General features: G+C 46.2%; 1 protein-coding gene across 8 annotated transcripts; it reads left to right on the plus strand.

Moving 5' to 3' along the window:
* Window positions 1-25,417: 25,417 nt before the first annotated feature.
* On the plus strand, window positions 25,418-229,971 carry rbbp8 (retinoblastoma binding protein 8). Of its 8 annotated transcripts, none has more exons than XM_038809731.1 (20): window positions 25,418-25,556; window positions 117,806-117,994; window positions 136,365-136,407; window positions 149,286-149,381; window positions 155,592-155,704; window positions 155,811-155,886; window positions 155,973-156,145; window positions 156,570-156,677; window positions 167,422-167,522; window positions 176,759-176,883; window positions 193,837-193,939; window positions 194,061-194,645; window positions 200,784-200,916; window positions 207,448-207,533; window positions 208,159-208,267; window positions 212,517-212,630; window positions 214,068-214,137; window positions 215,690-215,786; window positions 219,668-219,809; window positions 229,516-229,971. In XM_038809731.1, exons 2-20 carry the CDS (start codon window positions 117,874-117,876, stop codon window positions 229,626-229,628), a joined length of 2,508 nt encoding a protein of 835 aa, XP_038665659.1. In that variant the 5' UTR covers window positions 25,418-25,556; window positions 117,806-117,873; the 3' UTR covers window positions 229,629-229,971. The 8 variants fall into 8 exon arrangements, with proteins under 8 accessions (XP_038665659.1, XP_038665666.1, XP_038665661.1 ...); XM_038809733.1 differs by lacking the exon at window positions 25,418-25,556 and adding an exon at window positions 53,051-53,067; XM_038809732.1 differs by lacking the exon at window positions 25,418-25,556 and adding an exon at window positions 105,610-106,465.
* The last annotated feature ends 58,387 nt before the right edge of the window (window positions 229,972-288,358 follow it).

The raw sequence follows: 288,358 nt of genomic DNA on the forward strand, positions 1-288,358 counted from the left end.
TGTACAAGAGGAACTTTCGCTTAAAGATCTTCCAATTGGCGCCGAGGTTGCCGGAGATGTGGAGCTGCGGGGGAGGCTGGATGTTGTCCATGTCACCGGATGGCTGCTTGCTGGTCAGTGCTGATTCACTCGAGGTAGGTCCATCAAGATCAGTAACACTCTGGTACCATGATATGTTAGGCAGGTTGATTCGATGTGGACTGTACTTGAAGCAGTGAAGCTAGAAACAGATCTCTAACACTGGACAAGATCCAACACGGTTTTATTCAATGATAGAACTATTATACATATTCAACTGTGGGTCGATACTATACTGAACTGACTGGAGACCTTGTACTAGCCTGACCAGACTTACTAGCTACCGCATGGTGTTTGCACTGGCTAGCTCACGAACTCTGACTGTCTCAGTGGCTGGGTCTAGAGAGAGCGGGAAACCTAGTGCCCTCTGGCTTTATAGTGGTAGTGTCCTGTCTGGTGATTGGCTGCACTGTGCTGTGTGCTTACTGGTCATCCTGTGTGTCATTCACTGCCTGTCTGCACTTCATTATGTACATGAGTGGATATTATGACAGGTAGGATGGTAGCACAGTGGGTAGCACTGTTAATTCATAGTGCCAGGGTCCCAGGTTTGATTCCCGGCTTGGGTCACTGTCTGTGTGAAGTCTGCACATTTTCTCCCTGTCTGTGTGGATTTCCTCCAGGTGCTCCGGTTTCCTCCCACAGTCCCGAAAGACATGCTGTTAGGTAATTTGGACAATCTGAATTCTCCCCCAGTGTACCCGATCAGGCACCGGAATGTGGCGACTAGGGGCTTTTCACAGTAACTTCATTGCAGTGTTAATGTAAGCTTACCTGTGACAATAAAGATTATACTATATATTATCATCAACCTGAACCTGAACTGGACTAACCATATCAATACCGCAGCTGCAAGAACAGGTCAGAGACTGAGAATTCTGCGGCGAGTAATTCACCTCCTGACTCCCCAAAGCCTGTCCACCATCAACAAGGCACAAGTCAGGAGTGTGATGGAATACTTTCCACTTGCCTGGTTGAATATAGCTCCAACAATACTCAATAAACTCGACACCATCCAGGACAAAGCATCCATTTTATTGGCACCCCAACCACCACTTTCAACATGCATCCCCTCCACCCCTGTTGCACAATGGAAGCAGTGTGTACTATCTACAAGATGCACTGCAGCTACTCCCAAAGGATCCTTCGGCAGCACTTCTAAACCCACGACCTCTACCACCCAAATGGCAAGGGTAGAATATACATGGGAACACCTTCAAATTCCCCTCCAAGCCACACAGCATCCTGAAATGCAACTATATCACTGTTCCTTCACTATAGCTGGAGCAAACTCCTTGCACTCCCTTCCTAATAGCACTATGGGTGTGCCTACAACACATAGATTGCAGTGGTTCAAGACGGTGTCGCACTACCATCCTCTCAAGATCAATGAGGGATAGACAATAAATGGTGGTCCAGCCAGTGATGCCTGTAGCCCATGAACAAATAACTTTTAAAAAGATGCTTTTCTGAATGAAAGAGCCGGTGGTCACTGAGGTTATTGAAGGTGATGGAATGTTTATGCCTTTTGGCCCCCTTCTGCACCGTAGGATTTCTATGGTTCTCTTCTATGGTTCTTGTACCCCTTCTCAGCCCCCACCTCATCCTCGTCCTTTTAAATGGAATGAAGTACATGCTGCAGGTAGTGTTACCATAGATCCTTGCTTTACAAGGCTCATTTCCCACACCTACCTTCGCTAAGGACTGTCATCTGTCCAGCCTTTATACACCCAGGAGGAAGAGAGAGAGCAGCAGCACATCACTGAGCAAGAAGTCCCATCTCTTGATCTGACACTCACAGCAAACAGCTTAATTCTTGGAAATGCATGTACCTTTGGGACCTGAAGATGTTCAGATACCAAGCATGAACAGAGAAAGGATAGTTCATGTGCCAGCTTACGAGAGGAAGGGCTTGCATAAGAGCAACGCCACTGGTGACTCAGATGAGAACTTTGGTGGGGAAGCCTACTGTAAAATACTTCATAGTGCGTATGATGCTGCGTGTATTGGCTGACCTGCCAAACAGCCTCCTGCCACTGTCGATGAGCATGGAGGAGTCCACCTCCAACATGGCAGAGATTTCACTGTTCTCCATTTTCCTGTTGAGGTGCAGACCCAGAGGCGCTGCAACTGCACTACTCACCCCTTTTGTGTAGACAGGTCAGCAAATCGTCTGCCACCCTTGTGAAAATGCAATAACACTCCGAGACAAATCCAGGAAGTCACCACATCTCCAAAAGCTCTCCTCAGAATTCCCAGAGACTTTGCAATCACAGTATTTATTCTAATTTATCTTACCTGTAAGTCGGGTGCTTGGCTTTTCAAATAAGGTTGACATTGGGCCTCTCTTTCAGCTGAATGCATGTTCTTCAGGGATGCTGAAAGAATCTGAATGTTCCCAGTTTCTATATGCAGCATGAAATCAGCTAATGTAGCCGTTCGATGTCAGGAAACGGCAAGTTGGGAGGCATTCAGTGCATGCAGGGGACAACCACACGAGTGCCCTTCCCCACATGGCGTGCTGAGCAGACCATGCTGAAAGCCGATGAAGGTCTCAGAGGGTGTCTAGCTTCTGTAGCATCACCTTTAGCAGCATTTAAGAATGAAAGAAATAGGAGCAAGAGTAAACCATACAGCCCCTCAAGCCAGCTCTGTTATTCAATATGATCATGGTTGATGTTCCGGTGGCACTGAAATTAGACAGTCTTTCTCTCTCACCCATTCCCCACATCCCGTAATTGTCGAAGTGACCAAAAATCTAACTCAGTTTTGAAAATACTCAATGATTGAGCATCCATAACCCTCTGGGCTTGAGAATCCCAAAGATTCACAACCAATTACTGTTCATCTCAGTACCAAGTGATTGGCCCCTGGAGTCATCTGGGATGGCCACTTACAACTAGGTACAGAGAAACTCGCAAAGCCTAGTGGGTAAAATGGACAAGGCAAGACTCAGGCAGGCTCAGAGCCTGAAATGTATATTTGCAAGCAAGGAGTTCAGACGGTATCGAAACTCCGTCCAATTAGCATTTTAATGGGGCCAATTAGCATTTGATGGCCCATCTTCACCAAAACAAAGGACTGATATCGAGCAACCGGTAGAGTCCCAGACATTTCGGCGCCACTCCCTGTTCAAGGGAAGAGTAAACAACGGGGTCAGCGACCGCTTGGGACACGTCCAGCCATCCAGATCCCTGCCCACTTATTGGTTAGGAATTGAACAGAGTGATCAGGGATCACCCAATTAGTGGGGTCCAAACTGAAAGACTGCCCAAAACAGCACAAAAACCCCCAAGTATAAGAAGAAGAGCATGCCATATGTTTGTCCTCTCTTGGACCTGGCACCCCAGCAATGACCATTTCCAAGTGCAGCAACACCAGAAGCAAGTCCAAGTTCAACGCTCGCCACCAGACGGATGAGCCTAGCTGAGCAGCAGTTATTTCTCCAGACTCGATAGTTCCAGAATCGGACAGCGGCCACTGTTCCCCTGACCTAAGCCGGGTGCCTGAAGTTAAGTACAGGTTGTTTTAGTCGATAGGTATAGTTAACTAGTAGTGTTTATGTTGCATGACTAATTGTGTGTAAATAAAGTAACCTTGACCTTGAACTAACTAACTGGTGTTTGGTTCTTAGATCGATAGCCGGTTGAACCTTGTGGTGTTATCATTTGATACCTGGCGACTCTGAACAGTAGAACATAGATACCAAAAGAAAAGAGGGCAAACTCCCTGATTGCCATAGTTAGAACAGAGCCATAGAAAAGACAGAGGAAAAGAAAGCACAACAGTTATTGGCGACTCTGGTGGGACTCGACCCAGAAGTGACCGTGTCACTCCGAGAGAACCCACAAAAGTGTTTGAATTAGAATCCAAACTGGCAAAGTAAAAGAAACCACAAGCGAAGCCAATATTGATCAAACCTCCAGAATTCGGAAGTGTGTAATTTGCATGCGTACTAACAAAGGGATATAAGGGGCTGGTTTAGCTCTCACGGCTAAATCGCTGGCTTTTAAAGCAGACCAAGTAGGCCAGCAGCACGGTTCGATTCCCGTATCAGCCTCTCCGGACAGGCGCCGGAATGTGGCGACTAGGGGCTTTTCACAGTAACTTCATTGAAGCCTACTCGTGACAATAAGCGATTTTCATTTCATTTTCATTTTCGGCAAACTCGAGAGATTTTGTTGCATGAAACTTTCGGGAGTTGCGTAAACCGGAAAATAGCTTTAGCCATACCCGTGTTTGCATCACTGCTTTATTCCCCCTTGTTCCAAATTTCCAGTAAAGAGAGAAGTAATTGTAGGGATGACCATGAAGGCAATGGAACGCCTTATGCATCCACAAGAGTCCGAGGTTGCAGCGACCAATAGATCAAAACAGTGTCCCGTATGGGAAGAAGAGCTTAGGAGATACCTAAAGGGGAAAGGATGGCCCCTATGGTTGGAATTTTGCGCAAATGAGGAAACAGGTCCTGGCAGCATAGGACAGACTTGGTGGGACAGTCTGACCGAGATTCACAAGAAACGTTTAAGTAAGGTTCATAAGCCGATGGCAATCGTGTCCTGTCTGGCACAGTTGCGAGGCACAGAGGATGTCGTGAGGATGCTCTGCCAGCAGCTTGAGGAGAAGGAGAGAAGTAGAGAGGGAGATATTAGTGAAAGCGAGAGATTAAATGTGCAGCTCCAGGAGCAGTTAGTGACGAAGGACAAGGAGGTGGATGATGTCAAGAGGGCACACCAATCTTGTCTCGCCCACCTTGGTAGCTTCCAAATTCAGTATGATAAGGCCTACCAGGACAAGCAACGTGTTGTCATGGTAAGGGAAGAGACAGAGAACCAGGTAGAACAATTGAGGAAACAGTGCGATGATTTGAAGGCAGCCCTCCGAGCACTCCACAGTTCCACCACGGAACAGAGGCACAGTTCGTTGGATCATGTCAAGTGCAGGCAGCAAATTGCAAAATTGCAATCCCTGCTATCTGTTAGAAATGGGTTTAGAGACACCTTTGGCCCACAGTTAGATCAGGAAGACGGCCCTGATTGGCAGGAACTCAGTGAAACGGCCCAACGGTACGTAAGTGAGACCAAAACTCAAAATAGAGCCCCCCAGGCCCTGAAAAGAAAAGCACCCGTACCACCGACTGCACAGGCAGCACCCAACCCAATGAACCCCATTACCACGCAGCTCAGGGTCACCACGGAAGGCCAACCCGATTTTGTGTATACAACCCTATTAACCATCACCCAGTTAAGGCAGTTAAGATAGAGACTTTCCACCCCACATCAGACCCACACCAGTTTTTTGAGCTAGTAAAGCAATAGACCCTCATATACGGTTTAAGAGGTAAAGCTCATAGTTATGAGCCTTGACCTGTCAGTTAGTTCAGCCCTTCCTGACCCACAAAATGTAGGAGGTGGTAGCCTCCAAGAGATGAAAACAGCCATTTTAGACGCCATTGGCTATAATAGAGGAGATCCGGTAGAAGGACTCAACCGGTGCAGACAGAAAAAGGGAGAGCATCCAACAGCGTTTGCTGGATGCCTTTGGATCCACTTTACTACTGTATTTGGTGAGTTAGCCCGTGCCTGTTTATCAGCAGACGATACGGCCAAATGGACCTGTACCCTAGTATCCCATGCCACAGAGGCAGGACAGAAGGCATGTGCCAGTTACGTCCCCTCAGACCCAGCACACAATGAAGTGTGGGTTCTAAAATGCTTATCGAGAGCTTGGGAACAATCTGTACAAAGAAAGAGCAGGAAAGAGTAGGCGCCACAATGAATCCAGTAAGACCAAGACCCTGAATGGGTAAGTGAAGGCAGAGATACAGCGCAGCACCCCAAAGCGCAGGAATGTTATAATTGTGGACAGAAAGAATGTTATGCCCCCCCGAAGCAGCAAAGGAATCAGCACACAAATGCCCCCCTAGAAACAATGTCAGACCCATCCACAGTGTTAGCGCCCAACCAGATAATTCAGCCATGAATGGCACCGATTGACGGTATTCGGGCTCTCCAACTTGGGTCTGCAATACCCTTTGGGATAAGTCCGGAAGACCAGTAGTTGCACGTACAGTCCGGGGACACCCAGTAGAGTTCCTTTGGGACACAGGAGGGTCCCGAACCACGTTAAACTCCTCCACCATGTACCAGAGAGAGATATTGCCCACTACGGACACCATCACCCTTCGTGGCTTTACAGGTCAACTCCAGCAGGGACACATCACAGCCCCTGTGGACGTACAGATAGGCAATATTCAAACAAAAAACTCGGTCATTTTAGTAGATTTACCCCAGCCAGCAGAACACATCCTAGGCATAGATTTCATTAGCTTTTGTTCGACCCAGTTAATAAATGTATATGGAAAATGGCTGGAACAGCACGAGCCCCCGCCACGCTCACAGTGGGAGACTATGCACAGGGAATCAGCTCAGTAGGAGAGTACTGGTTTGATCCACAAACTATTACCACATACAAAGCGGTTAGAGAGGTCTTGAAGAGACATAAAGCTACATTTGCCCAGCACAAGCACGAGTGCGGCAAAATCCCAGAGTGGTTAAGATTACAGGTCCCGATCCTAAACCCCAGGAACAGTACGACTTCCGAGGGAGTACACATGCCGAGGGTGGGATAGCCAAGGTAGTCCAAAGTTTATTAAACCAACGAGTGATTCGACCAGTAGCATCGATGAACAATGCCCCGATTTGGCCATTAAGGAAACCAGATGGTTCATGGCAACTGACCATCGACTACAGGGAATTGAACAAAGTGACTCCCTTAGCAGCCTCCACCATTGCCATGAGTCCCGAGACTATGTTGAAACAGGGACTCCAGTCGAAATCTTTCACGGTACTGGACATCAGCAATGGCTTTTGGTCCATACCACTGGACAAATCATGCCAGTATAAATTTGCGTTCACTTTCCAGGGACAGCAGTACACATGGACGTGCCTTCCACAAGGCTTCCACAACTCCCCCTCCATCTTTCACGGACAATTGGCAAACGGCTTATCTAAATTTTCCCAACCTGAATGCCTTGTTCAGTATGTGGACGACTTGCTCCTACAGACTGACACCAAGGAAGAGCACATTTCACTTCTTTCGGAATTATTAGGACTACTCACAACAATCGGATGCAAAATTAACCCCAAGAAAGCCCAAATCCTCCAGGAAAAAGCCACATATTTAGGTACGGTCATCACGCATGGGAAGCGTGAGATAGAACACAAATGCATAGATTCCATTGTAAAATTGCCTTTGCCCCAGAACGTTACAGCACTCCGGTCATTTTTAGGACTGGTTGGATATTGTAGAAACCACAGACGGATTCGCCACAAAAGCAGCCCCACTTTCCGAGCTCCATGGAAATGGCTTCCACAGCACACGGATACCGTAGATACATTGAAATGAGCCCTGAGCATAGCCCCCGCTTTGCAAGCCTCAGATCCACACTCCCCATATGCGATAGAGGTAGCGACCACCGACCGAACCCTTTCAGCCGTACTCCTGCAGGAAAGGCACGATCGTTTAGGACCCGTAGCCTATGCCTCATGAGTTTTAGATCCAGTATAGCAGGGATTTTCAGCCTGTGAAAGGCACCTGCTCGCAGTTTTCTGGGTGGTACAGTACTTCTCGTACATAACCGGACTCAACCCAGTAACCATTTTGACCGAGCACACCCCGACCCAGCTTTTATTGGATGGCAGACTAAAAGACGGCACAGTGAGGCAAATCCGAGCAGCGCAATGGACCCCAGTACACGCAGTTCAGGTCTCACAGACCAACATCCAAGACTTAGCCCAGGCACAGAAGGAATACGAGGCATTAGAGGAAATTTTAAAAGGAAACTTCCCAGCTCCCTATTGATGTGTTGGGCAGTCTGGGTCGATGTGGACTGCACTTGTTGCAGTGTAGCGAGAGACAGACTTCCAACACTTGATAGATGAAACATGATTTTATTTAACATCTAAACTATTATATATGTTCAACTGTGGGTTGACACTATGCTGACTTGAATGGAGACCTGATGCTGGCCTGACCAGACTTACTAGCTACATGGTGTTTGCATTGTCTAGCTCACAAGCTCTGGCTGTCTCAGAGGCTGGGTTTTGAGAGAGTGGGAAAACTGGTGCCCTCTGGCTTTATAGTGGTAGTGTCCTGTCTGGTGATTGGCTGCTCTGTTCTGTGTGTTTACTGGTCATCCCGTGTGTCAATCACTGCCTCTCTGCACTCCATTATATATGTAGATGAATATTATGACCCCTATGAAAATTTTAGGAATTCATCAACGATCCATGAGGGAATCATTTTAAAAGATGGCATTTATGTCGTCCCAGCCCAGGACAGGAATGAAATCATTTGTAAATTCCATGACGGGCATGGACACCAAGTGATTGAATCCACCTTTGCCCACCTCAGACCCCTCTGCTGGTGGCCTGATTTAAAAACTGACGTATCCCATTACGTTGAAAATTGCTTGATTTGTGCACAGAACAACCCAGCTAAATATGCGAAGAAAGCCTAACTACGACATACCCGCCCTGTAAATGGCCCGTGGACAAACCTTAAGTTAGATTATATTGGTCCCCTCCCCCCCCTGCAAAAATGGATACAAATATGAGTTGGTGGTAATCGACACATTTGCAGAATGGGTCGAAGCTTTCCCCTTGAGAACAAACACAGCCAAGGCCACAGCAAAGATCTTAACCGAGCAAATTTTTACTAGATGGGGACTCCCCCGTAGTATTGAGTCATACCAAGGTTCGCACTTTACAGGCAGGGTTATGAAAAATGTCATGACAATTTTTGGTATTAAGCAAAAGTTCCACATTGCCTATCACCCGCAGTCCAGCAGCATTGTGGAACGCATGAATCGGACACTGAAGGCCACACTTAGAAAAATGGTGCAGCAGCACAGCACGATAGTGCACCCATTCACACTGATGTTTATTAGGAACACAGTGTCAAGTTCAACAGAATATACCCCCCATACCCTTATGACCGGACGACCCACGAAGGGTACCAAGTATTTATTTGGACTTGATTTGGCCAGCCCCGCAATCGCCGCCCTGACCCATGAGAAAGCAGTCCAGCACATGGTAGAAAATATTAAAGCAGCACAGCCCGCTGCAGCTGTTCACCGAGGCGCTAAATGAAAGCAGAGTAAGGCCTGCTTTGATAAGACAGTACACTCGACAGAGTATACAGTCGGACCGCAAGCGATGATCACCTTATACAACCCTAGGTCATTCCTCTTCCCTAAATTTGCAGGACCCTATTCAATCTCGGACAAAGTAAGCCCCTCAGTTTATAAAATCATGTATCTGAACGGAAAATCGGTATGGTTCCATGTAAATCAGCTTAAGGTTTATGGAACGCAGTGCAGCCACTCGCACCATCTCTCATTGGCGATGGCAGACAAAAGGACCCACCCACTGACAACCCGATCGCCCCCTCCCCCAGCAGTAGCAGCACGTCCACAGACATGACCTTGACCTTGCCCCCAGAATCAAATTTCACCCTGACGCTTGATTTGGCTGCTAGCGACAGCGACAGCATAACTAAAACCCCTGAGAAAACCGAACAAGGGACACACAGACCAGGCCACAGTCACTACAGCCCCAGAGACACCGACCAGGATATGTTCAGCCCCATTGAGACGATTTGTTTGCCCACCCCTGAACCTGACCCACCACCCGACGATAGCGACAACCCCCTTGCCTCGACTGCCCTATGGAACATGAAACACTGGCACCGTGATAATTCCTGTCGTCTGACATGGAATGACTAAATGGACCCCACATCGGCACATGCCTCATTAGCATGCAAACTTCACATGCGAGTTTGGCACCCGGGAGATGGTGATGACTCCAAGTCTGACTACCACCATGGTATCCCCTTTGAAACCCTTTTTGGAATGGAACCTTGAGGTGTCCAGATGATGAGAGTGAGGAACTGATTGAGATTTATGCTATCCTATACTCTGATGGAACCTGTCTGCTTTTCTTGTTTAGATTGTTTTTTAAATATTGTACGTTCTCTCTTGTACGATTCTGTGTGTCAGCCTCACAGACACTTTCTTGAGACAGTCATAACTACTCTTCTGACGCCACATGGCAATTAAAGAAACAAGTTTGTTGGAGCCCATATGCCCTCAAATTCTTACTGCTCTTGGAAGGTCACTCAGGCAGTGGAGTAACGGCCCTTATCCCCGCACTGCCTGAGGACCCCCAAGCTATTTGGTCAGCCAAGCTCGGGTAGTGGAGCAACTGCACTGATCACCGCCCTTCCCGGGGATTCCACCCATTCTTGCCCTGCCGCGGATCATACGCACCCCATTCGGAGAATTGTTTTCGAAACTCTTTTGCTGCTCTTTTTATTTCCTGTGGTTTAAAGATGCATTTTGCCAAAACTTTTGCCCTTTCCGGCGACCCTTCGGTTACTATCCCCCCCCCACCTACTATTTACATGTCAGAATCACTTGGTTGGAAAGACAAGTTTGCAGAGGATGGAGAAATTGTCCGCCCACTCAGCCCATCAAACACAGACTGCTAGAGTGCTCACACAGTGACAGAATTTTTATTTTGGATGTCTTGTCTCCCAAATGATTGTTTTTTTAAAAAAATGAGGGAGTCACACACGGTGATGATTCTAAATGGGAAATTGATGATACGCAGAAACAGACAGACAAAGGAGATGTTAAGCAACAAGATAATAGCAGATATTATGCTTGTTCCCCTGAGAAGATACGAAGATACCGACAGATGGTGGAAAGCCCGAACAGAATGAAGATGAACCTGATGATCGGCATCATGATCATCGCTGGAACAGTACAGTTGCACACGTTACCTACCTCTACCTCCCTCACCACACAGGCCCCGAACACGACGACCCAACACAACACCCCCAGCCCGGAGACTACACCACAAATAGACCCAGCCACCGATAACCCCACATGGTGTGAGAATCTCATTAACTTGTACTCCCTGTCATACACGGCAGAAGCCTTACTAGTATTAGCCATATTGTGCAGTGTGATCCAGACAATCAGATTGCGGAAATGGAGAAGGAGCCTCCCGCCCTCCAGTATATACCTATAGAGCCCTTTTCCTCAGACTCCAGCAAACCCCACACTCTTTCTGAACCTTTCCCTTTAATAAATTCCGTGGTTGTTGTTTTTGTTAATAAAGTTATTTTTCTGTATGTGAGTGTTAGCGATAAGTGAAAATGTGATGCTGCTATCGGATTTTTGTATTCCAAGATAAGTTCTTTGATTGTTAAATAGCAGCATGAGAGTGTAGTCTAGTTAGAGACAGTTAGAGGTACTCTTTTTATTTATAAGGAGACTGGAATATAGGATTGAATGTTAAATGGTCCCTGAGGAATTTTTAGATATGTGTTGTATTAGGGAAATTTAGGTAAATGTTTTTGGCCCAGAGGACAGAGTAGAGTCGAACCTGTCCTTGATTGAGGGCACCCGGCATTTCAGAGATCAGGAGAAGACCCAGTAATGGGATCCTTCATGCTTCGTGTTGAGGATCAAGAGGACGGAGTGCAGCCATCTGGGATGGCCACTTACAACTAGGTATAGAGAAACTCGCAAAGCCTAGCAGGTAAAATGGACGAGGCAACACTCAGGCAGGCTCAGAGCCTGAAATGTATATTTGCAAGCAAGAAGTCCAGACGGTATCGAAACTCTGACCAATTAGCATTTTGATGGGGCCAATTAGCATTTGACGGCCCATCTTCACCAAAACAAAGGACTGGTACTCAAGCGACCGGGACAGTCCCAGACATTTCGGCGCCACTCCCTGTTCAAGGGAAACGTTAACAATGGGGTCAGCGACTGCTTGGGACACGTCCAGCCATCCACATCCCCGCCCACTTATTGGTTAGGAATCGAACAGAGTGATCAGGGATCACCCAATTAGGAAGGCCCAAATCGAAGGACTGCCCAAAAGAGCGTGAAAACCCCCAAGTATAAGAAGAAGAGCTCGCCATATGTGCGTCCTCTCTTGGACCTGGCGCCCCAGCCATGACCATTTCCAAGTGCAGCAACACCAGAAGCAAGTCCAAGTTCAACGCTCGCCACCAGACGGATGAGCCTAGCTGAGCAGCAGTTACTTCTCCAGACTCGATAGTTCCAGAATTGGACAGCGGCCACTGTTCCCCTGACCTAAGCCGGGTGCCTGAAGTTAAGTACAGGTTGTTTTAGTCAATAGGTATAGTTAACTAGTAGCGTTTATGTTGCATGACTAATTGTGTGTAAATAAAGTACCCTTAACCTTGAACTAACTAACTGGTATTTGGCTCTATGATCAATAACCGGTTGAACCTTGTGGTGGTATCTTTTGATACCTGCCGACTCTGTGCATTAGAACGTAGATACCAAAAGAATGGAGGGCAACTCACTGATTTCCATAATTGGAACAAAAAAGACAGACGAAAAGAAAGCACAACACCCCTTATTGTGAAACACTGCCCTGCTGCCACATGTCCTAGATTCTCACGCTAAGGAAACAACCCCTCAGTGGCTCTCCTGTAGACCCCTTCAGGGTCTCGATGTTTGAATGAGGTCACTGCTAATTCTTCTAAACTTCAATGGGTATTGGTCGAATTTATTCAGTTGCTCATCACAGGACAACACTCTCATTCCAATAATCAATCTAGTGAACTGGCACTACACCATCTCCAAAGCAAGTATACCCTTCCTTGGACATGGAGACCTCTGCACAGAACCCTCCAATTCTAGCCCACCAAACCCTACACAATTGCTTGACCTTGTACTCCAGGTCCCTGAAAATAAAGGTCAAAACTCCATTTGCCTTTCTAATTGCTTGACAAACTCAGAACAAAAAGCTTTTGTGATGGGGCAAGGATGAGTCAGGTTTTATGTGATTTGGCATCTCGATAGGATTTCATTTATTCAGCACATTTAATTCATGTTGGCACACCTAAACTGGACTTGGTGTTCAGAATTCACCAGATTATGGGAAATTAGTTGTTCCATGCATTGTAGAAGCTATGAACATCCAAAGCATGTTTCAGCTTTCCCAATAGATATTTGGATCAAAAAGAGTGGCTTTCAAAACCCAATGATTTGAAGAATAAATGCAGAGATACAAATTGAAATATGTGGGCGGCAATATTTCTGTTTATTGGTTACCAGGTTAAAGCGCTGTATTAAAGGTATCAAAGGTGATCCATTTGTTGCTACAGAGCACCCTCACCAACAGACAGGGCAATGTGCCTAGTAGGCGGTAACAGATCAGTTATATGCCCCTTACCCACAAGACCAGCTGACACATGTAGAAGGAAGCTACCAAGGTAGCCCTACTCAATAGTTCCATAGATACTGAAACATTTGTTGCTGAACCATCACACTGAAGCTCTCTGACTGTTGAGCATGTATTCTCACAAGGCACAGATTATAGTAACAATTTATAGCAAGTTATGGAACACTCATCATCAGACGTTTGTATTATAATCTAGCTGAATGATTGATGGTAATAAAATTATACCCAACTTTGGTCTATCTCTGTCATTGTGCATATACTCCTTCACCTTAAACCAGCTGCAAATCCCCCCTAAAATTGGATCAATGTTTGGATTGTTAGATACCCTTAAAGTTTGGCTGGGTAGGCTTATCAAGACTACAACAAGGCTGAACTTGCATGCTACAACCTCTGCTCACTTGTACCTGAATTTCCCACTGGTATCTGACAACGTTCGTTAGCAATCTGTGTCTGCAAGGAACTTCATGCCTGCTTTATCAAAACCTGTTTTAAAATGGGGCCAAATGAAGCTTGGAAACATGAGGATTTTACACTTTAACCAATAATAATTCTGAACTAGACCCACCATAAGGTTTAACAGTTCATACATTTATGGAATTTCTCTGATTCATCTAATTTTAGTCTGAATGAGCAACCACATCCTGCTAGACAGGCTCAGCTGTTAAACAATCAACCAGTCGGCAGTCTGGCAAATTAGCAAACAGGAAGCAACACTGTTGCTACCACAATCTCAAACTTTCAGCATGCTGCTGATGTCTGAGATACAAAACAAGCCAGTTTCCTGGAGCGTAGACTCCACTTGATTTTTGAAAAAGCCCCTGTTTGCGTGTGAGAAAGAATAAGAGAGGGTAAGAGAGTGAATGATAGCATAAACAACGAGGCATGAGAGAGAGGGAACAGGAATGTGAGAAACAGGAATGAGTGGGAAGAAGAGAACTGAGACAAGAATGTGAGAGGAGAATGAGTAATCAATCCATTTGAAGCTAATAAGCAGAAAATAAACATTGCAATATGGCTACACTGATTAGGTAAGCTTCAAAATCCCTAGAATGAATACTTACAATTACAGCAAAAGTATCTGTGATCATTATAGTGTACTATACCCTGTCAGGAACTCACCAGATTGGCCGTGTGAAGCATTGGCATCCTATTTGACCCACAGTTTAATTTCTAGTTCTCTATCCAATCCACCACTTCTACCTCTGCCATATTCACACATTCCTCAAACCTCGCGTGAGTCAACATCTAGCATCATTTACTCCCCGTAAGGTATTAATGCCATTCCCCTTCACTTGCAGGGCAATCGATCTCTCTCTCTTGCATACACACATGCTCACCTCTCTCTCTCTCACACACACACACTCACTTTTCTCTCTCTTCTCACATATTCACCTCTCTCGCTCTTTCAAACACATATTATAGAATAGAACAGTACAGCACAGAACAGGCCCTTCGGCCCTCAATGTTGTGCCGAGCCATGATCACCCTACTCAAACCCACGTATCCACACTATACCCGTAACCCAACAACCCCCCCTTAACCTTACTTTTATTAGGACACTACGGGCAATTTAGCATGGCCAATCCACCTAACCCGCACATCTTTGGACTGTGGGAGAAAACCGGAGCACCCGGAGGAAACCCACGCACACAGGGGGAGGACGTGCAGACTCCACACAGACAGTGACCCAGCCGGGAATCGAACCTGGGACCCTGGAGCTGTGAAGCATTTATGCTAACCACCATGCTACCCTGTTGCCCCTCTTACTTATTCTTACTTCTGTTTCACAGACTCAGCTCTCTCTCATACACACACACACTCACCGCTCTCTTTCTCACACATATTCACCTCTCTCTCACACATGCACACTCAGTTCTCTTTCTCTCATACACACATACCTCTCCCACACACACACCTCTCTTTCCCACACACTGACCTCTCTCATGCACACACACACTGATCTCTCCCCCTCACACACATGCTCACCTCTGTCTTTCCCACATATGCTCCTCTCACTCACATTCGCTCACTTCTCCCTCTCTGATACACACAGACGTTCCTCACACACACACCCTCAACTCTGTATCACACAATTACACTCACCTCTCTCACTCGCACGGAATGCGTTCCCCAATGGGACGGAGAATCGGGCCTCGGGAAAAAATCGCCAGGCGCTGACCCGAGCGCGATCCCTGACCCCGCTGCTGGCGGCATGAACAGGTTCCACGCCATGAGAGCATGTAAGGTAAATGCAAATTAGTCATTATGATCCATTTGCATATATTTAGTGGGCCCGGCGGCCTATGCTCCGCCTTCCTGTGATTCCCCAGTCCCTGCAGCCGAGAATAACATGAGCGTGGTTCACTTGTGTTTCTGCCATCATGGCCCTGGCAAGGTGAATATCACGGTGGTCTAAGGGGGCAATCGTTGCCCCCTTGGACAACTGTAAGGTCCACCACATCTGGGCCATGATGATAGAGACCATCCGAACCCATCACAAGGACCAATCCCCCCCACCCCCCACAGCGCACATTGACTCTGAGCCCCCACTCCACCAGCATAGCAGCTCCAAACCCCCGGATTCCCTGGGTAAGTACAGGGGTGATCTGACCCCCCCCCCCCCCCCCCCCCCCCAGGTCCCCAGTATCAGACAAACCCCCTACGGACCCATGTGATTGGGAAATCCCCCACAGGGACCCCAGTATAGGGAGACACCTCACAAGGACCCCTGTATAGGGAGACCCGCCCATGGACTCCTGTAATAGGAGGACCCCCCCCCCCCATGGACTCCTGCAATAGGGAGAAACCCCACAGGGACCTCTGTAATAGGGGGATGCCTACAAGTACTCCTGTGATAGGTTAGTCCCACAGGGGCCCCTATAAAATGGGGACCCCCAGGGACCTCTGTAATAGGGGACCCCCCAAAAGCCCTGCCGAAAGAAATATCCTCCACATTCTCTCCTCCAACACTCAGATTACCCCCTCCACAGACCCCCCCCCCCCACTCCCCCTCCCCCTCCCCCAGAAAAGGGACCCATGTCTGGAAGCTACAGAGAGCAGTCCAGACAAGGGCAGTGAGAAGCATTAAAATTTTACAGCTCTACCTTTCCATTCCTCGAAGGAGAGCAGCAGTGCCTGTGTCTGGTTCCCACAGATCTACTGTCAATCGGCGATTCATAGCTTTCAAGTAGTGGTCTGTGATTGACAGCTTGTAAAAACCATCTGCAGGTTTGATCCATTCATATAACTTCACGTTTCAGTGGCCTAAGTGGTGAAACCCCAATGTTTGGAAGCATTGACCACATCAAAGAGATGTAAGTGCACTGAGTACTTTCCAATCATTCAAGCGTCGTCATTTCACAGCACTTACCTATCTTTGATGTGGTCACTGGGGAGGGGGTCTGTGTGTTTGGGGGACCTGTGGAAGGGATTCCTTTAGGAAGGGGGTCCCTTTGGGGGTGGGCCCCCTGTTACAGGAGTCCCTGGGGAGGTTCCCCTATTACAGGGGTCCCCCTATTACAGCACCCCTAGGGGAACCCTTATTACAGGAGTCCCTAGAAGGGGTCCCCCGTTTGAGGGGTCCCTTGGGGGATCCCCTTATTACAGCTGTCCCTGTGAGAGGCCCCTATTACAGGGGTCCCTGGGAGGGTGGCCGGGTTGGGTCATCCCCGTACTTGGGGGTAGTGGGATCACCCAAGCAATCCAGGGGTGAGGGGTTGCTGTGCAGTCGGGTGGGTGGGTCAGGGCTGATTTGCGGTGCGGACAGGGGTGCCGGCTGTGGGGACATCATTTCCCGGCAGGAGAACTCTATCAAGCGGAGAATCCACCCCTCTTTGTGTGAGTGTGTGGGTGAGTGGGTGAGAGAGGTGCGAGAGTGAGTGTATCTTTGTGTGATATGAGAACCTAGCTCTCCAGCAGCATTTCTAATATTGAATGAATTTGTGAGCAAAAGAAGCACCATCACTGCTGTCATTAAAAATTACAAAAATAAGGTAGAATCATAGAGTTACAGAGATCTACAGCACAGAAATGGATTGCATCTGCTCCAGTCAAAATCAACCACCTCAGTATTCTAATCCCATTTTCCAGCACTTAGCCCAAGAGACGTAAGCACTTAGTTGTATAGGAAAACATTTTAACTATAATAAATGTATACATAAAGGAAATAGAAAATTTGTCCATCAATTTGTTTTTGTATGTTTGTGCCTATTGCACAACAATGATCAGTTTTTTGTGGTTTAACTTTCCAACATAATAAGAAATAGGGATTGCGTCGCTACTTATGGGAGGTCAAAAGGGTCTGTGGCCAGAAACCCTGTTATAGAGGATTATTAATGAGCTGTCATTCCTGTAGCTATATTCTAATTCAAAAGAAAGAAAATCCATTTGATGATACAAGAGGCAGTGGGTGGGGCTTTGAACGTTTTCATCAAGAGGTGGCGCTAATTGTACTTTGTTGATAAAGAACTTCCAGTTTCTCTAAAACAAAGAGGGGTTAACATTAATAGCGAAAGATGTTTCCATCTTCAGTACAAATAAATCATTGAATATGGCTAAAATAATGTAGGGATAGATTTTCTTTGTAAAGTGAAGGTATATCCTACACTGCATTAGCTGGTATTATGCTATTTAATTTATGCGGGGAGATTTATGCAATATGATTTATGCTATTACAAGATCAATAACATTGCTTATGTGACATCATGATGCAGCACTAAATCTGCCTTTGACTAGTTTTAACAGCTATTTGACTGTGTTTGACAATGTGGTGTTGGAAAACGGATTGAGGGATTGTCATCAAGATAAAGGAACCTGTCAACAAATTCTGATATTGAAACATTAAACTAGATGCCAAGCTTGGTCAGCGAAATGTGGTTATTCTATTTACAATTGCAGCAACAATTCATGGAAATTGGTCACTACACTAATTCAGTTTATTGGACACAATAGACATTAACAAAACCTCTGGGATTTTTTAATAACGACTTACATTAAACAGCATTTTTAATTTGGAAATCATTGCAAAACACTTTAAAATCAAAAAGAAAATGGATATTAAGCAAAAGGCATTCGACAGAATCCCACACAAAATGTAAATGAGCAAAATAAGGGCTCATAGAGTTGGAACATGGATAGAGTTTGGTTAATGGATAGAAAGCAGTGGGTAGACATAAATGGAGCTTTTTCAAATTGGCAGACCATGAACACTGGAGTCTGACAAATGTTACGAGAGGAAGGTATAAGAAAATCGGGTACAGAAATGGGATCAAAGATGGAGTAGATAATTTAAGGGTTAAACAGACTGAGGAAAGTAAATCTGCTAGCACAGAGTCACAGGGATACGGCCACACCTGGCCTGAGTTGCATTATCCCATTTTAACTTGTTAATGGGAATACACAGGATGCTCCTGTTCAGCCAGGATGATCCACTCAAGATCCATTGTCTTTTGGGGCATTGGGACATGGGGAGAATGTACACCCAAGGCCAAAATTGAATCTGGGACCTTGGTGTTGTGCAGCAGCAGTGCTAGCCACTGTGCCACCATGAATGCTGCCAATGAATGTCACTGATTGGGTGAAGCATAGAGTTGGGAAAGAGGCAATCAACAGAGGAATAGGGAGTTTTTCAGGACTGTAGAGCTCACTGAAATTAAAGATAGGAAGGAATTCAAACACAAGTATGATGATTTTAAATTATGCTGTTAGGAGACCACGAGCTAATACAGATTACCACGGTGATAAAGGGTGAGCGCACGTCACTGGGATACTGGCAGTAGGGTTTTCAATGATTTGAAGTAGTAAAGGCATGGATGAATGTTTCAGCAGCAAGTGAACAAAGGTAGGATACAGAATTGCAGAATTGTTACAATGTGGAAGGAAGCCATTTGACCATCATGACTGCACAGGCTCTTCAAATGAGCATTATGTATTAATGCCATTCTCCTGCTTTTTCCCATTTCCCTGCACATTGTTTCTACTCAAATAATCACCTGATCCCCTTTTGAATGCCTCAATAGAACCTGTCTGCAGCACACTTCCAGGCTGGGCATTCCAGTTCCGAATGTGGTAATGTTATGGAGTGGAGGTAGCTATCTTTGTGTCAGAAAGGTTATGCATTCAGAAGATTGGGTCAGATTCAAGTCAAATGTTGAGGTTGCAAACAATGTGGTCCAGCCTGAGACAATGGCTAGGGAGGGGCTGAAATCGGTGGTGAGAGTACTGGGGTGAAAACTATCGATTTTGACTTCCTGATCTTTAACTGAAGTAAATTGTGGATTATCTACGAATGGACAGCACTGATTGGTCAAGCGGTAAAGGTTTAGTTACGAGAGTATCTGGCATATCAAGGGTTAATGTTGGACTCTGAAACAGTATCACCCACAGTGTGATGTAAAGAGACACATGACCGGAGACTAGGATCAGTTGTGGACTGAACAGAGATCTGTGTAGAGCTCACTATACTCTCTGTATGTGTGCATAGTTATGTGTTATCAATGAACACTTAATGTTCAAGCATACGGGTCAGCACAGTAGCATGGTGGTTAGCACAATTGCTTCACAGCTCCAGGGTCCCAGTTTCGATTCTGGCTTGGTTCACTGTCTGTGTGGAGTCTGCACGTTCTCCCCGTGTGTGCGTGGGTTTCCTCCGGGTACTCCGGTTTCCTCCGACAGTCCAAAGATGTGCAGGTTCAGTGGATTGGCCATGCTAAATTGCCCTTGGTGTTTAGGGTTGCCCTTAGTGTTGGGTGGGGTTGCTGGGTTGTGGGGATGGGGTGGAGGTGTGGGCTTGGGTAGGGTGCTCTTTCAAAACGAGCCGGTGCAGACTCGATGGGCCGAATGGCCTCCTTCTGCACTGTAAATTCTATGATTCTATACAAGTAGCAGAACCTTTTGATGAGACCTACTGAAAATACAACATGGCAGCAGCTAATGGGAAAATGCAGAACTTCAGAGAAGCTAGAGCAGAAATTCAAAGCTGGAAAATTAAAGGAGCAGTATTCTGACCAGACTGAAAGCACCATACGTGAAGACACAGTGGAACACCTAGAAAGAAGCTCCATTGCAGAATTGGAAGCAGAAAGACAGAAGAAAAATTCCACTCTGCAGCTAAGGACTCCACAAGATCATGTATGTGGTGGTTCATTATGAATGCCCACAGAGTGTAGAGTCAACGGACCTAGTAGGGGTGAGCAAAAAAATCAGTTCTAAACTAGGACTAGTTAAAAAGCTTCAGCGCTCAAAGGAAAGTCAGAGTAGCCTGTTTGCAAATTCTCTGTGACCAGCCAAGTTCAGATTCGGCACCACACCATGTGATGGCTAAACCCGTCATAAGAAAAAAAGGTGGAATGTTTAAACACCTTAGCCAAAACTGGGAATCGATTGCAAAATGCTCAAAAATCGCAGGGAAAGCCCATGGTGGTTGATTGAGTAAATCATTGCACAAAACTTCTGACAAAGACCTCCATCACCATGGGAGCTTGCTATAATCAACCAAGCAAAGGAAAGCTCTTTGAAAAAGGCAGTTACTGCAGCACAGCATTTAAAGCTGTCCGTGTTTCCCGGGTGAGGTCAGGGATCCTGGATTCCCTTTTTGCAGACATCTCAGTAAACGGTCACATTACCAACTTCAAATAGGACAGTATTATGGTCCTCTTAGATAAGGAACCGTGGCTGAGAGACGTTTGGCTACAGATAACAGATACACCATTCTATGGCCCTGGCATGATCCTAGGTGATAAACAGATATTCAAAATTATGTATGTCATCCCAAACCAATCTTTTTTCTTCCTGAACATAGATGCATAAATTGTCTTTAACTTGCTCCTTAACTTGTCGTGTCCTGCTCCTGCTCCGCCATTTGGTTCACCGATCTATCCCCCTCCTGGTTCACCTGGGTCTCTGCCTCGCCTCGTGGGGCCGCCTGACCATTTGCCCGCTGTTCCTGCCTCTTTCCTTCGCTGCTACTTCTGATTTCTCGCCGTCCCCTTGGCCTACTGCTGGCAGGCATCTTCTTCTCCTGTGTCCTTTGTATTCGGGTGGGTTTTGGTAGGCTTTTTAGGCCGAAAACTCCGGTAAATTAACTATGTTGGGTCCGATTGGGAGGCGAGCCACCTGATGTGCGTCCGCTCAGCACATCGCTGCCACCGGAAGTCCCCCTCTTCCGAACATGACCAGAATAAGATCTGGGAACATGGCCAAGCTTCCAGACTGTCTGAATTCATAAAGTCAGTGATTTAGGGGGAGTGGCAGGCTGGAGAAGGGGTGGCATGATTAGAATGTCAATGTGTTAGACTTGGGGGAGTTGTAGTATAAATGTATCTGGCGTAGTAAGGTCTCATGTGGGGCTTTGAAAAAGTACTGCATGCAGTGTGATGTAAAGAGACATATCATCTGACTAGATCAGTTGTGGACTGGACATATACCTCTGTAGAAGCAAGCATCAAGTTAGCTCATAGCTTGGGATCTACCCTGCATATGTGCATATAGTTATGTGTTATCAATGGACACTTAATGTTCAAGCATGCAAGATTCAGAACCTCTTTGTGACACTGACTGAATATACAACATGCATCATTTCAGAGCTGAAACATAGAAAGCATACTTCCACCATATCAATTAGGAACATTTAAACATCGGAATTAGGAGCAGGAGTATCCCTTCAATTCAGCCCTTCGAGCCTGCTCCGCCATTCAATCAGATCATGGCTGATCTCTTCCTCGTCTCTAATTCACCTCCCCATCTGTTCCCGCATCCCTTTAACCTGATTTTTAAAATCAGAAATATATCCATTTCCTTCTTGAAATCACTTAATGATTCAAATTCCACCGCACTATGCGGCAGTGAGTTCCACAAGTTATCGCCCTCTGAGGGAAGTAGTTCCTCCTCATCTCAGTTCTAAATCTGCCGCCTTTCAACCTATATCTGTGCCTTGTCTTCTGACTTCCAACAAAAGACCATTGTGGAGTTCTTATAGTCTGAAGAGTCCGATATATATGTAAGTTTCTTCTAAGTGTCTGAAGAATAATGGTCTTTTCCACATCTGTTTTATTACAATGCATATAATATGTGGAGTGCCTATTGCACATATTGTATGAGCATCTTTGCTTTAATTTCCGGTCACCATTTAACAGCAACTTGATTCTGTAGCTGCGTAGATTGTGGGCATTGCCACACTGTGCTCCTGGTCTTATCTCCTTATGCTGTAGTCGTGGAATAGAATGGGACCACAAGCATACTAACTTTGCTTCCTAAACATCTGTGAACAAATGCACACAAGTTCAGCTAGCATATTTGAAGCAATTAGGAGGAAACATTCACTTTTGTGTCATTTCATATTAACTATACATCTCGATGTGAACCAGGATTTTGATGTTCAGACCTTTCACAACCATTGCATCTCATACTGCTGATCGGCAATGAGGGAAAACATTTTTTGTGTGTGTTAGTACGGCAAAACTGTGAAATTATTAACAAAGAATGATTTTTCTATGCCCAGTGCAAACAAGAAATCTCCCTATAAAGAAACTGCATTTATGTAATTTAATACAATTCTGCCTGGTAGCCAAAGTGGGCCTGAGGCAAAGTTCCTGACGAGGACCAGGTCATTCAATTGAAATAGCCTGTCTCCTTTGTATGGAAAGTGCTGTTTTCTCCGGTAGCATTGTGGATAGCATAATTGCTTCACAGCTCCAGGGTCCTAGGTTTGATTCCGGCTTGGGTCACGGTCTGTGTGGAGTCTGCACGTCCTCCCCATGTGTGCGTGGGTTTCCTCTGGGTGCTCCGGTTTCCTCCCACAGTCCAAAGATGTGCAGGTTAGGTGGATTGGCCATGATAAATTGTCATTAGTGTCCAAAATTGCCCTTAGTGTTGGGTAGGGTTACTGGGTTATGGGGATAGGGTGGAGGTGTTGACCTTGGCAGGGTGCTCTTTCCAAGAGCCGGTGCAGACTCAATGGGCTGAATGGCCTCCTTCTGCACTGTAAATTATATGATATGATAAAATCTGCTGTGCCTCCACCCGCCCGCTCAAATTCTGGAGAACTAAGTCCAATCGGGTCCGTAGGCAACAGCCTAAGAGTAATTTCATCGGTTTGATATCCATGGTGGCATGGGGGGAGGGGGGGCATAGGAGGCATAGTGGTCTGCTGGACTGTTTCTACATGGCTGTTTTGATTGTCTGCACAGATCTCTCCACCAACTCGTTTTAGGACATTATGATAGGGGTCTGTTCTAGTATGGTGAATGCCATTTGTTCAGACAAAGCGCTCAAACTCTTCTCCAATTAATGCAGTGCCGTTCTCAGGCACTATTACTTCGGGCAGGCCATGGGCAGCAAAGGTCTGCTGCAAGGCCTCTATTGTGGTCGTTGAGATTGTCGTCTCCATCTCTTGGACATCCAATCACTTTGAGTGGGCATCAACCAACACGAGGAACATTCTGCCCAAGGGCCTGCAATGTCCACATGTACCCTCGTCCATGGACGACAAGGCCATTTCTATGGGTGGAGATTGGCTGTGTGTGGCAACATCTGCTATTATTTCATTTGTTGTAAAGAAGTAGCAGAGCAGTCCAATATACTGGCTCCAGTCTTTGGCCCCCCAGTCAAATGGGTCAAGCTTCCAAATCATGAGTATTTTCACCCACTGTTTTATGATGCCATCGGTACTTTTCAATTTCTCTGCTTCTTTTTTCGAGGCTTCTCCCTTCCCCCTCGACTTCTGATCTGTGGGCTTGCAATCGATCCGGTTTACTCCTCACCAATGTGGTGGCTCGAGGCAATACTAGGGAGACTTCCAGTATATCTGAACAAGGGTTTATTGGTAACAAGTAAAGGTAACATGTACACAGACAGAGAGTCACTGAACAGGTCTTCATTCGCTGGCTCCAGGGTCCACTCCACCTGAGAACTCGCTCCCAGGGCCCCGTGCATTTTCCCCATTGGTTGGGTTTGCACGTGATAGGCCACGAGCGGTCACGTGGACTGCGAAGGCTTGCTCCTTAAAGGTACCGCGCTACCACATTTAAGCCTATTCCAGGCTATGCAGCCAACAAGGATGGGTACAGTTTTGGAAATTATAGTCATGTATTATAATTTGTTGGAGACTTGGAGCTCTTTAAAAGTAAGCAATCCAAATTGAGGAAAGTCGGTTTCAGCTCGAAACCTAAACCCCCTTCATGAATCCAAGGCCAGTCAACAGGGCGGAGACTACAGTGCTTGGCTGATATAGAAATAAATATTATTTAATATGATGCGTTTCCTTCAGCGTTTGTTGCTTGTGACTTTTGAAAAAGGGTCCATTTGTTGAATTCATTTTATTTCGGGGGTGGGTGAGGGCATTCAGTGTCATCCAAAATGTGCCACTCAGAGGAGTACAACGCCGCACGGTAGCACAGTGGTTAGCACTGTTGCGTCACAGCCCCAGGGTCCCAGGTTCAATTCCCGGCTTGGGTCACTATCTGTGCGGAGTCTACACGTTCTTCCCGTGTCTGCGTGGGTTTCCTCCGGGTGCTCTGGTTTCCTCCCACAAGTCACGAAAGACGTGCTTGTTAGGTGATTTGGACATTCTGAATTCTCCCTTTATGTACCCGAACAGGCGCCGGAAATGTGGCGACACGGGGCTTTTCACAGTGGCATCATTGCAGTGTTAATGTCAGCCTACTTGTGACACTAAGAAAAATTAGTATTGTAAAAGGGAAAAGGAGGGATGCAGTGAAAGAGGGCGGAACCAGGAGAGGCGCGGGGCTAGTAGAGGGGGTGTGGTTGTGCTCAGCTGCAGAGTCGGAAAGGGGCGGGGTGAGACCCAGAGAGGGGGCGGGACTGTGCTGGGTTGCAGAGTCGGAAAGGGGCGGGGCCCGGCGAGGACAGGGATCGGGGAGGGGGCGGGGCAGGGGGAGGGGGCGGGGCAGGGGGAGGGGGCGGGGCAGGGAGCAAGGGCGGAGCCAATAAGTGGCGGGGTGAACTCCTTTTCCTTCCTATTGGCTGAGATTCCTGTCAATCACCAGGCCGCGCCTCTTCTCGCGCCGGGGCTTCCCGTTTAGTTTCTTCCCGCCTCATTTCGAACTTTCTCCTGGCCGTGTCCACACTGGACAGGTTAGAACCCACCGGAACGGAGCGGATTGGACGACCGATCGGGGTTGTGGCGGGCCGGCCGACCGACCGGCCCCTCGGAGGGGGGGAATGGCTGAGGTGAGAGTTAAAAGGGACAAATCGGAAATTGTGATCCAAAAGATAAGGAGTTGGAGAGATAGGAAAAGTGAGAAAAGCAGGAAAAGGGGAAGAGAAAACAGAACAAATGAAGCAGAAGCGATAATGGTTGAATCAAAGGAGAGTCAGTAAAAGACTCAGAGTGAGGAGTGGGAAGTGGCTGGAGGAGGAAAGAACGACACTTGCAGGGGACCATGAGAGAACTTTCCAGATGTGTGTGTGAGTGGCTGCGGGATGTATTTACCATGACGGTGTCTGTGTAACCTGTACAGTTCAGATCGATTATAGTTTTACTGTAAATGCTGACCAGTTCAGTGAGACTTTGGATCCAGATTAGGCCTTCAAGCCGGATTTCTAGATCTACTTTCAATGTTGCCGCAAACCGATTGTTACACTTAGCATCACCAGTGCTCCCAAGTGTGAAATGTTAGAGGAATACTGAAGGCTGAGAGTATTTTTCGCGATGGAGCCAATTTGCCAGCCCTGTGTGAACGACTGAATTGAAGTCTCTTTCTGTGGCCCAGGATTAAATATAAACCAAGATGTTTATATATATGGGGGCAGCACGGTAGCATGGTGGTTAGCATAAATGCTTCACAGCTCCAGGGTCCCAGGTTCGGTTCCCGGCTGGGTCACTGTCTGTGCGGAGTCTGCACGTCCTCCCCGTGTGTGCGTGGGTTTCCTCCGGGTGCTCCGGTTTCCTCCCACAGTCCAAAGATGTGTGGGTTAGGTGGATTGGCCATGCTAAATTGCCCGTAGTGTCCTAAAAAGTAAGATTTGGGGGGGGGGGGGGGGTTGTTGGGTTACGCGTATAGGGTGGATACGTGGGTTTGAGTAGGGTGATCATTGCTCGGCACAACATCGAGGGCCGAAGGGCCTGTTCTGTGCTGTAATGTGGGCTTAAAAGATCATTTTGCCATAGGATCTTGTTCCATCAAAATGAGTACCGCAGGGTAGAGATGTTCAGTCTGCTGCCCTACAACTGAGAATGCTGCTTGTCTTCTAATGTTAGGCTGAATTAACACACTTTTTAGTGTAATTCATTCTACTTTAAATATATACCTATATAGAAGTTACAATATTGAAAGTAGGCCATTTGATCCAGTGAGCTGGTGCTCGTTTTTAGTTATGAGCAAATAGTCCTACTCATCTCTAATAGAAAGAACTAGCTGTTTACACCAGCTGTTTTTCTCCATTCATTGATGCTGTGCTGCTATATTTCCTTCTATGTGAGACAGCAAAGCTTTTTTTACTAAGTTATTTGTAAGGCACCTTCTCAAATGCTTCTTAAAACTCTATGCATGGCTGCTACCTATTCTGGTAATCAATCTATTTGCTACTCTGAAACTCAGTTTTATTTATCCAAACAGAAAGACTTTCATTTATGGATGTACTTTTCTCAATCACTAAAGTGTCACTTTTGCAAGGTACGAAATGCCACAGCCAAGTTGCACATGACAAACGCTCATAAAGGTGTGATGTGATATTGACCACCTAATCTTTTCTTAAATTTTGATTGAGAGATAAATATTGGATAGGGCAAAGGAGATCATTTTTTTAAAAATAGTGCCATGCGATCTTTTACCCAAGCACCAAATGGGACCTCAATTTAACATCTTATCCAAAAGACAGTACCTGTGACAGAGCAGTACAGCCTTGGTACAGCACTGGCGCATCAGCCTTCATTTTTGTGCTGGAGGGGAAACCTGCAATCATGTGATTCAAAGATAAGAGTGCTACCCACTGATCCACAGCTGACAATCACAAATCTATGCTGGTTGTTCTTCACGAACCCCTACAATTGTAGATGCTTACCAATTTATATTTTCATTAAATGTGCTCTAAGAATTTGTGCACAATTATGTTTGCTAACTTTGCTAAAGCTGGCTGCCAGTAAACAACGGTGCAGGGCATGGGGTTGGTTTTCCAAGTGTCTGGGATTTAGTGAGATTAGGTTTACATCACACGTTCTTTGGCCGCCAAAACTCTGCTGCAGGAGATAACTGCGCAAACACTCCACTGACATTACTTTTGAAAGGACTGTACAAGATGTTGTGTACTTTGCCTGGTCTTTGAGTGGCCCAGCAGAGCTGCTTTCTTAAATCTTGCACTCTTGCCACTGGACTTCTTTCTGAATTGGCAGTGAAGTCGGTGCATTCCATGTTTTGGCCTTGCTCAGTAGAACACTATTAGAGACCTAGGACTTCAGCCTGTTCTTGCAATTAACAAAGCCAATGCAATTTTCATTAACATGAGCAAAAAGAGAATACAAATCAAAAGAAACATAGTGACTTTGAAAGAACTGGGCTACTTATAGGTTCACAAATCTATAACTCATTTCCTACTTGCTGCAGTTTTTGGGTAAGTTTACACCACTCTGTTCTCTTCACTCATTGCTCTCCTGCTGTGCTTTGTCTTACTGACTGATTGCAACCTTATCGTTTGCTTATAGATCATTGCCAAAACTTCCAAGGAACTTCTCATTATGATATAGCACACTGCTCCACCCTCCTCTCCCTTTGAGGACTTATTACCTCCTCTGAACTTCAGCGTTGCCTCTTTCTCAAGGCCTTCACTACCTTCTCTGAGGTCGACCGTTGCTTGTGGACCCCCTTTTTAAAGTTACCCACTATCTGGGGTTTTCTGACTTTTATATCCCTTGTTCCTTCCAGTGGTTGTTGCATTAATGCTGTACAATTTTAAATGCATTACCACTTTAACACTGTCAAAACCTTTTTTTGCTCACAGCTGCTGTTCCTTTCTTTCTTTCACTTTCTCTCTCCCTCTCTCAGTCTGTACTTTCCTGTGCTTCTGTCTGTGCTTTCCCATGCTTCTGGTGCTTTAGCGGGAACTTGCAGCCCTACTCATGAAAACCCTTAGAAATTTTTACTGTTTTATTTATGTGGAAAACTTTCTCAATGTTTTCCATAGCTCACTTCTAAGCCTTTCAGTAATCTAAAATAAAAGTAAACTTTTCTCCCGATGTGCCTTTTTTTTTTGTCAGTTTCACCAGTTTCAGTGCTCAAATAACACATGGCTGTATTTAAAACTTTTTGTTCCCTGAACAGATGGAAGTCTTCACTGACATAAAGACGTAGACCCTCACTGCCAGCAGTCCACCAGTGCAGGGATCACTTCCTGGACCCTCTGCAGCTGCACTCAGATTGGGAGCCTAGAGCCTCAGCCTCTTGGGGCATTTAAAAAAATATATACTTTTTTTATTGACACAAGTAGGCTCGCAGTAACCCTGCAATGGAGTTACTGTGTAAATTCCCTAGTCGCCACATTCCAGCGTCTGATCAGGTACACAGAGGGAGAATTCAGAATGTCCAAATTACCTAACAGCACGTCTTTCGGGACTTGTGGGAGGAAACCGGAGCACCCGGAGGAAACCCACGCACACACGGGGAGAACGTGCAGACTCCGCACAGTGACCCAAGCCGGGAATTGAACCTGGGACCCTGGTGCTATGAAGCAATAGTGCTAACCACTATGCTACCATGCTTTTCTGTAGTTTCTTAGGACATTTTTCCATTTTACTGTTGACACTGCTTCCTGTGCTCTCCTTTTTTTAAACTTCATTTCCCTTTTTCTTAACTCAGGATCACAGCTCTTGCTTCTGAGGATTGTTTATTACATTTTCCTAAACCTGACTGTACTAGTTAAGTTTGCTCTGATGCCAATCTGGGGGAATCATGGAGTGAGCTGGGTGCATGATTGTTTCATTGGATCATTTCAGATTTATGAAGTGGTGACAAATTGACACATTTCTGCTTCATGTTATAAAATAACCATCAGCTATGTATCTCTTTTTATAAATTTCAGCTAGGTTAGAGCATGGAAGGAAATGTTAAAATTGTAGCCATTTCCTTTGCCCTTTCGGTATTGTGAGGATGTAGATATTGTCGTTTTCATTGGCCATCTCTCAGCTGATGTAAACTATATTTGTTTACTTGGCTGCTGAGAGGATTTTAAAGGCTTGCCTCTGTTTTTATGTGATGTAAGGAGCTGCTTGGACCAAGTAAATATGCTGGAATAATTTTGACTTGTATTTAGTTAACTGCTTTCAATTGTGAATCTGTTGCCAATTGCCACCAGAGTCACCAATAATGTTGCCAATTAATAATAATGCTCTTTAGAGTCGCATACCATCACAAGGCTTTACGCACGGATATAGATCAAAGGACCACACAACCAATCAGTCAGTTCAAGTTCAAAGATGGTTTATTTGCACACAAGGATTACTTCGACATGCAACACAAAACACTACAAGTTAAGCTACACCTAACAACTACAATAACCTATAGTTAACTTCAGAGCAACCGGCTCTATGCAGATGGACAAGTCCTTTGTCTGGATCTTGCGTGACTGGGTGGAAGAAGTGGCTTTGTTTCTGCTGGGCTCATCCATCTGGTAGCGATCGTTGGTCTTGAACTTGTCTGTCTGGTCGTTATGCTGCACTTGGGTTGGCATAGGCCGGATCCAAGAGAGACTGAGCACATGGCTGTGTCTCTTCTTATCCCTCTGGGATTTCACGCTCTTTGGGGCTGTCCTTAACTTGGACCCAATAATTCTACAGGCTTCGATCACTGCCTTCGATTTTGGCCAATAAAGGGACGGATGCCTTGATGGCTGGGCATGTCCTTAGCGGTCATTGACCGTGGCTGTTTGGGCTCCCTGAGTAAAGGGAGTGGCGCCGATTAGTCTGTGCCTGTATCTGTATCGGTTACCTGAGTACAGTTTTTTTTGTTCTGGGGAAATGGGCCATTAGAATGCAAACGAGCGGGGGTTTCGATCGTGTCTAGCTATCTGGGTTGCAAATACACACACAAGCTCTGAGTCTGTCTGAATCCTGGGTTGGCCATAATTCCCATGGTCCTTTGCAGGTTCCAATCTGAGATGGCTACAAATCTATATCACTGCAGTTTGTGAAGGACCAGGTCACTAATAAAGACACTCTGTGTTGGCACTCTCTATTCAAAAGGTTAGCCCTCTATCGCTGTTCTTTGAAATTTGTAGTTGTCAGTGTGCTGTTTATCAGAGGCCAGTCATGCAGGTGGGGTTCTTACACTTCCTGGAGTGCACTCTAATGTTTGAAGGTAGACTTGTACCTCCGTGGCATGTCATTCAAGTCACGTCATCAGGTTACTTTTTGAAATATGGGCCTGTTTTCGCCAACCTGCCATTCATGCTGAATTTGAATAAAGTGCAGGAAGAAATGCTTTATTGTGGAGTAGGTGGATCAGAATAAATGATATTGTCAAGTATTTTTATTCAGATTTTTAGCATTTTAACATTTTACAAAACAAGACAAAAACGGGTTTGATCCTGGCTCCAGGCCACTGTCCGTGTGGAGTTTGCACATTTTCCCCGTGTCTGTGTGGGTCTCACCCCCCAAAAAATGTGCAGGCTAGGTGAATTGGTCATGCTAAAATTGACCCTTAATTGGAAAAATAAGAATTGAATCGTGTTTGGATGTGTTGTCATATAAAATTTGATTCTGTTATTTGTGGTCTGGAGGAAATTGATCTAAGCCTGAAAGTTGCAAAGGATTTTCAAAAACATTGAGTTTCAAAACAGCTAAGATTTTGCTGGAAGTTAATTTGGAAATTTTGTTTTAAAACTTCATACTTTTGCTGACCAATCGAGGGTGCTCTGCAGCCAGTTATAGAGTCGGGTTAATGCAGTTGTTCTCAACCCGGTGTACTGCGAGAGCTTACAAGTGTGCTGTGCCCCGGCTGAGGAAATTCAACTGTAGCAATGCCTCAGTGCATTACGTCCAAGTTTCCTCGGGAGGCATGGGGAATTTAAAAAAAAATTAAACAAAGGATCGGTTGAAATTTAAACTGTGGACAACTCCATGCCTTAGATTCAATAAGGAGTATTGTTCTCCTGAAAACCAGCGGGTGCTCTGGTTTCCTCCCACAGTCCAAAGATGTGACAGTTAGGTGGGGTTACAGGGGCAGGGTAGGGAAGTGGGCCTAGGTAGGGGGCTGTTTTGGAGGGTCGGTGCAGATTCGATGGGCTGAATGGCTTGCTTCTGCACTGAATGGATTCAATGGATAACGACCAAAGACAGCAATGTGGTAAATTTTCAGTAATAAGAAGCTCCCATCCTTGGCGGCCGAAATTGTTCCCGGGGGATGGGCGAAGTGCTGCGTCGGAAATTGATCTTTCCATCCGAGGGAATCTGTTAAAGAAACTTGCAGTTTCCTGGAGTAGATCCAACAAATTGAATTAGTTGGCTCAGACCAACACGTCATGGTTCACCAGCAGTGTTTCTCCAAAAAGTCCCACTTGGATCACATGCCGGTCCACCCATATATTTACATATTTACATATATTTACCCATATGATTACCCGGGGGCCTCTCATCACCACGGTGACCCCTCCGAAGTACCGTTCTGTCTGGTCCCCGTTTGTGGGGACGAGTGATGAACAGCGCCCAGCTGGAGTCTCTGTGGCGAGGCTGGAAGATACCGCATGGCCGTTCAATCTGGCGTCAGCACAGCTCAGTGGGTTTCTAAACTCACTTAGCCGTGCAAGACTGGATCCTGCCATTGTAGGCAGGACCCAGATCGCAACGTCTCGTGAGATCTGGTTAGATCTTGCAAGGTATAATGTCCATCGGGTCTCCTGGGATCAACTGGCTGCGTCCAATTCCAGCAGGACATGGCTGGTAGATCGCGCCCTCCATCTTTGTCCATTCTATCAAAACCTTTGCTAATTTAATGATCTCTATTAGTTCACACTTTATTATTAATCATTTTTTTTTTTCAAGGGAAAGGAGACCCAGCCTGTTAATCCTTTCCTGGTATGTATATCCATACATTTCTGGCATCATTCTTGGAAATCTTCTCTATGCCCTCTCCAGTGCCCCTAAATTCTTTTCATAGTATGGAGTGTGGTGCAACAAGCTTCGATACATGTTGAGCATAACTTTCCTAATTTCAGTTCTATGCTCATGAAATAAAACCCGGTGTTTGATTTGCTTATCTTTTGACCTTGTTCATCAGTGACATAACTTTTAGTGATTGATGTATTTGTACCCCGAGATTCATGTGTTCCTCTGTACCTGCCAACACATGCAGCTTTCAAGTAAAAATGACCTCCCTCTTGTTATTACCAAATGTAATATCTCACATTTCCTGTGCTGAACTTCATTTGCCAATTAATTGCCCATTTGCAGCAATGAGCTTTCAAATTTTGAATTTGTTTGAGTTATTTTTAATGGTTAACAGCTTGTATCCAATGCTTTATTTAAGTGTTCATGTTGGGATTGTTAATTGGAGTGAGAAATTATTTCTAGTTAGAATTAGAATATTTTAGGAGTTTTAGGCAGTGCAATTTAAATTACATTGTATATCTTGTGTTGCCCTATTATGTATTTTCTTGAATTTTGTTTAATTCCCTTTTCTTCCCATGTACTGAATGATCTGTTGAGCTGCTTGTAGAAAAATACTTTTCACTGTACCTCGGTACACGTGACAATAAACAAATCCAATCCAAATATGATCCCAGACCAGACCCCAACAGTTGCTAGGATACTGAACAGAAACTCCAATATTTTAAATTTTGCACTACTGTGATGAAAGGATACCGCTCTCCAGGACTGAGTTCACACAAAATATCGCCATGGTAATATTAAAACAAACTTTATTACTAACACAGTATTAAAATATCTTTAACATCATACAAGAAATTAGCTTACTATCTATCACCCATTAAACAATGCTAACCAAAACAGTGACACAATAACCCTTAACTGCTATCTTTACTTCTACTCAACAAAACTATCTCGGATCCCAATCCACACAGTTAGCACTCGGGAATACTTGCTGTATAGAGATGATAAAGCTTTGATAAAGTGGATACTCCACTTTGAGAAAGAGAGAGATCTTTTGAGGCTGGTTGAAAGAAAGAGAGCTGACACCCTGTCAGAATAATGCAGAACCACTGGCTGTATTTCTTCAGAAACATTCTCTGCTCACCTACCAGCCAAAAACTAACCCTGAAAACCTCAACAGCTGACTGCTTCAACCCCTGGCTCCTCCCACTAACTCTAGCATCTCACTATGCTGAACACAATGGACTGGATTCTCCACCCCGCCACATTTCTGTTTCACCCCGCCGGCGGGATGCTCCGTGACACCGTCTGGGCAATAGATTCCCATTGTGGGGCAGCTCCATGCTGTCGGGAACCCCCCCCCCCCCCCCCCGGCTGCCGGCAAAATGGAACAACCCGTCGGCAGAGAATCCAGGCCAATATCTCTCGTTATCTACTCTGCAGGAAACACTCTTAATATTAATAAAAGTCCATTAGTCCAAACTTTTACGATACTTCAATTGCACCTCTGGCCCTGATAAGCCTAGCTGTCTTGCACACCAGGATTGTTAAGAACGGTACTGCAGCAGTCATACTAGCGCTGCACCAATTCCTATCATACAATATAGCTGAAATTCCTACATTCATCACAATATTAAGGTAAAGAAATTATTGAATTGAGTATCTTTTTGTTGATTTGCAGGCATGAAGGTGGATGATTCTCATAAATAGGATCATATTTAATTTAATAGCCGCTTAAAATAATCTTTCATTAGTGTCACAAGTAGGTTTACATCAGCACGGCAATGAAGTAATTGTGAAAATCCCCTAGTCGCCACACTACGACGCCTGATTGGGTACACAGAGGGAGAATTTGGAATGTTTTAATTTACCTGACAACGTCTTTCAGGATGTGGGAGGAAACCGGAGCGTCCAGAAGAAATCCACGCAGACACAGGGAGAGTGTGCAGACTCGTCCCAGACAGTGACCCAAGCTGGGAATGGAACCTGGGACCCTACCTCTTTGAAACAACAATGCTAACCACTGTGTTATCTTGCCACCCACAAGTAATACTGTTTACTGAGTTACAAAATATAAAGGGCTGGATTCTCCATTGGCTGACAGTGAAATCATGAAATGCAAATTGGGCAGAGAATAGGTTCCGACGCCAAAATCGCAGCGGGTGCCGATTTGACGCCAAATTGCAATTCTCTGTCACCTCAACAGCGGGGCCAATGCAGTCCGGAGCGCATATACAGCAGACACCTTTTGCATGTCATTAACTGGCCCAATCCGGTATTCTCTGGGGCCTCCGCGACCCTGTGCCTCTGATGGACCAATGGCGTGATTCATTTGTGCTTTTAAAAGTCATGAAATTGGCGTTGTGGCTGCTGAGGAAGAGAGAGGGGGTACGTGAAATGTCCAACATTGCCATAGGTTGCTGACAGTTGTGTCGCTAGCTGGAGGGTTTCTGCCAGGGCCGGGGGAGTAGTGAGGGGTGGCCAGGAAGTGAGCAGTGGGGTCGGGGTGTGTGGGCATAGATCACCATTGTCGCAACTGGCACGGCAGCCATGCAGCTGCGCATGCTACTGACTGCCCACTTTGAACTTAGGACTGCAGGTCGTACAGGTGTCCCTGCAGGGCACCCCCTCCCTCCCCTGGGTGCCCCTTGACCCAGCTGACCCATCAGCGGGATGGGTGTGCTCCAGCGCAACCAGGGCCATCTTGTTAGTGGGATAGTGTGTTTGGGGATTGTAACACGTATCTGCGGCTACTGCTTGTCGGCCTCCTGAGTGTCAATCACGGACCTGGTGAATCCCGCACCATTTTTCATTGGAATTGATTGTGTTCCACGTGGCCCCGGTGCTAGCCCCTCCACAGTTGCATCGATCCAGGTTCGGCTCCAGTTTTGCTGTCGTGATAGTCCACGAATTCTTCCCCGGAGTAGTCTCAGAAACAGAAAATCTCACCCAAGGAGTTTTGTTTTTCACTTAACACCAGTAATAGTTAAACATTGGAATAGCATAAATGATTAAAATAAGCTTGAATAATAGAGACGTAAACAGAACCAATCTTGGTGGGGTTATAACCCAATGTTTCTGTAAATATTTGCATCTAATATTTAGCATTTTTTTTGTCCAACATAAATCTTTTGCCACCTTACTCCACCTAAGCTTATCAGTGTATCCTGTGTATCCTTCTGTTCCCCCTCATAGGAAACCCTTTATACCTCTGTTTTGAAAATAAAAATGCTATTTTTAAAACAAATCAGTTGGATTACTGATTTGGAAATATCAGGATCATGAATGCCCTAAGTTGTGATACTCTAAGTCTGTCATGGGTGTTTTATTATTGCATCTTGACCATGGGAGTGTAGCAGGGGTATCAGGAGATAAGTGCTTTCTGGTGTAAGATATCTTTTTATCAAATGCTGAACATTGTCCATTGTAAGGTGAATCAGTTTTATTGTGTTAATGTTGTTGAACATTCAGGACCATGTATTCACCTCCGACGCAGATTATTATCGGTGGTAGAGTTGGTGGACTGGGAGTTGAGGATGGGAAAGCCATGATTTTACGTACTACTCCCACCCCCTCGACTATGCATGGACGCACCCCTTATTACCAATAGTGCTTCTTACAAGCAGTGTGCAACATGGAGGAGTACCACCTCATCAGCTGATGGGCGGCAGTAGGTAGTAATCAGTAGGAGGCTTCCTTGCCCATGTTTCACCTGATGACATAAAATTTTATGGGGTGGGGGGGTCTGGGGTTAATGTTGAGGACACCCCAAGGTAACTCTCTTCCGACTGTATACAACTGTGCGACCACTTCTGGTGGTTCTATACTCTGAGTGGGACTGGTGGTACCCAGCAATGGTGATGTACAGGACATTGGCTATAAGATATGATTCTGTAAATATGACTGATACGACTACAGCAGATAATAAATGGAATGGAATGTTGGCATTTATAGCTAAAGGAATAGAGTATAAAGGTAAGGAAGGCATTAGTGCAGGGGTGGGCAAACTTTTCCGTGCAAGGGCCACATTCAGAAATTCACAATTCACAAAGGGCCGCATAGTATATTAAGTAAAATAATTACTTCACCCGGTTATGATTCTGGGCGCCTCATATAGAACATAGAACAGTACAGCACAGAACAGGCCCTTCGGCCCTCGATGTTGTGCCGAGCAATGATCACCCTACTCAAGTCAACGTATCCACCCTATACCAGTAAGTAACCCAACAGCCCCCCCCCCCCATTAACCTTAAAAAAAAAATTTTTTTTTTTTTTTTTTAATGACTTGGTGGGCCGCAGAAATACCTTTGGCGGGCCGTAGTTTGCCCATCCCTGCATTAGTGAGACCACACCTGGAGTATTGTGCCCAGTTTTGATCCCCTTATTTGAGGGAAGATGTAGTGACATTGGAGGCAGTTCAGAGGAGGTTCACTAGGTTGATTTCAGAGATGAGAGGTTTATTGTATGAAGAGACATTGAACAGTTTAGACTGCAAAAAACTTCAGAAAGTCGTGAACACAGCCCAGTCCGTCATACAAACCTGTCTCCCATCCATTGACTCTATCTACACCTCCCGCTGCCTTGGGAAAGCGGGCAGCATAATCAAAGACCCCTCCCACCCGGCTTACTCACTCTTCCAACTTCTTCCATCAGGCAGGAGGTATAAAAGTATGAGAACACTCACCAACAGATTCAAAAACAGCTTCTTCCCGGCTGTTACCTGACTCCTAAACGACCCTCTTGTGGACTGACCTAATTAACACTACACCCCTGTATGCTTCATCCGATGCCGGTGTCTATGTATTTACATTGTGTACCTTTCTTTTCATGTACTTAATGATCTGTTTGAGCTGCTCGCAGCAAAATATTTTTCACTTTACCTCGGTACACGTGACAATAAACAAATCCAATATACTCTCTCGAGCTTAGAAGAATGAGGGGTGATAAAATTCAGTATACAAGATGATAAAAGGTATGAATAAAGTAGATGTGGAGTGGATGCTTCCTCTTGTGGGGCATTCTAGTATAACGAGAGGTCATAATCTTAGAATAAGAGATAGCAAATTGAATACAGAGTTGAGGAGAAACTGCTTCGCCCAAAGGGTTGTGATTCTGTGGAATTCGCTACCTGCAGTGGATGCTAGGACAGTGAGTAAATTTAAGAAGGAGTTAGACAGATTTTTAATTGGTAATTGATTGAAGGATTATAGAGAGTAGGCAGGATGGTAGAGTTAAGGCCAGGTGGAGATTAGCCATGATGGAATGGAGGAGCAGACCTGATGGGTCAAATGGCCTAAATCTGTTTCTACATCTTATGAACTTATGAACTATGTCAGGCTTGAGAGTCTGTTGGACAACTCTCCCAATTTTGGCACAAGCCCCCAGATGTCCGTAAGGAGGGTTTTGCAGTGTTGGGTGTGCCCTTGTTGCTTCCAGTGCTAAGTTGATGTCAGTTAATCCAGTTAGTTTTGTTCATTTTTTTACTTTTTCTGTAGTGGTTTGATATAACTGAGTGGCTTAATGGGCTATTTCAGAGGCCGATAAGAGTCAGTAACACTGCTATGGCTCTGGAATCATTTGTAGGCTATGGGCGCAATCTTCTGGCCATGCTGCGCTGGAAAAGCATCTCGCTGCGGCGCAATGTGGCTGGTGAAAGCCGGGTGACCCTACTCCCAGGATCCACCTGGCTCGCATCTTGCGAGACGTTGCAAGGAGAATCCTGCCCACAATGGGCGGGATCGCTTTTTGGCAAATCAGCATATTAGAATGAGGCAGTAAGCCTTACTGTATTGAGCAGATCCCCGAGGTACCTGAGGCTTTGGGATTCAATCCCTTCGCCCCTGAGACCTTGGGTGAACACTCGTCCCCATAAACGGGGACCAGACGGAAAGCCACCTGTGGGGGTCTCCAAGGGAATCGGAGGCCTCCAGCTGCATGCCTTTGGGCATGGCGGTGCCTTGGCACTGCACGTAGGTTGGCACTGCCAGCTGGTGGGGCACTGCCTTGATGCCAGGTTGGCCCTCCCATTTTGCGTTTGGGCTGGGGGGGGGGGGGGGGGAGGTCGGGTTTTTTTTTAATGTGGGCATTGGAGATCTCGCTACAACGGGCAGTTCTGGCGAGCAGAGTTTCCCATTGTAAAAAACGGGTCTATGTGCGGCCTCGGCCGCGGGTTTCCTGTTTAGGCTCCTTATTCAACACTCGTAGCGTTGAATAGCCACGTGTTTCTCAGCATTACGAGTGCCGGGAAACACGTGGGTAAATGCGCTCGCTCAGGAACATTGCTCTCTTTTGGGAAGATCACACCTTATGTGTTTATATTTCTTGCTGTTCACATCTTTTGAGCCAAAATGCTAAATTAGAAACCAAACCCACTGGTACCCATACCTTGATGTATACAAATTAATAGGAACTCTGCTAAGAGTGAAAACATTTAAATATAATATATTGTTATAAGTATCCAGTTTGTAAGATTGTGGGCTGGAGTCTTCCGCCCTGCAAGATCGCCATGGGTCGGATGCGGACCATTGATTTCTGTCGCTGGGCAGGCATGGCCGGAGAATCCTGCTGTGTTTTGAGGTTGTTTCTTTAATCTAGGGTAAAATGGAGGAATTAAGGTGATCATGTAACTTGTTCTGAATTCTGCCCACCAACAACCTTGGGTAGATTGGTGTTAAAGGGGATCCAGGTTGTTCTACTGGGAAGAAGGTGCTGTAAACAATAGCAAGAGCATTTGTGCTGATTCTGGTTAGTCTCCAGGGGCTGAATGATATGTTCCCCTGCCGGGTGTGTTTTTGATGAGGGTAAAATATGTTGGGTGGCTAGCCCAGAACCTTTCCACCCATCTCCGACCAGCTCCCCATAATATGGGGGATGGGTATGGTTCATCCTTCGGCCTATTGAAACACTCAGTTGGCTGATTATTGCCCACTTAAGGCCCTTAATCTGCCTTTTTTTCAACCAATGGATGAAAAATTGGGAAGAAAGGGGTTACATTCTTTTAGGGTTGTCCTGTGCACATCTGGTTACATTCTCTAAGATAGATTGTACCCCACTGTGTCTCTCTGCCTGGCCTGGTTCTACGGTCACTGGACCTTGAGGTTAAAAGGGGGCTGCTGATAGCCCTGCTCCCAGAGGCCTAAACCCAATTTGGACTTCCACCATATCCGGGAACTCGAGCCAGCCTGAAACTTGAGGCTGGGCAGAAAATGGCCCTTAATAGTCAATCATTGGCCACTTATGGGCCTCATTCAGGGCAGGGGTGCACGGGACGGCCACCACCCCAGTGTAAAATTGCAGAGATATTGGGTTGGCGAGAATCTAGTGTGAAGTCCATTGAGGAATTTTACGCTTGTCCCACACCTACAAGCCTGCTGGTGGGGAATGTACAATTCTGCCCCACATGTTATCCTCTTTAGTCAATAACTGAGAAAAAAGCATTTGTCGTAAGTTAGAAATTGCATCAATGTGGAAAAAATATTTTAGAATGAGGGTTCTTTTAATTGACAGCACAATTTGAAACTTTCTTTATGTCTGCATTGCCTTAATTTTAGGTGTGTTATAATCAAATACATTTCGTCTTTTGTCCGATTTTTAAATTTAATGATTACTTCAGGTTAGGCTTAAACTTGCAACGCATGAGGACAGCACTGGCTTTTTTCCCCTCCAAAATTCTCATTTTTATTTTTAAAGCCTTTCCTTTTGCAGAACACAATTATTTAGCCTTACAAAAAGCTTGCCCAAATATCTCAACACCAGGAACATTGGTATCCCTATAAAAGTGCAGCAAGGATTATTTACAGTCCTGCTATCTTGCTCCAATGGGGATACAGCCCAATTTTCTGCAGACGAGGGGGGGTTTTCAAACAAAATTGAAAGCTGCTCAATTTGGTCACGTTTTGCATGGACATTTTATATAGAAGGAAATTTTATAGCTGAATACAAAGTGGTTTTAACCCCTGACCCATCTGTTTTCAATTGCTTTATTTGGAATTTTCTGTGTTTGGGAATGGAAAATGATAAGGAAAATGATAATATATGATTTTGTTCTAAATTACGGATATTCTGCAAACATGTAGCACAGCAAAATTCATAAATCAACTAGCAGGATGTCAACATTGTGAGTCCCTTCCTCTTCTGATCTTTGTGTCTCCCTCAGTCTGTTCTGCCCCTTTTTTTAATGGTGTGTCTTTCCTCTGTGATTTCACCCAAATCTGCTGCATTTATACTGGAAGTAGACACGCTGATGGTGGGCTGCAGTCCTGTATCGCATTTTCAGAGTTTTTTAAATTTAAAAACCCTGGACACATTTCTCGCCACTGTAGGCGATTAAAACTGTTCCCTAAACCACCACTCCATGGTTTCTGATAAACTTTCAGGCATTTGGCACATTAGACATTTGCAGTAAACGTTAGGAAGCAAACATTTCATTTAAATCCTATTTAATATTTCTGTCCAGTATTCCTTGTGTGTCTCTTACAACATTCGAGCTTTCATTCAGCTAAATATTAGAATTCAAAGGCCAGCGACAACTACTTTCACTTGACCAGTATTATTACTCCGTTGCAATGCTGGAATTTCCAAATCTGATCTTCTGTTTTAGACACGAACGATTCATTTTTAATTTTTGTTTTTGACTTTTTAAACAGAATTTCATTTCATTGAACATTTATTGAAATAACACACCTATGGTTGTAATGGTCAAACCTTTTGTATAATTAGCATATACATAATGCATATATGAATTAGCGTTTAGAATTTATAATAATCTTTATTGTCACAAGTAGGCTTACATTTACACTGCAATGAAGCTACTGTGAAAAGCCCCGAGTCACCACATTCCGGCACCTGTTCGGGTACATGGGGTGAATTCAGAATGTCCAAATTACCTAATAGCACGTTTCACGACTTGTGGGAGGACACCGGAGCACCCAGAGGAATCATAGAATCATAGGATTTACAGTGCAGAAGGAGGCCATGCAGCCCATCGAGTCTGCACCGGCCCTTGGAAAGAGCACCCTACCTAAGGCCACACCTCTACCGTATCCCCGTAACCCCACCCAATGTTTTTGGACACAAAGGGTAATTTAGCATGGCCAATCCACCTAACCTGCACATCTTTGGATTGTGGGAGGAAACCGGAGCCCCCGGAGGAAACCCACGCAGACACGGGGAGACGTGTAGACTCCGCATAGACAGTGCCCCAAGCCGGGAATCGAACCTGGGACCCTAGCGCTGTGAAGCATCAGTGCTATCCACTGTGCTACGGTGCTGCCCTACAGGTTTGTTTTCAATTAAAATTAGTGTTTCAAGGAAGCTAATGCAAAATTACTGGTCTGCAATAGAGGTTGGGAGAGCAAATACATGGGCGATCTTTAAGGATGATGGATAAAATGCATCAAGTATATGAATGTGCAGAATGTGGTAAATAAGGTTCGTAGTGAGCTGCATGTGCAGATAGCCACTTGCAAATATAATTTTGTGACAATGATGGAGACTCGACTCAAGAAAGCACAGAACTGAGTACAAAATATTCTTGGATACAAGGTATTGAGGAAAGATAGAGAAGGAAAGAAAGAAGAAGGTGGAGAAGTATTGCTGAAGGAGAAATTACAGTGCTAGAGAGAGGATGTCTTGGAGAGATGAAGGGCAGAATCGATTTGGTTAAAGCTAAGAAACAATAAAGATTGCTGGGTTAATTCAATAGGCCACCAAGTAGTGGGAAAGATATAGAGGAGCAAATTTATATAAGGAAATTATTGAGGTGCAAGAACTGCACTCTAGATTTAATAGGGCACTTCAGCCTTTGGACCTCGGACCTGATGAAGGTTCGGTCCTGGGCACTGTATCGTCTGCTCCTAGTGGCGACGGGTTTGCAATCCGGGGTGAGGTTCGCAAACAAGGAAGGGGGGTCAACCTTGAGGGGCGCGAGGCTGCAGACAGTAAGGGGGGGGGGGAATAGGGCCGCCGAATTTGAAGGTTAAGCTCTGCAGGTTGCACTGGAAGTCCAGTCCTAAAAGTGCATTGTAAACGATAAAAGTGAGCGTTAAGGAGTATTTTCTACATAAGTGTATTTTTCAATCTAATGATGAAGCGGGCATTTCTGAATCTCATTATGTGGAAAGCGATGGGTGATGCGTATAAAATGTTAGTCGGGCAATATTAGCTATGGAAAAGGCCAAGGTGCAACCTGGAGAAAAAATTATTAATTGGGGGAGGGCCAAATAAAACGGTGAGGACAGATCTGGTCAGGTTAAATTTCAATCAAAGATTGGCAAGCAAAACTGTAAATGAACAATGGGCTGCCTTTAGCAAAGGGGATAATTTGGGTACATGCGTGTGTTGCTCTTGCAGAGGGTCAACACTGACACTATGGGCCGAATAGCCTCCTAGGCTGTAGCCATTCTATGTTTTGGAGTCCATAAATATTATACGCATTGTATTACTTGCATAGTTTCATTAAAATATTCAGGTTTTCCAATATTTTTGTAGCTATGTAATCAGTTTTGATATTTTTGTCCACTTTTGAAGAAAATTCTAGATGGTGATGGAGTTAGTCACAATGTTATTTATTACACTTTCCAGTTATGGTTAGCTCTCATTCTTGATTGTTTATTTGCTATGTGAATATCAACTGTAATATCCATAGAATACTGGTGCACTCTGGGATTTAGATGTGTAATAAATTACCCATTGAGCTATCATATTTATGTAAACTTTGTTATTGAAATCTTTCATGTGGTATGCTTTGTAAATACCCACTGACTTTGGGACTTGTTGGTATACAACTGTAGTTGGTATACTATTCTAGTATGCCTAATTCTGATTCTTTTTGTTCTTCACATTGTAAATAATTACTCTCTCTACCATACTTTACAAACGCCCAGATCCACATTTCAGGTTGCCTGGCTGGTTTAGCACAGTGGGCTAAACAGCTGGCTTGTAATGCAGAACAAGGCCAGCAGTGCAGGTTCAATTCCCATACCGGCCTCCCCGAACAGGCACAGGAATGTGGCGACTAGGGGCTTTTCACAATAACTTCATTGAAGCCTACTTGTGACAATAGCTTTAGGGCAGCACGGTAGCATTGTGAATAGCACAATCGCTTCACAGCTCCAGGGTCCCAGGTTCGATTCCGGCTTGGGTCACTTTCTGTGCGGAGTCTGCACATCCTCCCCGTGTGTGCGTGGGTTTCCTCCGGGTACTCCGGTTTCCTCCCACAGTCCAAAGATGTGCAGGTTAGGTGGATTGGCCATGCTAGAAATTGCCCTTAGTGTCCAAAATTGCCTTTAGTGTTGGGTGGGGTTATTGGGTTGTGGGGATAGGGTGGAGGTGTTGACCTTGGGTGGGATGCTCTTTCCAGGGGCCGGTGCAGACTCGATGGGCTGAATGGCCTCCTTCTGCACTGTAAATTCTATGTAAAAAATAAGTGATTATTATTATTATTTGATTGAATTCCTGGAAATTCAGTTGAAGCGAAGGAAACAGTACATGTGCCACTGAACCTTGATGATAGATTGAACCTTGTGAATCGCGCAGGGCCTGCCGATTCTCCGACCTGGCCCCGGGGTCAGAGAATCCCACCTCTAGTTTCTGGATTGTTTCGGTATGGTTTGTTTAACAATTGGAAGCAATATTTTCAAAAGAGATACTTAAATGATGCGATTTAGAAACATTAAACAATTTATTTTTGCTTACCATTTCACAGTTCCCTCCTATTTTCAGCATTGCTGTTTTTAAAGTGTAGGCTGATTCTGCTCAATTTAGGAACAGGAGAAGGCCTTTCAGCCACTAGAGGGAGCACACCATTTAATGAGATCATGGCTGATCTGTGGCCTAATTCCATATACCTGCCTTTGGCCTATATCCTTTCATATCTTTGCTTAACAAAAATCTATCTATCTCAGATTTAAAATTAACAACTGTTCTAGCTTCAACTACTGGTTGTGGGAGAGAGTTCCAAACCTCTACCACCCTTTGTGATGAAGGTGTGCTTCCTCACATCTCTCCTAATTTTTCACTTAGTTTTAGAATCTCCAGCTAGTGGAAATAATTTGTCTTTATCTACCCTGTCTTTTCCTGTTAATAGGGGCTGGTTTAGCTCACTCGGCTAAATCGCTGGCTTTTAAAGCAGACCAAGCAGGCCAGCAGCACGGTTCGATTCCCGTACCAGCCTCCCTGGATAGACGCTGGAATGTGATGACTAGGGGCTTTTCACAGTAACTTCATTGAAGCCTACTCGTGACAATAAATGATTCTCATTCTCATTCTCTCAATATCTTGAAGACTTTGATCAGATTACCCCTTAACCTCTTAAATTCTCGTGAAAACAGGCCTAATTTGTGTAATCTCTCCTCGTAATTATCTCTTGTAGTCCAAGTATCATTTTTGTAAACCTACATTGCACTCCCTCCAAGGCTAATATATCCTTCCTCGGGTGTGGTGCCCAGAACTGTTCATCCAAGTGGGGCCTAACTTGCATTTTGTGCAGCTGCAGCACAACTTCTGTGTCTTTATTCTTCAGTCCTCCAGATATAAATGCTAACATTCTATTAGCCTTTTTGATTTTTTTCTGCACTTGTTCATGGCATTTTAAGGATCTATGCACCTGAACCCGAAGTCTCTTTGGACATCCACTGTACTTGATGTCTTCCCATTTAGAAAGTACCCTGCTCTATCCTTTTTTGGTCTAAAATAGATAACCTCACACTTATTTACATTGAATTCCATCTGCCACAATTTTGCCCATTCACCTCGAATGTCAATATCTCCGTGCAATTTTATACTATCATATAGACTGCCTACAATGCCACCTAACTTTGTATCATCGGCAAAATTGGACATGCCATCATCCAAAATGTTAATGAATAACTAAGGTCCCAACAGCACGGTAGCATAGTGGTTAGCATCAATGCTTCACAGCTCCAGGGTCCCAGGTTCGGTTCCCGGCTGGGTCACTGTCTGTGCGGAGTCTGCACGTCCTCCCCGTGTGTGCGTGGGTTTCCTCCGGGTGCTCCGGTTTCCTCCCACAGTCCAAAGATGTGCGGGTTAGGTGGATTGGCCATGCTGAATTGCCCGTAGTGTCCTAAAAAGTAAGGTTGAGGGGGAGTTGTTGGGTTGCGGGTATAGGGTGGATATGTGAGTTTGAGTGGGGTGATCATTGCTCGGCACAACATCGAGGGCCGAAGGGCCTGTTCTGTGCTGTACTGTTCTAAAACACAGATCCCTGTGGTACACCACTAGTCACATCCTGCCAATTAGAGTACTGACCCATTATCTCCACTTTCTGTCGCAGTCAGCAATTGGCTGATAGTGGTTCCTAGATTTGATATTATTAAATGCAAAGGGTCCTTCCTTGTGATCAGGGCACGTTTATCTGCTGCACAGCATGTTTCACAAGTGTGTATCTGTGCAACTTAGACCGGAGGTTTGGGAAAGTGGCTCACTCACCAACAAAAACACCGCATATGTAAATAATGCATTTAACTTCGTGAACCATCCAAAGGCATTATCGAACAAATTTGACAGTGAGTCAAATCAGGAGATAAGCATGGTTGGTCAAAAAAGTAGAACACAGAACATTACAGCACAGTACAGGCCGTTCGACCCTCAATGTTGCGCCGACCTGTGAAACCCCTCTAAAGCCCATCTACACTATTCCCTTATCGTTCATATGCCTATCCAATGATCATTTGAATGCGTTTAGTGTTGGCGAGTCCACTACTGTTGCAGGCAGGGCATTCCACGCCCTTACTACTCTGAGTAAAGAACCTACCTCTGACATCTGTCCTGTATCTATCCCCCTCAATTTAAAGCTATGTCCCCTCGTGCTGGACATCACCATCCGAGGAAAAAGGCTCTCGATGTCCACCTTCTCTAATCCTCTGATCATCTTGTATGCCTCAATTAAATCACCTATTAACCACCTTCTCTCTAACGAAAAGAGCCTCAAGTCCCTCAGCCTTTCCTCGTAAGATCTTCCCTCCATACCAGGCAACATCCTTGTAAATGATTTTAAGGAATCCTTAAAGGAGGACCGAGAAAAAGAGAGGAAGTTGAAACCATGCCTGCCAGTGGTGGGGCGATTTTAAAATGGAAATTGAAGGAGTGTAGCTATCTCGGGTTGTAGGGCTGGTAAAGATTAGAGGTGAGGAAAGGTGAGGCCCTGGAAGGATTTGAAAACCAGGATGGGAATTTTACAATGGAGGTGTTGCTTGACTGTGGTGATAGGGGAATGGGATTTAGTGTGAGTTAGGACATGGGCAGCAGAGTTTTGGATTATTGTCAAGGTTACAAAAGATGGGATGCAACAGGTCAGCTAGAAGTCCGGGGAGGAGTAATTTCCCATGTTGATTATGCCTCTTGCCCTGCTGTAAGAGACTTAATTGATTTTATGCTATAATTTGTGCTATTCAACAATATTCATCAGGAGAAGTTACTGCAGTTTCAGCCATAAATTTCAGTCATAAATTGCTGCAGTTGTGGGAAGTGCATTTTAAATAGAGTCTGTAAGCAGACTTTGCTTTGCTGTTTGCTGTAAAGTGCACTGTTTTCTGTGGGTTCTGCTATTATTCCTGCCGTGCTTCTGTTTCATTAGCTGACACAGTTGTGTCACTTGTTAGACTGCAAATGGTCCATCTTGTACAAACAGCTGGAAACCAAATGTAAAAATGTAAGGTTCATTAAGTCTAACTGCTGAGAAAACATTTTAAGCAGCTCTCCTGGTCGTGGCAAGAGTCCTGATTGTGTTCCATTTGGCCGACAGCTATCTGGCCAACCTATGATTTAGGAAGGCAGCAACAGGAGCAAAAAAAAAGACAGTTTAAATCAGTGATACTTCAGTAAATGGTGAACCCGTACCAGCCTCCCTGGAGAGGCGCCGGAATGTGGCGACTAGGGGCTTTTCACAGTAACTTCATTGAAGCCTACTCGTGACAATAAGCAATTTTCATTTTCATTTCATTTTTCAACAAGCAATAGTTTTGAGCTGAAAGTTTCAGCAGAAAGCTACTCTTAAAACCAGCTGTCTTCTAGTCTTTATTAATGATGGTGGCAAGGTTAGTGCAGTGGTAATGTTACTGGACTAATAATTCAGAGGATTGCACGAACACTGCAGGAACGTACCTTTAACTTCCAATCTGGTAGCTTGTGAAATTAAAATTCAATCAATAAATCTTAACAAAAGAATTTATCCTCAGTAATGGTGACCATGAAACTACTGGACCATCCTAAATCCCATCTGGCTCACTGATCTCTTGTTTGGAAGGAATTCTGCTGTTCCTACCCAGACTGGCCGACAGGTGGCTCCAGACTCACAGCAGTACGGTTTCACTCTGAAATGGTCTGGCAAACCACTCAGTTGGATCAAACTGCTACAGAAAAGTTAGAGTTGAACATTATATGGAAGAAAACATTTGAGGGTAGGAACGGCACTGAATGTACTTTAGATGAGGGAGTTCAAAGTTCCTTTGAAGTGTGGTTTGATAGCACCATTACTGACTGATTTGGCTGAGTCCTGAAGGACATATCTGCCAGACTTGGCCTGCAGAAGGTGGTGAGAAAACCACCAGTAAGAAACAGGAGGAAAAGAGCTACTGTATCTCACCTCCAGAAAAAGTCTTATATTCACTGAGGAAACCCACCGCCGTGCTAAATGGGATAGATTCGGAACAGATCTAGCAACTCAAACTGGGCACTTGTATAGAATTGTGGATCATTGGGAGAGACAGAATTGTATGAAACACGAAACTAATCTCATAGCCTGGCACATTTTTCATTCTACTAAAGCCTTTCAGTGAATGGATCGTTTTTTTTCAATGAGGAGTGCAGGACAGAATTCCAGGAGCAACACTAGGCATATCTAAAACTGAAATGTCAACCTGGTGATGACTTTACTTAAATGCGCAACATCTGGATCAGCATGCGAAAGACAAAGAACAAAGAAAAGTACAGCACAGGAACAGGCCCTTCGGCCCTCCAAGCCTGCGCCAACCATGCTGCCCGTCTAAACTAAAATCTTCTGCACTTCCGGGGTCCTCTATTCCCATCCTATTCATGTATTTGTCAAGATGCCCCTTAAACATTACTTTCGTCCCTGCTTCCACCACCTCCTCCGACAGCGAGTTCCAGGCACCCACTACCCTCTTGTGTTAAAAAAACTTGCCTCGTACATCGACTCTAAACCTTGCACCTCACATCTTAAACCTATGGCCCCTAGTAATTGACCCCTCTACCCTGGGGAAAAGCCTCTGACGATCCACTCTGTCTATGCCCCTCATAATTTTGTAGACCTCTCTCAGGTCGCCCCTCAACCTCCGTCGTTCCAGTGAGAACAAACTGAGTGTATTCAACCGCTCCTCATAGCTAATGCCCTCCATACCAGGCAACATCCTGGTAAATCTCTTCTGCACCCTCTCTAAAGCCCCCATATCCTTCTGGAAGTGTGGCGACCAGAATTGAACAGTATACTGCATGTGTGGCCTAACTAAGGTTCTATACAGCTGCAACATGACTTGCCAATTTTTATATTCAATGCCCCAGCCAATGAAGTCAAGCATGCCATCTGCCTTCTTGACTACCTTCTCCACCTGTGTTGCCCCTTTCAATGACCCGTGGACCTGTACACCTAGATCTCTCTGACTGTCAATACTCTTGAGGATTCTACCATTCACTGTATATTTCCTATCTCTATTAGACCCTCCAAAATGCATTACCTTACATTTGTCCGGATTACACTCCATCTGCCATCTCACCACCCAAATCTCTAAACGATTAAATCCTGCTGTATCCTCTGACAGTCCTCATCGCTATCCGCAATTCCACTAACCCTTGTGTCGTCCGCAAACTTACTAATCACACCAGTTACATTTTCCCCCAAATCGTATATATATACTACGAACAGCAAGACAGAAAAGTGATCCTGCAACCAATGAATTAGATTAAAGTTATGAAGCCTTACAGCATCCAGTCATGAATGTTGGTGAAAATTAAATAAATAACTGGGGGAGAAAGCTCCACAAACATCCCCATCCTCAATGATTGGGGAGGCACAGCATTTCAGTGCAAAGGAAAAGACCACCTGCCAACTGTTAAAAGCAGACACATCATGTGACCCCCTTAATGGGCTAAATTGCTTGTTTGGTTGTTAATGGGGCACATTTGCGACACTCGCGTGTCCGATACTGAAATATTAAGTGAGTGCATAAATGATCTTGGGACATACGTCTGGCATCTTTCACATGATTTCACGTGTCTCCAGGATAGAGGAGCAGCCTAAATTTCTGGCCCAAATGTGGTCTCTCCCAAAGTTCATTGTAGAGAGACTTATTTTATTCTTGTACTTGAACCTCCCTTGCAATAAAGACCAACATGCCATTTGCTTTCCTGATTGTTTGCTGTACCTGCTCGCGAACTGTTATCCTGGCTAGAGGACACTCAACTCTCTTTGAGCAATATAATTTCCAAGTTTCCTGCCTTTTAGAAAAAAAATATGTTTTACTATTACTGACGAAGTGAGTTAGCTCAAAATTCCCCACAATCCACTCTTTCCTATCCTGTCTTTATTTCTTCTGTACTTAATTCATCCAATTTCCTTCCATCCATTGATGACAAAAAGTCATACAGACTTAAAACGTTAGCTCCCCGCTCTCTCCACAGATGTTGTCAGAGCTGCTGAGCTTGTCCAGTATTTTTGATGTTTATTTCCGATTCCAGCATCCGCAGTGATTTGTTTTTATACTGATCCTTATGGATCCCTGCTAGTTACAGCCTGCCAACCTAAAAATGGCCTGTTTATTCCTTCTGTTTTAGATCTGTTAAGCCAATTCTCAATCCGTGCTAATATACCACCTCCATCCTATGAACCCTAATTTTGTGCAATAACCTCTTTTGCGTGGCCCCTCTTCCAATGTTTTTTCTCCACTACAACAATGGCTAAACTACTTAAAAACTACTTAAGTGACTGTAGAGCACTTTGTGAAGTTTGGTGGTTGTGAGAAGTGCTGTATAAATGCAAGTCTTTTGTTTTGAAAGTCCAAATACACTCCATCCACTGGTCCCTCCTTTTCCACCCTGATGGTTACAATTTGACTGGTCAAACAATATTTCCTCTTCATAAATCCATGTTGCTTCTGTCTGATCCAATTCGAATTTTCTAGACGGTCTCATTATTTCTAATAAGGTTCTCCCATTTTTCCTGCTATGGATGTCAGGCTTATTGGCCTATAGTTCCTTGTGTTATAGAACATAGAACAGTACAGCACAGAACAGGCCCTTCGGCCCTCGATGTTGTGCCGAGCTTTGTCCGAAACCAAGATCAAGCTATCCCACTCCTTGTCATTCTGGTTTGCTCCATGTGCCTATCCAATAACCGCTTGAAAGTTCCTGAAGTGTTCGACTCCACTATCACAGCAGGCAGTCCATTCCACACCCTAACCACACTCTGAGTAAAGAACCTACCTTGGATATCCCTCCTATATGTTCCACCTCGAACCTTCTAGTTATGCCCCCTTGTAACAGCTACATCCACCCGAGGAAATAGTCTCTGAACGTCCACTCTATCTATCCCCCTCATTATCTTATAAACCTCTATTAAGTTGTCTCTCATCCTCCTCCGCTCCAAAGAGAAATGCCCTAGCTCCCTCAACTTTCCTCCTAAGACCTACCCTCCAAACCAGGCAGCATCCTGGTAAATCTCCTTTGCACCGTTTCCAATGCTTCCACATCCCTCCAAAAGTAAGGTGACCAGAACTGCACACAATACTCCAAATGTGGTCTCAAAAGGGTCCTGTCCAGTTGCAGCATAACCCCATGGCTCTTAAACTCAAGCCCCCTGTTAATAAACGCTAACACACTACAGGCCTTCTTCATGGTTCTCTCCACTTGAGTGGCAACCTTCAGAGATTTGTGGACATGAACCCCAAGATCTTTATGTTCCTCTACATTCCTCAGAACCCTGCCATTGACCCTATAATCCACATTCAAAATTGTCCCACCAAAATGAATCACCTCGCACTTATCAGGGTTAAACTCCATCTGCCATTTTTCGGTCCAGCTCTGCATCCTATCAATGTCTCTTTGCAGCCTACAACAGCCCTCCACCTCATCCACTACTCCATCAATCTTGGTGTCATCAGCAAATTTACTGACCCACCCTTCAGCCCCCTCCTCCAAGTCATTGATAAAAATCACAAATAGCAGAGTACCCAGCACTGATCCCTGCGGTACACTGCTGGTAACTGGTCTCCAGTCTGAAAATTTTCCATCTCCCTCTTTTCTTGAATAGCAGATACACCGTTCCTTTCCTCCAATCCAGGGGGAGCTTTTTACAATCTAGAGAATTCTGCAAGATGAAAACTAATGCACCAATGATCTCAATAACAATTTCCTTTTAAACCCAAATGTTCTCACAAGTCTCTTGAGTCCCCACTATTTCTGGATGATTTTGTGCCTTCTCCCAGATATTTTCCCAGATATTTATTTGCTGTCTCTACTACTTCCTTATTTCCTTTTATAATTTTTCCTTGCTCCAATCTGAAGGGACCCACATTTACTTTCACTAACCTGTACCCTTTTACACGTCAATCGGAGCTTTTACAATCCTTTTGAAGAGTTATAATCACTTGTGACACTGAAGGAGGTGATTTGGTGCAACAAGTCCATGCTGGCTCGCTCTAGAGTAAATCAGCCAATCGCATTCCCCTGCTTTATCCCCAAGCCCTGCAAGTCTATTCCTTTCAAGTACTTTTGCTGGTTTACTTGCATTCCATTTTATCATTGGGATTTTAAAAATGTGCCTATTGTTATTTTGAAAAGAACTAGTTGAATTTTTAGAGCCCTCTAGAAGGCCAGCAAATCAGCACTTAGCAGAAGCTCTCGGGGATGTTAATTTATACTGGCATTGTAATCATTTTTGCAGACATGACTCAGTCCTAGTTAAATTAAAATTAAAAGATGAGCACAAAAGATCTCAATCTCTTTTGCACAGAACGTAATTAATGCTTAAAATTACATAATTCTTCTGTAGATAATGCTGATTCCGGGTGAAGTGCACCAAAGAGGAGCACAGTTGAGTAGAAACTACCCCAACCTATTCGGTTCTTGTGTGGAACACCAGGAAGGTGAATGTTTTGTCCCCTGACCTCCCCTTCCAGAGAGTAGTTAACAATGATTTCACTGTTTTCATTCTTTCCTCTTTACCACTATTGCTCTCCTGGTGAGCTGGTTGGACCTGGAGGTTATATGGGTAACTCTTGGTATTAACCTTTACTCCTTCCATTCTCACAAGCGTGCCTGTATTTTGTCTTGAAATATATTTTTAAGATTTCTTGGACGATTAAAATGAAACATTTTTTTAGAATTTTGTTAACAGCATTGCATTTATAGTTCTGAAGTTTTGCTTTAGCAGCTGACTTTGTTTTGTGTGTTGAAATATGTACAGTGCTGGCCTGGACATGTTGGTGATGTGGTTAATGTGCTGTAGTACTTGTACAAGCTGTTTCAGCTGTTATCATTAACCTTGTGGCATTTTTTTACTTTAACTGTTAGGAATGAGACTTGTGATTGGAAAAAATAGGAACGGTTTTTGCTAAGTAATTGTGACACTGAGGGGCTTGTGCACTTTATTATCTTGCTAAATTGTAAGATTACAAGGTAAGCATTTGAATTGCATCATTGGCATACTTGGTATGTCTTTAACTTGGGAGTCGAGGCTTGCGGAATGAATGCTACTGAAGTAATAGACCATTTGAAAATTCTTGCAGTACTGTATATTGTATTTTGTGTGAACTCTGAACTGCAAAGAAGGATGACCATGTTAGGGAATGGAATGTTCCAACTGAGTGCAATGTTCTTGCTAAGTTTATTTGTTAATGGGATGTGCGCTCCACTGGCAAGGTCCATCCATAACTGGTGAGCCGTTTTCTTGAACTGCTGCATTCTTTGGTATAGCTACATCCACAATGTTATTAGGGATGGAGTTCCAGAATTTGTCCAGCGACAGTCAAAGAATCATAGAATCCCTACAGTGCAGAAGGAGGCCATTCGGCCCAATGTGTCTGCAGCAGCCCTTGGAAAGAGCACTCTACTTAAGCCCATGCCTCCACCCTATCCCTGTCACCCAGTAACCCTACCTAACGTTTTGGACACTAATGGGCAATTTAGCGTGGTCAATCCACCTAGCCGACACATCTTTGGACTGTGGGAGGAAACCGGAGCACCCGGAGGAAACCCACGCAGACACTGGGAGAAAATGTAAACTCAACACAGACAGCCACCCAAGGCTGGAATTGAACCTGGATCCCTGGAGCTGTGAGGCAGCAGTGCTAACCGCTGTGCCACCGTGACGCCTAAGATTTAGGGTGCTGAGAAAGACACTACTATTAAATGGCACTTTATCATTTTTTTGGCCTCATAAAATCATAGAATTTACAGTACAGTTGGAGGCCATTCAGCCCATTGAGTCTGCACTGGCTCTTGGAAAGAGCACCCTACTTAAACCCACGCCTCCACCCTATTCCTGCGAATTGGGAGTACTCGCCAATCACGTTCAGGAAGTACGTGTTGCGGTCGGTGGAGGGGAGGGGACCTTTGAAGTCCATGCTGAGGTGTTCAAAGGGACGGGAAGCCTTTATCAGGTGCGCGTTCTCTGGCCGATAGAAGTGCGGCTTGCACTCCACGCAGATTTGGCAATTCCTGGTGGCTGTCCTGACCTTGATGGAGTAGGGCAGGTTGCGGATCTTGACAAAATGGAAGAAGCGAGTGACCCCCGTGTGGCAGAGGTCCTCGTGGAGGGCTCGGAGGCGGTCCACTTGTGCGTTGGCACATGTGCCGTGGGACAGGGCATCAGGAGGCTCGTTTAGCTTCCCAGGACGATACAAGATCTTGTAGTTATAGGTGGAGAGTTCGATCCTCCACCGCAAGATCTTATTGTTTTTTATCTTGCCCCGCTGTGCATTATCGAACGCGAAGGCGACCGACTGTTGGTCAGTGAGGAGAGTGAATCTCTTGCCGGCCAGGTAATGCCTCCAATGTCACACAGCTTCTACTATGGCCTGGGCCTCCTTTTCGACTGAGGAGTGGTGGATTTCGGAAGCATGGAGGGTATGTGAGAAGAAGGCCACGGGTCTGCCCACTTGGTTGAGGGTGGCCGCCAGAGCTACGTCAGACACGTTGCTCTCGACCTGGAAGGGGAAGGACTCGTTGATGGCGCGCATCGTGGCCTTTGCAATGTCTGCTTTGATGCGGCTGAAGGCCTGGCGGGCCTCTAACGACAGGGGAAAAGCTGTGGATTGGATCAGAGGACGGGCCTTGTCTGCATAGTTGGGGACCTACTGGGTGTAGTAAGAAAAAAACCTAGGCAGCGCTTCAGGGCCTTGGGGCAGTGAGGGAGGGGTACTCCATAAGGGGGCGCATGCGTTCAGGGTCGGGGCCTATAACTCCATTTCGCACTACGTAGCCGAGGATGGCTAGGCGGTCGGTGCTAAACACGCATTTATCCTTATTGTACGTAAGGTTAAGGATTTTTGCGGTCTGGAGGAATTTTCGTAGGTTGGTGTCATGGTCCTGCTGGTCATGGCCGCAGATGGTGACATTATCGAGATATGGGAATGTTGCCCGTAAACCGTGTCGGTCAACCATTCGGTCCATCTATCGTTGGAAGACCGAGATTCCGTTAGTGACACCGGAGGGATCCCTTAAAATGTGGTAGAGCCGCCTATCTGCCTCGAAGGCAGTGTACTTGCGGTCACTCGTGCGGATCTGGAGCTGGTGATAGGCGGACTTAAGGTCCACCGTGAAGAAGACCTTGTATTGCGCGATCCTGTTTACCAGGTTGGATATGCGGGGAAGAGGGTACGCGTCCAGCTGCGTAAACCTGTTGATGGTCTGACTGCAGTCAATGACCATCCTATGCTTCTCCCCGGTCTTTACCACCACTACTTGAGCTCTCCACGGACTGTTGCTAGCTTCAATGACTCCTTCCCTCAGTAGCCGTTGGACCTCTGACCTGACCTAATAAAGATCCGGTCCTGGACACTGTACCGTCTGCTCCTGGTGGCGACGGGTTTGCAATCCGGGGTGAGGTTCGCAAACAGGGAAGGTGGATCGACCTTGAGGGTCGCGAGGCTGCAGACAGTGAGAGGGGGTATAGGGCCGCCGAATTTGAAAGTTAGACTTTGGAGCTTGCACTGGAAGTCTAACCCTAGAAGTGTGGCCGCGCAGAGGTGGGGAAGGATGTAGAGCCGGTAATTTTTGAACGCCCTTCCCTGGACTGTGAGGTTTGCTACACAGAACCCCTCTATCTCTACTGAGTGGGAACCGGAGGCCAGGGAGATTTTTTGATTAACAGGATGGACGGGGAGAGAACAGCGCCTTACCATATTATGGTGTGTGGTGTATAAAGCTCTCCATGCTCCCAGAGTCGATTAAGCAGGACACCTCTTGTCCGTTGATTAGCACCGTTGTTGCAGCAGTTGAGCATGTTCGAGGCCGAGATTGGTCCAGGGTCACCGAGGCTAATCGTGGCAGCAGCTGGGTGTTCTCGTCAGGCGGTGTGTGGTCATCTGCACTGAGGTCCTGGGAGTCCATCCAAGATGGCGGCACCCACTGGTCCCACATGGCTGTGGGTGCATAAAATGGCGGCACCCATCCATCACACGCGGTGTCAGCCGGACAAGAAAGCGGCGCCCGGAGGCCACACGTGGCCCTGGAGGAGGAAGATGGTGGCGCTCGCTGGCCGCACGGGGCCCGTGGAGAGGGTTGTAGTGGCGGTCCGCATTCACTTCCGGCGACTGCCCGGGCCTGGCATACCGCCACAAAGTGGCCCTTTTTGCCGCACCCTTTACATGTGGACGAACTGGCTGGGCAGTGCCGTTGGGGGTGTTTGGCTTGCCCGCAAAAATAGCAGTGGGGCCCCCCCGAGGTTGCCGGGCCATCTTGCAGCGCAAGCATGTGGGGGGATGTGGAATGCCTTTGAGTCGGCTGCAGAGGGATTCCACGCTGCCCAGGGGGCTGCCGCACGGTCGCGGGTGTAGGCACGGGCGTTTTGGGAGGCCACATCCAGGGAGCCGGCAAGGGCCCGTGCCTCCTTGAGGCCTAGAGTTTCTTTCTCCAGCAAACGCTGGCGGATTTGAGAGGACAGCATACCCGCAACAAAAGCGTCCGAATCAACAGTGCACTGTGGTCTTTTGCTGAAACTTGCGAGCAGCTGCAGTTTCTCCCCAACTCTAGGAGCACACTGTAGAATTCTTCCAGTGACTCACCAGGAATTTGTCGCCTCGTCGCTAGTAGATGCCAGGCGTAGACCTGATTTACAGGGCGAATGTAATGTCCTTTCAGCAACTCCATCGCGGTATGGAAGTCGTCCGCGTCCTCGGTGAGGGTGTAGACTTCTGGGTTCACCCTTGAGTGCAGGATCTGCAGTTTCTGTTCTCTTGTGGGTGTATTTTCTGCTGTTCCGAGGTAGCCATTGAAATATGCCAGCCCGTGCAAGAATGTCGCCGCCGAGTTTACTGTGTGGGGGCTGAGTTGCAGACACTCGGGCTTGATTCGGAGCTCCATTCTTTAAATCTAGCTTATTAAATTGATGCACGATCAATGACCACTAAAGCGAGGTTGTAGTCCAACTGAAGGCTTTAATAAGCTAGATGTTTCCCTCCCCCAGCAGCTCAGGTACAGAGAGAAAGCTGCTGGGGCAGCACGGGCTCTTATACCCTGCCTTGCAGGGTGGAGCTACCACACAGTCTGGACCAAAGGAAAGCATACATTATCTACAATGGTGTTCCAGCATTACAAGGTACCGTAATACCTCTACACAGACTACCACAAGGGGCAATTTGGCATGGCCAATCCACCTAACCTGCACATATTTGGACTATGGGTGGAAACCGGAGAACCCAGAGGAAACCCACGTAGACACAGGGAGAAAGTTGTACTGAACACTAAATGCCAGAGACCATCTGCACTTCTGACCTTTTTATAAAAGAAGGATGGTCATTGATGAAACAGCTGATTGGCCACGCTAAATTACCCTTCGTGTCCAAAAAGGTTAGGTAGGGTTACTGGGTTATGGGGATAGGGTAGAGGTGTGGTCTCAAATAGGGTGCTCTTTTGAAGGGGAAGGGCCGGTGCAGACCTGATGGGCTGAATTACCTCCTCCTGCACTGTTAATTCTATGACACTACCCTGAGGAACCCTGCAAAGATGTTCTGCGGTTGAGATGATTGACGTCCAACGACCTCAATCATCTTTCTTGTGCTAGGGAAGACTCCAACCAATGGAGAGTTTTCTTTGACTTGAAGTTTGCCTGCTTCTTGATGCCACACTCTTATCAAATGCTGCCTTGTGTCAAGGGCAGTCACTCGTCTCTGAAATTCCGTTCTTCTCTCCATGTTTGCACCCAGGCTGTAAATGGGTCTGGGGCCGAGTGGCTTAGGTGGATGAGCAGGTTATTGTTGTGTAAATGCTGCTTGATATCACCTGTGGGCGACACTTTCCATCACTTTGAAATATTTTGGGGTCAATCAACTTAATATACTAACAGAAATGAACTCGGGGAGCCATCACTTTGATCATTGAGAGATGCCGGATGGAGTGATAATTGCATAGATTGGATTTGTCCTGCTTTTTGTGGACCGGGTACACCTGGGTAACTTTCTGCATTGTCAGATAGAGGCCAGTTTTGTAACTCTACTGAAATAGCTTGGCTAGCTTTGGAGCATAAATCTTTGGTACTAGGGCTGTGATGATGTCAGGGCCCATGGTCTTTGGTAATTTATCAACAGTGGACTGGGAAAATAGGTTAATAAGCTAAAAGATAAGATGGCACAGAAGTAGTAGCAGTCATTTAAGGAGATATCTCATAACTGTGAACAAAATCAAATTGCGTCGCGAAGGAAAGACTGAGAAGAATGCACCATTCATGGCTAAGAAAGTTTAAGGATGGCATCAAATTGAAAGAAAAGAGACAATGCTGCAAAGATTAGAAGTAGCCAGAAGATGGGGAAAATTTTAGAAACCAGTGAAGGAAGACTAAAATGGAATGGAGGGAGAAATAAGAATATGAGTGTTATAAGCTGCCCGGTTCCTATTGGTTAGGAACAATTGGTTAATCCCTGTTTTATTTTGGGGTCCAATCAGCTAAATAGAATAACAAATTAACTGATAAAAGGGGACACTCCTGGTAGGGGCACTGCCCAAAAATAACGAAGAGCAATGTGAAAAGAGGGGTCAATAAGGTTATCCCATGCTTGGGGATTATGAGCTCCCCCAATGAGGAGAGTGGGGCAATCACTAGTAGTTGCAGCTGTATAAATAGAGCTGGCCAGTGTGGTGACCGGCTAGAGAGGGAACCAGTAGTGAACTGTTGTTACTGAGCACATATTGTTGTAAATAAAGTTACTTTCTGTTTAACTTTGCAAACTCGTGCCGGATTCTTCGGGACCCTCACAAAAAATGAGCAGACAGCAAGAACTTCTGCCAATATATGAAAAGGAAGGGAGTATCTTAAGGTGAGCATATATCCTTTTAAGAGGATGAGACGGGGGAATTAATAGGAAATAAGGATATGATAGAGACTTTGAACAAGTACTTGTGACAATAAAAGATTATTTATTTATTATTTATTTTGAATCTGCCTTCACGGTAAAAGACACAAAAATGCATCCTAATAATAATAGTAGAAAATCACAGAATTGTTACGATGCAGTAGGAGCTGTTTAACCCACCGTGACTCCACTGCCTTGCACATTCTTTCTTTTCAAATAACAGTCTAATTTCCTTTTGAATGCCTTAATTGAACCTGCCTCCATTACACACTCGGACAGTGCATTCCAGACCCTAGCCACTCAATGCGTGGAGGTTTTTCCTCTTAACACCATTGCCTCTTCTGCTAATTACTTTAAATCTGTGTCTTATTGTCGATCCTTTCATGAGTGGGCACGGTTTCTCCCTACCTACTCTGTCCAGACCACTCATGATTTTGAATACCTCTCAAACATCCTCTCTTCTTTTCTTGAAGGAAAACAGTCCTCACCTCCAATCTATCTTCATAGCTGAAGTTCCTCATCTCGGGTGTCATTCTTATTAATCTTTTCTGCACTCTCTCACATACCTTCATATCCTTGCTATAGTGTAGTACCCAGAACCATACCCAATTCTCCAACTGAGATCGAACAGTGACTTAATGGAGAGCAAAAGAGATGCAGGAACTTAAAGCAATTACTGTCACTCGTGAAAAGTGCTATCAAAGCTAATTGGACTAAATGCTGACAAGTTCTCTGATGGCCTACATCCTAGGATGTGAAGAGATACGACTGAAGAGATCGTAGTGCATTAGTTGTAATTCTCCAAAATTCTGAAAAGGTCCCAACAAATTGGAAAACCACATATAGTCAAGAAAGGAGGGAGATAGAAAGCAGGAAATTATGGGTTCCAAAAGGGAACAAAGTCCTCCAGTGAGCACGTTTAGCTGCGTGTTTCCCGGCACTCGCAGAACCGAGAAACGTATGACTATTCAACGCAACTCGCTTTGAATAAGGGGCCTAACGAGGCACGTGCGACCAAGGCCGCACATAGCCCCGTTTTTTATAATCAGGAGCTCCGCTCGCTGGAACACCCTGTTGTAGCGAGAGATGATGTCCCGATCTCTGAAAAGAATTCCTGGCCCTTACTGACTCGCTCTAATATGCAGATTTTCTAAAAGGTGTACTGTCCCTGTGGGTGGGTTTCCCCTAGCAACGATTCATGAGATTCACGATTCACGAACCGGGTAGATCCTGAGAGTTGGGTCTCTCGGCTTTCACTGGCCACGCTGCGCCAGAGTGAGGTGCTTTTCCGGCGCATCGTGGCCAGAGGATCGCGCCCTATAAGTTAATTAACTTAACGTCTGCCATTGGAAAAGTGCTGGAATCTATTATAAGGGATTATAATAATAGATTATAATCTATTATTAGGTGGCAGCGCACCTAAAAAAACATAATACAATCAAGCCCTGTCAACATTGCTTTCTGGAACAGAAATTGTGTTTAACAAATAAGATTCCTTTGAGGATGTAATAAGCAGGTGGATAAAGGGGAACCAGTAGATGTGCTGTATTTAGATTTTCAAAAGGCATTTAATAAAGTTTCACAAAAGATTAGCTGATTGACAGGAAACAGAAAATGTATAAGTAGGTAATTTTTCTCTTTGGCAAATTGTAACTTGTGTGGTACCACAAGGATCTTGGGCCTCAACTATTCGTAATCTATATTAATGATAGAGACTTAGTGTATTGGAGCCAAATTTATTAACGATACAAAGATAGGTAGGAAAGCAAGTAAAAAGGAGTACAACGGACTCTGCAAAGGGTTAAAAAAATGTCAGATGGAGTATAATGTGGAAAAATGTGAACTTTTCCACTTTGGCAGAAAAATTGAAAATCACTTATTTAAATAGAGAGACACAACGGGATCTGGGTGTTCTTGTATATAGAATCATAGAATTTGCAACGCCGAAGGAGACCATTCGGCCTATCCAGCCTGCAGTGGCCCTTGGAAAGAGCACCCTACTTAAGCCCATGCCTCCACCGTATCCCAGTAACCCTACCTAACCTTTTGGACACTAAGGGGCAAATTGGCATGGTCAATCCACCTAACCTGCACATCTTCGGACTGTGGGAGGAAACAGGAGCACCTGGAGAAAACCCATGCAGACATGGGGAGAAAGTGCAAAGTCCACACAGACAGTCACCCAAGGCCGGAGCTGAGTCCGGATTCCTGGTGATGTGACGCAGCAGAGCTAACCACTGTGCCACCGTAGATTCACTTGGTTACTTACTAGGAAGAAGGCAAGTGAGGAAAGGTTGAGCAGATTGAGGCTGTACTCATTGAAGTTTAGAAGAACGAGACATGATCTTTTTGAGCATACAAGTTTCTGAAGGGATTTGAAAGGGTAGATGCTGAGAGAATGTTTGCTGAGAGAATGTTTTCCCGCATGGGTCTGGAGTTAATGCTCCCATAGTGCATTGGGTTGGGGGTCAGGGGTTGCTTTGGGAGCCTTGGAGATCGGGATGCCATGTAAAAATGGTATCTCGCTACACTCTGATGTTCTGGCGAGTGGATCTCCTCCGTGTATTGAGGCCCCTTATCAAATGCGGCTCATGTTTTATAGCCTTGCGTTTCTCGGCGCTGCGAGTGCTGGGCAACACGTGGCTAAACGGGCTCACCATGGGACTTTGTTCCCATTTAGTAAAATCGTGCCCGTTGTCTTAACCTTAACACAATGACTTTTCTTGGGCTAATTCAAGATGACATGTAGGGTGCGATCTACCGGATGCATTGCACTCTCGTTCCAGTGCAATATGGCCTGTAGTTCCCGGATGAGGCCTCCCGCGGGTTGCCCGGCAACCTACATGTTTCGTGGGATCTACCCAAGTCACGCGATTAGTTGGAATTCGGGACAGTGCCGGGTGGTTCCCTGGCCATCCCTCAGGATTGTGGGCACCTTGGCACCACGCTGGCAACTTGGTACTGCCTAGGTGTCCGGATAGCACTGCCAAGCTGACAGGAGCACTTCCAGGGTGTCAGTGCAAGGGTGCCAGGATGGCACTGGCAAAGGTCAGGGTCTTTGGGGGAGTGGGGGGAGGCATGCTTGTCCATGAAAGGAAGGTGCGGGGGGGGGGGGGGGGTTTGAAGGGTAGGGGGGTTGCAGGGCAGGTAAGTAAGGGCCAAAGGGGGTGCAGTGGTAGCACTGCAGTATCGGATCTACCAGCCTCTCCTGTGAGGCTGCAACTGCGCGCTGTTCAGAACTGTTTCTCACAAACCTGGATCAGGCGCAACAGCACTCCTGGAACATGGGCACCTTGGCACTGCCCAGCTAGTATCTTGATGCTGGCTGGAGCACTGCCAGGATGGCCATATAACGGTGCTCGGGTGCCAGGGTAGCACTGCCAAGAGTCAGGGCCCAAGGGGAGCTACGCCCATGAAAGGAAAGTGGGAGGGGGGTGGAGGGGTGCAAGACAGGTAAGCCTCTGGGCGTTTGGGAGGGACTGGGGGTGGGTGCTGAAAGGGGGTATGGAGGGCCCTGAAGATGTGGGCCTCCAGGGAACCAATAATAATAATAACCTTTTATTGTCACAAGTATGAAGTTACTGTGAAAAGCCCCACTTTCCGGCGCCTGTTCGGGTAAGCTGGTATGGGAATTCATCCCGCGCTGCTGGCCTTGTTCTGCATCACAAACCAGCTGTTTAGCCCATAAGCTAAACCAATTGTGACCTCACTTGAGGGGGTGTGCATAGTGCTCATGTTTGTGGGGGTGGCATTGCCCATGGGTGGGTGTTGTGGGGGACCCACAAGCTCACTTAGAGATTGGGCCACCCTTTCAAAATAGCGGCCCGATCACTGAGTTCAGCTCCCCAGGGTTGAAAAAATTCAATGTTTGGGCTGAACCTGTGAGCAACTCCCCAGGACACAAAAAAGTGACTTAAGTGTAATGTGGTAGCAGTGGGGAACTCGCCTGCAAAGCCAGCAGGAAACTTCCTGCAAAACCCGCCACAAATGAACTGTTGCTGTATTTATTTATCTCTGTGAAACACAAGCCTTTCCCTTATATCGATCAAATGACCACACAACCAGTTAGTTAGTTCAAAAGATGGTTTATTTACATACACAAGAGTTATCTCAACATGCAAACACAATACTACGAGTTAAACTACACCTATCAGCTACAATAACCTATACTTAACTTCAGGGCGACTGGTACTATGCAAATGGATAAAGGCCTTTATCTGGATTTCACTTGGCTGGTTCGAAGAAAGTGGCTCTGTCTCTGCTGGGCTCATCCGTCAGGTAGCGATCGTTGGTCTTGAACTTGACTGGCTGTTCCTGCTGCAATTGGGTTGGCACAGGCCGGATCCAAGAGGAACCGAACACATGGCTGTGCCCTCTTTTATCCCTCTGGGATTTCACGCTCTTTGGGGTGGTCCTTAACCATGGACCCAATAGTTCGACAGGGCTCTGATCACTCTCTTCGATTTCAGCCAATAAAGGGGTGGGTCCCTTCGTAGCTGGGCGGGTCCTTAGAGGTCATTGACCTTGGCAGTTGCGCTTTCTGAGCAAGGGGAGTGGCGCCGATCAGTCTGTGGCTGTACCGGTTGCTTGATTGGAGTTCTATTGTCCTGGGAAAATGGGCCATTGAAATGTAAATGAGCGGGGGTTTCGGTCAAGCCTTGTTACCTGTGTTTTAGATACACATAGGCTGTGTATCTGTCTGAGTCCTGCGTTGGCCATAATTCCCATGGGTCCTTTGCAGGTGGCCATCTTAGATGGCTAAAGAACTTAGAAATTTTTCTATTAAATTTCATCCATAGTTTGCATATCAAACATGTTTTACATTGGATCGCATAACTGTATGACAATTGTAATTGTGATATCTTGAATAAAGGCCTATTTATTTCTTCAGTCAAGGGTGTCAAAAGGTCTAACAATTCATGTTATTTTTCTAGTGTGTCTGGGAAGGCAGCATTTTACAGTTCTCATGACTTAAAATCAAGTTGAGTGTTTATAATTATAAAAGTTCTAAACTTTTTTGTGTTGAAGGCTATATTACCAGCCTCAATTTTTCACGAAGGAACCTTCTCAAGTAGGGAAATGATTGCTTAACTAATGTAAATAAGGTTCAACTCGTGGATGATATTTGTGATTGTGTACTAAATGCTATTGGCTGGCTCTTGGGACAGCATTACAAAAAGCGCTTATTCCCTCAAATTTATTTCTAAATTGTTCTGTCAGCCTCCATTAACGGATAGCAATGGGGAAGCAGATGCTGACCATGAGGTGTGCTTACATGGACTTTACGATGCCAGTACAGAGATGCTCAACTATGGGAACATCACAACATAACCTACGGATGTTGAAAATCTGAAAGAAAAACAAAATGCAAGAAATACAGAGCAGGTTTTGCAACACCTATTTCAGGTCATTGCTCTTTGTGTCAGCTGTGGCTCAGTTCATTGTCCTCCTGTTTCTGGGTCGGAAGGTTTTCGGTTCAAGTCGCACCCCAGAGACTCCAAACTCATTTAGTGATACTGTAGTGCTGCATTGAAGGAGTGCTACACGGTTGGAGGTGCAGTCGTTTGGATGGGATATTAAACCAAGGCCCAGTCTGCTTTCTCAAGCTGGCAGTGACAGATCCCTTGGCATTATTGTGAAGAAGATCAAGGGTGTTATCCTTGGTGCCCTGCCCATTATTCGTCTCTCATGCACCACCGCAAGTATTTCCTCTTTGAAAAAATTATGGGCATGATTCTCCGTCCCGTCGACAGCGAGATTCTCCGCCCCGCCAGCCGGCCAGTGGGGTTTGCCATTGTGGGCAGCCCCAGGGAAATCCCTGGGCGTGGGTGCGCTGCTGGCGTAACTGAGAATCCCAACTGCGGAGAATCCAGCCCATGCCATATCTGGGATTCCTCACTGATCATGTTTCTGAGGGAGAAGTTCAGAGCAGAGACCAGGGGCAGGATTCTCCGGGAATTGGCAGGGCGGGCAGAAACTGTGCAGTGGAGTGGCGGGAACCACTCCGGCGTCGGGCCATCCCAAATGTGCGGAATCCTCCGCACCTTCAGGGGCTAGGACGACGCCGGAGTGGTTTGCGCCCCGACGGCTGGCGTGGAAGGCCTTTGGCGCCGCACCAGCTGGGGCTGAATGGACTCCGGCAGCCGGCGCTGGTCCGCGCATGCGTGGGAGCGTCAGCGTTTGCTGACTTCATCCCCGTGCATGTGCAGGGGGGGTTTACCTTTGCGCCGGCCATTGCAGTGGCTTACATGGCCGGCACGTAGGAATAGAGTGCCCCCACGGCACAGCCCCGCCCGTGGATCGGTGGGCCCCGACCGCGGGGGCACCCTCCGGGGCCAGATCGCCTCTTCCCCCCCCCCCCCCCCCCCCCCCGCCTCCCCGAGGAGCCCGCCCGCACCGCCATGTCCCGCCGGTCAGGGACCAACTCCAATTTACGCCGGCAGGACCGGCATAGAACGGGCGGGACTTCGGCCCATTGCGGGCCCAGGGGAGCCTGCCAATTGGCGTGGCGTGATTCCCACTCACGCCAAATCTCCGGCGCTGGAGAATTCGGCAGCCGTCCCCGCCGATTCTCCAACCTGGCAGGGATCGGAGAATCCTGCCCCAGGTGTTTCCAAAGAATTTTAAGATTCCCCAGGCTATTCTCAAACATTTCTAAGGAGCTGGTAACAAAGCACTGTTGGCAATACCCTTGGGTAATTTGCCTGTAACTTGACCAATCAGCATGTAATACAAGGCAGAGTGGCCCATGACTGGATGGGAGAATAGTTCAGAAAAAAAAGGCCCAGATGTTTTGCTTGGAATCTGCAGTCGTCATCAGGTACTTCAGTTCCAATCAGAAACTGATGTATTAAGATTTCAGTGTCCATTGTCTGTTATTATTTAAAAGCTGCTCTCTTAGGAGCATGCTCTTAAAAGCATTAGGAGCTTTTATGAATTAAACAGGAGTTAGAATTTGTATGATTTCCAATTACCTACAAAACAGATTTCTTAGACTGATGTATGTAGATCTAGACAGTTTTGATATCACAGACAAAAATATAGTTCAGTATTTCCATGAGAGCAAGTGTCGATATTTTACTCCTTTCGTTTTTCATTTCTTAAGCCTGCATTTGCTTTTTTCAAGATGTTTTTAAGAAGGGTTTTTCAATGTTATACAGCAGTGTTCTTCAAACTTTTTTCCCGGGGATCCAGTTTTACCAACCGGCCAACCTTCGCGACCTACGCCGGCCGACCTTTGCGACCCACGCCGGCTGACCTGCGCGACCCACCATTTTCTCTTACTTGTTTGCTGCTGACAAAATGGAAAATGATTTTGGGTCCCTTTGGCCCTCATACACGATCCTCCAATGGAATCTGTTGGATGAAGGTGAAGCCTTCCGGTGTCGGAAAGTATGGAGTCTCTATCTGTCCAAAGTTCTGAATTTGTTTTCCTGTAAAACTTTATCAAATAACCTCCACCCCCCAAACTTGTAAAAAAAAATGTGTAAAATAAATGAAAAAAATGAATAAAGCCCCCCCGAACTTGTAAAAAAAAGAATAAAACCCCCTCCCCGAACTTGTAAAAAAAATAAAATCAATAAAATAAATGAAAAAAATAAACATTAAATGAATAAAATGAATGAATAAAAACTACTACAGAACTTGTAAAACAAAAAGCTGCAACCGTTTAAAAAAAATAGCGGCCGCACTGTGCATGCGTGCCCGATTATCGGCAGGCATGCGAAATGTGGCCGAAATTTTTTTTAATGTTCGCGGAATGCGCATGCGCGGCAATCATCGCATGCGCAATGCGGCGTAAGTTTTTTTTTATTAACATGTTCGCGGCCACTTGCAGCCGGCGTTATGAAAAGCCGGCTGCTGCGCGGGGATTTGCGCGATCGGGTGCGCCGTGGACAACAGCTCCGCCACCCACCCACGGGTCGCGCCCCCGACTTTGAACAACACTGTTATACAGAGCGTAGCCGAGGAAGTATATCAAAACCAAAAATATATATACGGTTGCCTTTTGTTATTTGCATCGGTTTTTCTTATTTACAATGGCCGCAGCTTCTTGTTTTGCATTCTCCGCTAGGCGCTTACTTCTAGCTGGGTCCCCAACTTTTCTTTTCTTCCTGACCCCCCCCACTCCCCTTCTAGCCGCAGCCTGCGTCTGCAAGATAAACAATTCGCAAACAAGATTTGTTAGAGGAAAACTATTGTGGTACCTATACTTTTTTTGCATGAAGAATTTGGAAGTGCAGTGTAATATTTTCTGCACTTGTCCCAAATTGTTTCAGATTTGTGGCTGACATGGAATTTGGTTGCTTTACTGTTCAAATTGGGTTAGGGTTAGGCATTTGACAATTGAAATTCAAAGAGTCCAGTGTTTTTTCCCCTTTGTAAATTTGGGGGAAAAACTCCATTGATTTTGAATCAGGTTCACAGTCAGGAAGGAATACCAAATTTCTGAAAATCTGGGAAAATAAGATATCAATTACTTTACAAAGCTTCTACTGCTGATGGCTTGATGTTAGCTGTAACATGCTGAAAGGTGATTACAGACCATTGACTGAGATCAATACCAGCACCTGGCTGAGATCAGTAAACCACACGCAGGTGGAGGATTAAACTTGATCTCTGGTCAGGTATTGATTGCTAGACCAAGCTTTTATATCCTCATCCTTTTATGGAAACTGTTATTGCTGTGTAATTGCTGTGTATCAGTCCTGTAATGTAAATAGATTGATTTTGCAGCATTAGGAGTTGAAGTTGGAATGGACAACAATGTTTACCTCCAGTTTAAAGCAATGATTCCAAAGAAAATAGATCACTTCATCTATCTTGAAGTATGATAATATAACAAACTCAACGGAGAATACTTAGAACATAGAACATAGAACAGTACAGCACAGAACAGGCCCATCGGCCCTCAATGTTGTGCCGAGCCATGATCACCCTACTCAAACCCACGTATCCACCCTATACCCGTAACCCAACAACCCGCCCCTTAACCTTACTTCTATTAGGACACTACGGGCAATTTAGCATGGCCAATCCACCTAACCCGCACATCTTTGGACTGTGGGAGGAAACCGGAGCACCCGGAGGAAACCCACGCACACAGGGGGAGGACGTGCAGACTCCACACAGACAGTGACCCAGCCGGGAATCGAACCTAGGACCCTGGAGCTGCGAAGCATTTATGCTAACCACCATGCTACCCTGCTGCTTGAAGAATTTGGAAGTGCAGTGTAATATTTTCTGCACTTGTCCCAAATTGTTTCAGATTTGTGGCTGACATGGCTTGTCAGCTGAGTCGGGAGAACTTACTATTTTTAACAGACTGGCGAACATCTAGGGAAACATTAAGCTATATAAGATCAGACTTCACACAGCAGCACCCCATCACATAATACTGAAACTCTATAAAAGCCAATTACTGCTGATGCTGGGAATCTGAAAGCCCTTTGGCATTTCTACCATGAAACCTTTTGTATTGAATCTGTCAATCTAAAACCTATCACCAATCTTCCCTTTTGTTCTTCTTCCCCATGTTTTTACTTGCTCAAAACCTAATGCTCTGTAACTTAGTTCTGATGAAAGGTCACAGATCTGAAACATTGGGCAGGATTTTTCGTCCATTCCCACTGGCGGGATCTTCCAGTCCTGCTGACAAAGACCCCCCCCCCCAACGTGTTCCCTGGCGCAGAGGGTGCAAACAACGGGAAACCCCATCGACAGTGGTAGGACCAGAAGATCTGGCCACTTGTTGATGGCGGCCCGCCTGTACCACTGCAAAACGTGCAACTGGAGGAATGGAAAATCCCACCCATTACCTCTGTTTTACTCTGCACAGTTGCTGCTTGATCTGCTGAATTTCCAACATTATTTGTGTTTTTAAAGTAATAAAACTCAAGGCAGTTGCAAAGACGACAGAAGTTTTATCAGGATCTGAATAGCTCCCAAAACAGACCAGGGTATCTCAGTGGATGAGTGAGCCATGCCCATTCAATGCACTGCAGGCACCATGCCAACCTTTTTCTGTCTATTCATTTGAATGGTTGCTGTGTGCAGCCAGTGCTCATGGCACTGTTCATTGCAGTATTAATGTAAGCCTACTTGAGACATTATAAAAGATTATATTATTATTATTATTGGCTGTACACATCAGCAAGGGATCCAGAATCATAATTTGCTGGCCAGCTAGTTGGGAATACTGTGTAAAATTAGCCTGCATCTTTTTTCGAGGTGGTGCATTTTTGCTGGAGCATATGGTGTCAGTTGTACAGAAGTGTATCTGATCTGGGAAACATTGAATAATGGCACAATACAGGAAGGCATCCTGCCAAATGCACCATTAGCCATTCACATTGCTCAAGACACGACACCCCCATCCCTCACCTCGCAATGAATGATGTTTATCAATCAGGAACCATACCTCCTATTCATGAGTTTCACCTCGCCCTTAACTTAGCACAGCTGCAAGATTTACACCCACATCTTACACTGCTAGCTATTCATCTGTAACAGCAGGGGGAGATGACAAACAACCAACAGCAGAAAATAACTGGAGGAGGCCAAGCATACCTCCATATCCAAATTGCCAGGAAGGAGAGGGTGTCCATTTATTCAAATGTCGTTGCTAAAGCCAAGGCCAGTGGAGCTGAATCTATCAGAGATAGTATCCTCATACCTAAAATAAAGGGAAAATGCTGTAAATACTAGCATATCTGACAGCATCTGTCTGGAGAGAAGCTGGGTTCTTGCAGTTGTGGCTGAAGCAGGTGACAGATTTTAATGAGGATATCTTTACTAAAGTAAAGTAATCTTCCACATTGTTCCTCACTATGGTTCAGTATGAGGATTGTTCCCTGAATATCCAGGGCAGATCTACCTTTCTGCCTCATTCTCCTGCCTCTCTCCTTTCAGTAGCTTGTCCTAAACTGAGTGGCCACTGTTCATTCTTTAAGTCATCCTGTGTTCCTTAACGACTAGCTTACCCATGTGTAGAAGCAGCTGGTTTGTACAGAAGCCTTGAAGTCAACAAAAAAGTCTTTCAACACTTGTCATACCTTTCCCTGTAGACCGTTGCAACTTGAAAGAACTATAGAAAGCACCATTGGTGGGATTCTGTGATCCTGAGGCCAAGTGTTGACGCCGTCGGAAACGCCATCGCGTTTCTCGACGGCGTCAACATGGCCTCAGGATCAGCAATTCTGGCCTCTACAGGGGGCCAGCACGGCACTGGAGCAGTTCACGCTGCTCCAGCTGCTGATCCCGATGTCAAATGGGCGCTGCAGGATCCGCGCATGCGCGGTGGCACCAGGACCAATGCGTACATGTGCAGTGGCTTTCTTCAATGCGCCGCTCCTGACGCAACATGGCGCAGGACTACAGTGGCCACGCGGAAGAAACGAGATCCCCAGCCAGAGAGGCCGGCCCGCTGATCGGTGGGCCCCGATCGCGGGCCAGGCCACATCGGAGGCCCCTCCCCCCCCCAAAGGCCACCCCCAGACCCTTCAACGCCGAGGTCCCGCCGGTTGAGAGCAGTTGTGGATGGCGCCGGCAGGACTCGGCGTTTTTACAACGCCCGTTTGTCCCACCCCGGGCTGAGAATCGGCAGGCCCCCAACCGGCGCCGCGCCAACCACGCTGGCGCCAATGGTGGCGATTCTCTTCTCTGCTCTGCGGAGAATCTCGGGGTGGTGTGGCGCGATTCGCGTTGGTTGCGGGGATTATCCGGCCCGGCCTCGAGCCAAGAGAATCCCGCCCCATATACTTGCAGGATTGTAGGAAAAGCTAGAAGAAATCAATCAGCCACCAGCTGATTATAAGATGATCCCCTTAAATTGTGCTGGTGGGGAATCCTTCCTGCAAGGTTAAGAGAGGGTGCTAGCTGGAGCACTTGTGCTCCAATATGGCAGTGTTGTGTTTGAATCTGCTTTGCATACTGACTGACTGCCTGCTCTGGATATCCCTGCTTGACGTTCACTATATATGCTAATACCCTCACCGGCATAATGTGTAACTTTTATTCTCGTATATGGGGTATTTTCTTTAAGTGTTCAGCTCCTATAAATGTTTTGCATAACTGTGGTCATTTAGAGGGGCCGACTTGTACATGGCCTACGTTGAGGCTTTGCTTTGCTACCTGTCACTGCAGCTCGGAGGGGCATTTACCCTCATCAAATAAGGGGCTGGATTCCCCACCGGCGGGATTCTTCATTTTGCTGGTGCCAAGGGGTTTCCCGACGGCATGGGGCAGTCCCACAATGGAAAACCCCATTGACCGGCCAGCCTAACGGAGAATCCCGCCAGTGGTTGAGGCAGAAATGTGGCGCGGAGAATCCAGCCCATGATGTATGATGTTATTAGCCTCAAGCCTGAGTGTATACCAAGGATGCCGTTTTGGGAAATTCTAAAGGCACTTGTACTAAAGGCAATAGGTACTAATGGGGGCCCCATTTTCTGTCCCAGCTATTTTAAAGATGCTTTCCTCAAAGTGCATCAATTCACTGCTGCTGAATGTCAGACTCTATCTACTATGCTGCTTACGCAGCACCTAAGAATAACCATTCTAGAAAACCTAAAGCTGACACAGCAACTTGCCAACATTAGGGTGGAGCGAAAAGGCTGATACTAGTTTTGAGTGCTTAATATCCGACACAACCCACAGCAGTTAATGCTGTTCAACCACTGCAAGACTAACTGAAGACCCTAGGCAAAATTCTGAAATTTGTGATTGCATTGATAAGATTTCTCTTTGAAGTGAGCTCCAAAGCATAAAGTGAGCTGTAACAAAAGGAACCGTGAACTTTGTTTAATGTTTTTAAATGGATCTTTTCTATATCCCAGGGCTATATTTGAACAATGGGAACAAATCAATTAGATGTTTGTACTGCCGAGTCATGCAATCAGTAATCAAAGAAGCATTCAGGTCTCTCTTAACCTTTTGAGGACACGAAGCAAACAACTACCTATATCGCCATGACTTTAAAAGCAACGTCTTTTCGTGAACAAAATAAAATACATGATCAAAGCTTTCTTTCTTTTTGCATTGGTGTATAACGTTTCATTTTTTAACGCTTCTCAGATGAGATTTGAATATATCTTCACTCATTTCCATCAGCAAATATCTGCACCATATTGTGGACAGTTCAATCTGGAATCATTTTAAGGAATATATATTTGAGTCATAAACTGATCTATGTGAGCATTATGAATCCATACAGTATATAGCTGCTTGGTAGTTCAGCACTTGAATATTGCTGAAAAAGAAACATGCTGCCAAAGCTTTCACCGTGCACTCATCAGGACAAAAGCAAGAATGCCAATTTTCAAACTCGCAACAGTTTATCTTACAAGAGAAAAGGGTGCTGATCGGTTGGCAAGTCCAACACTGGTCGAGGCGTTGCCATGGAGAAAGCAATGGGAAACTAAGCTCCCAGGTAATTTAAAAAGATGCAAGGCTTGAACATATTCCTTTCTGTTCACACAGAATGGGTCCCTGCGTATAAACGTTTGATGCTTCTAGCATCTGTAAATGAACCACATGTTCATGGAATTATGTCTAACAGTAGACATTTTGGCCTGAATTTTTGTTCCCTGGTAGGGAGCACAGAGTTAGGACAATTCCCAGCTCCACAAACCTGATTAGGAGAATGTGCCTCGGATGTTCGCATTTCCATTCTTGGGTGGGGTGGTGGGGAACAAAGGAACTCATGGTCACCACCACACACACCCAGAAAGAGTTCAGAGGTGGGCGAATGGCTGGCATCTGTGCACTGGCAATTTGACAATTTGAAGCTATGTAAAAAAGGAAATAAACAAAAAAAAAACAGCCCTCCCTCTTCACACCCATTCCTCATGGCTCATCATACCCTCTATGCCAATTTACTGCTGAGCCATGACCCCACCCACTATCCTTTGCGTTTACAAGCTCCATGCCTCCCACTCAACCCCGTAGACCCTATAGCCCCATGCCAACTCACCCTGTATCTTCCATGGGCTGACCTCAGCGCCTAAACTGAAATTAAATACATTTCTTTGGTGTCCTATTGATGAATTCACGATTTCAGAAAGCACTCATTGATTTAAAGAAAATGTTCACTACATTTAGCTTCCTTTAATCCCCCATAAAAACAAGCAGTTGTACTCATACTACCACTGCAAAGACTTTATAAGCAATTTGAGCTGTCAATCAAACTGAACTAAAAGGCACTCCACTGTGATAATAGGTTGTGAAATCAGCCATACAGCACTAATTTTATAATGGCAGCTCTCCTGCTTCTGTCAGCAGATGGAGTGAAGTGACAAACACTGATTATATTTTTAGCACTGCAGACAGTTTTAATCTCAAATATTTAAAGGGCAGAATATTTAAGTTCCCTTGACAGCTCTCCTGACAGTTCTAATGAGATTTTGCACTTAAAAATGGAGAATGGGCATTAAATTATCTCAATTTTCACCTTGCCTCTTCCAAAGGTGCCTTAGGACCATAGCTAAAAGCGTACCCTACCTTGCAAAACAGCTCTGGGTCTACATTTAGGCCTTCTATTAGGGCCAACGTGCGCAAGTCATGTTTTGAACATCCCACTGGTGAAAATCCGGTTTGACTGAGGCAAGTGCACTTTAACATGTGCAGTGTGATATTTCTCCTCCTCTGAAAATAGTTTTGATGTGGAGATGCTGGCGTTGGACTAGGGTGAGCACAGTAAGAAGTCTTACAACACCAGGTTAAAGTCCAACAGGTTTGTTTCAAATCACTAGCTTTCGGAGCACTGCTCCTTCCTCGCTGCTCCTTCACCTGCCGAAGGAGCAGTGCTCCGAAAGATAGTGATTTGAAACAAACATGTTGGACTTCAACCTAGTGTTGTAAGATTTCTTACTGAAAATAGCTTGGTTTGGGAGCGGGACTTGTGGCTTTGTGCCTCCACAGTCATTTTCACTAAGATGGAGAGCCTCATTGTCTGCTTGAAAGTATAGGCTTTTATTTTGGATTTTGCAAATAAGGACTGGTTGAGTACAGTTTGTATTCTACCTATTACGAGCAACTAAAGGAACATGTTGTTCTGTTCAATCAACTAATCAATGGGATACACAGCCTACATACCTGACATTACACTGCACTAGCAGTGACGTTCATACACATTTTCCACTAACAGGATGCTTCCATCAGTCCAAGCAGGCATACTTCTTCCCATGCAATTCAACAACGTTGCATATGAACAATGTGTCACTCTCTTTTCAGCAATATTCATACCAGTTAAACATATTGCACAAACTAATACCTTAACATGAGGCATATTCTAACAAATCCTTCCGAAGGTGACCATTTACAAGACTGCTCCAAGAAGTAAAACCCTGAAGTAGAAATTTTCTTCATTTTTCTGAATTGTCCCGTGGCATTACTCTGGTCAAACCTTTGTTCAGAGGCACAATGTTCTGAAAATGAATTTTTCTGTGAACAATGTCAGTTAACTTAGTATAGTTGGTGATATCTGAAGTTATGAGAGATTTTGGTCTCCTTTGTGAAACCTCATATCTGGAGTCTAGGTTTATGATTCTTTTACTTGAGCTTCATGAGAAATTAGACAAATTTCATCCCTAAGTTTTTAATGCATCTTCAAGAATTCCAACCACCACGGTCATGCAATTTAAAATTAGTTACATAAACATTACAATGCGTGTAGTGGACCAGTAATGCTACAAGAGATAATCATATGTACAACTCTCAGTGGGTCATCAGACTTTGTTGATTGCAGGCCTTTGTGGGCAAGACAACTGGCCAAGTCACTTCTGTCTCACTAGCAGAGCATGTTTTATTTTTGCATCTTCCTTTATACCTTTTTCAGGAATCATCCTAAGTGCTTTTGTCCTGTAAGAGTTCCTTTGTAATCTGAAATATCCAATGGTGTGTTGAGCATTTTTGTTTAAACCATAGATTGAAAGCATGACCATGTGCTATCCAGCATGCTCAGGACTGCACAATCGCTTCACAGCTCCAGGGTCCCAGGTTCGATTCTGGCTTGGGTCACTGTCTGTGTGGAGTCTGCACATCCTCCCCGTGTGTGCGTGGGTTTCCTCCGGGTGCTCCGGTTTCCTCCCACAGTCCAAAGATGTGCAGGTTAGGTGGATTGGCCATGATAAATTTCCCTTAGTGTCCAAAATTGCCCTTAGTGTTGGGTGGGGTTATGGGGATAGGGTGGAGTTGTTGACTTTGGGTAGGGTGCTCTTTCCAAGAGCCGGTGCAGACTCGATGGGCTGAATGGCCTCCTGCACTGTAAATTCTATGATTCTATGACTGGATTCCTTATCTCTGTTTCCCATGACCAATTCTTCGGCACCCAAACTTGTTTTCAAAAGTGTCATGGTTCACATCTGCCTGTATCAGGTGTTTATGCTATCCAGTCAGATTATTAAAAAAACAATAGGTCTGCACACCTAAAAATAGGCAGAGACTTTTCTTTCTTTTGCTGGCCTCTCTCAAGTGTGAAAGATAGCTTGCAGCATTTGGCACAGTCTACCTTTTTGCCTTGTGAAGAATGCTGGTAAAACTTTCATAAAACTTGGTCAAGTCTATCTGATGTGTATTCTTACACCGTGCAGATGAGGTGGTGGGGGTGGGACAAAGGAATGAGAGTGACCCTATGGACTGAGAGAATTAGAGAAGAAACTTCAACTCTGGTTTCTGGCATGGATGAGCCTTAAAGTATGCCAGAACAGTGGGAGACTTCAAATTCTGATAGCGCTGTACTGGGGGAAAACATCAGTGTCTGGACACAGTATGGATATCTCTGGACTTGCGAATGTTAGTGAATGGGTTTGGTAGTGAATTAGCTTTGAATATAGCAGACTTGGGACCATGGCTGGGAGTTGTTATTATAGGGTCACTGCTGGTGCTGGAATAGAGGATTAGCACAACTGGGAGGAAGTTCTCATCATCTGGAAGCACTTAAGGAAGTTGTGGGTTTTGGTGCAGTGCTGTGGGTTATTTTTGGATCTAGGAGCACTTTGATGGGTCCCAGAGTATGAAAGCCTTGGAGTTGAGGTCTGGATATGAGGCTACTGACTGTTTCTGTGTCTGGGTGAGGCGTTTTGGGAACCATCCAAAGGGGATAATGGGATTTAAGAACTTTGATGGGTGGGATTAGTGGAAAAGAGGAATCCCAGGATCTGGGAGTAGGAAAGGCTTTGGGCAATGGAAGTGTATGATGGATGAGCTCTGGCATAGGAGCAATGGTGGGGGTGGAAGCATAGGTGAGGATTAGCTTTGGATTGTGAACAATCAAGAGGTTTCTGGGATCTTGAAGACATCCCGATATCTGGGAATAATTGTTGTGGAGGGCTTGCTGCACTAGACAAGTAATCCTGGAGCTCTTTAGGTTGGGTTCTTGGTCTATGTAAATAAGAGGTAAAGGGTCACAGACATGGGTGTACTGTAAGGATGTCATTGTCCGTACATGGGAAATGTCGTCTTGATGTCTGGAGGAGAATAATGGGTTTTGGGAGCAGTGCTGAAGTCTGGAAACATTGTAGATGGGGTTTGGGACTGGGAAAGAGGAACATTGGATCAAGAAGCAGCAGGTGTTCTCAGGGTCCCGCGGTGTCGATGGTCTGCAGTGAGGTGGGGTTTGGGTGCTTGAATTTGGGAGCAAATAGTGTTCAGGAGCAGAATGCCCGTTTGTTTTTGGCAGCTCTGGCAGACTTTCTGAAACAGTGAGGGAGGTATGCCAGTTTGAGTAAGTGGACAATAGCTAGAAAATAGGGGTAATGTGATCACAAGGGTTAGGGTATTCATGCCTTGGAGCATGGGGGAGTGGATGGTAGGTTTGGGAAGGGGTTCTGTGGTCTCTGAACATTGAAAAGAGGATTGTTGGATTACGGGAAGGAGATGAAACATGTATCGGGGGTTAATGGGAGTATTGGGTGGGACAGCATTGAGCACGTGTGATGATTGACATAGAACTGGGCCGCAGTTGTTTGAAGTGCTCAGTGTATTTGTATTTTCCCAAGAAACTGAAAATAGGAGAGTGTAGAACAAGACCATTGAAGCTAGTCAGAGAGGGAATGCCAGGATTATCCTTGACTTGCAATAAGTGGCCAGGCTCACCGATGAAACACATGATGCAAGGCATGGGCTGATAGCTGCTGTTGCAGGATAGATAGGAGCACGTGGGCTAGAGCTGTAATTCCAACATGAGCAGAATGAACAGGTGCCGTACTGATGCAGTCGATCGGCACGTATGATGATTGACATAGAACTGGGCCTTAGTTGATTTTGATTAAGAAAGGAGAAACTAAAAAACGAATAAGGGGGAAGAATGAAGCAAGGCTCCCATTGCTGATCGCTATTCACTGAGCACAGTCGAAGCATGAAGTTGAGGGTAGCTTTTCTAATTGTCTTTGTGCTCTAGAGCAACAGCTTCTGTTTGTCACGATCGACTGCATTTAGCTTAGAAAAATAACTCCGATATATTCATTGATTGACCAAGAGGGGTGAATTATACAATCAGTGTTTCAAAAAGAATGCACTTTCATTTAATATATACATCTACAGACTGATGTGGTAACTAAAAGCTCTTTTTCCATAATGATCACTGGTGTCACGCACATTACATAAAAGACTTGGGATCACACGAGGTGTGCAATTCTGTTGATTGCATTTCCTCTGCTCTCCTTATGCAAACAGCTGCAATAGGTTGAATCGTGTGGAGTAGCATCAATCCTACCATTTACTGATTCGCGACAACTTCAATAACTTGGCAAGCTAGGCGTTATCATGCAAGACAATGATAGAATCTGTCATGTTCTAGCAAATTATCCAGAAATATATTTCTTCCAAGGGATTCATTTTGAACTAAACTGCTAGTTAGAAATAATCTGTAATGTACCTTTGTCTCCTTACCTGTACCTTCAAACAAGTAATGTTACATTCATTGCTTTCTAATTGGTGGAATAATTAGCTCCTGTTCGTTTTTGGACTAATGGTAGTAGTTTAGAAATTCTCAGACAATACTGCCCTTTTGCAGTTGCTGTGCTTATTGTGAAAGCCTTAATGTAATTACCATATGTTGATTAGCTCTAATGATCATTTGATAAAACAAAGATGCTATGTTTCTGCGATAACTGTTGAACATTCAGGGAGATTGTCATTGTACATTAGTTATTGGATTGTCATTATCAATGATGCCCCCATTATACTTGTCAATAAAAGCACCTGATTGGTTCAATGTTTAAATCCTTTCATCAAAATAGAACGCAAAATACCTATGCAAAACATGGTAATCAATTAATCTTTAGTGTCGAATCACATTGCCAAAACATGTTAAATCTCTGTTTTGGCATCTTTTCTTCATCCTGGTAAATGCATACTCACTCAGGAAAAAAAACACAGAAGAATCATCTTGTACCAACTTACCCCCCATTCGCTTCAATCTTTTTTGTTCATTCCATTAGATGTGATGAACAATTCCCATCCTGATTCTCCGCTGGTTAAGTATCCAGGTCTTGGGAATTGTGTGAAATCGTCAGAAGTCTGTGCATAATGCCAATTTCACGCACTCCATTTAGAGCGTATATGCCTAATTATTTCAAGAAATTGCTTAACGATAGTGAGTGAATTTTGATGATCAATGTTTCCTGCTCTGCTGATGTGCAGAACTTGCCTGGAGCTTATTTTTCATCCAAAACACTGCAGATACATGGGCTTCTGAAGAGTTCTGCCTCTCTAGACGCAACAGTCTGCAGGCACCATTCTTTCATTTTGGAGCCCCTCCACCCCACCCTGCAACCTCCACCCTCCCCATACGCCCCAAATCTGTCCCTTGCATGTACAAAAGGAAATGGATACTCAGAAAATAGTGGTGTGTTTTCACTTTCCAACTTTTATCATTTTGCCTTTTTATGTCAAATCAGAACTTTTCACCCAGAGATTGTGGAGGCATTGTTGGCGATTTTTCAGGAATCACTGGAGGCAGGGAGAATCCCAGGGGATTAGAAAATGAACAATGTAACACTCCTATTTAAGAAGGGAGGCCAGTTAGCCTGACTTGGTTGTCGGTAAAATTTTAGAGTCCATTATTAAGGATGAGATTGCGGAGTACTTAGAAGTGCATGGTCAAATAGGACTGAGTCTGTTGCTCGTTCTGGGTGAGTGTGCTTTACACTCAATTTGGCTCTGTTTCGTTACTTAGCTCTGGAGTCGCCAGGTATCGTTAGGATACCGCCACAAGTTTCAAGTTCAAGTTCAGACCAATAACTCCATACACCAGTTAGTAAGTTCAAACAAGACACGTTTATTATAATACAGTTATCTACTAATTATGCTATAACACTACAAGACTAGGCTAATCCTACCACTAACAGGCCAATACTTATCTGGAATAACGGAACTGCCAGATCAGGGAACAACGGCCTCTAGCTTTGTCCTGGATCCGCAGGTTTCCAGTCGGTGTGGACTAAAGGGGTCAGGAGTGTCTACTCTCGTAGCGTGCATTGTATGACACTTAGTTGATGGCGGCTGCTGGCCAGGCTCTCCTCTCCATGGTCAAGTTCAAAAGCTGCTACAAAGGTGTTCTTGTTGGGAGGGCTGGCAGAGAGAGAGCTGGGGTCGGGGTCTCTGTTTTATACCTCTCCCAGGGTCTCGTGCCCACCTGCGCGGACCCTCTATACACTCGCAATCGATTGGGTCTCTTCTCAATCGATTGATTTGAATTTCCCCAATAACGGGGCAGTCCCTCGATCACTGGGCGGTTCTTGGGGCTTATTGTTTTGGATTTCTCTTGGCGCCGAGAAGTCTGGTCTTCTATTCACTGTAGCGATTTGAGTTAACTTGTTTCCATTGTACCTGGGAATCACCGGGTATCGCCTCATTAGCATGCTAACTTGTTTTCTTTCACAGTGCTGTCTGGTTTCTGCAGCAGTCAGAATACACAAGTGCTTTTGCAAGCTGGTTGCTTTTGCAACATGTCCATTTTCCCTGCATTCTTTGTAACCTCCCATTTTGTGTGGGGCATTGGCACCCCAGGTGGCTACACTCCCTCCTTGTGATCCTCATGAGAAATCATGAAGGATCACCCAAGTTCGGTCATTTTGTGTTCCCTGACCTCAGCGAGTCCCATGGCCTCTACACTTTCCTCAATTATGGCACAAAATTTTTATCTAACAGTCTCTGGTTGGCGCTATGTCAAAGGGGACATGCATTACTAGGGAACCTCTAACTATCCTTTGTAAACTACACTCCTTTACACATTTAAACATTCTAACTTCCTATCCTTAAAACACTATAATCATTACATTCCATTTCTGGCTCGGCAGTCGAGGTCAGAACATCACAATACGTCAGAAAAGGTCTTTATTTATAACAGCAACTCAAAAATTAAATCATTCATTACACATCAAGAGGTTGGGGGGACTGGTGGAAGCAGAAAATAGGGGATTGTACTCTGTATATGGTCGAGGCGCGAGAGTGGGAGGCTCTCCTTCACCATTTCCTTAACCTAAGTGTCTGTACTACGATGCAGAGAACTGCTATCGCCAAAAATGATTCTACAACATATGATAGGGAGTACCAATTCATAAATTTTGTGCACCAGGTCGGGTCATCGCTGTTCGTTACTGGGCTTTGAGTAGTTGGTGTCTGGGAAACATTAAAGGCCGGGGTGGGGGTAAAGGGATTTCCGGTCGCGCGCAAATGTACAAAAGCGAGGAAGAAAAATACAATGACTGTCATCTTTCTTCTCTCTTCTCTTCCTTCTGTTTTCTTTCTCCTTCTGTTTTCTTTCTTGTTGATCTTGCTCTGATCCTGCTTTGGTCCCTCCTTCGAAAGTCCGAACGCTAGGGGATCAAGCATAGTATCTGTCAATGATCCATTTAATACCTTTAATGCTAGTGTATCTGTCGTCTTATTCCAATTGTCCCTTAAATGAATGGCCAAGTCACTCCCTGTGACTCCCCTCATTTTTTTTTCAAAAGCGAATTTAGGACCAGACATACACTTAACAACTGTGCTACTGCGAGCCGTCTCGCAGGTTTTGCGATTTACCATCCCAATGTTCCTGGATGTAAATAGCATAAGGAGTGGCAACCGAAGGGCTGCCTCAAACAAAACAAATGAAACCAAACCTTAGAAATAAGATATCCGAATGAGTTGCGTATGGGCCGTGACGGGTAAGATTTGGATGGAATCCCCGGATAGGGCATGCTCTGCTGTACCCGAGCTTAGCTGACCAGAGGGAGGGTCCTCAGACAGGGCGGGTCCTCAATGCTGTTTCTCCACTGCCTGAGCGACCTGTAATGAATGGGCATGAATGTGGTCATCGTGGATTTGCAGCCTCTATTCCCAGAACAGAGGGGCACCTATAAAAGGGGGAGCCAAGATGCTCCTAGTGGTGTGAAGGGTGAAGCCTTAAGCTGGGCTCCAGACATTGCAGCTGAGTCATGTTCTCCGAGATATCGACGGACAAACTAACGTGCATGTGAGGTTGTCACAAGCTTTTCAGCTGAAAAGTCGTGTGGCCAATCTCCAAAAACAAACATTAACAAACAAACAAACATCACCAAACATTCTTGCAGGTTCCATCAGAAAGGACACCATTTATCTCAAGCGGTTCCTCTTTTTACATCATCTGGACACCTCAATTCTCTTCATTTTCTGCGAACAGGGTCGCAAAGGGGTTGCCATGTCGGGAGTCAGACTCCGAGTCATCCTCTTCTCCCGGATCCCATACCCTTGTATGGATCAGGCATGCAATCATAGCGTTATGTGACCGGGGGTCACTCTCGTCATTTCGGACAAGTCTACAAGAATTGTCCCTGTGCCAAAGCGTGGGGTCTAAATTTGTATGAACGTTGTCGGGGTCGTCATAGTTGGGCGGTGGGGCTGGGTGTGGGTCTGGAGTTTTAATGTAAGTGATCTCCAAATCGCTGTAGTCGGGGTCGTAATTGGTGTGTGTGGGGTCTGTTGTATCAGGGCAGTAGAGAGGCGTGCTGTGGCTGTCGTCAAAGTCACAGTCGCTGTCTCTGCTGTGGCAGCTTGTGGGCGTTTCGGGGCGTGGTCTGAAGTCAAGGGGCGGAGTTGAGGTCGAGTCCGATGAGGAACTGGTCTGTGAGGGGGAGGGTGGAAATGTGTCTCTTGTGGGCGGGGCGTGGTGTTCTGCTGCGTCTAGCAGGACATGGTGTGCGTGGTTGGACTGTGTTCCATATGCCTTTAACTGGTTGATATGGAACCAGGCAGTCTTCCCGTTGGGGTACTTTATCTTATAAACGGAAGGGCTGATTTTGTCCGCAATTGAGTATGGGCCGGAAAGTTTTGGGGCCAAAAACGTGCTGGGGTTATAAACAGATAACATTACCTGTTGTCCAACCTGAAATTCTGTGGAATGTACTTTCCTGTCGAAACAAGCCTTGCTCTGTTTCCTTTTCTTTCCCAATTTAACTGCGGCTGCTAACTGAGCCGACCTTACAGTTTCAACTAATTGCTTTACTGCTGTCACGTGTGTGAGGACTTCTGGGCTGGTCAATACTTCTGGGGAGTCCCCATCTAGTATCTTATATACTGAAGGGCTGATTTTGTCCGAAATTGAGTACGGGCCTGAAAATTTTGGGGCCAAAAACGTGCTGGGATTATCAACAGACAACATTACCTGTTGTCCAACCTGAAATTCTGTGGAATGGACAGTCCTGTCGAAACAAGCCTTGCTCTGTTTCTTTCTCTTTCCCAATTTAACTGCGGCTGCTAACTGAGCCGACCTTACAGTTTCCACTAATTGCTGTACTGCTGTCTCGTGTGTGAGGGCCGTCACTTCTGGGCTGGTCATGTCGAGTCCTAAAAGGAATTCAGAATGTTTCATGGGGCGTCCGGTCATGAGTGTGTGGGGTGAAACCTGTTGATGCTGAAACAGTATTTCTTTAAAAACATAAGTGCGAATGGGAGCACTGAATCCCAAGTGGTATTGTTTTCCTGGACCATCTTTTTAAGGGTCGATTTCCGGAGTCCGATTCATAGAATTTCATAGAATTTACAGTGCAGAAGGAGGCCATTCAGCCCATCGAGTCTGCACCGGCTCTTGGAAAGAGCACCCTACCCAAGCCCATACCCCCACCCTATCCCTATAACCCAGTAACCCCACCTAACACTAAGGGCAATTTGGACCCTGAGGGCAATTTAGCCTGGCCAATTAACTTAACCTGCACATCTTCATGCGTTCCACTATTCCGCTGGAGTGGGGGTGGTACGCAATGTGGAAATTTTGTTTAATTCCGAATATGGTCAGGACGTTCTTCATGACCCGTCCTGTAAAATGAGATCCCTGGTCCGACTCAATACTTCTGGGGAGTCCCCATCTAGTAAAGATGTGGTGGGTCAGGATCTTTGCGGTAATTTTTGCTGTGTTTGTTCGAGATGGGAATGCCTCTACCCATTTCGTGAACGTATCAATGACCACCAGTACGTATTGATAGCCATTCCTGCAAGGGGGCAATGGACCTATAAAATCGATCTGGAGGTTTGTCCAGGGGCCATTAACGGGGCGAGTGTGACTGAGCTGTGCCTTCTTTGAATACCTCTCCGGGTTATTCTGAGCACAAATCAAACAATTTTCGATGTAGTGCATTACATCCTCTCTCAAATTTGGCCACCAACAGAGCTGTCTCCGGTGGGCTGTGGTGGGGTCTATCCCTTGATGTCCATGACTGTCATGGAATAAGGCAATAATTTGATTCCTGTCTTTCTCAGGAACCACATACAATTTATCTTTGGTAACCACACCCTCGTGTGTGGTCAGAGCGTGTTTAAACTTGTCGTATGGGGGCAAAAACTTTCCTCTACTAATCTCCCTGATTGCTGTCCTGTTTTTGTGCCTGTACTAGGTCCTCAATGTCTGTCTGTGAGACCTGAACTGAACTCACAGGAGCGCTAGCTGGTGCGCTAGCTGGGGGTGTCCAAAAATGTCCGTGCCTGGAACTGCTTTTGCCAGTGCGTCGGCTTTCACATTTCCACGGGGGGAATGACCGATGGTGACTTCTAACTTTAATGATGCCATAAGCCCTATCCTTTGCCTGTTCTAGGATATGGCGGAGCAATGGGGCTGATGGAAGGGGCTTTCCGTCCGCGGAGACAAAACCTCTTGTCTTCCACAGGTGTAGAAAATCTGTTAGGCTGTTACAGACATATAAACTATCCGAATAAATATCTGCTGGGCTGGGGAACGAATCTGGTTGGTCCACTATGTATGCTATGGCCGCAATCTCTGCTGCCTGCGCGCCTAAGTGACCGGGTAACTTTAATGCTATCTCCTCTAGTGCGCGTCCCTGCGCATCTTCTACATAGATGCCGCATCCTGTAATGCGCTCACCATTTAAAACAGTGGATGAACCATCCACATAAATCTTCAAGGGGACACACGTGTCTGTGTGCTGGGGGCTTTGAGTTGAACTTCCTATCTTCCTAGGGGGCGTCTTAGCAATGAAGGGTCCTGTGTTGTGGAGGGGGGCTACTATCTCGCAATCATGGGGTTGTCCTGGGTATTGGAGGTTGTCTGATAAAAAGGTGTGTGTTCTGGTCCGTTTAACTGTTATGTCGTCCCTGTAACAGAAGTGTCCACCTAGCTGCTCTTATCTGGCTCACTGAACCGTCCTTCAGTCGTCCGTCTAAAAGTAACTGTGTGGGGGTGTGTTCGGTCAGAATGGTGATGGGGTTGAGTCCGGTAATGTAAGAAAAGTATTGTACTGCCCAGAATACAGCGAGTAGGTGCCTTTCGCAGGCTGAAAATCCTTGCTCTACTGGGTCTAGCAGTCTGGAGGCATAAGCCACTGGTCGTAGCTGCTCGTGCCGTTCCTGAAGGAGCACGGCCGAGAGGGTCAGATCTGTGCTTGCTACCTCAATTGCATAGGGGGAGAGCAGGTCTGGAACTTGTAGTGCAGGTGCTGCGCTAAGGGCTTTCTTTAAATCATCCACAGCCTCTGTATGCTGCGGAAGCCATTCCCAAGGGGCTCCTTTCTTAAGGAGGTCTGAAAGTGGGGCTGCCTTGGTCGCAAACCCATCGCTATGGTTCCGACAATACCCAACCGGAGGGCTGAAACATTTTGGGGCAGGGGCAACTTGACGATCGAGTCAATTCTTTTGAACTCGATCTCGCGTTTGCCGTGCGTGATGATTGTACCCAAATACATCACTTTATTCTCCAATAGTTGGGGTTTACTTTACATCCGATTGACTGTTAGAGCTGTAGGAGTTCAGACAGAAGCGTGATGTGCTCTGCCTTGGTGTGTGTCTGCAGTAATAGGTCATCCACATACTGTACCAGACATTCAGGTTGGGAAAATTTTGCTAGTCCATTTGCCAGCTGCCGGTGGAAAATGGAGGGGGAATTGTGGAATCCTTGTGGGAGGCATGTCCACATGTACTGCTGACCTTTAAAAGTGAACAAATTTGTACTGGCACGCCTTTGCCAATGGGATTGACCAAAAGCCGTTGCTAATGTCCAATACCGTGAAATACTTGGAGTTGAGTCCCTGCTTGAGCATGGTCTCGGGACTTGTTGCTATCGTGGGGGCTACTGCCGGGGTAACTTTGTTGAGTTCTCGATAATCAATGGTCAGACGCCATGATCCGTCGGGTTTCCTCACTGGCCAAATAGAGGCATTATTAGTCGAGGCTACTGTCCGTAGTACGCCCTGCTCTAATAAGCTCTCTATAACCTTTCCAATTTCTCCCTCCGCTTCTAGGGGAAATCTATACTGTCTTTGTGGTCTCAGGTCAGGTCCTGTAATCTGAACTTGTCCAGTCATTCTGCCACAGTCGTGCCGGTGACTGGCAAATGCTGTCCTGTGCCTGTTCAAAACTGCCCTAACCTGTTTGGCCGTGCTAAGCGTGGTCGGGTCAAAACAATAGTCTCCTACTGCGCTAATCCTATGTTCGTACTCACCTACTGTGAGCGTTGCGGGTGCTCTGTCTGATTTTGCATTCGCCAGATACACTGATTGACTGGGTCGAACGACAGGCTGTGGGCATTCCTAAAATCAATGCCCAGTATGTGTTCTGCTGTGTGGGGCAGATTAACTAAAACAACGGGGTGTCTGGTGGAGATATTCCCTAGCTGAATTGGTACAGGGGCTGTAATGGTTCCTTGCTGCGAGTGTCCTGTAAATCCGCTGAGTGTTATTGTGGCTGTAGTGGGCCACGTGTTTGCCTGTGGGGTGGTGGAGGAATTAATGGTCGTGCGGGACCCTCCTGTGTCCCAGAGTAATTCTATGGGCTTTCCCCGAATTTTCGCCGTGACTACCGGTCGTCCGGATCGGTCCCAGAGGGTGTCATAGACCCAAGTGGGGGAGCCTGAACACCGTCAGTCCGTTCCGTCCACATTGGTCTGCCCTGACTGCGTCCCTATACTGTGAATAGGCTTCGCTCTGTTCCTGTTCAGGGGAGAATCCCAGGGGATTAGAAAATGAGCAATGTAACACTCCTATGTAAGAAGGGAGGCCGGTTAGCCTGACTTGGTTGTCGGTAAAATTTTAAGAGTCCATTATTAAGGATGAGATTGCGGAGTACTTAGAAGTGCATGGTAAAATTGGACTGAGTCAGCACAGATTAATCAAGGGAAGGTCATGCCTGACGAACTTTTAGAATTCTTTGAGGAGGTAACAAGGAAGTTAGACAAAGGAGAACCAGTGGACATGATCTATTTAGATTTCCAGAAGGCCTTTGACAAGGTGATGTACAGGAGGCTGCTAAATAAAATAAGAGCCCACGGCGTTGGGGGAAGGTACTGGAATGCGTAGAGGAAAGGCTGACTGAGAGAAGGCAGAGAGTGGGGATAAAGGGGTCCTTTTCAGGATGGCAACCAGTGTTTACTGATGTTTTACAGGGGGCACATATGTTGGGACCACATATATTCACGATATCCATGAATGATCTGGAAGAAAGAACTGAGGGCATTGTTGCTAAGTTTGCAGATTATGCAAAGCTATGTAGAGGGACAGGTTGTGTTGAAGAAGCAGGGAGGCTGCAGAAGGACTTGGACGGGCTAGAAGTGTGGGCAAAGAAGTGGCAGATGGAATACAATGTGAAAAATGTGAGGTTATGCACTTTGGCAGGAGGCATTGAAACTTCCAAATAAAGGCTTAGACTATTTTGTAAATGAGAAAAGACTTCGGAAATCAGAAGCATAAAGGGACTTAGGAGTTTTGGTTCAGGATTCTCTTCTGGTTAGCATGCAGGTTCAGTTGGAAGTTAGGAAGGCAAATGTAATATTAGCATTCATTGGATTTGTCACGTGTACTAAGGTACGTTGAAAAGTATTGTTCTGCGTACAGTTCCGACAGATCATCCCGTACATGAAAAGAAAATAAAGAAAATACATAGAGTAAATATAAAATACACAATGTGACTACATAGACACAGGCATCAGGTGAAGTATAAAGGAGTATAGCGCTACTCAGTAGAGAAGATGTGTGAAGAGATCAGATTGGTCCATAAAAGGGTCATTTAGGAGTCTGGTAACAGTGGGATGGCTGTTTTTGAATCCGTTAGTGGGTGTTCTCAGATTTCTGTATCTCCTGCCTGATGTAAAAGTTGGTAAGAGTCAGTGTGGACATGCTGAATTTCCTTAGTTTCCTAAGGAAGTCTAGGTACTGTTGTGCTTTCTTGGTTGTAGCGTTGATGTGGGTGGACCTGGACAGATTGTTGGTGATGTACACATCTAGGAATTTGAAGCTGTCAACCATCTCCACCTCGGCCCCGTTGATGCAGACAGGGGTGTGTACAGTACTTTGATTCCTGAAGTCAATGACCAGCTCTTTGGTTTTGCTGACATTGAGGGAGAGATTGTTGTCATTACACCACTGCACTCAGTTATCTATCTCTCCTCCTGTATTCTGACTCATCGTTGTTTGAGATCTGATCCGCTAGGGTCGTGTCATCAGCAAATTTTGGATGGAGTTGGAGCCAAATATAGCCAAAAATTCGTGTGTGTATAGGGAGTACAGTAGGGGGCTAAGTACGCAACCTTGCGGGACCCGGTATTGAGGACTATCGTGGAGGGGGTCAGAAAGTCGAGGATCCAGTTGCAGAGTGAGGAGCCAAGTCCTAGGTTTTGGAGCTTTGATATGAACTTGGCTGGGATTATGGTGCTGAAGGTGGGGCTGTAGGCAATAGATAAGCATCATATATAGGAGTCCTTGTTGTTGACATGCTCCAGGGATGAGTGTAGGACCAGGGACGTGGCATCTGCTGTGGACCGGGTGTGGTGGAATGCGAATTGAAGTGAATCTAGGCATTCGGGGAGTATGGAGTTGATGTGACTCATGACCAACCTCTCTAAGCACTTCATTACGATCCATGTCAAGGCCACTGGACGATAGTCGTTGAGGCATGTTGGCCTGGTTCATCTTTGGAACTGGTATGATGGTGGTTTTCTTGAAGCAGGTAGGGACCTTGGAATGGAGTAGGGAGAGCTTGAAGATGTCTGTGAACACATCTGCAAGCTGGTCTGCGCAGTATCTGAGTGCATGACCAGGGACCCCGTCAGGACCCATCGCCTTCCGAGGGTTCACTTTCAGGAAGGCTGATCTGACTTTGGAATCTGTGCCAGTGGTTTTGGGTGTGTCTGCGGCTGCTGGGGCAGGTAACAGCGGCTTGATGGCTTCTTGCTTGAACCGAGAATGAAATGCATTGAGTTCATCGGGGAGTGATGCGCTGCTGCCGGAGATTCTGCTCAGCTTCACTTTGTAGCCCTTGCCACAACCGACAATAGTCCGTGACGTAGTCTGTGACTCTAGTTTGGTCTGATATTGTCTCTTGGCATCCCTGATGACTTTGGGGAGGTCGTACCTGGATTTCTTGTATAGGTCAGGGTCGCTTGACTTGAACGCCTCAGACCTGTCAAGAGGGCTAAAATACAAGAGCAAGGATGTACTGTTGAGGTCGTATAACTGCTGTTCATCGACTACAGCTCTGCCTTCAACACCATTATCCCAACAAGACAAACAACCAAACTCTGCAATCTTGGACTTGACCCCTCCTGTACAGCTGGATCCTCGACATCCTCACTAACAGACAGCAATCTGTCAGGATAGGCAACAGCACCTCCTCCACAATAGTCCTCAACACCGGAGCCCCACAAGGATATGTTCCTGCGGGTCACCATCACCAACAGTCTGTCTTGGTCCACTCTCATTGATGCAACAGTCAAGAAAGCCCAACAACGTCTCTACTTCCTTGATAGTTTATGAAATTTGGCATGTCTGCATTCACTCTTGCAAACTTCTACAGATGTGCCATAGAAAGCATCCTATCCGGCTGCATCACAGCCTGATATGGCAACTGCTCGGCCCAAGAACGCAAGAAACTGCAGAGTATGGTGAACTCAGCCCAACGCATCACACAAGCTTGCCACCCCCACATTGATTCTGTATACACCTCCCGCTGCCTCAGGAAGGCTGACAGCATTATCAGAGACCCCTCCCACCCAGGCATTGCCTTTTTTCAGGCCCTTCCATCAGACAGAAGGTACAGAAGTTTAAAGACTCACACATCCAGACACGGGAAAAGCTTCTTCCCACAGCTACAGTACTCCACAACGACTCCCCCTCGGACTGATTTGTTCCCTGTAAGAACACTATTCACGACACCCTATGCTGCTCTTGCTCATGTAGTTGCTTTGTTTGGCCCCTTGTTCTGCAGTGTAACCAATCACTGTTTGTTTGTCGATGTACCATTTGTCAATGTTCTCTGTTGATTATTCTTTTGTCTACTACGTACTGCGTACATTGACTTGGCAGCTGAAAAATTCTTTTCACTGTACTTCGGTACATGTGACAATAAATCAAATCAAAAATCAAAAAAAAAATCAAATCATCAGTCTCTGGTCAGACCCCATTTGGAATATTGTGAGCAGTTTTGGGCCCTGTATCTAAGGAAGAATGTGCTGGCCATGGAGAGGGCCCACAGAAGGTTCACACAAATGATCCCCGGAATGAAGGACTTGTCATATGAGGAGCGCTTGAGGACTCTGGGCCTGTACTTGATGGAGTTTAGAAGGATGAGGGAGGATCTCATTGAAACTAAAAGAATACTGAGAGGCCTGGATAGAGTGAACGTGGAGAGGATGTTTCCACTAGTCGGAGAAACTAGAACCCAAGGGCACCACCTCAGACTGAAGGGATGATCCTTTAATGCAGAAATAACGAGGAATTTCTTCAGCCAGAGGGTGGTGAATCGTAGGTTCTTGATTAATCAGGGTTCAGGGGTAATGGGGAGAAAGCAGGAGAATAGGGATGAGCAACATATTGGGCGCGATTCTCCGGTCTCGTTGCACTCTTGCTTGAGCAAATCAAGGCCGGTGAATAGCGGGAGTGGCTAAAAATGAGAACGCGCCAGGTGCCAACCAATTTGCAATGCAACAGGCCTGCTCCCAGCCTGCTAGGCCTCTGGCCATGCGGCTGAAGGCTATTGCGAATAAGAAATTGGCAATCGTGGTTAAGTAAGCACTTCACACAACCCAAGTGTATTTCCGTGGGTAGGCGGGCCATGTAGCATGTGGGAGTCATTGCCTAGCATCCCAATCACACCGCGATGCTTGAACACTGGGAGGCAACACCACACACGCAGCAGCCAACATTGGAACACTCAGGGCATGGAACACAGCTCCGGGGACATGTCCACGGCCGAAAGGTTAGTGAGTGCTAATTGGAGGGGGGAGGGGGAGGGATGATGCCTGGAGAGATGGGCCAAGGGTTCGGAAGTTGGCCCGCATTCCGGAAGAAAGTGACAGAGGCATCATGCTGTTTGCGCACAAGGGTGTTTATTGTGTGTAATAATTCCCCACTCTCCCGATGGTGCCTGTTTTGTTCTGTTTAGTTGAAGGGTCAGTTACGAGGGGACTCAAGTTCACAGTCAGTGGTTGGAGGTTAGGGGGATTTGAGGAAAAACCTTTTTTACCGAGAGGTTGGTGATGGTCTGGAATGCACTGCCAGGGGCACAGCACGGTAGCGCAATGGTTAGCACTGCTGCTTCATGGCGACCAGGACCCAAGTTAGATCCTGGCCCCAGGTCACTGCCCATTTGGAGTTTGCACATTCTCCCCGTGTCTACGTGGGGCTCACCCCACAATCCAAAAATCTATAGGATAGGTGAACTGGCCACGTTAAATTGCCTTAAATGGGGCGGAAAAAATTGGGCACTTTAAATTTTAAAAGAAATTAAGTTAGACAAAATGGAATGCACTGCCTGGGAGGGTGGTAGAGGCGGGTTACCTCACCATCTTTAAAAAGTACCTGGATGAGCACTTGGCCCACAATAACATTCAAGGCTATGGGCCAAGTGCTGGCAAATGGATTAGGCAGGCAGGTCAGGTGTTTTTTCATGCTTCGGTGCAGACTCGATGGGCTGAAGGGCCTCTTCTATGCTATGTTATTCAGTGATACCGGGTGCAATTCCCGTACCGGCTGAAGTTATCCATGAAGGTCCACCTTAACCTTGCCCGTCGCCTGAGGTGAGGTGAACAGGCGCCGGAATGTGGCGACTAGGGGCTTTTCACAGTAACTTCATTGAAGCATATTTGTGACAATATATTGTTATTATTATTATTATCCTCAGGTTAAATCCCCACCAGTCAGCTCTCCCCTCAAAGGGGAAAGCAGCCTATGGACATCTGGGGCAATGGCGTCTTTACACTTTACATTTAGCCCTACTACGATGCAGCCTGCACGGAAAACCTTGTTATCATCTTTGTTTTGGATAAGCTGTATGATTGTGCCTTTCTCTGTGACTGTATAGAGAGAAACCAGCAGATGTTAGCTTTGAGATATTATTACAGGAAAGGCCTTTTTTTCAATGTGTTGTATGAATAATTTGAGCTCGGTAGAGTAATGTGAGCAGAATTACATTGTGATGAAAGGATTACATTTCTGCAAGATCCCATTACAATTTCAGGAGTGGAAACTCCTGTTGAGGAATTCTCTGTCCTCTGACAAGCATTCTCTTTGTAAGAGATAAATGTGGTTCCACTTCGTATCAGGCAGGCTGGAAATGGTGAGATCTGACACAACTGGATTTTGTCATTTTCCTGTGAATTATTAACTGACAGGAAGCCAGTCAATCCCTAAACAGTTTCAGCTTCATTCACTAAACTTGATATTTCATCCTTGCGAAATATGGACAATAAAAGAGATAATAAGTCAGCAACAGTGCTGTTTGCAAGTTCTGTGCTATGTCTCTCTACAGTTGTGTTGGAATTCATTAAACATGTAGAGTGGGTGCCATGGCTATGCCAAAATAGGTTTTTGGGAATTGTCTTTCTTTATGATTCAATCTGTTCAATGACTCACTTCTACCTGGCATTTCATCAAGTGATCTAGGCAAGATCTGATAAATTTGAAGAAAGAGAACTTCAGTGCAAGACAACCTTGAGATCAAAACTCTATTCCTTCGGGTCCTTATTGTGCTTGTGATTCAGAACCATTCAATTATAGTTTTGAAAATAAGCACATTGATTGTGAAGGTACCTCTGAATTAGAGCAGTAGTTTGAATAGCTTCCGAATGGTTAGGTTTATCGAAAATTAAAAAAACATTAGTGAACATCCTGAATTTATCCCATAATACCTAATTTTGAGACAAAGGGCTGTTTTAGTCCTGTGAAGTTGGTTTTATATTAAATTGTGAGCATCACATTCATATGGTAATGAATTTCAGTAAAATGACTCTTTTTACAGTAGCTCCTGTACTACTGGGAAAAATACAGCTAATGGACATGTTTAAACAAACCCTATGCTCCATTAACATTTTTGTATGATACCATAGAGGGATGGGTTATGCTGCAAATTTCTGTTACGAATTCTTGTACGGAAATATTTAGAATTACATGTAACTGCCGGACAAGCAAGCCTGCGCTTGCAGCGTATTGCAATGCTTCAATTGTGGGTTTTTTTTAAAACACGTGGTTAGAATGTTATTTTGAAAATGTTGTGATTTGGGAAGGTTTTTGAGGAGTGAGTATCTTCTAACTACTGACATCAGAGAAGGTTTAGTTTTTGTAAAAGGAAGACAAAAATTCCCTTGGCTCAAACATTCAAAGGGGGAATGTTTATTCAGAGATTTGAAGACAAATGAGTTCAAAAATGCAATGCCTCTGGTGAAGCAAAGGACAAGGTCCGATGATGGAAAAGATTGTTAATGACCATTGTACAAAATTGCATCATAGTGGAGCAGCAAAGGAGACCATTAAGTCATTTGTGCTCGAGATGGCCAAATAGTCCCCATTCCCTGCTTTTTCCCCGTAGAACTGCAATTTCTTTCCTTTTTCAGTATATATCTAGTTCCGTTTCGAAAGTTTATTATTGAATCTGCTTCCACCATTCTTTCCGCCAGAGCATTCCAGATTGTTATAGCCAACTATATGCAAACAAATTCGCCCCATCTTTTCTCTTTTTTTGCATCTGTACTCCCAGTTAGTGATTCCCTGCCAGTGGAAATAGTTTCTTCTTAATTACTCTTCGAAAAACTGTTTAGACTTTCGAAGATAAAACTGTTCAGATTTTTGAAGATTTCTATAAAATCTTTCCTTAACCTTTGTTTCTGCGGATAACAATTCCAGTTCCTCTAATGTCTACAGTAGCTGTAGTATAGGACAGAATGTAATCAGGAAATTAGAGATGCATGTAACAAGGGTAACAGTAATCGTGGAGATTCTAATCTTGACACTGGACAAACCAAATTTCCAGTAATAATGTGGAGGCTGGGTTTATGGAATGTGTATGTGATTGTTTTCTAGTACAGTATCCCAAGGGGCCAACTAGGAAACAGCTATTTTGGATCTAGTATTGTACAATGATAAATGATTCATGAATAACCTTGTTGTAAAGGGGCCTCTGGAGAAGAGCGACTGTAATTTGTTAGTTTATATTGAATTTGAAAGTGATTGGACTGGAATCTTAAATGTAAAAGCAAACTGCTTAGGTGTAAGGGATAAGTTAGAATCATAGAGTCCCTACATTGCAGAAGGAGGCCATTCGGCCCATCGAGTCTGCACTAACCATCCAAAAGATCACTCTACTCAGGTCCACATCCCCATAACCCCATAACCTAAGTTAGGTGAGGTAGATTGAAAACTATATTAAAAAGATATGATGGAACAGAACCAATACATAATTTGCAACAGATAGACATTCCTTTGTGGCACTTTCACATCTCAATTAGAAGTTTCTGGGTTCAAGTCCTACTCCAGAACCAGAGCACAAAACTCAAGGTTGAGGAAGTGTTGTGTTGCCATCTGAAAGATGCTGGACTGGATTCTCCAAACCCCGACGCTGAAATCGTGGCTGGCGCCGGGGCGGAGAATCCAGTTCCCAGCATGGAATCGGGACTGGCGTCGGTTCCCCGGGGCCCGAAACTGAGTCTGCCGCGCAGCACCACCTGGGGCTGTGGTTGGAGGCCCGCTCTGCCATTCTCTGCCCCATACCAGCCGAAGTCCCTATGGCGTGGACCACGCATGATCCGGCCGGTCGAGAAACTAGTGTGGCGGCTGAGGTCTCAGCCCGCGGCTGCCCTGGTCGGGGGCGGGCCGATCGGAGGGCCTTATACGCGGCTGTGCAAGCCGCCGCCGTGCGCATGCGCGGCCTCCGACCCGGAAGTGCAGGGGCCCATATTTGTAGCAAAAGTTGCTAGATTTACGCCGGGTCCCTGCTGGCCCCCTGCAGGGTGAGGAATATGCAGTTTTTCCTGGTGTGAAAGTCCACAGTCTTTATGACGGTGTGGGGACATAGTCCCAAAAACAGAGAATCCAGCCCGCCATCTTTCAGTTGAGACGTTGTACTGAGGTTTATCTGCCTGCTTTGATGGATGCGAAAGATCCAATGGCACTGTTTTGAGGAAGAGGAGGGAATTATCCTCAGTGTTCTGGTCCACATTTATCCCCGAGTTCAGTATAACAAGACACAGTTATCTGGTCATTATCACATCCCTGTTTTGGATGTTTTCTGTGTGTAACTTTTGTGAGGTTTCCTATATTACAACAGCAACAAAAATACTTCATTTGGCTGTGTGATGAGATCCAGACTTAACTTAAAGTCGGGCGGAGGCTGGGACCTCCAATCCCAACAGGCCTTGGAGTTTTCGCGAATGCCAGGAGTGGGTGGCGTGTGCACAATTTTAAAAGGTTTGGCCAAATTAGCAACAGTGAACTTGTGCAAATAGAAAATAAAAGTGCAAATACTCCGATCATGTGACCTGGGAGCTGAGCGCACAGTGATGTAATCTAGAAGAGTCCCAAGCAGGGGACAGGTGATGTCCAAGTTAAGAACGAGGAGCTGAGAAAGTGGCTCCCAAATTGAAAAAAAGGCCTGCAGTTGGCTTAAGTTGCACTTAAGCGAGAGTGCGACGAGGCCGTTAAATCACGGGAGAGGCCAAAATAGAGAACCGCATCGGGCACTGATCGGTTTGCGACCTAACCAACCTGCTCACGTTGGTGAAATCAGGACCCCTCCTGAGCGTGACGAGGAACCAATTATCACCACTTAAGCCCAACCTCCATACAGTTAATGAGAGCGACCCCCCAATCGAGCTGTCTCCCATGATTGAACCGCCTCCCCAATGAGTGGTCACACAGGGGCCGATAAGTATTCCTTTACAAAAACGTGAACCTGGATGAAGGGCTGCTGTGAAGACCGAGGAGGTGCGCAGCCATCTTTGTTCACAAGCACAGAGCCCGGGGGCGCTGGTGTTGCTGCCCCGGTGCTCGGAGGGAGGGGGGGAGCCCCAGGGGCTCAGCCTCTGTGTGGGGGGATGGGGGGTAGGATGTTGCAGGGAGATGGATGCCCCTTCATTTTTAGCAGTCCATGCACCGCTCAATGACAGACCAGATGGCTTACCCCTGGACCTTATGATCCCGTTTCAGGGGCATCCGACCACCCAGTGGCTGGGCCCCAGTACCAGGGACAGTACCATGGCAGAGGGTGGGTGCCTGCACCGGGGAGAGGATCAGCACCCTAGTTCAGGTAACATTACTGCGGGTGTCTGGGGTACAAGGTCTGGGGTTCAGTGTGCACGGGACCCGCTTTGGCTGGGGGTCTATGAGCAGGGCGTGCAGGGGTGTGGGGAGTGATGGGGGACTGGGGAGTTCCCAGTGGTTATCAGTCTCGCATCCTATCCCAATTCCTTATAGATATTACACGGGATGGAAAATATCTTGGATCCTGCCGAATTTGCCCTGGTGGTGCCGCTGGCAGGCCAGGCAGCCAGAAGGCATTGTCGACAGAGCCCGAGGTGGCAGCCCATGTGCAGAGCCGTGCATCACACTCTGCAGACCCATCGCACAACAGGCAGGGAGAGACCCAGAGGGGGAGGCCGGCGGTGGCCCAAGTTGTACGGGTGTTGCTGGTCTTTCGAACAGATGACACACAGCATGTGCCTCAACAAGAGACTGTGTGGCACCTATGCCATGTCTTTGCGGACTTGGCTGTAAACCTAGACACCATGGGAATATTCCAAGGCTCGAGCGGAGACTTGTGCAGCATCTCACAAGCTGCAGCCCACAAGTGTATCCATGAACTGTTTGATGTCCTGTTTGCCTGGACAGAGAACTATATAAACTTCAACCTGGACCAAGCCCAACAAGATGCCCGGCAGCAGGATTCTCCACCATCGCAGGGATGCCTCCGGTCTAGGGGGGTAATAGATTGCACGCATGTCGCTTGACGCTCACTGCGCCGTCTGAGAGGCCCCTTCATCAACAGGAAGGGGTTCCATTCCCTGAACATTCAGCTCGTGTGAAAGTACCGCATGAAGATCATGCCAGGGAATGTGCATGACAGCTGCATCATGGGGCAGTCTAACATCTCCGGCCTCTTTGAGGACCACCCCAGGATGGCCGGTTGGCTCTTTGGGGATCAGGGGTACCCGCTGAGGACCTGGCTAATGACGCCAGTACGGCGGCTGGAGTACGATGCGGAGACCTGATATAACGGGGCCAATGTGGCTACCCGGTCTGTCATTGAGCGGTTCACGGACTGCTCAAAATGCAGTTCCAATGCCTCAATGCTCGGGCGGTTCACTGCAGTACACTTGCAGGATGGTCACCTGCATTGTGGTAGTCTGCTGTGCCCTCCACAACCTGGCACAGCAGCGGGATGACGTGCTGGAGGTGGAGGGGGAGGAACATGTGGCCACCTCCGAGGAGAAAAACAATAATCTTTATTAGTGCCACAAGTAGGCTTACATTAACACTGCAAAGAAGTAACTGTGAAAATCCCCTAGTCGCCATGCTTTGGCACCCGTTCGGGTACACCTAATGAAGGACTAGGAGATGCTGAACCAGGAGGGACTGGACGATTCGCTCGAGCAGGATCAGCAAGAGGGCGGACGACAGGTGGGAGCAGCGAGAGTCTGGCAAGCCTGATGGGTCAAGGCGGCACTCGTGCTCACCATATGACATGGTCCCTTTTCGCTGCCCCCTCCCCACCCCATCCCTCTGCCTATCTCTTCCACACCACCACCCCCCCCCCCCCCCCCCACCCCCATTCCTACCCTACCAGGGTCTGTGTAATGTCACTCGAGGTGATTGGACTGAGTCAGCACTCTCAGCGGGTCACTGTCAAGGGCAGGGGGGTGATAACCCGCTGAGCGCTGGAGCTCCTCGTTCAGTGCCATAGTCTGATCCCTGCCTGTCTGCTGAGTGCTCGCTCGCATCTATCACCTGCATGTGATGTGGTGGGAGGGGGAGGGAGGGAAAGAAATCCAGGCCCCCTTGACCGGGAGGAGGGGGCATGGGATTGGTGCTTGGCCCGCATTGCTGAACAAGTGACAGAGGCATCATACTGATCGAGGCCAACCGACTTTAATGGTGCACAAATATGTCCCCAACTGCCCCACTCTCCCGATGGTACAGCCCCACTCGCCACATTCCACCCCCCCCCCCACCATGCCCTCCCAGTGATCCTCCACTTGCTTAGCCCTCCGTACTCATTACATATTTGTATGACTCCAGGATGCACATCAGAAGTGGAGGCAGGGGCAGCATGGTGGCACAGTGGTTAGCATTTCTGCCTATGGTGCTGAGGACCCGGGTTCGAATCCCGGCCCTGGGTCACTGTCCGTGTGGAGTTTTCACATTCTTCCCATGCCTGCATGGGTTTCACCCCCACAACTCAAAAGATGTGCAGGCTAGGTGGATTGGCCACGCTAAATTGGCCCTTAATTGGAAAAAAAATTAGGTACTCTAAATTTATTTTTTTTTTTAAAGTGGAGGCAGCCTTCTGCATCCTGTGGCCTTCGATGCCCTGGCGGTTGTCCTTTGGGGGCTCTGAGGCCAGAGGGTCCTGGCACACTACTCGGTGACACATGCCCTGCCGTACCACCCTGTTCCGGGCGCTGACTGCTAGATGCGCTGCTATCAGAGGGACGTGTCTCAGGGGTGGCTGGTGGCTCTCGGTTGGCATCTCCACCCGGTTGGTGGCCATACGGCCCTGGGGCTCACCTCGGGACGGAAGGGCCCCAGCTGCCATGCGCCATCTGACTCTGCCAGCTCTGGTGTCTCCCCGATGTCTGCACCATGGTGTTGACGCTCTCGGCAATGCTCCCGTGGGGCCTTGTTAAGTGGACCAATTAATGTTTGATAGCAGTGACAGCCTCGACGGGCCAAGCATCTGGAAGCTTGCAGCAGTTCTTGCTTACTACTACACTTAGCAGCATTTTCATTAAATCTCACCGTCTGTGTTTACAGACATGGGGTTGGGTTGTTAAGAAATCCGTGGAGTCTGTCTTGGTCGCATCTGCCATATAGTTTGCAACGTGGTGGGCAATAGTTTGGTTGTTAGTTCATATGTACTTCATACGAATCCTGACTGGAGTATAAGATATTGTAAGTTGTTTTATCTTTTTGAACTTGTATGGTAAAGTTTAATTTGCTTGTTCAAAACCCGTGGAATCTTGTGGTTTTATTCCATTAGTGAGTATCTTTACTATCAAACTTTGTCTGCTTTAAACAAAAAGTAATTGGTCCTTCACGGCATCTTACCAAATGCTTGGGCGTCTGGTCCAGGACCATAAGAACTGCAAACAAACTTTGAAGCCTTTTTTAAAGGACACAAAAGCCCTCAAGTTTCCAACCATGGCTAAAAAGCAGATAGTGTTAGGTTAAAGGCCGAGGTTTACAATGTTGTCAAAAAGAGTAATAATCCGAGTGTTGGGAGGATTTGAGAATTCAGCAAAGGAGGACCAAGAAATTGATGAGGAAAGAGAGTAGACCAGCATGAAACATAAAAGCAGATAGAAATGTTTCTATAATGTGGGCAGCACGGTAGCACAAGTGGCTAGCACTGTGACTTCACAGCACCAGGGTCCCAGGTTCGATTACCCGCTGGGTCACTGTCTGTGCGGAGTCTGCGCGTTCTCCCCGTGTCTGCATGGGTTTCCTCCGGGCGCACCGGTTTCCTCCCACAGTCCAAAGACGTGCAGGTTAGGTAGATTGGCCATGCTAAATTGCCCTTAGTGTCCAAAAAGGTTAGGAGGGGTTATTGGGTTACGGGGGTAGGGTGGAAGTGAGGGCTTAAGTGGGTTGGTGCAGACTCGATGGGCCGAATGGCCTCCTTCTGCACTGTATGTTCTACATGCAAATACAAGAAATTAGTCAAAAGTAAACTAGACTCATGGGAGACAAAGACAGCTGAAATTATAATGGGAAATAAGGAAATGACAGCAGCATTAAATAAATACATGTATCTGTCCAAGCAGTAGAAGACACATAAATATTCTGGAAATAAGGGAATAAGAAATCAATGTAAGAAAATAAATAATCCAATGGTTTTAATTACATTTTGGTACCCCCATTTTCAGTGTAGCTGCTGACTCCATTGTGATGACAACTAAAGCAATTCCAAGGGCATTTATTCGGCAGAAATCATAGAATTTACAGTGCAGAAGGAGGCCATTCGGCCCATCGAGTCAGCCCTGACCCTTGGAAAGAGCACCTCACTTAAACTCACACCTCCACTCTATCCCAGTCACCCCACTTAACCTTTTTGGACACGAAGGGCAATTTAGCATGGCCAATCCACCTAACCTTCACATCTTTGGACTGTGGGAGGAAACCGGTGCACCCGGAGGAAACCCACACAGACACGGAGAGAAAATGCAGACTCCGCACAGATAGTCACCCAAGTCAGAATCGAACCTGGGACCCTGGGGCTGTGAAGCAACAGTGCTAACCACTGTGCTACCGTGCCGCAAGGAATCAGGAATCTGCTAGAGATTGATGAACATTGAACCAACAAAAACCACCATTTAATACCAAAGAAAGGAAAATGTAAGTACATGTTCAATTCTAGATGTCACAGTACAGGAAGGATGGCAAAGCCAAAAAAGATGTGCTAAGCAGATTTACTAGAATGATATCAGGCACGAGTGGCACGTGCATAAGAAATAGGATCTGAGCCATTTGGCTCTTCAAACTTTCTTTGTCATTCAATAAGATCATACTGAATGATCTAGCTAAACTCCACCTGCCCACACCATTCCCATATCCCCTAATTTCCTTGTCTTCCCAAATCTAATCAACAGTTGTTGTCTTGAGACATCCGGTAGCGGCCATACTGAGTGGTCGCATATTTGGCAGCTCCCGCTCGAGGTAGTTTTTTCGGTCCTTTTCCCCGTTTGCTGGGTGGATAAAAGGTGTAGAGATGGCAGGGGAAAGTAAAGCTCCTCTGATGGTGTCGGTGGATGGATCTGCAACTAGAAATGCGAAGGAAGGAGTTGTTGGAGCAAGAAATTCTTTGTGCACCGCAGGTGAAGATGAAGAAGGGTAAAGGGTCGGCCCTATCAGAAATTTTGTATTTCTCCCGGTGCACAGGGTGTACTCGCGGATCGATTATTTTGTGGTGGACAAAACACTGCTGGCAGGAGTTGTTGACTCTGGATACTCAGCGATTGAGGTCTCTGACCATACACAGCACTGGGTGGACTTGCAAGTAGACCGGGGGTGGGGGGCAGCCAGCGCCCCCAGTTGAGACTTGACGTGGGGTTGCTAGCGGATGAGGAGGTGTGCAAATGGGTGAGGTCTGCCATCTGGTGGTATGTGGAGCTGAATGGCACTGGTGAGGTTTTGGCTGCTAGGTTATGGGAGGCACTTAAGACAGTGGGCAGGAAGGGAGTTTATATCAATTCGGGCGCATAGGGATAGGCTGGAGCGGGCAGAGATGGCCAGGCTGGTGGATGAGATCCTGTAATGAATACGATGTATTCGGAGGCCCCAGAGGCAGGGTGTTGAAGGGGCAACAGAAGCTCTAGATGGTGTTTGGGTTGGTGTGCACGGGGAAGGTAATGGGGCAGTTACGGAGGGTCAGGGGAGGCAGTGTATGAGTATGGGGAGAAGGCGAGTAGGATGTTGGCTCACTACCTTACGAAGCAGGAGCCTGCGAGGGAGATCGGAAAGGTGAAGGATGGGAAGGATGGAGCGGTTCTGGACCCAGTGGGGGTGAATGGAGTTTTCAAGAAGTTTTAGAAGAAGCACTATGAAACGCAGCCCCTGGCCGGGGGAGGGAATGAGATGATTCCTGGACGATTTGGAGTTCCCCAAAGGAGGACCTGGTGAAGGGATTGGGAACCCCTGTAAAATTGGTAGAGGTGATTGAGGGTATGGGGACGATTTAGGCGGGGAAGGCCCTGGGCCTGGATGGGTTTCCAGTAGAATTTCATCTGGGGAGCTGGGGCACCTGCTGGTAAGGGCACACAATGAGACGAGGGATAAGGGAGAACTCCCCCAACGTTATCGCAGGCTTCGATATCCTTAATATTGAAGAAGGATAAGGACCTAGAGCAGTGTGGGTCCCACCGCCCAATATCGCTGCTAAATGTGGATGCCAAACTGCTGGCCAAGATCTTGGCCTCGCGGATTGAACACTGTGCCGTGGGTGTAAGGGGATGACCAGACGGGGTTTGTAAAGGGGAGACATCTGTTGGCGAACGTTAGGCGATTATTAAACATGATAATGATGCCTCCGGAGGGACAGGAGATGGAGGTGGAGTCGTCATGGATGCGGAGAAGGCGCTTTATCAGGTGGAATGGGAGTATCTGTGGGAAGTGCTCGGATAGTTCGGATTCAGACAGGGGTTTGTAAACTTGGTTCGGTTTTTGTATAGGATGCAGGTAGGAGCGTACGGTCAAATTGGGTGAGTTTGGGGTACTTCGGACTACACCATGGGACAAGGCAGGGATGCCCACTCTCCCTGTTGCTTTTTGCCTTAGCAATAGAGTCACTGGCAATGGTGCTTCGAGTGTCTTGGAGTTGGGAAGGGATAATGCAGGGGAGGGGTGGGGGTGGACCACAGGGTCTCGTTATATGTGGTCGATCTGCTGCTCTATATCGAACCCACTGGGAGGTATTGGGGGAATTATAACATTTTGGAGGAGTTTGGCTGGTTTTCCGGATGCAAGCTAAACATGGGTAAGAGTGAGCTTTTCCTGATCAAGACACGGGGCCAGGGGAGGAGGTTGGGCGTGCTGCCGTAAGATAGTGGGGGCGAGTTTCAGGTATTTGGGCATTCCGATGGCATAGGGATGGGAATAATTACATATATTGAATTTGGCACAGTTGGTGGAACAAATGAGGGATTTTAGGAGGTGGGATGTGCTCGCATTATCACTAGCAGGACGGGTGCAAACAGTGAAAATGATGGTACTCCCGAGGCTTTTGTTTGCTTTCCAGACCTCCTGATCTTCATTCCAAAATCTTTTTCCAGTAAAACGAATGCTCTGATTTGGGGGGTTTTGTAGGCGAGGAAATCCCCACGGGTAAAGAAGGTGCCCTGATGGGAGAACTCAAACGGAAGTGGGAGGAGGAGTTGAGTGGGTGTGGGGGTGTGGGAAAGTGGAGGCAGGTTTGTGAGAGGAGACTTTGAGGAAGGTAAATGCATCTTTGTCGTGTGCTCGGCTCAGCCTTATTCAGTTCAAGGTAGTGCATAGGGTGAATATGACGGTGGCAAGGATGAGCAGGTTCTTTGAGGGGGTGGATGATAGGTGTGGGCGGTGCACAGGGAGGCCCGTGAACCCTGTCCACATGTTTTGTAATGTCTGCAGCTGAAGGGGTTCTGACAGAGGTTCGCAGATGTAATGTCTGAGGTGCTGAAAGTGAAGGTGGCTTCGAGTCCAGAAGTGGCGATATTTGGTGTGTCGGAAGACCCGAGAGAGTCCAGGGGGCGAGAGAGGCCGTCATTTTGGCCTTGGCCTCCCTTGTAGCCAGGAGACGGATTTTGTTGGAGTGAAGGGACTCGGAGCCACCGAAGCCGGGGGTGTGGGTGAGCAACCTGGCAGAGTTCCTGAGGCTGGAAAAAATAAAGTTCTCCTTAAGGGGATCAGTGGATGGATCTGCCTGGAGCTGGAAGCCGTTTATCGACTTCTTCAAGGAACATTAAGGTGTAGGGTTGAGGGGTTATTTATTTGTTATGAGGTTTTCTGTTTGTTCTTACTCTCGTTTTGATTGTGTTTAATGCATATGCAAATGCCTTAATAAAAATATAAAAATAAACAGTTGTCTTGAATATACTCAATGACTAAATATCCACAATATCTGGGCTACAGAATTCCAAAGATTCACAACCCTTTAAGAAGAAATTTCTCCTCATTGAGTCCTAAATAGCCAATTTACCTTTTATTCTGAGACTGTGACGCCTTGACCTAGCTTCCCTAGCCAGGGAAGGCATTTTCTCAGAACTTATGCTGATATCCCTCATGTCTCAATGAGAGTTTTCATGTTTTAAGTAGATCAACTCTTATTTGGCTAAACTCCAGGGGATATAGGTCGAATCTACTCAATTTAGCCTCAAAGGGCAATCCCCTCTTTGCAGGAACCAGCCGAGTGAATTTTCAAGGCTATGTATGTCCTTCTTTAGATAAGGAAATCAAAACTACACATACTACTCCAGGTATGGCCCCAACAATGCTTGTACGAATGTAGTGAGACTTTTTAACTTATTCATTAATCCCTTCATAACAAAAGCTGACATACCATTGCTTTCCTGATTGCTGTTGTACTGTATCTGCATGTTAACTTTGATTTGTGTACAAGGACAGTCCTCCGAATGTACATGTTTCCCAGTCTCTCACCGTTCAAGAATATTCTGTTTTTTAATTTTTTTCCGATGAAGTGGATAGCTCCACATTGTATTCCATTTGCTATGTTTCTGAACACTCACCCAACCTATCTACTATATCCCTCTACAGACGGTTCATCACTTATTTTCCCACCTAGCTTTGTATCAACAAACCTGGATATATTTTACTCAGCCCCCTCATCTGAGTTATTGATGATAGATTGTAAATTGCTGATCCTTGTACCCTGCTAGTTTCTGCCTGCAACCTTGAAAAAAAGCCCATTTGTTCCAATTCTTTTCTCCCAGTGTACCAGCCAGTCCTCAATTTCCCCCAACCCCACAAGTCCTATTTTATGTGTCACTTTGTTGATTGTTGGTTTGTTTTTTGAAAACGCAAATATAGACCATCCATTGGTTCTCCCTAATCATTCTAATAATTACACCCTCAAAGAAAACTGGCTGATTTGTCAAACACAATTTCCCAATCATTATTGAGTCCCGATTCTGCTTAATAATATGATTTGTTTTAAGTAACCATGTCCCGAATAATAGATTCTAGCATTTTGCCTTTTAATCTGGGGCTAGCTGCTGACCTAAAGTTCCCAGCTTTGTCTCTTCCTTCTTTAATATCTTTAAAAGCAGGTTTATGTTTTCTACCTTCCAATCCCTGAGAGTTTTATCAATCATATGGGCTCGACGTTAACTCTGTTGCTCTCTCCACAGATGATGCCAGATCTGCTGAGTTTTTACGCCGTTTTTTGTTTTTATTCTAGAATCTAAGGAATTCTAGAAAATCAAAATTAAGGCATCCACTATCTCTGCAGCTACCTCTTTTAAAATGTTAGGAAGGCAATAGTCCAGGTGATTCTTCATCGGTTCGTCCCAATAATGTATCTAATTGATCTGGTGGGAAACTAGCAGAATTCCCAAAAATGATGGTGGCCCAGTTCGGCTAAGTTTCTGTTATTTCCAGTAGCTTCCTGATTGCCTTTCTATAGGAGAAATGGCCATGGAATTGCCTTAGATGTCCTCACAATGGAGTCCGTAGCTACCCTGAAAACTGGGATGCTAAAATGTAATTAAACCGATGATACTTGTGAGGAAGAAAGCATTTTTGCAGAAATTGTGGCAGCAGAAGCCATAAAGACCCAGAGAAAACTCACTAGGCAAATACACGTTTGTCACTGATTATCAGACTGAAGACCGACTCCCTGGTCTCTTGCAATAAAAAGAAATCATGAATTTGTGTTTACATGATATTTTTTACAAGCTTCCAAACAGCATTACATCCAATAATATTGTGGGGAAGTGTGGCAGCCAGTTCATACATAGCAAGACCCCTCAAACAACAATAAATAAATCACTAAACAGTCTGTTACTGCCGTTGTTTGAGGGATAAATGTTTGTTGAACACATGGCTGCCAACTGCCTGAGGTTTTTCTAAATTAAGGTGTAATGCTGTACGTCCCTTTTAAGATGCTCTGCTTAATGTAATTTTGTTTTAAAGTTGTTTATTCTTTAGGGCCTGTGACCGAGATTTACATTGTGACTTCTGTTTATGTCATCATGGGCGTTGACGTCATCGTGCACAGTGTATGTCATAATTGTACATTGGCTTGTTTTTGAACAGTGATGTGAAGTTGACCCGTGACCCAATCGACACCATTGTCAAGAAAGTGAGGTGTTTCTCTACAATCGAGGGAGCTTCAATTTAAAACAAAATGCATAGCAGCAAATTCTGAAGAAAGCATATCCAAACCAACAGGTTTTTCTTTTTGCAAGTAAAATGTTGAAGCCTGGAATGTGCATTTTTGTGAAGAAAAGTCCAATTTCTTAACTCTGCAACAAGATGAACTGAATTTTCGATCCCGAGGTGTACCTGCTGTGTGAGACACAGAAGTCATTTTGGGTGAAAAATACTGGGTGTACCCTTTAAGAAGCTGACTCTGGAATTGCCCAGTTAATCTTGAAGCCCCCCATGTCTGGCCCTTCTGAAGCAGTTGAGGTAGTGCACCAGCAGTGTCTTCAAAGGATTTTCTAAATCTAGTGGCAAGAAAAGCGGTGAAACAGCAAGTTCTTCCCAAGCCACACGTCCAGCTTAGAAGGATTAAATCACTCTAGTCGATCTCCACTGCAATACTTTAGGGATGTCCTCGAAGCATCCCTGAAGAGGTCAAACATCTCCTCCAACGTGACTGATCAAAATGGGAGAAGATTGATTTGGGAAGGCATTGAATATGGGGAACATGCAGAGGCTAAGTCAAAGGGGCACAGAGAGTCCAAAAACTTCCAAGCAACACCTCTAACTGACCCTTCAAGTAACAAAGCCTACATGTGCCAGTGTGGGGGTTGTTCATTGGACTCATCAGCTATCTCTGGATCCATCAAGCCCAAGATGAAATAAGTCATTCCTGAGCCCAAACGACAGCCTAAGAAGAAAGAGACTTGAGTATTATCAAATTTAAATTTATACAGTATTTCTTGAATATTTTGTGATTTATTTAGGGCGACACGGCACAGTGGTTAGCACTGCTGCCTCACAGTGCCAGAGACCTAGGTTCAATTCCGGCCTTGGTTGACTGTGTGGAGTTTGCACTTTCTCCCTGTGTCTGTGCGGGTTTCTTCCGGATGCTCCGGTTTCCCCTCTCAGTCCAAAAATGTGCAGATTAGGAGGGGTTGTGGGGATGGGGCAGGGGAGTGGGCCTAGGTAGGGTGCTCTTTTGGAGGGTCCGTGCAGACTCGAAGGGCCAAATAGCTTCTTTCTGCACTGTTGGGATTCCATGATTTTATTTGTAAATTTATGTGTGGTACAGTATTTAAATCTGTACCTTTTTTTTGGGTTAAAAATGTTTTTCCAGGTTGGAAACGTGCAAAGGAACATAACTCCAGCTTTAACATTGATTACTATGGGAATGCACGATTCGTCTAAAATTGTTTCACTTAAAGTCGCAATCCTCACAAACGCAACCACAACTTTCATTGAGGACTTGCCTGTTGGGCTTGCAATCTGAAGTATTGTCCATTTCCGTTCCCCACACACCCATTCCATCCCAATATACCTTCACAGGCATCCCATGTGCAACTGCTTGCAGTACAAATGCCAGAAAATGTGACAGGCTGTGTCATTAATGTGCAGTTGTGTGTGTGTGCTCAAATATGAGTAAGTGCAATTTTTCAGGTTGCAACTAGCTTGCAGAAAGCAGTGGGAATGCAGCCCAGTAGTTTTCATCTCTACCTAGTTCTGTACTCTAGATTTTAAAAATGTATCCCTTAGAGGAGCTTCTTCTTTAAGCTATTTTCCATTTCCACTGAATTTACTGTGAATCAATGCTTACTTACATTTTGTCATCGTACAAAATAAAATTTAACTTGAACAGTTACGACAAACAAAACTTGTTCAGTTTCATACTGTGCAGCTTAAGGACGTAAGCACTAAGCAAGTGGAGACTCGGGTTATATTTTGAACCTTACTTCTGAGTTGAATACCTGACTTTTATTCTGTTGATCCTTCATATATCAAAATCAAATTTTAATGGTAAATCTGAATCAAATGCAGCAATGGAACATTCTGTGTTAAAACTGGTTCAAAATGTTATTGAACGGGAGTTGTATCCAGCGAGTTGTGTTCATCTGTTTAACTTGGATGCATTGGAAGTTGACAGTGTGGCCTGTTTTTGTATATCGGGCTGATTCCTGAATCACCTCTGCAGCTTGAACTTTCCTTTGATGCAGACTGGTTGAACCAGTTTCCAGTTGAGTGAAAAACCAGTTTTGCTGGGCTGTTATGCCAACAAATTCTGGTTTGATTCCCAGTCCCAGAGAGTATACAAACCTGCTCAACCAGTTGTGAAAAGCATATTGGGTTATCCATTGTGCATTTACATATATACCCTAGCAGAACCAGACAGCTTGAGCTGAACAGCAGTTTTCTTAAGAGACCGAGTGTGGTCCATGCATTTTACCTCCTGTAATACACGTGAGGATTGGAGATCGAGAAAATGCCAAGATTAAACATTTGCTCAAGAGGTTTCCCCACAATTTAAGTTTAAAGGTACGTGATTGTATTTTAAGATATATGTGAACTTTCTATGTGTTAAGTTTGTGTTATGAAATTTAGATATTAGTAGGATCAGATGTCGTATCTGTAAATTTTAAACATAAGTGTCATTGTGTTGTAAATTTTCTTTCAAAAGAAAGTGATAATCTATTCATTTTCTTAAATCTAGCTTTGAAGTAGGAAACTATTGGTCAGAAAAAGAATTTGCTGTGAATAGGGATCTCATCATTTTCTAGAGTGTGATATACAATCCATTATGTTAAAACTCAAAAAACAAGCACTGTAGACTTTCATTTGGTAATTGATTAACCAGTCGTAGTCCAGTTGTATGTGAGAAGCTGAATAGAAAGGAATGAGGGCATGTTTTGTCATGCCGAACAATACTGGAAACTTCTGGCTTTAAAATAAATGATGTCTTTCATCTTGTTCACTGAACTCCAGTTCTATTTCATTCAATAATTCAATCCCAAATGCTGTAAATTACTTAGACAGCATTGAAGTGCAATAGCTCTTAGTACTATGCATAACTAATAAGTGCGGTTAGTGCCAAGTTTGCAACAGCTTGGTTGGCTGTATGGAAGTGAAAGAAGTGCATAATACCATGATAATGCACTCTTCAAAGAATGATAGCAACAAATCTTGAGCAGTTAATCTACAACAAACCCAGCTATTAAGCAAGGAAGTCCCCAGTGGCGAAAAGCTTTAGGTCCAAAGTCACTTGTTCCTTGCAAGCATGCTTACAGGTGAATTAGCTCAAATGGTAGAGTGCTTGCTTTGCATGTGAGAGGTAGTGGGATCGATACTCACATTCTCCACTTTGATTTTGGGCAGCACGGTAGTGCAGTAGTTCGCACTGTTGCTTCACAGCGCCAGATACCCAGGTTCGATTCCCGACTTGGGTCACTGCCTGTGCGAAATCTGCACGTTCTCCCCGTGTCAGCATGGGTTTCCTCTGGGCACTCCGGTTTCCTCCCACAAGTCCCGAAAGACGTGCTTGTTAGGTGAATTGAACATTTTGAATTCTTCCTCCGTGTACCCGAACAGCCATTGGAGTGTGGCAACTAGGAGATTTGCAGTGTTAATGAAAGCCTACTTGTGACACTAATAAAGAATATTATTTGTGAAGAATATTAGATACCATTCATCAGGTCTCAAATTATGTACTGTATCCCAAAATATTTTTTGAAAACATTGAATTTTCATAAGAATGTGTGGCAGGTCTGTAAGGATCCTCTTGAAGCACATTGGTGTGCAGTCAACAGGTAGCCTCACCAGAAAATGTCTCACTTTTTGGATGCATTGTGAGACTAAAGCTGATGGTGTGCAACCTCCAATGATCTGTCTGACCCTAAGTTTGGCTCATCTTAGAACAATGTATCTTGTCCATTAACCACGTTGACTGCTGCTTTCTCTATACCTCATTCCTCTCATTGGAGCATCCTCTCTCAGACCTTTGTCATTTCAGTTCTCCATGCTCCAATTTCAAATTCCAATTGAGCTAAAATTCTGCTGTTTGTATCCATAATACACTAGCTCCTGCCCTCACCTGACTTAATTCCTCTCCTCGCTGTCCTCTGCTTTCCACAATGCATTGACTTCAAAATCTTTGTCCCCATTCATAATTCCTTCTGAGGCTTTCTTCTACTCTGCTTTTGCAGCCTTCGCTAACCATTAAAACTTTTTTAGTGTCACAAGTAGGCTTACATTAACACTGCAGTGAAGTTACAGTGAAAATCCCCTAGTCTCCACTTTCCGGCGCCTCTTCAGGTACACTGAGGGAGAATTCAGAATTTCCAAATCACCTAACAGCACATCTTTCAGCACTTGTGGGAGGAAACCGGAGCACCTGGAGGAAACCCATGCAGACACTAGAAGAACATGCAGACACTGCACAGATAGTGATCCAAGCCAGGAATTGAACCCAGGTCTCTGATGCTGTGAAACAACAGTGCTAACCAGTGTGCTAGTGTGTTGCCCCCTTGCATCTCAGTTTTTCACTCGCTACACCCTGTTCTCCATTGCTGACATTTTCAGTCATCACAATCATCAGGGGCTTGTTTAGCACAGTGGGCTAAATAGCTGGCTTGTAATGCAGAACAACTTCTACATTCTGTTTGGTTCCTAAAACCTTTCGTCTTGCCTCACTTCCTCAACCTGAAACTTCCTAATTTCTCATTATTTTTTTTCCATCTTCCGAAAATGTTCTTTTGTTATTTTACAGGCGCCAAAGCTGCTGCAGGAGAAATATCCTCAGTTCATAATGAAATTTTATACTCTGATTTACACTTCTGCCACAAATATTAAACTAAAGTCCAGACCATCCAGGAACTCTTTTGTGACATATTCAAGTGATCTCTTTAGATGTTTAGACTCTGAACACATAAGTTCATCATTGTCTTTAAAATATGTGGACATTCAGATCAGCTTTGCATCTGATTTGCTCAATTGAAAATGGTGAGAACTTCAAATGGATTTTGATACAGGCACAGGTATCACACAGCTTTTCTCTCTGTACTCAGAATCGCTCAGTGTCTGTGCCAACCCTTCGAAAGAGCACCCTACCTAGGCACAATCCCTGCTCTAGCCCTGTATCCCTATCCAACCTCAGGACACTAAGCAGCAATTAATTTTAGCATGGCCAGTCTACCTAACCTGCACATCTTTGGACTGTGGGAGGAAACCGGAGCACCCGGAGGAAACCCACGCCAGCATGGTGAGAAAGTGCAAACTCCACACAGACAGTCACCTGAGGTTGGAATCAAACCCGGGTTCCTGGCGCTGTGAGGCAGCAGTGGTAACCACTCTGCCACCGTGCCGCTCATACTGCAGCTTGTCGATCCATTATGTCCATTTGTTGTAATAGGGAATGCTGCTCTATTTTCTCTTCCATTCATTTTCTCCTCTGCTTTGGATTCCCCAATGCCAATTGATAGTTCAAATCAAATTAACTATTTTTTTTAGGGCAAGTTGTTATGGGGTGACCTTATTGTGAGAAAGATTAACCGACTGCAACCATATGATAGGTGGCAGGCCACATATGCTCCTCCTGGGGCGGAATGGTGGTGCAGTGGTTAGCACTGCTGTCTCAGGGTGCCGAAGACCCGAGTTTGATCCTGGCCTTGGGTCACTGTCCGTCTGGAGTTTGCACATCCTCCCCGTGTCTTCGTGGGTCTCACCCCCATAACCCAAAGATGTGCAGGGTAGGTGAATTGGCCATGCTAAATTGCCCCTTAATTGGAAATAAATAATTGGTACTCTAAATTTTAAAACAAAAAAACCATATGCTCCTCCTGTGTTTTGTGACAACTTATGGAAGCTTCAGTTGTCCCTGGTGGCCACGTGCGCAGGAAGTGTGTCCAACTGCAGCTACTGGCTAACCTCATTTTGGATCTGGAGCTGAAGGTGGATTCACTGTGGAGCATCCGTGATGCTGAGCAAGTCGTGGATACTACATTCACTGATGTGGTCACACTGCATGTGAGGATTGAACAAACAGACAGAGAGGAAGGTAGAGAAAGGCAGATAGTGCAGGAGTCCCTGGTGTCCATTCCCCTTTCTAACGATATAGAGTTTTGGATGCTATTGGGGGAGGTGACTGCGCAGAGCAAGCAGTGGCAGCCAACTTTGTGGCTCATAGGTGGGTTTGCTGCACAGTAGGGGACGAGGAGGAAAGTCAGGGCTGTAGTGGTAGGAGATTCAATTGAAAGGGAACAGATCAGTGTTTCTGTGGCCACGCAAGAGACTCAGGATGGTATGTTGCCCCCCTAGTGCCAAGGTCAGGGATGTTATTGAACGGCTATAGAGCATACTGAAGGGAGAAGAAAAGCAGACGGATATCGTGATACACACTGGTAACAACGTTATAGACCGAAAAGGGATGAGGTCCTGCAAGAAGAATTTAGGGAGCTAGGAAGTATTTAAAAAGTAGGACCCAGAAGGTAGCAATCTCTGGATTACTTTCAGTGTCACGTGCTAGTGAGTATAGAAATAGGAGGTTAATCCAGATGCATGCTTGGTTGGAGAAATGGAGCAGACGAGCTTTAGATTTCTGGGACTGTTTTTGGGGATGGTGGGACCTGTACAAGGCAGGTGGGATGCATCTGAACTGAAATGGGACCTGTGTCCTTTCAGGGAGGTTTGCTAATGCTTTTGGGGAGAGTTTAAACTAACTTGGCAGGGGGGTGGAATCTAAAGGGAAGGTTCAGCAGGGATAGATGCACAGCCAAAATTAGAAGAGATGTCAAGCGAGTCTGGAAGGCACAGAATGTCTGGACCACTTGAAGTCACAAGGGAGTTTGGAAAAATTGGATGGTATTTTTATACAAGGAGTGTGATGAACAAGGCCAATGAATTGAGGGCACAAATTAAAACATGGGGATATGTCATTGCTTTCACTGAGACAGGGTAGAGAGAGAGGCAGGAATGGTAGCTCAATATTCCAGGATACAGGGAGCGGGATTCTCTCGGGCCGGGCCGGAGAATCTCCGCGACTGGCGCGAATCACACCTCGACGCCGGGACGCGATTCTCTGTAGAGTGGAGAATCGGCGCTGGTCAGGGGCTGCTCTAAGCGGCCCACCCCTGCCGATTCTCGGCCCGGGATCGGCCGAGTGGCCGTAGCAAAAAACCCGAGTCCCGCTGGCGCCGTTCTAACCTGCTCTCAGCCAGCGGGATCGCGGCATGGAAGGATCCGGGGACGGACTATGGAGGGGGGAGAGAGGGGTTGTCCGACCCCGGGGGCCTGGGCCGCGATCGAGGCCCACCAATCGGCGGGCCGGCATCTCGTGCTGGAGGCCTCCTTTCTTCCGTGTCAGCCCCTGTAGCCCTACGCCATGTTGCGTCGGGGCCGCCGCGGGGAAGGGAGCCACTGCGCATGTTCGTGTTGGTGCCAGTGCCACTCCCCATGCGCGCGATGGCGCCGGTGCCACTGCGCATACGCAGACCCCCCCAGGATCTTCAGGTGAGAAAGGGAAGGGGGGTAAAAGAAGAGGGGGGTGTCACAATTTTGATCAGGGAATCAATTACAGCAGTAAGGAGGGGGTGACATCTTAGAAGGCCCTTCAATTCAAGCTTTGTGGGTAGAACTGAGAAACCAGAAAGGAGCAATCACATTGCTGGGAGTGTTCTATAGGCCCCCTAACTGTCCAAGAGAAGTAGAAGAGCAGACATGTAGGCAAATTTCAGAGAAGTGTAAAATTAATAGGACAGTGATTGTGGGGGATTTCAACTTCTCCAGTTTTAACTGGGGTAGCTATAGTGTAAACATTTTAGAGTCAGTAGAATTCTTAAAATTCATCCAGGAGAACATTTTAAGCCAGTACATAGAAGGTCCAATAAGAGAGGGGGCGAACCTGGACTGAATTTTCAGTAACAAAGTCGGGCAAGTGGTTGAAGTATCAGTGGGGGAGCATTTTGTAGACAATGATCATAACTCTGTTAGATTCAAGATTGTTATGGATAAGGACAAGGATGGGCCTGAGATCAGCGTTCTAAACTGGAGGAAGGCCGATTTTAATGAGATCAGATATGATTTGGCCAGAGTGGACTGGAGCAGATACTTTTGAGGTAAATCTGTGACAGAACAGTGGGACGTATTCAAGAAGGAAATAGGGAGAGTACAGGGCCAACATTTTCCAATCAAGAAAAAGGGTGGGACCAACAAATCTAGTGAACCCTGGATATAGAGGGATATAAAGCATTTGATAAGGAGACAAAGGGAGGCTTATCGAAGACTCAAAGCAGTAAAAGCCCTAGAAATGTACAGGATATGCAGGAGGAAACTTAAAAAGGAAATTAGGAGAGCAAAAAGGAACATGAATGGATACTGGTGGGTAAAATAAAGGACCACAGTGATAATTTGTGTGGAGGATGTAGGCAGGGTTCTAAATGAATACTTCGTGTCAGTGTTCACTTGTGAGAAAGACCGTATGGGTATAGAAATCAGGGAGAAGGACTGTAATAAAATTAAAGCGATCAACATAGACGGAGAGGTGATTCTGAGTGGCCTGGCAAACTTAAAGATCCACAAATCTCCAGGTACAGATTAAATGTATCCCAGGCTGTTGAATGAGCCAAGGAAGGAAAAAGCAGGGGAGTTGGCAACAATTTTCAATTCCTCTCTGGGCTACAAGAGAGGTGCCGGAGGACTAGAGGATAGCCAATGTGGTACTATTATTCAAGAAGAGAGGAAGGTATAAACCAGGAAACTACAGCCAATCTACCCTCAGTGGTGGGGAAACTATTGGAAGCAATTCTGAGAGACGGAATTAATCTGCATTTGGAGATGCAGGGATTAATCGAGAACAGTCAGCAGGGTTTTGCTGAGGGGAGATAATGTCTAATCAACTTGATTGAATGTTTTGAAGAGGTGATCAGGTGTGTAGATGAGGGAAATGCATTTGACATAGTCTACTTGAACTTCAGTAAGGTTTTTGATGAGGTCTCACATGGGAGACTGATAGTGAAGATGAGAGCCCATAGATCCAAGGGAATTTGGTAAATTGGATCCAGAATTGGCTGAGTGGCAGGAAGCAAGAGGGTGATGGTCGAGGGGTGTTTTTCACACTGGAAGCTGTGTCCAGTGGAGTCCATCAGAGATGAGTATTGGGGCCCTTGCTGTTTGCGATTTATATAAATGATTTAGACATGAATGTAGGAGGTTGATCAGTAAGTTCACAGAAGATATGAAAATCGGTGGGGTGGTAAATAGTGAGGATAGTCTTAGATTACCGGAGGACATAGATGTGCTGGTCAGATGGGCTGATCAGTAGCAAACGGAATTCAATTTGGATAAGGGCGAGGTGATGCACTTGGTCAGGACAAACAAGGCAAGGGAATATATGATAAACGGCAGGACCCTGGGAAGCACCGAGGATCAGAGGGTGCTTGGTGTGCATGTACACTGGTCCTTAAGGTAGCAGGGCAGGTGGATGTAGTGGTTATGAAGGCACATGGTATACTTGTCTTTATTAGCCAAGGCATAGCGTTTAAGAGCAGGGAGGTTATGCTGGAACTGTATAAAACGTTGGTTAAGCCACAGCTGGAGTATTGTGTGCAGTTCTGGAATCCACATCATAGGAGGGATGGGATAGCACTTGAAAGGATGCTGAGGAGATTTACCAGGATGTTGCCGGGGTGGAGAGGTTAGTTATGACGAGAGAAGGGCAGCACGGTGGCCTAGTGGTTAGCACAACCGCCTCACGGCGCTGAGGTCCCAGGTTCGATCCCGGCTCTGGGTCACTGTCCGTGTGGAGTTTGCACGTTCTCCCCGTGTCTGTGTGGGTTTCGCCCCCACAACCCAAAAATGTGCAGAGTAGGTGGATTGGCCACGCTAAATTGCCCCTTAATTGGAAAAAATAATTGGCTAATCTAAATTTAAAAAAAAAAAATAAAAAAAAAAGTTATGACGAGAGATTGGATAGACAGGGGTTGTTTTCCTTGGAGCAGAGGAGACTGAGGGGTAGACATTATTGAGATGTATAAAATTATGAGGGGCATAGATACAGTAGACGGGAAGAAACATTTCCCCTTGGTGGTGGGATCAATGACCAAAGGACATAGATTTAAGTTCAGGGGCAGGAGGTTTTGAGGGGTTGTGAGGAAACCCTTTTTCACCCAGAGGGTGGTGAGAGTCTGGAACTCACTGCCTGAAAAGGTCTTGGAGGCAGAGATGCTCATGACATTTAAGAAGTATTTAGGTGTGCACTTGTGATGCCAAGGTATACAAGGCTATGGGTCCAGCTCTGGAAAATGGGATTGGAATAGTTAGTGGTTGTTTTTGACAGGCGCAGGTGTGATGGGCTGAAGCGCCTTTTCTGTGTTTAGTAGGCCACAGACGAGTCCAAATTGAGTAGGTGAAAGAAAACTATGTCTATTACGAAGCGGTTATATGTACAATATACATCAGAATGCAGCCGGGTCTGTTCTGTTGGTTTCATACCTGGCCGACTTCATATAGAATTCAATCATGAATGTGCCTTAGTGGAGTGGCGACTGTAGTCGGCAGAACTCACGGGGAGCTTCAACTTCATAGGTCTCAGTGTGGTTTATAACACAGTGCTGTGGACCACTATGACAAAGGAGAGACTAACAATTCAGAGGCAGAAAATGCCAGTTGTAATCTGTGTTCTGCTATTTTGGGATACATTACCTTGTTTGTTCCTTTAATTCTTAATTTAGACCTAACTCTCTAGATCGCTCAGATCCACAATTACTTTGTTTTATTTCTTCCTCCTTTTGTTTTTTTTGAACTTGGCTGGGCATGTAGAAGAGCTGTTAATAATTTTCTTGATTGGTGGATAGCTTAAGGGTATTAAAGACTTAGGATAGCAAAAACTTAATACTTCTTCCCTTGAGTTTAGATGGTTGAGGAGTGATTAAGGCTGTTAAGATTCAATGATGAAGATACAGAAAAATTGTTTCCTCTAGTGGGGAATCCAGAACAAGGGAGTATAATCATTCAAATGGAGACTAAAGCAGTTAGGATTAAATTCGGGAAATGTTGTTCCTCAAAAGGTTGCGGATACTCCCTAACCACTCCACAGCCATGAGTGTAAATTCAAAATGTCTTTCTAAGTCTTCCACTACCAATTCAGTTCCATTCATTATGTACTTAAGCTGCACATTTTTTTGTTTGATCAGTGTACAATAATTTGCAGTGTTAAATTGCATAACTTGCCTAATTCCTATCACATATGCTATATTTCTACAACTTTCTCTATTATAGTGTTATAGGCGCGCTTTGTGAGATTACACTTAGTTTTCATATCATTGCTATACATAAAAGCAAAACTACTGGGCTCGGTTGTATTGCACCCTGACTGGATAACCTGCTGGGATTATACCTGGAAAAGATGTTGGAAAGCTGCTGGCACAATCTGCGCTACAGCTCAACATAAATCCAGGATTTACTCCAGAGGCTGAATTTTTCGGATGGGGGCAGGGTATCGCTTCCCACCCTCCGAAGATACTCAGAGTGCCCCGAAACCATTTCACGCTTGAATGATCATTAAGTGGCTGCAGGCGGGACTTCCACCCCTTACTTGGGAGGAAGTCCTGCTGGCCAATCAGATTGGACAGTGGACAAAAGAGGAAATGCAGAAGGACACATAAAACCAATAGGCACCTGATGCCCAAGTAAGTTGAACGCATTCCAGGGCAATAAGGAAGGCTTGGGGAGATGGTGGTGGTTTTGGCAGAGAAGGTGGGAATGATCAAGGTCTTGGGGAGGGAGACCCTTAAACCACCGGATCTAGGAGATGGGGCCTACTTCTACTCCTACGTCTTGCGGTCTAATTGGAGCAAGGACAAGCTTCCTTCCAGAGGCCTTGCCTTCCCCGGCATAAAATTGCTGTGTGATCAGGGCTGGCGGGAACCCGGGGCGAATCTCAGCCCGACAATTTCATGCTCCCTCCACCCCCAAAACCTGCGAGTAAGCGGAGCACAGAATTCTGACCCAGGTTTATTTTTCACATAGGTGGTGATGAGCATTGTTAATGAATTGCTTGGAAGAGTGTTTTGCAGAGGGGGTAGTGCCTGTTAAACATGACAATACATTGTAACAGGAAAATTATATTGGGTTTTCCCAGAAGGATTGAGATCCGATGAGCTGAAGAGTCTTCATCTGAATCTAGTAATTCACCCTCTGGAAAAGGGAGGAAATTAGGTGGGGGAGAGGGAAAGTATTTTCTGGCCTTTAATCTCTAAGATCAGTTTTACCTAATCTGTTTTGCAGGTGCGGATTGATTAAGAAGAGTTTTAACTGCAGTATGTAGCTTTGAAAATCTACATATAAACCGTACCATGAATAGCTCCAGTGCAAACTATGGGAGTCCAGGCACTGGGAGCACAACTGAAGCTGCCATAGATGTATTTAAGGATATTTGGACTAAACTGAAAGAATGCCATGACAACGAAGTACAAGGTACATGATGATCACTTCAACTGGATTAACATCATTTGTTTTGTAAAATTACATATAAAATCGATGTGAGGCTTTGTACTCTTTTTCATGGGCATTTGATGGAACTTGCCCGGTTTTCTGCTATAGCAATATCATCCCAATAGATGCATTGATAACAATTGCTCATACTTCATCACTGTAGTGAATCATTAATTCTCTTTCCTTCCGACAAGCTCAAGAATTTTTAAAAAAAATTTCTTTCCTGATTATCTAGCTTCTTACTGGGATATAGTCTGGTTGCCCTGTGCAACTTATTCTTTTTCAGAGCATAATCGATCGTAATTTTTAAAAAATATACTTTTATTAACCATATTTTCATCATTTTCACCATAGAAAAAAGAAAACAGCCCCCCCCCCCCCCCCCCCCCCCCCCCCCCCCCCCAACATCATCATCCCGGAAGTACATAATACACAAACCCCAAGAATTGCAGAACCCCTACTTTACCCCCCTCAGCTCAAACTTTGCTTTCTCCAGGGGCAAAAACTCGAGCAGGTGCCCCCCACCCTGCCACGCCGAGGCACAAGGTGGAGAGGCTGACCTCTACCCCAACAGGACCCGCCTATGAGCGATCAGCAAGACGAAGGCTAAAACATATGCCCCCGCACCTGCCTGCAACTCGGGCAAGTCTGACCCCCCTGAAAATGGCTTCTACAGTACTGAGCTCCACATCCACATGCAAGTCCCCCAAGATTGTGCTAAACACCTACTGTAAAAATCTTTCCAGCTTTGGGCAGGACCAGAACATATGAACGTGGTTTGCGGGGCCCCTCCCATGTCGCTCACAGACACCTCCACCCCCTCAAACACCCGGCACATCCTAGGGCAGCACGGTAGCACAAGTGCAGGAGACCCATCTGAGGGTGAAAGATCAGGTGAGGCTTAGGAAGAGTTGGGTGAGTCAAGTTTTGGGATTGATAGTGGATAACACTGTGGCTTCACAGCACCAGGGTCCCAGGTTCGATTCCCTGCTGGGTCCCTGTCTGTGCGGAGTCTGCACGTTCTCCCCGTGTCTGCGTGGGTTTCCTCCAGGTGCTCCGGTTCCCTCCCACAGTCCAAAGACGAGCACGTTAGGTGGATTGGCCATGATAAATTGCCCTTGGGGGGGGGGGGGGGGGGGGGGGGAGTTCGAGGGGGTTCGTAGATCGTGACAGCGTTTAAAAATGGCATCCTGATCTCTCACTGCACTGAGGAGCTCCTCAGTACATAAAACGACAATGTGCAGCCTCGGCCGCCCCTTCCCTGCTTAGGCCTCTTATCTAACGCGGGGGGCATTTTATAGCCAAGTGTTTCTCGGTGCTGCGAGCGCCGGGAAACATGCGGCTAAATGCTCTGGCTATGGACTTTCTTCCCTTCGAGTTGGATTGTGCCCATTGTCTCCACTCCATTGAACAGGAATGTGGAATGTATAGTAATACAAATTGTGATCAGCCATTTTTAGCTTTTAGTTCTATTCACTTTAGTCTCTGTGTTTATAAATAATTTTCCAATATTCCCTTTGGAAAATCTTGTGAGCTTTGGTCACTGAGCAAAGCCATATAACAAGTGTTGCACCTCAGTTTCACCAGTAAATCCCATGGTAATAGTACAATTTTTCCTTTCTGACTGGTTTGTATGTCTTTTATTCATTTTCTGATTAGAATTCTGTTGCACATTCGGAGTTGGCGAATGTCGTGTGGTATCTCACCATTAACCTCAAATCAGATCTTCTGAATATCCTAGTCTACTGTGCCGAGCTCAGTTTGACTGGTTTCCACACTAACCCTTTTCTCTTAACTCATCGCATATCCTGCTCCTTGTCCCAGCAGTTTAGTGTTTGATCGTGGGTTGAGTGGCAATAACTTTGGCCAAAATATACCATTGTTTGTTGTGGCTTTTTGTTAGCCTTTCATTAAGTGCTTTGCAAATCAAGTGGATAAAACCAGTTGTGGGGTGCACATTATATCCAGTATCCAGGTTCCATACTCCAAAATGTTCCAGAAGTTGACCCTGCCCATAAAATTGGCCACACCCTCTGAATCAGAATTGCACAATTCTGCTAATTGTGCCAGTTTGTTGGCCTTAAAATTAAAATTAAAAAAAAAAGTATTTGTCATTTATTTAAAAGCAGATGGTGAACTAGGCACTCTGATTTTCAAAAAAACTGCACTAAGTTAACTCTCTCAAAATATATCATAGAATCCGTATGATGCTCTCAGGTATCTGAGATTAAGAAGCCAGTTTTACAAGACTTTTGCTGAATACCTTTTTGAATTATAAACCCCAGATTCAAAATTAATTCACTTAACTTTTCCAGGACAAGAATAGGAGTTGTACAATTCCTCTATGTCTCTGGGTTAGGGAATGTAAAAATGATTCAGCACTTGGAAGACGGGTTTGGGCTTGCCTGTATTCGCTTTTGCTGTCGAATTACTTGCTAACACCTGGATAATATGCATTTCACAAATGCACAAGATTGACAGCCAGCAAATATACCCTGGAAATTAGTTACCGTCTTTAGAAGGCAACTCAGGGTGGAGAAATGAAAGGTGAATCCTCAAGTTTTGGTATCAGCAAACAACAAGTTTAGTAGTGTTCGCCATGGTAAAATTCATAATGAATCCAGCAATTTGTCATGAGAATGAGGTACCTGGTTGATTTTGGGTCAGACTTGAGAAAATGACAGCTCACCATTAACTCTCACTGCTGAAAGTTGGCATTGTTTCTTTTTAAAGAAAAAAAATTTAGTGTACCTAATTTTTTCCAATTAAGGGGCAATTTAGTGTGGCCAATTCACCTACCCTGCCCATGTTTGGGTGTGGGTGCGTAACCCACACAAACACGTGGAGAATGTGTAAACTCCACACGGACAGTGACCCAGAGCCGGGATTGAACCTGGGACCTCGGCACCGTGAGGCAGCAATGTTAACCACTGTGCCACCGTGCTGCCCGTTGGTATTGTTTCTTAACAACATAAGTATATTTTAATCAAATATATTAATGTTCTTCCAGTGCTAATCCATTTTTCCAGCCCAGAAAGGGAATATTTGAAATGGTGGAGTTTCATTCCTGTATGTTATAGTTCTGGATTTTTGAAATCTTAAAAATCATGGTGTTGGCAGTTTGCAGCTCCAACAACATGCAGGACAAACACAATTTTAGGTTGACCAGTGAATAAAAAATCCTTAATGCGGCACACTACAAGATGTCCCCCTCTGACGATCCAATGGCCACGCTGCGCCCGAAAAGCAGTGCGCTGCGGTACAGCGGGGCCAATCAAAACGGGGGTCATTGCTCCCAGGATCTACCCAGCTTGCAATGCCTCGTGAGATCCAACGTGATCTCGTATAACATTGTGATGTAAATCCCGCCCTTTGTAGGTGGGATCACTTTTTGGCAAATCTGTATATTAGAGCTAGACAGCTCACTCTAACGTGCAGATTCCTGAGGTAGCTGAGGCTTTGGGATTCATTCCCTTAGCCTTCGGGAACTTGGGCAAGCCCGCTCAGCATTGATCTCCACAAACAGGACCTGACGGAACAGCCCCTGTGGGAGTGTCCCAAGGGGTTGTAGGCCCCCGCCGCATGCCCTTTGGGCAGGGTATTGCCCTGATGCTGCTGGTGCCACCTGGGCACCCTACCAGTACCACCTGGCTCCCAGCCTGGCACCATCAAGGTGCCCAGGTGGCACTCAGCTGACATGGGCACTGGCACTGCCAGGTTGGCATTGCCAAGGCAGGGCAGAGCTCCCCAGTGTACAGACCGGGGCTATGTAGTATTGGTCCTGCATTTAGGGACATAATTGAATGAGTGACATTTCCCCATTCATTATTTCGAATTATGTGAAGGAACATATGAAATATCCAAATTCAAAGTTTATTTTAAAATGTTTCTTAACTTAAGAAAATTAAGAGGAGGTTCAGCCGTCTGGTGTTTGGTTTTTAAATTAGTGCAGTAAGAAATTAAATGTTTAGGCTTTTGTTAAAATCCTTTTCCATTCATCAAAGATCTATTTCAGGGTGTGGATGGCAGGGCAGAGTCATGTTCAGCCGTCGGGCAAGCATTTTCAAAAATCTTAAACTGTCAATAAACTTTTCTTCAAATCCCTATTGCACATATCAGATGTAGTACTGTATAGCCAAAAGATAAATTAAATTAAGTGAGTTCTGCGGAAGGCCATCGACTTTGAAACAATAACTGTTTCTCTCTCTGAATGCTACCTGACTTGATGAAAATTTCCAGCATCCGTAGTATTTTGCTTCAGAAATAAAAATATTTTCTCATCGTATTGTTCTGTAATTTCGATGTTTTTTAAAACCTTTACACATATAGTTTAATTATGCAAATGGTGGCAATAAAATACTAAAATTTCACAATTTATTTCTTTATTCGTGCATGGGATGTGGGTGTCACTGGCTGGGCCAGCATTTATTGCCCATCTCTGAGGGCACTTAAGAGTCAACCACATTGCTGTGGGTCTGGAGTCACATGTAGGCCAGACCAGGTAAGGACATTAGTGAACCAGATGGTTTATTACGACAATTGATCATGGTTTCTCGGTCATCATTAGACTTTTAATCCCAGATATTTATTGAATTCAAATTCTACCATCTCCCCTGGTGGGATTCAAACCCAAGACCCCAGAGCATTACCCTGGTCCACTGACAATACCACTTCGCCACTGCTTTTCCAAATGGGGAAAATAACTGTAATGCATCTGAACACTTGCATCATAGAACAGTACAGCACAGAACAGGCCCTTCGGCCCTCGATGTTGTGCCAAGCATTGTCCAAAACCAAAATCAAGCTATCCCACTCCCTGTCATTCTGGTGTGCTCCATGTGCCTATCCAATAACCGCTTGAAAGTTCCTAAAGTGTCCGACTCCACTATCACAGGGGCTGGTTTAGGTCACACAGCTAAATCGCTAGCACGGTTCGATTCCCGTACCAGCCTCCCCGGACAGGCGCCGGAATGTGGCGACTAGGGGCTTTTCACAGTAACTTCATTGAAGCCTACTCGTGACAATAAGCGATTTTCATTTCATTTTTCATTTCACAGCAGGCAGTCCATTCCACACTCTAACCACTCTCTCTGAGTAAAGAACCTACCTCGGACATCCCTCCTATACCTCCCACCTCGAACCTTATAGTTATGCCCCCTTGTAACAGCTACATCCACCCGAGGAAATAGTCTCTGAATGTCCACTCTATCTATCCCCCTCATCATCTTATAAACTCTATTAAGTCGCCTCTCATCCTCCTCCTCTCCAAAGAGAAAAGCCCTAGCTCCCTCAACCTTTCCTCATAAGACCTATCCTGCAAACCAGGCAGCATCCTGGTAAATCTCCTTTGCACCCTTTCCAGTGCTTCCACATCCTTCCGATAATGAGGTGACCAGAACTGCACACAGTACTCCAAATGTGGTCTCACCAGGGTCATGTTGCAGCATAACCCCGTGGCTCTTAACCTCAAGCCCCCTGTTAATAAACACTAACACACTATAAGCCTTCTTCACGGCTCTATCCACTTGAGTGGCAACCTTCAGAGATCTGTGGACATGAACCCCAAGATCTCTCTGTTCCTCCACATTCCTCAGAACCCTGCCATTGACCCTGTAATCCGCATTCAGATTTATCCTACCAGAATGAATCACCTCGCACTTATCAGGGTTAAACTCCATCTGCCATTTTTTGGCCCAGCTCTGCATCCTATCAATGTCTCTTTGCAGCCTACAACAGCCCTCCACCTCATCCACTACTCCACCAATCTTGGTGTCATCAGCAAATTTACTGACCCACCCTTCAGCCCCTTCCTCCAAGTCATTGATAAAAATCACAAATAGCAGAGGACCCAGCACTGATCCCTGTTGTATACCGCTGGTAACTGGTCTCCATTCTGAAAACTTTCCACCCACCACCACCCTCTGTCTTCTATGTGATACTTATCCAATTGGCCAAATTTCCCTCGATCCCACACCTCCTTACGTTCTTTATGAGCCGACCATGGGGAACCTTATCAAATGCCTTACTAAAATCCATCTATACGACATCAACTGCTCTACCTTCATCTGCACACTTAGTTACCTCCTCTCAGAATTCAATCAAATTTGTGAGGCAAGACTTACCCTTCACGAATCCGTGTTGACTATCCCGGATTAAGTTGCATCTTTCCAAATGGTCATAAATCCTATCCTTCAGGACATTTTCCATTAACTTACTGACCACCGAATTAAGACTAACTGACCTATAATTACCAGGGTCATTCCTATTCCATTTCTTGAACAGAGGAACACCATTCACCACTCTCCAGTCCTCTGGCACTATCCCCGTGGACAGTGAGGACCCAAAGATCAAAGCCAAAGGCTCTGCAATCTCATCCCTTGCCTTCCCAAGAATCCTTGGATATATCCCACCTGGCCCAGGGGACTTGTTGACCCTCGGGTTTTTCAAAATTGCTAATACATCCTTCCTCAGAACAACTACCTCCTCCAGCCTACCCGCCTGTATCACACCCTCATCCTCAAAAACATGGCCCCCCTCCTTGATGAACACTGAAGAAAAATATTCATTCAATGCCTCCTATTTCTTCTGACTGCATGCACAAATGCCGACTACTGTCCTTGACCGGCTCTACCCTCACCCTGGTCATTCTTTTATTTCTCACATAAGAGTAAAAAGCCTTGGGGTTTTCCTTGATCCGACCCTCCAAGGACTTCTCATGCCCCCTCCTAGCTCTCCTAAGCCCTTTCTTTTAATAGCTCATTTCTTGCTACCTTGTAACCCTCAAGCGACCCAACTGAACCTTGTTTTCTCATCCTTACGTACTCTTCCTTTTTACTCTTGACAAGACATTCAACCTCTTTTGTGAACCATCGTTCCCTCACACGGCCATTTCCTCCCTGCCTGACAGGGACATACCTATCAAGGACACGCAGTATTTGTCCCTTGAACAAGCTCCACTTTTCATTTGTGCTTTTCCCTGACAGTTTCTGTTCCCATCCTATGCTCCCCAATTCTTGCCTAATCGCATCATAATTACCCCTCCCCAATTATAAACCTTGCCCTGCCGTATGGCCCTATCCCTCTCCATTGCAATAGTGAAAGACACCGAATTGTGGTCACTATCTCCAAAGTGCTCTCCCACAAACAAATCTAACACTTGGCCCGGTTCATTACCCAGTACCAAATCCAATATGGCCCCCTCTCTTGTCGGCCTATCCACATATTGTGTCAGGAAACCCTCTTGCACACACTGTACAAAAACTGCCCCATCCGAACTATTCGACCTATAGAGGTTCCAATCAATATTTGGAAAGTTAAAGTCACCCATGACAACTTCCCTGAGACCTCCACACCTATCCATAATCTGTTTTGCAATTTCTTCCTCCACATCTCTATTGCTATTTGGAGGCCTATAGAAAACTCCTAACAATGTGACCGCTCCTTTCCTATTTTTAACTTCGGCCCATATTTACCTCAGTCGGCAGATCCCCTTCGAACTGCCTTTCTGCAGCCGTTAAACTATCCTTGATTAACAATGCTACTCCTCCACCTCTTTTACCACCTTCCCTACTCTTACTGAAACATCTATACCCTGGAACTTCCAACAACCATTCCTGTCCCTGTTCTAACCATGTCTCTGTAATGGCCACAACATCGTAGTCCCAATTACTAATCCATGCTCCAAGTTCACTACCTTATTCCGGATGCTCCTTGCATTGAAGTAGACACACTTCAACCCACCTTTCTGTCTGCCGGTACACTCCTACGACCTTGATACCCTCCTCAGTACCTCACTACTCTCAACACTGGCTTCTGGACCCCAGCTCATTTTCCGAGCCCCCTGACAAATTAGTTTAAGCCCCCCCGAAGAGCCGTAGCAAATTTCCCTCCCAGGATATTGGTGCCCCTCTGGTTCAGGTGCAAACTGTCCTGTCTGTACAGGTCCCACCTTCCCCAGAATGTGCTCCAGTTATCCACGTACCTGAAACCCTCCCTAATACACCATCCCTGCAGCCACGTGTTTATCTGCACTCTCTCCCTGGTCCTCCCCTCGCTTGCACGTGGCACCAGCAACAAACCAGAGATGACAACATGGTTTCTCCTGGCTCTCAGCTTCCACCCTAGCTCCCTAAATTCCTGTTTTAAATACCCATCCCTTTTGTACCTATGTCGTTGGTACCGATGTGTACCACGACTTGTGACTGTTCCCCCTCCCCCTTAAGGATTCTGAAAACACGGTCTGAGACGTCACGGACCCTGGCACCCGGGAGGCAACATACCATCCATGAGTCTCTTTCGCTGCCACAGAACTGTCTATCTGTCCCTCTAACTATCGAGTCCCCGATAACTATTGCTGTCCTGCTCTCACTCCTTCCCTTCTGAGCCACAGGGATGGACTCAGTGCTGGAGATCCGTTCACCATGGCTTATCCCTGGTAGGTCGTCCCCCTCAACAATATCCAAAACGGTGTGCTTGTTACTGAGGGGAACGACCACTGAGGATTCCTGCACTGACTGCTTCCTCCCAGCCCCTCTCACCGTCAGCCATCGATCTTGATTCTTCGGAGTATAATACTGATCAATGTAATGGTCTTCTTACATTTGCAGGATGTAGCTCTATGATTAATCACTGCAATACAAATACATTTAGCTTAACATCTAATAATCACATTTGAAGCTGTTAATGCATTTAACTCTTACCTGTCAGAATGTTTTCAACTTCCTCAGTGCACCCCCATACCCTCCCCCCATCCCAAATGTTCGTAAACCGAGAGACAAGGTTGGTTCTCCGAAGCCTTCCAAATCCAAGATCCGACAAAAATATTGGGGAATAGGAAATACAAAATCCCCAGGATTGTCTCTGGCAACTATGATGTCAGCGAATGAGTGCAGGGTCACAACCCAGACCTGATCTGAGCCACTTTCAAACTATGGGAAGTTTGTGTGTGGGAAATTTAAAATTGCGGTCCAGCAGACTATTTTAGTTCAACCCACACCCATTCCTATTTTTTTTTTTAGGACAGAAATATCGGACCCTATGCTAGGTTCCCCTGTCACTTTGGATGAGTGTTCATCAAGTAAAAAAAACAGCAAGATGACGCAGGGTTAGCACAGCTCCCTCACGGTGCCAAGGTCCCAGATTCAATCCCAGCTCTGGGTCACTGTCCGTGTGGAGTTTGCACATTCTCCCTGTGTTTGCATGGGTTTCACCCCCACCCAAAGATGTGCAGGGTAGGTGGATTGACCATGCCAAATTGCCCCTCAATTGGAAAAAATGAATTGGGTACTCTAAATTTAAAACATTAAAAAAAACAAAAGCGCTTTATAATCTTGGCTGATGTCATCTCAAGTGTGACCTTAGGCCAAGCCCCTAGTTTCATAACCAATTGGAAATACCTCCTATGAAATCAATGTTGGGATATCACAGTGCAAAGCCAGTGCCTCCATTCATTGTAGCCCTATGTGTTTATAAAAGAAATTAGGGTTCCATTTCATTATCTGCAATCTTTTATCAACTTCTTTTAACCTCTAGTATCCATTCCCTCCTGGACTTTACTCAATTTTTCTGGTTATTATTTTTCTTCCTGAAATATGTCTTAAGTCTCCATTTCCTGTTTTATTTAGATTTTTATTTCCTTTATCATCCAGACCACATTGGCTTTGGATGGTCTACCTTTATCCTCAAAGAAATATACCTTGTTTTTACCTGAACTATGGCCGGGATTTCCCGGCACTGCCAAAGTGACTTTTGGCAGGCTTGCCGCATCTCCGTGGCGGGTCTCACCATGGCTGGGCAGAACATCCAAGCCTATATAAATGCCTGCCATTATTCCGTTACTGCTTTACCCTGCAGTCACCTTTTCCAGCCTACCTCTGCTCGGCTCCTTATATCACTGAAATCTCTTGAGATTTTTTCAACTTCTGTACTTTATTGGTCTCTTTGTATAATTACTTTAATGCTAATTATGCTTGGGTCAGTGTTGGCTAGGTAACTTCTTACTGTAACGCCTTCCACTTGCCTTACTTCAGTATCCCGAACCAGATCCAGCAATGCTTCCTTCCTTGGTGGACTAGGAATGTATTAATTGAAAAAGTTCTCTTATGCAAAAATCTCAAATCCCTCTTCTTCCTTTAGCATTGTTTTTCCCAGTCTAGTAAAATCTGTAATATCATTACTCGATTTTTGTTACACATCACCTAAATTTGCCAATAGATTTGCTCATAGCTCCTTGTTGCTTGGTGCTTTTTAAAAGGAACTTTTCCAGACTATGTAATTGCTCCTCCTCTACAATGGCTGAAGCAAATAAATGCAGTCCTTGAACCTTAATCATATTCTTTTCATTTAGACATGTAACATTATTCAGTAATATTGCTGCACCCCTTCCTTTTTTTCCCCTCCTGTTTCATTTCTGAATACTAGGTAATCGAGAATATTAAGAACCCATTCCAGGCGTTATTTGAACTGTGCCTCTGTTAATGCAATCATGTCATAATCCCATGTAGAATCTTGTGCCTGAGGTTCACCAACCTTATTAGTTATGCTAATGTACAGTTAATTTAACGCCTCCTGTGTCATTTAATTTATCACCTCCTGTGTTACTCTCACTATTTTCCTCAAGTTAAAACCCTGGAGTTCCAAATTTTATTGCTTATCTCTCTGACCTCTGAGCTTATTCCTACTCCTTTATGCAATTTTCTAGCGCCCCCCCCCCCCCCCATTAGGTAATTGCGTCCCACCACCCAATTTGTTCTAACTTGATTTCTGTAAATGAACATAGAATTCTGGAAAACCTTTTATGTCTGATCCTCGACTATGAGATGTCTTTGGATATTTTTCATATTAATGGCAATATATTAGTTATACAAGTTAAATTATTAATCCCTCTCCTTTTTATGTTGAACATGTAGAGATAATATTTTGATTTTTTTTTAACAAGGACACAGGGGGCGAGATTCTCCGCTCCCCACTGGGAGAATCGCGGGAGGGCCAGGCGACTCGCGACACGACCCCTCCCACACCCCACTCGGAAGAATCGCCGGTCGCCGTTTTTCACGGCGACCGGCGATTCTCCGACCCGGATGGGCCGAGCGGCCTGCCGTTCGCGACCGGTTCACGACGGCGGCAACCACACCTGGTCCCTGCCGTCGTGAACATGGCGCCAAACACTGGTTTGAAGCTTGCGGGGGGCGGAGAGGGGAGTGAGCACCACGGCCGTGCTCGGGAGGGGACTGGCCCGCGATCGGTGCCCACCGATCGTCGGGCCGGCATCTCAAAGGGACCCACTCTTTCCCCTCCGTCGCCCCGCAAGATCAAGCCGCCACGTCTTGCGGGGCAGCGGAGGGGAAGACGGCAACCGCGCATGCGCGGGCTTGAGCCGTGAGCCATGCATGGCTGACGTCACTTAGGCGCTGCCGTCGCGTCAGTCTCGGCGTGCCGCCTTGACGCGTCAAGGCCCGGCGGCCGAGAGTAATGGAGCGTCGCTCCTAGCCCCACGGGTGGGGGTGAATAAGGTGAGAGGAGCGGCCTCCGAGGCCGTTGTGAAACTCGGCCGAGTTCATGACGGCCTTCCCGATTTTTCGCGGGAGCGGAGAATTCCGCTCAGGGAGTCCACAATGAGTAAAATAAGAACAATGTTTTATTTATACAGTTGATATGTGCACTACCTGGTAGACCCCTACCAGGTTCCTGCTGAGTTGACCTTGTATCCACTTACTCTTCCTTACTGGCTGACCTTATATACACTGAGTAATTGAGATACCCTAAGCTGGGGAGCTTGTATTCCGCAAGGAGCATGGGGAAGCCGAGCATTACCACCCTGTAGGTCCTGAGCGGGATATGATAGTTTTAAATCTTCAGGAAATAAAGAGATAATTGCCTTAGTTGTTTATCTAGGTTTGGTTATTTCCTCCCATCACAACATTCTCTAATTGAGGGACATGCTGCTTCACATTTTATACCAAAATGGATACCTATAGCTCTGCTATTGGCCGCTGATGAAGTTTGCATTTGGATCTGTTGTATAATGACTTTTTTGTGCTCATCATGACCTTGTTAAACCTGTTGCTTTGATGTAGATTTGAGACACAGTGATACTAAATATGAGGCATAAAGGTGTGTGTGGTGGGGGGGGGGGAGAGCAAGAAATGACTCCACTTAACACTCAAAACAGCTTTTGCGGTTTCAACAAATTAAGGAATTTTCTTTACCTCCCAAATAACACCTGGAAAACTGGTACAATACACAGAAAATGCTCACTGATGCTTCCAGTCAGATCTGAATTTCCTCCATGGCTTTCCTGTTGTCTGCACTAAATAAGGCACAACGATTTAAATTATGTGCAAGTGAATGTCAGCGAGCTCTGTTTGCTGATTTTCTTTAATGACTTTGAATTAAACTTCCCACATTTATAAATCAGCATTATTTATTTCTAAGCTGCTGTTTGAGTGCAAACTGTCTTGAGATTGTGGTTTTGCAAAAAAGAGCTTTATTTTAGATAAAATAATGGTTTCTTAACTTCAAAATTCCTTGTGCTGTGAAACCTCGTAAATCGTGCATTGGAGGGAGACAAACAGCTGGGTGCAGCCTTGGCCATGAACAGTTTCACAAGAGGAGATGAGCATAGAGCAGGCAGCAGCACTGGGAGGAAGGGAGGAGAGTTAAGATCAATGATTAGTTGCAATGCTGTCGGGAGACTTTTTTGTAGTGTCCCACCAGTCTTGTATAGGGCAGCGTGACCCTCTAGCTTGTGACCTCTGGAAAGGGAGGAAACAGTAAATAGAGTGCATTAATATAATCCATTGTATTGGTACACATGTACTGCATCAAATTTGTTGTTCAGTTAATTTTTCAATTAAAATCAATATTTTTTTTAACCTCTTGACTGTCTTTCCACATTGGAAGAACAAGGCTGCCAAAGTCAGTTAAGTAGCGAGCGTGTGCTAGCTCTGATGTGTGTCAGTGAAGCAAGATTATTTTTTGCTATTATCTGAATTGTGCGATGGAAATTTGTGTGCAAAAGCAATAAAAATGTGTTTATAAAGCTTGTCGGTGTGTTAACAGCTTTCAAATGTCCGAAGATTATTATGTACTGCTCTCTGGTTCAGAAGGTTAGGCCACCTTTATATCAGAACTTTATACTTAGATGGAGGTGAATGTGTCACTGACCTCTCCTCCCATGTCCCCCAATTAAAAAAAAACAATGGCCCGCACCGTCCGATGGCAGCAGCGGTGAATGCCGTGACCTGGTGGAAGGCCTGAATTATACGTGGTATTTACCCGAGAAGTTCGGTGGGCTGATTTGCACTGGACGAGCAATTATGAAGAAAGCTTCCAGGGGTATCAAGACTTGGGCTTGATGTCCCACCTTTCTGCTATTAGTTTCTGGCATTGGGCACTGATTAACAGTGGGAGCTATATAGGAAATGCCTGAAAACACATGCCCCCCCCTCACTTCCCTGCGCCTCTGACAAGTTTAACCCTCCCTCCCAAGAATACTCACCCCCCAATTCCCAGCACAAACTCAACTCAACAAAGTTCTTTTAAAAGCGATTTCTAATGTTTTAGAACCGCAAAACCCTCAGCATTACACTAGAAGCATGCTATCCACAAGGGGAGTTATCTGAACTGGTGAGGCCAGAAGCTGTGCGGCCTCACCGCTCCTTCCCTTTGCCAATCTCCTAGCCAATTTGACATAATTAGAGGAAGCTGAGTGAGAACAATCATGTGCCCTTGCAGTAGCTTTTGAGGTGTAGCCCTTACTTAAGCCAGTCCTAACTTTTTTCTCCAGCACAACGCAAGAATCTCTCCTCCCCCAATTATGCTGGAGTCCACCCTACCTGGATTGAAAATAGTAGCTGCACATGAAAACATGCCACCTCATATTTTAGTATCATTGGTCTTGACTTCATATCTGTATGTTTTCCCTGTTCCTCTCCTGACAGGCACCTTGGTTTCCAAGCTAGAGTGCAGGGATAAGCCACACATGACAACAAGATGATACAGTATTTAGAGGGGCTGACCCATTTCACTAATAATAATAATCTTTGTTAGTGTCACAAGTAGGCTTACATTAACACTGCAATGACGTTACTTTGAAAATTCCCTCGTCGCCACACTCCAGGGCCTGTTCGGGTACACTGTGGGAGAATTCAGAATGTCCAATTCATCTAACAAGCACGTCTTACGGGACTTTGTGGGAGGAAACCGGAGCACCCGGAGGAAACCCATGCAGACACGGGGAAAATGTGCAGACTCCACACAGACAGTGACCCAGGTCAGGAATCGAATCCTGAACCCTGGTGTTGCAAAGCAACTGTGCTAACCACTGTGCTGCCACAAAAATTATAATCCCAATGTTTGGTGGCTATAAGTAATCTCAGTCAATGCTCACCTGCAGCTCCATTTTTTTATATTTTATGTCCCATGTGTGGGAATCCTCAAAAACTTCTTTCTTGAAAGAGGCAGGCTGCCTTCCAGGTCCAAAGTACACCCAGACTTTATTATCTCTTTACAGTTATAGCTAGTAGCGAGTTTTATTTAAGTCTGAGAGCATGGTCAGGCATTGAGCTCTAAATCCCAGGAGAGTTCTTGTCTGATTTACACCATGTTAATTCCTCTTGCGTAGTGCTGGGAGGGAAAGATCAACCCCTTAAAAATATAGAAAGCTAGAAATTCTAAAAATCTAAGATTTTGTTACTTATGAAAATTATTGTTTCCTTGACCCTTGATTTAAGAAGTTATGTGAGATAATTTGTTTTCAAGAATTGTTTGGACTTAATAAAGATATTCTATTTCAATATTTAGAATCTCCCATACCTTTAAGGATAGCGACAAGCTGTCTGTATTACAGTTAGATGTGTTTTAGATTTTTGATTTGGTTGGATTCAGCAGGTTTTTGTGTTTGAATTACATGCACTGCAGTACTTGACTGTGAGTTACTGCTTCTCTGAGTTGTGGCTCAGGTTGCAGTTGTTTCAATTTGGAATGCTTTGTTGAACAGAATGCCTGTTCATACAGGAGCTGTATTGTTGGGCAGTCTCATACCTTTAGATGGGTGTGGATCAGGATTAAAGTGCACTTTATATGGTTTTAATTGCAGTTGCCTATTTAACTTGGTGGAATAGAAAGGGCTTTCTTTCCCCTCTTTCATTGCTGATCCTCATGATGGAACACACACATCTTGGATGTTGAATGCTTATAAATAAATAGTATCCAAAGTGTTTCATATTTTTTTAAAGCTAGCAAGTAATGGCGTTGTCTGCCTTTTTTAAATGTAGAATAAATATGTATGATTTATTCAGTTTTCCTGTTGATCTGAATTTTGGGTTGAGCAATGATTCGATTATTGTGTGCTTTTCCTGTAGCTCACAGGACTTGACCAAGCCTGACTTTGCTTTGACAGAACCTGTCCGAAGATTGTGCACATCACATTCAAATTCAAACACTCTCCCAACTTTTCCTGATTACATCAAAATGCATTTTCAATAAGCAGAGCCACGTGGGTTATGCTCACAAACTTGCACCCTTCATGTTGTGTACACGGGTAGTATGCCCCACGATTTTACCGAGCATTTCTATATCTGAAGTTATCACAGAAAGCAGCACATCACATGCTATTACTGAATGTTTTTATCGGATTGGAGGAAGGTTTATCGTGCAGTTCAATCAGGGTCAGCATTGGGACGCCTGCTCTTCCTGATATACATTAACGACCTAGACCTTGCCATACAAGGCACAATTTCAACATTTTGGATGATACAAAGCTTTGAAGTTTTGTGAACGGTGAGGAGGACAGTGAAGAAATTCAAAAGAGGGCAGATAAGTGGCAGATTAAATTTAATGCAGAGAAGAGTGAAGTGATTCATTTTGGTAGCATGAGTGCAGAGAGACAATACAAAACAAAGGGCCCAATCCCAAAGGGGATGCAGGAGCAAAGGAACCTGGTTGTATATGTGCATAAATCACTGAAAGTGCAGGGCAAGTTGAGAGAGTGGTTAGTAAAACATACTACATACTGGGTTTTGTAAATAGGGACATAACTTCCTTGCTCTTGTACTCTATGTTAAGCCAGTGTAGAACACTGATTTGTCCTCAACTAGAGTATTGTATCTAATTTTGGGCATCGCACTTTAGGAACGATATAAAGGCTTAATGAGAATGCAGAAAAGAGAATTGTTCCTGGCATGAGGAACCTCGGTTACATAGATAGAGAAGAGAAGGTTGAGAAAAGATTTGATAAAAGTATCCAAAATTGAGGGGTCAGCACAGAGTAGATTGGGAAGACTGCTTCCATTGGTGGAAGGATCCAGACAAGTGGGCATGGATTGAAGATAATTGGCAGATGAAACAATGGTGACATGAGTAAAGCTTTCTCACAGCGAGTGGTTCGGATCTAGATGCACTGCCTGAAAGTCTGGTGGAGGCAAGTTCAATCGAGACATTCAAGAGGGAATTGGATTTTTATCTGAAAAGGAAGAATGTGCAGAGTTAGGGGGAGAAGTGACACTAGTGAATTGCTCCTTTGGAGAGTCAGCACAAATATGGTGGGCTGAATGGCCTCCTATGGTTTAACCATTCTGCGATTCTGATCACACCCCCTTGTAAGTCATTTATTTATAATTACACTGAAGCAAAATGATACCCAATACAAATGCTTAAGTCTCATACTACTTTAAAATATCTTGAATATCACAAAAGAGTCTGAAATGTTATTTAAATGTCTCTGGATAATAGTCACAACCAAGTAATGCCTCAGGCTGCAAAATGCACTCTAGCTGCCAGAAGAGAGTACTGAGTTATACATGTGCAGAGTTCTGCTCCAGGGAAGGTATACGTTTGACATTTTCACTGTCTCACTGATATAAACTACCCACTGTTATACTTCTTGCCTTTTCCTCCAAGATAGCCAGATATATAGTGCTGACAAAGAATATAAAAATAAGAAGTTTGAATTAAAACAAATTTATTTTACGCTACTAACTTTGATTAGGTTTGCACACTTTACTGAGTAACAGATACTAAACTAATAATGCTGAATCTGTAGTAGAGTAATCAATATTCTATCTAACTAATAAACTACGCTATGGCTTGACCTCATGCTATTTCTCTACAATCAATTCTCACTCTGTTCTCCAAACTCCTCCTCATGTTCTCTTCAGCTTTTCCCAGAATTCCTAGAGATGCTGTCTTATATAGTAACGCCATCTAGTGTTTGATTTACACACAGTTTCGGATGTTAACCCTTTACTACACTGGCACTATACATATCATTACACTCGGTGTGTAATTTTTTAAAAACTCTAAACATGTGGTGTAAGCAAACCGTCAACTTATGCAAATGTTCAACTGCACATTCTGATTCTATTTATGATTGTAACAAGTTACTTGCATTCTTGCCGCAGAATTTGCTCATCTCCCTGGATGGGGAGAGCAGGAGGATCTGGATACAAGCATGTTAGTGGTGAAACATTGCAATAGATTAATAATTATTTTTCTCGTCTACTGATCCATATTTATATTTCTTTCTAGTAAAAGATTGGGTATTGTTCACACTAATAACTAGATTAGAATAGCTAACAATAATAATATTACTGTTTTAACTTCCAGCAAGCTACCAACAGCAGATTGCTATTGAAGCAGGATGAAAGTCATTCAGACTCAAAACGTTAGACCCCTTCTCTTTCCACAGATACTGTCAGATCTGCTGAGACTGTCCAGTATTTTCTGTTTTTGTTTCAGATTCCAGCATCCACAGTAATTTGTTTTTATCTTATGAAAGTTTCTCTTATGGTGCTGATCACCCATTCTCTTACTGGTTGATCAGGTTATTTGCCTTACACTATTGGTGCTATCCACTATTCAGCATGCTTACAGCTTATTGGTAACTGATTGGAAAGTGACTCTGTCTATGTTCAGGTGTTTTATAACTGCAAACTGTTGACAACTAAGCAAATATGAATGGAAGTAAAGTGTTGGAGAAGTGCATCGGGCTAGGCAGTGTTCTTGCAGACGACAGGCAAATTAATGTTTCTTCCAAACTGTTTTTGAAGAGCCGGATGATTAACTTGTCTGTTCTTGCCATGGACGCTGACTGACCTGCTGAATTACTCTCGTATTCTCTTATTTCTTCCCAGATTTCCAGCATCTGCAGCATTTTGCTTTTGTTTAGCTTGTGCTCTATGAATTACTTCTCATCTTTCAGATAATGAAGGAAAGGAATAGAGTTTCAATAACTTGTTGGGATTAGATCATTTCTGCTTCCTGTATATCTTCTCTTTTGATCTTGATTACAATGTTGTCATACTTTTTGTTCCTTGTATGTCAGCCTGAAACATGTAATTATTTTTTAATGCAGTGCTGCAAGTGAAAGTAACCAAGCTAAAGAAAGAGAGATGTTTGTAAGTACCTTGATTTTAACCTAAAGTAATTATTGTAATAATGTATTAGATACAGTTGAAACTGTCCATCATGGTGGACCAAATAATAAGTTAAATTTAACGTGTCAGTGGCCGGTAAATAAAGACAGCTGTATGAAAAGGAAAATGTATTTAATTGACAAGGCAGCTGACATAAAGGTCATCAAACAGAGGTAATTTGCCTTATTTTTGTATTAATGCACCTGCAACGTTTTTAACTTCTACATAGTAATATCAACTTGAAAGGTCCATTCTAAATTCTATTATCAAAACAAAAATGTTGAACTATCATTCATGGATACAAGCCAATTAGTCTAAAGTTACTGTAGAAAACTGTTCCATAGCCACTGTTAATATTTCAGCTTCACTATTGCCCATCTTGTATTTTTCAGTGACTTGTATAGCCAAAAATGCTCGTAAGTAACATGTTCACTGTCACTATTTAAATTTAAGAGTACCCAATTCATTTTTCCAATTAAGGGGCAATTTAGTGTGTTCAATCCACCTAGCCTGCACATCTTTGGGTTGTGGGGGCGAAACTCGCGCAAACACGGGGAGAATGTGTAAACTCCACACGGACAGTGACCCAGAGCCAGGATCGAACCTGGGACCTCGGCGGCATGAGGCAGCAGTGCTACTCACTGCACCACCGTGCTGCACTCACTGTCACTAGATTGACATCAGTTCCTTAATCATGTGATTATTATCCGATGAGATCCAGTTTACCAATTCAAAGTCAGAATCAAAGTTTCTGTACAAATCTGTTGACCTAATGAGTGACATTAAGGCGTTCATTGTCCTTTGGGTCCAAAACGTTATTGTCCGTCTTCATCTTGGGAAGTGGTGGCAGAAACGAGAACTGCTGCATGCAGCTTTTAGATACTTTGTGATGTCTTGGTCCAACGTTTTTGAAGTTGTTCATTGGGAAGAATTCAACAAAGATGTTCAAACTTTTTCAATTGTAGGTGTGCGGCAATAAAATAATTTAGCATTTCTGGTCGAACACTTCTGAAATTCCTCTGGCTATTCTGCTTGATTCATGGTTTTCAGTTTGGGAGGTTCGATGCCAGGAGTTTATTGGGTCCAGGTTTTTGAAGAAGCTTGTTCTTTTCAGCAATGGCTCTTTCTTTTTACCTTGTATTTTTACAAAGAATTCTGATTTAAGATTAATCCTTGTTTGTTTTCTTCCCTGTTTTTGTCATATTGCCCTTAAAAAAAACAATGTTTTATTTGGTATTTTCTTTTGTTATATGCCAGTTTAGGACATATTCGAGGCACCATGACTTTTGTCATGCTCCTGCTATAGTTGCTACATCTAATATGTCACCACTAAGTGAATGCAGTATTCAATGCATTTCTTTAAAATTAAGCAGTTTTTAGAAGATACTGGGCGGGATTCTCCCCTACCCGGCGGGGCGGGGAGTCCTGGCCTTTGATGCCCGGCGCCGGGACTGGCCGAAAGTCCTTCGCCGGTTCGCGCATGCGCGCTGGCGTCACCACCAGCGCATGCATGCTGGGGGATTCCCTTCCACTTCCGCCATGGTGTAGGCCGTGGTGGCGGCGGAAGAGAAAGAGTGCCCCCATGGCACTGGCACGCCGACCGATTTGGTCCGATTGCCCCGCAGGACCCTGGGGGCCCGCTCGCGCCACCGATCCCGCCGCCACCAGAGGTGGTTCAAACCTCGGTGGCGGGAGAGGCCTTCCAGCGGCGGGACTTCGGCCCATCGCGGGCCGGAGAATAACGGCAGCACAGAAACCCGTAGCCTCCCACCGGCCCCCGCCATTCTCCGAGGCGGCATTCTGACTTTCTGCAGGTGGGAGAATTCTGGACATTGCGGGGGTGGGATTTTCGGCGGCCCCGGGTGATTCTCAGACCCTGCTGGGGGTCGGAGAATTTCGGCCACGAATTCTGCCATATTGTTGAGCTAATACTTGGGCTTTTTCTTGCATTATATAAAAGCAAAATACTATTGATGCTGGAGATCAGAGTAGAAACAGTGCTGAAAAGGCTCAGCCAGTCTGGCAGCACTTATGGAGGGAGAAAAACAGCATTAACTTTAGTTTTTCCAGCATTTTGTTTTTCATAGAATCCCTACAGTGGAGAAGGAAGCCATTCGGCCTATCAGATTTGCATTAAGCCTCTGAAAGGGCACCCTCCCTAGGCCCACTCCCTCGCCTATCTCCATAACCCCACGTATCCTTTGGACACTGGAGCAATTTAGCAGCAATCCACCTAACCTACACATCTTTGAACTGTGGGAGGAAATCAGAAAACCCGGAGCAAACCCACGGAGACAAGGGGAGAATGTGCAGTTGCGTGATAAAAGAATTATTCTTTGTTCTGTGAATTGGAAACATTTCCAAGACAGCTCTTCAACGTTTTTGTTGTCTAAATATCAAGACCTTAACTAATTTCCCAGAAATTGAACAAGTCTTATTCTTGCATGACACTAGTTAATTTAATTTTGTTTTACATTCCTTGTTAGTATGATGATTGGAGTTCTAGTCTGCCACATGGGAGACCAGGGTTCAATTTCCTGGAGAGGAATTATTGTACTTTTGTAATTGAACTCATAATTTAAGAAAACATATTTTTATTAAAGAATTTTCATTTATAATGAGCAAAATACACAATAACAACATGGAAAAATGGATATTACAAAGTACAGCATTAGAAATAATAGAACCAACTATGCAAAACCCACCTGGAAAGAAAGCCCCATTACTGGAGAATTCCGCCCCCGGTCTATGTCCCCACGCCTGCGCAAAAACACACGCAAATAACTCTGGACTTAACTGGAGTAAGTCCAGGGTGATTCTGTGATTTCCAGGGTGATTCTGCGATTTCCAGGGGGCGAGCAAGGTCCTGGAGTGCTCCTCGCAGCTCCGGCTGCCGATATGGGGCCCTGGACTTCCAGTTGCGGACCGGCACCAAGAAGATAGCCCCCCCCCCCCCCCCCCCCCCCCCCCCCCCAGATCGCACACGCCTGCTGATCAGTGGCCCCGATCAGAACCCTGGCTGTCCTGGAGGCCCCTTCTGGTGAAGGATCCCCCCCCCCTCCACCAGGGCAGCTGTGGACCCCGTCCACAGTCGCCACGCCGAGTGCCCGCCGGGTGGATCCATGAGAGAACCTCGCCAGCGGAAACTCGGCCAGTTGACTTTGGAGAATTGCCGCGGGGGCCTCTTTCAATGGCCCCTGACCGGCACCACATTGACTGCGTGCGTCCGATTCGCGGCGATTATCCGGCGGCCGGAGAATCCCGGGTGTGGAGTTGGACCCGATCATGGGTCTGACGCCCATTCTCCGCCCCTGCGCCGAGCGTGATTCCGGCGTGAAGCTCGGAGAATCCCGCCCATTATTAACTGTTTCAGAGACTAAGTGCCGATGCAGGGACTGAATTGGTCTGTTCCACGACACCGAAAGCAGTGCTGGTCTTGGAGCAATTCAGGATCTGTGAATGGGCTAGTACCGGCGCCACGTGGAACTAGTTCATTTCCAATACAAAACAGTGTCCATTGTCGGGAATGGCTGACAAGAGCTCTAGGCTCTGCTGGATGCTGTGGAGGAGAGGCTGGGCACACATTTTGCACAAATAATACAAGGGGAGGACATTGTGTGCGAGCGCACCATTACGTTCCTTTGCTCAAAACTGGAGGTACTACCAGAGGACGTAATAACCAAACAGGTAGAAGAATACATCTTTGTGGAGTCTTCCTCAATGGGAAGGAGACTGCCACCTGCTGTCGTACACCGGCCTGGGTGCAGGCGGCAGAGTCGTTACTGCCATGGGCCCCACTGCCAGGACCGGCCAGCAGTGCCGTAAAAAGCTGCATGACCTCTTCAGGGTGTGTAACTAGTACCATGCCCCTGGCACCGACCCACGTACCCGAACCCTCCCCAAATCCAGGGGGCGATTGAACCCCACTGTCAGCAGTCTGAGCTTAACCAACCCTGCATCGCATTCCAACACCCAACCCGCCCACCATGCCCGGGTGCCCTGCACGCACAGGCACCAGCTGTCCACTGCCTGTGCTGCTCGCGTTCGACTGCCTGACACTCTGCATTTTCTGTCTCTTTGCCTGCCCCCCCCCCCCCCCCCCAAGGAGAAGGCATCGTGCAACCGCAGTGAGAGAGCAGATTGGAGGGGGCCCGCCAGACCCGCGGCCCCCACCACTGCAAAGTACTGGACCAGTTTGGTGGGCCTGGAGAGCAGGACAGAGCTTGGCATCGGGGAACCAAGTGATACCCGTTGGGTTGCGGTGTCCCTTTGACACGCGTGGCACCACCCCAGCACCCCACCACGCTCACATGACCACCCCCCCCCCACCTTTTGCATCTCATCATTCACCTCCACACCACATCTCCACTCCACGAACCCCATGCATGATCCAACCATGCATCATGTCTTCTGTCTTGCAGGATCACCTGGCGACAAGCCGGTACCTTCTGGTGCACCCCCCTCCCCGGCCCCTACCCCAGGATATGTCGAGCGGTGAGGCAGGATCAGGCAGTTTCACGAGCCTCCAAACGGCTTTGATGTGCAGTGTTGATCAGAGAACAACAAGTCTTGTAAACCAACAAAACTCTTTATTAAACACTACTAACTGGATTTGACACTTTATCCCTAAGAAACAAATAATAAAACTACACTCATCTACATCTATCTCACGAACAAATTAAACTGCTCTCTCACTACCTTCAGTCCTCCTACCACCTACTCCAACCTTCTGTCCCACAAGGCTCAGCATCATTCCTTATATACTTCCAGGATTAGCTCCCTCCATTGGTGCCTGTATACATTCATTAATCCTTACAATACCTTCATGTATGCTAATACCACAAGGCACTCACCTTGGTTGGGCATTATACTGAATAGGCCCCTGGGGCAATATCTGGGGTGCACCATATGTGCAGCAAAACATCAGGCGGTGGTAGGTACCTCTGAGGGGCGGATGGTTGAAGGGTGGTCCTACCCCAGGGACTAGCTGCCATCCAGATGGATCTCAGGCTTCTGGAAAGGGCGGTCCCATGGATGCTGGAGATGTAGATCCTGGCTCTGTGTCTGCATGAGGGGGTGTCAGTAACCATCCGGTGTCTGCCGGTGTAGTTGGAGGAGTCCATTCGCCTGCAGGGGCAAGCGATGAAACCGATAATGTATGCTACCTAGGCCAACACTGAATTGGTGGTCTCCTTGTTGGAGGCCTTGGGCGAAGGTATCGGCCATAGGCAAGATGTCCAAGGCCTGGGACACTCTGTGCGGGCGGCGGCCAAGGCACAAGACAGGGCGGACTTGTCACAGGCAGCCATGTACCAGGGCCACCTGGATATTGCAGCGGTGCTCCAGAGCTTGGCCCAGTCACAACGGGTCATGGCTGCAGGCGTTGACGACATTGCCCGTATGCTGGCTGACCGGAGCCAGTCACAGAGGGACATGGCACAGTCCCAGAGGGAGGTGGTCCAGTCCTTGTGCTCCATGGCCACGAGCATTGAGACGCTGGTTGAGACGAGAGTGGGATTCCAGGACTGGCAGTGCCAGGTGGTGGGTGAGCCCTCTGAGCGTGCTCCGGCCACACCCACCATCTCAAGAAGTATCCCGGGGGCCATTGGGCACCCCGAGAGCGGAGAAGGTGATGGGACACATAGCAGTGATGCCAGCAGGGGAGGTGCCGGAATACCTCAGTACCTCAGACCCCCCTCCCCTCCTGTTCATGGTGCATCTGATGGGCAGCGGGCAGAACAGGATGGCACCACGTCACCTAGGACATCCAATAGACTGCTGGGCCCGTCTAGGCCTGGTTGCACCAAAAGGGATCCAGGTCACAGGGCGGGAATCGCAGCAGGCCGTCTCCACTTTTGATTACTACCTGGGGAACCAGCTGGATGGAGCGTTGGGGCCTTAAGGCCAGAATGTTAGACACCAGTTATGTTGGCACGGATGCAGAACACAGGACAACGTTAGGGGCTAGGACACAACCTTTAGAAATATGTTCACCTGTGCACAATTAACACATCATTCACAAACATTCCAACCTGCCTTGGTGCTCTGTCAGAAGGGTGTGAGGCCTGGGCTGGGGTGGCTGCAGAGAGGGTATTGGAGGGGTGGTGGGAGGGGGAGGTGGGGGTGAATGGGTACCCTGCCCAGCTCCACCATTCCCTACCGACGCCACCTCAAGGGTTTGGTGCGACCCTGTGATCGAATGCCCAGTTTGCATGCAAAATCACCCACGCCTACGGTGGAATGTGTTACCATGGGCAGATGGTGTCGAACAATGTACAGCACCAGAGATCATCGCAGAATGTCATCATCATCCTCCATCCCATGAAACAGACCCGCTGATTTTGCCATCCCAGGGCCCACACCCCGTAGTGAGGCAGGTAGAAACCACTGAGGGAGTGTGGGGATGGAATGTGATGTTCATGCTGCCATCGGCCACGGCCCCTAGTCGGTGAACCTGGAAGCGATTAGAGTGTCCTATGCACGGCAGCCCTGGTGCACACATTGTGTCACCACCTGTGGCTGCCTGGCTCCAGTGCCCTGCCCATCCCACCTTCCTTTGCATTCTCAGCATCGGACGAGGCTTGGCATTCAATCCCCTCCTCCAGCACTTCGCCCCTCTGCTGCGCGATATTGTGCTGGATGCACAGGCCACCACGATGGGGGAGACTCCCCAGGCGCTATACTGGAGGGGCCACGCAGACACTGGGAGAACGTGCAGCCTCCGCACAGACAGTGACCCAATCCGGGAATCGAACATGGGACTTTGGAGCTGTGACGCAACTGTGCTAACCACTGTGCTACCGTGCTGCCCTGGGCAGGGGCTACCAGGCTAGCTGGGCGGGTTAGCTCACGGAAGTGCAGTGGGGGGCGAGCAGGTAGTAACTGTGGATGTGGATTGGGATTGTTATTTTCTTATGGGGTGGGAGGGCGGGGAGGGAGGGGGGTGGAAGAGTGCTGACAGACGAGGAACTGTTGAATGGGGACATGGTGAGGGTCGATGACGGTGGGCACCCAAGGGAAGGCCTGAGGAGGTGCGGGACGTGGGCTGGCGGCTGGCCCAGGGAGGGTGATGGTTGGTGGGGTGGGGTGTTGTGGGTGGGGGAAACCAGGCTGGTCACATGGAATGTGAGAGGATTGAATGGGCCAGCCAAGAGGGCCCATGTCTGTGTTCGCACATCTGAAAAGCTTAAAGGCGGACGTGGCAATGGTACAGGCGACACACCTGAGGGTAGTGAATCAGACTGGGCTGAGGAAGGGGGGGTGGTGTGGGGAATAGGGCAGGTATTCCATTTTGGGCTAGATTCCAAAACAAGGGTGGCGATTTTGATTAATACGCGGTGGCGTTCGAAGTGGGAAGTACAGTGGCGGACTGGGGGGGGGGGGGGGGGGCAGATATGTTATGGTGAGCGGGAAGCTGGAGGGGATGCCGGTGGTGATGGTGAACATTTATGCACCAAACTGGGATGATGTAGTTCCTGAGGCAGGTGTTGAGGAAGATCCCTGATCTGGACTCGCTTTGGTTCGTTATGGGGGGGGGGTTGGGGTGGTAGATAATGGAGGTTTTGGTAGCCGAGAACGAAAGAGTACTCATTCTTTTCCCATGTACACAAAGTGTACTCCCGAATTGACTTTTTTGTTGTGGATCGGACGTTGTTGTCGGGGGTGGTGGATGTTGAGTACTCGGTGATAGTAGTGTCGGATCATGCAATTCATAGAACTCAAGTTTGAAAATGTTGAGCAGTTATTTGTTTGCTTATAGCAAAACAAAACTTGTAGCAAATTATTCACTCCACATGGGTGGAGGTCCTCAACAGGAGCCACCATTCCAGATTTTCCACAACCTGAGCAGCTTTCTCAGGGTGTGGAAAGGGAGACTAATTGAAGAAAAATATTAAATTGACCTATGTTGCAGGGTTATTTTTATTCTTTGATAGGAAAGTTTTTCTCTCAATCGCATACCATAATACCCATCTTTTCAGAACCTTTTGTGTTCTGTTTTTCGGTTTGTTAGGATCCTTATCGTGCCATCAATATAGGTCAATTTCATTTTTTAAAATACAGATTACGAGTTGAAAGTCATGCATAATATGATTAGATTTCACATTCAGTTTGAGGGAGTGAATCGAAGACAAGTGCTTTAAACTTAACTAAGGGCAAGTATGAGAGCGTGAAAGCAGAGCTAGCCAGAGTGAACTGGCCAATGTGCGTAAGGGAAAGATCAATAGAGGTTCAGTGGCAGACATTTAAAGGGATACTTCAGAATACAAAATAGACACATTCCAAAGAGGGAGAAAAATTCCAAGGGGCAGATTTGTCAACCCTGGTTAACTAAAAAAGTTAACGACAAGGTGAATCTTAAAGAAAAAGCATGGGCGCGATTCTCCCAAAGGGAGACAAAGTGCCGACGCCGGAGTGAAAACCGGAGTGTTTCACTCCGGCGTCGGAGGCCGCTCCTCGCCCCCTATTCTCTCACCCCCAGGGGGCTAGGAGCGGCGGCGCGTCAATCTCGCGCGCCGGGCCTTGACGCCCGCGTCAAAGCGGCGCCACCTGAATGACGCGGCCGGCGGCGCCTAAATGACGTCATCAGCGCATGCGCAGGGTGGCTGGTGCCAACCCACGCATGCGTGGTTGCCGTCCTCCCCTCCGCTGCCCCGCAAGACATGGAGGATTGATCTTGCGGGACGGCGGAGGGAAAAGAGTGCGTCTTTCAGAGACGCCAGCCCGACGATCGGTGGGCACCGATCGCGGGCCAGACCCCTCCTGAGCAACCCCCTGGTGCTCGTCCTCCCTCCGCCCCCCACACACAGTGGTCGCGCGCTGTTCACGACGGCAGCGACCAGGTGTGGTTGGTGCCGGCGTGAACCGGTTGTATTAGGCAGGCCGCTCGGCCCATCCGGGCCGGAGAATCGCCGCTCGACGGGAGTGGCGATTCTCCGAGCGGCCTGTCGCAAAACGCAACACGCCGTTTTGTGGGGGGTGGAAGAATCGCGTGCGAGTGCCAGGATGGCGTGGCGTGAATCGCCCGGCACTCCCGCGATTCTCCCACCCGGTGTGGGGATCGGAGAATCGCCCCTCATGTATTTGAGCAAAGATTGAGGACAGGTCAGAAGATGGGAAAGAACATCAAAGAATGGCAAAAAGATTGATAAGAGGGAAAAATCTAGAATATGGGAGAAAGATCGCTAGTAATGTAAAGACGGATAGTAAGAGTTTCTATAGATATTTAAATAAGGAAAGAATTAACAAGATGAGAATTGGCCCTGTAAAAAGTTTGTCTGCGGAATTGAGAATGGAAAGCAGGGCTGTAGCAGATTCATTAACCAGGTATTTTGCATGAGTTTTCACTATAGAGTACACCAGTAACATCCCAAAAATAGCTCTCAATCAGGAAATAGAAGGGTAGGAAGAACTCAAGAAAATTCTCATCACCAGGAAATGGTATTGCTCAAATTGTTGAGTCTACTGACTGACAAGTCCCAGGGTTCAGATGGATTTCACTCTTAAGGTCTTGAAAGAATTGGCTAATGAGTTAGTTGATGCATTGGTTTTCATTTTAATTAATTTCAATTTTAAAGGGCGACACAGTGGTACAGTAGTTAGCACTGTTGCTTCACAGCTACATGGTCCCAGGTTCAATTCCCTCTTGGATCACTCACTGTGCGGAGTCTACACGATCTCCCCGTGTCTGCGTGGGTTTCCTCCGGGTGCTCCGGTTTCCTCCCACAAGTCCCGAAAGACGTACCTGTTAGGTGAATTGGACATTCTGAATTCTCCCTCATTGAACAGTGCTGGAATGTGGTGACAAGGGTATTTTCACAGTAACTTAATTTCAATGTTAATGTATGCCTACTTGTGACAATAAAGATTATTGTTAGTATTTTCCAAAATTCTCTAGAATTGGGGAAAGTCCCATGGGATTGGAAGATAACAGATGTAACTCCTTTTATTCAAAAAGGGAGGAAGGCGGAAAGCAGGAAGCTACAGGCTAGTTAACCTAATATCTGTCATAAGGAAAAGTTAAAAGCCATTGTTAAAAATCAGGGTATTCTTGATAGGATATTTGGAAATTTGGATAAACAGGATATTTGGAAAAATTCAAGGTGATCAGGCAGAGTCAACATGGTTTTGTGAAAGGGAAATCATGTTTATTGAATTTATTGGAGTTATTCGAACGATTCGCATGTGCTTTGGATAAAGGGGAACTGGTGGGTATACTGTACTTCGATTTCCAGAGAGCATTTAATAAAATGCCACAGCAAAAGTTATTGAGGAATCTAAAAGCTCATGTTGTCGGAGGTAACATGTTGGCATGGATTGATTGACTAGCCAACAGGAAACAGTTGGCATTAATGGGTCTTTTTCTGGTTGGAGGATGTGACAAGTGATGTGCTGCAGGGGTCAGGGCTGGTGCCTCAACTTCTTACAATTTATATAAATGACTCCGGTGAAGGTACTGAAGGTATATTTGCTAAATTTGAGGATGACACAAAGATAGGTAGGAATGTAACGGGTACCTATGGAAGTTACAAAGGGGCATAAATAGGTTAAATGAGTGGACAAAAATCTGGCAAATGGAGTATAATGTGAGCAAAGGTGAAGGTGTCCATTTTGGTAGGAACATTTTTTATAAAAAGCATATTATCTAAATGGTGAGTGACTGCAGAGCTTGGAGGTGCAGAGGAATCTGGGTGTCCTACTGCATGAATCACTAAAGAATAGTATGCAGGTTCAACAAGTAATCAGGAAAGCTAATAAAATGTTATTGTTTACTGTGAGGAGAATAGATTACAAAAGTAGGGAGGCTATGCTTCAGTTGTCCAGGTCACTGGTGAGACCACATCAAGAGCACTGTGTACAGTACTGGCCGCCTGACCTCTGTAAAGATGTAAATGCATCAGAAACAGTTCAGAAGAAGGTTTGTTAGACTAATACCAGGAATGAGCAGGTTGTCTTATGAGGAAAGGTTGGAGAGGTTAGGTATTTATCCATTAATGTTTAGAAATGTAAGAGGCGACTTGATCGAAACCCTTAAGATCCTGGGGGTTTTGATGGGTGGATGTGGAGCAGAATTTTCCTCATTTGAGAATATAGAACTAGGGGTTACTGTTTAAAAATGGGGGGTCGCTCATTTAAGTCTGAGTTGAGGATTAATTGTTTATCTGAGAGTTAAGTGTCTCTGGAACTCTGTTCCTAAAAAGGCAGTGGAAAATATTTTAAAAGCAGATCTAGATAGAATCTTTACTAATAAGGAGACAGAAAGATTATCGGGGTTGAGGTTACAATCCGATCAGCCATGATCTTGTTGAGTGGCAGAGCAGGCTTGAGGGGCTGGCTGGCCTCCTTCTGCTCCTAATTCATATGGTTGACAGTCCAGCAAGATGAGACAAGTAAAATTGGTTTTTGCATCAGTTCTTTTGAACCATTAAAGCTTGCGTAAGTTCCTGTGAAGTAAACTTGTTGGATTTTTTTTTAAAATGGAAAATACATTTTAATAGTTATTGTTAACTACATCTCCTTTTATAAAATACAAAATTAACTTTTTGCAAGTTGAATTTTTTACAGCCTGAAGTGAATTTGAGTTTTTCCTCAAAAGTCATTTTAAATGTGGCTCACAAATTGAGGAATCCAGCAGATTCATTGAATAGTTTGTTGTGATTCATTACATTCCTTGCAAAATGACTAGTCATTATACAAGTATCTCATTGTAGATATAATGGTCCTTAACAAGAGTCACTTACTGACTCCCCCAAATTCCTAGAGTTTAATGTTTCACTGAGATAAGAAGCACAACAATGGGACTCTTATGTAGGACTTTGCTGAACATTACAACTAATGATTCTGTAGATATTGGGGGAAAAGTCTGAACTTCCAAGCCAATTTCTCAACCTCATGTCAAAAGAACCTAAACCTCACTTTGCTCCTGTCTTATTTTTTATTTACTTTAGATACGTTGCTCTTTTTGTACATTTGCAAAAATTCCAAAATGGTGATTTAAAAAAAAAAAAAATTTCACCATCACATCAGTATAATTGGAGCAGATGAATGAAACTGCTAAAGAAGGAAACCATTGTAATTTGTGACAAAGTTTTACTGGCTGTAGAGAGTAAACATGTTGTAGCTTGTAAAGGTTCAAAAGTATTGTCAAATGTAGTCACAGATTATTTTACAAATTAATGACAGACCATTTCCGAATACTTGAATCTTCTGTTTGCATCAGAATTCGAGTCTAAGTTGCTTCATTTTAAGATCTGAATCATTGCTATCTTCATTAAACTGTCTGCAGGATTCTGTGTTTCTGGCTGTCAAGCGTTTCAACTTAAAAGACAATTTTAGTAGCAGAAAACACGGGCACACAGAGAAAAGTATTTTTAATTGAACGTTCACACTTTGGAACCACATTTATTTCTTACATGAACAAATAAACATGATCTTATTGTGCCAGATGCAACTGAGAAATCTCAAAGAAGCTGCCATTTTAACCACGACAGAAAAGGGGATGAAAGATTAAATCTTGATTTTAAAAAAGCATTTAATTAACCTCCTCTTAATTGAAAACTAAACTAATCGATCAGCATAGAACTTGCACAGATTTGAAGAGTGGCTGTCAGTGTCTCCACTAATTTTGATGTACATTCTTAACCATTCAGGTTTGGGCTAAAACATTTGTATTGTCATGCCACTTGCCTGGACAAGTAAATATTTTCTGCTGTACCACTTGTAAATCAGTTGGAGTTCAGTGCAGAATTGGAACAATCAAAAATTCATTGACGTTCAGAGAAGAGGGGACTACAAGACTTCTTTTGTTTTAAATAATCCCTAAATATTTTGTGTTGTGTTAATACACAATTCTATTTTTCCAGAGATGCTCAGAGACTTGAAGAATACTATAATAAACATCAACAATTAAGAGAACAACAAAAAGCACTACATGACAACATTAAAGTTTTAGAAGACAGGTAAGATGTGATTTATAAAGAAAATCTCGTTGGATCAGATTGAGAAGGGGCCATGGAATATTTTTTTTCTTTATTTGTTCATGGGATGTGGGCGTCACTGGCTGGGCCAGCATTTATTTGCCCATCCGTGGGGCCATTTTAAGAGTCAACCACTTTGCTGTGGGTCTAGAATCGCATGTAAGCCAGACCAGGTAAGGATGACAGATTTCCTTCCCTAAAGGATATAACTGAACCAGATACGTTTTTACAACAATCGACAATGGTTTCATGGCCATCATTAGATTTTTAATTCCAGATATTTTATTGCATTCACATTTCACCATCTGTCCTGGTGGGATTTGAAATCGGGTCCCTGGAGCATTTCCCTGGTTTCCGGATTATTAGTCCAGTAACAATATCACAACGCCACTGCCTCCCCTATTACAATACGTTTGGGTTGCAGTAGAAAGAGGTTTCACGGGCGAAATCCATTTTGACTGACGAGGCTTCAATTATCTCCCTCTCCCTCGTCAAGCGAGAATGTGCGTTGGTGGGTCAGGCCAAGGCCTCTGACTAGCCACTGGGCACACCAGTCCCAGGTGTCATCGTGTCTTCAACTAAAAGTGGGCTGAAAGGCAGTCAAGGGCCTAATTTAATTTTAAAAATCGCGGTCCAGTGATAGCATCAGTGCCGACCATAATTTTCAGTGACTTGGACACCCACCTGCTGTCAAATCCAGAAGATAAACCTGACAGGAGGTGCTGAGTGGCCAGAAGAGACCAACGTATGTTGAAAATTACTTTTCTATAAAATCCTTGTGAATTAGGAGGAGCCCCACAAGGATCTCTTGGGTTCCCCAATCCTGGTCTCACCTCTCTCACTCCCTCCTTGGACAACTGACAAATCCCCTTGACCAGCACTGGTGCAATGCCAAGGACTCCTGGTATGAAGCTCCTGACCCATTCTCTACTTCTGCACCCCCCCCCACTATCCTCCAAGTTAAAATCATGACTCAAGAATCCCATCATAGTACACCGACCTAAAGTTGCTAGGTGTAGCTTGCAATGAGAAGTTTGTGAACAAAATTGATGCTGTGACCCACATCTTGAACCTTTTACTGAAGTCAGCACGAATTGAAAGAAATGCATATTTCTGCAAAGATTAGTGGTAGATCGGAAGATAAGAGAACTTTATACAAATTAATGGCTGACAAGTAACTTTTTGGTGTCTCCTTACAAAGAGACCCATCTTAATTTGTTTGAACTGTGCCTGTCTTCAGAAATCAAGGCCATGCTGCTCTCCTCAGGTAACTCCCACACGTGTCCTTGCTGAACCAATATATCTGGTAGACCTGCTTTGGAAAGAGGAGAATATGGGTAGAGTAATTGCAGCACTGGGAACCTCCTGCTGCCCTGTGTAACAAATAAAGTCTTTTAAGGGAAGTGCAGAATTCTTCTCCCGGCAAAACTACCCTGGAAACATTGGTTGGGACTTTAGTTTCCATGCATTCCAGCAGGACTGTGCTTGAGTTGGCATAAGTTTCCAGGGCCCTTACACCTAGTTTATTGAGGTTATGTGATTTTTGATTGCAACTTTAAGTAATCTCAGTGCATATTTCTCTTTTAAAAGTCAACTATTGCGACCTGAGTGACTTCTGTAAATTGTTCAGAAGAAAGCCTAAACTACATTAATCACAACTCAATTATTAACATTTAAGTTAAATATTCAGTAGCTTTTGTTGCATCAGTTTATACAGATACAAGTAGCAGGATTATCCCTGCAGACTTCTGAACCTTGCCATCAGGCTGAAATGTGGGTCAGCAACCCACACTGGTAGGAAATGATTAGGCTGTGATTTTTCCCAAGGTGGTCAATTAAAGGCCAGAGGGTGGATTGGTGTCCTATTATGGTCAACAGATGGGCTGTCGAAGATAGAAGATAATCAGAGATTTCCAGCGTGAAAGGAGCAGCAAGCTTCAAAGAAAGGGAAAGGTCACTTCAAGATTGAGGTGCCCTCTTTCCAGCTTTTCAGATTTAAACTACAAAATAGCTTTTGCAACCAGGCCACCAGAATGAGTGAGACCCTTCAATAAGGTGGCCTATGGTATCTACAGGCCCCCCCCCCCCAAGCCTTCCTAGTGCAGTGCATTCTGGTCTGTTGCTGGCAGACCACTGCCAGGCATCTAAATTGGTCCTCCCCGGTTGCAATAAGCTTGTAGGCCTTTAATTGGCCTGAAGAGGCGCTTAATGAGCCATGTTGGCTAGTGAGTGTGTCTGACTTTTTATTACTTGTGCCATTTTATATTTTTAAACTTTAAACCAGTGTGAACCATCAAATAATCTCACTGCTTAATTGAAATATTTTGAGATTTTAGTAACTGCATACAAGTGTTTGAGTCATTTACATTAATCACAACTCAATGATCATAACCGCATCTTTTACACTAATAATTGCCCCTTTTATATTCACATGAGAGGGCAGAGCCAGTTCATTTGGATGCGCAAGTGTAGCATTACAACAGTCCCTGAATTGTGCACTGAAACAGGGTTTTTCAAATTGCGGTACTCAACCCAGGGTGGGTCGCGGGGGGCGGTACTCAACCCAGGGTGGGTCTCGGTGGGGGGGTGTCGGGACGATCAGCTGCGGCATTCCTGATCACCTGAGAAGTGTCCTGTGGTCGCAACCGGCTTTTAAGAATGCTGGCTGCGATCGGCTTTTAAGTTGATGCTGCCCACGACCAGCCTTTAAATATGAATGATGTCTTCCTGCCAGAAGTGGTGACAGAGAACAGGTCACCCACCTGGCATGTGCACTGACGCCACGCATCCTGTACATATGTGCTTTAGCACAAAATTATGGAGGAGAGATTCCTCCATTTTATAGCTGCCAGGAAGCAAGCAACAGGATTGTGAAGAGCTGAAGATGGAGTGTTTTGTAATAAGAAAGAGAGGGCCAGAAACGCAAACAGGCCAGGATCTCATAACTGAATCTGCTCGTGTGAGCTGCCAGGAGAGTCCACGGCAGGACAAAGCAGTGCTGGTGTGAGTTGTATACAGAGCCCCAGGGCCTCTGGCGAACAACCCATTAAGAAGAAACTGAAGTCGAAATTGGGAACAAAGCAGTATAAAGATGATTTCTTGGAAGTATGGCTTTGTTAATTGTGCCAATACAAATCGGCATGCAAAGCGCATGTGAGTTATATGTAGTGACGTACTGGAAAATGAAAATTCAAAACTTCAAAGGCAGTTTGAGGACAAACCCTGAATTTTTTCAAAGGATGCAGCGAGAACTTAAATCGTCAGCTGAAGTCCTTAGCAGAAATGTTACACTACTGACAAAGCACACTTAGCTTCTTACTTGGTAGTTTACCTTGTAGCGAATGAGAAAATGCCCCACATTGTAGCAAAGATTAATTCTCCCTGCAGCATTAGACATGGCTTGTACAGTCTTAGGTGAGAAGTCAGCTGAAAAAGTGAAATGCATCCCACTTGGTGATAACAAAGTGGCTCGCTAAATTCGTGATATTGCTGAGAATTTAGAAGCCTAGCGTATTTCTCATCTAAAGTCAACACAGATGTTCCCATTACAATTGGATGAAAGTACAGATGTTTCAGATTGTGCAAACTTGCTAGTTTACATTAAGTATGTTTGGCACAAGGAATTTGTTGAGGATTTGCTGTGATGCCTGACATTGCCAACCAACACGACTGGCGCAGAAATTTTTGAAGCATTGAATAGTTATGTGGTTAGAAAGTGTGGGCTTGACTGGGTTCATTGCAGAGGAATCACAAGCGATGGGGCAGCCAGCATAACTGGGAAAAACGGCGGCATTATAATAAGGATTAAAGAAGCAGCTGGTCAGGATATTGTTTAGAATCATCGTTTTATTCACCGTGAGGCACTGACATGGAAAGGAATTCCGTCCGACCTTGAAGTGGTATTGAAAGGTATTGTGAAAGTTGTGAATTTCATTAAATGCAGTACATTCAGTACCAGGGCTGGGATTCTCCCCTAGCCGGCGGGGCGGGGGGTCCCGGCGGGATGGAGTGGCGTGAACCACTCCGGCGTCAGGCCTCCCCAAAGGTGCGGAGAATTCCGCACCTTTGGGGCTAGGCCCACGCCAGAGTGGTTCCCGCTCTGCCGGCCGCCGCGAACGGCCTTTGGCGCCCTGCCAGCCAGGGCCGAAAAGCCTTCGCTGGCCGGCGGAAGTCGGCGCATGCGCCGGAGCGTCAGCGGCTGTTGACATCATACTGGTGCATGCACAAGGGAGGGGGTCTCTTCCACTCCCGCCATGGTGAAGGCCATGGCGGGGACGGATGAAAAAGAGTGCCCCCACGGCACAGGCCCGCCCGCCAATCGGTGGGCCCCGATCGCGGGCCAGGCCACCGTGGGGGCACCCCCCGGGGTCAGATGGTCTCCCCCCCCCGGAGCCCGCCCGTGCCGCTAATCCCGCCGGTACCAGAGGTGGTTTAAACCACGCCGACGGGAAAGGCCTGTCAGCAGCGAGACTTCGGCCCCTCGTGGGCCAGAGAATCGCCATGGGGGGCCCGCTGACCGGCGCGATTCCCATCCCCGCCGAATCTCGGGGGGGGGGGCAGAGAATTCAGGACACGGTGGGGGCGGGATTGGCGCCGGCCTCGGGCGATTCTCCGACCCCCTGGAGGGTCGGAGAATTCCGCCCCAGGCCTTTTGAGGTTCTGTGTTCCGATATGGGGTCCAAGTATTAATTTATTGTCCCACACAGAGGTACGTTGGCTGTCAAGGTGTCGGGTGCTTGTCAGAATTGACGAATTGAGTATGAAATCCACGCTTTCTTCCTTGAGAAACTGTCCCCCGGCTGATTCATTTGGTGATGAAACTTGGATGCTACCTATGTCTTGCCTCACAGACATCTTTTCAATTCTAAATGAACTGAACCTCAAATTGCAAGGGAAGGATGATGATTGCTTTCGGCACTGTGAAGAAATAGATGCTTTCCAGAAGTCATCAAAAGTTTATCCAGTGCGAGTAGAAAGCCCAAACTACTACATGTAATTGCCCTTCACAACAACCTCATGCACGTGGTTGGATTCTCCGCCCTCACAAAGATGAAGATAGCGCAAAATAACCAGCTGAACTCTGCACCTGTATGCGCATTGGCGTGTGAAACTGATTGGAGCGACATCGTGAGGACCAAGCAGGCTCACCTGTCGCATTAAAGGTAAGTGAAAATGATGTGTTGTGAAGGTCAGCCGGCGTGTGTCCTGAAGGTCGGACAGTTGGTAAGAGTGGGTCCCAGGAAAAAAGTTTCACAAACACTACACTTGTGTCAACCTAGATTTTTGTGCTGAAGTCACTGGTGTAACACTTGAACCAGCTACCATACACCCACAGTTGATTGGATGTGTATTGGGGCTGTAAACTATACAAATGTTTGCTCAGCAAGAAGTATTTAGCTAATGTTTTGTAAAATGTAATTTAGCAAATACTAAATACTTTTATCTATGTTCATAAAATATTTTTTTTGTTTACGACTCAACCAAACTGAAAATACAGTTTTTGGGTCTCTTTCAGTGGAGATGTGTATGATTGGTCCAATGTGACTGTTCAGCCCTCCAATATGATGGTGCCTGCAGTCTGCTCTGTGCATACCTTTAGCATAATAACTGACCTCACAACTAAGCTGTGGAGGGAACCAAATGAACAAACTGTTATCTTACGGTTGTCTTCCAATGTAACACAAATTAAAATACATTGAGTCCTTACAGTGCAGAAGGAGGCCATTCATTGGTAGCACAGCGGTTAGCCCTGCTCCCTCACAGCACCAGGGACCCAAATTCAATTCCAGCCTTGGGTCTGTCTGTGTGGAGTTTGCACATTCGCCCTGTGTCTGCATGAATTTCTTCCAGCTGCACCGGTTTCCTCCCACAGTCCAAAGATGTGTTAGATAGGTGCTCTTTCAGAGGATCAGTGCAGACTCAATGGGCCAAATAGCCTCCTTCTGCACTGTTGGGATTCTATGATTTGAACTGGACAAATTCAGCACTATATTTAGTTAACTGCAAGTAATCAATTCATTCTCCCTCATAAGACATTTCTAATTAACAAAAATAAGGACTGCACTTGTTAACATAGGATATAGACCATACATAAGCTTGGATAAATATAAGAAAATAAGGAACTTAAGTCAAGAAATATATATTATTATAACAGCCAAATCTATTGATACTCAGGAAGCATTTCTGTTGCAGGTTGCGAGCAGGCTTGTGCGACAGGTGTGCAGTTACAGAAGAACACATGAAGAAGAAGCAGCTGGAATTCGAAAATATTCGACAACAAAATCTAAAGCTTATTACTGAACTTAGTGAGTGAATATTTAGGAGAAGATTTATTTTCTGAGAGCATATTTTGTTGAAATGAGAAAGCTTTTTCTTAACTTTTCTACCCATCTCCATTGTTATATTTAATAGTGAATGAAAAGAATAACCTTCAGGAAGAAAACAAAAAGCTTAGTGATCAGCTTGAATCACTCGAACATCAACTGAAGTAAGTCATGTGTGTATGTTGCTCATCTTGTGTCACTTTGCTTTTAAACTTTGTGGCCTGTCTGATTTTTATTTCTATGGATTTAGAGAGCCTGAAGTGACAGGAGCAGCAGATCATGATGATGGAATAATCCCGGATTCTCCGGTTTTATCTCTATCCACCTCTGTAGTTAGCAGAATGCGAAGGAAAAAGGAAAATCGGCATATTCGCTATGCAGAGCATGTTCATGCAAACCCTTCAGGGTCGCAGTCTGATGATGGTATTGATAAGATTTGTGATTCATTAATATTACTCAATATCTTAAAACTTAATATAATCTTCAATTATTACTAGAAGTTTCCTCCATTTTAAAATTATGTTGATAATTTATCCAAATAAATGTTGAGGTATCTTTTATCAATTGTACTTGTAAGACATTTTAGCAGGTGGGTAATATGCATTGGTAGAGAGAAATGCACTGTAACTGGAGAGGAATGTGATTCTGAATTAGTACTTGTAATTCAGTAATGTCTATCTGTACCTTCTGACTAAAAATTCTTAAGATTCAGCTTTACCAAATAAGTACCTCTGGTATGTTTGAGGAAATATTTTCAATCATAGCCCTACTTTAGTCTCGAATAGCTGTTCTGAACTATGGGTTCTGTAACGTTTATTTGTGTAACTGATGTTTTGTTATTGTGTAGAGACATGTAAAATGTTATTGGCACGTTTCTCTGGAATAACCCAACCTACACAGAATGAAGAAATCCTAGTTCCAGACTCCTGTGATCTTGAACAACCCCAAATAAAGAGTAAGTTTGAAAACCTGCTCATATGAGTAAGTGAATTAATTTGACACATGTAGAGTGGCAGCTGAGTTGTAAATTATTTTGCTCTGAAAATAGTAATCCTTGTTTATCTTAACAAATGGACTGACCATTAATCTACAATTTGCTATTTAATACTGCAACTACCAAGAATGGTTGACAAATACAGCATTGGGCGAGATTCTCCCCTAACCGGCGGGGGGGGGGGGGGGGGGAGGAACCGTACTGGCACCGAAGAGTAGGGTGAACCACTGCGGCATTGGGCCGCCTGGAAGGTGCGGAATCCTCCACACCTTCAGGGGCTAGGTCGGCGCCGAAGGGATTGGCGCCGCGCCAACTGGTGCCAAAGGGCCTCCGCCGGTTGGCGCGAGTTGGCGCATGCGCGGGAGCGCCAGCATGTACTGGCGTCATCCCAGTGCATGCGCAAGGAGGTTCTACTCCGCGCCGGCCAAGGCGGACCGTTACAGCGGCTGGCGCGGAGGGAAAGAGTGCCTCCACGGCACAGGCCCACACATGGATTGGTGGGCCCCGATCGCGGGCCTTGCCCCCCCCCCCCCCCCGAGGACTCTGCAGAGCAAGGTCCCACCGGTACGGACCTGGTTTGATTTACACCGGCGGGACTGGCTGAAAGCGGGCGGCCACTCGGCCCATCGCGGAGCAGAGAATCGGTGTGTTGGGGGAGGGGGGGCTGCCAACGGCCCCTGACCGGCATGACGCAATTCTACCAAAAGACCGGTGTCGGAGAATCCGGCGGCGGGGTGGGATTCTCTCCTCCCCCCCCCCCCATGAGAAATCATTGCAATGTAACGTGTAACTCAAATTTGAAATTCTGAAGCCCCAGGAGATTTGAACTGCACATTCTTTGATACCGCGGTTCAAATCCAATCCAGATCAATGGGTTAAAAACTTGCTAGTTTGCTGACTAAAGATCCTACATCTAATATTTTTAAAAATAAATTTAGAGTACCCAATTCATTTTTTCCAATTTAGGGGCAATTTAGTGTGTTCAATCCACCTACCCTGCACATCTTTGGGTTGTGGGGGTGAAACCCACGCAAACACGGGGAGAATGTGCAAACTCCACACGGACAGTGACCCAGGGCCGGGATTGAACCTGGGACCTCAACGCCGTGAGACTGCAGTGCTACCACTGCGCGACCGTGCTGCCCCATCCTACATCTAATATGATTAGACAAACACAATGGGCAGAATTTTCCCATTTTTGCACCATGTTCTGGCTGAAGCGAGAAAGCCAGCATGAAGCTCGCCAACTGCGTAGACGGCTTTTGTCACCACGTAATCCAGCATTGATGGAAACAAAATCTGCAGGCGTTGCTGGAAAAGTCTAGTAATATCGGGAATCCAGAGTTTGGGGCGCCACTTGTATTGTGTGCCCCGATCTCCGATTTAAAAAAAAGAAGCAAAGCCAGCCCCCCCGCCGCCCCCCGGACAACATACACAGAGACTCCCTCCCTGTACACACATGCAAGGAGGGACCTCCCCACCCCTAAAACATGGATTATGGGATCTCCCCGCCCACCCCACCCCCGTGTCCTATTCCAACCGTCCTTCCAGGACTCTAAATACCTGTGTGCCCCCCTGCGGGTTCCCTTTGCCTGTTTCACATTTTTAAAAACCTGTTGTAAACCTCATTCACCCGGTGTCAGGTCATTCACCCGGTGTCAGGTCAGCAAGGGAGGGAATTTCCTATTGTGGGGGACAATACGGTGGGGAAACCCTCTAGTTATGTTTAAATAGAGTCACTGGTGAGTGGTGGAGAAAAGCAATAAAGGAGATCTCGCCGTTGAGATTCTCGTTGTTTGAGTCTTGCGCCCACGTCACCATTCGGCAGCAAAATCCTGACCTATATTTTCTATCCACTTGCTATAGAATTGTAACAATGCCTGCTGGAGACTGGGCTTTACATTCTGGAGTTTATTTTTCTGTTTGGTTATACAGCCCAAGATATCACTGCTTCTTCGCATTACACCTTAGTTTGAGTGGTGTGTCCTCCAAACACCCATGATCTGGTAGCCTTGAGCCATTTTGTTTATATTGCTTCTAGTTTCCTTCCTTGGTGTCATTTTCTTGCATTTGTCCACAGAAAATGCTATTTGCTGCCCATCAACCAGATCACTTTTTGTATTTGGCTGGCCTACTGCCCACTGCATGTCTTTATTTCTGTCCCTAGGTCCAAATCAATTAAATATGCTATAAACAGCAATGGTCCCAGAATTGTACCCTTTTGTGCTTGCTAGTGTCTCCTTATCGTGTTGATGCAGCTCCATCCTCCACCATCATGGGCTTTCTCAATTGTCAGTTCATCTCAGACGTCGGCCTCCTATTCCATGTTTTCATGCCTTGTGGCCAAATTACTTGTGTTACAAAGCCTTGCTGAAATGAAATAGATCAAATTTACAGAATTTCCATTGTTAACAGGTATTTTCTCAAAGGATGCTAATAATGTGTCAGACAAGAGGTGCTTCCCATAACTACTGCAAACTGACTCTTCCTGCGACCAACCCATACCTGTCCAGGCATTACGTGATCCCCTTTTCAAGATTGTTTTCTGCAATCACTGATTTATGCTGTTTGGCCTGTAGCTTAGTGGATCATCCCTAGGCCTGTGCTTTTTTTTTTAGTCAAATCTGAATCTTATTCTGGCCTTGGGAAAACTCTACCTGCACATTTTTACAGTTCAAAAATTACACACTCACCCATGTGTGACTTCATACATCGTTTATGTTTTTTCACACTGCGGTCAGATTCACATTGCAGTTTGTGAGTCACACTGAAGTGTTTGAGCAGTGTGGGTGCAGAGGCAGGCCAGTTGGAAGGCCTGGCTCAGTTAACCAACGCAGTATCCCAGCTCCCAACAGTGTTTAAAGGCCACAGAAGCTTCACCCCCCCCCCCCCCCCCCCCCGCCCCCCGCGCTCCCTGTTCCATCATACCAGCCCATGCACCCTATATGCCCCCAAATGTCCTCCACACATCAACCGTTTGATTATTTGATTCAATATCAATGGAAACATTCCTTGGACAAAATAAAACTCTCACCTTCCAATCAAATTCTCCATACCATTTATTAACGCCCAATTAAGGGCCTCATTCTCGATTTAATGAGCGGCGGCAGAGGCCCAAGTCCAGTTAGTAATCCAGCAGGTTGAACCCTGCTGTTCATAGATGGGTAGCGATGGTTCCTTGCTAGGCTCACTGTGTCAATGATAGCTTTGCCCTCAAACAGTTGTGCCTTGCTATGTCCACCTTTCCTCTGCCCTCTCCCATGGATCCTAGACTTGCCGAAATATCTGGGTCCATCGTTGGGCACCAAATCCTTGGCCTATTTACAGCACTAGTAGCGACCACTGCACCTGCCAGCTTCCGATTTTCAGCAGCTCTTGAGGTGGGATCTGCGCATGGAAATTCCATTTCATTCCAATTGAAGAGTCCTCGCTGGAAAAATAAAAATGGGGCGAGCAGGCTAAATGGAGGCTGGCTCGTCAACCCCAAAATTTACACTTATGTATGGGGAACCTTCCCTTGGCATATAATCTAACCCCTGCTGGGATGAAACCTATTAGCATTTGAAACTGAACCAAGCATTGATAATACCCACAGCTATCCAAACAATAGGCTACTGTCTGGGAAGAAAGGAACAGAAGGAGTTCCAAAAAAGAGTCATATTGGACTTGAAACGTTGGGGTGATTTTGATCCTGCATTAGCCGTCAGTGAGAGCGGCAACATGGGCAGAAAATTCGGCAAGAATTGGAAAACTCTATTCTCTCCGACGAGATGCAATTACGAAATGAGAAATCCGCCGCTTAAGGTCGGGAACCTCATCTTAATTCTTAAGAATATCAATAGCGAGCCATCCCTTCGGGACTCTTTCCCACGCTCCCACTCCTCCCAGCCCTCAACACTGAATTTGATTGTCCATGCCAGCGTGATTTACAGCAGCTGTACATCTTCAGCTGTGAGGTGCTCACCAATGAGTGACCCAGAAGCCTGCCTACTAATTATATGCGCTGGTAGAGAGTGTGGATGATAGCTGTAACGTCTCCTCAAAGCTTGTCTCTGAATTGTCTCCCTCTGTGCTGCTCGTGTCTGTGATGTCCAGAGGGTGCGAGGATGGTCCAGGCTGCTTTTCCGACTGACCTAGGGAAGTGAGATGGCATTAGTCCATCAGTGGGGGTAAATGATTGGAGAAAGTTAACTCATGTGAGACTTGCACCATGACTGCATATCTTGACAGTTCTCACTTTTGACTACTAAACACCCAATTTGCCTTCTGCGCAGGTGTGGTCCTGCTACTTGACTGTCAACTCAAGGTTCTCTTCTCAAAGAGGGTTAGGGTTTTCGGTTCAGGCAAAACTCCGCCAGGCTGTGCCCACTCAAGCCAGTTGTGCTCAGGTTTATTCTGCAATGAGATAGATGGGGAGAGTGTAGGCGGCGGAGTCCTGCCAGGTCAGGTGGTTATGATGTGGAGATGCCGGCGTTTGACTAGGGTGAGCACAGTAAGAAATATGGGCGTGATTCTCCGCAAATGCGGTGAATCGTAAAGGCTGCCATGAAACTGGCCGTGTTTCACGGCAGCCTCCGCGCCCCCTCCCGGGACCTGATTCTCCCCCCCCCGGGCGGGGCTAGCAGCGGGGCCCCGTGAAGCATGGCATCGCGGCCTTAGCGACCATCGCTAAGTCCGCGCGCCAAGCGTCATGACGTCAAAGCGTATGCGCGGGTTGGACGGCTCCAACCCGCGCATGCGCAGGGCCGTCATCTCCCTCGGCCGCCCCGCGGACTGATCCTGCGGGGCGGCAGAGGGAGAAAGAGTGCGTCCGTTATGGACGCACTGCCTGCGTTCGGTGCCCACCGATCACGGGCCCATGCCCCCCTTGGCGTGGCCGTGGTACGGGCATGTTGCGGCCGTTTTTATGACGGCAGCAAGCAGGTGTGTTTGCTGCCGTAAAAACGGCCGTAAAGGCCTGGGAACTCGGCCCATCGGCCTGGGGAGAATCGCTGTTCGCCGTAAAAAACGGCGAGCAGCGATTCGTGTCGTGGGGCCGCCGTAGGGGGGGAGAATAGCGGGAGGGCATGAAAAATGTTGGGGATGCCCTCCAGCTATTCTCCGACCCATCGTGGGCAGCAGAGAATCGCGCCCTATGTATATAGACATCTTTGACTTTGTCTATATATGTTTCTGGAACATATCTCTTCATTCACCTGAGGAAGGAGCAGTGCTCCGAAAGCTAGTGATTGAAACAAACCTGTTGGAATTTAACCTGGTGTTGTAAGACTTCTTACTGAGGTCAAGTGGTGATTAAGTCTGGCATGCGTGGGATGTGAATTGGAGTGGGGATGTGAGGAGCAGATTATCTATCGGGGGTGGGGTATGTGGTGTGTGAGCAAGGGAGGGCATCGTGAGAAGTGCTGTTCTGACTGACCTGCAAGGGAATGTGAGGTGGCTTAGAGAGATTGTTATGGAGGTGTGAAGCGTTTCAGGGGTATACATTAGGAGGCAAACTTACCCTGGCCTCACGGAGAAGGTAATTGATCTTCTGGCACTGTTGCCCCATCCTCTTATGCATAAAGCTGGCACTCACTATTGTGGCTACTGCCTCCTACTGCCTCCAGGCTGGGCTGATGTACTTGGTTGATAGACTTCTTCCGGGACGTTAGTAGAGGATGGCACGCCTCCGCTCCACACCATTGATGAGTTTGGGAAGGGCACCCTCTGAAAACCTTGGTGCATCTTCCTGGGAGACATCCCCTGACTGGACTTGGAACAACTACAGGGGATGCATTTAAAAGCAGTGCCCCACTGATTCCAGAGATTAAGGATTCACCCAAAAAATGACTAAGGGCGGGATTCTCCGGCTGTGTCTGCCTGGCGACCGAGTTCTCCATTGTCCGCCTCTCGCCCGATGCGTTCTTGCTCCGGGCAGGGTAGAAGAATCCAGCCCTATGTGTTATTTTGGGTGGGTTTCCCGGTTGATCCCCACTGGGTCTTTGAGCGCGATCTTGATCGGTATTCATCCACACCTAATCATTTTTTTTTTGCTGCTTGAGCAGAATCTCACTAAAAAATCCCACACTTAGAATATTTTCCTTTTAGCCCTGCAGCCTCACGGCGTCGAGGTCCCAGGTTCGATCCTAGCTCTGGGTCACTGTCCGTGTGGAATTTGCACATTCTCCCCGTATCTGCGTGGGTTTCGCTCCCACAACCCAAAGATGTGCAGAGTAGGTTGATTGGCCATACTAAATTGCCCCTTAATTAGAAAAAATGAATTGGGTACTCTAAATTTATTTTTAAAAAAAGAATATTTTTCTGTAGTGGGGAACTAAAGACGGCAGCAAGACAGACTCCTCAGAGATCAGGTGCCATTTTTGAAGGGTGCCCAGATCTCAAAGTTATAATAATAATCTTTATTGTCACATTCATTGACACTGCAATGGAGTTACTGTGAAAAACCCTAGTTGCCACATTCCGGGGCCTGTTCGGGTACACTTGAGAGTGAATTCACAATGTCCAATTCACCTAACAGCACCTAACAGTTAGGTTGAGGGTCCCCCACAATCCCCACCCAAAGATATCGCGATCCTCCTGGAGACATGGGGAGCACTCTCAACCCTCCCCCTCATCACTAAAAGGCTGTGGGGATGTTGAGGACCCCTCCATCTTTAAGGCCCCCTCTTCAACCCACTTTTCAAGGGCACGGCACCCCTCGGGTCCCATATCGTGGCAGTGCCAACCTGGCACTTAGAGATTACTAGTTGGCAACCTGCCAGTGCCAAAATGGCATCTGTGCACTGACCCTGGCTGCCGAGCACCGGCACTCTGGCACAGCCCTGTCCCTGACCACCCAGGGACTCCAATGGCTTCTGAGCCCCTCACCGTGGCCATCACGTCCGGTTTCTGTTTTTGGAGACCAATACTACTTAATGTGCGCTGGAATCCGGTTTCACGTGTGAATGCCAGGAGACTTCAGCGTCGAACAGACTGCATATTAAATCAGCTTAATGACTCAGTTAATATTCTCATCTGGATCATGGCCAGCGAGGGCATTATCCAGATCACGTCGGGCATAGCGGGTCGGCATTTCCTATTTTTATTTGATGTCTCCAGCATCTGCAGTGTTTTGCTTTTACTTTTATTAAAGTACAAATTTCAAAAAACAGTGCCTACCAATCATGCAAGCAAGCAAGTAGTGATTTGTTTTCATCAGCCAGTATTGTTTCACTGCATTATGGTGCTTTCTCTATTGGAAATGCACTGCAAGAAATGTGAACAAATATAAAAGGCCGGTCACTGTAAGGGTCAATTTACCTTGAAATGCTAGTGATGAATTACTGTATTAAAATGCACCTACATTACAATGGAATGCCTCATAGTGACATTGGAAGGTGTGAACACATACTCTCCCAGAAACAGTACTGGAAGCAGAATCCGTAATAGCTTTTAAACAGCAAGTAGATAAATACTGGCAAAGGGCGCTTTAAAGGACTGTTGGGAAAGTACGACAAAGTTGGACCTGGTGTACATGTCTGTTTAAACAAACCTTAACAGACACAATGAACTGAATGATCACCGCCTGTGCTGCAAAATTCTTGATTCACCCCAGAGTCTTGGCGTAGTGTTGGTTTCTTCAATTACTTTTCACTTGTACCCAGTGATATCATGCTGTAGTTATGCTGTTGGCATTGGTGGCAGTCTGCCTTTTGTGATGTACAAAACAGATTGGGTTTTTTTCATTGTAATACTTCAATAAAAATAGAAATTGCCAGAAATGCTCAGCAAGTCAGGCAGCATTTATAGAGAGAAGTGTTCGTGCTGGGTTCTCCTTCGCCCGACGCCGAAATTGTGTTCCTCGCCGAATCGGGCCCGGCGCCGCTCTGGCGATTTTCCAGGCCCCAAAGAATTGCGGATCCACGATTTACGCCTTGTGACTGGGGGGGCAATTGACAGGGGCCCACTCAGTGAAACTCCGCTCTCGACTGTCCGAGTTCCCGACGGCGTGGAACTAATATGGTATGGCCAGTCAGAACTCGCGCGCGGCGGCTGTGGACTCAATCCACGGCTGTCCTGGTAGGGGGCTGGGGGATCGGGCACTGGTGGGGGGGGCCTTGAGTGCCGGGGCAGCCATCAGGCCGGAAGGATCCTCGGGCGCGCAGCCGATCGGGGGGGGGGGGGGGGGGGGGGGGCAGGTTATTGGTGTTGGTCCGAGTCCATGAACCGGACCTGCAGGGGCCCCGTATCCGCAGTCAAAGCCGCATTAAGCTCCTCGGGTCCCTGCTAGACTCCAGAATGTAAGTGAATCGCCTTTTATTATTTGCAGGAAACTGGGGAGTGCAACGCCTGTGTTTTTGTGCCGGCGTGGGGACATGGCCCCATTTTGGGAGAATCCAGCCTGAGGTTGAATTGAGGTTGATGACCTTTCAGAGCAATTTTCTTGATCACCCTGAAAAATAGACTGGATCAGAGTATTAGTATACATGCCTGCATACAAGTTACAGAGCAAAGAAATTACCTGCAAACCTTGCTTTTAAATTACACCCTAAAGTTGGGCAGCACGTTAGCACAAGTGGGTAGCACTGTGGCTTCACAGCACCAGGGTCCCAGGTTTGATTCCACGCTGGGTGACTGTCTGTGCGGAGTCTGCACGTTTCCCACCGTGTCTGCGTGGGTTTCCTCCGGGTACTTCGGTTTCCTCCCACAGTCCACTGTAAGAAGTGTACAATAATATTATTTTGTGCATAGCATATGACCTTGAACACACCATTGTAATTTTATGAACATAATCTAACTACCTCATTGATATAATAAACAAGTGTTTATATAACACTGGACTTGAAATCTGAAGGTTATGAATCCAAGTCCTAAAATGCCAAATTGAATTAATAAATTGGTGCTACAATATACAGGCTGGCAACAGTTCTGGAATCCACCTGATGGGAGGGATGTGATAGCACTGGAAAGGGTGCAGAGGAGATTTATCAGGATGTTGCTTGGACTAGAAATTTTAGTTATGAAGATAGATGATTATTATTACATTGGATACACTGTGTTTGTTTTCCTTGGAGCAGAGGAGACTTGGGGGTGGGTGGGGTGGGGGTGGCACATGATTGAGATGTATAAAATTGAGGGGCATTGATACAGTAGACAGGAAGAACTTTTCCCAGTGGTAGAAGGATCAATTACCGGGGCATAGATTTACGGTAAAGGCAGGAGATTTAGAGGGGACGTGAGGCACAACCTTTTTCACCCAGAGGGTGGTAGGAGTCTGGAACTCGGCCTGAATGGGTGGTGGAGGCAGAGACCCTCATAACGTTTAAGAAGTATTTGGATGGGGCGGCACGGTGGCACAGTGGTTAGCATTGCTGCCTACGGCGCTGAGGACCCGGGTTCGAATCCCGGCCCTGGGTCACTGTCCGCGTGGAGTTTGCACATTCTCCCCGTGCCTGCGTGGGTTTCACCCCCACAACCCAAAGATGTGCAGATTAGGTGAATTGGCCATGCTAAATTGCCCCTTAATTGGAAAAATAATAATTGGGTACTCTAAAATTTTAAAAAAAAAGAAAGAAGTATTTGGATGTGCACTTGTGATGCCAAGGATTACAAGTCTGTGGCTTAAGAACTGGAAAATTGGATTAGAATACTTAGGTAGTTGTTTTTAACTGCCGCAGATGCGATGGACCTTGTCTGTGCTGTAGACTTCTATGACTCCACAGATGCTGCCAGACCTGCTGAGGTTTTCCAGCATCATCTGTTTTTATTTCAAATTTATAGCACCTACAGTAATTTGCTTTTGGTTTAGATAATTCCATCTTGTATATACAATTTAAGACACCTAGGGAAGATTAATAAAGGCTGGCTTATCTTCATTGACCATATTTCAAAAGCAGATGAAACCAAAAGGTCAGTAAAACCACAATAACTTCAACACTGGTGTAATTGCAAATAAATGTGAAGTGCTAGTGAATAAGGCATTCCTATAAAATCTGATATTCATTTGACAAAGGAAAGTAACATTTATTCAAGAAAAATAATATATGTGCGGCAGGACTTTCTGCACATCCTGCCACATGTTTCACAGCGGGGGAGAGAGGTCCCACCATTGACCGGCGGTGGGACTTTCTGGTCCCGCTGTTGCCAGTGGGGTTTCCCATTGAATGAACCCTTGCTGCAGTGGTGCGCCGTCCGCGGGAATGGAAGATCCCGATGACTGGAATGTTCTTGCCATGATAAACCTAACTTCTTTTTTAATAGAACATACAGTGCAGAAGGAGGCCATTCGGCCTGTCGAGTCTGCACCGACCCACTTAAGCCCTCACTTCCATCCTATCCTCGTAACCCAATAACCCCTCCTAACCTTTTTGGACACTAAGGGCAATTTATCATGGCCAATCCACCTAACCTGCACGTCTTTGGACTGTGGGAGGAAACCGGAGCATCCGGAGGAAACCCACGCAGACACGGGGAGAACTCCGCACAGACAGTGACCCAGCGGGGAATCAAACCTGGGACCCTGGTGCTGTGAAGCCACAGTGCCAGCCACTTGTGCTACCGTGCTGCCCAACTTTTGGGTGTAATTTAAAAGCAAGATTTGCAGATAGTTTTGCTCTGTAACTTGTATGCAGGCATGTATACTAATACTTTGATCCAGTTGTACATATTTTAGAAACAACAAACTGCTTTATTGCATTGCCTTATTTGTTTCTCTTTTTGCCTTTAGCCACTCAGAAGCTCAAAGAATATTTATCCTCCGATAAAAATAACATTAACCTAGCTGCTGTTGTAGCAGTAACTTTAGGACTTGGAATTCATGAGGAATGTGTAAGTACTTCAATGCAACATCTACTGTTCAAACAAATATTTTAAACCAGGATTTATTAACTGAAAAATTTGTGATTGATCATTTATTGCAAGCTAATCTTTACTCCCCAATTCAAAGAGTATATTGTGACATGTGAAACAATGAGATGTCAAGTCCTGTTTTTTTTAAATTCTATGTATTTCCACATAAGGTCACAATTTATTTCCTCCACAGTACATTTCACTTCAATGTCTATGCGCTTCCAATCTCTCCCGCTCCATTTGTGCACATACTGAGCTGAATTTAAAGGCTGTCGTGGTGTCTGCGTCCACTAGCAGGAAAATTGGTGGCAATCCCATCATAGTCTTTATTGGAAGCCCTGGCACAAAGCAATGGCCAGTTGTAGGGCCGACAGCTCTTCAGTCCCAGCAGCGCCACTGGTAGCGGTAACCACTGCCGGTCCTTCAGCCAATCATTTTCAGCAAAAAGAGGCTGCGGAATGGAAACGAGCATGTGGGCTTCACCGGGTCCAGTCAAGCAGGCCCTTGGGCGGGGCTTGCTGCCGGGGAGAGGTGGTGGGGTGGGGTGGGGTGAGGATGGAATTAAATCATGCCTACGGTATCTTTCTTATGCCTGTTTGTTTGTGCTCTTACACTTATGCGCACTGATTCTCCCTTCCACCCCCCCCCCCACCTTTCCTGTTCTCTCTATTCCCCGCTCCATCACATCTCTCTCTACCATCTTTATATTCTCCCCCTGCATTTAAACCTCTGCTTAGAGTTCTACACAAAGTTGTAGAAGTGTCAATACTTTGAAAGTATGTGTGTTTCAACAACATGCAAGCATTCAATTTGGCACAAATTATTGCACTGAAATATAATTCCACAAAACTTTAAGCTTGATGGTGTTGGAAACTGAAAGTGGGAAATCACAGATGCAAAGGGTGTCTTATAGTTATGAGAGTTCTGAGTCAAAATCCATGATTAGAACACAATGTCTTGAGTCTGATTCTTGACGTTAACTCACTTCAATTACCACAATAAAATAATTGCCTATTATTGTAATAATATTTTGATATTAACATGCTTTCCTATAAAATTTAAAAAGAAAATGAAGCAAGATACTATGTTGACAGCCCCACATTAAATTAGTACATAGAACTCAAATAATTTTTTTACCATATCTTAATTAAAACTTCATACTATGACAAATATAATAAATTACAGTGTTAGTATGGAACTAAGGATTTAATCGTTGTTGGTTATCCAACATAAAGCAGAGAGTGGGAATGAATGGGTCTTTTTCTGATTGGCAAGCTATAACTAGTGGTGTGCCACAGGGTTTGGAACATCTATATGAATGATGTGGGTGCAGAGATAGAATGTACGATAGCCAAATTTGCAGATGACGCTGAAATAGGTTGGAAAACTAGTCGCAGTGATGAATTAAGAAATTTCCAAATGGATATAGATAAGTTAGGTGAATAGGACAAGATTTGGCAGATGGAATTTAACATGGATAAATGTGTAGTTATCCATTTTTGGTCGGAGGAATAAAAAGGCAACTTATTATTTAAATGGATTAGATTGGATTGGATTTGTTTATTGTCACGTGTACCGAGGTACAGTGAAAAGTATTTTTCTGCAAGCAGCTCAACAGATCATTCAGTACATGGAAGAAAAGGGAATTAAACAAAATTCAAGAAAATACATGAGAATACATAATAGGGCAACACAAGATATACAATGTAACTACATAAGCATTGGCATCGGTTGAAGCATACAGGGTGTAGTGTTAATGAGGTCAGTCAATAAGAGGGTCATTTAGGAGTCTGGTGACAGTGGGGAAGAAGCTGTTTTTTAATCTGTTCATGCGTATTCTCAGACTTCTGAATCTCCTGCCGATGGAAGAAGTTGGAAAAGTGAGTAAGCCGGGTGGGAGGGATCCTTGATTATGCTGCCTGCTTTCCCCCGGCAGCGGGAGGTGTAGATGGAGTCCATGGATGGGAGGCAGGTTCGTGTGATGGACTGGGCGGTATTCACGACTCTCTGATGTTCCTTGAGGTCCTGGGCCGAGCAGTTGCCATACCAGACTGTGATGCAGCCCGATAGGATGTTTTCTATAGTGCATCTGTAAAAGTTGGTACGGGTTAATGTGGACATGCCGAATTTCCTTAGTTTCCTGAGGAAGTATAGGCGCTGTTGTGCTTTCTTGGTGAAAGCGTTGACATGAGTGGACCAGGGCAGATGTTTGGTGATGTGCACCCCTAAGAATTTGAAACTGCTAACCATCTCCACTTTGGCCCCGTTGATGCTGACAGGGGTGTGTACAGTACTTTGCTTCCTGAAGTCGATGACCGTCTCTTTAGTTTTGTTGGCATTGAGGGAGAGATTGTTTTTGTTACACCACTCCACTAGGTTCTCTCTCTCCCTCCTGTATTCAGACTCGTCGTTATTCGAGATCCAGTCCACTATGGTCGTATCGTCAGCAAACTTGTAGATGGAGTTGGAACCAAGTTTTGCCACGCAGTCGTGTGTGTACAGGGAGTAGAGTAGGGGGCTAAGTACGCAGCCTTGCGGGGCACCGGTATGGAGGACTATTGTGGAGGAGGTGTTGGTGTTCATTCTTACTGATTGTGGTCTGTTGGTCAGAAAGTCAAGGATCCAGTTGCAGAGTGGAGAGCCAAGTCCTAGGTTTTGGAGCTTTGATATGAGCTTGGCTGGGATTATGGTGTTGAAGGTGGAGCTGTAGTCAATAAATAGGAGCCTGATGTAGGAGTCCTTGTTTTCAAGATGCTCTAGGGATGAGTGTAGGGCCAGGGAAATGGCGTCTGATGTGGACTGGTTGCGACGGTATACGAATTGAAGTGGGTCAAGGCGTTCCGGGAGTATGGAGGTGATGCGCTTCATGATCAGCCTCTCGAAGCACTTCATTACAACTGACGTCAGGGCCACCGGGTGGTAGTCATTGAGGCATGTTGCCTGGTTCTTCTTTGGTACCGGTATGATGGTGGTCTTCTTGAAGCAGGTGGGGACCTCGGAGTGGAGTAGGGATAGGTTAAAGATGTCTGTGAATACCTCTGCCAGCTGGTATGCGCAGGCTCTGAGTGCACGACCAGGGATCCCGTCCGGGCCCATCGCCTTCCGTGGGTTCACTTTCAGGAAGGCCGATCTGACTTCGGCAACTGTGATGGTGGGTATGGGTGAATTATGGGCTGCTGGGGCACTCGACAGCGGATTGTTGGTTACCTGCTCAAACCGAGCATAGAATGCATTAAGTTCATCGGTGAGGGGTGTGCTGCTGCCAGAGATACTGCTCGGCTTCGCTTTGTAGCCCGTTATGTTGTTTAGTCCTTGCCACAACCGCCGAGAGTCTGTCTGTGACTCTAGCTTAGTTTGATATTCTCTCTTGGCATCTCGGATAGCTTTGCGGAGGTCGTACCTGGATTTCTTGTATAGGACAGCGTCGTCTGCCTTGAACCTCAGATCTGTCCTTCAGTAGGGAGTCAATCTCGCGGTTGAGCCATGGTTTCCGGTTGGGGAACGTATGTACTGCTTTCTTTAGCACACAGTCGTCCACACATTTGCTGATGAAGTCTGTGACGGTGGTGGCATACTCATTTAAGTTTGTCAAGTTAAATAAGTTTATTAAGTTAATGGAGAGCAACTTCAAAATGCTTCAGTGCAAAAGGACTCTGGGTGTCTTCGTGCATGAATCACAATGTTATTATGCGAGTACAGCAGATAATAAGGAAGCGAAATGGAATTTTGGCATTCATTGCAAATGGAATGCAGAATAAAAGTAGAGAAGTGCTGTTGCAAATGTATTGGGTCTTGATGAAACCGTATCTGGAGTACTGCACACAGTTTTGATCCCCTTATTTGAAGAAGGATGTAAATAAATTTGAGGCAGTTCCAAAAAGGTTCATTAGATTGATTCCAGGGATGGAAGAACTTGTCTTATGCAGAGCGATTGAACAGTTTAGGCCTGTACTCTCTGGAGTTTAGTAATATGAGAGGAGATTTAATTGAGGTAGACAAGATGTTAAGGGGGTTGGCAGGGTAGACAGAAAAGATGTTTCCCCTTGTTGGACATTCTAGAACGAGAGGTCATAGTTTTAGGCTAAGGGTTGTCAGATTTAAAACCGAAATGAAGAGGAATGACTTCACTCAAAGGATCATGAATCTGTTAAATTCTCTACCCCAGAGTGCAGTGGATGCCAGAAGAATAAACAAACTTAAGGAGGCGTGTAATAAGTCCACAGAGGCAGAAGTCCCTTCACCAGAATCCCTTTTATTTACAAAACCAACAGCAGGACAACCAGGTGCATTCAGCTTGCTGCCTACACTGGGAGTGCAGAGGATCTGACTTTCCCTGTTATATACAGAGAAAGGGGTTCACTAATTGTGTCACTAATAGGGAACTCTTATTCTAATTGGCCAATCTCAAAGGCTTGATCCAAGTCATTACAAGACGATAATTAGTAGCGGGATGAAGGGTTATGGGTGCATGGCAGGAAGGTGGGGATGAGGCTGAAATTAAATCAACCACGCTTGTTAATGAATGCGAGAGTAGGCTTGAGGGGCTGAATTGCCTGCTCCTACTCCTAGTTCTTGTGTTCTTGTCATTTGGAGGAAAGGCTTTTGTTACACGATTAGTCAGTATTATTTGTCTTGAAACAGTTTTAACTAAATATATGTTTATATATTCACGGTTAAGTATTGGAAATATGTAAATATGCATACATAATTCCGTTTTTAAACTGCTGCTGTTTAAATCAAATTCCAGGAGGTTAGCCTCTATATTAGTATTCGGTGCGTGCCTAACCCTGGCTACCTTGTCCTGCCGCCAGAATCAGTGACCTGCTTTATTGTAAAAGTTTTCCAAGACATGGAAGCTGGATTTGACAGCATAACTGCTGATCTTCTGGATTCTCAAATGTTTCAGTGTAAACAAGTGTCCATGTAATGACAACTGCTGTTTTCACAGTAACATAACCTTGCCAGGAATGCTGTTTAAGTATCGCGTGGAACAGATTAAGAAGCAGTGTGTTTTACTTCTGCCTTTCAATACATAAAACATCACCATTATTTGCTTAGCATTACATAGAATATACAGTGCAAAAGAATTAGCTACATTATACAGCACAGAAACATGTCCTTCAGCCACACTGCTCTGTGCTACTGCTCTTACTCCCCATAAGCTTCCCTGTAAACCTTGCAGCAAGTCTGCAAATCTCTCCACAGGTTGTGTGCAAGTTGGCCCTTTGAGTTACTGTGGGTGTATGGCCATGCAACAATTTTAAAGGGGATGTAGACTTAAAGACTTAAATAAATCACATGTGCATTCCAAAAATAAATTAGAGGGGCTCTTCATGAATCTCCTCCCATTCCATCTAGCTCCTTTTAGTCTTTCAGAATATTTTTCTATTCTCTTTTCTGTCATACACTTGTCTAGTTTCCTCTTGAAAGCATCTGGGCCGGGATTCTCCAAAATCGCGGCAAAGTGTTGACGCCGGCGTATGGGTGAAACCATACAGGAACCACGCAGACTGGAACTCGGCTGGTCGAGATTTGCCGCGGGGGCCTCTTTCAACGGCCCCCGGCCAGTGGCGTGTCGTGCGCGCGACTGGCGCAGATTCTCCGGTCGGTGGAGAATCGCGTCTCGGTGTGGGCATTCTTCGCCCCCGCGTCGATCGCGATTTCGGCGTGGAGGCTTGGAGAATCCCGCCCCTGAGCTATTACCTCAACTATTTACTATAGTCAGGGAACACTTCAGCAGTCAAGGGCATTTAGCTTCTGATCTTCGGGGAAGCGTTCTCCAAGGCAGCCTTCAAGATGCGCGACAACGCAGAATCACTGAGCAGAAACTGATAGCCAAGTTCCACACACATGAGTATGGCCTCAACTGGGACCTTGGATTCATGTTGCATTACATTCACCCCCCACCCTCTGGCCTGGGCTTGCGAAATCCTACCAACTGTCCTGGCCTGAGACAATTCACATCTCTTTAACCTGTGATTATCCCTCTCTCCAGTTGCTCTGTCTGGACCTGTAAAGATTTCATTACCTTCAAAGACTCTCATTCAAAGTATCGTCTTGCATCATTGACTTTGTCTATATATATATATATATATGTTTCTGGAACCTATGTCTTCATTCATCTGAGGAAGAGCTGCGCTCTGAAAGCCAGTGATTCAAAACAAATCACTGTTGGACTATAACCTGATGTTGTAAGACGTCTTACTGTGCCCACCCTAGTCCAAAACCGGCATCTCCACATCATGACTTACTGTAGTAGCAAGTTCCAAATCATTGAACCAAGAAATTTCTCATTCTCCCTACTTATTAATAATTACTTTATACTTATGGTCTTTAATTTGGCTTCCGACGGGGCAGCACGGTGGTGCAGTTATTAGCACTGCTGCCTTATGGCGCCGAGGTCTCAAGTTCGATCCCGGCTCTAGGTCACTGTCTGTGTGGAGTTACAGAACATAGAACAGTACAGCACAGAACAGGCCCTTCGGCCCTCAATGTTGTGCCGAGCCATGATCACTCTACTCAACCCACGTATCCACCCTATACCCGTAACCCAACAACCCCCCCCCCCCCCTTTAACCTTACTTTTATTAGGACACTACGGGCAATTTAGCATGGCCAATCCACCTAACCCGCACATCTTTGGACTGTGGGAGGAAACCGGAGCACCCGGAGGAAACCCACGCACACAGGGGGAGGACGTGCAGACTCCACACAGACAGTGACCCAGCCGGGAATCGAACCTGGGACCCTGGAGCTGTGAACCATTTATGCTAACCACCATGCTACCCTGCTGCCCCTTTGCACATTCTCCCCATGTCTGCGTGTGTTTCACCCCTACAGCCCAAAAAATGTGCAGGGTAGGTGGATTGGCCATGCTAAATTGCCCCTTAATTGGAATAAAAAATGATTGGGTACTCTTTTTTAAAAAAAAAAAAAAAATTTAAATTTGGTTTCTGGCACAGGTAGAACTGTTCTCTTCTCACCATCTATCCAATCCATTCATAATTTGAAACATTTCTCATCAGGTTATCTAAGTCTTTTTTCTAAAGAAAATAGCCCCATCCTGTACAATCTTTACTGACAGCTGTAGTCTCTCAGTTCTGGTACCAGCCTTAGAAATAATTTGTTGAACTTCCTCAGTGCTTCTTTGCCATAAGAACAAAAGAAAACTGGGCAGGAGGGCATGTAATCCTGTTAGCATGTTCCAACATGCTACAAGATCATGGCTGATCTCCCCAACTCAACTCTACCTTCCTGCACTATCTCCATATTACTTGACCTTTCTATAGAATGGTAACCTGGGGGCTGGATTCTCCCATTGGGAGCAGTGTTTGTTTTTATGTCAGAATCCTGCTTCAGTTAGGAACCTGACTGTTTTGGGATTTTCCCAGAGGGTGGAGTCTTAACTGGGATGGAGATGGGGTTTCTGACCAATGAGAGCTAGTGAGGTTAGGAGTGGAGGCAGGTTTTAGACACCCAGGGCAGTCTTCACTGAGGCTGTTGCTTTTCCCCAAGGCAGAGAGTTTGTGCCAAAGCCTGCCACTGCACTACATGGATCCAAAATGGCATATGGGAGCTTGCACTCAGGAGAAAGGTCCTCTTCCCAAAGGGAGTCAGGAGGAAACCACCTCATCAGACAACAATGACTCCTCTCTTTAGGATCATCTTCCTCTGCCTAAATATTTTACAGGGCACCACCTGACAGCTCCAGGCACCACGCCCAGTCCCCTTTGCCCCTGATGCCCCATTGGTTGTGATTCTGATATGTTGTCTTTCAACGATAAAGAGGGCAGCTGTTATTTTGGCGATGCACTGATGTGCAGCCCCTGTGAGATATCGCAGAGGTTGACAACTGATGAGGGCACAGATGTCTGTGAGCATATGCCTACATGGTCCTTCACCACTAGTCCACAGTCATCAACAGGTATCTCCGCCTCTGCTTGTAGTTCCTGTGCTCAAGGTAGTCTCTCCTGCTTCATGCCCCTCACCCTTCCTCTTTGGCCTCTTGATGCCCTGCACTGCTTTGCCCTTCCTGTGTAGGCTGCTGCACCTCCTCCCCAATGGCCTTTATTTCTGCGGATGAACACTGAAAGCCAAGTAAAAACGTTTTTTAAAACTCTTCCCACCTCCATGACATGTCCTGGCCTCCCTGCAGCTGATGTGACACCAGACATCTAGTGAACATTGGGCCACTTCATTGAAAATTTAAAAACTTGCTAGAAATGGCCTCTTAATGAGCCCAAATGATGTAAATTAAGACCTTAATAGGAGCGAGCCTGTTCCCAGGAACATTCCTTCTCCTAACCTCTGGAAAATGGGCAACGGTGGAAATGAAAACGGGACTTCCAGCCATGTAACTTGGCAGCCAAGTTTGGCTCCAACTTGCCTCTGGGAAAATCCGGCCCCAGAAATTCTAAGACAAGGGCCAGGATTGTGCAAAAACGCGGCTAAGTGTTGAGGCCGGCATAAACACCGCAGTGTTTCACGCCGGCGTCAACAGGTCTCTTTGCCCAGCGATTCTGAAGTCCACAGGGGGCCAGCACGCCTCCGGAGTACTGTACGCAGCTCCAGCGCCGATTTGTGGCCCTGCACTGCTGGCCACGGGTCCGCACATGCGCGTGGCGGCCGCTTCCACGCCTGGCCCACGCAACATGGCGGAGCCACACAGTGGGCCGGCGCGGAAGCAGGTAGGCCGCCCCAGATCGCCCACGCCCACCGATCGTTCGCCCATCGATCACAGGCTTGGCCATCGTGGAGGCCAGCCCCCCACCAGGACGGCCACCTCGGCTGCGAGTTCGAGCTCCCACTGGGTGGAACCATACGTGAACCACGCCGGAGAGAATTCGGCCAGTCGACCGCGGAGAATCACCGCGGGGGCCTCTTTCTATGGCCCCCAACTGGCACTGCGTCGCCAGAGAATCGTGTCCTGCCATCTGACCCAATCGCGGGTCTGAGGCCCCATTCTCCGCCCCCGCACCGTGCGCGATTTTGGCGCGGCGGCTCGCAGAATCCCAGCCCAGGATCCTGTACAAGCTTCATGCAATTTCATTATTTTTAAATTGTAAACACCATTTGAAATGCAAGGTTTGTTGTTATTTAAATTTGCACACCTCTACTAACAAAATGCAATCCAAAGAAATGTGTTTTTCTAATTGCTGGGAAAGTGTTATCTTCAATGTTTCCTGTTTTGAAATAATGCTCTTTTTCTGCTAAAGGACTCACAAAGTCTTCTGAATTCACAAAGGGCCCTCACCATGACTGCACAAATTCCACACAATAAGATGAAGAAAGATGACAATCAGGCATCAAATTCCGAACATTTGAAAGACAGTAGCCCTGGGTATGTTATACGTTAATTCTACAGTATTATTGTTTTCCTTAGATTTATTGAGTGGTATAATGTACAAATATGATTCAGAAGCATAAGGCTACATTTTTCATACCTATTTCTGGCAACTTCAGTATTTGAGCAACATAATCAGCTAAGGCATGGCAAGAAGGATTTGTGTTGCAAAGCAAAAACGAAAGAAAACCACTTGATCAACAATGCAAATAAGAACATTTCTCTAGTTTGGATGCTTAGATCTTCATGAGTATTCCCTACTTTTCAGACTCCAAACCTATTTGAAGTTTCAAGATCCATAATTTTTAATTAGTTATGTAAGCCAATAGGTATATGTTGATCAACAAGTAAGAACCGATATACTTTAGCAATACAATATTGTCTGGATTTTCCCTGAAATTGGCCAAGTCCATTAGCAGACGTGAAATCAGGATGGTACCCATCGACCGCAGTGGTGATATGTTGCACTATACTGCGTGCTCCCAGTTTAGGTAATCAATAATCCACCGGGATCGCGCCATATCGCTGGTGGATGGGCTCTGATTCACCCATCTTGCTGTGACTTCCAAGGCCTTCTGGGCACCATATTTAAAAGGTTCCCCTGCACAGTACTCGCACTGAGTTTAGGAAAGCGCCGCAAATAAATGGCATCCAAAGGAGGGGAAGCATGCAGCACCCAAATTTAGCGATGCCTCACTGGTGTGTCTACTGGATGCAGTGGAGACCCACCACGATATACTTTACCCCTGCTCTGGGTGCTAACTGCAAGGAAGTTGACAAACCCAGTACCCGGTTTAGGAGGTGGTGGTCAGCACCAACGGACTGCAAAAGAGGTCAGTCACCCAGTGCATGACGTGAATGAATGAACTTCCCCGTCCCACCGGGGTAAGTCACCCATCTCATCACTCTCAACTCACACTCAAACCCATCACACATTCACAAGGATTTCACTCGCTGTCAACTCGAGGGACATCACCACTCGCTCTCACGCACCCTCATCTCCTCTGCAGCTTCCATCCTTATCCAGTCCAGGGCTCCACTCGACACCCACACATGCCAGGCATCCTTGCCATCTGCGCTCGCTCGCATCTTCCTCATACTCCATCTGTCTTCATGCTGGACAAATTGGCTTACAATAAAAAAGAGAGGTCCCATACCGCCAGAGGAGTCGCGGAGATTAGGGTTCACTCGACTTTGAGATTGGAGTCATCCAACTGGCCAGCGAGGGTGTAGACGGTGCTGGTAAGATCGTGGTACTCAGCTAAATGAGGGACCAGCACTACCAAACTCCATCAGACTCACTGAGTTAATTTTCCCTTTTTATAGTACCTAGCCATGCAGTAGTTATCTCTTCTTTCTTTCGGAGATACCTCTTGCAAGCTACCGAGATCAAGGAGAAGCCAAGCCATTGACTCCAGCCCCAAGAAGACTTTTGATGAGGAATCTGAGAGGATCCACGTTGAAGACCCATCACAGTGCTCACCCATGCCCACCACCAGTGAAGAGATACTGCGATGAGACCTAATTCTAGAGTAGCCTCGGGTCACCACAGCACACTGTTTGAACACAGCAGGCGAAGGCAGGGACATCCCAGGTGGCCAGCACTCTGAGGACTTCTGGAGGCCAGGGATCAGCTGAGCCCTAGTCAGATGACGTGCCTACAGACTCTTCCCTAAATCAGTTCGTAGAGCTTCAACAACAGTCAGCAGAATGTCAGGTAGGGATGAATGCACAATGGAGGATAACGCTGGCATGCCAATGCAGCGAGGTCAACATTGGCAGGTTGGCGTCACCATGGAAACCTTGGTCCAGGACATCGGTCCTGCACTGCTGTCGGAGCTGCACTCGATCTTTGTAGCCATTGTGGCATTCATCAGTATCAGTGCTAGAAGGGTTGCAGCATCTCCAGTTCATTCCAGCTGCCAGCTCTTCCCGAGAGTCGACCACTGGCCCTCGGGAACCCATAGGGAGATGGACCAGCACCTTGACTTACCAGGTCGATCCACCCGGGTGACTCGGGAGTGTTTGCCCAAATCAAATCCCCTCTTTCTGTGACCCCATCAGCTCCAGCTCCACAGGCCAAGGAGAGTGCAACCGACCTACAACAGGACACCAAAAGTGGGCCGGGGCCACCCAGTTCTTGGCCCTCCAGCGCATATCTGCCAAGGCCATCACAGCCAACAGGACAGAACAGTCAGCAAGCTGACTCCATCTCTGCTGTGGATATCAGGGAGCATCTACGCATAGGGGAAAGAAAGTGAAGAAGATGTTTTGCATAACATGGACACAGGTGTTAAAAAACTTGTACATAACATTTACCTCTGTTAAAGAACTAGATGGCATCGTAGTGCAGTGGTTAGCACTACTGCCTCATGGCACCGAGGACCCAGGTTCGGTTCTGGCCCCAGGTAACTGTTCGTGTGGAGCTTGCACATTCTCCCCTTGTCTGTGTGAGTCTCACCCCACAGCCCAAAGATGTGCTGAGTAGGTAGATTGGCCACGCTAAATTGCCCCTTAATTTAAAAAAATTACTCTCACTCATTGCACTCTTTCCATGGCATCTTGTTCTGATGAGCTGTGTTCCTGTAATCCTGTCCTGAAAACTTGATATCTGCACAAGAAACTCTGAAACTCCACGTGCGGCCTGCCTCTTCGCAGGGTCCGCATGTTATGAGCTCTTCACATATGTGCTCTGCCCTCAGCCAGATAGGTGTCAGGCGTTTCCAGATGCAATGTGATGATCTCAGTTCAACATCTGATAACTTTGCCATCTCAAGTTGGCAAAGCGATGGAACAGATACAGGGACATCCAACCTTAAGCATCTGCAACCCTGAACTTGTAGGGTGGAATTCTCCGCAACGGCCGACGCCGTCGTGAAACCCGGAGTGTTTCACGACGGCGTTGGAGGCCGCTCCTCGCCCCCTATTCTCTCCACTCCACACGCTGTGTGGGCGTTGTCAGCCATGTCCTTTGTGGGTAGCGCTTGTCCCAAGGAGAATGGAATATGTCATGTAGTCATAAGAACATAAGACATAGGAGCAGAATTAGGCCACTTGGCCCATCGAGTCTGCTCCGCCATTCAATCATGGCTGATATTTTTCTCATCCCCATTCTCCTGCCTTCTCCCCATAACCCCTGATCCCCTTATTAATCACAAACCTATCTATCTATGTCAATGATTTGGCCTCCACAGCCTTCTGCGGCAAAGAGTTCCACAGATTCACCACACTCTGGCTGAAGAAATTCCTCCTCTGTTTTAAAGGATCGTCCCTTTAGTCTGAGATGGTGTCCTCTAGTTCTAATTTTTCCTACAAATGGAAACATCCTCTACGTCCACTCTATCCAGGCCTCACAGTATCCTGTTAAGTTTCAATAAGATCCCTCCTCATCCTTCTAAACTCCAACGAGTACAGACCCAGAGTCCTCAACCGTTCCTCGTACGACAAACTGTTCATTCCAGGGATCATTCTTGTGAACCTCCTCTGGACCTTCACCAAGGTCTTCATTGGATACGGGGCCCAAAACTGCTCACAATACTCCAAAATAGGTCAGACCAGAGCCTTGTATAGCCTCAGAAGTACATCACTGGTCTTGTATTCTAGCCTTCTTGACATGAATGCTGACATTGCATTTGCCTTCTTAACTGCCGACTGAACCTGCACATTAACCTTAAGTGAATCGTGAACAAGGACTCCCACGCCCCTTGGTGCTTCTGATTTTCTAAGAATTTCCCCATTTAGAAAATAGTCTATACCTAAATTCCTCCATCCAAAGTTCATAACCTCACACTTTCCACATTGTATTTAATTTGCCACTTCATTGCCCACTCTCCTAGCCTGTCCAAATCCTTCTGCAGCCCCCTTGCTTCCTCAATACTACCTGTCCTTCTACAGATCTTTGTATCATCTGCAACCTTAGCAACAGTGCCTTCAGTTCCTTCTTCCAGTTATGTAACGTGGTCCCAGCACAGACCCCTGAAGTACACCATGAGTCACCGGCTGCCATCCTGAAAAAGACCCCTTTATCCCCACTCTCTGCCTTCTGCCAGTCAGCCAATCCTCTATCCATGCCAGGATCTTGCCCTTAACACCATGGGCTCTTAACTTATTTAACATTCTCCTATGCTGCACCTTGTCAAAGGTCTTCTGGAAATCTAAATAAATCATATCCCCTGGTTCTCCTTTGTCAAACTTTCTTGTTACCTCCTCAAAAACTCTAACCGATTTGTCAGACATGACCTCCCTTTGACAACGCCGTGCTGACTCAGTCCTATTTTACCATGCACTTCCAAGTGCTCATCTTTAATAGCGGACTCTAAAATCTTAGCAATGACCGAAGTCAGGCTAATCGGCCTATAATTTCCCGTCTTCAGCCTCCCTCCCTTTTTAAACAGTGGTGTTAGTTTAGCCACTTTCCAGTCCTCTGGGACCCTTCCTGCCTTCAGTGATTCCTGATAGATCACCACCAATACCTCCACAATCTCCTCAGCTATCTCTCTTAGGACCCTGGGGTGTGGTCCATCCGGTCCAGGTGACTTATCCACCTTCAGAACTTTCAGTTTCCCCAGAACCTTCTCCTTAATGATGGCCACTGCACTCACCTCTGCCCCCTGATTCACCTGGAGCTCTGGCATCCCACTGGTGTCTTCCACCATGAAGACTGATGCAAAGTAACTATTCAGTTCATCTTCCATTTCTTTGCTTCCTATTATTACTTCTCCAGCCACGTTTTCCAGTGGTCCAATGTCTAGTTTTGCCTCTCTCTCACCTTTCATATGTTGAAAGAAACTCTTCCTATCTTTTTTTATATTACTAGCTAGCTTGCACTCATATTCATCTTCTCCCCCTCCCCTTATTACTTTTTTTAGTTGTCTTCTTCTCGCTTTTAAAGGATTCCCAATCCTCTGGCTTCCCACTAATCCTTGCCACTTTGTATGCTTTTTCTTTTACTTTTATGCTGTTCTTGACTTCCCTCGTCAACCATGGATGCCTTGTCCTGCCCTTAGCATGTTTCCTCCTCCTGGGGATGAATTTCTGCTGTGCCTCCCAAATAACCCCTGCTCTGCCATTGCTGTTCCACCGTCTTCCTGCTAGTCTCCTTTTCCAATCAACTCTGGCCAGCTCCCCCCTCATGTCTTTGTAGTTACCCTTATTTAATTGTAATACCGTTACATTGTGCTCCAGCTTCTCCCTCTCAAACTGTAGGGTAAATTCTATCATATTGTGGTCACTGCTCGTGAAGGGTTCCTTCACCTTAAGATTCCTAATCAAGTCTGCCTCATTACACATCACCAAATCCAGAATTGCCTGTTCCCTTGTAGAGTCTGTCACAAGCTACTCCAAAGAAACATCTCTTAAACATTCCACAAATTCCTTTTCTTGGGTTCCATTACCAACCTGATTTTCCCAGTCCACATGCATATTGAAGTCCCCATGATTATTTTGATATTGCCTTTTTAAAAATCTGCTTTCTATATCTATGCCAAGAGAGAATATCAAACTAAGCTCGAGTCACAGACAGACTCTCGGCGGCTGTGGCAAGGACTAAACAACATAACGGGCTACAAAGCGAAGCCGAGCAGTATCTCTGGCAGCAGCGCACCCCTCCCCGATGAACTTAATGCATTCTATGCTCGGTTTGAGCAGGTAACCAACAATCTGCTGTCGAATGCCCCAGCAGCCCATAATTCACCCATACCCTCCATCACAGTTTCCGAAGTCAGATCGGCCTTCCTGAAAGTGAACCCACGGAAGGCGATGGGCCCGGACGGGATCCCTGGTCGTGCACTCAGAGTCTGCGCATACCAGCTGGCAGAGGTATTCACAGACATCTTTAACCTATCCCTACTCCACTCTGAGGTCCCCACCTGCTTCAAGAAGACCACCATCATACCGGTACCAAAGAAGAACCAGGCAACATGCCTCAATGACTACCGCCCGGTGGCCCTGACGTCAGTTGTAATGAAGTGCTTCGAGAGGCTGATCATGAAGCGCCTCCATACTCCCGGAACGCCTTGACCCACTTCAATTCGCATACCGTCGCAACCGGTCCACATCAGACGCCATTTACCTGGCCCTACACTCATCCCGAGAGCATCTCGAAAACAAGGACTCCTACATCAGGCTCCTATTTATTGACTACAGCTCCGCCTTCAACACCGTAATCCCAGCCAAGCTCATATCAAAGCTCCAAAACCTAGGACTTGGCTCTCCACTCTGCAACTGGATCCTTGACTTTCTGACCAACAGACCACAGTCAGTAAGAATGAACGCCAACACCTCCTCCACAATAGTCCTCCATACCGGTGCTCCGCAAGACTGCGTGCCTAGCCCCCTACTCTACTCCCTGTACACACACGACTGCGTGGCAAAACTTGCTTCCAACTCCATCTACAAGTTTGCTGACAATACGACCATAGTGTGCCGGATCTCGAATAACGACGAGCCCGAATACAGGAGGGAGATAGAGAACCTGGTGGAGTGGTGTAACGACAACAATCTCTCCCTCAATGCCAGCAAAACTAAAGAGCTGGTCATCGACTTCAGGAAGCGAAGTACTGTACACACCCCTGTCAGCATCAACGGGGCTGAGGTGGAGATGGTTAGCAGTTTCAAATTCCTTGGGGTGCACATCACCAACAATCTGTCCTGGTCCACTCACGTCAACGCTATCACCAAGAAAGCACAACAGCGCCTATACTTCCTCAGGAAACTAAGGAAATTCGGCATGTCCACATTAACCCTTACCAACTTTTACAGATGCACTATAGAAAGCATCCTATCGGGCTGCATCACAGCCTTGTTTGGCAACTGCTCGGCCCAGGACCGCAAGGAACTTCAGAGAGTCGTGAATACCGCCCAGTCCATCACACGAACCTGCCTCCCATCCATGGACTCCATCTACACCTCCCGCTGCCGGGGGAAAGCGGGCAGCATAATCAAGGATCCCTCCCACCCGGCTTACTCACTTTTCCAACTTCTTCCATCGGGCAGGAGATTCAGAAGTCTGAGAACACGCACAAACAGACTCAAAAACAGCTTCTTCCCCACTGTCACCAGACTCCTAAATGACCCTCTTATTGACTGACCTCATTAACACTACACCCTGTATGCTTCAACCAATGCCAATGCTTATGTAGTTACATTGTATATCTTGTGTTGCCCTATTATGTATTCTCATGTATTTTCTTGAATTTTGTTTAATTCCCTTTTCTTCCATGTACTGAATGATCTGTTGAGCTGCTTGTAGAAAAATACTTTTCACTGTACCTCGGTACACGTGACAATAAACAAACAAATCCAAAACAAATCCAAAAATCCAAATATATCTCCTGATTTATTTTCTGCCTCACATCCTGACTACTGCTAGGGGGCCAATACATAACTCCCATCAGGGTCTTTTTACCTTTGCGATTCCTCAACTCTACCCACAGAGAGTTTTTTACCTTTGCGATTCCTCAATAGCAGTGGATAGATGCCCTCCCAAGAATCTATGGCACCAATTCCTGCGTATGTGAGTGACCAGTTCCCTTCACATCAGTGTCACTGACATGTCAATCAGTGACACTGGTTTTCATCAACCTGCAGGTAGCACAGGTGACATTTAACGAGACGCCTACACATGATGGCTCTATGGAGATCTTTCTCTGCATCCAGAGGAGGCCCTGCGGCCTCTTGATACTGAGGGTTCCGCTCCTCCCATTTTGTGGGCCAGACACCTGCGTCACATTCTTCTCCAGCTCTCCTGCCTAAAAGCAATAATGCAGGCAATAATAACACCAGGCTCCATCTTCAGGATGGTCTCCTCACTGCAGTATTAATCGGAGAAATGCAAGAACCGGCATGTTTCCTAAGGTCTGCTTTTGGTCAGATTATCATCTGTCCGAGTGTCCTATCTCCGAAATGATGCCCAGGAATGTTGACCACAACCCCGCCCCCAACGCACATGACCCAACAGCCACCAGCTTTAGCCTCTCGACTTGATATTCAACTCTCATCTCAAGTGCTGGCATCATCCCAACGTGTACTCAAAGCCTTCATGGTTTGGTAAGACCATGAGGGTGAATGTTCAGGATCTACCTTACAATAATTTAGGGCAGTGATGGGAAGCCTAGGTTAGTGAGTGGGCCACATGAGTGGCCCCCTTGATCTCAGTGGACTGTTAGATTGAAATAGGCATGTTCATTAACCATAACTCATGAACAAGATTAAATACATTTTAATGCACAACAAGTATTTCATAAGTTATAGAAAATGTTCAATCAATATTAATAGAACTGTCATCAACTTCAGGTGATAAAAACAAAGAAATATTTACATTTGATTGGACGCAGAGGGAGAACACGGCTCTCACAGAAAATGCTGTATGCAATGTTGTAGGCACCTTACAATGCCTTTGCTTTGCATGCATTGCACTTCAGTCACACCAGTAGGGAAAAAACTATGCGGATCGAAACCAACGTCATGTGGCAACTCTGTGTGTGGGCAACAGTCAACAAAATGTCTCATGGACAGCATGTCGCCCCCGAGCCGCAGGTTGCCCACCGCTGATTTAGAGAGAAAAACAGAAAATACTGGACAATCTCAGCAGGTCTGACGGCATTTTCATCTTTGGTTCAGGAAAAGTGATTTGGGCCATTCCCTGACATTATGTTATCAACTTTAAAAATCAGCCTGTTCACCTGGAATTTTGTTATCTCAGTCAGTTGTAAACTAGATTCTAAGCTGTCCCCTCCCAGGTGGGAATGGAGGAGGGCAGTAGCCGAGGACAGGTTAGAAGGTTAGGTCTACTGGGAGTTGAGGATTATATCTGATCAACCAGGATCTCACTGAATGTCGGAGCAGACTCGATGGGCCGAATGGCCTACTACTGCTCCTACATCTTGTGGCCTATTGGCCCAGTTCTCCATATGGCTAATTGGCCCTCTCGCCCTCAACTCCTCCCCCAGCCTCCTCATAATCTTCTACGCCCCCATGCATCCTCCATGTCCATTCACCCAGGATCTACTCTGTACAAAACTCACAAGCCATATAATAGCACTGGGAAGTCTTTGAAATGCCCATGAAAGAAATAAACATTCTCACTATAGCATGAAGATTAAAAGTTAACAATTGACCAGAAAACCTAAATTGTAATAAAATGCATTTTTTTTTGTTTTACATCATACAATTTAAGGGGCAGCACGGTAGCATGGTGGTTAGCATAAATGCTTCACAGCTCCAGGGTCCCAGGTTCGATTCCCGGCTGGGTCACTGTCTGTGCGGAGTCTGCACATCCTCCCCGTGTGTGCGTGGGTTTTCTCCGGGTGCTCCGGTTTCCTCCCACAGTCCAAAGATGTGCGGGTTAGGTGGATTGGCCATGCTAAATTGCCCGTAGTGTCCTAAAAAAAAGTAAGGTTAAGGGGGGGGTTGTTGGGTTACGGGTATAGGGTGGATACGTGGGTTTGAGTAGGGTGATCATTGCTCGGCACAACATTGAGGGCCGAAGGGCCTGTTCTGTGCTGTACTGTTCTATGTTCTATGTTCTACAAGAAAGCTTAATCAATACAAATATGACCACGCGGCAAAATGTTATTGATGTATATAGCAATGTAGTTGAGCAAGCAGCAGTTATTAATAAAGTAATAGCCAGACCCCACTGAATCAATACAGTATATTCATGTGAAAGTTGATCCCATGATTATTGGTCCAAAAAAGGTCCTAATTTTTTCACTGGGTACAAGAGTCTGCCCTTGTTTTTCATGATCAAAGTCTAAAAATGTCAGCACTAAAGTATATTTGGATTTGTTTATTGTCACATCTACTGAGGTACAGTGAAAAGGATATACCTGCATGCAGCTCAAACTCATTTAGTACATGAAAAGAAAATATGTAACAGGGCAACACAAAATACACAATGTAAATACAATGTAAACAGGTATCGGGTGAAGCATACAGGAGTGTAGTATTAATTAGAATAGTACATAAGAGTGTCGTTTAGGAGTCCGGTAACAGCGGAGAAGAAGCTGTATTTGAATCTGTTCGTGCGTGTTCTCAGACCTTTCTATCTCCTGCCCGATGGAAGCAGTTGGAAGAGTGAGTAAGCCAGGTGGGAGGAGTCTTTGATTTTGCTGCCCACTTTCCCCAGGCAGCGGGAGGTGCAGATAGAGTCAGTGGATGGGAGGCAGGTTTGTGTAATGGACTGGGCTGTGTTCACGACTCTCTGAAGTTTTGTGCGTTCTTGAGCCGAGCAGTTGCCATACCAGGCTGTGATGCAGCCCGATAGAATGCTTTCTATGGTGCACCTGTAAAAGTTAGTAAGTCAATGTGGACATGCAGAATTTCCTTAGTTTCCTGAGGAAGTATAGGCGCTGTTGTGCTTTCTTGGTGATAGCTTCGATGTGAGTGGACCAGGACAGATTTTTGGTGATGTGCACACCTCGGAATTTGAAGCTGTCAACCATCTCTACTTCGGCCTCGTTGATGCAGACAGGGTTGTGTACAATACATTGCTTCCTAATGTCAATGACCAGCTCTTTAGTTTTGCTGGCATTGAGGGAGAGATTGTTGGTGTTACACCACTCCACTAGGTTCTCTATCTCCCTCCTGTATTCTGACTCATCATTGTTCGAGATCCGACCCACTATTGGTGTATCGTCAGCAAACGTGTAGATGTAGTTGGAGCCAAATTTTGCCATATTCTCTAATCAGGTCAAAAACTTCAATTCATTATTAATGTAAAATGTCAGGCTTACTATATTTCTTCCAGTTTCTACTTGTCAATTAAGACAGGGAGAAGAAAGTACAATTTTGACTGTTGTTGGAGCAACTGACTGATTGGAGAACAGAAATAAACAGCACAGATAAACAGGATGCAGGGGTCAACTTCTAGAGCAAACATCAAATAAATGAACACCTGGGTGTTGTGTCCTCAACCATCACCTTCAGCCTTCCTGGGGCAGAGAGGCTCAGGCCCTGCCAGCCAGTCCCTTGCAACTGTGCAATTCATCTGCATCAAGGTCCAGGTCAAAGGCTGAGGACCATCGGTATGGCATTTTCAAATGATGCTGTCTTATCCTTTCCTTCTTTTCTGGCCCCCCAGCAGCATTGAAACCCCAGACCCAGCTAACACTACTGCATCCTCTCCTGGGATGAGATGGGGAGATGAGTGGACTCTAATAAAAACAGAAACCGAGAATAAATGGATGGTGTGGGTGCTGCTTCCTCCATTATCTTGGAAATTCTTTTGAGACCTATTTTAGGTGTGTCAGGCAGGTGTGATTTACTTAAAAGTAAGCCCCTCAGAAACTTTACCCTTTACCCATTTTTGCCTAAAACGTTGATAAACGAGTAAAACTAGCAGAGCTGGTTTTGAGTGATTAACACCTCGATGCTCGACATGTTGTCTTAGCATAGGATGCTGCTGTTCGACCGCCTTTCTTGTCACTGGATTTTGAGGACCTTACAAATGCGCCTCTGGTAGTACTTCTCTGGTGCTTCAAGTTGCCTGCTGTAGGTTGTCCGAGTGTCCAAAATATTTCTGAGTGCAGGGGTCACTGCTGCCCAATGAAAAAATGAAATAATAAACCATGATCTTTGTTTTGGGTGAGAAATCCTGGTCCTCAAATATCTCAGTGAGCACTTTGAGGCAGCAATGAATAGAGGCTAACTAACCATTTGCTATCTGATTGCATGTTGTACCTACATGTTAACTTTCTGTGATTCAGGTAAAAGGACACTCTGGTTCCTCTGCAGTGGATATTTTCCAATATCTCAACAATTAAAAGAAATTCTGCTTTTTCTGTTTTTCTTCCAAAATGGATACAACCTCAAACTTATCCACTTTCTAGTTAATCTGCCATGTTCTGGCCCACTCTCAACCTGTTTCTATTCCTCTGCAGCCTCCTTGTTTCTTACTCACATCTTGCTTTACCTAACTTTGTAACACCAGCAAAGTTGTGTACGTTAAACTCTGTCTCCTCATCTAAGTCATTGATATAGATTGTAAATAGCTGAGTCCCAAGCACTGCTCAATGCAGTTCCCTTTAAGCAATCCCCAAAATGATCCATTTATTCATCCTGTGATGTCCATTTATCGAGTTGGTGGTGCGTTGTCACATGGATGGAGTTTTACAAAGTTAACCAGGAAGAACAAAATGCACCAATCAGTGTAGCAATACAGTTTAAAATAACCAGGAAATGTCAGTGTCCGAACATAAGAGTTCACCAGCAATCCTCACAGAGTAAGGAAAAATAGTAAAAGGACAGAATGAAAGGCTCTTTATTTAAAAGGGTCACAGCATTTGTAACTGGATGGATAAATTGAGAGCACAAATAGAAATGAATGGATATACTATGATAGCAATTAGAGAGAAGTGATTGCAAAAGGACCAAGGAAAAGTGGGTAGCTGTTTGATAAAGGATGAGGTCAACAAAGAACCATAGAATCCCTACAGTACAGAAGAAGATCATTCGGCCCATCAAATCTACACTAACCCTCCAAAACAGCATCCTGCCCAGGCCCATTTCCCCACCCTATCCCCACAACCCCACCTAACCTGCACATCCCCAGACACTAAGGAGCAATTTTACCATGGCTATCCACCTAACCTGCACATTTATTGGCTGTGGGAGGAAACTGAAGCACCCGGAGGGAACCCACGCAGAAACGGGGAGAATGTGCAACTCCAGACAGTCACCCAAGACCAGAATGAGCCCTGGTCCCTGGTGCTGTGAGGCAGCAGTACTAAACACTGTGCCACGTGCCACCTCTTGACTCCGTGCAAATTTAGTTTGAGTGAAGATAAAAAATAGCAAGGGAAATAAGTCACTATCGGGAGTGGTGTATACATCCCCTAAAGTACCTACACTGAAGAATGAGTATGCATCAAGAAATAATGGCAGTATGTAAGGATCAAGGTGGCAAAGGTAGCCTTGAGGATGAGTTCATAGGGTGCATTTGGGGCAGTTTCTTAGAATAATATGTTCTGGAAGCAACCAGGGAACAGGCTATTTTACACCTGGTAATGGTTTGGGGATGAATTAATTAATGGCCTCACAGTAAAGAATCTTCAAAGCACCAGGGATCATCATATGATAGAATTTCACATTCCGTTTGAGAGTAAGAAATCCAGGTCCGAAACTAGTGTCTAAAACTTAAATAAAAGCAATTAAAAAGATATAAAGCAGAGATGGTCTGGGAAAATAGGTTAAAGAGTAAGAAGGTAGATAAGCAGTGCAGATATTGAAGGATATATTTCATAACTGTCAACAAAGATGATTTCTACTGAAAAAGAAAGATTCTAAGAGAGGGGTGCACTATCCCTGGCTAGTTAAGAAAGCTAAGGGTGGTGCCAAATTGAAAGTAAAGGTGTACAATGCGGTGAAGGTTCGTGGTATTTCAAAAGATTGGGAACATTTTTCAAAACTTTAGGTGTGGCATGATGGCACAGTGATTAGCACTGCTGCCTCGCAACACCAGGGACCCGGGTCGATTCCAGCCTTGGGTGACTGTCTGTGTGGAGTTTGCACATTCTCCCCATGCCTGCGTGGGTTTTCTCCGGCTGCTCCAGTTTCCTCCCACAGTCTAAAGATGTGCAGATTAGGTGGATTGGCTGTGCTAAACTGCCCCTTGGTGTCCAATGGTTAGGTGGGTTTACATTGTAATGGGGTTAGCATGGGAGATTGGACCTATGTACGGTGATCTTTCGGAGGGTCAGTGCAGACTCAATAGACCGAATGGCCTCCTTCTGCTCTGTAGGGATTTTGTGGTTCCCTCCAATCCCATCACATTAACATTGTGTAATAGTCTGTGGTACCTTATTAAATACCTTATTTTAAAAATCCGAAGGCATTGCATCCTCTAGTTCCCTCTTATCCACCCTACAACTGACAAGGAACTCTAGCAAATTTGTCAAAAATGTTTTCCCTTTCAAAAAAACCGTGTTGATTCTGCCTAATTAATTATAAGTTTTTAAATGCTATATTACTATATCCCTAATAAATGATTCTAAGGGTGGCGCAGTGGTTAGCATTGCTGCCTCATGGCGCTGAGGTCCCAGGTTCGATCCCGGCTCTGGGTCACTGTCCATGTAGCTTTTGCACATTCTCCCCGTGTTTGCGTGGGTTTCACCCCCACAACCCAAAGATGTGCAGGCTAGGTGGATTGGCCATGCTAAATTGCCCCTTAATTGGAAAAAAAATGAATTGGGTACTCTAAATTTATATTTTAAACAAAAATGATTCTAAGGTCTTCCCTGCGATGATGTCAGGCTAACTGGCCTATATTCCCCCTCTTTTCCTTTTTCTTCCTTTCTTGAACAGGGGGGGTCACATTTTTTACCTTCAATCAGTTGGGACTGTTCTGGAATCGAGGGAATTCTGTGTAAGTTTGATAATTCTTTCCAAATATGCAGGCACATCTATGACATATGCCATGCATTTTATATTGCCATGTATCATGTGGAACGAAAGAGAAAATGCTGGAAAATCTCAGCAGGTCTGGCAGCATCTGTAGGGAGAGAAAAGAGCTAACGTTTCGAGTCCGATGACTCTTTATCAAAGCTAAAAGAGAAAGTGGGAAATATTTATACTGTGGAGTGAGAATGAAAGATGAGTCATAGCCACAGAAACCCAGGGAAACCGGCTGCTAATGGCCAGAGAAACCAAGGGGTAAGAGTGCTAATGGCAGTCCCCAGAGAGAACAAACTATGTGAAAAGCCAAACAGCAGAGAAACTAACATCAGAGGATGAACTATAGATGTGGGGGGAGGGGAAGGGGGAAGCAAAGAAGAGAAAGGTTAAGATTGGGATAAGATTGGGGGGGGGAGGGGTTAAATATATATTAAGAAAGAAAGAAATAGTAAAAGACAGTTAAAATGAAATGGGATGAAAACAAATGGGTTGAGGTGGGGTAGAACTGATCATCTGAAGTTGTTGAATTCGATGGTGAGACCAGAAGGCTGTGGTGTGCCTAACTGGAAGATGAGATGTTGTTCCTCCAGTTTGCATTGAGCTTCACTGGAACATTGCAGCAGGCCAAGAACGGACATGTGGGCATGGGAGCAGGGTCTTTTGTTAAAATGGCAAGCAACAGGAAGGTCAGGGTCCTGAATGCACATAGACCGAAGATGCTCAGCAAGGCAATCATCCAGTCTGCATTTGGCCTCTCCGATATAGAGGAGACCACATTGGGAGCAGCAAATGCAGTAGAACAAATTGGAAGAGATGTAAGTTGAAATGCTGCTTAACCTGGAATGAGTGTTTTGGGCCTGGAATGTTAAGCATGGAAGAGGTAAACGGGCAGGTGTTACACCTTCTGCGATTGCATGGGAAGGTGCCATGGGTGATGGGAGAAGTACTGGATATGGTGGAGGAGTGGACTAGATTATCTCTGAGGGAACGGTCTCTGCGGAATGCTGACAGAAGGAGTGAAAGGAAGATGTGTTTGGTGGTGGCATCACGCTGGAGTTGGCGAAAATGGCGGAGGATTATGCTTTGCATATGGAGGCTAGTGGGATGAAATGTGAGCACAAGGGGGACTCCATCCTTGTTCTGGGAGGGAGGGGGAGAGGGCGAGGGTAGTGACGTGGGAGATGGACCGCACACTGTTGTGGACCCTGTCAACAACTATAGATGGGAAATCATGGTCGAGGATCATCGGAACAAATGCGACGGAGGCGAAGGAGTTGAGAGAAAGAGATGGAGTCCTAACAGGGTGTAGGGTGCGAAGAGCTGTAGTACAGATGGCTGTGGGAGTCAGTGGGCTTGTAGTGGATATTAGTGGATAGTCTATTGCCGGAAATGGAGACAGAAAGATCAAGGAAGGGAAGGGAAGTGTCTGAGATGGACCAGGTGAAAGTGATGGAGGGGTGGAAACTGGAAGCGAAGTTGATGAATTTTTCCAGGTCCGGACGAAAGCATCACGCAGCACCAAAATAGTCATCAGTGTATCAGTAAAGGAATTGTGGGAGGGGGCCCGTATAGGCCTGGAACAAGGGATGTTCCACATACCCCATAAAAAGGCAAGCGTAGCTAGGACCCATGCGGGTACCCATTGCTACACCTTTGATTTGGAGAAAGTGGGATGAGTTAAAGGAGAAGTTGTTGAGAGATAGAACGAGTTCAGCTAGGCGGAAGAGAGTGGTGGTGGATGGGAATTGTCCGGGCCTCTTTTCGAGAAAGAAGGAAAGAGCTCTCAGAATCCTGGATGGGTGGGGAGGGAATGGACCAGAGGAGTAAGAACAAAGAACAAAGAAAAGCCCTTCGGCCCTCCAAACCCATGCCGACCATGCTGCCCGTCTAAACTAAAATCATCTACACTTCCTGGGTCCGTATCCCTCTATTCCCATCCTATTCATGTATTTGGCCTGGCCCGCGATCGGGGCCCTCCGATCAGCGGGCCGGCCTCTCTGTCAGGGGGGTCTCCTTTCGTCCGCGCAGGCTCTTGTAGCCCAGCGCCATTTGGCGTCGGGGCCGGCGGAGGGAAGAAGGCACTGTGCATGTGCTAGTTGGCGCCGGCCCAACTGCACATGCGCAAACCCCGTGGCGCTGGGTTCAGGCCGGGATCGGCAGGCCGCTCCAGCGTCGTGCTACTCCACTGTGGGCCGTAGAATGGGGTCCCGGAACGGTCGCCGACGCCGGAGTAAAACACTCCCGTTTTTACGCCGGCGTCGGCACTCAGCCGCCTGATGGGAGAATCCCGCCCGGGGTACGAAGGATTGGGACTGGTGGAGGGCCTAGGCTAGGCAGTGGTGTTGATACTGGGAGAAATGGGGTACGAAGGATTGGGACTGGTGGAGGCCCTGGAATGGGCAGTGGTGTTGATACTGTACTGGGATAAATGTGGTACGAGGGATTGGTGCTGGGATTTTATCGCATGTAGAATGCCCACCTGTCTATCAAATGCCATAATTTGTTATTATTCACTCTCCTATTGAGAGAAGGCAACTAAAGTCTAAAATGTTCTTTTAGGTTTCCTTGTGCAACAGAAGCAGATGAAGGGTGTAGGAACTGGGTTTCGCAGTGTACGTCTCCTGTATTTGGAGGTTCTGCTAAAGATTTTACTGATCCAGCAGTAAGTAGATCATCTTTATTTAGTCAGAGTTTCTTTTCAAGAGTCGGAATTTCTTGGACATGTTCAAATACGAAATCCAAAGACTAAAAGTTTTGCTCTTATTTAATTCTTTGATTACCAGATTAAAATCGACCAATTCCTTGAAGAATCTAAGATGGGAGAACAGGAGATTCCAAAAAAGTTCATTGAAGTGAAGTCTGGGAACACTGCCTGCCAGCCTACATCTAACAGGTTGGCAAAAAGGAAAAAAATAGAAGACGAAAGGGATTCTCCCACTAATTGTGAAAAGCCTTCATTTAATAAGGAAAATCTTCCATCAAAATTAGAGAAAGCTGTTTCTGTGAACAATGATAATCTTGACAAGCCACTGGACTTGTCTGACCATGTTTCTAGTGGCCGGTTGGAAGTTAGAAGCCAAGGAAAAGATGAAGTGTGTAGTAAACTAATTAAGGTTACCCCACTGGAATGCCTGAAACCAAGTATAAAGACAACAAATTTCAGAAGAACCTACAATGGATTTACTAACGATCCTCAGGACGATACTTACCTGCAAGAGATCATTGGGAGATCTCGGAGTGAAGTATGTCAAGATGTTAAAATAAAAAGTGAAAAGAATGGAGGGGATGGAGATTCATCCAGTTGTAGATATTCTCAACTACAATCCAGTAACGTTACTCGGAATGAGCAACTTCTTAATGATCGAAAGGTATGTTTCATGTGTATATATAGTAATGGAACCTACTCATTTTTCACTTAGCAATTGTGACAATTTGTGTAGTGTGTCTCCATTACAGAATAATGGATTAAAGGAAAATGATGAAGGTAATAAGTGCTGTGACATTGCATGTCGGGATAAGTAGAAACCGCAGTAGGTCATTCAGCCCTTGAGCTTGTTTTGCCATTCAGTTAAATCAGGGGTGGGCAAACTTTTCCGTGCAAGGGCCACATTCAGAAATTCACAATTTTAAAGGGCCGCATAGTATATTAAGTAAAATAATTACTTCACCCGGTTATGATTCTGGGCGCCTCATATAGAACATAGAACAGTATAGCACAAAACAGGCCCTTCGGCCCTCGACGTTGTGCCGAGCAATGATTACCCTACTCAAGTCAACGTATCCACCCTATACCAGTAAGTAACCCAACAGCCCCCCCCCCCCCCCATTAACCTTAAAAAAAATTATTTAAAAAAAAAGTTTTTAAAAAAATTATTATTTTTTTTTTTAATGACTTGGGGGGCCGCATAAAGACCTTTGGTGGGCCGCATGCGGCCTGTGGGCTGTAGTTTGCCCACCCCTGAGTTAAATCATGGCTGACCTCAACCTCAACTCCGTTTGTCTCCTATTGTTCCATTTCCCTGATACCCTTACCTCATATTAATTTATATCTGTCTTGGAATCTATAAAAAAAAACTCAGCATTCACAGGCTTCTGGTAATATCATTCCACATTTCTACTACCCTTTGTGTGAAAAAAATGACACCATAGATACAGATCTGGGGCGGAATTCTCCCCTACCCGGCGGGGCGGGGAGTCCCGGCGTGGCGGAGTGGCGCCAACCCACTCCGGTGTCGGGCCTCCCCAAAGGTGCGGAATTCTACGCACCTTTAGGGGCTAGGCCCGCGCCTGAGTGGCTCCCGCTCCGCCGATGGCAGCAAAACTGGCGGCAACAGCCTTTGGCGCTACACCGCCCGGCGACGGGGCTGGCCGAAAGGCCTTCGCCAGTCCGCACATGCGCCGGAGCGTCAGCGACCACAGACGTCACCACCTGCGCATGCGTGATGGAGGGGGTCTCCTGCCTCCGCCATGGTGGAGGCAGTGGCGGCGTCGGAAGAAAAAGAGTGCCCCGACGGCACTGGCCCGATCGCGGGCCAGGCCACCGTGGGGGAACCCCCCGGGGTCTGATCGCCCTGCGCCCCCCCCGGGGGCCCGCTCACGCCACCAATCCCGCCGGCACAGAGGTTTTTTAAACCACGTCGGTGGGATTGGCCTATCAGCGGCGGGACTTTGGCCCATCGCAGGCCGGAGAATTGCCGCAGTGAGCCCGCCGATCGGCGCGGGGGGCACGGCGATCGGCGAGGCGTGATTCCCGCTCCCGCCAATTCCCGGGTGCCGGAGAATTCCGGCCACTGCGGGGGCGGGATTTATGCCGGCCCTGGGCGATTCCACAACCCTGTGGGGGGTCGCAGAATTCCGCCCCTGGTTCTTCCACTCTACTGAACTGGTGCTGTGTCAACTTTGCTGCAGGGAGGCTGCGAGCCAGCTTTCTCACATGGTTACACAGTTTAAATCAGGACATTTCCACCAGGCTGCTGTAGGCAGGTGGAGGTGAAGATGCACTGGCAGCAGTGTGGTTGTACTTTGTGCTTATTCCTCATCGCAGATGTTGAAGTGGGAGGTCCAAGATGGGGAAAAAATATGCTTGCATTTGAAGGCTCAGAAGATGATGTGAAACTGGAAATTTTAGCTGAAAGTTAAAGTAAAAGTCTATGTGGAATAGAATAAGTGTACATAATATATTCCACAGATGGAATAATAATTGTGGAAAATTTAAACTATCCTGAAATTAATTGGCCAGAAGAGAGAGATAAACTGTATAAGGGGATGACGTTTCTACAATGTGTACAGGGTGTCATTTTAACTCAATAGGTAAAACACTTGTCAAGGGAAGATTAGCTGTCAGGTCTGGTAATAGGGAATAAAGCAAAACAGATAGTAAGTATAAGGATAGCAGTGGGGAGCATGGCAAGTGTGAATATGTAGAGATTGGGAGTGAAATCTAAACAATTAGGAAGGCAAAGAGGAATGATTAAATTATCAAGGAACATAAAGCAGCAGTACAATATTCTATAGAAACATGTAAAGGACAGTCAGGTGGGGAATGGGGATCATGAAGAAATTTACAGGATAAAATCAGACTCTGAATTTCAGATCGGCGATTTCAGGTGGTTCTGCCAGTTTAACCTTGATAGTTACTCTGAAAAAGATAGAGGGGGAAAAAAAGTCACTTCTAACTCCAGAGTAACTATTTAAACGCCCAGGCCCACATGGGACAGCCCCCAGGAAAATTAACCTCCAGAGGACCCACCACTCCACCCCCTTCTCTCCCCAGTCTGACCTGATTTGACCCTCCTTGCAACTTGGTTCTGTGCACCCCAGTTACTCCACGCCAATGCTGCCGAGTGCACGATTCGCTGCTCCTGTCTCTCCCAGCCCGAGGGAGGAAGGTTGGGTGACACATGGGCTTTGGAATCCCAGTGAAGGCAAATCTGCTGGAGATTGCCACTCCAAGGAAGTTACTTTGCTTCAGATCAGTTAGACAGAGCAGCAGAACCTAAGATTAGAAATGATACAACCAGAAGTAAAATAGAGAAGTATTAAATAAATTAATCAAATTCTGAGGATACAACCTGTGGTCTGGATAGATCACAATGTATTCTAAAAGTATCTAGGGATTGCAGAGGCACAATTCCATACACTTAATTTGGGTTTTAGTGCCCAGAGGACTGGCAGATAGCTAACCGAGTGAGTATATTTAAGAAGAAGATGGACCATATCAAAGAAACTACAGACAGGCAGCTTAACAATAGTACCAGAAAATATAATGGAAACCTGACCAAAAAAGAAAATAGAAAAATATTTGGAAATAAAAAAAACTGAATATTCAGCATAGATTTCAGAAGAGAAAGTCTTTCTATAGTTATCTCTTTAGTTAAGAGAGATAATAGACAAGGTTAATGCAGATGTAACTTTACCTACATTTCCAAACAATAGGGTTTAATTGCAGAGGATAGAAAGGAGAAGTAGAGAAGCTATGCTAAGCTTATATCGAACCTTTTGAGAACTGTGTACAATTCTCATTGCTGTACTATAACAATGATGTGGATGCATTGGAGAAGGTGCAAACATAATCTGCAAGTGTGATGTCAAAAATGTGAAGTTACACCAATCGAGAAATTATGAACAAATGGGGTGCCACTTCCCTTGAAAAGAGAAGAACGGAAGGTGACCTAATAGGTTCCTTAAAATGATGTTAACGTTTTGATAGACGAGGCACACATTGTCTTTTCCATTTGTGGCGAAGAGAAAAACTAGCCATCAGAATAAGATGGACACCAAGGATTCAAACAGTGTTCAGAAGAAACCTCTTCACCCAGAGACTGGAGAATGTCAAAATCGTTACCCCAGGAAATATCAGAAATAGGAGCAGGAGTAGGCCATTTGGCCCTTGGAGCCTGCTCTGCCATTCAATATGACCATGGCTGACCATCCAACTCCGTAATCTGTTCCTGCTTTTCCCCCATATCTTTTGATCCCTTTAGTCCCAAGAGCTAAATCTTACTCTTTCTTGAAAATGTATGTTTTGGCCTTGACTGTTTCCTGTGGTAGCGAATTCCACAGGCTTACTACTCTCTGAGTGAAGACATTTCTCCTCCTCAGTCCTAAAAGGTTTACCCTGTATCCTTAGACTATAACCCCTGGTTCGGGGCACCCCCACCATCAGGAACATTCTTCCTGCATCTATCCTGTCTAGTCCTGGTGGAATTTTATAGGTTTCTAAGAATTCCCTCTCATTCTTCTGAACTCCAGCGAATATCATTCTAATCAACTCAATCTGGTCCCATACGTCAGTCCCGCCGTCCCATGAATCAGTATTATAAACTGTCTCTGAAGTGATTGCGGTGAAGAAGATGGATAGGATGGGAATAGAGTGTTTATGTTGATCGAGGAGTAAAAATGTGGAGAGGCGAAAGTGGAGATAATTGCAGGGAAGTGGAATTCAGGCTGAATGACTTGCTTGCATTGTACATTTTGTGTAATTCTAAATCTTAAATAAAATCATAATTAATTTATTGTCCACATTATAGTAATTGCTAACATAAATAATCTTTTTTTAAATTTAGAGTACCCAATTCATTTTTTCCAATTAAGGGGCAATTTTAGCCTGGCCATTCCACCTAGCCTGCACATCTTTGGGTTGTGGGGGTGAAACCCACGCAAACACGGGGAGAATGTGCAAACTCCACACAGACAGTGACCCAGAGACGGGATCGAACCTGGGACCTCGGCGCCATGAGGCAGCAGTGCTAACCACTGCACCGCCGTGTTGCCCTATAAATAATATTCATGACTACTTCATACATGGATTGAAATAGTTAATGGAATACTGTTTTAAACATTACAATAAAGACATCCAAGAATTCAGTTTATTCCATCATTGCCCATAAGCCAGTGGTATCTTGGCAGAAATCTCCCTCTTCACTCCAGTTGAAGAATGCACAGCTTTGAAGCACAATGAAGCGGAAAAGGTTGTGATGACACTGGTATGCTGCTTGTGGTTAACCTGGGGATTTCTAGCAAATAAGACATTGGAGAAATCCAGTTTTGTGATGATGAAGTTAGGATTTTGGTAAAGGTAAAGGTACACAGGTGGCGGTCCAAAAATGAAACAAAGCGGTGTAGTGAATGAATACAAAAGAAAGTTGATCTTGAGATCAAACAGCACACCAAGGTTCAATATCTCTGATTGATGAAATCCAGGACAGAATTGTGCAGGTACTTTTGCCAGAGCAGTTTCATGCTATTGGCCACACTCCAAATAAATTTTGCGAGTATCCAAATTTACTTTAGATTAGACCATTATAGCTGATAATGTGAAGGCTCTTTCCTTTCACCTCAATGCCTAAAGTGCCATTTTATCACAAAATTAATTGATTCCATATCTTCTTCAAGATTCATAAGGAGTTATTTAAGGAGTGATGAAAGCCTCCTTAAATAACTCCTTAAGGAGTGATGAAAGCCTGAAAATGGACACCATGTGATTGTTTGTTGATAAAACATGGCAGTTTGTAAATGTGGGGCTGGATTCTCCCTTCCTGCCCACCGCAAGGACGCCACGGGTGAGCCCCGTACAATGGAGAACTCCATTGACCTCGGGCAGGATTTTCAGATTACCAGGCGAACGCGGCCAGAGAATCCCGTTCGTGGCTTTGCAGATAATTGATGATTATCGTGATTTAATGTGCCCGGAGATGCTAAAACAGAAACCTGAAAATTTAGCGCACTCAAACGCTATTCAGACGCAATTTTTGTGGAGTGGTATATGTAGCCTCTAGTGCTCCAAATTCACTGATGGTGTGGAATGCACTGGCTGACATGCAATGGAATATTTCAGGCTAATTCAGTCCACGCAGGAGCACACATGGGCCCTCTGATGTGGAACTCAAGATTCAGAGGAGGAGGGATGTTATGTACCCTCGAGGGTGAAGGAGCCTGTCTCACTCTCCTGCAGTAGCCACTATGCTCTCACCTGGTTTCATTCCTCCTCAAGACTAAGGTACAGCAAGATCCCCATAACCAAGCACTCCCTTTCTCCTGGTGACTGTAAGGTCTAAGCACTCATTCAGTTTAGATGAAGTTCTCAGAGGATTTCTGAGAAAAATGTTGCTTGAGTTTTTAAAGCCTATTTCAAGGTTCCCAGACAATTTCCTGATGTATTTCAAAGTGCAGTCTACCTCTAGCAGTAAGTGAACAATGAAAATTGTCTTTGAGTTCTGGAAATTCACAGCAACAAATTCTTCACTTCTGTCCAGCTGGTCACCATTAAGTAAGGTCGTGAAGTGCTAGCCATCAAAATAATGTTTAGTCAACAGCCAATTTTATTATCAATCGGGCCTTAATCAGCCTAAGGCAACTGTTCCTAGCATATACATCAGTTTCTTTACCAAGATGGCATCTTGCACGAAATGTGCAAGAAACCGGTATTGCAGCTAAAGACCCCAACTTGACCAACATATAAAATATATGGGAAAATTACTTAAAAGTATTTCATATTCTTGTCTCAGGATGTTGAAGTGAATGTTCCCACAAGGAAAATTGCAAAAACGGCATCCACAGAATCAGAGCCCACTTCAGTGCTTCAACCAAACCCAAACCCATGTGCAACAGTTGTAAAATGTACACATGTTGATAAAGATGGTAAGTTGATGTTCCAATTATTCTGTAGCATTTAAATGATTGAACTGAAATTTTGACTTCAGTAATACAGCATTATACTTCTCTGCTATAAAACATTGAGAACTTCTGCATTTGTACTAACTGATTCGTTTTGTAACTGAGTACTCTGTTCATTTGAGAAAGATTTTCAAAATGTGCCTGCGCTATATTAAATAATAAATATTACTGTTATTTTCTGGTATCATTCAGTGATTTGGTGATATTGCTTCCATCCCTCTTCACCCCACAGTGCAGGTTGAAATTGGATAGTTAATCAAATATGTCGGCATTCCTCCATTTTACCAATTTAAATTGATGTACAGTGTGCATGGTGCCCATGCCAAATGGCACTTTCACATTGTGAATGTAACTATTGGCCTGTACTGCTTCCTCCGGCAATGATTTAATGAGCTTATTATAGTGTGATCACCTTATTGAGAGAGTGGTCTTATAGTTTATATTAATCAAGGATCCAAAGGCAATGTAACATCAGAGGTGGTAGTACATGAAAGAACACTTTAATGAGGAAGGGTTTAATTGCTTCAGCATGAGCAATTAACAAAGGGACAGAAACATGATAAACCTGTCACAATGTATGATAATTGTAAGTATCAGAGGGCACTTCTGGGAATGAGAAACTAATGCCATGTCACTGCTCTTGTGTGTGTACCTATCAGCAGCAGTAGAGAGGCCGAGAAGCAGGCTACCTGCTTTCCCACTGAAGTCTGTAATGAGTAGTGCTACATACAGACTTAATAAATTACATAGATAATGGGCGGGATTCTCCGATAATCGGTGCGATGGCCGTAACCCGGCACCTAAAACGGCATGAATCACTCTGGCGTCGGGCCCCCCGAAACGGCGCAAATTCTCCGGCCCGGAATGGGCTAGAAGCAGCATGACACCATTTGCAACAGCATCACCTCTCACGGACGCACAGCGCCACAGCACAAAAGACTCCCCCCGGAGACCCGTCAAGATAGCCACCCGCGCGCAGCGCGAGGTTCCAGGAGCGGGAAATCGAGGCGCTACTGGATGCAGTGGAGCAGAGGAGGGAGGCCCTGTACCCGGACACGGCCACAGGGTCGCTCCATTCCTCAGCCGACCTCTGTGGAGGGAGGTGGCAGAGACCATCAGCGCCGTGGCTATAACACCAAGGACAGGCGCCCAGTGCCACAAGAAGGTCAATGACCTTGTCAGGGCAGCCAGGGTGAGTAACCCCCCCGCCCCACATCCGATGTGCGGCACAGCCCTAGGTGCAACTGACATGGCTGCACCCACCCATGCAGCCTGCAGTGGCAGGATGTGTTGTGCACCCCAGCCAATATACACACAACCGCTAGTGTGCATGTATATCTCTGCCTTAGACTGTTGCTCTTTATCCCTGCCACCCACCTGCCCCCCCCACAGGAGAAGCATGCACACAACAACCGGGAGCGTGAGAGGACCGGAGGGGGTCCAGCTGATTTGCGACCACTAACCGTTCATGAAATGAAATGAAAATCGCTTATTGTTACGAGTAGGCTTCAATGAAGTTACTGTGAAAAGCCCCTGGTCGCCGCATTCCGGCGCCTGTCCGGGGAGGCTGGTATGGGAATCGAACTGTGTTGCTGGCCTGCCTTGGTCTGCTTTAAAAGCCACCGATTTAGCCCAGTGTGCTTGAGGCGAGGGCCTGGAACTCGCGGACGAACCCGTAAACCGAGAGGTTGCAGATGCAGAGGCCGGGGGCGCACCATCAAGTGAGACCCCCGCATGGCCTCCCCCTCTTTTCCCCTTCCCCCATATACCCCTTATCCCCATATCTCCCTTATCCCCATATTCCCCTTCCCCCATATCCCCCTTGCCCTCGATCCCCACCTGCGTGTCTAGCCATGCATGCTGTATTGTGCATTGCAGGACCAAACATCGAGGCACCCGTCCCTGCGGATGCCGACCGCCCCAGGACGATCCAGGGCGGCCACAAGACAGGGAGAGACCCGGCCCATCAGGCATACAATGCCCCCAGGACGTTCCAGGGCGGCCACGAGCCAGGGACAGACCCGGAGCACCAGGGAGACAACGCCCCCATTTTGTGCGAGTGCGGCGACGCCGGCGGGCCACACCCAGTGACGAGGGGGGCAGCCGCAGGCCCCCGTCGCAGCCGAGCAAGGATACCGCGACCCAGGACACCGCGGCCCAGGACTGCGCAGCCCAGGGCACCGCGGCCCAGGGGACAGTGACATACAGTGGAAGGGTGGATAAGAACCACCACCCCAGTGGACCATGGACTTTGGGTCAGATGAGAAGCACGACACAACGCCACTGCTATCTCCTACACCCTCTACCATTGCAGACACTCACCTCGGTTGGGCACTTTAGCGATGAGGCTTCTGGTACACTCACTGGTGTGCACAACACAGCATACCGATACAGCAGGTGGAGGTAGGTGCAGCCGAGGGGCCAGAAGTTCGGATGCCACCCCGTCACGAGCAACCATCTGCCGCCCAGACGGATCCCGGGTTCCGGGAGTTACCACACCCATCCATCGGCCCGATGCAGTCACGGAACCAGGGGCGATCGAAGGGGGTGACGGCCGGCTTGCGGCAGCTGCAGACGTGGTGGAGGAGTCCATCTGCGTCCAGGAGCAGGGAGTGGTGCCGGTCATGCGTGCCACCCATGAGGGGTGATGGAACGTCGGCCTCAGATGAGTGAGCTCCCCCTCCCCCGGGTCACCCTCGCCATCCCCCGGGCAGAGGACGGGACCATGCGCTGCAGTGTCACGACTGCATGCAGGGATGGTCCGGGTGGAGGGTGGTACTGTGGCCATGAGTCAGACATTTCTAACGATGTGGAGCCCGGAGCTCATCGCAGAGCGGGTCGTCATCATCCTCCATGGCCTGCAATAGACACGCTTCCATCGGCGACCCTGTGAGCCCGGCCCGTTGTGCTGCAGGTGCATGTGCAGTGGAGGGGTGGTGTGCATGCAGGTGGGCTGAGGGTGGTTGGTGGTGGGTGGGGGGGTGAGGGTGGTTGGTGGTGGTAGGTGGGGGGGGGGTGAGGGTGGTCGGCTGGTGCCGTGGTGTGCAGTCTGTGCCCATGCTTGCCATTTTCCCACGCCCCCCTAGTCAGTGAACCGGGCGACTATCAGCCTGTCCCGTGCCCGCTGGCCCAGCCGGTAACGGTGGGCAGACTCCCGTCCATGTCCAGCCCGTCTGTCCTGACCATTGCCCCCATCCTCCTCATCTGCGGAGGTCTGCGCCTCGTCTTGCTGTTCCTCCCCTTCCCCCTCCTCTGCCTGCAGCACATCGCCCCTCTGCTGGGCTATGCTGTGCAGGATGCAGCACACCCCAACGATGCGGCCGACCCAAATGGCGGGTACTGGAGGGCCCCTCTTGACCACACCCCTGGTTGCTGCATGGGCATTGTTGTAGCGGTTCTCTGTGTCAGTCTGTGGCCTCCGTCTAGGCGTCATCAGCCACGACCGCAACGGGTAACCCCTGTCGCCCAGCAACCAGCCCTTCAGCCGGGGGGCGGCGTCCCTCGAACATGCTGGGGATGAAAGATTGTGCCAATACGAATGAGTCATGTATACTGCCCAGGTACCGGGCACAGAGGTGCACAATCATCATGCGGTGGTCGCAGACCACCTGAATGTTCATGGAATAGGTCCCCTTCCTATTCGTGAAAACAGCCCTGTTATCTGCAGGTGGCCGCACGGCGACGTGCTTCCCATCGATCGCGCCCTGGACCATGGGAATCCCGGCCGCCTCAGCGAAGCCCGCTGCCCAGGCATCCTGGCTGGCCTGGTCCACAGGGTACTGGATGTAGCGGTCTGCAATGGCATATCGAGCATCTGTCACTGCCCAGGTGCACCGATGTCTGCGAGATGCCGGACAGGTCCCCGCTCGGCGCCTGGAATGACCCCGTGGCATAAAGGTTCAGGGCCACCGTAACCTTGATGGCCACGGGGAGAGGGTGTCCTCCCCCAGTGTCACACAGTGCCAGGTGTACCATCAGCTGGCAGAAATGGACGACGGTTTCCTGGCTCATCCGGAGTCGTCTCCTGCATGCCCGGTCCGTGAGGTCCTGGTACGACGAGCGGGGCCTCATCGGGTATCTCCGTCGTCGTAGCACCACCTCCTCCTCCTCCTCCTCCCCCTCCTCGTGCTCCTTCTCCTCATCCTGTCGGGCGGGCGGCCCTCCAGCCTGGGTAGCTGCCGCCTGCCCCTCTGCGGCATGCTCCTCTCCGGCAGCCTCCGCCGCCTCCCTGGCACGCTCCTCCTCCTGCTCCCCCAGGGCAACATGTAGAAGTGCGGCTCTCGCCAGAGAGCCAACATCGCTGGGTGATCACCAAACATAATGGCCTGCGGGGGGGTGGGGGAGGACAGACGACATGTCATCAGGTGCCATGGGCTGCATGGTCGCGACTGTTGGAAGCTGGCACCTGGCCAGGCAGACACCCTCCCCAACCCACTCGCCCCCCATTCCCGGCACTCGCTGTCTCTTCTCCACCTCTCCACCCCCCTCCCTCCAACCCCCCGCTCCACACACACCCCCCCCCCCCCCCCCCACTCCACACACACACACACACACACACACCACCCCTCCCCACCGACTGCGGCCGTGCCATCACTTCTCCTGCGGCCACCCCACGCCGAGACCTTCCTCCGCGCTGGCCGGCGTCAAGCATCACAACTGGTTGACGCCGTTAAATAGGTGGTTTAATTTACGCCGTCGGTGGGACTTCGGCCCATCCTGCCGGGAGAATTCGGGCAGCCCTGGGGCCCCTAGCGTCGCGCTGGTCCCCGTCATTCTCCAAGGTGAGCGGCGCGATTCACGCCAGGGCGATTTTTGGGGGGGGGCGGAGAATTCGGAGGATGGCGGGGGGGCGGGATTCACGCTGACCCCCGGCGATTCTCTGACCCGACAGGGGGTCGGAGAATCCCTCCCAAGGTGTTTTAAAATGAGATATTGGAAAAAGGTTTCCCTAATTTTTCAGCCGCAGTGTTTGAGCTGATGGATTTTCAGAGAAAACCAGCTGGGCCATTGTTTAACTGAGGATGATAGTACTGACCGGTTATACTGAAGAATACTCCTCAGAAGTCTTCAAAATGATTAAATGGTTTGATAGGACGAACAGAGAATATGGTTACAATTGTTGAAGTACAGAACTAGAGGGCATAAACCATCATGAGAGTTTAGAGTGGCTAGAATCTGCAATCTTTGGCATATTGAGGTGATTGTATTCACTTAAGTAGAAATTCTAAATCCATGAGGGAGGAAGGAATGGAAAGGTATGAACGTTGGGATTAGATGAAGAGAGGTGAGAGGAGGTTGGGTGTGAAGCATAATCACTAACGTGGACTAGTTGGACTGAATGCACTGTTTCCGAACTGTAAATTCTATGCAGTTGGAAGGGAGTCCTCATCTCTGTTATCTAGGATCAACTTGCCCCAGTTCTTGGGATGTAAATTCAAGTTATCATTGATGCAGATCAGCAAAACACTCCTGTTACTAGGTCCCACTGGCAACTGAGTGTAAATGGGCTGGTTTCCCCAATCACTATTTTTAAATCATCTCCCAACTTACTTTTCCTATCCCTTTCTGATATCATTGACAGTTAATGTGTAGAAGTTGCCCTCCAGTACTTTCTGTTAAATATGCATTGTTCATATCTGGCTGTGACAGTTGATGAGCTAACATTAAACCAGTTTCATCTGTCATCCACACCTATGCAACTCCAGTGGAACAAAGAACTACTGTGGAAAAGCGGAATGCAACGGAATGCTGTAAATCTGAAATAAAAACAGAAAATGCGGGGGGGAAAATTCAGTAGGTTAGGCAGCATCTGTGTAGAGAGAGATGTTTCAGGCCTGTGACTTTTCATCATAACCACCATCCAATTCGGAACCCACAAATGCTACAGTCTATTGCAGCAAACTTACTGAATCTTGAAACAAACATTCATTAAATGGCATTCAACGTTTCTTTGGGGCGAAAATTTGGTAGAGCTTCAAAGCCTCCACCAGCGTCAAGCATCAATAATCAATATTGGCACTATTGAGTGGTTTGTCATATTGTGAAAACCCAGATAACGGGCTTCAGCTTTCTCCAGACATAGAACCAAGAAAGTTAATGTACATTGAGTTTATACAATAATAATACAAGCCAGTACCTACAACAGGATGACATTTTCTTCATCTTCCTCTTGCCTCACTCATTCATTCTCTGATTTCTGTCTGAGTCTTTTCCCTCCTCTTTCTCCTGCTTCCCCTCTCTCCTGCCGTTCTCCTCTTCCAGGCTACGCTTTCCCCTGTCCTCTTCATCACTTTTCACTTTTCCATTTTATCCCCCTTTCAAGATAACAGAACCTTTCGAGTTTTGTCATTTATGCCCTTTGCCATCTTCCCCACAACCCAGTCATGTTGATTTCCAATACAATAAGTAATATCATTGTTTTTCTGTAAATACATAAGGTCCATTTTTTACTTGAGATGGTTGAGATAATATGCTGTCATTGATTTTAAACTATTGATTCAGGGATAAAATCAGAAAACATTCAGTGGAGCATAGATCCAGAATTAGATTGCAAGATGGACACCTCAGAAGTTGACTTAAAGGTAAACAAACATATAAGTATCGAACTATTTTAAAAATATTGTATTTCAGGTATATTGTGTATTGTTTTGCATGTTCATTCGTCTGTTGAGATGGAATTTTTAAAATGGCTTTCCTGACTGTCCTTGATATTCCTGGATAAAACACCATTAAGACGTGAGACCACTACCAAGGTGGACAAAGAATTATCTGTGTTTAAACAATGTCCACACACACATCCATGAAATGACAGGTCTGTGTGGCAGAGAAATCAGTGGTTCCTTTTTAAGTGTAGCCCAAATATTCACTCATGTTTTGCAGTCATAAGGGATGTGGTTTGAAGAGAAAATAAAATATTCTCGACTTTCTTGACCTTTTTAATTCTAATTAAATTTTCGGTTATAAACCACTTCGATTTTTTTAAGTTACAGCAATCCAATTGGACTCATTCTGTAATGAAGACATAACTTACTATCCAATTTGCTGTACATTCTAGTGCCCAAACCGTTCTAAATCAGGCTCAGTGAATTGGTGAAATATGCATTAGGAATGAAACTATACCAATTATCAGAATGTATCAGTTGCGTGCTGTTTGGTGATTATAGACCGATGAGAAGTTGGTAAAGGAAATTTGATTTTTTTTTCTAGCAGTCCATCAGGCAACTGGGAATGAATACTCTAGACATGGATTATACTTATGTGAGTGAAAGTATGTTGCCAGAATCAAAAGAATCGAGAGTCAACCAATCTAACCTTGGTAAGTAATTTTTTAACTCGTTACCCATTCTTTGCTAACTTCACTGCATATTAAGTAACAAAGTTGAAAATATAAAGGCCCAGATCTTACATCCTCCAGATCGTCAAAGACTTAACACATGACCCATGATGCACATCGGGAACCCCACAGAAGTCTGACATGCCGACTCTGGGAATTGCCTGGAAAGTTTGAACTTCTGATTGGCAATTCCCCTTCTATCCAGAACCTTCTGGAAAAGTCTCTGACTCGAAAAGCCCAGTGTGTCATCAAAACAATGATATGAAGGGCAGCACGGTGGCTCAGTGGTTAGCACTGCAGTCTCATGGCGCCGAGGTCCCAGGTTCGATCCCGGCTCTGGGTCACTGTCTGTGCGGAGTTTGCACATTCCCCCGTGTTTGTGTGGATTTCGCCCCCACAGCACAAAAGATGTGCAGGGTAGGTGAATTGAACACGCTAAATTGCCCCTTAATTGGAAAAATTGAATTGGGTACTCTAAATTTTAAAAAAATGTTGTAGAATTGGGGTGAAATTTAACGCCCCCTTTTCAGGAGCAGGTGGGAAAGTGCGGGATGGAGAGCCTGTCACCTTCCCAACTCTGCCTGATTAAGTCAATGACAGTAAATGTCACGGTCAATCTTCCCACCTGAGCCCTTAAGTGACCAGTTAAGGGTTATTTAAGGGCCTCATCCCACCACTGGTATTCTCATGGCATTCATAAATTGATTGTTGCAGTCAGATACCCTGGGCTAGATTCTCCAAGCCAAAATGCTTTCGGCACGGGGGCGGATAATGGTCGTTTACCCGGAAATTGGGACCAGTGCCGCTGAAGCGATTCTCCAGTTCATGAGAATCGCTCGGGAATCTACGCGGCGCGGGTAGGGGGCCATTGACAGAGCCCCCCCCCCCCCCCCCCCCCCTGAATCTCCACGCGAAACCGGCCGAGTTCCCGACGGCGTAGTTCTAACCACGTATCGGCTTTCGGGATCCTCGGGTGGGGTGGCGGGTGGATTGATAACCTTGGGGGGGAGGGGGGGGGGGGAGGGGCCCCATGGACGGCCATGGGAGCGATCAGACGGCAGGGATCCGCGGGTGCACATGATCTCGGGGGGGGGGGGGGGGGGGGGGGTGGAGAGGGGTACATTCTGCATGACGGTCCGCCGTGCATGTCGCATAGGGCGGATGCCGCCATGCGCATGCGCGGACTCCCAACTGAAAGTGCGGGGCCCTGTATCCACAGTCAAGCTGCGAGAAACGCTCCAGGGCCCTGCCAGCCCTCTGCAAGTAGGAGAATCGCTCAGGACTTTCTTAAGGAAAGTCCAGAGTGATTTGCCAGTGTTTTACGCTGGCGTGGTTACATAGCCCCATTTTTGGAGAATCCAGCCCCTTTCCCCCCAACACACTCATTTAACACACACTCACTTAACACCCACACTTGATACTTTCAACTAATTACTCTGTACCCGCTAATATCACACTAAAGACTTAAGAAAAGCTTAAGACTTGGTCCATCAGGAGTATGTTTTTTTTAATGGAGCAGTAAATCATCATTATTGTTGTTCAGCCTATTTGGCCCTGAAAAATTACTTTTATAAGTGTGAAGTCAAATTTTCTCAGAACATAAAAATTGCACAGATTTCTAAAAACATAGAAATTATTTTTATTTCGAAGTTTCTTAATCCTATGTGTTTATTCTTGCTTTCTCTACAATGGGCAGCACGGTAGCACTGTGGATAGCACAATTGCTTCACAGCTCCCAGGTTCGATTCCGGCTTGGGTCACTGTCTGTGCGGAGTCTGCACATCCTCCCTGTGTGTGCGTGGGTTTCCTCCTGGTGCTCCGGTTTCCTCCCACAGTCCAAAGATGTGCAGGTTAGGTGGATTGGCCATGATAAATTGCCCTTAGTGTCCAAAATTGCCCTTAGTGTGGGTGGGGTTACTGGGTTATGGGGATAGGGTGGAGGTGTTGACCTTGGGTAGGGTGCTCTTTCCAAGAGCCGGTGCAGACTCGATGGGCCAAATGGCCTCCTTCACTGTAAATTCTATGATTTAAATGTAATTTATCTTTACTGTTTGACTTCTGCCTTTCAGTCTGTGAGGAATCTTCAGTTTGATTGGGTGATCAGCCTTCCGGCTGCTTTCCCGATGTCTGGGTGCCACAGATCCCCTAAAGGTGGCATCAAAATCAAACCAGTGTTTGAATTTGTCTGTCCAAGAGCCTGCTAAAACCTTCTGGGCAGCTATTTTAGAAGCAAACAGTCAACGCTACTGCTTCATGCTGACCACAAAATCCGGAGCATTGTCATAAAATTGATATTTGCTGGTGCACTATAAATATTAGAGCAATGTACTGTGGTAATGGGAATGTTTCGCATCAACTACTAGATACAACTACAAACCTAGCTGAAGTGGTGATAAACTTGATATTTTGATATAGTTATGTAGCACTTTGGAGGTGTTTGAGTGTGTGAATGCAAAGGTACGGACATAGGAACCGGAGTAGGTTATCCAGACTGTCAATTGTGTTCTGGCTGTCAGTTATATCATGGCTGATATTTTCTTAACTCCATCTGCCCTAATACCCTTGACAAATACATCCATCTTAATTTTGAAATTTGCAAGTGATCTAATCTCAGCCGTTGCTCAAGAGAGAATTCCAGATTTTCCCTAACTTCTATGTGAGTGTTTTCATACCTTAAGGAATCAAATCGATTGTTTGACTCCCAAGTGCTTGTAGTATAAATGGGGATCCAGGTAATCCGAGGTGGTCGACCTCTGGCAGGATGGTACCCTGGCACTGCTGATGCCAGGCTGAGTACTCTGGTAATGCCCCCTGGGTGCCCAGGTGGCACTGCCAGAGTGCCAGGCTGTCAGTGCCAAGGTGCTCGAGTGACATTTTGCCCTTGCTGGGGATTGGGCCGAGGGGAGCCCTGCCCATGTGAGGTGGGGTGCAGGGATTGGATATTGGCCCCACCTCACATGGGTTGGTTGGGGGGGGGGGGGGGGGGGGGGGGGTCACAAAATCGGGATGCTATTCTCTTCCTGCACAGGGGAGTTCCGCTCGTCAGAGCTCATCGCTGTAGGAAACGATGCGAAGTGTGGCCTCGGGGGTGGGGGGCATTTCCTTCCCCGGACCCCAAAACACAACAGAGTGCTATTAGATAATGGGGTTGTTCACGGTGCTACAAGCGCCGGGAACAACAACTCTAATGTTGCCCAGAAATGACTTTGTTTTATTTTGGTTAGACAGCACCCGTAGAAAATTAACGAACAAGCAGCATTGAGGTCTGCACAGTTTGGAAAATTGGACCATAAAAATTAGTCATTTGAAGTAGAGAAATTCAAAATGGAGTGGAGAGTGCAAAGTAAAGTACTCTACAGTAAATGGCACATGGGAAATGTACTCAAACTATCAGCACCCCCACTATTAGTGGTGTAAAGAGCAAACAGGATCCTTGATGAAATAGCTCATGGGGTAGAATATCAGGAATCACTGTTAGCTTATATGAAACATTGATCTTTCCTATGTCCTGTTTTGGACACCAGTCAACATTCGGGAGTTGGAGGGTGTATCGAGAAATTTGATAAATAGGGTTGGACAAATGACCCAAGAGAAAAGAAAATGAAGACATACGGAGTGCTGACATCAGGAAAAAGGCCATTTAGAACTATCTTAACTGAAATATTTAACATCCTGAAAGGAATTAGTAAATTTTAAACTGACTATTAATATGCACTGAAGAGCATGAAAGGTTCATGTTTTAGATCAGGAAAAAGTGAACATGTAGCTAAGATTTAACATCGTTCAAAGAATACTGAAAAGGTAGATGAATCTAGTGAGAAAGGCAGTGCAAGCTAGAAGGTGTAATGAATTCCAGAAAAATTATGAATATCTTTATGGTAAACCAAGCTATTGAAGGGTGAGCGATAAATTGGGGAGGAAATCCCTGACCTTTGGACTGTCTTCATGAATGGATGGATGTGTCTTCTCTTGACGTATACAGACCATTGTTTTCAAGGATATTGGGGGAAAGAGTAAGTTAAGTGCATTGAAAGGTCCGTCATGGTTACTTGATTGATGTGAGCCTTCCACCAACTGCACAGAGGCTGTTAAATAAACATAGATATTGACTCCACAGTGTTGCTATGCTATCTCAACGTCATGCTTTCTTGAAATGGTGAAATAACTAGGAATCTAACTTCTTTTTGTCTTTTTGTGATTGATAGTTTTAGCTGGTTTGTTTTTGGTACAGGAAACAGACACATAATGGATGACAGTCTTGCGGAAGTGTTTGATCGGACTGCTTATGGTGAATATGAATCGTATCCCGACGAGACAAGGAGCCCCCATACTATATACGACAGTGGTAATCCTAATTTTCGGATTCAGTCATTGTTTCTGTCCTGACCACTTGGTATAGAGTGGCACAGCATGCAGTTTAACACTAAGCCACCCAGACCAGAAAATCCCAATTTTTATTGCAAGTCTTTGCTTTATTAGTTTCTCTGCTGGGACAGCAGCAGGGATGCTACAATTACTTACTTTGATCTAGGAATAAAGAGGAGAAAGATTTTTCAGAATTTCTGCTGCTGGTTGCTATCCAGCAATGTGGGCTGCAAAAGGTTATTGACCTTGGATAAAACCAAATACCTCCTGGTGAAATGGCCTATTAGCACTCATTGCCTTTACTCACCACAAGAATGACCATTAAGCGAAAGTAGGGCTGTCAGCGCCAATGGAATATTGAGTCTGTGTCCTCGGAAATGAGAGAAAATAAGTTGAAAGTACTATTCTCAGCACCTGATCTATATTCCATTTTATATTCTATTTTTAAAAATAAATTTAGAGTACCCAATTATTTTTTTCCAATTAAGGGGCAATTTAGCGTGGCCAATTCACCTAATCTGCACATCTTTGGATTTTGGGGGTGAAACCCACGCAGACACGGGGAGAATATGCAAACTCCACACGGACAGTGACCCAGGGCCGGGATCGAACTCGGGTCCTTAGCGCCGTAGGCAGCTTGGTAGCCACCGTGTCGCCCTACCTTTGCCAGGAGTTTCTAGTGGAATTGTGGTGATAAACTGGTTAACTTCTGTGCATTTTCATTCCCAATAAACAGTTACCTGAATTTGAGATACAATGTCAAAGTTTTCACATGACTTGAAATGTTGCTCTGCTGAGATATATCCAAATTGCTCTCTGAGCAATAGTCCACCAGAGGATTATCCGCTCTATTGAGCAGAGTTTCAGAAATCCTACTTGGAGGATGTTAAAACTATGCAGAGGGTTAAAAAAAAAAAAGATCTGGTGAGATGTTGTCAAAGATATTTAGTTACGAGAAGAGATGAGAAGCAAACAGTTTTCACTGGAACAGAATGAGTTAAGAGTTGATCTAAGGAAAGGATTTTAGTCAGGCAAATAGGAAGAAACTATTTCAATAGATTGGTAACTAGAGGGTATAAATTTAATATTACCAGTGAATCAAAGGATATAGTTAGCAGAGAGATATGAGGATATGAAATGTCCTATCAGAAACAGTATAAAATTTCATTTTCAAAGATAAATGGAGGGAACAAATAAAGAAAGGACAGACGATTGGGAATAAAAAAGTCAGTATATGAACGATTGATCTTGTGATTTTCATCTGTACTGTAAAGTTCTTTGATCATATGGATACAAACATGATAGTCAATATTGATAAAAGCAGATTGTTGATCATTTCACCACACTAATTTATATTAATGTTTGAATTATTGATGACATTTTGTTTAAGGACTTGACTGTTTGTTTTTTCTTTTAGTATTTCAAGGAGAGTCAGAGAAAATAAAAAATGAATCTTTTGTGCAGCCTTATTTAAACCCTGGACAAAGGTAACATAGTTAAAAGATTAATTTAACACTGTAGCCTAAACACAATGTACTCTATGCAACTAATTTTCCCAATTCATTATGTGGATCTGCATATTCAGGGTCAGAAAAACTCATTGCTGGGATGGGATGTAGAGAAGAATATACAACTGTGCTCTGGATGGTCAAGTCAGCTCTTCTGTCAATCTTATATTAATATTCGCACTCAGCACACCTGTGTGTACTGTCCACTCATTGGTTCTCGGCAATTCAGAGAATTCAAATTCCACACCTCCAGCAGATTGTGGGACTGAGATTTGCATCAGCACTGAAAACTGCTGTTAATAGCACTGTAAAAATGAAGAGTGCGATTTAGCGGCCATGTTGCGCCCAGACACTGTATTCATCTGGGTGCCTGGGAGTCAACGGCCACACCTGCAAGGCTTCAACCTTTAACACTGGTTTATACAATAATGGACCAGGTGTGATGATATCTCGAGGGGGTTCTCTCAGACCATGAGAACCCCCCCTCCCCGAGTGGCTGGGGACGGTGCAGTGCCAAGGTGTCCAGGTGCCAGGTTAGCACTGCCAGGGGTCAGGGCCTGGTGGGGGGCTATGCCTATGAAACTGGGAGGGGTGAAGGGCTGTTTGAGGAGGCCGAAGAAAGGCTGAGGTGTGATGGAGTGGGGGTCCTGAAACGGGGTGGGTGTAGATATCACGGCAGACGTTCAAAATGGCACTCCTATCTGTGAGGAGCCGGTCCAGATGACAACCTCGGCTCCCCAGTGCCAGAAACCTTCCTAAGTGTGGCCTCGACAGGGAGAAATTCCGCGAGGCACAAAAAAACGGCCAAGTGCCGTTGAATAGCCGTGTCAATCTCTGAATTGCAGCCACCGAGAAAAACCCCACCAAAATTCCCATAACTGGATTTGGAAATTTTTCGGGTGAATTGTGCCTGAGTGTCTGTCCTACTGGCCTGCCAGACACAGACTAGGAGAATGTCAGCCTTGGTCATAGGTTTCAATTTGAATGCTGCTGTTATGTCATCCAAGCATCCAATGTTTTTTCATCTTTAAATAATTGTTAACAGTATTGTTAGCCAAAAAACAATATTTAACCACTCTTCGTATGGGTTTAATCCTTTGGTAACTGAAAGATCTGTTCAACTTTCGAAATGTAAATGTTCTTTCTTTCATTTAACATCTACAAAAAAACAATTTTGTGGTATTTTAGCGTTGAACTGAAATAAACATTTCTTAATTTGTCGCATTTTTAAAAAGAAAGTTAATCTGGTTTTACTTTCTGAAGTCCTCAATATTCTTCCAGTGCTGTGTAAAAGTTGGGAAGTAAGAAGTAAAGTGGGCCGTATATCTTCATCCCAACTACGTATAGATTGTGGATTGTGTGGAATTCACGATCAATTTATAAAACTATTGTATTTAATTTGAGCTTTTTAAGCAGGTGTGATTATCTTTAAACTATACAATATTCAGCATCACATCATGCCAATGTTAAGTATACCACAAGAAAAAGTGTAATAAATTATCTAACTTTGTACTTATTATTTTGTGTATAGGAAGAATACGGTTTTAAACTTCCCTCATGTTGAGGTGGTCCGTAATAAGGAAGAGAGAAGAAAAATGCATGGGCATACATGCAAGGAATGTGAAGTAGTAAGTACTGGCTTAGCATATCAGAACACTTGTTCTATTCTCTTTAGCTCATTTTAGCTTTATGGCTTCATAATACATTTTCATTTTTTAAAGAAGTTGCTAACTTCATAGAATTTACAATGAAGGAGGAGGCCATTCGGCCCATTCAGTCTGCTCCAGTCCTTGGAAAGAGCACCCCACGTAAACCCAAACCGCCAACCTATCGCAGTCATCCCACCTAATTTGTTTTGGACACTAAGGGCAATTTAACGTAACCAATCCACCTAACCTGCACATCTTTGGACTGTGGAAGGAAACTGGAGCACCCGGAGGAAACCCACACAGACACTGGGAGAACGTGCAGACTCCGCACAGACAGTGACCCAAGTCGGGAATCGAACCTGGACCCTGGAGCTGTAAAGCAACAGTGCTAACCACTGTGCTGCCCCTTGTAAGCGAAGATGGAAATCCTTAAAATTCACAGAGTCAATCCTGCTTTTGTTATTAGTGATCAAAATGAAAAATTTTCAGACTTAGTTTAAATTTGAGGGCTTATAAAATATCAGGGGTGGGATTCGCCTTCCCCGATGCTGATTTCATAATCGGTGATTGGGCGGAGAATTCCTTTTGACGAAGAAATCGGGGGCAGCGCCTGTTTTGACGCAGATTTTGTATGCTCTGCCCCTCTGAAATGGTTTCAGCACGCCGTTGGGACGGCCTTTGCGCGTCACCTGAAGGCCCTCCCCGATGCTCCACCCCTGACATCTGGCCTCAGCGGTCAGGAACCCTACGTGGCATCTGCGGACTGTGTCCAGCGGCGCCACAGCCGGGCGGGAACCATTCTGGTTGTAGGGGCTTCTGCGAGGGCTGGCGGGGGGTGGCCAGGGTGGCGCTATCTGGGTAGTTGGGTGCGCGCATGGCCGGCGCCAGGTTTTACGGCATGACCGCTGCAGGTCGTCACCATGCTCGGTCAGTTATCCGGCCGTTTATGTTGTGGGAGCTGGGAGTTTACTCGGCGTGGCTGCTAACCCCTCACCAGTCGCCGGATTAGTGAGGGGGTGTTGCCGATTCTTTTCACTTAAACGCCATCCTTAGTCTCAAAAATGGTGAATTTAGACCCAGATGTGAGATAGAATCATATTGCAACCATAAATAGTCAGAATTGACCAAATATCAGTACATATAGTCTTCAATAAAAAGGAAATCGGCGATAACAATTGAAAGTGCTCGACGTATACAACAGGACCAGGGTTCAATCCCGGCCCCAAGTCACTATCCGTGCGGCGTTTGCATATTCTCCCCATGTCTGCGTGGTTTTCAACCCCACGACCCAAAGATGTGCAAGGTAGGAGGGTTGACCATGCTAAATTATCCCTTAATTGTAAAAGAATTATTGGGTACTCTAAATTTATATTAAAAAAAGAAGTATACAGCAGGTAATGTTTAATCTTTAATTAAGCATGGCCACCTTGACTCTTATTTGAGAACAGGATTGGAGTTATGACAACAATTCTGATAACATGTAAAATCAATAATAATAATCTTTATTATCACAAGTAGGCATACATTAACACTGCAATGAAGTTACTGTGAAAAGCCCCTAGTCGCCACATTCCGGCGCCTATTCAGGTACACTGGGAGAATTCAGAATGTCCAAATTACCTAACAGCATGTCTTTCAGGACTTGTGGGAGGAAACCGGAGCACCCGGAGGAAACCCATGCAAACACGGGGAGAATGTTCTGACTCTGGACAGACAGTGACCCAAGCCGGGAATCGAACCTGGGACCCTGGAGCTATGAAGCAACAGTGCTACCCACTGTGCTACCATACTGCCTGTGGGACCATATTTTCTCAGGATTTTGCATTAGACTGCTATATTGGGACAGGCAAAGATAAAAATTGTAGCTGGATCCAGTGGATCATGTCAAGTCCCTGTGGTTTTTGCAGCCGAATCTCTGAACAAATGCATGCAAATATGTGATGATTAGACACAATGTAATTCACATTTAGTTCTTTAGGAACGCTTAAGCAAAAAGAACCCCAGCTATTCAGCATTGCAAAGTATCAGAATTTGCTCAGTTTGTTGAAGATCAGTGTTTCTGTGCTGCATGGGAGCCTGGTCTGGTCCAAATCATTTCGTGAATTTTTGTGATATTTTGATAATATGAGTTGATTCATGCTGTGGCTGGCTCCTGCTCAAATTTTGAAGATGGGTTACCAAATAACTCTGGCACTGGTTTAGATACAATTTATTTTATGTAAATTGTCTAGCCCTCGGATATCTGGGTGAATAGCACGTTGGGCCAGTGGGTGGAAGCCCCATCACATAATGGAAGTACTGGTCCTGTAAGCCCTGAGGAATTTTGAGATTATAATACCTTGAACATACATTTATATCTTTAAAAGCGATTATGACAAAACTGCCTATATATAGGTTTTAATCCTTATTAATCAAAGAACTACAGCAAAGAGTCATCGGAAGTCATCAGGAGTCATCGAAACATCAGCTCTTTTCTCTCCCTACCAGCCTCCCCGGAAAGGCGCCGGAATGTGGCGACTAGGGGCTTTTCACAGTAACTTCATTGAAGCCTACTCGTGACAATAAGCGATTTTCATTTCATTTCCGATGCTGCCAGACCTGCTGAGATTGTCTAACATTTTCTCGTTCACTACAGCATCACCTTTTGCATGCACACTGACCTCATTCTCATAGGATTTATTGTGTCCTTAATTTTACCTGGCACTGATTTAGGACAAATTATACTGTTTATTAAAAGAAATATTCAAATGAAAACTGTAATTATATTTTAAACATAATTTTTTACCTAACGTAGTGACTTTCTAGAATGATGATGTAGAATGCTAGGAAGTTGGTTTGATGCACCACAACACAGAAGGATGCTGTGCAGAGACCAACTGCATCCATTTAAACAGCGTGAAATGGTTCTTGTTTCCATGCTGCTCTCACTGATTATGGTAATTAGTTTAGAACAGAATGATCAGTGTCCGAGATAGGAGCACTTGGTGACTAATTCTCAAAGTTTGTTAATCAATGTTTAGAGATATAAAGATAAAAAAATGGCATTAGAAATAATAAATAAATAAATTTCCTGAAAAGAGGAAAATGCTTTTACTAAAAAGAACAGTAGTAATCATAATTGCCTCACAGAATTGGGGTGTTGTGGCTTTCATTATCTTCCACCCACAACAGTTTTGAAACTCCAAGCTTGGTGAATTCTAATCATTGCTTAATTTATCTAGTTTTCTTTCAAATACACTTTCCAACCTTGGGGGCTTGGTGATCCTTACAGTACCGGGAAAACAAAGCAGCTAGCCCAGGAAAACCAAGTCCAGCAGTCATTGGAAGTGTAAAGTAAACTCGCCATAGTCCCAGATGACCTTAGGCTGCTTTCCCCTTTGAGGGGGAGAGCTTACTGGTGGTGATATAACCTGAGGATCACCACACCTCAGACAATGAGCAAAGGTTGAGATGGCAGGGCCTTAATGAATAACCTCAGCCGGTACAGGGATTGAACCGGTGCTGTTGGCCTCACTCTGCATCAAAAACCAGCTGACCAGCCAACTGAGCCAAACCAGCCCCATTGCAAGTGTATCATTAACAAAACTCAAGTGTTTGTGGAGAAGAGTAATTTTTTTTTTTACTTTTTATCCACCCATCAACTGTTTTTGATGTATATTATATTCTCAATGGAATTTGAATGCGAAGAACTGTTTAAAATTCTGTTTAAAATTTATGGAGGAAAGAAGGAAGCCCAAGATGTTATTGGTGTAGAGTATTGCTTGGCTTCAAATGGAAACGTGTTGTAGAATGAATTTGCAATTCTAAGTGCAAAATTGCAAATTTTATTATGTATTCTAATTCCTTTATCTTTATGTAAGTATTATGCAGACCTTCCAGAGGAAGAAAGACTGAAAAAATTGGCAAATTGCTCCAGGCATAGGTTCCGGTACATTCCCCCAAGCACACCTGAGAATTTCTGGGAAGTGGGGTTCCCCTCAACACAAACCTGTGTTGATCGAGGTGAGAAAGTATAGGCTCACTTGGTTGGTCAAGTTTGTTTTGTCATTTTCAATGATATTATTTAACATTACTACATATAGTTATAACCCTTTTTGCTTTCAAAGAACAATACAGCACAGGAACAGGCCCTTTGGCCCTCCAAGCCTGTACCGGTCATGATATCAACCTTTGCCAAACCCCTCAGCACTTCCTAGTGCCATATCCCTCTATACCCATCCTATCCATGTATTTGTCGAGATGCATTTTGAACGCCGTTAAAGTATCTGCTTCCACAACCTCCCCTGGAAGCGCGTTCCAGGCACTCACCACCCTCTATGTAAAAAAACCTGCCTCGCACATCTCTTCTAAACTTTGCCCCACGGACCTTAAACCTATGCCCCCTAGTGACTTCAGCCATTTCCCTGTAGTCCTGCATTTTATTCCCTTGAGGTGCTTATCCATTTCCCTTTGAAAGCCTGACCTTGATGACTGGTGGATACCATACAGTACAGAGTGTCCTTTAGATACTAATAACATTCCACTTTGGTTGGTAACATTTTCTTTGTTTATGTTGGGATTTCTTTTTAAACCTACGTTGAATTTCACACCGGCTTTGATTGGACTATGTATTTCTTTCCTCTATTTACGGTGTTTTAAAAGAGGAACTTGTACTGGTCCTCCTTTGGTGACCCTGGCGCGAAGCAGTGTAACCCTTATTGGTCCACCAAAAGAGGCCTAGATCACCCATTAAAATACAGTAATGTAATTAAATCCATGCATAGACATTTACAGTAATCGCCAAATGTGTTACCAAAAGGCAATCTTTAGTGAGGTACAAGCATAAAATATGTTCTTGTAAAAAGGAGCAAAAGTGTAGAATAAGATACCTACTTGGGAGCTTTGTTGGTCATAGCCATTTAGTGTGGCTGGAAGTACTAAATATAATTTCCCATTCGTGCAGCTAATTCCCAGTCTGTGTCCAGTAGAACAACATTTTTTCAAGTCTGCAGAGATATATGGGAGAATTTATGGAGTTCACCATTCGGGGAGGATTGATGGTATAAATTAGGCTTCAAGTTTCTGGACCAGTATCCTAGACACAGTGAGAGAAAGTTTTGTGTTTCAGTGATTGTTCACTCTATTGCTTTATAACTGTTTTTATCTGACATAACTGTAACCATTTGATCTCTTGGGAATCATTGCAAAGTAAGGTTGCTGGATTTCATTCTGGGAGTTGTCACTTTGAGCTCAAATTAAGCTATTTGAAATGAGAGAGCTGTGAAGGGACAACTAGATCACAAACGACTGTGAGGAGGTTGAAACATGGGAGAGAGACTCGAAAAGATTGTTAAGTCATGTAAGGTAGCACACTGAAAATGGGCAGCATAGCATGTTGTTATGGGCCTGGGTTTTAGAGAACCCCAAAGTGTATCATGGAGTTCACCTGACCCACAACTTTTAATAGATTGTGGTATGGGGAGCACACAGCCCACTCTACAGATGTGGTACAGCAGAAATGGAAAAGTATTTTTAAAGCAAAACAATATTTATTCTATGAACTCAAGTTAACCTTTTTAAAACATACAGTGAACATCTTAGCAACCATTAATTCAAATACAACCCCCAAAGAATACAACACTAAGTAATCCTTACTTTCCTTTTAATATCCATAAGACTTTTAAAAAAACCTTTTAACAGAAGCACATCAGGTTTAAATTCACTACTGAGAACAGTTATAACTCTGAATTCACCAAATGATCAAGAGATAGTCTTTACGTGGCAGAGAGAACAACATTACACATTCTGTGGCTGACTGCAGCTCCAACACTGAAACGAAACCAAAAAACACAGACACACCCAAGCTTTTCTCAAAGTGAAACTAAAAGCTGACAGACAGCCCAGCTTCACCCACACTGACATCACTGCAGTAATCAACACCCATTTCTTAAAGGTACTCTCACATGACAATGTTCATGGCTTTGTGCAATATGAAAGTAAAGTTGTACTGAGGTTAATCAGCAAACTTGATCAGAATAGTTATTATGTATCTTCACCTTGCTGTAGAACAAAACTGTTGGCGAGATTGAAGAAATATATATACAAAGCCATGAATATTAGACCAAGTGATTGTCACAACCCCAGTTTATGCTAATGTACACAGGAATATTAGACATGCCAAGTCAACTTTGGCTAAAAGTAAGAGAAACAAATTGTTTATCAGAGCATCGTCACGACTGAGAGGAAAGACGTTTTCAGCAATGACCTCAATCTGTCAAACATATCTACTCATGTTCCCCATCAACCCCAAATCCAATAGACTATCGACCACATTTCAATCTGTAGTATCTACCAGCCCCTTGCTAGATCAAGCCAAAATATATTCCTGCCCGACTCTCCGCTCATAGCTCTGAATCATCCTCTGTTTCAAATCATTATCTGCTGTTCCCTTGTAAAAGAAAGACTTATATTTATATAGGACCTTTCACAATGTCAGAATGTTTTAGGACCAATGAAGTACTTTGAAAATGCCGGGTGATGTTCCAGAGGTGGAAATAGGTGATCTTAGTTACAGTGCAGATATGTGTTTGAAAGCTAATCTCATGCTCAAATATGACACCAAGGTGGCAAACTGTAATGTTCAGCCTTGGATCTTTGTCAGGGAGAAGAATGGAGTTGTGTTTTAAATGGGGACAGTAGACGGTCTTTTCAATATTTCAGTTACTACTTCTTTGGACAGATGCGAGACACTGGACATGAGGAAACTAAAGCTTTTCTAATTTCTCAATTCACTTGAAGCTTATTTATTTTCAGCCTCCCAGCCCCAACAGCACTACCGCACACCTGTGCTACATTACCAGCAGCTATCGGTCGGGAAATTATAGGAGCTGTTGCTAAATTAATGTAAAAACCATAGGTTTGTAAATTACTAATTAGAAACATGAGGGGCTATGCCAGGAAATGATCCAAGGAAATCCATTAAAGATGCCAAAAGATAGTACTGGACCAAGCTCGAGTCCCAAGCTAGCCACACGGACCCCGCCGACTGTGGCAAGGTCTGCAAGACATAACGGGCTACAAGATGAAGGCATGTAAAATCACCGACTCCAATGCACCCCTCCCTGATGAGCTCAATGCATTCTATGCACGCTTTGAACAAGAGGTCAGCGAGAGCAAGCCCTCACCCTGGAAGCCTCGGATGAACTTCTATCTGAGATCACCATTGCAGACGTCAGAGCAGCCTTCTCGAAGGTCAACCCTCGGAAAGCCACTGGCCCGGATGGGGTACCTGGACGGGCACTCAGGTCTTGCGCGGATCAGCTAGCGGGGGTATTCGCAGACATCTTCAACCTCTCTTTACAACAATCCGAGGTCCCTATCTGCTTCAAGAAGACAACCATCATCACTGTACCAAAAAAAAGCCAAGCAGCGTGCCTTAATGACTATCGTCCAGTGGCTCTGACATCCATCATCATGAAGTGCTTCGAAAGGTTAGTCATGGCAGAATCAACTCCAGCCTCCCGAATTGCTTTGATCCACTATAGTTCGCCTACCGCTGCAATAGGTCCACAGCAGACTCCATCTCCATGGCCTTGCACTCTACCCTGGAACACCTAGATAACAAAGACACCTGTGTCAGACTCCTATTTATCGACTACAGCTCAGCCTTCAACACCATTATTCCGACGAAACTCATCTCCAAACTCCGTGACCTTGGCCTCGACTCCTCCTTCTGCAACTGGATCCTGAATTTTCTAACCCACAGGCCACAATCAGTAAGGATAGGAAACAACATCTCTCCCTCAATGTCAGCAAAACGAAGGAGATTGTCATTGACTTCAGGAAGCACAGTGGAGAACATGCCCTGTCTACATAAATGGGAATGAGCGCTTCATGTTTTTAGGTGTCCAGATCACCAACAACCTATCCTAGTCCCCCCATGCCCACACCATAGTTAAGAAAGTCCACCAATGACTCTACTTTCTCAGAAGACTAAGGAAATTTGGCATGTCACCTACGACTCTCACCAACTTCTACAGATGCACAAGCGAAAGCATTCTTTCTGGTTGTATCACAGCTTGGTATGGATCCTGCTCTGTCCATGGCTGCAGGAAACTACATAAGGTTATGAATGTAGCCCAATCCATCACGCAAACCAGCCTCCCATCCATTGACTCTGTCTACAATTCCTGCTGCCTCAGAAAGGCAGCAAACATAATTAAGGACCCCATGCATCCCGGACATACTCTCTTCCACCTTCTTCCATCAGGAAAAAGATAGTTTGAGGTCACGTATCAACCGACTCAAGAACAGCTTCTTCCCTGCTGCCATCAGATTTTTGAATGGACTTACCTCGTATTAAGTTGGATCTTTTCTCTACACGTTGCTATAACTGTAACATTATATTCTGCAGTCTCTCCTTCCTTCCCAATGTACGGTATGCATTGTTTGTACAGCATGCAAGAAACAATACTTTTCACTGTATACTAATACATGTGACAATAATAAATCAAATCAAATAAAAAGGAGTTGAACTTTATTGGAAGGAATCTAAAAGATGAGGGATCAGTGTGTACAAATGTTTTTTTTGAATAAATTTTAAAGTACCCAATTTTTTTTTTCCAATTAAGGCGCAATTTAGCATGTCCAATCCACCTATCCTGCACATCTTTTTTTTTGGAATTGTGGGGGTGAGACCCACGCCGACACGGGGAGAATGTGCAAACTCCACAAGGGCAGTGACTCGGGGCTGGGATCGAACCCGGATCCTTGGCGTGTTAGGCAGCAGTGCTAATCACTGCTGCCCCTAATGTGTTAAAAATTAAAGTGACAATCATTCAGCAAAGTGATCACCTAGTTTGGGTTTGTTTTTTCCAATTTTGAGGAGACCACATCCTGAACAAGAAATGCAGTATATTAAAATAGAAGAGGTATCAATAATTCACCGTCTTACCCGAATGAGTGACGGTGTCCTGGACAGTGGTTAGGAAAAAAGTGAAAGGTCATGTGTTGTATTTCCTGCAGCTGCACGGATAATTGTTTGGTTTTTTTTGTTAACAATTAGAGTACCCAATTCATTTTTTCCAATTAAGGGGCAATTTAGCGTGGCCAATCCACCTAGCCTGTACATCTTTGGGTTGTGGGGGTGAAACCCACGCAGACACAGGGAGAATGTGCAAACTTCACACGGACAGTGACCCAGAGTCGGGATCGAACCTGGGACCTCGGCGCCGTGAGGCAACAGCTAACCCACTGCGCCACCGTGCTGCCATTGCACGGATAATTGTTGTCGGAAGGAGAACACATTGATAGATGAGTGATCCAGGGTGTCAAAGACTTTTTTAACATAGTACAGCACAGAACAGGCTCTACAGCCCTCGATGTTGTGCCGAGCATTGTCCAAAACCAAGCTCAAGCTATCCCACTCCCTGTCATTCTGGTGTGCTCCATGTGCCTATCCAAGTTCCTAAAGTGTCCGACTCCACTATCACAGCAGGCAGTCCATTCCTCACCCTAACCACTCTGAGTAAAGAACCTACCTCAGATATCACTCCTATATCTCCCACCCTGAATCTTATAGTTATGCCCCCTTGTAACAGCTACATCCACCTGAGGAAATAGTCTCTGAATGTCCACTCTATCTATCCCCCTCATCATCTTATAAACCTCTATTAAGTCGCCTCTCATCCTCCTCCGCTCCAAAGAGAAATGCCCTAGCTCCCTCAACCTTTCCTCATAAGACCTATCCTGCAAACTAGGCAGCATCCTGGTAAATCTCCTTTGCACCCCTTCCAATGCTTCCACATCCTCCGATAATGAAGTGACCAGAACTGCACACAATACTCCAAATGTGGTCTCACCAGGGTCATGTATAGTTGCAGCATAACCCCGTGGCTCTTAAACTCAAGCCCCCTGTTAATAAACACTAACACACTACAAGCCTTCTTCACGGCTCTATCCACTTGAGTGGCAACCTTCAGAGATCTGTGGACATGAACCCCAAGATCTCTCTGTTCCTCCACGTTCCTCAGAACCCTGTCGTTGACCCTGTAATCCGCATTCAATTTTTTTCTACCAAAATTAATCACCTCGCACTTATCAGGGTTAAACTCCATCTGCTATTTTACGGCCCAGCTCTGCGTCCTATCAATGTCTCTTTGCAGCCTACAACAGCCCTCCACCTCATCCACTACTCCATCAATCTTGGTGTCATCAGCAAATTTACTGACCCACCCTTCAGCCCCCTCCTCCAAGTCATTGATAAAAATCACAAATAGCAGGGGACCCAGCACTGATCCTTGTGGTACACCGCTGGTAACTGGTCTCCAGTCTGAATATTTTCCATCCACCACCACCCTCTGTTTTCTATGTGATAACCAGTTACTTATCCAATTGGCCAAATTTCTATCTATCCCACACCTCCTTACTTTCTTCACGAGCCGACCATGGGGAACCTTATCAAACGCCTTACTAAAATCCATGGATACGACGATATCAACTGCTCTACCTTCATCTAGACACTTAGTTACCTCCTCAAAGAATTTAATCAAATTTGTGAGGCAAGACTTACCCTTCACGAATCCCTGTTGACTATCCCGGATTAAGCTTCATCTTTCCAAATGGTCATAAATCCTATCCTTCAGGACTTTTTCCATTAACTTACCAACCACCGAAGTAAGACTAACTGGCCTATAATTACCAGGGTCATTCCTATTCCCTTTCTTGAACAGAGGAACAACATTCGCCACTCTCCAGTCCTCAGGCACTATCCCCGTGGACCGTGAGGACCCAAAGATCAATGCCAAAGGTTCTGCAATCTCATCCCCTGCCTCCCAAAGATTCCTTGGATATATCCCATCTGGCCCAGAGGACTTGTCGACCCTCAGGTTTTTCAAAATTGTGAATACATCCTTCCTCAGAGCATCTATTTCCTCCAGCCTACCCGCCTGTATCTCACACTCATCTTCAAAAACATGGCCCCTCTCCTTGGTGAACACTGAAGAAAAGTATTCATTCAACGTCTCTCCTATTTCTTCTGACACCATGCACAAGTTCCCACTACTGTCCTTGACCAGCCCTACCCTCACTCTGGTCATTCTTTTATTTCTCACATAAGAGTAAAAAGCCTTGGGGTTTTCCTTGATCCGACCCGCCAAGGACTTCTCATGCCCCCTCCTAGCTCTCTTGAGCCCTTTTTTTTTTAGCTCATTCCTTGCTACCTGGTAACCCTCAAGCGACCAAACTGAACCTTGTTTTCTCATCCTTACATACTCTTCCTTTTTCCACTTGACAAGACATTTAACCTCTTGTGAACCATGGTTCCCTCACACGGCCATTTCCCCCCTGCCTGACAGGGACATACCTATCAAGGACATGCAGTATTTGATCCTTGAACAAGCTCCACTTTTAATTTGTGCCTTTCCTTGACAGTTTCTGTTCCCATCTTATGTCCCCAATTCTTGCCTACTCGCATCATAATTACCCCTCCCCCAATTATAAACCTTGTCCTGCCGTATGGCCCTATCCATCTCCATTGCAATAGTGAAAGACACCGAATTGTGGTCACTATCTCCAAAGTGCTCTCCCACAAACAAATCTAGCACTTGGCCCGGTTCATTATCGAGTACCAAATCCAATGTGGCCCCACCTCTTGTCGGCCTATCCACATATTGTGTCAGGAAACCCTCCTGCACACACTGTACAAAAACTGCCCCATCCAAACTGTTCGACCTATAGAGGTTCCAATCAATATTTGGAAAGTTAGTCACCCATGACAACTACCCCGAGACCTCCACACCTATCCATAATCTGTTTTGCAATTTTTTCCTCCACATCTCTATTACTATTTAGGGGCCTATAGAAAACTCCTAACAATGTGACCGCTCCTTTCCTATTTCTAACTTTGGCCCATATTACCTCAGTAGGCAGATCCCCTTCAAACGGCCTTTCTGCAGCCGTTAAACAATCCTTGATTAACAATGCTACTCCTCCACCTCTTTTACCACCTTCCCTACTCTTACTGAAACATCTATACCCTGGAACTTCCAACAACCATTCTTGTCCCTGCTCTAACCATGTCTTCGTAATGGCCAAACATCGTATTCCCAACTACCAATCCACGCTCCAAGTTCACCTACCTTGGGCGGAATTCTCCGCAAGGCTCGACGCCGTTGTGAAACCTGGAGAGGTTCACGACGGCGTCGGAAGCCTCTCCCGGCCCCCTATTCTCCCCTACCCAGGGGGATAGGCGGGCCGTACCGGGAAACTGGGCGGCCGGGCCTTGTCCCTGGCTTCAAGGCCCAGCGAGCCAAGAACGACGCCACGGCGGAGCCTAATGACGTCAGCCGCGCATGCACGGGTTGGGCAGCTCATACCCGCGCATGCGCGGTTGCCGTCTTTCCCCTCAGCCACCTCGCAAGACGTGGCGGCTTGATCTTGAGGAGTGGCGGAGGGGAAAGTGTGCGTCCCCTTGAGACGCCGGCCCGACGATCGGTGGGCACCGATCGTGGGCCAGTCCCCTCCCGAACACGGTTGTGGTGCTCGATCCCCGATCCACTCCCCTAGGCCCCACGCTTACCTGGCACTCCATGTTCACGACGGCAGCGACCAGGTGTGGTTGCCGCCGTCGTGAACAGGTCTGGAACGGCAGGCCGCTTCGAATCGCGGGCCGTCGTGAGAAACGGCGGCCCGCGTTTCTCCAAGCGGCGTATCGGAAAACCGGACACGCCATTTTGGGGGGAGGTGGGAGAATAGCGGGAGGTGCGGGAGCGGACCTCCCGCTATTCTCCCACCCATCATGGTTGTGGAGAATCGCGGCCCTTATTCCGATGCTCCTTGCATTGAAGTAGACACACTTCAAACGACCTTTCTGTCTGCTGGTATACTCCTGCGACCTTGATACCCTCCTCAGTACCTCACTACTCTCAACACTGGCTTCTGGACTACAGCTCGTTTTCCCAGCCCCCTGACAAATTAGTTTAACCCCCCCCCCCTGAAGAGCCGTAGCAAATTTCCCTCCCTGGATATTGGTGCCCCTCTGGTTCAGGTGCAAACCGGCCTGTCTGTACAGGTCCCACCTTCCTCAGAATGTGCTCCAATTATCCACATACCTGAAACCTTCCCTCCTACACCATCCCTGCAGCCACGTGTTTATCTGTACTCTTTCCCTGTTAGTCACCTCACTCGCACGTGGCACCGGCAACAAACCAGAGACGACAACATGATTTGTCCTGGCTCTCAGCTTCCACCCTAGCTCCCTAAATTCCTGTTTTAAATTCCCATCCCTTCTATTACCTATGTCATTGGTACCGATGTGTACCATGACTTGTGACTGTTCCCCCTCCCCTTTAAGGATTCTGAAAACACTTTTTACTTATGATGCAGATGTTGAGATAACCACATCTCCAAGTTACATTTTTGGCAAAGAGAAAGTGAAAAGGTGTATGGGGAAGAGTCTAATGAAACCAAATATTATAGGCAAAGGAGATTCTTAATAAGCTCATCAGGCAGACCAAACAATGCAAACATTTTTCTGTGGTAAAATCCACACCATGCGACATCTATTTTAAAAACCTAACTTCTACCGATCACAAATGCTGTTTTCCTTTTACAGAGAGTTTGCATTGCACCATCTTGTGGTATTTTCGTGAAATAGCAATTTGAAATAAATGTTTCAAACTCCCAATCATGTCCCTTTTGACTATCAAATATGTCTGCTGTTAATTCTCAGGTTATATAAACGAAGAGAACACACCTTGCCAGCGGCCAAGGCGGAGACATCCTTACAACACAACATTTTTACCAAAAGGAAAGGAACAGAACATAACTCAATCATTTGAGTGAGAGACAACTGCTAAACAAAACGGTTATGCTAAAGAATGCTTTGAATCTTGTATTGAGAGATTGTTATCCAATGCTTCTAATAGCAGTTTGTCAAATCTATCTTTTTCTATGGTATTTAAATTATGATTTATTTTCATCTGTATATTAGGTGGAAAGTTTGGCATTTGCACACCCGGCATAAGAATGGTGCTATTCGTTGCACTGGAAATTATACAGTTACTAAGTGTCTGTAAATATAACTTGAATTTTTGAATGTATATTAAAGTTGTAGTGACCATTTGATACAATTTGTAATAAATAGCACATCAATATAGAGTAATTAAAAAAACACCTTTGAACTCCAGCTTGTACATAGAATAATCTTTGTCACAACAAGCAAGATATACAAGTCAGATAGTGCGCTAGACTGATAAATGGAGAGCAGTACAAACTCCGCTCAATCTGCGGTCAGTTCAATCTGCGGTCAGTTCTGAGTTGACCATAGCACCCATAGTTATTGTCAGGGAATTCCAATTAACTTAAAGCATCTTGTTCAACTCACGTCCACATAGAAGACAAAGGCAGCTAGGTTCCTGCTCTTGATTACTACTTAGTCCCACTTGCTTGAAATGACATAATAGTGGAAGCCTGATAAAGAAAGGACTGGCCCAGCTGTGATGAATATCCTGCCAGATTTCATAGCTCAGATTCACAAATGCAAAATGTCCACTTAGGCAGGGTACTAGATACTACGCAGTTCAGTGCAGTCATGAGTAAAGGAGACATAAAAAAGGAAACAAATTAATTCTAACAAAGGCACAGAATGTTGTCTGAGTTGGGGGACTTTCAACGTCCATTACTTATAAGCACCACTACCGACCAAACTTTTCATATCCTAAAGGACATCGCTACCAGACTGGGCCAGGAGCAGCCGGTGAGAGAACCAATACAAAGAGAAAATCTGGTTTGCTTAATCCTCAGCAATCCATCGGTTGCAGTTGCATCTGTCATTGACAGTATTGGTAAGAGTGACCACCAAGTAGTCATTATAATAGATCATAAAACATACAGTGCAGAAGGAGGTCATTCAGCCCATCGAGTCTGCACCGAACCTCACTTCCACCCTACCCCTGTAACCCAATAACCCCTCCTAACATTTCTGGTCACTAAGGGCAATTTATCATGGCCAATCCACCTCACCTGCACGTCTTTGGATTGTGGGAGGAAACCGGAAAATCCGGAGGAAAACCACGCACACACGGGGAGAACGTGCAGACTCCGCACAGACAGTGACTCAGCGGGGAATCGAACCTTGGACCTTGGCACTTTTGCTCCCCGACACTATCCCATCTTCTATTATGTTGTTTGGCAACGCCACCATGCCAAATGGGATAGGTTTAGGAGAGATCTGCCATCTCAAAGCTAGACATCCATGAAATACTGGACAGGATTTTTTAAAATAGAAAATATCTTATTGAGGCATTTATAATTTTAACTATTTTAAACATCAAATTTTAACAAGAACAATACAATATAACCAACAAACCCCTCAGTAACGAACCCCAGCCAACATGGCTTACACAGACCGTGCCACCTTCCCCAGCCCACTTCCGTTGGTTCTCCTGCCCTTACTCGTCCTCCCCATGCCTCCCCCTTCTCCCCCCCCCCCCCCCCCAACCCCAGCTGACAGCTTAATTTATCTAAAAAAAGTCAATGAACGGCTGCCACCTCCGAGCAAACCCCTGCAATGATCTCAAGACGCATTTAATTTTCTCGAGTCTGAGAAACCCTGCCATGTCACTAACCAATACCCCCGACTTTGGGGGCTCCGACTACCTCCATCCTAGTAGGATCCATCTCCGGGCCACCAGGGAGTCAAAGGCCAGGACATTGGCCTCTCTCACCACCTGGGCTTCTGGGTCTGCCGACACACCAAATATTGCAACCTCTTGACTCAAACCTCCCTCAGTTTCAATACACTTCATCAATACACAGATCTCCAAATCTCTCGATCCCCGCCCGCTGCCATCTCCGAAAGCCTCCCCCCCCCGGAACGAACCAGCGATTATCATATATCGGTGCCCGCACTGAACACCCCCTTCAACCCCATGTGCTGCCGCCACTGTCCCCACACCTTCAGGGCAGCCCCTACCACTGGTCTTGTGGACTACCGAGCTGGCGAGAGCGGCAGTTAACAGTGCTCCTACATGAGGCCACCTCCACCCGCTCCCAAACCGACCCCTCCCCCACTATCCACTTCCTGACCGTCGCAATATTCGGCGCCTAATATAATTGATAAAATTCGGAAGAGCCAGCCCTCTCATGCCCCTGCTCCAGCAGCAGCTTCTTCACCTGCGGGGTTTTGCCTGCCCAGAGAAATCCCAAAATCACTGCATTCACTTTTTTAAAGAATGCTTTGGGATAAAATTTGAAGGCTCTGAAAAACAAACAAAAACCTCAGGAGGACCGTCATTTTAACTGTCTGTACCCGCCACACCAATGACAACGGGAGCGCGTCCCACCTCCGATCATCGCCCTTCATCTGCTCTACCAACTGACCCAGATTCCGTTTATGCAGCTGCTCCCACTCCCGCGCCACCTGGATACCCAAATACCGAAAGCTCCCTCCCACCACCTTGAACGACGTCTCACCCAACTGCATTTCCTGCCTCCTCGCCTGGATCGCAAAGACCTCACTCTTACCCAAAATCAATTAACCCCCAAAAACCGACTGAATTGCTCTAAAATCCCTCCAACCCCCCCCCCCCCCCAGCCAGTCTGATATGTATAGAAGTAAATCATCTGGGTAAAGTGAGACCCTGTGCTCCAACCTCCTCCCCCCCCCCCCCCCCCCCCCCCCCCCCCCCGTACTATCCCCTGTCAGACCATCGATGACCTCAGTACTGTACCATTGCCAACGGCTCTACAGCCAGGGCAAACAGCAGTGGGGAAAGTGGGCACCCTTGCCTCGTCACCCGATGTAACCTGAAATAGTCTGATCTCACTCGGTTCGTCCGCACACTTGCCACCGATGCCCGATAAAACAACCGGACCCAGTCCACAAAACCTTGCCCAAACCCAAACCACTTCAGGACCTCCCATAAGTGTTCCCACTCCACCCGATCAAAGGCCTTCTCTGTCCATGGCCACCACCACCTCTACCTCGCGCCCCGGTGGAGGCATCATGATCACATTGAGTAACCTAATGTTGGTTGCCAGATGCCTCCCCTGAACAAAACCTGTCTGGTTCTCCCTTATTACCCTTGGGACATAGTCTTCGATCCTCGTGGCCAGGATCTTCGCCAATAGTTTGGCATCGACATTTAACAGGGGGATCGGTCTATATGCCCTTTTCCGGATCCTTACTTTGCTTTAAAATGAAGGAGATCGATGCCTGTGACAACGTCGGGGGGAGCACTCCCAACTCCGTTGCCTCATTGAAGGCCCTTACCAACAACGGTCCCAACCCCCCAAGAACTTCTTGTAAAATTCCACCGGGTATCTGACCGGGTCCTTACCCGTTGCAGCCCCTCCACTCCTGCCAGCCCAATAGGGGCTCCTAGGCCCTCCCGCAGCTGCTCATCAACCTTCAGGAACTCCAATCTTTCCAGAAACCCCCTCATCCTGTCTACCCCGGCTAGGGGTTCTGAACTGGGCAGGATTTTGAGGCTCCCCCAATGGCATGTTTTCGGCGGCAGAGGTGGCCTGACATTGGCCGTGAATGGGAACTTCTGGTCCCACCGATGTCTAGGGCGTTTTGCGTGCCTTACACCACCAGCTGCCGGGGAACCCGCCGCAGGGGCCACCTTTGGCAGGACCGGTAGGTAGTTCCTGCCGGTGGGATGGGCTAGAAAATTTAGCCCACTGAATCTGTAACCTCATTGCCTCGCAAAACTCTCACTTTAGTATTACGATCAAGGCAGGAGGTCAACCCTAATTCAATGAGGAATGTAGAAGAGTATACCAGGTGTGGCATTAAGTGGCTCTTAAAAATATGGGGCCAGATTCTCCCCCATAAATCTCTTAAGTTAATTTGTGGCAGGTTTTCAGGGCGTTTCCTGCCGGCGAGTCCCCCACCACTATTCAATGACACCTGGTCACTTTTTTGGGCCCTGGGGAGTTTCCCACCGGTTTAGCCTACACTTAGAATTTTTTGTTAGCACTAAGGAGATGAAATCCGAGATCGGGCCACCATTTTGAAAAGGCGCCCCAATCTCTGTGAGCTTCCGGGTCTCTCCCGCCCCCCCCTCCCCCCTCCCACATGGACAGTACCCCACAGCCCCCCCAAGTGAGGACACCCCACTATGGGGTCCCTGGGGCTCGCCCCTCTTCAGGCTTCCTCAAGCCCCTTACAGGACCCACTCGCTTCTAGGACCCCCACCCATCACCACCCCAATTTCCCAGAGGCCCCTACTTACCTGCCCTGCACTCCCCCAACCTTCAACCCCCTTCCCCCCACCCTTGTTTCATGGGCATGGCCCCCTGATCATTGGCAGTACCATTCAGGCAACTGGCACACAGGCAGTGCCATCTGTGCATCTTGGCAGTGCCAAGGTACCAGCTGGGCAGTGCCAAGGTCCCCGTGTTCCAGGTGGAGGGCCAGGGAGCCACCCTGCACTTGCCCTGACCACCCAGGGGTCTCTGATGGCCTGGGAGATCCTCCAGGTGCCATTCCGCCTGGTCCCCCCTTGTGTAGACCAGCGCCCGGCTGCAGCCTCTCTGGGGAGACCAGAGAATCGAGGGAGGCTGGTAGATCCCGGACAGGTACGTCCTAAGTAGGTTTATGACCTATTTCCGCAAGCGTTATTTGGTCCCGCCCATTTGGGGCGGAGTTCCAATTCTGACATCTTGCCTTTGGTGAGGCGAGGAGGCTGTCGGGAGGTTTTCTGCTGGCGTCTCCTGGGATTCTCTGGCCACGTTGTACTTTCGCCTGAGCGCAATGCAGCCGGAGCACCGCGTTCATGGTGTCAACTTGAACTTACAACATAGGTCTACTTGCATGCTAAACAACAGAAATAGGGTGTAATAAACAGCTAAGCAATCCCACAACCAACTGATCAAGTCCTGACATAATGAATGTTGGTGAGCAGTACTTGGTCATTTTGGCCCCGCAAGCCTGTTCCGCCACTGAGTATGATCATGGCTGAACTTCTGACACAATTCTGTATTTCTGCTCATTCTTCATGTCCTTCAATTCCCTGAGGAATCAAAAGTCTATTTCAGAGCTGAATGTTCTCACCAATCAAGAGTCCATAACCTCCCAGGATATGGAATTCTAAAGGTACACAGCTCTCTTGAAGGGATTTCTCCTCACCTTAGTCCTAAATGATTGATCCTTGTCTAGAGAGTAGGCACCCATGATCTAGAAGCAAATGCCCACCCTATCGACCCACCCAGAATCTTCTGTGTTTCAAAGAGATCACCCCTCATCGTTCTAAACACAAAAGAGTACAAGTCCAAACTACTCAGCATTTTGTCATTGAAAAATGCTCTCATCCCAAGAACCAATCTAGTGATCTTTTGTTTGTACCACTTGCAACACAACTGTATCCCTCCTTGGATATGGTGACCCAAAAGTGTACACACTATTCCTAGTGTGGCTTCACCAAAGCCCTATATAATTAGAAATATAGAATGGTAACAGTGCAGCAGGGGGCCATCTGGCCCTTTGTGTCCATGCGGCACACTGCAAAAGCAACTCAGTGAGCTCAACCTTCCCAACCTTTCCCTCTAACCCTACAAAAGTAGTATCTATGACTAAGTTAGAGTTGGAGACTTCAGATCTATAGGGCTTACCTGGAAATGTTAGGCAGATTGAAACATAATCTTATACCTGGGTAACTCCACAATTGACTTCCACCCTACTCTCCCCAATCCCACCAACCTAACCCAGCTACCTCCAACCTGATGATGCAACTCACCTGACTCCACCCGAACAGCCCAACTTGACTACCCATCCACCTGTCCCATCATCCACTTATCACATACTTGCCAATCCTACCCACTCATCCACTTACCTATCTCACCCACTAACCAAACCTATCCACCTACGAAGCTCACTCACCAGTCCACCTTATCCATTGCCCACCTCACCCACCTGCCCACTCACCCACCTTTATATTAGCTAACCTACTCATTCAGCCTCGTACCCTTCGCCCACTTACGAATCACCCATTCACCCACTCATTCACCCATTCACCCCCTCTCACTCATCCATTCACCAACATTCAAACTTGACCTTTAAATGTACTATTGGGGAGGCAGTGGCATAGGGATATTGTCACTGGACTAGTAAATCAGAGACCCAGAGTAATGCTCTGGGGATCCAGGTTCAAATCCCACCACTGTAGATGATGACAGTTGAATTCAATAAAAAACTGGAATTTAAAGTCTAATGACCATGAAACCATTGTCGATTGTCGTAAAAACCCATCCGGTTTGCTAGTGTCTTTTCAGGAAGGACATTTGCCGTCCTTACCGGTCTGGCTTACATGTGACTCCAGGCCCACATTAATGTGCTTGACTCTTAACTGCCCCCTCAAGGGCAATTAGGGATGAACAATAAATACTGGCACAGCCTGCAACACCCACATCCCATGAACAAATAAAAAATAATACAGCAGCTAATGCTGTAAAAAGAGGGCATGGCCTGTCTTCCCCCGACAGAGTCCCTGAACGAGGCTGTGCTGTACATTTCTATGACAGAAATGTGCAGCAGCATCGAGGTGGGAGACTCTTCGAGCGCAGTAACAATCTGCTCATCATTACCATTGTTTGGAAGGTCTGGATCATTGCATTTTCCCACATTACAACAGTGATCACAGTTCGGAACTATTTTGTTAGTGAAGCACCTTGGGAGACACTGAGGTCACAAAAGACACTAAATTAATTGTTTCCTTTGACAAGTACAGGAAACCAGGGAATATTAGGAAAAGTATTCAGTGAAGTGAGTCATGTGATGGTCCCAAGTTTTAAAGTATTCAGAGGTACAGATTTGTCATTTAGTAATAATAATCTTTATTGTCACAAATAGGCTCACATTAACACTGCAATGAAGTTACTGTGAAAAGCCCCTGGTCGCCACACTCTGTTCAGGTATGCAGAGGGAGAATTCAGAATGCCCAATTCACTGAACAAGAACGTCTTTCGGGACCTGTGGGAGGAAACCGGAACACCCGGAGGAAACACATGCAGACACGGGGAGAACGTGCTGACTCTGCACAGACAGTGACCCAAGTGGGAATCGAACCTGAGATCCTGGGGCTGTGAAGAAACAGTGCTAACCACTGTGCTACTGTGCCGCCCATTAAGGAGGTTCCAATTTTTTTCAATTAGGAGGATGTTCAGTTTTTAACATTTGAACTCGATCTGATTTTTGACTCTCAGTACAAAGGGCTTTAAGGCTTTGTAATTTTTTATTCATTTACAGGGTGTTTGTGTGAGTGACACCAGGATTAATTGAACATGCGGAAGGTTATCTCGCAACAGGTTGTCTGTGAGGTCTAAGAGATGCAAGGTTAAAGGTGTTAGGTTTGAGTATTTGTAATGAGAGGTATGATGGGTTTGAAATTTGCATTGTAAGATAAGTGAGGAATTTGGATTTTCAGCTGTTGAATTTTAAAAGGGAGTTCAGAGATGACAAAGAACATGTGCATCTTACAGGGGTTCCATGAGTAAACAGGGATGGTAGAGGCAAAATTTTTTAATATTTTTTAATATATGGAGAAGTTGAGTTAAAAGAGGTGTTTAAGAACAGTGGAACCCGAGATGAAAGGGGTAAAATATATCTAAGGAAAGGGATGTTTACTTGAGTGGAGTTGTTGTGGAGGAAAGCCCTGAAGACCAACTCCAATGTGTGGAATGCTGAGCAAGCTGTGAAAGTTTTGAATTGGCGACAACGACCCAGTGTTAAACCAGGAAAATATTTATTTTAGGAAACAATTCGTTTTTGAATCTCTTCTTGGAATCCCACATCAGAGTGCAAGGGTCTGCAAAGTCATGAAGTATACCTTTATTAAAATGGCAATTCCATGACTTAATTGCCCCTTAATTAGAAAAAAAAATAATTGGGTGCTCTAAATTTATTTTTAATAAGTCAACCACATTACTGTGGATCTGGAGTCACCCATAAACCAGACATTGGTGAACCAGATGGGGGTTTGTGACAATCAAAAATGGTTGAATGGTCAACTTTAGACTTTTAATTCAAAATATTTAATGGATCTTACAGGTTCCAATACGTAAAACAGCTGTTTCATTAGCAGTTAAGTTTCTGATATCACTTAACATTAACATTGAAAATGGGTGTGTTACAGCACCACCTGCAGGAATAATAGGTACAGGAGGCATTTTGAAATTGAATGTGGTGACTATTTTAAGATAAAACAATTATTGTGAATTCCTGTAACAGTTTCAACAGATATCAGACAAGAATCTTCATATAGTTGATGTTGACCACACTGGTTAACAGCTCTGATATAGTTTATCGATGAGATACTGAATAAAGGTATTATTTGGTGTAGCACAATGTTTTACTGACTGGCAGTTTCCCAGGCTGAGCTGTTAGCTGATTCCAGTTGGTGCACTGGGGAAACTATTGAGTAGATGATGTTCACAACACAGGGCAGTCTGCTTCTGCGGCCTGATCCATTTCCTGTCTTAGCCCAACAATGGCTTTTGTTTAATTATTAGTAATCTTGTGAAGATTGAGGCAAGTAGTTCTACTTCAATTTAAGGAGCAATACTAAATTATATTTTAGAACACTGTTTTAGGCATGATCCAGGAAAAGCCAATCAACACTTGCAGACAATTTTAATAAAAAGAGATTGCAAAAACATAATACCTTAGAGTTTCAATATGCTTTCTAGCCATTGCTTTACATCAAAATCACAGCACTAAAACAAGCCATTCAACTCAGTTGATCTCTGCTCATGTTTATATTCCATGTGAGACTTTTCATCTACCTCAGCACAGCCTTTCAGCAAATCTTTCTATTCCCATTTGCACTCCTGTACTTATCCAGTTTCCCTTTTTATGTGTTAAAATCACTGCTTCAACCACTTCCTGTTGTACCACATTTCATATGTACCCACAATTACTAAATATATTTCTCCTTATTGATCTATTGAATTTATTAGTAACTATTTTGTATTGTGGCCCCAGGTTTGGATTCTCCCACATAGACCTTTCATCATTTTGAAGGTTTCTATCATATCTCCTCTGAGACTACTCTTTTCTATATAAAAAACAACCAGTTGAATGTTTTCTGATCGTTGTAACCTCTCCATTGTGGTATAATTCTTGTGATTTTTATTTTTTGCACATACTCCTGTCCTTCTATCCAGATTGTTCTCAGTTTGACCAGGATGCTGTAGAAGTTTAAAATAACTTTACTACTTTTGAATTCCTAACATCTACCAAGAACAAAAAACAATTTGCACAGAGCCTTTAATCACTTCAAAGCTTCCAAAAATGTTTTTCAACCAATGAAATATTTTTGAAGTGCTTTTACTGTTATAATGTAGGAACTTTGATAGAAATTTGCACACAGCAAATCTCTCTCAAACAGTAATGTGATAATGACCGGATAATCTGTTTTCGCAATTTTGATTAAGGGGAAAATTGGACATGGCATTTGGGATAACTCAGCTGCTCTTCTTTGAAATAGTGCTATGGAATGTTTTACATCCACCAGGGGGAGCAGACAGATTTAATAGCTTGGCCAACTATCCTCCAAAGGACAGCACCTTTGACAATGCAGTTCTCCCTCAGTATTGGAGTGTTAGCCTAGTTTTTTTGTGCTCAGGTCTCTAAGCTATAAATTCAACTCATAACCTTCTGCTTCGAGATGGGTGTTGTTGCACGTTTTACTATGGGCGTAAAACGCGTTTATTGGAGTGTATTAACACGCCTCCGAGTTCGACGTGTGCTTAACACTGCTAGGCTCTGTTCTATGTAATTATTTAGCTCTGGAGTCGCCAGTTGCCGTATAGGCAACGTCACAAGTATTCCAAGGTCAAGTTCAAAGTAATAAAGACGATACACCGATTAGTCAAGTTCAAACGATCAATATTTATTATACAGTTAATAATAAATACTCATGCACACACACTAAGAGACTAAGCTACAACTAAACATAAGCAAACAGAATACTTATCTAACAGGAACAGGCAAGGTCAGAGAACGAGGCCTTCGTCCTGGTTTTGTCTGCAGCCTTCAGCAAGCGTTCTGGCACTTGGGAGTCTAGTGGGCTTGGATCGCGTAGCGAGCGTTGAACTTACGGTTTCGGCGGCTGGTGCTCAACGGCTGGAGTCAGGATACCAGGTGTCAGTCGGGGCCGGAGCACGGGTTTAACAGACCGGACAACACGAGGTCCCTATCTTTTATAGGGGTTCCGTTGTCCTTCCCTCTTCCCGGGCGGGCTCTACCTATTGGATCAATTTCTTATCGATACTGGATTAATTCCCCAATGCGAGGGGGTCTCCGTGATGGAGGGGGCGTTTCTTATGTCCTTTTGTTCGGAGGTTTCTGGTGCCTCGATGTCTGGGTCTTGATTGGAATGTGTCCATTCAGAACCAAATGTATCTATTGTGTGGGTGTTCAAGTCTGATGGCCTCATTAGCATGCAAAGCGTTTTGCCATTTGCACCTAGCTAAGGTCTTTTCACCTGAGCCCAAACTGGTTTCTGCTGCTGCAGAATGCAAACTGCTCTTTGCAGACTGCTGTTCTGGCTGAACTGTCTGTTTCTCAGCAGCCTTCCATTTTAGTTTGGCTCAGTGTCCATTTTGCGTGGCCAGCATGGCTACATTCCCTCCTTGTGATCCTCACAATCATACTATTGTGAAGGATCACCTATGTACTTTGCCTTCCTGTGTTCTGACCTCTTGCCAGTTCCTGTTCTACTCTGTTCTAAACTATGGGAAGAAGGGGAAAAAAATTTAACTAACATCTCTACTTGGCCCTATGTCAAAAAGGGACATGCATTACTACAATTGGGAACCTCTACCTATCACTATTAACCTTAACCTTAACTTAAACATTTAATCACTCTAAACCTTAACCATTCACACCACAACATCACACTTCCCAACTCGGCAGTCGAGTATGGAACAATATAATACATGGCTGAATTTTATTTACAGAGTGTTGTAATCAGTGAGGGGTTGAGGGGTTTGGTGGAATCCGAAGATGGGGGATTGCACTCTATAGATGGGTGAGGTGCTGGAACGAGAGGCTCTCCTCTTCCATTTCCTCAACCTGAGGGTCTGCACTAGGATGGTGAGGATCGCGATCACCAACAGTGATTCGATTATGTAGGACATGGAGTACCACGTCATGAATTTAGTACACCAGGTCTGAACCTCGCTGATCAGAGCTGAGCACTGGGGGTTTGCTGTACTAACATTTACGGTGGGGGTTGTGGGGGAAACGTGTCTTGTTTCCACACATATACATATGACATTAAATAGTAATAAGTGGGCTTCCATCATTTTGCTGTTCTTCTTCTTTCTCTTCCTTCTTCCTCCGGTATTGACAATCCTGGCTTCGACCTCTGTCTCGTCCTTTGAAACCTTTGGGATCAAGCACAGTATCTGTCAATACACAGTTTAAGACCTTTACTTGTTAGTGCATCTGTCTTTCAAATCCCAATTGACCCTTTAAAATGACTGGCTAAGTCACACCCTGTGACTCCCCTCATTTTTTTTTTTTTTCAAAAAGCGAATTTAAAGACCAGCATACACCTAACAATCCTTCCTTCTGCGAGCCGTCTCGCAGGCTTTGCTGATTTACCATCCGAATGTTTCCGGATGTAAATAGCATGTGGGATGGCGGCCGAAGGGCTACCTAACGTAAAATGAAAACAAAATTTGGAAAGAAACGTCCGAATGAGTTGCGTATGGGCCGCGACGGGTATGAGTTGGATGGGATCCCCGGGTAGGGCGTGCTGTGCCATACCCGAGCTTGGCTGACCAAGGGTTGGTTCTCAGACAGGGCGGGTCCTCAGTGCCGTTTGTCCACTGCCTGAGTAACCTAGAAAGAAACGGGTACGAATGTGTTTACCATGACTTGCAGCCTCTATTTCGCCGAATAGAGGGGCACCTAAAAAACCAAGGGGGCCAAGATGCTCCAACTGAGGACATCACTGAAGTTCTCAGAGATATCTGCGGACAAGCTATTTGGCGTGTGGCCTTACAGCTTTGGAAAGGATCTCCAATCAAACCGAAGTTCTCAAAAGTTTCGGCAGACAAGCTAACGTGTATGTGAGGTGGTCACAATCTTTTCAGCTGAAAAGAAGATGTCCATCCTCCAGCTGAAACATTTACATTCCGGAAACAAACAAACATAAAACGAAGACAAACATACGTGCAGGTTCCATCAGAAAGGACATCGTTTCCCTCAAACGATTCCTATCTTACATCATCTGGACACCTCACTTTGATTCTGCCTCTGTGAACAGGGTCACAAAGGGGTTGCCGTGTCGGGAGTCAGACACCGTGTCGTCCTGCTCTCCCGGATCCCACACCCTTGTGTGGATCAGGCATGCTATTTTGGAGTTGTGTGACCGGGGGTCACTCTCATCATTGCGGACAAGTCTGTAGGAATTGTCCCTGTGCCATTGTGTAGTGTCGAGTGTGTCGTCGGGGTAGTCGGGGTCGGGTGGTGGTTCGGGGTTTTTGAGGTAAGTGACTTCCATGGGGTCACTGGAGTCGGGGTCGTAGTTGGTGCAGTGTGGGCTGTATGGCTGTGTGGTGTCGCTGTCTTCAGAGGCAGTGTCTGTCCTACTGTCTCTGCTGTGGCAGCTTGTGGGCGTGTAGGGGCGTGGTCTGTAGTGGTCTGTGGGCGGAGTCGTGGGCGAGTCCGTGGATGAACTGGTCTGTGAGGGGGATGGTGGAAAAGTGTCTCTGGTGGGCGGGGTGAAGTGTTCTGCTGCATCCAGCAGGACATGGTGAGCATGGTTGGCCTGTGTTCCATAAGCCTTTAACTGGTTTATATGGAACCACGCGGTCTTCCCATTAGGATACTTTATCCTGTACACGGAGGGGCTAATTTTGTCCGAAATTGAGTAGGGACCGGAATATTTTGGAGCCAAAAAACTGCTGGGGTTATAAACAGATAACATTACCTGTTGCCCAACCTGGAATTCTGTGGTGTGTACGGTCTTGTTGAAACAGGCAGTCCGTTGCTGTCGGCGTTTCCCTAGCTGGACTGCGGCTGCGAGCTGTGCAGACCTCACAGTCTCAACTAGATCTTTAACTGCCTTTTCATGTGTGAGGGCCGTCACTTCGGGGCTTGTCATGTCCAGTCCTAAAAGGAATTCTGTACCTTTCATAGGGCGTCCGGTCATGAGTGTGTGTGGTGTGTATCCTGTAGATGTGGAGACAGTGTTCCTTATGAACATAAGTGCAAAGGGGAGCACTGAATCCCATGTGGAATTGTTCTGTTGAACCATTTTCCTAAGGGTAGTTTTTAGGGTCCGATTCATGCGCTCCACAATCCCGCTGGACTGTGGATGATACGAAATGTGGAAGTTCTGTTTGATTCCGAATATTGTCAGGACGTTCCTCATGACCCGTCCTGTAAAGTGAGATCCCTGGTCCGAATCGATACTTCGGGGTAAACCCCATCTCGTGAAGATGTGGTGGGTCAGGATCTTTGCAGCTGTCTTTGCTGTATTTGTTCGTGAGGGAAATGCCTCTACCCATTTGGTAAAGGTATCTATCACCACCAGAACGTATTTATAGCCATTCCTGCAAGGGGGCAATGGACCTATAAAGTCGATCTGGAGGTTTGTCCAAGGGCCGTTAACTGGGCGAGTATGCCGAAGTTGTGCTTTCTTAGAATACCGCTCCGGGTTATTCTGAGCACAAATCAGGCAATTCTCTATGTAGTGCGTTACATCATTCCTGAGATTAGGCCACCAACAGAGTTGCCTGAGGTGCCTCGTTGTTGCATCAATTCCCTGATGCCCGTGTCCGTCATGGAACAAGGCAATCATCTGATTCCTGTCCTGCTGTGGGACCACATAAAGTTGGTCCTTAATGATCACACCCTCATGTGTGGTCAGTGCGTGTTTAAAGTGCTCGTAAGCAGGCACAAAGTTTCCCTTGAAAACCTCCCTGAGGTCTCCGTCCTGTTTTTGTGCTGCCACGAGATCTTTAATATCAGTCTGTGAGATTTGGACTGCGCTCACAGGGGCGCTAGCTGGTGCGCTAGCTGGGGGGGTCCATAAGTGTCCTCTCCTGGAACCTGCCTTAGCCAATGCGTCGGCTTTTACATTCCCAGGGGGTGATGACCTATGGTGGCTTCTTACTTTTATTATGCCGAAGGTCCTGTCCTTCGCTTTCTCTAGGATATGCTGGAGTAAGGGGGCTGATGGAAGGGGTTTTCCGTCTGCGGAGACAAAACCTCGTGTCCTCCACAGGGGCAGAAAATCTGTCAGGCTATTGCAGACATATAAGCTGTCTGAATATATGTCTGCTGGGCTGGGGAAAGAATCGGGGTGGTCCACTATGTACGCTATGGCTGCTAGCTCTGCTGCCTGCGCGCCTAAGTGACCTGGTAACTTAAGAGCTATCTCTTCGAGAGCGCGCCCCTGCGCGTCCTCTACATAGATGCCGCATCCTGTGATACGCTCACCATTTAAAACTGTGGAGGAACCGTCTACATAAATCCTCAAGGGTCCACACGTGTCTGTGGACTGGGGGCTTTGTTTCGGGTTCCCTATCTTCCTGGGGGGTGTTTTTGCTAAAAAGGGTCCTGTGTTATGCAGGGGAGCTACAATTTCACAGTCATGGGGCTGTCCGGGGTATTGGAGGTTGTCGGCTAAGTATGTGTGTGTGCGTGTCCGTTTTACAGTAATGTCCCGTCCTTGTAAAAGTAGGGTCCACCTAGCTGCCCTAATCTGGCTAACTGAACCGTCCTTCAGTCGACCGTCTAGTAGTAGCTGTGTGGGTGTATGTTCGGTCAGAATAGTAATGGGGTTGAGTCCGGTGATGTATGAGAAATACTGCACTGCCCAGAAGACAGCAAGGAGGTGCCTCTCACAGGCCGAAAATCCTTGTTCTACTGGGTCTAACAGTCGGGAGGCATAAGCCACTGGTCTTAGCTGCTCGTGCCGTTCCTGAAGCAACACGGCCGAGAGGGTCAGATCGGTGCTCGCTACCTCTATTGCGTACGGTGAAAGTTGGTCGGGGACTAGCAGCGCGGGTGCTGCACTAAGGGCTCGTTTCAACTCTTCCACAGCGCCTGTATGCTGCGGAAGCCATTCCCAGGGGGCTCCTTTCTTAAGGAGGTCTGAAAGTGGGGCGGCTTTTGTCGCGAATCCGTCGATGTGGTTCCGACAATAGCCAACCAGTCCTAAAAACGACCGGAGGGCTGATACATTTTGGGGAAGGGGCAATTTGACGATCGAATCAATTCTTTTGAATTCGATCTCGCGTTTGCCGTGCGTGATGACTGTTCCCAAATACATCACTTTACTTTCCAATATTTGGGCCTTTTTCGGGTTAACTTTACAGCCAATTTCAGTTAAGAGTTCCAGGAGTTCGGCCAGAAGCGAAATGTGCTCTGCCTTTGTGTCTGTCTGCAGTAGTAGGTCGTCTACATACTGTACCAGACATTCGGGTCGGGAAAATTTTTCTAATCCACTTGCCAGCTGTCGGTGGAAAATGGAGGGTGAATTGTGGAATCCTTGTGGGAGGCATGTCCACGTGTACTGCTGAGTTTTAAAGGTGAATGCGAATTTGTATTGGCACGCTTTTGCCAATGGTATTGACCAGAATCCATTACTGATGTCCAATACCGTGAAGTACTTGGCGTTGAGACCCTGCTTGAGCATGGTCTCGGGACTAGTAGCTACCGTTGGGGCTACTGCGGGGGTTACTTTATTGAGTTCCCGATAATCGATGGTCAGACGCCATGATCCATCGGGCTTCCTCACTGGCCAAATAGGGGCATTGTTGGTGGAGGCTACCGTTCTCAGTACACCTTGGTCCAACAAGCTGCCTATAACTTTTTCTATTTCCACCTCTGCTTCAAGGGGAAATCTATACTGCTTTTGCGGTCGGGGGTCCTGTCCGGTAACATGAACTTGTCCAGTCATTCTGCCACAGTCATGACGGTGACTTGCAAATGCTGTCCTGTGTTTGTTCAGTAGGGCCTTAATTTGTCTGTCGGTGTGGAGTGTAGTCAGGTCGAATGAGTACTCTCCCACTGCGCTAATCCGATTAGCGTAGTCTCCTACTGTGAGGGTGGCTGGGGCTCTGTCTGATCTCGCCATTCGCCAGACACACTGGTTCACTGGGTCGAACGACAAGCTGTGTGTGTTCATAAAATCTATCCCCAGGATGTGCTCTGCTGTCCGGGGAAGATTTACTAAAACTACGGGGTGCCTTGTGCTAATGTTCCCTAGCTGGATCGCTACGGGTGCTGTGATATGTCCCTGCTGCGAGTGTCCGGTGAACCCGCTAAGTGTGATGGTGGAGGTGGTCGGCCACGTGTCTGCGTGTGCCGTGGTTGTGGAGTTAATGGTGGTGCGGGATCCTCCTGTGTCCCACAGTAACTCTATGGGCTTCCCTTTTACTTTCGCCGTGACTACGGGCCTCCCTGATGAGTCCCATAGTGTGTCACAGACCCAAGTGGGGGAGCCCGAACACCGTCAGTTCGTCTCGTCCACATTGGTGGGTCCTGACTGTACTGCTACATTGTGGATGGGTTTTGCCTTACTGCGGTTCAGAGTGCCTGTCTGCTGGCCTCTCTGAGATCGCTGGGGTGCATTACACTCTTTTGCCCAATGCCCTAACTGTCCACAGTTATAGCATTCCTGTCCTTTCTGTTGAGGGCTGCTCTTGCCTTCATTTACCCATGCGGGCTTCTGGTGCTCTCTGACTGCTTGGATGTCTGCAGCAGCCTGAGCCTCTTCTGGGGATCTAACCTTTCCTTTTGCCTGAAGCGATTGCTCCCAAGCGCGGGACAATCTTTTGAGGACCCATTTTTCGTTATGGGCCTCTTCTGAGGGGTCGTAATTATTGCAAGCGCTCTGTCCTGCTTCTGTTGCGTGTGAGATAATTGTGCGCGTCCACTTAACCATGTTTTCGCGGGTTAAATGCGCTCTATCTAGCTGTCCGAAAACTGCGCTGAAATGAATCCACAGCCTTCCTGCGAATGCTGTGGGGTGTTCGGATCTCTTCTGCCTGCACTTATTCAATCCTTCTACGGGGTCACCTCTATTGTACCCGATGGCATCTAAAATGGCAGTGTGCATCTCCTCTAGGCTGCCTCCTGCCACGTTTTGTGGGTCGGGGAGGGCTGCCACTACACTCTGGTCTAAGCTCAGCACGGTGAGCTTAACCTGCTCTCTCTCATCCAGGCCGTACATGGTAGCCTGCTGTTTTGCTTTAGCGAAGAACTGGTGGGGGTCTGCGGTGGGGAGGAACGGAGTGATCTTTTCACAAGCGTCCCTTAGCTGGGTTACTGTTAAAGGGGTGGTGTAAGTTATGTCTGGGGCGCCTTCTGATTTGGCTTTCCTCTGTGTGGTTACGGGATTCATGGGTGCGGTTATGTTCTGAGCTGTGGGGGGTTGGGGTGCCTGTCGTTTCTGCTGAGCTGCTGGCGCACATGTTCCCTGAACATAACGCTGCGCTGTCTCGCTTAATTCCTGCCAATCTGGGGCATTTTCCCCATCTAACTGAGCTCCAAAGGTGCTCTGGAAGCCATTCTGCACCGAAAGCAGAGATTGCAGTTCTGCAATCTGTTTCCTGCATTTCGCGTGGTCAACTGTGCTTTGTCTGTGTTCGGTCGTTGCAGCGTGGAGTGCTCTCAAAGCTGCTTTGAGATCAGAGCATTGCCTCTGCAATGCCTCCACCTGCTTTTCCGATTCCTGTCTTATCAGAACGGCACGTTGCACGTCCTGATAGGCTTTCTCATACTGGGTCTGGGAACTGTTCAGATGAGCTAGACAAGACTGGTGAGCCCTCTTGGCATCATCCACCTCTCTATCCTTCTCTGCCAACTTCCCTTTAAGATCCAGGTTTTCTTTCTCGATGTCCCTGACATCGACCTTACTCATTCGGTTCCTTTCCTCTAAATCTGCCCGGAGCGTCCTGATGACCTCCTCTGCGCCTCGCAACTGTGCCAAGCAGGACACAATCGCCATCGGCTTGCGTGCTTTTCCTAAACTCTTTTTGTGTATCTGAGAGAGGTTCTCCCACCAAGTATGACCTATACTTCCGGGACCTGTCTCCTCATTTGCACAAAACTCTTTCCAAAGGGGCCATCCCTTTCCCTGCAGATATTTGCGGAGTTCCAGCTCCCACGTGGGACACTGGCCTACTCTGCTACTGCTGCTGGTCGCTGCGACCACAAACTTTGCTGGATCCATCAGACGTTCCATTGCCTGCATGGCCATTTCCTCTGACTCTCTTTTTATAATTTGGAACAGGGGGTTGCTGGGGTGGTGTTTCGTGAAAAGGGTACGGCTTACGCTATTTTCCGATTACAAAACTACCGAAAGTTTGTCGCAACAAAAAGCTTTCAGTTTTACCTTACAGCCCTGTTAGTACGCATGCACTAAACACACTTCCGAATTTCGCTTATTATTTTGAACACCTTGAATACTTGTGATCTCTTTCTTTCTCTGCAATTTGGAGTTCTAATTCAAATTTCAGGGTCCTGGACACTGTGGTGTTTCCACTTACAACAGGGTCCCGGCGGAGTCGCCCAAAGTAATAAAGACGATACACCGATTAGTCAAGTTCAAACGATCAATATTTATTATACAGTTAATAATAAATACTCATGCACACACACTAAGAGACTAAGCTACAACTAAACATAAGCAAACAGAATACTTATCTAACAGGAACAGGCAAGGTCAGAGAACGAGGCCTTCGTCCTGGTTTTGTCTGCAGCCTTCAGCAAGCGTTCTGGCACTTGGGAGTCTAGTGGGCTTGGATCGCGTAGCGAGCGTTGAACTTACGGTTTCGGCGGCTGGTGCTCAACGGCTGGAGTCAGGATACCAGGTGTCAGTCGGGGCCGGAGCACGGGTTTAACAGACCGGACAACACGAGGTCCCTATCTTTTATAGGGGTTCCGTTGTCCTTCCCTCTTCCCGGGCGGGCTCTACCTATTGGATCAATTTCTTATCGATACTGGATTAATTCCCCAATGCGAGGGGGTCTCCGTGATGGAGGGGGCGTTTCTTATGTCCTTTTGTTCGGAGGTTTCTGGTGCCTCGATGTCTGGGTCTTGATTGGAATGTGTCCATTCAGAACCAAATGTATCTATTGTGTGGGTGTTCAAGTCTGATGGCCTCATTAGCATGCAAAGCGTTTTGCCATTTGCACCTAGCTAAGGTCTTTTCACCTGAGCCCAAACTGGTTTCTGCTGCTGCAGAATGCAAACTGCTCTTTGCAGACTGCTGTTCTGGCTGAACTGTCTGTTTCTCAGCAGCCTTCCATTTTAGTTTGGCTCAGTGTCCATTTTGCGTGGCCAGCATGGCTACAGTGTACTACCAATTGGACCATGCGGGCACTGGCTATATTCCGGTGCTTTGTTGGAATGTTTCATTGCTTTGTTGATCTACAATGCTACTTTTAATAACTTGCTCACCGATATCCATAGAGTCGTTTGCTCTTCTATCCCATTTAGTTTGTTACTTTCTAAGGTGTGTTGATCTTTCTATTATTACTGCCAAAGTATATCAACTAATATTTATCTACGTTAAAGTGAACTTGCCACATAAGTGGCAAATTCTGTAAGTTTTCTGACGTCATCTCGTATTATTTTTCCTCAATTGCATTTTTCCTCCATACTGGCTACGAGATGAGATGCTACAGTGCAGCAGACTGAGGATAAAGATGTCAGAGTGAGAGTAAGGTGGAAAATTACATTAACAGGGCACCGGAAGCTTGGGAAGCTCAGCAAAAACTTAAGGAGAAGCACCTGATTTTTCAGCTAGGCTCTTGACAGCCTTCCCCACACAGCAAAGAGTTTGCCAACTTGGGACTATAATCTCAGCTCCATTTTGTTTCCTTTTCTTTGCTTGTTTCATTATTTTCTTTCAGTCAGCAGTACACCTGCTCTATCGGCCCATGTCTTGTTTTTAATGTTTCCTTTCTTGCCCCATGCCCATTCTCTTTCGCCCAGGAAGGCTAAACCTTCTGTCATCCAACCTGTCCTGACTTTCACCCTCCCACACACCTTCCTTTTGTCCCTGTCCCACCCACCCCTTGCTCAAAGCCTATTACATCTCTAAATTTTCCCAGTTCTGATGCAGGATCACAGACCTGAAGCGTTAACTCCGTTTCTCTCCAATGATGCTTCCATAGCCTGCTGAGTATTAGAAACATAGACAATAGGAGCAGGAGTAGGCCATTCAACCCTTCGAGCCTGCTCCTCCATTTCATAAGATCACGGCTAACCCTCTATCTCAACACCATGCTCTTCCTTTTGACACTTTTAGAATCTAGAAATCCATCTACTTCCTTCTTAAATATATTCAGTGATTAGACCGACACAGCCTTCTGTGGTATAGAATTCCACAGGTTCACCACCATCTGAATGAAGAGCTTTCTCCTCATCTCAGTCCTAAAGGGCTACGCTGTGTCCTGAGATTGTGATCCCTTGTTCTAGGCCTCCCAGCCAAAGGAAAAACCATCCCTGCAGCCAACCCTGTCAGAATTTTATACTTCTCAATTAGATCCCCTCCTCGTTCTTCTAAACTCCAGTGAATACAGGCCTAGTCAACCCAATCAATCCAGCGATTTCTGCTTTTATTTCACTAGATTGGTGCTCGGATTTGTCATAATATACACATCAGTATATAATGGTGCAGACACACACTGACTGACACACTGCAAGACCAATCAACACACACAACACAGCAGCCAATCACCAGTTAGGGCACGCTCATTATAAAGCCAGAGGGCACTAGTTTTCCCGCTCATTCGGGATGCAGCCTCTGAGAAGGACAGAGCTCACAGCTTGTAGCACAGATCTTCACCATGTGCTGATAGTCTAGACTGGTCAGGATAGGCATAGGTCTTCAGTTTAATCTAACATAGTGTCGACCCACAGTGAAAGTATATTCAACAGTTCCTAGCTTAATAAACTAGTGGTGTACTATTTCAAGTGTTGGTAGCCTGTATGTGTTACTGCTGAGGTAAATGCAGTCTCCACGGATCCAGAGTACCCAGCACATCAGGATTGAGAAGGATGACTTTGACGAGGAGCTGAGTAAATTGGCCTGTATTCTCTGAAGTTTCAAAGAGTGAAAAGTGATCTCGATGAAAAATACAAGACTGAAGGGACCTTTAGAGGGTAGATACTGAGAGATTGTTTGTGCGGACTGAGGAATGTAGAACATGGAATCACAGTCTCAGGATAGGGGGGTGATCGTTTATGACTGAGATATGGAGAAATTTCACTCAAAGAATTATGAATCGTTCAAATCCTTAAACTCAGAGGGTAGTAAATGCTCCATTATTGACCATGGCCGCAATTCTCCGGCCTCGTTGCGCTCTCGTTCAAGCGGAACGAGGTCGGCTAGTAGTGGGTCGGCAAGAAGCCGAAAACGAGAACCAGGCCAGGTGGCAAACAGTTTGTAATGCAACCGGCCCGCTCCCATAGGTGCAATCGGGATCTCACCGTAGTATGGCGAGAAACCAATTATCACCACTCAAGCCATACAATTATACAATTAACGGGTGCCACCCCTTATCCAATGACCTCCTGTCATTCATCGGCCTCCTCAGCAAGTGGTCACCCTGGCGCGATAAGTACTCCTTTTTAAAAATGTGAACCTGACGAAGGGCTTCTGCGGGGAGCTGAGGAGATGAGTAGCCATCTTTGCTCAGAGGCCAAGAGCCCGGGGATGCTTTCCACCCAGTGCTCAGGGGGAAGGGGGTGTTGGGGGACCCTCGGCTGGTGATGGGGGACTCTCCTCAGTGTTGGGCCACCATGGGAAGGGGGGGGGGGGTGGGGAAGGCACTGGGGGGGATTAACCAGGAGGTAATAGCTCATGGCACCATCTTGCCAACCCCTAGATCAGGAGCAATCCTTGTCCCTGCCCGTCTGGCCCACCTACCACCCATAATTCCCACTGCCTGCCGAGGCCTCTGATCGAGTGGCTGAAGGCTATTGCTAATAGAGAATTGGCAATCGTGGTGAAGTGAGCAATTCAAAAAACCCAAGTGGATTCCCGTGGGCGGGCGGGCCATGTGGCATTTGGGAGTCCAATGTCAAGCATCCCAATCACACCTTGATGCCAAAACACTGTGCCTGAACACCGCGGGACACTGTGCCCGAACACCACACAGGCAGCAGCCACCATCCGAACACCCAAGGGGTGGGAGTCAACTCCGGGATATGTCCACGGCTGGAGGGTGGGCAAGTGCAAAGGGGAGGGGACCAGTGCCCAGTCCAGGTAACGTAATGGGTGGGTGTCTGGGGTACAGAGTCTGGGGTCTGGTGAGGTGGGTCTGCTGCGGCCAGGAGTGAATGGGCAGGGTGTTCTGGGTGGGGGGGGGGAATCAATGGGGGATTGGAGGGTCCTGGAGTAGGAACCCCCGCAGCTTGTCAGTCTAACATTCTCCCCCAATTCATTACAGATATTGAACGTTATGACAGGGATATCGGACACAGAACAGGCCCTAGTGGTGCTGCTGGTAGTCCGGGCGGCCAGACACCGGAGACATCAGCAGTGTCGACATTGGCTCGAAACAGTGGACCATGTGCCGGACCCCGCCCCACACATTGAGGATGCGGCCGTCCATCAGGCCAGGGAGGGACCTAGAGGGGGAGTACTGCATGGCTTAGGGTGTACAGGCGTCATTGGTCATTTGAACAGATGACGGACAGCGAGTGCCACAGGAGGTTCCGTCTCAACAAGGATCCTGGGCAGTCAGTCATCCCTAGCCTTTTCGAGGAGCAACCCAGGATGAGCAGCTGGCTCTTGGGGGATAAGAGATATCCACTGAGGACCTGGCTAAAGACGCCAGTACGGAGGCCGGAGAACGAAGCAGAGACCCGGTTCAACGAGGCCCAAGTAGCCACACGGGCTGTGATTGAGCTGGGCATCGGACTGCTCGAAATGCGGTTCCAATGCCTTGTCCACCCAGGTGGTGTCTGCAGTACCCGGAGGGACACCCGCTTTGTGGTGGTCTGCTGTGTACTCCACACCCTTGCACAGCAGCGGGGTGATGAGCTGGAGATTGGTGATGAGGAACATGTGGCCACTGAGGAGGTGGGAGGGATGGGGACGAGGATGAGTAGGTGGCACAGGACCAGCAAGGGCTGGAGGACGAGGCCAGGCAGGAACCTGGGGACCAACCGGAGGCTGCAGGACAGGCAGCAGTGGCGAGGGTCCGGCAAACCCGGACGTCCAGGGAGGCCCTCATAGTTGCCCGCTTCACGTAGGACGTGGCTTGGTCCTTCACCCAATGCTCCCATTTCCCACCCTCCCAGAGTATGTGTCACATCACTCCAGGGAACTGGGACCGTGGCGAGGGCAGGGGGGTGATGATAACCTGCAGAGAGCAGAGCGCCAGTGCTCCTCAATCTATGCCATTGTCTGACCCCTGCCTCTCTGCTGAGGGCTCTCCCACCACATGCTTCACTTGCACGCGGTGTGCCCGGGGGATGCCTGGAGAGATGGGCTAAGGGTTCGGCGGACGGCCCGCATTGCGGAAGGGACAGAGGCATCATACTGGTTGTGCTCAAGGATGTTAATTGTGTTTTACAATTCCCCATTCTCCCGATGTGTTGCCCCCCCCCCCCACACCCCCTCACCCCCTACCTAACCCCCCACCCCGTTCCCCCCTCCCCCGGTGCCCTCAAGTGATCCTCGATGTGCTTTGCCTTCTTCGCTCTACCACTACATCTAGGTATCTCCCCAGGATGCACATCAGAGGTGGAGGCAGCCAGCTGCTCACCTCATCCTGGATTGGATTGGATTTGTTTTATTGTCACGTGTACCGAGGTACAGTGAAAAGTCTTGTTCTGCATACAGTCCACAGAGATCAATCCAGACATGAAAAAAACATATAGGATGTACATAAATACACAATGTCGCTGAGGACCCGGGTTCAGATCGCGGCCCTGGGTCACTGTCCGTGAGGAGTTTGCACATTCTCCCCATGTCTGCGTGGGTTTCACCCTCACAACACAAAGATGTGCAGGTTAGGTGGATTGGCCACGTTAAATTGCCCCTTAATTGGAGAAAACAATAATTGGGTACTTGATGCACTATCAATTACGTCGAGACGAGAGTAGAATGTAATTGAGGCTTTATTACACAGAGATGTGTGGCCTCCTACAGGAGCTGACAAAATGGCTGCTGTATGGAGAGCACACAGATTTATACTCCGCCTACTGGGCGGAGCCAGCAGGCAGGGATCTACCCCCATACTTGCAGTACAGGAGCCTTACCGTAAAACCCATATATACAGTATAATACATCAGTGGTGACTACCACATTCACCCCCTGTTAAGAATGAGTCCAGCAGGGGTGGTGGAGAACTATATACATACAAATTGTACAATGCACAGGATGGGTGGGCCCCGCGGTCGGCGACATAGCCTTGTACATTGCGTGAGGCGACCGTAAGTGAGAGCGCTAGTTTTTTGGTTGCCGTGAGGTCAAGCGTGGCCCATTCTAAGAGGTGCTGTCGGATGTAGTCAGACCCTCTGCCCGTAACAAACGCATCTCTCGTCAGCAGGTTCGAATGTTCAGCGGCCAAAACGGCCTGGCAGTCACAGTCTGTCACTAGGGCGAGCAGGTCACGCTAGAAATCTTCCACAGACTCACCGGGAAGTTGGTGCCGCATGGATAGGAGATGCCTAGCGGAGATTGTGTTGGTCCGCTGAGCGTAATTCTCCTTCAGTAATGCTATGGCTTCTGCATAGGTCGGCGCGTCCTGGACGAGGAGAAAAACGTTGGAGCTCAGCCGCGTGTACAGAATCTGGAGCTTCTGTGCTTCTGGGAATGGGTCTGGCGCAGACCCGATGTATGCTTCAAATCAAGCTAGCTAATGCTCAAAGTCTTTTTTGGCGTTCTCTGCTTGAGAATGCAGCTGCAGGTGACCCGGCTTGATGCGGAGGTCCATCTCTGAAAAATCTCTGTGTAATAAATTGATGCATTATCAATTACGACGAGGCGAGAGTAGAATGTAACCGAGGCTTTTATTACACAGAGATGTGTGGCCTCATACAGCAGCTGACGAAATGGCTGCTGTATGGAGAGCGCACAGATTTATACTCCACCTACTGGGCGGAGCCAGCAGGCAAGGATCTACCCCCGTACCTGTAGTACAGGGGCCTTAGCATAAAACCCATATATACAGTATAATACATTAGTGGTGACTACCACAGTACTCTAAATTTAAAATAAATAAATACACAATGTAAATACATAGGCATAGACATCAGGTGAAGCATACGGGGTGCAGTACTACACAACATAGAAGATGTGCGAATACATCAGTTCAGTCCAAAAGAGGGACTGTCCACAATATATTATGACATCCCCCCTTTTATTAAAAAAATGTTGATCTAGGCATGTGATAATAAATAACGTGGGTGTGTGGAGAATGTACCTAGCTACGTGTGAGGAGCGAAGACATATGTACAAAGCTATATACAGGGAACAAGACTATTTACAGAGGAAGGTGCCTGGTGCAGATGACTACCATGAACTGGAACAACCAACTAATCTATTTACAAATCACTGGATAACGAATGCAACAATAAAGGATATCGGGAAAAAAAACATTTCAGAGAGTCCACATGTGTACAGAGTTCATAAGTTTAGTCTCTGAGGTGGTCGACAAACTCTGGTTGACCAGATAATAATGCCGTCGACGTACACCCAGACCCCATCGATCCCCTCCACCATCTGCTCCATGATCCGGTGGAAAACTTCGGACGCAGAAATGATGCCAAATGGCATCCGGTTGTAGCAGAACCTGCCAAAGGGTGTGTTGAACGTACACAGCTTCCTGCTTGACTCACCTAGTTGGATCTGCCAGAAACCCTTCGAGGCATCTAGTTTTGAGAATAGTTTGGCGTGGGCCATCTCGAACGTGAGCTCCTCCCGTTTCGGAATCGAGTAGTGCTCCCGCATGATATTCTGATTCAGGTCTGTAGGATCAATACAGATCCACAGCTCGCCGGACGGCTTCTTGACACAGACCATGGAGCTTACCCAGTCTGTGGGTCCCATGACCCAAGAAATGACTCTTTGGTCCCGGAGGTCCTGGAGCTGTTGCTTGAGGCGGTCCCTGAGGGGCGCTGGGACTCTGCGAGGTGCGTGAACGACAGGCGTGGCGTTGGGCTTGAGTAAGATTTTGTACGTGTCCATGGAGCGTGCCCATGCCTTCGAAAACATCATGGTATTGTTGGATGATGGAGTCAAGTTGCGCCCTGAAGACTGTGTCAGAGGATGCAGGTGTATCACTTGAGAGAGAGTGTACTCTCTGCACTAAGTGGAGCAGCTTGCATGCCTGGGCACAAAGCAAGGAGGCTTTTGAGGCAACAACAATCTCGAACGGGAGAATGACTGTGTGAGCACGATGTGTCACCTCAAGGTGGCATGACCCGCTGGCAGCGATGGCATTGCCATTGTAGTCCAGCAATTTACAGGAAGATGGCAGGACAGCAGGCTGGACACAGAGTTTGCGAAAATCAGATGACGTGATGAGATTGGCAGAAGCGCCAGTGTCCAGGCTGAACCTGGCAGGGGACCGGTTGACCATAAGGGTGGCACACCACTCATCATCCTGGCTGACGCAGTGGTCGTGGACAGGTTCAGTGCCACGCTTGGGGGACATCCTGTTCGTAGTAACAACGCCGATTTGGAACGGGACCTGTGGGTCATTGCAGGCACAGTCGGAATCAAGGTCTAGAGTAGGTTCATTGATGGCAGGCTGGATGGCCCTGACGTCTCTGTGGGGCTGGGTGGACCTCCTAAAAACAGCAGGCAGGGAAGATCTGCACATTGCAACGTTGTGGCCTCGTTTGCCACACTGCAGGCAACGTCGGGACTCCGCGGGACATTGCCGCTTTAAGTGGGCGGAGCCGCAGTTGCCGCACGCCGGAGCGTCGGGACGTTTGTCGCACCACCGTGCATGCGGGGGCGATCCAGCGTAGTGTGAACCTGCAGAAAGCGGTCGGTGACGTCAGCACGCTCGCTGCGTGTAAGCGCGGGACTCCGCGAAAAGAGCGCGAAATGAACGCCATCGTTCAGATCCAGAGCCTGAAAAGATTTAATCATTTGGACCCGTTCTGCCTCGTAAGGGGCTTGCCGTGCCGTTTCAGCAGCCTGGATGTAGGAGTAGCATGTGGAAGCATGTTCATGAAGTACGCAGGTCGCAATGGCCGTGAAGAGAGTGAGCTGCTTTACTTTTAGTAGCTGCTGGCGCAGGGGCTCAGATTGAACACCAAAAACAATCTGGTCACGGAGCATGGAGTCAGCGGTGGACCCGTAGTTGCAGGACTCTGCAAGTACGCGGAGGTGGGTAATAAAGGACTGGGAAGGCTCATCCTTTCCCTGAATTCGCTGCTGAAAAATGTATCTCTCGAAGCTCTCGTTGACCTCGACCGCGCAGTGGCTGTCGAACTTCAGAATTAAGGTCTTCAACTTCGATTTGTCCTCCCTGTCAGCAAAGGTGAGCGAGTTGAAGATGTGGAGAGCATGGTCACCGGCTGTGAAGAGGAAGAGAGCAATCTTCCGTGCGTCCAAGGCAGCTTCCAGGTCCCTGGCTTTGAGGTACAGCTGGAAGCGCTGTTTGAAAAGTTTCCAGTTGGAGCCCAGATTCCCTGCAATGCGGAGATGCGGCAGCGGGCGAATGGAATCCATTCTGTAGGATGACGCGAGACTGGTGGAAGGCAGATCACTGAAAGGTAGGTCTCATAAGAGCGAGCATCCCTCAACTCCTAGTATCATGTCGTGTTGGCTGGTGTAGACTTGAGAGATGAACAGACTCTTCCAACATTGATGAAGGTTCAACTCAATTTTATTAACTACTTCTAACTAATTAACACACAATGACTGTGGGTCTAAATGATGCTAACTTAAACTAGAGACCTAAGCCTTGTCCAAACCAGTTGATTCTCTCAGCACGTGTTGTGAGTCTGTGCTGGGCTGGATGAGTTCTTGTTACGCTGAGAGGAAGCATCCAGAATGAGTGGGAACCGTGGTGCCCTCTGCCTTTATAGTGTGTGTATTCTAACTGGTGATTGGCTGCGGTGTTTGTGCATGTTGATTGGTCCCTGTGTGTGTCCATCAGTGTGTGTCTGCACCATGATACACTGGTGTATATTATGACAAGACCATCTCCGCCTCCTCTCTGAATCAGCCACTGGTGTCCATCATCAATAGTAACTCTAAAACATAAAGAACTTCTGCTATGAATGATCCAAGGCTTTTTGAAGTAACAAAATCAAACTTGCGCTTTTCCACTATTTACACTGAAAATGTAATGAAAATCACTTATCGTCACAAGTAGGTTCCAAATGAAGTTACTGTGAAAAGCCTGTAGTCGCCACATTCCAGTGCCTGTTCAGGGAGGCTGGTACGGGAATTGAACCCGCACTGCTGGCCTGCCTTGGTCTGCTTTAAAAGCCAGCTATGTAGCCATGTGCTAAACCAGCCCCAGTAATCTGAAGACTATTATATCAGCCAGGGTTGCCCACTTTTAGTATCCCTTCATAACAATGAAAATACTACATTGAACTCACCTTTCCCTGTCAATGCGAGAACAGTGTGGAAATGGAACAGTTAGAAACACAAGTAATTCAATGTTAACAGTTGAATATTGGTAATCCAGAGGACTGAACCAAGATCTCAAAGCATGAGTTCAAAACCCAACACAGTGCTAGAGGAATTTAAACTCAGGGCGATATTCAACCTTTTGAGAGACTATGACACCAGGACTGAATTGCATGGATTGCCTTGGGTAAAAAGGTCACAGCCATGGGTCAAAACATCCAAAGCTTGGAGCACACTGTACGGTCGGTGGCTGAGGCTTAGGATAGGGGAGCCCAGTCAACAGTAGCCATGTACCAGTCCCACATGGACATTGCTGCGGCGCTCCAGAGCTTGGCCCATGTCACAAAGGGTCATGGCTGAGGGCGTCGAGAGCATGGGCCGGGTGCTGACTGACCTGAGGGCGGCATGGTAGCACAGTGGTTAGCACAGTTGCTTTACAGCTCCAGGATTCCAGGTTCGATTTCCGGCTTGGGTCACTGTCTGTTCGCAGTCTGCACATTCTCCCCGTGTCTACGTGGGTTACCTCCGTGTGCTCCGGTTTCCTCCCACAGTCCAAAGATGTGCAGGTTAGGTGGATTGGTCATTCTAAATTGCCCTTAGTGTCTGAAAATTTTACCTGGGGTTACTGGGTTACGGGGATAGGGTGGAAGTGTGGGCTTACGTAGGGTGCTCTTTCCAAGGGCCGGTGCAGACTTGATGGGCCAAATGGCCTCCTTCTGCACTGTAAATTCTGTGATTCTATGAGGCAGGCTCAGAGGGAAATGGCACAGTCCCAGAGGGACATGACAGAAGTGCAGAGGGACATGACTCACTCCTAGGCATGTGGCCCAGTCTCTGTGGTCCATGGTTGAGGGCATCGAGACCCTGGTTGAGACAGAGTGGGCCTCCCGAACTGGTAGCACAAGGTGAAAGACCCAGAGTCATAAAATTTCAAGGTGACTGTCACCTTTTTTTTTAACAAACATTTTATTAAGGCATTTATGGTTTTATAACAATAAAAGATACAAATACAAATGTAAACATAATTCAGTACGAAACACCCCCCTCCCCCCAACCAACAACCATACCCCGCCAACATAGCTTATACACACAATTCTCAAGCCCCTCCATCTCCTCTCACCGACCCTGCCTGAACTAAACTAAACTATCCCTCCCTATCCTACTCGTACCCTAACCCCCCCCCCCCCCCCCCCCCCTCTATTGTATCTGCTAACAGTTTAGTCTTCCCCAAAGAAGTCGATAAACGGCTGCCACCTCCGGACGAATCTGAACATTGATCCTCTCAGGGCAAACTTAATTTTCTCAAGCCTGAGAAACCCAGCCATGTCGCTAACCCATACCCCCGATTTCGGCTGCTCCGAGTTCCTCCACGCTAATAAGATCTGTCTGCAGGATAGCAAAGAAATGTCCCTCACCTGCAGATAGCGAAACCCATTCCCTCCCGGCAATTCAAAGTCCTCCTTCAAATCCTCCAAACAAGGAAAGCTCCCATCGATAAACAGATCCCCCCAGCCTCTCAATACCTGCTCTCTGCCACCTCCGAAACCCCCAAGGTGGCCGTCACTTTGATGGCCATCAGGAGCGGGTGTCCTCCTGGCAGTTTTATGAGAAGGTAAAAGGGAGATTTCTTTTCCCAAAGGAAATGTTGAATGAATGACTGTTTTTTAAAAATTTCATGAGCACTTCAAACACCTGCTAGTTTTATATGGTTTATGAAATCTGTACCTAATGAATACTGGTAGACTGAGCATAGAGGATGCATGAGTGGCATGAAGATACATGGGGAGCATGGAGGGAGCAGGGGAGATACAAAGAGGCATGGGAAATTTGAGGGATATGGAAGTGGCATGGGGGATATGAATAGGTATGGAAGTTAAATGTTTTCTTTCACTAAATTCTTAGGGTGACAGCCTATAACCACTCAATCCATCATAATTTAACACTGCAGTCAATCTCAGATAGAGCAGGCTGTGAATAGTGAGTAAAAAATGAAACATGAAATGGTTGTTGTTCAGAAGCATATGTTTTTGGAGATAAATGGAAGGAGCTGTGATATGTCTACTTTGTGATTTATTCCGATATTAGATCTTGGCACAGTGGTTAGCACTGCTCCTTCACAGCGCCAGGGATCAATTCCGGCCTTGGGTGACTGTGTGGAATTTACGGGTTCTCTCCGTGACTGCGTGGGTTTTCTCCGGGTGCTCCGCTTTCTTCCCATAGTCTAAGAATGTGTAGGCTAGGTGGATTGGCAATGCTACGTTGCCCCTTGATGAGAAGGTTTAGTTACGGGGATAGATTGGGGTAGATGGGGAAGTGGATCTGGGTCGGGTGCTCTTTCAGAGGGTCGGTGCAGACTCGATGGGCCAAGTGGCCTCCTTCTGCACTGTAGGGGTTCTATGGTTCTCTGATATCCAAGCAGCCAAATGTCTCTTATTGCAACATCACCAAAAAACAAACCACTTAAATATGAATAAAGAGTTCCTTCCAAAGCCACGCAAACAAGAGCTTCCATTCAATGCTTGGTTTATACGGGGTTAGCTGAGAGTGTTGGGCTTGCTTGGAATGTCTGTCACAGTCAGGAATCCTGCACATTTATCACCTGTAAGTATCAGCTCAATACTGAGGTTGGCCTGTGCCTATTTTCTACAAGGGATAGGAAAAAATTGGAGGCAAAAAAAAGACTTGCATATAAATTTCATGACCCCAATGTAAGGTTTAAGGCTTTGAGGTATACAACCTTTTGAATAAAAAAAAAACTCTTAGGTCTGAATTTTTTATTTCTAAAACTCTGTTGTGCTTGACATCTAAATTGTGTCTTGGCTAGCTTGAATGGCAACGTTCCCAAATCTACCCCTCCCCAGGGGTTTGCCTGGAAAGATTTTGCTGCTCACATTCAGTTAGTACCCTAAGAAGCATTCGAACTGCCTCAGCAGTTCCATTATCTTTCCCATACAAGATAGTGATTCCAAAAAGTACAACAGCAGATCATCTGTATAAAGGGACAGCCCGTGCTCCTTGCCTCCTCTCTCAATACCTCTCCATTCCACGACCTAAGTGCAGCCACCCTGGTCGGGGACGGGCCGATCGGAGGGCAGGGGGTCCCTAATACGCGGTTGGGCAATATTTGGGTGAGCGGTCAGGGTCGGGTGCACGGTCGATCGGAGGGGTCTATTTTTAATGTACAGCTCTGTGGTCTAAGTCCATATGGAGCACGGCGCGGCCGCTGGAGGACTCCGACCCGGAAGTGCAGGGACCTGTATCTGTAGCAAAATCTGCTAGTTTTACACCGGGTCCCTGCTAGCCCCCTGCAGGGTGAGGAATATGTGGCCCTTTCATGCCAGATTATCTGGCAAAAGTCCACAGTTTTTACGAAGGCGTGGGGACATAGTCCCAAAAACAGAAAATCCAGCACCAAATGTTTGCACCTTTGGGGATGGATGCAACGTACTAGATTGGGAAGAGGGAGTGTGTGGAGAAGGTCAGGGATCTGTTTGTGAAGAGTAGGTTCATGGGACTGGGGGAGATGATGGAAAAATATCAACTCCCAAGGGGGAGTGAATTTTGGTATCTGCTTGTATGAGGGGACTTGGTTTGCAAAGAATTGTCTTCATAGCCCCGGTTACCAAGACCTATACTGATGGACAGAATGTTACCTCATGCTGAGTTGGGAAGATATCCAACATTTATGGGTGGTTGCAGGAGACGGGGAAGGCTCCATTAGAAGAAATAAAGGGGAAGTGAGAAGAGGAATTGGGCCTGGGGCTAGAGAGAGGGATCTGGGGTGATATTTTGTATAGGGTAATGTGTTCCTCCTCTTGCACCAGGCTGAACCTGATACAATGTAAAGTAGTCCATAGAGTGCACCTGACTAGAGTGCGCATGAGTGGATTCTTGCCCAATGTAGAAGGCAGGTGTGAACCTTGTCTCAGGGGGCTGAAGAACCACTTGCACATGTTCTGGTCCTACCTAAAATTGTTCGCGTTCTGTGTCTCATACTTTGAGACCATGTTGGAGATCATGGGAATAAGGCTCGGAAACAAGTCCACAGTTGGTGATATTTGGGGTGTTGGACTTGCTGGAGCTTCTTGAGGGGAAAAGGGCTGACGATTGGCCTTCGCCTCTCTTATAGCTCGGCAATGAGTTCTGTTTGGATGGAGGCCGGCGGTGCCACCTAATGCCTCGGCATGGTTGGGGGACTGGCAGAATTCCTGAGATTGGAAAAATTTAAGTATGCCATCTGGGGGTCGGAGAAAGGGTTTTACTCCAGGTGGAAGCCATTACATAGAAACATAGAAAAATAGGAGCCAAAGAAGGTCATTTGGCCCTTCAAGTCTGCTCCACCATTCATTATGATCATGACTGATCTAATGATCTAGATTCTAACTCAATAACCTTATCCCGCTTTCCCCCAATATCATTTGATCCCCTTCGCCTTCAGTGATATATCTAACTGCTTCTTGAAACCATACAATGTTTTGGACTCAACTACTTCCTGTGGTAACTAATTTCGCAGGTTCACCACTCTCTGGTGAAGAAATTTATCCTCATCGCTGTCCTAAATGGTTTACCCCGTATCCTCAGATTGTGACCCCTAGTTCTGGACACACCCACCATCGGGAACATCCTTCCTGCATCTACCCTGTCTAGTCCTGTTAGAATTTTTAAAGTTTCTATGAGATCCCCCCTCATTGTTCTGAACTCAGCGAAATCAATCCTAACTCATTCAATCTCTCCTCGTTTATCTGCCCTGCCATCCCAGGAATTGGTCTGGTAAACCTTCGCTGCACTCCCTCTATGGCTAGAACATCCTTTGTCAGATAAAGAGACCAAAACTGTACACAATATTCCAGGTATGGCTTCAACAAGACCCTGTATAATTGTTGCAAGACACCCTTGCTTCTGCACTCGTATCCTCTCAAAATGAAGATCAGCAAACCTTCTTTACCACCTGCTGCAGCTGGATGCTCACCTTCAGTGAGCATTCAGTGTACAATGACACCCAGGTCTCATTGCACGCTCTCCTTGTCTAATTTATGGCCATTCAAATAATAGTCTGCCTTCTTGTTTTTGTTACCCAAGAGGATAACCTCGCATTTATCCTAATTATACTACATCTGCCATTCATTTGTCCACTCACTCAACTTGTCCAAATTAGAGTAAAGGATCTTGACATCCTCTCACAAGTCACCCTCCCACTCAACTTGGTGTCATCTGCAAATTTGCCGATATCACATTTTGTTCCCTCATCAAAATCATTAATATATGTTGTGAATAGTTGGAGCCCTAGCACCAATCCCCACTAGTCACTGCCTGGCAATTTGTAAAAGACCCGTTAATTCCTATTCTTTTTTTCTTGTCTGCCAACCAGTTTTCTATCCATCTCAATACATTAGCCCAAATCCCATGTCCTTTAATTTTACACGCTAATCTTTTATGCGGGGCTTTGTCAAAAGCCTTCTGAAACTCCAAATACACCACATCCACTGACTCCCCTTCATCCCCTTCATTGACCGCCCAGTCCATCACACGAACCTGCCTCCCATCCATGGACTCAATCTACACCTCCCGCTGCCGGGGGAAAGCGGGCAGCATAATCAAGGATCCCTCCCACCCGGCTTACTCACTTTTCCAACTTCTTCCATCGGGCAGGAGATACAGAAATCTGAGAACACGCACGAACAGACTCAAAAACAGCTTCTTCCCCACTGTCACTAGACTCCTAAATGACCCTCTTATTGACTGACCTCATTAACACTACACCCTGTATGCTTCAACCGATGCCAATGCTTATGTAGTTACATTGTATATCTTGTGTTGCCCGATTATGTATTCTCATGTATTTTCATGAATTTTGTTTAATTCCATTTTCTTCCATGTACTGAATGATCTGTTGAGCTGCTTGCAGAAAAATAATTTTCACTGTACCTCGGTACACGTGACAATAAACAAATCCAATCCAATCCAATCAATTCCACTGGTTACATCCACGAAGCGTTCCAGTGGATTTGTCAAGCATGATTTCCCCTTCATAAATCCATGGTGACTGTCCGATCATGCCACTGTTTTCTAAGTGCTCTGCTATAAAATCTTTGAGAATGGATTCTAGAATTTTCCCCATTACTGACGTCAGACTTACTGGTGTATAATTTCCTGCTTTCTCTCCACCTCCCTTTTTAAATAGTGGAGTTACATTCGCCACCCTCCAGTCTGCAGAAACTGTTCCGCACTCGATACAATCCTGCCACTATTTTTAGAGCCACCTCCTTCAGTACCCTGGGATATAGATTATCAGGCCCTGGGCATTTATCAGCCTTCAATCCCATCAATTTCCCCCACACCATTTCTCTACTGATATTGATCACCTTCAGTTCCTCCTTCTCACTAAATCCTGTGTTCCCCAAGATTTCTGATACCTTATTTGTGTCCTCATTTGTAAATACAGAACCAAAGTATGTATTTAGTTGCTCAGCCATTTCTTTGTCCCCTATTATACATTCCCCTGTTTCTGACTGTAAGGGACCTACATTTGTCTTCATCAATCTTATCCTCTTTTTGTACCTAAAGAGACTTCTACGGGCAGTTTTTATGTTCCCCGCAAGCTTATTTTCGTTCTCTATTTTCCCCTTCTTAATCAATCCCTTCATCCTTCTTTGCTGAATTCTAAGCAACTCCTAATCCTCAGACCTGTTGTTTTCCTTGGCCAATTTATATGCCTTCATCACCTTCTTCAAATTCACCAGTTTCTTCAAATATTTGTTTGTAGCCAGCAACTGGGGTTCAAGGGGTTCTTGGGTTTTGGGGGTTATTATAGTTATAATAACAAAAAATGGTTAACTCTTTGTGTTATATTTGAGCACTTTTGTATATGTATGTGAGATTTTTGCAATGTTTGGAATAAAACTATATTTAATAAAAATGAAGACCACTTCCCATCACAATGTCAGAGAGCAAAAGATTTCCTCTCTGGTATTGATCCAATAAGTAATGCATGATTTGTTTAGCATAAGGCGTCATCCCAAGTTCAGGCTGCTTTAGCCATTCCTTCAAACTGATTTAAAAACAAACACCCGATCATATTTTGGCCATTAAGACAGCTTCACCTCACCTCAAATGAGTTCTGTCATAAAACAGTAAAACAAGTTTATTTCTTCACAAACATCTGTTTTTCCTGTTTCCCCAACAACTTGTCTGTTAATAATAATAACAATCACTTATTGTCACAAGTAGGCTTCAATGAAGTTACTGTGAAAAGCCCCTAGTTGCCACATTCTGGCGCCTGTTCGGGGAGGCTGGTACAGGAATTGAATCCGCGTTGCTGGCCTGGTTCTGCATTACAAGTCAGCTGTTTAGCCCACTGTGCTAAACCAGCCCCAAATAATTGCCCCACAAGTCAAAACTGAGCCATTTAATTTTAAACTGTGGTCACAGAGTAAAATCCATAGACATTACAGATTCTAAAAATTAGCAGAATTCTCAAAATCTTACACCAAGTATACCCCAAAAGAGCTTTACACCCAATTATTATTATTATTATTATGAAGTACTTTTGAATGTAGTCACTGCTGTAATGTGGGAAACAGAGCAGCCAAGTTGCATATGGAAATGCTGCACAAACATCAATGTGATAATGACTAGATAATCAGTTTTAGTGGCGTTGCTTGATGGATAAATACTGTCCAAAGCACCTGGGATAACTCCTGTGCTCTTCAAAATAGGATTGATAATGCCATAGGATATATTATGTTCATCTGAGTGTGCAGGCGAGACTAAGGTTAAACATCTCATTCCAAAGATGGTAACTCAGACAGTGCGTCACTTGCTAAGTACTGTCATCCTAGATTTTGTGCTCAAGTTTCTGGAGTGGGCCTTGCATCCTTTTGATTTAAATATGAGCAAATATATATTTAGAGGAAAATGTTATGAAATATTCATCCATCGTTCGGCTATTTGTCTTGCCTTTGAAATGATCTCGATTAACTTTTTGTAAGCAGAATAGCTACTTACGTGAAATAACAGATAGCAATACTTTATAGCCACTTCTTTCACTGACTTGATAAATGGTGGCAGTTGAAAAGGTTGTATACATAAGGTTATGTTTGCTGGGAAAAATATTACAATGAAAATATGAGTGTCAGCTGGATATCTTTGAAGTTCAGGATCAGTTTTTAAAGTCTTTGTTTTGCATCCAAAGCAGGTTGGGGAGTTCCCTTATAGGTCGTAGCTTTAGAGGACTGCTAACTTCGACCCAATCAAAAATGGAAACATATTGCAATTAACCTACCTGACTCCTGAATGTGTGAACCCGGCAAAAGTAAGGCCTCCATACTTTTTCAGCTCTTACCATTGCTGTATTGTACAGAATTGTCAGTCCAGATTGGCTTGTAATGTCATGAGGATAAGTACCATCTCCAACCGAACCCGCACCTAAATAATAAAATCCTTAACTTATTTATAATACAAATTATTTATTGATTTCATCAAAGCATATGAATGATATTGGAAATGAATGTGTTCTTTACAACGGTAATTTTAATAATCTTTATTGTCACAAGCTTACATTAACACTGCAATTAAGTTCCTGTGAAAAGCCCCTAGTTACCACAGTCTGGCGCCTGTTTGGGTACACAGAGGGAGAATTCTAATAAAAATTATTATTTAAAGAAAGAATGCATGAATGAGGATTTGTTAACATTGAGTATTCAAGGGTATTATTCAGCAAAGAGTGACAATGGCTCAAAATCTGCCAGAGTGGAGCATCTTGTGACTTGTCCTTTAGACTTTTCTGCCCCTCATATTTTGGGTCAAAAATTATTTGCACCGCAAGTTTCTAAAATCTAAAGTTTTAACTTTTTAAAATCTCTGACAATGTGGTTTCATTTGTTCTCATTCTGGATAAGAAGGGTCGGATAATATGGTTGGCATATTAACCTTGTCATTAAAAGGGTCGATGTAGAAGTAAACGGCGGCTCTAACAGTCTGTTCTGAGTTTACTTCATATATTGTGTAATGCAGACATTCTGGAATCCCACAGGGCTTTCAGAGCAAGTTGCTATTTCTGTGAAGCTAATACAAACCCAGAAGTCCTGTTTAATACAAAAAAACTGAGGGAATAAGTTATCAATTATAACATAAATGGAATAATTTCAGAACAACTCTAAAATGGAAGGCCATTTGTTGGTACTGAGTTTTGAAGTGCCAGAGTGTGGAACTTCTGAACCAAGCTAATCAATGTGACAGTTCAATGTGACTCAAGTGCAAGTATGATAAACTGTATAGGCAAACTGGAAGATATATTTAAGACATGGCGAATGTTTCAGCTCATTGTCTGAGTAAAGGAATTAATCATTTGAAACAGCCATTATTATGGAATTTGTCAACAAAATCTTTCACTTCAATTTAAAGAATGGTGGATTGTTATGTGGATTGGTCATGCTAAATTGCCCCTTAGTGTCCGAGAATGTGCAGATTAGGTGGGGCTGCGGGCCCACGGGGGTGGAGTGGGGCAATGGGCTGGGGTGGAGTGCTCTTTCAAAGTGTCAGTGCAGACTCAGTGCGCCAAATGGCCTTCTTCTGCACTGTAGGGATTCTATGATTCTACAATATTTGACCGGGTAATCTCGAGCACTGAGACCACAAACGGATTTTTACTTTTGCTGATATTGGATTAGACACTGGTTGTACATCTGTCCCAGTTTTAATTTCAGTTGACATCAACGAAAACAAAAATCACGATTACTGAATGAAGTACAGCCAATATATTGACTGTTTTATGTTATCACCAAATATCAAAATTACCCCTCAGTGTATCTGAAACTTGAGTGTGCTTGCCCCTCAATAAGCTGTCCGCACTCCAAAATGCAGAGTTAGCTCAGTACATTGAAGGGTTAGCCCAGCTTGTGCATAGCATGCTGGGAGTTCACGTGCTTAAAGTCCCCAAGGGCTTCTCTTTCAAGGCCGATTTTTGAGTAGGGAAGGAAGCCAGCATCAAAGGGCTAAATCTGCCTCCTGAGGCTCAGTGTTAAATTAATGAATATCTAGAGAGACCTAACGCAAAAGAAGACAAATAAAAACTTTTAAATTAGCTTCTCCTTCAGTTGCAATTGTTAGCAGGCTTTGTACCTGAAGTATTGATCAGTTGCTATTTATAGTAGTTCTACTTTAATGAGACTAGTGTGTCATGATATGTGTCAGGATGTAAAGAGGTGACTAGTTAATGATAATATTTCTTACCACTAGAGGGAACCGCAGAACAGTCATATATATATCTTGTGACTTCTGGGATTCTGGGAGAAGATGGTGAGGCATGAGAGGGAGCAGTTGTGTATTTGAGAGTTCTGAAGTTAGAGATAGCATAGTTTAATATAGTAACCTTGTACTTTAGGAATACATACAAATCTCATTTAGTAATGTCAATAAATTAGTTTTGCTCGTTAACAAAGCTTCTTGTACTTTCTTCAACACTATGCATCCAAGCCATCCAGGTAAAGCAAAGCACAGAACAACACATAGTGCATTGTTTATATGGAGACTTCCAGTATGTTACACATTGGCCAGTCATGCTTTGATATAACATGCATGTCCGACGGGACTTCCGGTGGCGGCTATGAGGGAGTAGGCCGCTCATTAGGTGGCTCCCGTTTCAGTCGGACTTTTGGACCTTTTCGCGCTCTTGAGCGCGGAACTGGAAAGCAATAGTACTCAGGCGCTGAATCCATACAGAGCTGTATGGACCTAAGAAGCCGGAGGGACCGTAAACAGCAGAAGAAGTGGTCAAGCAAGGGCATGATGGTGGCTGTGAGAGAGACCAATATGGCTGATGTCTAGAGCAAGGCGCCGACAGCCCAGCCTACAATGGAGCAGCTACAGGCCACGTAGGAGGGCTTTTTAGCTCTGAAGCGCGATAATTTGGAGCCGCTCCAGAAATCGATTGACCGATTGGGAAAAAAGGCTGGATGATCAGGCTGAGAAGCTCCAGAAGCTGGAGAAGATGGTGGAGGAGCTGGCTGACTTTCAAACGGTGGCGGACGTGGAGATTCGGAGGTTGAAGGATCAGCAAAAGATGCTACTGGAAAGGCTGGAAGACCTGGACAATAGATCCCGCCGGCAGAATGTAAGAATCGCTCGCCTCCTGGAGGGGGCTGAGGGGCTGGATACTGCCGTGTATGTGGAGGATATGTTTCAGAAGCTGTTGGGGACCGAGGTGTTCCCTCGCCTGCCGGTGGTGGACAGGGCACACAGAGTGCAGGTGAGGCAGCCGCGACGAGGGGGTCCCGCATGAGCGATGATGGTCTGGTTCCACAGGTACCTGGAGAAGGAATGGGTTCTGCAATGGGCCAAGAGCACATGAAGCTGTACTTGGGACAATAGCACCCTGCATGTTTACCAAGACCTGAGTGTTGAGGTGGCCAGGAAGAGAGGAGGCTACAGGCAGGTGAAGGAGATTCTGCATAAGAACAAGGTGAAGTTTGGGCTGCTTTTTCCGGCACAACTGTGGGTTACGTATGAGAGCCAGAACCACTATTTTGAGGAACCCGAAGAGGCGATGGGCTTTGTTAAGCAGCATGGGCTGGGTCTGAGCTGAGGACGTTTGGACTCATGGTAGAACTTAAGTCTATTTTGTTTCTCTCCCACTGTGAGAGATGCCTGCATGCTTGGATCTGTTCTTTTTGGGTTTTTTCCGACCTTTTTAGGTTTTTTTTTTAAAAAAAATTTTATTTTAATTTTTTTAAATTTACATTACCCAATTATTATTTCCAATTAAGGGGCAATTTAGCGTGGCCAATCCACCTACTCTGCACATTTTTGGGTTGTGGGGGCGAAACCCACGCAGACACGGGGAGAATGTGCAAACTCCACACGGACAGTGACCCAGAGTGAGGCAGCTGTGCTAACCACTAGGCCACCGTGCTGCCCGCGACCTTTTTAGGTTGATGTATTTTGGTTGCAATCTGTTTTTTCTTGTTTTTTTCGGGGTTTCCTTGAATGTTTCCTCTTTGGGTTTCTTGTTTGGTTGGAGTTTTGGAAGGGGGAAAATATAAAAAAAGAACATAGTTAAAAAAGTGTGGTTATGATGGGGGTTTCGCGGGAAATGTTTTTGCAATCTTTCTCTGTGTTGGGCGGGGAAGGGCTGAGAGTGCCTGGGTACTTCTTACTCTATTTGTTCGGTTTAAATTGCACTATTGTTGGTGATGTGTCTGACTTGAATAGAGTTTTTGTTTAAGCAGGGCTGGTTAGGGAAAGTGGTATGGATGGGCCGGGGGGAGAGGATCCAGGGAACAATGGGTGAGAGAAGCACTGGCACCGAAGCTGGGAGCCACCAGGCTAGCTGGGTGGGCTAGTCAATGGAAGCCAGGTGTGGGGTGTTCATATAGTTAGATTAGAGCAGGGGTTAGGTGGTAGGATGGTGTTTTTGGGGTGGGGAGAGGGGGGTGTTGACCTGCTGACGAGGATGAAAATTGGACATGGCAACAGTGCGGAGGTCATGGGTGGAGCCAGCCAGGAGGCGGGCCAGAGGATGCGTGACACATGGCTGGGGGGCTAGCCAAGGAAAGGGGATGGGTAATCGGCAATGGGGGGGGGGGGGGCGAAGTGCCCCCCACCAGGCTGAGCACCTGAAATATTAGAGGGCTAAACGGGCCAGTGAAGAGGGCGCGTGTGTCCACGCATTTACGGGTTCTGAAGGTGGACGTAGTCATGCTGCAGAAGACGCACCTGAAAGTGGCAGACCAGGTTATGCTAAGGAAGGGCTGGGTTAGTCAGGTCTTTCATTCGGGGCTCGACACATAGACTAGGGTGGTTCCGTTCCTGATTAATAAAAGGGTTCAATTTGAGGCGGAGGGTACAGTTGCAGATGGGGGCGGCAGATTTGTTATGGTTAGGGGTAAGCTCGAAGGGGTGAAAGTAATCTTGGTTAGTGTGTATGCCCCTAATTGGGACGATGTGGATTTTATCAGGAGGTTGCTAGGGAAGATCCCCGACTTGGACTCACACAAACTGATCATGGGTGGGGACTTTAACACAGTCCTGGACCCGAGCCTGGATCGGTTGTGTTCAAAAACAGGCAGGTTGCCAGCGATGGCAAAGGAACTGAGCGGGTTCATGGAGTGAATGGGGGGAGCTGATCCATGGAGATTTAGCCGGCCGTCTGTGAGGGAGTTTTCTTACTACTCCCACGTACACAAGGTGTATTCCCGAATCGATTTCTTTGTCATAAGTAGGAACTTGCTGGCCGGAATGGTGGGGGAACAATATTCGGCAATTGCCATATAGGACCATGCTCCGCACTGGGTAGATCTACAGATTTGTAAGGATAGCTTTCAGCGCCCACAATGGAGGCTGGAAGTTGGATTGCTAGTGGACGAGGCGGTGTGTGAGAGACTCAGGAGATTGATGCAGAATTACCTGCAGGTAAATGATACCGAAGAAGTCTCAGCAGCGGTGCTCCGGGAGGGACTGAAGGGAGTGGTGAGAGGGGAGCTGATCTCAATCCGGGCTCATAGGGCCAGGACAGATAGGGCAGAAGCGGACCGACTGGTTAAGGAAATTTTACAGACGGACAGGAGCTACGCGGAGTCCCCGAGGCCAGAGTTACTCAGGAACTGAGTTTGGGGTGCTGACTACAGGCAAGGCCGTACAGTAGCTTAGAAAGGCAAAAGGAGCGATATATGAGCATGGAGAGAAGGCCAGCAGAATGCTCGTGCAACAACTAAGGAAGAGAGAAGCGGCTAGGGAGATAGGAAGGATAGCGGATGGGGAAGGAAATCTGGTGTGGGACGCGGCAGGGCTGAACAAGGTGTTTAGGGACTTTTATAGTAAGCTGTACACTTCGGAACCCCCCAGGGGACCGGAGGGGATGAGGCGATTCCTGGGCGGACTGACCTTCCCAAGAGTGGATATGGGGTTGGTAGACGGACTGGGGGCCCTGGTCAGGATCGAAGAGGTATTAGGGGACCTGAAGGTCATGCAGTCAGGTAAAGCCCCGGGGCCGGATGGGCATCCGGTGGAATTTTATAAAACGTTTGCCGAGATAGTGGGGCCGGTGTTGTCAGGGTTTTTAATGAGACAAGAGAATGAGGGGCTCTACCCCCGACGATGTCGCAGGCTACTATTTCGCTTATTCTGAAACGGGGTAAAGACCTGGAGGCTTGTGGGTCTGACAGGCCGATATCTTTGATTAACGCAGATGTTAAATTATTGGCCAAGATCTTGGCATCTAGAATTGAGGACTGTGTACCGAACGTAATTGCGGAGGACCAAACCGGGTTCATAAAGGGGAGGCAACTGGTGGCCAATCTAAGAAGGCTGCTTAATGTGATCATGATGACCCCGGAGAGCAGGGAGGCAGAGAAAGTGGTAGCTACGGATGCGGAAAAGGCTTTTGACCGGGTCGAGTGGGACTATCTGTCGGAGGTGCGGGGACAGTTTGGGTTCGGGGAAGGGTTCATTGACTGGGTTAGGCTGTTATATCAGGCCCCAGAGGCTAGTGTAAGGACGAATAGGACAACATCAGACAAATTCAGACTGCAACGCGGGACAAGACAGGGTTGCCCTCTTTCCTCACTGCTGTTCGCGCTAGCAATAGAGCCCCTGGCAATTGCTCTGCGAGCTTCAAGTGCCTGGAAAGGACTGGTCCGGGGGGAGTGGAACATAAAGTCTCACTATACGCGGATGACCTGCTGTTATAAGTATTGGACCCAATGGCGGGGATGGATGGTATCATGGAAACCCTGAGGGAATTTGGCCGGTTTTTAGGATATAAATGGAACATGGCTAAGAGTGAGTTGTTCGTATTTCAGGCGAGGGGGCAGGAGAGTAGGCTGAAGGGGTTGCCGTTGGCTAGTAGGAGAAAGCTTCAGATACTTGGGGATACAGGTGGCACGGGACTGGGGCAAGTTGCAACAGCTAAACTTGTCCCGGTTGGTGGAGCAAGTGAGGGATGAGTTCCGTAGATGGGATGTACTCCCCCTGTCACTAGCGGGGAGGGTGCAGATTGTTAAGATGACGATTCTCCGAGATTCTTGTTCATATTTCAGTGTCTCCCCATTTTCATCCCGAAGTCCTTCTTTAAGAGGCTGAATCAAATTATCCTGGGATTCGTCTGGGCGGGGAAGTACCTGCGGGTAAGGAAGGTGATGCTTGAAAGGAACAGAGGGGAAGGGGGGCTGCCATTGCTGAGCTTCAGCAACTACTACTGGGCGGCCAACATAGCGATGATAAGGAAATGGATGGTGGGTACGGGGTCGGTTTGGGAGCAGATGGAGGCTGCTTCGTGCAGGGGCACCAGTTTGGCAGCCCTGGTTACGGCGCCTCTGCCACTCCCACCAGCGCGGTACTCCACCAGCCCTATAGTGGTAGCGGCTCTTTGGATCTGGGGCCAGTGGAGGAGGCACATAGGGGAAGTGAGAGCATCGGTGTGGACCCCAATCTGCGGCAAACACCGATTTGCCCCGGGGAACATGGATGGCGGATATAGACTGTGGTGGAGGGCGAGGATTGTGAGGGTGGATGATCTGTTCCTGGAAGGGAGCTTCCCGAGCATGAGGGCGTTGGAGGAGAAGTTTGGGCTGGTGGAAGGAAATGTCTTTAGATACTTACAGGTGCGGGATTTTCTGCGCAGACTGGTGCCGTCCGTCCCACGGCTCCAGCCAAAGGGAAGGGAGGACAGCATAGTATCGAGGGGAGAGGTAGGTGAGGGCAGAGTCTCAGATATTTACAAAGAGCTAATGGGAGCAGAGGATACACAGACTGAGGACCTGAAGCTTAAGTGGGAGGAGCAGCTCGGGGGGGGGGAGGGGGGGGGGGGGGGGGGGGGGGGGAGAGATGGAGGTATTTGGGCAGAAGCTCTGAGCAGAGTAAACACGTCTGCAACATGCGCCAGGCTCAGTCTGATCCAGGTTAAGGTCATGCATGGGGCCCACATGACGGTGGCCCGGATGAGTAAATTCTTCGGGCTGGAGGACAAGTGTGCCAGATGCGCCGGTGGGCTGGCCAATCACGTGCACATGTTCTGGTCGTGCACTAAAGGGGGTACTGGCAGGGTTTCGCGGACTTCATGTCCCGGGTTTTGAAAACTTGGGTGGTAATGAGTCCTGAGGTGGCAATCTTTGGGGTGTTGGAGCATAGCGGGAGTCCAGGAAGAGAAGGAGGCCGACATCTTGGCCTTTTCTTTCCTGGTAGCCGGCGACGAATACTATTGGCATGGAGGGACTTGAGGAAGACCGAAGTATGGCTATCGGACATGGCGAGCTTTCTCGGTCTAGAGAAAGTTAAGTTTGCCTTGAGAGGCTCACTATCGGGGTTTGCCCGGAGGTGGCAGCCATTCATTGAATTCTTCATGGAGAATTAATTGTCAGCAGGGGAGGGGGGAGGGCTAGGGTAGAGTAAAGTAGGGGGTGGTTTAGGCAGGTCCTTGCGAGAATGGATCTGTGGTTTGTACTATGCGCTATGTGTTTTTCTTTTTGTATAGTACTATACAATGTCATTGTTTTATATGCCAAAAATACCTCAATAAAAGTGTTTATTAAAAAAAAACAGGCATGTCCGACACAGACCATGCCTCTGTGTACTGACTAGGTCCTTTTATAATATGGGTGCTTATATCCAATGCACTTCAATGTAATGACCCTGGCATTATTGGCTTCACTGGGTGTTGAAACCTCTATAATAATTTTAATCAAGAGGACTAGAATTCCAATAAATAAAATATAAATGTTTAAATACTCTCTTGGAGCTGCAATAGCAGCACTGAAACAAAAGAGAAGAAGATTCACCAGATGCATGGTCTTTCCACTGTAAGCGTGTAATGAGTAGGAAACACAATGAAATAATATGATTAACCTGGGTTTAAAGTTAAAAATGTAACAAAACAAATTATTTGAATATTAACAGAGTTATAATTTTGCTTTGTTTTCAATGGAAACACTTATTCACCTGAATACAAGATTTACTAGTAAAATTCCGATCCATACGCTAATATGTCCCTCCATTTCTAGTTGTGATAACATCAGACAGACAATTTAGCTCACAAGTTGATCCATGATTCATTATTATAGTCCTATTATCTCTACATCCGTTTAATTTATAAACTTACCCAAGAATTAAAAGGGACAAAGTCTGTGTTTCAAAACAGATTCTTTGCTCTTGCCTCTGATCTCTGCTTCTCTGTATTAGAGCACTTTGAGTGGCTGGATTTATAGAGCTGACTCACTTACATCTCAAATTGTAGGAGTGACCATCCCAATCTATGTAACCAAGAGAAACTGCGGGAAATGCTGACAAGGACTTCTGTCGGAATCAAAATAATCAATTATAATACATTATAAAATTGATTCACAGATTCTGTAAATAGAAGAATATACATGGGCTGGATTCTCTGTTTTTGGGACTATGTCCCACCACCGTCGTAAAACCTGTGTCTTTCACACCAGAAAAACCGGCGTGAAAGGGCCACATATTTATAGCCCTGTATGGGGCTAACGGTGAACCATCGGGAAGCTCGCAGCTTTAGCTACAGATACGGGCCCCCGAACTTCCGGGTCAGAGGCCGCGCATGTGTAGCCATCTGGGATGGCCACTTACAATAAGGAACAGGGAAGGTCGCAAAGCATAATGGGAAAAATGGACAATGCAAGGTTCAGGCAGGCTCAGAGTCTGAATGTATATTTGTGAGCGAGGAATCTAGATGGTATCGAAACCCCCAACCGGTTAGCATTTTGATGGCCCATCTCCGCCAAAGGACTGATACTTGAGTGACCGATACAACCCCAGACATTTCGGCGCCACTCCCTGTACTCGGGAAGCGTAAACAACAGGGTCAATGATGGTGTAGGACACACCCAGCCATCAAGGCATCCACCCCTTTATTGGTTCGAATTGAACACAGTGATCAAGAATTACCCAATTAATGGGGTCCAAACTGAAGGACCGGCCAAAAGAGCGCGAAAACCCCCACGGATAAAGAGAGAGACCACCATGTGTTCGGCCTCTCTTGGACCTGGCGCTCCGGCAACGTCTACTTCCAAGTGCAGCATCACCAGAAGCAAGTCCAAGTTCAACACCATCTACCAGACGGATGAGCCTAGCTGAGCAGCAGTTACTTCTACGGACTCGATAGACCCAGAATCAAACAACGGCCACTGTTCCTCTGACCTAAGCCGGGTGCCAGAAGTTAAGTACAGGTTGTCATAGTTGATGGGTGTAGTTTAACTCGTAGTGTTTATGTTGCATGATTAATTGTCTGTGTAAATAAAGTACCCTTCATCTTGAACGAACTAACTGGTGTTTGGCTCTTTGATCGATATCCGGTTGAACCTTGTGCTGATACCTGGCGACTCTGAGCAATATAACATAGATATCAGGAGAAAGAAGGGCAACCTCACTGACTGTCCTATTTACAGTAGGTAAAAAAGGCAACACAAGCGCAAGACGGCAGCCTCCAGCTCCATGGCCTACTCAGACCGCGGAGCTGGACTCTCCAAATAGTGCCCCCGATTGTCCATGCACCCAACCTGGACCGCCCGCTCAAAATTAGCAGGTGCCCGTCCCCGACCATGGCGGCCGCGGACTGAGTCCGCAGCCGCTGCACGAGTATCTTGAATGGCTGGGACCATATTAGTAATACACTGTCGGGACTTCGGCCGGTCAGGGGCGGAGAATAGCGGGGTGGGCATTCAGCAATGGCCACAGGTGGGTGATACGCGGCGCGGCGTACTTCCATGTTCCGCCGTTTTTCAGGCCCCGGAGAATCGAGGAACCGCCGTCCCGTTTCCAAGCATAAAATTTGGATCTCCTCCCCGGCGCCAGATGGGATTTCGGTGTCGGGGTGCAGAGAATCCAAGCCCCCCCTATCCTTAACTGGGTACAGAAGGCAGCTCACCAACACCTTCTCAAAGGGCAGCAAATTCTGGCCTTACCAGTGTTTCCTGCATCCCGTGAAAGGAGAAAAAAAAAAGAGAATTGCTCCATAAAGACGCTTAGCAGATATAGAACATAGAACATAGAACTGTACCCGTACCAGCCTCCCCGGATAGGCGCCGGAATGTGGCGACTAGGGGCTTTTCACAGTAACTTCATTGAAGCCTACTCGTGACAATAAGCGATTTTCATTTTTTTTTTTCATACAGCACAGAACAGGCCCTTCAGCCCTCGATGTTGTGCCGAGCAATGATCACCCTACTCAAACTGGTTCTGGATTCTCCATTTCTGTGACTAAGGGCTGAATTCTCTGCCCTCGGGATTCTCCATTTTGCCGGCAGCCTGGGGGTTTCCCGACGGCGTGGGGCTGCCCCACAATGGGAAACCCCATTGGCCAGCTGTCAAAATGGAGAATCCCGCCATCAGTGTTGATGCCGGCACAGAATTCGTGGAGTTCCACGACAGCAAAACTGGCGCTGCACCTGGACCGATTCAGCTACTGTGAAGGGCGTGGAACGCAAACAACTCTGTGGTATTATCATAACTATCAGCATTATAAGGGTTAATGTAGTACCATGAAAAGCCACTGGGGTGAGCTGCAGATATTACTATATAAAGCAGTGATGCGGGACCTTAGGGGAACAGTTAGTGTGAGAAGGTTAGGTTACCATTATATCAGTGAGTGAGATTAGCTGTATGTGAGTATAGTTAGATGTTATTGATTAATTCTGTATTCTAAAAGGACTAAGTGTCGAAACCCAGTTTAGTAGTGTAAATAAAATCATAGCTTTGTTTAAGTAGAAGAATCATAGAATCATAGAATTTACAGTGCAGAAGGCTATTTGGTCCATCCAGTCTGCACTGGCCCTTGGAAAGAGCACCCCACTTAAGCCCACACCTCCACCCTATCCCCATAGCCCAGTAACCCCATTTAACCTTTTTGGACACTAAGGACAATTTAGCATGGCCAATTCACGTAATCTCCACATCTTTGGACTGTGGGAGGAAACCGGAGCACCCGGAGGAAGCCCACGCAGACACAGGGAGGATGTGCAGACTCCACACAGACAGTGACCATAGCCGTGAATCGAACCTGGAACCCTGCAGCTTTGAAGCAACAGCGTTAACTACTGTGCTACTGTGCCACTATACTGTGGTCTTTGTGGAACACCATCCTAAATAAGCAGCACAAAAAACACCACAGATTCCAATGAGAATGGTATGGGATTCATTGGGTACGTGATTGACATTCAGGAGGCTGACAAGCTGCAGCCACATTCACACACATTGGGCTGGGTCTCTGAAGCTCCGCGCCAAAATCGTGAAACGCGATTTGCCGGAGAATAGGCTCCGACACGGAAATCGACTCTGGCGCCGGTTTGGCACTGATTTGCGATTCTTCGCACCCCCAAAAATGCTGGAATCGCGGCTCCCACCGCACGGCCCAGAGAATCGCGATAGGTAACCTGACGACCGATTCTCCAGGGCCTGAGCGATTCTGCAGCCCGGTTGACCCAAGTTGCGCTGGTGTGACTCTAACCACATATACAAATTTGTGAAGCTGGTGTGCGGGCTGAGGCGGCTGCGGGAGGAGGTAGGACTGGGGGGGCTGCAGGCTCCCATTCTGGACACCGGCGTGCTTGCTGAGGGGGGTGGGGGGGTGGGGCTCTACCAGGGTCTGTGGTGGGGATGCGAAAGGGGGGAACAGGCTGCTCCGTCGTGGAGCCCCCGACATGACAGGGCGGTTCCCATGCAGAGCGCACGCCATGACGGCGGCCATCTTGTTGGCACCCACCCCGGCCCCTGGGCGAACACCGAGAGAACGGCCGTATGGCTGGGTGCTGCCCCCCCTCCACGGCCACCCCACCCATCCGGCGACACCACCGGGGAGAAGACCCAGGGACACCCCGACGGCGGCCCCCAGTGAGGGCAGTGCCATGAAACGGTGGCCCTGGCAGTAGATCCGGGCGCACGGAGTGGGGGCACCGACGTGGCGGGGTGGGGGACATGCGCGGCTGGGGCACACAGTGCCAACCGAGTGACCATGTAGCCTTTGGTACCTGGTTGTGCACGGGTGTATGCGCCATGGTAACATGTTCTCCCCCATCCCCTGCAGATCATAATGTTTGATAACCATCCAGGGGTGTTGGCTGACGGGGCGGGGGCTGCTACCCTGCATGCAGCCCTGTGTCAGCGTGAGCGCATGTGGATCGGAGAGGAGGCGAGGCTGCAGCAGGGGAGCAGGCCGCAGAGGGGCAGGTGCCAGCCGCTCAGGCTGGAGGGCCGGCTGCCCAACAGGACGTAGATGAGGAGAAACGGGAGGAGGAGGGGGAGGGGGTGGTGCCAAGGAGGTGCCAGATGAGGCCCCGTGTGTACCGGCGCCGCATGTCCTTCCAGGAACACCCAGAGGGCATGCAGGAGGAGACTGCGGATGAGCCGGGAAACCGTCGCTTAAATCTGCCACATGATGGCACACCTGGCATGGTGTTGGACAGGAGGAGGACACCCTCTCCCGGTGGCCGCCAAGGCGACAGTGGCCCTAAACTTCTATGCCACGGGGTCGTTCCAGTCGCCAAGTGGGGAGGTGTCCAGCATCTCCCACACATCGGCGCAAAGGTGCATCCATGCTGTCACTCACGTCCTGTATGCCCTTGCGGACCAGTACATACAGTTCCCTGTGGACCGCCCACCAGGATTCCCCAGATCCAGGGGATCATCGATGGGGTGCACATCGCCCTGCGGGCACCGGTGGCTAACAGGCCGAAGTTCATGAACAGGAAGGGGAACCTTTCCATTGACGTACAGGTATGTGACCACCGGATGAAGATCCTGCATGTTTGCCCCGGTACCCGGGCAATGTGCATGACTCGTTCATTCTGGCCTAATCATTCATCCCCGGCATGTTCAAGGGACACCTCACTGGCTGCAAGGCTGGTTGCTGAGCAATAGGGGTTACCCGTTGCGGGCGTGGCTGATGACGCCGATACAGAGGCCATGGGCGACGCGGAGAACCTCTACAATGATGCACATTGTGCGACCAGGGGTATGGTGGACTGGTGCTCTGGGGTGCTGAAGATGTGCTTCAGGTGCCTGGACCACTCTGGAAGGGCCCTCCAGTACGAGGCCAGGAAGGTTGACCGCATCGTTGTGGACTGCTCCATCCTCCACAATATAGCCCAGCAGAGATGTGATGTGCTGGAGGAGGATGTGGAGCAAGGACAGGCCTCGTCAGACGAGGAGGTGGAGGGTGTCATGTGAGAGTACCTTTACGAAATGCGTGTTTATAAAAATATCTGTAGTGGATGTACCTTTAAGAAATGGGTGTTTATCAGTGATGTCAGAGTGTGGGTGGAGCTGGGCTGTCCGTCCGCTTTTACTCTTGCTTTAGGTTGTTTGCTACAGGTTGTGTTTAGTTACATTTTAGATTTGGAATAGCTGCAATCACAGCAAGATGTGTATGAATCTTTGCAAGCTTATGAATGTTGATTTGGTGATTTCAAAGTGGTAACTGTTCTCAGTAGTGAGGTTAAACCTGTTGTCTTTCTGTAAAAAGGGTTCTTTTTGTCTTATGGATGGTGCAAGGAAAGATTAAGAGTTACTTAGAGAGTACTGTATTCTTTGGAGGATCTATTGGTGTTGATAGTTGTTAACATGTTTACTGTGGGTTTATAAAGTGTTAACTCGATCTATAAATAAACAGTGTTTTCATTTAAAAGTAGATTTCTGTTGCATCACACCTGCAGAGGAGGGCTGTGTACTCCCCATAACCACAATCTATTCAAAGTTGTGGGTCAGGTGAACTCCATGATACACTTTGTGGCTCCGTAAACCCTGGCTCATAACAAATTGGGGGCTCGTCCGGGATAAAAGTCTATCTATTGGACTGCCTTTGTGAACCTAAAGACAGTCAGGGGTGAGAATATTGTGGTTGCTTTTCCGGTGTGGTATTTCAGTTTAAGTGGGAGTGTGTTATGTACAATGGCTCTTTCAGAGGCTCTGAAGTTTTTGGGGATGGAGACGGTCACAAGCAGTACGTTACGGACAGAGACTAAAAACAGGCTTTTAGAGTTGGCAAAAACATTGCAGTTAACATTACCTGACAAAATGCGAAAAGGTGAGGTACTTACCTCATCTTAGCTGAGCATTTAAAATTGCCAGAGATACAGTTTGACTCATTGAAAAATGGCAAAAATTCAGTTAAAAATAAAACAAATGGAACATGAGAAATAATTAAAGTAGCTTGAATATGAAAGAGATAGAGAGGAAAAAGAGAGTGAAGAAAGGAAAACAGAAAGAATCGCCCGAGCAGAACAAAAAAAAAGAGAAAGGGAGATACAGATCAGGGAAAAAGATAAAGAGAGAGAGTTTGAACTTCAGAAAATGGCCATAAAACATGACAGTCAGTTAAAATTGGCGGACGTAAAGGGAAACGTACAGTTGGATGATAGTGATGAGGATAGTGAGAAAGAGCGTCATTGTCGAAGGCTTGGTAGGGATCTATTTAAATATGTCCAAGCATTGCCAAGGTTTGATGAGAAGGAGGTAGAAGCCTTTTTCATTTCATTTGAGAAGGTGGCTAAAGAAATGAAATGGCCACAGGACATGTGGGTATTACTGATTCAAACAAAGCTAGTAGGTAGGGTGAGTAAAGTGTTTGCATCACTACCGGAGGAGGTATCTGGGTCGTATGAGGAGGTGAAAAAATCCATCTTAGGTGCATATGAACTAGTGCCTGAAGCCTAACAGGCACAGGTTTATAAATTTAAGGAAATAATTTGGTCAAACATACTTGGAATTTGAAAGGATCAAACAGAGTAATTTTGATCGGTGGATAAGGGCTTTGAAAATAGACCAAACGTATGAAGCTCTCAGAGAAATTATACTTTTGGAGGAGTTTCAAAATTCAATTCCTGATGTAGCGAGAACTCATGTACAAGAGCAGAGGGTTAAAACTGCGAGATTAGCAGCAGAAATGGCAGATGATTATGAATTAGTTTATAAATCAAAGTGTGGGTTCCAACATCAGTTTCAGCCTGTGAGGGATAGAAACTGGGGACATGAGAAATACTCAAGTGGTAAAGGTAAAGGAGGTCTTATGAGAGATAATAAGGAGAGTGTACCTCAGATTAAAAAAGAAATCCAGGAGGGTGGAAGAGAAATGAAAAGTTTCAAATGTTTTCACTGTAATAAACTAGGCCATGTAAAGTCACAGTGTTGGTGGTTGAAGAAAAGCACTGGGAAGGTTGATGTGGTAAAACAGGATAAGAGAGTGGGGTTTGTTAAAGTGGTACAGGAAAGCTCAAGTGAGGCAAAGGAGGTGCAAAAGATTGTACAGCCTGATCAAGAGGTGATTGATAAGAAGGTGCCAGATGCATTTAAAGAATTTATTTGTGTAGGTAAAGTTTACTAATGTGTACCGGAAGGAGCAGGTAAATAAGTCACAATTTTAAGAGATACAGGAGCTAGTCAATCTTTAATGGTAAGAGATGATGAGCTATGTACACTGGGAAGAATGTTGCCAGGAAAGGTGGTAATATGTGGAATTCAGGATGAGAAGAGTAGTGTTCCATTATATAAGGTAAGGTTAGAAAGTCCAGTGAAGAGTGGTGAAGTGGTAGTAGGAGTAATAGAGAAACTATCTTGTCCAGGTATATAGTTTATCTTGGGTAATGATATACCTGGATCGCAGGTGGGAGTGATGCCTATTGTGGTTGATAAGCCAGTGGAAAATCAGACAACTGAAGTGTTGAAGGACGAGTATCGTGGGATTTTTCCGGATTGTGTAGTAACAAATCGCAAAGTCACAGGTTAAGACAAGAGGAGAAATCAAAGAGTGAAGATGAAGTTGAAGTGCAATTATCAGAAACGATTTTTGATCAGGTGGTTGGAAAACGAACAAGAACAGGTGGAGGATGAGGCGGATATTTTTAGTTCAGGAAAATTGGCAGAGTTAGAACAGAAAGATATAGAAATAAAACGGATGGATCAGAAAGCATATACAGAAGAGGAATCTGAGTGTATACCGGAGTGTTATTACTGTAAAAATGATGTCCTGATGAAGAAATGGAGACCTTTACTTATGCAGGCAGATGAAAAGTGGGCAGACATTGATCAAGTGGTATTGCCGGTACGGTATAGAAAGGAGGTGTTGTGAGTATCGCATGAGGTACCAGTGGGAGGTTATTTGGGAGTAAGGAAAACTCAAGCTAAAATACAAAAACATTTTTATTGGCCTGGACTACATAAAGATGTAGCTAAATTTTGTTGATCATGTCACACATGTCAAGTGATAGGGAAAGCTCCAGCAGTGATAAAACCAGCATCCAGCAGGACGACTAGCTACAACCCACGGGAAAACGGGCAGGTAGAGAGGGAGAACGGGACAGTATGGCGGGCCATCCAGCTGGCCCTGCGGTCCAGGAACCTCCCAGCCACTCGCTGGCAGCATGTCCTCCCTGACGCGCTCCATTCCATTCGTTCACTACTGTGCACCGCGACTAACAGTACACTCCATGAACGTGTTTTTGCCTTCCCTAGGAAGTCTACATCCGGGGTGTCGCTCCCGACTTGGCTCACGACTCTGGGCCCAGTCCTTCTCCGTAGGCATGTCCGACACCACAAGGCGGAACCCCTGGTGGACATAGTACGCCTGCTCCACGCCAACCCCCAGTACGCCTACGTGGAGTTCCCCGATGGCCGCCAGGACACAGTCTCGCTCCGGGACCTGGCTCCCTCAAGTGCCGATCCCACGTCTTTTTTCCCCCCGCGCCACCCTCCTTTTCCCCGGCGCCCCCGTATTCGTCCCCACCGGGTCCATCCCTCGTCCCTCTACCCATACTGGAGGACACGGAAGATTCCGGCTCGCTCTCGGAGTCATCCCGCCACTGGCCAGCACCAACACCGCCAGCACCTGCACCGTCGTCATCAACACCACCTGTACCGACGTCACCACCACAGCTACGCCGATCGCAGCGGAACGTTCGACCGCCGATTTGGCTCAACCTGTGACCTGCTAACCGGATGGACTCTTGGTTTTCTGTTGTTTGGACCTTTTTGTACATAGATCACCTTTTGTATTATAGTTCCACGTCACCCCCGCCGGACTCATTTTTTACAGGTGGTGAATGTGGTTGATATGTGTGCTTGCAGTAGGGGGATGTATGGCCGTACCTGTAATACAGGTTTCTCTGGTAAGCCCCTGCCAGCTAGCTCCGCCCACAGGGAGCTTGTGTATAAATATGCGCTAGCTTCACTGAGATACTATTCCACAGCTGCCGCCTGAGGAATAGCATCTCACAGCAATAAAGCCTCTCTTGTACTTCACTCGAGTCTTTGCGTACAATTGTTAGTGCCACACCCTCCACTATCGCTGGGTCAAAATCCTGGAATTCCCTTCCTAACAGCACTGTGGGTGTATCTACATCACCAACGGCTTCTCAAGGACAATTGAGGATGGGCAACAAATTCTGGCCTAGCCAGCAAAGTCCACATCCCATGAAGAATTTTTTTTTAATTCTCATGACAGCAGGGTAAGGCGGGAACATTTATAAGTCTGATAATGTTTGAAGCCCCCAACATTTGATCAAGTTTGTCGAAGAATCCCTTTGTCCTAAAGATCTGCGGGTTCTACTGGAGGATCAATGTAAAAGTCGATGCAAACTTTTCTTTCCTGTTATTCACTGAGTTTTTAAAATGCTCAGGTCTGGCAGCATCTGCAGTGAAACAAACAAGAGTTAATGTTTCAAATCTATGGGCGCGATTCTCCGGCCTCGTTACACTGTCGCTCGAGCGAAACGAGGCTGGTGAATCGCAGGAGAGGCCGAAAACGAGAATCGTGCCAGGCGCCAAACTGTTTGGATGAAACCGGCCTGCTTCCATAGGCTCAATCAGGATCTCGCCATAGCGTGGCAGGAAACAAATTATCACCACTTAAACCCTATTCCCATACAATTAATGGGAGCGACACCATATCCAACGGCCTCCCGTCATTCAGCAACCTCCCCAGCAAGTGGTTATGCTGGCGCCGATTAGAACTCCTTTTAAAAACGTGAACCTGGCGGAAGGGCTTCTGTGAGTCGCCATCTTTGCTCACAAGCAAAGAGCCTGGGGCACTGGGCTTGCCACCCCAATGCTCGGTAGGGAATGGAGGGAATCTCAGCTGAGAGAGGTGGATCCTCCGCAGGAGTGGGCCACCATGGGAGGGTGGGGGAAAGCTGGGGGGTCAACCGCATGCAGCACCACTATGCCAACCCCTGGATTGTGTGTACCCATTCCGGCGGCAATCTTTGCCGCTGCCTGTCTGCCCCACTAACCACCCATTGACTGTGGTTCGTAAGGCCAACTGTGGTCACAGAAACAGTGAGCTCCCTCTCCTTTTAGACCGCACACCACACACACACCAGCACAGAGGCCCAGCTGGCATCCGAACCTGCCTTGTCCCTGCTCATCCCACAGTCTCTTCTGTGGACAATGGGCACCTGTCCATGGCCTCTTCACTGAGTCCCAAAGACCGGTCTAGACCATAAACACAGTGGTGATACCTCTGCTGCTGAGCTGCAATCTGAATCTGAATGATCCCAATCCCATCACCCTGGCGCTGCAGAATAACCTGGGTTTCAAATTCAGCTGCCCCAAAACCCTCAAGCTATGATTCCAGTGCTTCTTCTCCTGGTTCAGGAGCTGGAGCAGGTCAGGGGAAGTAATAGGCTTGTGAGTACATAAAATAATAACATTTTTACAATGTACTTTAAAAACACAGATTTTCCTATTCATATGGCAAATATAAAAAGTAAACTTAAATGATTTTATACTGAATGGCATTATGTTGCCTTGTTACTTTTTTTTGGTCTCTGGGGTCACATTAATTTTCAAGTGTTAAAATGGGATCATGTTGGAAAATAATTTGGCAAGCACTGTATTAGAGCTCTGGTTTACTGGTGGGGAAGAGGAGCATGAGGAAGCATGAATAGACCACTGCTGCTGTAAAGGAGTTAACACTTGACAGATTGTTTGCTGAAACACAGGTATAGAAACTCAGGATAAGGGCCTGTTCCTTTAGGACAAAGACTAGGAGAAATTATTCACTCAAAGAGTTGTGAGTCTTTGGAATTCTCTACCCCAGAGAGTTGCAGCTGACCCAAGATTGAATAAGGCCGAGAGATGGATTTTTGGTCTCTCAGGGAATCGAGGGATATGGGGAGCGGACAGGAAAATGGAGTAGAGGCCAAAGAGACTCCATGATCATACTGAATAGTGGAGCAGCTTTGTGGGGTGAAATGGTCTATCCCTGCTCCTGTTTCTTATGCTCTTATAATCTAAACTCACCACAGCAGAGTGTGCCCCGTCTGTTAACTCTCAGCAATTATATTTGGGAATGCAATAGCTTGAGAGATATTGGTGGTGGTTTTCATGTTTTGAGTAAATTTGAAAGAAGGTGCATTGAGTTTCAGTCAGCCCAATTAGCTTCAAAACCTTTGTTGCTTCCAGGTGCATGAGAATATGTAAGTAATACTGTTTTGACAAAATTCTATCCTTACTTTTTATTAGATTATTATTTCAGCTGAATATATGCATCAATCCAAAGCCCTACATGTGAGATAGCATTGGAATTTCTATCCTTTGCAATAAACCACACACAACACTACAACTGTGGTTACAATTACCATGTAACTCCAACTGATGTTACTGTTGTTAAGCGCACAGGTGAGTTATATGGTTTAGGATATCCAATTAGACAGGCAGTATCTATTTTAGCTGGCTTGCTTCAGTTAGCATTCTGAAATAAGCTAACACCATGTACTCCCACCCATTCTAGTGATGGGCAAGACTGAACTCCATGTCACCACCGACCCATAGAGCCAGAATCCAGACCTGAGCTGCCCACACCAGAAGAGTCATGGATGGCGGTGGGGAGAGACAGTACACAGGGAGAAGAATAATCGAGATAGGAGGAAATGAGTTCAGTGGGATCAGCTTCGTTTTTTAAAAAAATATTTCCGGGTGAGGTTTAGATTTCTTGGTGAGCCAAAGAAAACCCTCCCATTTTTCGTAGAACCAGGAAATACACCTGACCTGGATTAAGCCATCACGCAAATGGTGGCTTTAGGTCTTCAGCTCTGGAAACTGACTTACTGCAAGTAGCATTTGTGGCACATCATTCCTTCCAGCTGCTTTTTGTTCCCGTAATGTATTTAAGCAGCGGATCTCAAAGAAAATGGAATTAAGTGTCCGTAACAACATTTCTGTTTCACTGAAGAAATAGTGATTGTCCCATTTATTATTCTTGTTGGATATCTTTATCATTTATATATAGAGATATATATTCAAATATGTATGTGTGCTTGTTTCTATATTTATATAAATTATTAACCATTTTTTGTTGAATTTATAGCTTGTCATTTGATTTGACTGAACTCGGCTGTTCCATTTTTTGGAATGTAGGGTCAAAGATACACTTCAAAGAGAGCAAGATTTGCATTTGTGTATACCTTTCATCACCCAAGGATATCCCAAAGTGTTTTACAGCCAACAAATTACATTTGAAGTGTAGCTACTCTTATGTCGGAAATGCAATAGCCAATTTTCACATTGCAAGGTCCTACAACATTGAACAAACAGCAATATAATTTTGATCAGATAATCTGTTCTCGTGATGTTGTTTGAGGGGCAGAAATTGACCAGGGCACCAGGCAAACTCCCCTGTTTTTTTTGAATGGTGTCATGGGAGCTTTTACTTGTTTGACGCACAATGTAGCATCAACTGAGATTATGTACTAAAGCCTCTGGAGTGCGACTTAAACCGATAGCCTTCTGACTCAGAGCTAAGAGTGTGAACACTGATTCCTGGTTAAAACCTTTGATATGGAACTCTTTATATTTGGTACCAATTTTATTCTCAGATCAACGGGAGACGGACTTTAGGAGGGAGTCCTTCATTGTTCTCCTCCGCAATGCTACCATTAGTCATTCTACTTGTACAGGCTGATGTAGAGAATAGACGGGGCCACTTTTCAATGTTATTCACTTTACGTCTGAACATGAGCCATCAATAACTGTGCGTCTTTACAGCAGTTA

Source organism: Scyliorhinus canicula, chromosome 10 (genome assembly GCF_902713615.1).
Source record: "Scyliorhinus canicula chromosome 10, sScyCan1.1, whole genome shotgun sequence".
NCBI classification, from domain to species: domain Eukaryota; kingdom Metazoa; phylum Chordata; class Chondrichthyes; order Carcharhiniformes; family Scyliorhinidae; genus Scyliorhinus; species Scyliorhinus canicula.

Coding starts and splice junctions, on each gene's coding strand:
- rbbp8 (XM_038809731.1), top strand. CDS start 117,874: ATGAATAGCTCCAGTGCAAACTATGGGAGTCCAGGCACTGGGAGCACA. Junction 136,408..149,285: donor CTAAAGAAAGAGAGATGTTT/GTAAGTACCTTG, acceptor CTATTTTTCCAG/AGATGCTCAGAGACTTGAAG. Junction 200,917..207,447: donor TACACATGTTGATAAAGATG/GTAAGTTGATGT, acceptor TTTAAACTATTG/ATTCAGGGATAAAATCAGAA.